Here is a 231,282-nt window from a genome sequence, read left to right as displayed (position 1 = left end):
TTATTATTTGTGCTACACATCTCTAGGATGCTGGTCCTGGGTTCTATAAGAAAGCAGGCTGAGCAAGCTGGGGAGCAAGCTCTCCTCATTGCCTCTGCATCAGCTCCTGCCTCCACCATTCTGCCCTATTTGAGTTCCTGTCCTGAATGCTTTTGATGGTCAACAGTGCAGTGAAAGGGTAAACTGAATAAACCCCTTCCTCCCCAACTTCCTTTTGGTCATGTTGCTTAGTCACAGCAATAGAAACCCTAACTAAGACACAGAGTCTCTCCATATAGACCTGGCTGTCCTGGAACTCACTATGTAGACCAGGCTAGCCTCAAACTCACAGAGATCCATTTACCTCTGCCTTCCAAGTGCTGGGATTAAGGCCGTCTTGCCACCAATTCGAGCTGACTCATTTTCATGCACTGAAAACCAACAGTAAGTACTCTAAAAGTTCAGCAGCAGAGCGATGGGTAAAATGTATGGCATAGATGTATTATAAACTACTGAAGTTATCTAAACATCTGGACCAGATTGTCTATGCTAATTGCTAAATTTAGAATATTCAGAGTGTAGTGGGGAGTTGGTGGTGCACGCCTTTAATGCCAGCACTCGGGAGGCAGAGGCAGGCGGATCTCTGTGAGTTTGAGGCCAGCCTGGTCTACAGAGCAAGTTCCAGAACAGTCTCCAAAACAATACAGAGAAACCCTGTCTCGGGGAAAAAAAAAAAGCAAAAAAGAAAAGAACAATGCTACCTAAGTTTAATATGTTTACATGAGATGAGCAGATACTCATGAAATATAAAAATAAGTGGAAAATGTAGACGCTTATGCTCAACTCATTTACAGCAGCATGTGTTATCATTATCACACACATAGAATATACAGTAATTTATTAAGACCAGTTTATGTGACAGTCTTATCTAAATATGAAGCATAACAAGTTGAATAATTTATCTTCTTTGTTATGAAAATATTAAATACTAAATATTTAATTCTTTTAGGTCACTTTTTTGTTCAAGTTTTTATTAAGCAGGTAAAGGGGAGTGAAATTCAAATCTATAATATCTATTTCTTTACATTGTTATACTATCCATAACCTAGAATGTCCATTTGTTTGTGGTAATTGTATACATTAGTCCCTATAATTCAGTGATGCTTCTAACCAATAGAAATCTAACCACTGCCAAAGCCCTGGAGACATACTTAAAAATCCACCAATTAGCAGGAATAAGATGAATGTTACACACCATCACTGAATTATTCTTTAGAACATGTGATGAATCTATATACCACTTTAATTTTCCACTTTAGAAAAATGTTACCAGATCCGGATTAAAAAAATCTGTATTTGTCCCTCATGAACATTGATGCAAAAATACTCAATAAAATACTGGCAAATCGGATCCAAGAACACATCAAAACAATCATTCACCACGATCAAGTAGGTTTCATCCCAGGGATGCAGGGATGGTTCAACATACGAAAATCCATCAACGTAATCCACCATATAAACAAGCTGAAAAACAAAAATCACATGATCATCTCACTAGATGCTGAAAAAGCCTTTGACAAAATCCAACACCCCTTCATGATAAAGGTCTTGGAGAGATCTGGGATAACAGGGACATACTTAAACATAATAAAAGCTATATACAGTAAACCAACAGCCAACATCAAACTAAATGGACAGAAACTCAACGCAATTCCTCTAAAATCAGGAACAAAACAAGGCTGTCCACTCTCTCCATACCTTTTCAACATGGTACTTGAAGTTCTAGCTATTGCCATATGACAACAAAGGGGGATCAAGGGGATACAAATTGGGAAGGAAGAGGTCAAACTTTCACTGTTTGCAGACGATATGATAGTTTACATCAATGACCCAAAGAACTCTACCAGGGAACTCTTACAGCTGATTAACACCTTCAGCAAAGTGGCAGGCTACAAGATCAACTCAAGAAAATCAGTAGCCCTACTATATACAGATGATAAAAGGACTGAAAGAGAAATCAGAGAAACATCACGCTTTACAATTGCCACAAACATAAAATACCTTGGGGTAACGCTAACCAAACAAGTGAAAGACCTGTATCGTAAGAACTTTGAATCTTTAAAGAAAGAAATTAAAGAAGCCCTCAGAAAATGGAAAGATCTCCCATGCTCTTGGATAGGTAGGATCAATGTAGTAAAAATGGCAATCCTGCCAAAAGCAATCTACAGATTCAATGCAATCCCCATTAAAATCCCAGCACAATTCTTCACAGACCTTGAAAGAACAATAATCAATTTTGTATGGAAAAACAAAAGACCCAGGATAGCCAAAACAACCCTGTTCAACACGGCAACGTCCGGAGGCATCACCATCCCTGACCTCAAGCTCTATTATAGAGCTATAGTCCTGAAAACAGCTTGGTATTGGCACAAAAATAGACAGGTAGACCAATGGAATCGAATTGAAAATCCGGGTATTAACCCACACACGTACGAACATCTGATCTTTGACAAAGAAGCTAAAAATATACAATGGAATAAAGAAAGCATCTTCAACAAATGGTGCTGGCATAATTGGAGACTGGCATGTAGAAGAATGCAGATCGATCCATGTTTATCGCCATGCACAAAACTTAAGTCCAAATGGATCAAAGACCTCAACATAAATCCAGCCACACTGAACCTCTTAGAAGAGAAAGTGGGTGGTACCCTTGGATGAATTGGTACAGGAGACAGCTTCCTGAACATAACACCAGTAGCACAGACAGTGAGATCAACAATTAATAAATGGGACCTACTGAAACTGAGAAGCTTCTGTAAGGCAAAGGACACAGTCAGCAAGACAAAAAGGCAGCCCACAGAATGGGAAAAAATATTCACTAATCCCACATCTGACAGAGGGTTGATCTCCAAAATTTACAAAGAACTCAAGAAAGCAAGTCTCCAAAACAGCAAAGGACCCAATTAAAAAGTGGGCTACAGAACTAAATAGAGAGTTTTCAATAGAGGAGTCTAAAATGGCTGAGAGGCACTTGAGAAAGTGCTCAACATCCTTAGCCATCCGGGAAATGCAAATCAAAACAACTCTGAGATACCATCTCACTCCTGTCAGAATGGCTAAAATCAAAAACACCAATAACAATTTATGCTGGAGAGGATGTGGTGAAAGGGGAACACTCCTCCATTGCTGGTGGGAGTGCCAACTGGTTCAGCCACTTTGGAAATCAGTATAGAGATTCCTCAGAAAAATGGGAATAAACCTACCACAAGAACCAGCAACTCCACTCTTAGGCATATATCCAAAAGATGCCCATTCATACAACAAAGATGTCTGTTCCACTATGTTCATAGCAGCTTTATTTGTAATAGCCAGAACTTGGAAGCAACCTAGATGTCCCTCACCCGAAGAGTGGATAGAGAAAATGTGGTACATCTACACAATGGAGTACTATTCAGCAGAAAAAAAATAATGGAATCATGAGATTCGCAGGCAAATGGATGACACTAGAAGAAACCATCCTGAGTGAGGTAACCCAGTCACAAAAAGAGAAACATGGCATGTACTCTCTCCATATATGGATTTTAGACATAGATCTGGGGAGTGCCAGCCTACAATCCTATGGCCAGAGAGTCTGGGAAACAGATACTTCATTTAGTGGCTGGTTAAGTACTGAGCTGAACTCAAGAAAGCCAATAACAGAGAGGGAGGACTGATGATCATAGGGATTAAGACTGGGCTGGTTTAACCCCCAGAAACAGCTGACCAGACAAAGGTTAACTCTTGAATCCCAGGCATCAGCCTGGGAATCCAGCATGGGACTGATCAATACCCCCCTGAATTTGGGTGTCAGTGAGGAGGCCTAGGGAACCTATTGAGCCTTGGGCAGCAGATCAGTACCCATCCCAAGTATACACACGGACTTTGGACTCCCATAGAACAACGTGAGGTGCACTCTCACCCTGAACTCTTGGGGAAGGGTCTAGGCCCTGCCCTATATGAAATGACAGACTATGGACACCCCCATGGAGGGCCTCACCCTCCATGGGGGAATGAGGGGATAACGGGGGGGGGGTTGAGGGGAGGGCACGGGAGGAGGGGAGGGAATGGGAGAGGGACCTGGAACTGACTTGTGAAGCAACCTCGTTTCTTATCTAAATTTAAACTGGAAAAAAAAAGAAAGTTATTTGAATGCATGTTAAACATTAATGTAATTTTTGAAAGGTTATATCTGATTTTTTTTTACCAAAATACATCTGGAGAAAAAAAAAATCTGTATTTGGTATGCATTTGTTATCTGAACCTATTTATCTCCAGAAAGGTTGCTGACTCAGAGCCTAACTCCTGTGAATGTTCTATTCCTTCTTAGAAACGGCTCAGTGTAGCCTTGCTTACTGATGTCACACTCTTTAGTAGAAAGGTAAAGACTCTAGGAGCAAGTCTTCCCTCTACTACTGGCCCTCTGTTGTGACTTCTTCCTAGCAGATTCCTTCTCCTTTAAGGCCTCAGAAAATTCCTGATGTTGCTGCGTTGAATAACAAAATACTATCAATTCACTGTGAGACCCACCCCCCCAAATTGTTCTTGTCCAGAAGCCTGTAGTTATTAGTCCAGTACATAAAGCAAAAATTTTCAATTCAGTCACCATATACAAATAGAATGTGACAGCTAGTGTCTTGACTAACTTTCCTATAAATATGACTTCAGATTCTACATTTCCACACAAGTCCACATCAACTCTAAGGCTTTTAGCGTTAAAGTCATTAGATGAGTATTAATGTGACACCTGTCACATTGACTTTTTGTGTATTAACCAATATTAATGAAGACAGTATTCTAAATATCGGATCAACTTAATTGTTGTCTTCATAAGCCCATGTAGAGCAGCAATCATCATGCCACATTTAAGAAATAACATTTCTAGATGTTTTAAAATTATATCCACAACAATTGGGTTTAATTCTTTTGCTTCTGATTCTTTTAAAGTTTGTGCTTGTCAGAACAGTCCGTGCATCTGATATACAGCATTGGATGATGGGAAGCGCCTGCGTCAGTGGTCTCTGCTTCACCCTCTCACTTCCCGCATTCTCCTCATGCCACTAAAATCTCCCCTTTGAAACGCCTTCAAATGCCTATTCTGATAACCACTTTCCTGTGTCTGAAGAAAGTGTGTGTGCTATTACCAATTTTAGTCACAAAGTTTAAAAAATGATTTTACTGTCTCCGTTATGATCCCACAATTCCTTTCACCGCAGGATTTTTATGTGGTTAAAATCAATAGGTAATGCTTCCATTATATGACCATGTAAATGACTGTTCACTATTGAACTATGGGTATTTATCTCTTCATATAACTTTTCAACATTTCTTAAAGCCATTTGAAAAACAAAAACAGATAGCTCCTTTTAATTTGCTGCTTCATTTATTCCAAAAGATAAAGCCCAAACCAAGAAGGGTCCCTCCAAACGGTTGTGTATGGCAAATCAGTTGCACCTCCTCCTGGCCATGGACCATTCCAGATTCCCCTTTCCTCCAGTTCCAGTCTGAATGTTTTCCCTCCAGGTCCAGTATAGTGACGATTACAGACTCTCTCCTCTCTTCATGTGGGGCTTGTCTAGCTAGAGTCTTCCTTCCCTGGGCCCCACCACACCCTAGGCTTTGCTTAGTCCATCCTCTGACTTTCACGGGTCAAAAGTCTTCCAGGAGGGCTGGGAGCTCAGTTGGTAAAGCACAAGGACTGCCAGGCATGAAAAAACAAAACAAAAGAAAACAATGGACGTTGCCTGACAGGTGCCCCTGAAGCTTGTCTTCCTGCCTACACACCCAAGCTCGAGCACACACTTGCAAGTGCACCTTCGTGTGCGTGAACACAGACACGCACTAACACATTCAGTTGCTGGGAAAGAATGCGATCAAGGTCCTGTTCTTCATGCCTTGCAGGGCTAAGATTAACCCCCCCCAATTAATTGAAAGTTTGACTAAACAGGTTGAAAATTATTTTCTTTAGTTATTTTAAAGGCATTATTTTATAAACAGAACTAACAGTACTCTTTGGTCCTTCCATATCCCAAGTGTTAGAATATAAAGCTTGGATTTAAATCATCTTTATATACACTATTTTCTAAACATTTACTGCCACAAAACAGGAATTCAAAGACAACCCAAAATGACTTAGAGAGACAAGTTAGAATTACAGTAAGAATAAAGAAAACAGGGAAAGGAGATCTCCATAGAAATGGATATTTGTGTCTTATCTCAAATTGTGGTACTGATAATCTAGTCTTTGTGTGTGCTTTTATCCTGCTTTTGATTTCCAAGGCTTTGTCTTAGTTCAGGTTTCTATTGCTATGAAGAGATACCATGATCATGGCAATGTGGTGACATATTGTTTATGATTTAATAAAGCCATTGGAGATGAAACTGCAAAGCTAACCACAGCCACAGAGCCAGGCAGTGGCGGCACACACCTTTAATCCCAGGACCCAGATGACAAAGGCAGATGGATCTCTGTGAGTTCAAGCCCACCCAGGGCTCCATTAGAGTGAATTGGTCTAAAAGAGAAACAGCTCACAAAAAGGATATCTCAGCACTTGGGAACTCACGCCTTTAATCCCAGCTCTAGAGAGGTATATAAGATGGGAGCGGGAGCATTAAGTAGTCAGTCTCACAGATTTAGTCTCCAGCCACATTGAGCAAGCAGCTAGGATCCTGAGTCTTGGTAGGGAGCAGTGCAGTTTGGAGGCGCAATCAGAGGACACAATCTCTCCGTTGGTCTGCACGCTGTATAGGTGAGAAATCTCTAGTGGCTGGCTGCTTTGCTTCTCGGAACTTCAGCTTGAACCCCAATATCAGTCTCTGGGATTTTATTATTCATGTTCCACAGCAACTCTTATAAAGGAAACCATTTAACCGGGGTGGCTCGCTTACAGTTCGGAGGCTCCATCCAGTATCTTCGTGGTGGGACAGGGCGGAGTGCAGGCACATGTAGTGCCATAGCTGTAGCTGACATTCCTGCATCTTGCAGGCAACAGCAAGTGACACTGAGCAAAGTGTAAGCAGAAGAGCCGTCAAAGCCTGCGCCACAGTGACACACTTCCTTCAACAAGGCCACACCTCCCAATAGTGCCACTCCCGGTGAGGGACTTTATGAGGGCCAGTCATTCAAACTACCAGAGACATCTTTTCTGTTTTCTGAATTTACTTCCAATAGCATCCTATTTTAAGTTTGTCATTGCAGTATTTTATATTCCTGAGACTATTAAGTTTTTTTTTAAAAACCTACAGAAGTTTAAGGTCATCCTCAGCCACATTAGGTGGACTTGGGGTCAGTCTTGGATATATGAGGTCCTATTTCAAAACGAAATAAATATGGAGGGAGGTCTGGCATTGGGGAAATGTTTGGGGACCCTCAGGGATGACGCCAATTAAGAATCTAGGCAGTGGTGGAGAGGTTGTCTTTGATGCTCTTCCCCTATAATGAGATTGATGACTATCTTGGTTGCCATTCCTAGAGCCTTCATCCAGTAGCTGATGGAAGCAGAATCAGGCACCCACAGCTAGACACTGAGCCATACTCATGGAATCCAGTTGTGGAGACGGAGGAGGGATGAGCAAAGGAGACAAGACTGTGCTGGAAAAACCCACAGAAACAGTTTACTTGACCTAGTGAGAGCACAGAGACCCTAGTCATAAAACTGGGGAACCAGCCTTGGACAGAACCAGGCCCTATGAATGTGGGTGCCAGCTAGGAGGCCTGGGCAGTCTACCGGACCTCTAAAGTGGAGCCAGTGTTTATTCCTAGAGCACAAATGGACATTGGGAGCCCATTCCCTATGGAGGGATGCTATTGCAGCCCAGATATATGGAAGAGAGCCAGGCCCTCCCACAAATGATGTGAAGGACTTTGATGGTCCCCTGTGGAGGGCCTCACTATCCTTGGGGAGTGGGTAGGGGGTGGGTTGGGGGCATCAGTGGGGGGCATGGGAGGATGGGAATGGGGGATTGATATGTAAAATAAGAGCACTTCTAAAATTAAAAAAATAAAATAAAATAAAACTGTAAATGAAAAAAACCAAAATGAATAAAAAAAAATGTTCAACCAGGTGGTGGTACATGCCTTTAGTTCCAGTATTCTGGAGGCAGAGACAGATCTCTGAGTTTGAGGCCAGCCTGGTCTACAAAGCAAGTTCCAGAAGACCCAGGGCTATTACAAAGAGAAACTCCTCAAAAACCCAAATAAATAAATAAAAACATTCGCCTTCCCTATATTATCTTTGTTCCTACAGGCTCCTTTATTTCAACAGTGTATTTCAATTATTTAGCTGTGCCTCAATTATTGGAAATGTTTAAGTATGTAGGGATCATTGACTATTTGTTCATACCTAGGAAATGAACAGCTGGGGTTGGAGAGATAGCTCAGCAGTTAAGAGCACTGACTGCTCTTCCAAAGGACCAGAGTTCAATTCCCAGTACCCACATGGCAGCTTGCAACTGTCTGTAACTCCAGCTCCAGGGGATTCCACACTCTCACATAGACATGCACGTAGGCAAAACACCAATGCACATGTAATAAAAAATAAATAAAAAATTAAAAAGTTTAAAGGCATCCTTAGGAACATAGAGACAAACCACAACCTTCCCAGAATGCCAAAGTCAATTTTAAAAACAACGTTCCTAAAGGTTATCCATCTCTCTAGCATCAAAAAGAAAAAAAAAAAAAAAAAAAAAGCAGGGTGACCAAGAGCAGGAGCTGAGATCTTAGCATCCAATTCTTCAGGGTATGAACTGACGTATACATAGGCTTGTAGTTATGGCATAGGACAAGACATACTAGTGTAGAGTAGGCCCCTGATTTAATATATATATAGCACCAATACTAGCACAAAGAATAGCAAGGTACAAACCAAAATGACCCAACCCAACTCAAGAAACATGAAGCTTCAAACCACCTAGCGCTAGAAGAAAGACACAAAACATATCCTACGCATCCTACTCTAGAACCTCAGAAGGAATGCACCTTGATTCTGTGGTCTTGATGTAAACCCTGCAATACCGTGAGGCAATGAATTTCAGTTGTGGGAGACACTCAGGTTGTCCCGTGTGTTCCATTGTGGTAGAAGCACAGAGAAATCAACTTCTAAGAAGGTAATGCTGCCAGGTCCTTTAATACCAGCACTCAGGAGGCAGAGGCAGGCAAATATCTGATTTGGAGGCTAGCCTGGTCTACAGAGTGAGTTTCAGGACAACCAAGGCTGCCTAGAGAAACCCTGTCTCAAAACACAAAAACAGTAAGTAAGTAAGAAAATAAATAAGAAGGAAAAGGTTATTTTGGTTCAGAAGTTTCAGTCCTAGGCTGTTACACTTTCTGCTTCTGGCCAGTGGAAAGGCAATATAGCACCACGGGGAAGATGTGGCAAAGGATGCTGGGCACTTCATAGTGGCTCGGAGTCAGAGAGAGAGGTGTGCATGGGGGACAGGATGGGAGGACTGAAGTTCTACTATCCACCTCAAGGACATGCCCCTAGTAAGCTAACTTCCCACTAAGTTTCCCCCACCCAGCCCACCCGCCAACTCTGAATTGTGCTACAGACTAAAGAAAAAAATCTTGCAATATGTGGATCCCTGAAGCACACTAATGATTGAAACTATAGCAAATTCCAACTACAACCACGTGGACTGCAACCAAAGAAGACTGCAAGTGTGACATATCTTTATTTTGTTACAAATAGGATTTTGTGGAGCATATTCATAAAAACTTGAATTTGTATGCAAATATGTGTATGTGAAACAATCTTTCTTCTCTCTTGAGATGAAAAGATGTGTCAGCTTGATAGTGTAACATGTAAGTATTATTAATTTCGCATAACTAAGTCACAGGATATGAAGGAGATGAGAAAACTCATGGGTTACTAACTTCAGTTCTAGGAAAGAGGTGAATACATTTTCGGTTTGCGCTGAATAGGTGTCATGGGGCATTATGTCCTTGATATTGCTTTGATTAGATATTAAGTATAGATTAAATAGATTCATGTGAGTACCAAGTTAATGATAGGTAGACCTGTGGTGGTTTTATGAGTGGCTTGACTTGGCCAAGATGTAGAAATTTGTTACTATTATTCTGGTGGTGACTGTGAGGGTGCTTTTGAAGGAAATTCATACTTGAATTGTGGACTGAATAAAGATTGTTCTCCTTAATGTGAATGGGCCATGACAAAAGCCCATTCATTCAAGTGAGGCCTTCCTTCTTCTGGAAGAAGGGGACTGTTGGGAGGCATAACTTAGACCTTTGTCCTTCATCTCCTTATAACTCAAGTATCACTTCACTGACTATGGTCTCCTTCCAAGTGAGATAGTTAGGAAGAGGATGCACACAATTGCAACAAAACTCAGGAAATCCAGCTATATCCACTTCCTGCAATGCTGTCACAGGCCACCATAAACTGGGTAGCTAAAAACAACACCAGTGTACGTATTCTTCCACAATTCTGTAAGTCACAACTTAAAGTCCAGGTGTTGGCAGGTGACTGATAGCTGATTAGGCATTTGCCTGTCATACAGGAGCCCTTGGGGGTGGGAGGGCGGAGTCTGAAAACTTAGGAGGACTCTACTCTTGAAATCAGTAAGAGAGAATCCTCCCTCCCCCTCTGTAGTTTGCCAGCAATCTTTGGATACTCCTTGACTGACAGCTGCAGCCTCCAGTCTCTGTCTCTGTCCTTCTACAGAATTCTTTCTTTGTGTCTGTATCTAAATTTCCTCAGGCTTGTAAGAACCCCATTCATGTCTAACTAGGAACATTTTAATACGTTCTCAACTTAATTAAGTCTGTAATTTTTTTTCTAGGGATGCTTCTTTGGTGGTGGTGGTGAATTATCTCCTGATTAACTCCATTGTAAATGGAAAACATCTATCATAAATTTTAAAAATGCATCTACTGTACTTAACTATTGAACCCCACCGTTTAGCAGCACAGTGCGCTCATAATATCTGTTGTTTAACTTCATACTCTCATGGCTCACTATTAACTATGTATTCCTGCCCACTGCTACACAGTATGACAAGAAAACATATTACAAACCCCAGGAAAAGAATACAATTTGAAAGTTTTTTAATTTGAATATGTATTCTTTTTCCACCACCATAAAGTGGCAGTCAAAAGCTGCCCCACCATAAGTCAAACTACGGAAAGCTTGAGATCATATGTATTTCAAAACAAAGTTCTATTCACTGCTTCCAGCGCAACTTCTTGGGGGACACAATTCAATCCATCATAACAGCTTAACTCACCAACGATTAGAAAAACAAAAGTTTGCTATCGATGCAGCAAGACAGCAAAGGAGACGGTGAAGCCCGCAAGCTGAAGCTTGCTGAACATAAGCCAGTCCAACCAGTCCAAACCCCTGGCTAACCATCCAGCTTTAGACCATACGGACACAAACCCAGTCTGTGACTGACACATCATCACCCTTTATACAACCTATAAAGTCTCCCTGTTCTATTGCAGGGATGCAGCTTTCCCAGCCTTGGTCTCTGGGGCTTTGTTATAAACCTGTTGTTATGCTTTTTCAATTAATTCTGCCTTATCTGGCCTACTTTGTCAGAGGAGAAACTTATTATGGGAGGGTGGCAGCAGACCTATTACTGGGTACTGAATTGACTTTAAAAATGAGTGATCATTATTTTCGAAAGGTTAATAAATATTTACATAAAAAGCATGTGCCATAAAGTGATTTGGCAATAACTGTGATACTTGGATGGGAAGATTTGTCCATTCGAGTAGGTTTCTTCCTGTTTTAAGCCTCAGTCTTGCTGTTCATACCACATTACAGAGTGCCTGTCCTATTTCAGCTGGGCACTGAGAACGGAAACACGGGCTAAGTGGCAGCTTCTGTCCTGTGGGGCCCAGAGTCCTCAGATCACATAGGTAAAACCAGAGGGTTCCACACTGTTCCACACCGGAGTCGCCAAGGCATCACACACACACACACACACACACACACACACACACACACACACACACACACGCACATGCCGTGAGCCACACACAGAGCATTTAGTCTAGGAAAGTTACTATACCGCATTTCCAGCGGGCGAGTCCACCCACGGCCATAACAAACCACGTCTGAGGATCCTGGTGAGAGAAGGTACAGATGACAAGAACAGCATTGTTAATCGCAGCATTGTTAATTACAGATTGGTCACAAGCCCAAGTGAAGTAAACACGAGTTTACAAGGGGCTTGGTGTAAAATGCTAGTTCTTTGTTAAGGATGCATGAAAGAAAGGTAAAATTGTGCACTTGGTGCCAGCCCCCAGACACGTTGCCAAACCAGACCATTACACAGAGAGACTGAAAGCGAAACTAGTTTGAGTGAATTCCACCGAGGGTAAGCTTCACTCTCCTCTGCAGTCTGCAATTTTACTGCCCTAGAAGTCAGTTGGTCTCCACCCTCAGGGGCTCTTCAGACAAACACTGGATCAGAAGTTGCTAACCCACAAGATGTGAAACCTTTCAAGAAAAATAAGAAACACAGGACACCAAGCTCTCCACTGACCTGCTCTGTTCCCCGGGTCCTGCCTCCCTGTCTCTGAGCCATGCTGATATTGTTCCACACAAAAAAAGGTTGATGGAGGATTTCAAAAACTGATATGCTGTGATCAAGCCTGCTGGCCATTCATTCATGCAAACCTGTGAACTAAGTAACAGCTGCATTCACAATGCATGAAATTAAAATTACACAGGCTACATTTGCTACACAAATGATTTGTTTAGGAAAATTTTTAAAACCACATAATTTTCCAAATATTATTTATCAGCACACATTAATTTACTATATTATACAATATAATAGTTCCATGGTGACATTTACATATGTGACTATATCACATGATTATAATACATCAGATTATATTAATTATATAATAATTATAGGCCAGGTGGTGGTGGTACACGCTTTTAATCCCAGTGCTTGGGAGGTAGAAGCAGGTGGATCTCTGTGAATGCAAGGCTACCCTGGCCTACAGAGTGAATTACAGGACACCAAGACACCAGGACTGTTATACAGAGAAACTCTGTCTCAAACAACGCCCCCAAATATTATATATACTATATATACTTAAATTATATTACATGTAAATGCATACTTTTGTCATATTCGCTCTCTCCATCCCCCTTTAATTTGATCCTCTTTGTTCTCTCAGCCAATTCCCTTTCTATTTATCTTTTTTATGTGTGACGCAATGAATTTCATTAGAGTTTACATGTGGGAGGCATGGAGGTCCTTATGCTCATGGATAAGCACTAGGAAACAATGTTAAACACACAGGGTTGTTGTTCCTTCAAAGAAAGGGATGCATAACCTGTTGTCTGCCCAGAAGGCTAGGAGCAGACAAGGTTAGTGGCCTGGTGACCTCTTTGTGTTATCTGTGTGGCCAAGATCACACCAGGTCCTATCCACCACCCTGATCTGTGAGCTTGTCAGTCTATGGAGCATACCTTCATGGAAGGTGTCACATGTAGTCAATCTATAGAATCCACTTTTATAGAAGATGTTACTTGTACTTTACAAAGAGTTTCAATGTAGTCGTGTCTTAAACTTTACTGTGTACACGAGATTGAATGAATTATCGTTAGGAAAGTTTATGCTAAATTGTGCTGTGCTTGCATGTGCCGAAAACAAACTCCGGGCAGTTTGGACTGACACTGGCTGCTTAGTCTTGTTGAACTGAACTACCTTCTTGCTTCCTAAGGATCATTACTCTGTTGGTCGTGGTATTTTTGCAGAGAGCCCCACATTTACAGTATCATGGGTTCTCACCATGTTTGTTCACAGGACCATGGGCACCTTATCAGTGTCAATACTCTGAGGAAAATATCTCTCCCTTCCCCAGCAACCATCAACTGTGTGCAATGCAAATCCTCAGGGAGGAGAGAGGTCCCACCAGTTCTTCTTCTTACGGCAGGAAGTTGACGAACAATCTTGATCAGGTGCTTACAGCTGTTGTCAGGGTAAGAGTATAAGGGACATCCCATGCCAGGGAGTCTGTCTTCTCTATTGATTTCCGCCTTTGCTCCAGCTCTTACATTCTTTCTGCCCCTTCTTCCATGATGTTCCTTGAGCCTTGAAAGGGATAATGTAGGTCTCCCATTGGTGGAGATCTAATAATCACTTCTAAAGTATAAAGCTTTAAACTTATCAAAATAGGATAGGCAATAGAATATTTTTTCCTAAATTACCAAATACAAATGGACTGGACATTGTAAATGTAATTCTTACCTGATAATTGTTTTTATGTATATAGTTTTACTATGTTAGATCTAAAACCCTTTCCTTTTTATTTAGACAAAAGGAGAAAATGTTACAATATTTCATTTAGCTTTTTATTAAAGCAATGATTCGTTTAATAAAAAAACTAAATGGCCAATAGCTAATCAGGAGCTATGGGCAGGACTTCCAGAGAGAGCTCTGGGAAGAAGAAAAAGGGAGTCACCAGCTCGACACAGAGGATGCAGGACATGCTGGACGAGAGGTAGAAGCCACGAGTCACATGGCAGCACATAGATTAATAGAAATGGGTTCATTTATGTTGTAAGAGCTAGTTAGACCAGTCACAAAAATAGAAACATGATATGTACTCATTCATATATGGGTTTTAGACATGAGTCAGGGGAGTACCAGCATACAATCCCACTGCCAGAGAGTCTGGGAAACAGAACCTTCATCCAGAGACTGACGGAAGCAGAGGCAGACACCCACAGCTAAACACTGAACTGAACTCCTGGAATCCAGTGACAGAAAGGAGAAATGATGAGCAAAGGAGTTAAGACTGGGTTGGTTTAACCCAAAGAAACAGTTGACCTGAACAAGGGGGAGCTCTTGGACCCCAGATTGATGGCTATGTGGAAAGCATAGGACTGACTCAGATGCCCTGAATGTGGGTGTCAGTTAGTAGGCCTAGATAATCTATGGGGCATTGAGTAGTATTTATCCCTGGCATACAAATAGACTTTGAGTGCCTATCCCGTAATGAGGGATGCTCTCTCTCAGCCTGGACTCTTGGGGGAAGGCCTAGGATCTGCCCTGGATGAAATGACAGACTCTGGAGATCCACCATGGAGGGCCTCACCCTCCCTGGGGTTCGGAGTGGAGATTGGGTGGGGGACTGGGGAGCCTGGTGGGGAGGACAGGAGAGGAGGAGAGGAAGAGAGAGTTGGAATTGACATGAGAAACAAGCTTGTTTCTAATTTAAATAAATAAAATAAAGAGCTAGTTAGAAACAAGACTAAGCTCAGGCCGGCCTTTCATAATTAGTAAAAAGTTTCCATGTCATTATTTGGGAGCTGGCTGGTTAAACAGAGAAAGACTCATTGCGCATCCGGCTGGAATACTCTGCCCTCTACCCTAAACCTATCAAGTCCCTGAGCGTCCCTTCCCTTCCCCCGCTTCTCTTTCCTATTTAAGACAGCCATCTTGGCCATGAGCTCTCTTGGTTTCTTGATCCTCTTGGCTCTTCTCTTGGTCCATTTGGTTTCTCTATAGGTCTGATTGCCCTCTCCCCTCTTCTCGTCTCTCTTGCTCCTCCTTTCCCTACATGGCTGGGTCTATTGTTCTGGCCACGTTCAGTCTGGACTTCTCCAAATGCCTCTTCCTATTCTTTTCTCAACCATACCTTGGGACAAAGCCTGTGGTACATGGGCTTTGGAGCCCAGCACTCAAACCATATCCAAACTACTAACCCTGCTCTAGCTTGCATTTTTTCCTCACTCAATTTTCTTTGTTCTTCAGGTCCTCTTTTCTTTTTTTTCAGATCCTCTTTTCTTGTATGTTTGTTCTATGCCCATATCTAGAGTATATCCTAGAAAATATATATATAACAACAACTCAGTGTTTCATTATTTTCAGGTATTTTTAATTTATCCAAGTGCTATTGGTTGTTAGTAGCATGTTTGTAAGAGGTATCCTGAGACCTTGATTTGTTTCTAGTTCATATTTTTCTTTTCCTGTTTCAATATGTTCTATAACAAATGTCGTCATACTTACCTGTCTCTTATCTGGATGAGTAACAGGTTTCCACAGCTCTTCACTTTTACAGATAATATTGTGATAAACCTGCATTGTTCCGTTAGTGACCTAGGCAAGATCATCTTGGACTCTGAACAAGGAAAGAAAATATTTATTTGCCCCTCTCTGTTATCTTTCCAAAGAATCAGCTCTGTTTTGTTTACTTCCCCTTTTACCTCTTGGTTTTATTTACTTTTCACTGTCATTTTCTATTTGATTTATACTGCTTTTTTCTATTAATATCCACCCCTCATTATTTCTTCCTCTTCTATCACATTTACTTTGGTCTTCCTTTTCTAGCTCTTGGATTAAGCTCAGGCCGTTAAATTTTAATTGTCTAAGATTTCTGATAAACATATCCTAATATAATGTTTCCAATAAGCAGTGGAATAATATTCCAAAGACTTGATGTATAGTGTTAAGTGTTTCAACTTCCCCTGAAACTTTTATTCTATTTTTTTTTATGTTTAACCAACATGTTGGTGATTGCATGGCATGGCTGTCATAGCTTTCACATGCACTGGAGTTCTAAGGTATTTCTGTATGCCTGACTGTACAGATTAACTATTCAATATATTGCAGGGAGCTAAAAACAAGCTGCTTTTATATGAAACTTACTCAGATGCGGTTCCGAGGGAACATGTGGAAGGGAGCCTCCCGGAGGGTGAGGTTTCAAGCAGAACGAGACTTTACTGCTTCTGTAGATAGAGAAGGATCTGAAAGGTAACAGGTAAGATTTGAAAAGCCACTCAACCATCTCCAACCCCACCACAAAGCGTTTGGTGTGCTAGTCTCTGCTGCTGGTAGACACAAAATTTACTACCAAATGCAGTGTCTCGGGTAGCCTTGCTATTGTGAGAATGCCTTCTCATTCTCTTGTGACAGCTCCCAGCCATGAATAATAGCTACTAGATAGAAAGATTATAATATGGCATGAAGAGAACTGTGTTTTGCAAGGGTGGGTGTGTTTTAGCAATTTTGGCCACACGCACTGTTTAACCACATTTTATATATACTGTAGTTTGGATATGGCTTGAGTGCTGGCCTCCAATGCCCATGAACTACAGGCTTTGTCCCAGCATGATAATGTTTAAGAGGTAGAATCTAGTGGAGGTGATTAGTTCATGGAAGGGATTGATGTAGCCCTGTAGGAACCCTAGTTGGCTTTGAGAATGTTTTGGAGACAGATCTCATTATGTAGCCCTGCCTGGCCTAGAACTTGCTTTGTAGAGCAGAATGGCCCTGAGCTCACAGAGATCTGCCTTTCTTTGATTCCTAAGTGTCAGGACTAAAGAAAGGCATATGCCCCCATGCCTGACTGAAACTATATTTTTTTTGTTGCTGTTGTTTGCTTTCTTTTGTTTTCCAAGACACAGTTTCTTCATGTAACAGCCTTGGTTGTCCTGGAACTCGCTTTGTAAACCAGGTTGGCTTCGAACTCATAGAGATCTGTCTGCCTCTACCTCCCAAGTGCTGGAATTAAAGGTGTGTGCTACCACAACTGGCTTGAGAATGAGTTCTTGTGGAGACTGAAGCTGGCCTCTCTGAGTCTCGTGGTTTCCTATGTTGCCACATATCCATTGTCATAGGTATTCAAACCAGAGTGATGGCATCTCTCCATAGAATGACTTACTTGTGGTACTGGTACTAGGGAATATTCAATTTTGGATTTTAGTCCTCAAATTATGAGTCACAATGATAAGAAATAGGAAGTCTGGAGCTTAGTGGATTCTGGGGATGACACAGCCACAGAAAACAGGGCAAAGAAACCATACACGGTAGTAACTGCTAATGTGGAGCATCCAAAGCCTTTAGCCAGAAGAGTTCCTGTTGCTCAGGAGGCTGTGTCTCATAGGTAGGCCTTACTGAGACCTCTGCAGAGTAACTATCCATGGAAGAAGCTCTTAATCAATGAGAGATAAATGGCCATTCTTGCCCTTGCCTGAAACAAATCTGATGCATGTTCTGTATCTCCCAAAGGGCCCCAGGGAGAGTTAGTCCCATATTCCCAAGTGATAACTTGCTTGTAGTTACAGTTTGATATGAGTCGCCCCCTAAGACCCTCATGTCTTGAAATCTTGATGCCAGTTGGTTGATCCGATTACTGGGTGACAACTGGACCGTGAGGGCTCTGACCTAATCAGTGGATTACCTTACTGAGAGATTATGATGTGATAGCACACTTAGGAGGAGGTGGGGACAACATGGAGGCCGTAGGTCGCAAAAGGCACCCCCTTTTTAGAACAGCTCTGTCTCTCACCCAGACTCCTCTCTGTCTGTTAACTGAGCAGATCTGCTGCATGGTGACGCCCTGCCTCCCTCCATAAGTGCAATGCAATCGGAGACTGGCATCCTTTAAATAACAAGCGCAAGTGGACTGCCCCCTTCTAAGCCCGTGATCCAAGGTATTTTGATACAGTGACTAATGAACCTAGTCACGTGTCCTGAGTCTGCTTTCTTCCTTTCCACATGCCTGGCTTCGGCATTCCTCTGCACGTGTTCTTGGAAGCCTCGACAGTCAGGTTCAAGTTCTGGGTTCAGGTTGGGATTCTAGGAAAATGCAGCCCAACACCAAGTGAGTATCTATCCTGGCCCTCTTTCGTTTGCATTCTTTTCTAGCCTGGCTGACATTATGATGCATCTACCTCGGAATCCGTATTGTCACGGTGTCAACTTTTCACTGCCCTTCCCCTTTTGATATTGTTTATAATATTGATCAGCAAATGCTGCTGCTTACTCTGGTCTCTTCTTCGAGGAATGCATCTGAACAAGAGAATGAGATCAAAGGAGGAGGCCTTGACAACTCCTAAAGTATGGAGAAGACTTTTATTGCAGAGATAAGGGAGAGAGCAGGCAGAGGGAGGCGGGCAGGCAAAAACGTGGCTAGCAGACTATGCTGGGCCAGGAGAGAAGAAAGTGATAGGGTGAGCAAGAAAGACAGGAGGTGCTGACCAAGAGAAGCGGCCTGGGCTAGAGACTGCCATAGCAAAGATGGAATCTGCCTGGAGGAGGGGGGAGCAGAAGCCCCAGACCCAGGGAGGGACTTAGGGGGGGGGGGGGTAGAGGGAGGGTGTGGCGCGGGGGTGGAGTGCGGTGGGGGGCGGGTGTGTGTGGGAGGGGGTGTGGGATGAAAAGAGCTGGAAGGAGCCAAAGGTACTGAGTCTTACAGAGAGCTTGCTGCCATCTGCTTTGATGTGTTAATAGGCTTTTCAGCCATTTGTCCTGGGTTGTTGAGACCCAACAGTGTCTTCCAACAATAGTGGTATGTGATTAAATTTCTCTGGTTTCATATTGTAAGAGCAAAAGTTCCATTTTAAGTTTTAATTACTACGCCTAAGACATCCATTAGACATAAAAATGTGTCTCATCTGGAAGCCCCTTGTCCAAGGACAGATAGTTCCTGAAAATGCTGGAGGCTGTGGTTTATGGGACATTAACAGCCACGTGTTTTTCACTCCCCTAAACAAGCTTGTTTGAGTCATCTGCACAGGGTGTGCTTGATCACATGTGGCCAGGAGGCTCACAGGCGGGACATATGCTTGCCCCAGATTGGACGTGATGGGAAATACAGTGAATTATGGATTTTCCTTCTTCAGGACTTGCTATACTTGATTCTGGGCCATTTCTAGGGAACCTGGCCAGAGGCCACCCACCTTGCCAGGAATGAATTAAAGATTGCTTCATACTTGGCTTTAAACTGTAGTAGTGGTCATATTCTTGAACAGTAGGATTAACAATATGATTGAGAACATTTAAATGATTACCTGGATATAAAATTCTAATTCAAAGTTCCTTTAAAATATGTGACTCTTTTATCAAGCAAACAGACATACCAGAGTTTCAAATAGCGAGACTATCCTGGTGGCAGGTTTTCCTGAGGCATCTTTTGACGTGTGTAAGAGGTCTGTTTTGTACCACACATGCCGTTAGATGCACTTGTACCTATCAGGTCTCTGATAACCCACACTGTTTATGAACCTGTAAGGGATCTAGAACCTTGACTGTCAATGCTATAGACTTATCCTACTAAGCCAAAAACGGTAAATTCTGTTTTAGAAGCAGAAGCTAGAGGAATGCAGAAGAGGCTTCGGTGTAGTTCTGTATAATAAGACTAATGGTTGCTGGCTCCGTTATACCTACAGATGCGACTTACACTGGGATACTGTGCAAGTCTTCTACGAATTGATAGGTATTGGATATTTGTAAACCTGTACATAATTACTAAATCTTCCAATGAATTTTACTCTCATTGGTTGTGTTACAAAGATTTACAACTGCACATAACCGTTATTGAATAAGTGTGTCTTTGTGAACCCTCATAATTGTCTGTTAATGTCCTTCAGAAGTGTCACTTCCGGGGCAGAGAACTGGATGTATGCTAAGACGTTACTCACAGGACAAGGAGAATGGACTTCCAGCACCCCAGACCCAGGAGTCAGGCCTTCCGTACCTCCAACCGGCTTACAATTTGGCCTAAAGGGTTTATTGGCACTAACTCCTTGTTATTTGTTTCTTAGCAGCAAAATGTGTGACTCAGTCAGAGCAGCCAGGATTGATGCTGTCCTGGTTCTGAAGGAAAGTAGGGAACATGACACCAGATGGTTAAGGTTAATCGTGAGGTCTTCAGAGTGAAACTTTTACAGCCAAAGAGAAAGTGATGAGAATTTAAAGGAAGCCATGCAGGGCATGCTTGCACTTGCCTGCAATCCTAGCTCACGGGAAGCTGATGTTACGATAAAGTGTGTGGGGGAAGCTTGGCAGACTCCATGGCAGGCCAGGGTGAACCAGGCAGAGGGGCAAACAGGCCAGGCAGACAGCTTAAGTTTTACTAGAAAGGGGAGGGAAGGGGGAAGGAAAGAGAAAAGAGATAAAGAGACACAGAGAGAGGACAGAAGAGAATAGGGAGACAGGAAAATCATACCTGCCGCAGGCGAAACACGGGGAAAAGGAGAGGGAAAGAGAGCGTGAGTAGGTGAGTGGGTGAGTGGGTGAGTGGGTGGGTGGGGGTCTTTCTTTTAAAAGGGTCCTTTGCACCTGCGTGCTGACCAGGGTACTGCCTAAGTGCATTCTGCCAGGTGACAGGGACAGGCCAGGATAATGCCTGAATTCTTTCAGCAGAAGCAAGGGGGTCCTAAGTCTGAGGCCAGTCTATGCCTTAAGGGGAAGCCCTGTCTCAAAACAAGAAGGGATTGCTTGTGTCAGCCCTTCCAGAAGGAATTAGGAGATAAGAGGTATTCTGCTTATGATGTTTGAAGGCACAGACATGCCTTAAGATTTAGGTGTTAAAAAGAACTGGGGAATCTAACCTATCTGTCTGGCAGGAATGAATATATATATATATATATATATATATATATATATATATATATATATATATATTTGTTTTTTTGAGACAGGGTGTCTCTGGTAGCCATTGGTTGTCCTGGAACTCATTCTGTAGACCAGGGTGGCCTTGAACTCACAGAGATGCCTCTGCCTGCAGAATGCTGGGATTAAAGATGTGTGCCACCGCTGCCAGGCCAAGAAACTATTATATTCATATTCTAAAGAGACACTTAAGTTTCTGCCTTGGCTATGGGACTTTGAAAGAATGGGCTCCAAGGAATTAGAATGTCTCCAGGAATCTCCTGCTAGGAGAGGAATGGCTGAAACCCTGGGCGTATCCAGCAGTAAAACCTACTATCTGGAGAAATATTTAGAACCAGTCAGGTGGTCTGAACCTGGGGACTGACCTTGAAGGAAAGAATTAGAACTCATACAGTTGTGGGGCAAGGAACCACAGGCAGCTGCACTGTCTGTAGCTATGCATATCTCCTGACTCTTCAAATTCTAACCTTCCAGAACCCCTGGAGATGACCTTGATCTTGCGGAGTTGTTGGGTGTCTGTCATTCTTCCCAGTCTGGCCATTTGGATAAATCTCCTGTTGCTCTTCTTTCTTACACACACAATTCAAGGCCAGCCAGTTCTAAAAGTGAGTTCCGGGACAAGCAGAAGTATACATAAAATTCCTGTCTTGGAAATCCCCAAAGCAACAGTCATTCTTGTTCCTCTGTGGTCAGTCATGATTCTTCCTAGGGTATTTGTCCCTTGCCCATAGTTTTCACGTTAGCTGCCACATCACATTGTTCATATGACATATTGGTAAAACAGTACACCTTATATTTGACAATCAGAAGCTTTGTTATGGTGGGACTATAGCTCATCGGTAGGGTGTTTGCCTAGAATGTGCAAATCCCCGATTTTAATCCCCTCCCCAACCTTAGTAAAACGGTTCATTATTACTGAGAAAGAATGCTTTCAAGGGCCACTACAATTTGAATGCCAAATGTGGCTACCACAGAAGTAGAATGCAATGCCTCTTAGGTGTTTCCTCAAGAGAGAGTTTCCCATAAGCAGCAAAGTGAGCAGACTACCTCAAAGTCTCTCTCATCAGTTTCCAGGAGAAACTACCGCCAACAAACACAGGAATACCAGACAGAGCATGAACTTCTTCAAATTGAAACTCATTTATGAAGCTAGAGTTCTGCATTGTGATGACAGGATTCTCAGTGCTCGACCCTGTTTGGGTCTTTCCTTCCTTTTCCCAGGGAAAAGGGGGTTGGTCTATTAGCTGCCTACTCTCCCTGCTCCCCCACCTCTAATGTACTGTGACATGCTCTGATTTCTAACCACGTCATGATGCCTGCCTCTGGGAGGACTGAGACTCACCAGAATAAGTGAGTGTACGCTGTGCTAATTATTTAACTGAAGAGCCTGACCCAGAAGACTCACTATCTGATTGTTTCCTTATATGCATCTGTAGGTGCTAGACTTTGTCACCTAGGATCCTCCATTTTTCTATAAAACTCATCAGAGTTTGCAGTAAAATGAATTTGGGGCTTGTGTGTATGTGTGTGTGTGTGTGTAAACAAACACATTTATATATGAACAAAAATATGATATCTATATATACACAAATATGAACATGTATTTATCACAGATTCTTTTTACAATAGCCTTTGCTGGCTTGATCTGACATATTTCATATTTATACTATAAAAAGAATATAAATGATTAGAATTATCCATGGAGTCCACTCATAGTTTACTAAACTGACCGATTGTGTCATAGTAGACAAGCAGGATATTGGCTGGCAGTAATTACAATTGTCCCTATTTACTCTCTAGCTTCAAGAAATCTGTGAATAGTTCTGATTCCTGGAGAATAAATGTTTTCTATCCTCTGCATTTTATGCTTTGCAAATCATTAAAACTTAACTTAGACACCAGTAATTCAGAGCGTGTTTCCGTCAGAAAAATGGTTGACGAATATTTGTTTCTTTAAGATTTAGTTTTACACTCTTATTTTTATTTATGTGTGTGTTTGTGTGTGGATGTATGTTGTGTGTTTGCGTGTGGGCGTTTTCTTTTCGGCTGAGGCCAGATGAAGGTATTGTATTCCTTGAAGCTGGAGTTACAGGAGGTTGTATTCTCCCATTACCCCATGGCGCTGAGAACATAGTTGGGCCCTACGGTAGAGCAGCAAATTCTCTTAACCACTTAGCCATTTCTCGAGCCCTACATCATAATATCCATGGAATACAGATATGAACAGTGAGATTTCCACTCAGTAGTAAGCACTAAATACTTGGCCCTCTGTTCTTATTTAAAATAGACCACTGTGGGGATACTTTTCTGAACTCATACTTAGTTTTGTTTCATTTCTTAACAAAAAACAAGAAAAAACACAGAATTAGGAGGCATTACATAACAGCTATTCTATAACTGTACTTAAGCCACATCTGCACTCACACCAGTCTCTGAACATGTATACAACAATCATTTTTAGGCTTTTCTTGTAAGAAAAAAATACCCTTCACTATCTCTTTCTCCTTTTTCTCTTTTTCCTGATCTCCTCACTTCCCTCCCTCCTGTTTCTCTGCTTCTGGAAAAAACCCTTATTTTAGTGTTGATCATTGAGGTGTTGAATACAAATGCTAATGAAGGAAATGGTCTTTTCATCTCAAATGATCAATATATTAGATGAATCTAAATCTTCTAATCTTTCCAAAATGATCATTTGTAGTTCTAGTGTGGTTTATCTGGCTTGGTGACCTAACTCACATGTGATGAAATCTTTACTTTTGACTATATTTGTCACTCTCTTCAGCCTTGCTCATCCCTCCCTTAAAGGGGGAATACCAGAAACATATCAGCAGTCTAGGAGTAGTTTGGGAAGGGTTATAGCAAGTATGTTGAGGTGTGATGTAAGTCTTTTTGTAAAGATTTATCTATTTTGAGATGAGTATTAGCCTGCATGTGTATGTTTACACGATATGGATTCCTGTTGGCTGTGGAGGCCAGAAGAGGATAGTGGATTCCCTGGGAACTGGAGTTACAGAGGGTTGGCTGTTAGCTATGATGTGGTTCCTGGGAACTGAACGCATGTGCTCTGCACGAGAACTGGGTGTTCTTAACCTTGAATTAACTGTTTATGCTCATCTAAATCCTTTTCAGATTCATTGTGACATTGCATAGATATAATAAAAGACTAATGGGTTACCTCCATTTTTTTTTAAAGAGGTAGTGTTTTCAGTTTGTAGAAGTGTCTGTACTATTGTTTCAGTATAGCCCTCTAATGAAATAGTTCAACATGGTACTTGAAGTTCTAGCTATTGCCATATGACAACAAAGGGGGATCAAGGGGATACAAATTGGGAAGGAAGAGGTCAAACTTTCACTGTTTGCAGACGATATGATAGTTTACATCAATGACCCAAAGAACTCTACCAGGGAACTCTTACAGCTGATTAACACCTTCAGCAAAGTGGCAGGCTACAAGATCAACTCAAGAAAATCAGTAGCCCTACTATATACAGATGATAAAAGGGCTGAAAAAGAAATCAGAGAAATATCACCCTTTACAATTGCCACAAACAACATAAAATACCTTGGGGTAACGCTAACCAAACAAGTGAAAGACCTGTATCATAAGAACTTTGAATCTTTAAAGAAAGAAATTAAAGAAGCCCTCAGAAAATGGAAAGATCTCCCATGCTCTTGGATAGGTAGGATCAATGTAGTAAAAATGGCAATCCTGCCAAAAGCAATCTACAGATTCAATGCAATCCCCATTAAAATCCCAGCACAATTCTTCACAGACCTTGAAAGAACAATAATCAATTTTGTATGGAAAAACAAAAGACCCAGGATAGCCAAAACAACCCTGTTCAACAAGGCAATGTCCGGAGGCATCACCATCCCTGACCTCAAGCTCTATTATAGAGCTATAGTCCTGAAAACAGCTTGGTATTGGCACAAAAATAGACAGGTAGACCAATGGAATCGAATTGAAAACCCGGATATTAACCCCCACACGTACGAACATCTGATCTTTGACAAAGAAGCTAAAAATATACAATGGAATAAAGAAAGCATCTTCAACAAATGGTGCTGGCATAACTGGAGGCTGGCATGTAGAAGAATGCGGATCGATCCATGTTTATCGCCATGCACAAAACTTAAGTCCAAATGGATCAAAGACCTCAACATAAATCCAGCCACACTGAACCTCTTAGAAGAGAAAGTGGGTGGTACCCTTGGATGAATTGGTACAGGAGACAGCTTCCTGAACATAACACCAGTAGCACAGACAGTGAGATCAACAATTAATAAATGGGACCTCCTGAAACTGAGAAGCTTCTGTAAGGCAAAGGACACAGTCAGCAAGACAAAAAGGCAGCCCACAGAATGGGAAAAAATATTCACTAATCCCACATCTGACAGAGGGTTGATCTCCAGAATTTACAAAGAACTCAAGAAGCAAGTCTCCAAAACATCAAAGGACCCAATTAAAAAGTGGGCTGCAGAACTAAATAGAGAGTTTTCAATAGAGGAGTCTAAAATGGCTGAGAGGCACTTGAGAAAGTGCTCAACATCCTTAGCCATCCGGGAAATGCAAATCAAAACAACTCTGAGATACCATCTCACTCCTGTCAGAATGGCTAAAATCAAAAACACCAATAACAATTTATGCTGGAGAGGATGTAGTAAAAAGGGGGACACTCCTCCATTGCTGGTGGGAGTGCCAACTGGTTCAGCCACTTTGGAAATCAGTATGGAGATTCCTCAGAAAAATGGGAATAAACCTACCACAAGACCCAGCAACTCCACTCTTAGGCATATATCCAAAAGATGCCCATTCATACAACAAAGATGTCTGTTCCACTATGTTCATAGCAGCATTATTTGTAATAGCCAGAACTTGGAAGCAACCTAGATGTCCCTCACCCGAAGAGTGGATAGAGAAAATGTGGTACATTTGCACAATGGAGTACTATTCAGCAGAAAAAAAAACAATGGAATCCTGAGATTCGCAGGCAAATGGATGACACTAGAAGAAACCATCCTGAGTGAGGTAACCCAGTCACAAAAAGGGAAACATGGCATGTACTCTCTCATATATGGATTTTAGACATAGATCTGGGGAGTGCCAGCCTACAATCCCATGGCCAGAGAGTCTGGGAAACAGAAACTTCATTTAGTGGCTGATCGAAGAAGAGGCAGACTCTCTCGGTTAAGTACTGAGCTGAACTCAAGAAAGCCAATAGCAGAGAGGGAGGACTGAAGACTAAAGGGATTAAGACTGGCTGGTTTAACCCCCAGAAACAGCTGACCTGACAAAGGTTAACTCTTGAATCCCAGGCATCAGCCTGGGAATCCAGCATGGGACTGATCAAGATCCCCTGAATGTGAGTGTCAATGAGGAGACCTAGGTAATCTATTGAGCCTTGGGCAGCAGATCAGTACCCATTCTGAGTATACACATGGACTTTGGACTCCCATCCAACAATGTGAGGTGCACTCTCACCCTGAACTCTTGGGAAAGGGTCTAGGCCCTACCCTATATGAAATGACAGACTATGGACACCCCCATGGAGAGCCTCACCCTCCCTTGGGAAACGAGAGGATAATGGGGGGGGTTGAGGGGAGGGCACGGGAGGAGGGGAGGGAAAGGGAGAGGGCCCTGGAACTGACTTGTGAAGCAACCTTGTTTCTTATCTAAATTTAAACTGAAAAATAAATAAATAAAAAAATAGACATACATTCACCACAAAATAATATTTACCTTTTTTTTGTTTTTTCAACCCATGAATTATTTAGAAACCCACCTATCAGTTTCTAAATGCTTGGGGATCTTTAAAATAGTTTTTCTCACAAATTTTTTTATTTTACCTTGATCAGTGAGCTCACTAGGTATAAGATTACATTTGGATCAAGTGAGACTCACTTACTGCTTGGTGCATGGAAAGTATTCCATGTGCACTTAGCAGAGTTGTGAAATGTGCTGGTGTTGAAGGGCTAGTTCTATATCTGTACTGAAACTGGCCATACTGTTCTGACCTGTATCATGTGTCAGCAGGCTTGAAACAGAAAAACTTCATGCTTCATGAGCCCCTTACCTCTGTCATAATTACGATACTCCTAAGGTAGAAGCATTTATTGAGATTTCGTTCTCTTAAATGTCCAGTTAAATTCTGTGACAGTGGTGTTTCACATTTGATGTATTCGAGTTTGTCATCATTTAATAAAAGCTGGTTCATCTCACTGCCGGTTTCCCCCTGAGCTCTTGTGCGGCAGTGGGAAGGATCTCATACAGTATCTAAGGGAACCTGGTTCTCTCTGATTCAATAAAATATTTACAAAGACAGGTGGGAAATGGAGAGGGCTAGATTTAGCTTTCTGCCAGTAGATGGCTGGTCCCTGCTCGAGTTCCTTACCAATTTTCCATCTGCCTGTTTATCAGTGACTGCAAGAACAGTGTTAGCAATGGCACGGACATATTTGAGTGTGCTCAGGAATCTCCTTGTAGGTGTATGAATTTGGTTTCATATATTTGGTAGCTTTGTTATTAGATAATTAAACCCATAGAAAAAGTATGTTTACTGACCTTGAGTATCACAACCATGGTGAAATAGCATTCTTTATTCTAGAAGATTCCTTTGCTTGGAAGCCTGATTGACATATTGGAGTAACCACTTCGACTTCCTTTTGGTGGTGAGTGATAACTAGATAGTCCTCTGTACTAGTCACTTCCCTTGGGGCTGTGAACAAATATCTGACAAGAGGCAACTTCAAGGACAAGAGACTTACTTTGTGTTACAGTTTAAGGGCGCAGCCCATTACGGTAGGGAAGGCATGGCAGCAGGAGTGTGAATGGTAGATGATGTCAGGGCACGGTGAGTTTTTAAGTAGAGGAAGAACAGGCATGGGGGGGGGTCAAGCTATCAAACCTCAAGTCCTGTTCTCAGTGACTTGCTTCCCTCAGCAAGGCTCCATTCCCAAAACAGTGACACCAGCTGAAGACAACTTGTGCCTGCAGGAGATACTTCACACTCAACCCACAACAACATTTTTCTATTCTTGTCTTTTTTTTTTAAGGCAATATTGTGGAATGTTAGCTTAAGACGTGTTACATTCATTTATGCTGTGAAATACTTGTTTAATGATGTAAAGACATGCTGTACTCTTTTATATTGTATTTGTTTAACTCTATAAAGCTGTGTTACTTTGCCTACTTGAAACACCCGTTTAGTCTAATAAAGATCAGAACGGCCAATAGCTAGGAAGGAGAGCAGGATAGACAGGGCTGCCAGGTAGACAGAGAAAATAGGAGAAGATATAGGGGCTCAAAAAGAAAACAGAGAGAGAGAGAGAGAGAGAGAGAGAGAGAGAGAGAGAGAGAGAGAGAGAGAGAGAGAGAGAGAGAGAGAGTAAGGAGCAAGAACGGGAGGAGAGGAGGATGGCAAGGGCCAGCTACCCAGTCACACAGCCAGCCATGGAGTAATAAGGAAAGAAAGATATAGAATAAAGTAAGGCAAAAAGCCCAGAGACAAAATGTAGTTAAAAAGAAACGGGATAATTGAAGTTAGCAAAGCTGGCTAGCAACAAGCCAAGCTAAGGCGGGTCATTCATAAATAAGAACAAATTTCCATGTATTTATTTGGAGCTGGGTGGTAGCGTGCCCCCCCCCAAAGAGTAAACGTATCATGTAGCTTTGGCTAACTTGGAGCTTGTTGTATAGACCAGGCTGGCCCCAAATCAGAAATCCACCTTCCCTGCCTCCCAATTACAAGGATCAAAGGTGTGAACTTTTAATTTATTTGTATCTTTATAGTTAAAATTCTTTTCCACATTGATAACATAGATTTGTGTCTTTTTTCTGTTTTATTTTATTTTATTTTATTGTGACAGTTTCTCTGTGTAGTCCTGGATGTCCTGGAACTTGCTCTGTAGACCAGGCTGGCCTTGAACTCAGAGATCCACCTGCCTCTGCCTCCAGGGTGCTGGGATTAAAGGTGTGCACATTTATCTCTCTGCAGATCTTGGTTTTTTAATCCATCTGACAATTTGTTTCTTAGATTACTTGAAAAAGTTAGATTGAATACGTTTGTTAACAAGGCTAAGCATACTTACAAATACACCTACACACCCACCCCCCACACACAATGACACTACACTCTGCTTAGATATCTTAATTATTAATAATTATCTCTATTTGACCTGCATCTTTTCTATTTTATTTGTTTTGTTTTCCGTATTTTTTCCTCTCTTCATTTGGTTCAAGATTCGTATAATTTCCTTAACCTACAGTCTTTCAATCATTCACTACATGTCTGCTTTTCAACTTAGTGTATGTTTTAAGATTTACCCTATACATTTTTTTTTTCGAGACAGGGTTTCTCTGTATTGTTTTGGAGCCTGTCCTGGAACTCGCTCGGTAGACCAGGCTTGGTCTGGAACTCACAGAGATTCACCTGCCTCTGCCTCTCGAGTGCTGGGATTAAAGGTGTGTGCCACCACTGCCCGGCTACCCTATACATTTTTACATCATCATGTTTGCCTTTAAACAACATTATGCTATTTTAAGTACAGCATAAATCCTCATGGTTATGTGTCTTACAGCCTCCTCTCCTGACCTTTATATTACTGAAACATTTCACTTTTTTATATGTTGCCAACTTCACTCTCACACTGTGACTATTTTTATTTAAAACTATTTATCTTAAAAGCTTTAACTGAGCCTGGTCTACAGAGCTAGTTCCAGGACAGCCTCCAAAACAATACAGAGAAACCCTGTCTCGAAAACAAACAAACAAACAAACAAACAAAAAAAGCTTTAACTGATAGGAAAGCATGTATACTCACTAAACATACTTGGTATTTCCAGGACTCTAGGTGTCTTGGTGTGGAACTTATTATCATCTTTCCTTTCTAATTGAAAGCTTTCCTTCCATAACTCTGATAGTGTGGGTATGCTGACATCTTTCAGCTTTTGTATGTTTAAAGATGTCTTTAACCTTATTTCAATAATAATTTTATTCAGCATAAAATTAAGAGGTTTTTTGTTGTTGTTCCTTTATAGCTTGAGATTGTTGCTCTTTTGTCTTTTACTTGTTTTGTTTCTGCCAGTATGAAATTTCCTACCTCTGTAAATATGTTAATATTTTTATTTGGGGACAAGTGTCCCTGTGCAGCCTGGATTGGCCCAAAGTTCTCTATAGACCAAGCTGGCATTCATATTGTCACAGGCATGTGTCACCATATCCAAATATTATTGTGTCTTTTTTGTCTACTCACTTTAAGATTGCCCCAGCCCACTTGTGATGTGCCTTGGTGTAGTTTTCATTCTGTTTCTTGTGTTTGGCTTTGTTGAGCTTTATAGATCTGGGCCTGCACAGTCTATAAATAGTTTGGAAAAAGTTAGCAATATTTCTTTTTTATATTTAACATAATTTCTTTGTTGAGTCTTTGGAACTTCACACCATGCACCCCAGTTCTGCTCACCTCCGGGTCCCTTCAAATTCTCCCCTTCCCCCTGCAGCATCCCCACAAATGAAAGTTAAAAAAAAATCAAACCAAAACAAGCAAGCAAGCAAACGAACAAAAAGAAAAAGAAAAACAAAAGACCAAAAGAACAAAACAAAACAACAGCAAAAAAACCTTTTAGCTCCTCCATCTTTCCGGCCTCTCCAATACCTCTTCATTCATCCTGGTGGCATCGGGAGCAGTGTGTCACACAGTATGCCCTTTTGTCCTATCGGCTTTATTTTCAAATGTTTATTGCAATGAGTCCTTGGTCTGATTCAAAGTCTCTGGTTTCTGACACACCATCGTCATTGGATCCTCACTGAAACTCCTCTCAGATATCCAGAGGCTGCCCTGAATCATGGAGATCCCACAGTTATCTTTCCTCAGTACCAGCCCTTTTACGAGCTTCAGTAGGTCCTAGATGGGGCAAATATCTAGGGTGGGCTCACCCCAGGCCCTGCTGCGGGCCAGTGTTGTAGTTGAGCTGGTCGGTTCAGAATGCCCCCCTCAGGTGAGGGGCAGAGCCCGCTCCCCTTTGCCCTTGCCATCAGGGCCAGCTCTCCCCTGCAAGTGTTGAGCCCTCTCTCCTGAGTGGGAGGGGCAGCAGCTCTTCCATGAGGGTCTGGGCCAACTGTATTGTTGCAGCACCCTGGAGGGCCAGGTTCAGCTGTCTCAGGGCCAATGAAGGGCATGGCCACCTTACCATGGCCCTCTTATTCCATCACGGGGGTTCCCAAGGTCCTCTGAGGTGATGTGGGCCACAGACATTAACACAGACCCCAGCTGTAGCAGTATCACAGACTCAGACATGGACATAGACAGCAGCTTGGGCCCGGATGACACCTTGCCTCTGGGTGGAGGGAAGCACAGACCACCAAGATTAGGATGGCTCACATGGTAGCACACCCCCGACACCAATAAGGTGTTTTCTTTTTTTTTTTTCTTTCTTTTTTTTGGGGGGGGTTACGAGACAGGGCTTCTCTGTATTGTTTTGGAGGCTGTCGGACCAGCCGGGCCTCGAACTCACAGAGATCCGCCTGCCTCTGCCTCCCGAGTGCTGGGATTAAAGGCGTGCGCCACCACCTCCCAGCTCCAACAAGGTATTTTCATATCGGGCCACTTAATGTTTTTCCCATGCCTAATGATTTGTATTGGAAAATTGGACTTTGTTGAATGTTGGATATTTCTATAATCCTATAAATATTTTCTAAGCTTTATGTTGCTTGAAAAAGAGTTTGGTCTTTATGTTCATAAGTTCATGATTTCATAGCAAGTCAATGCTTTGGATAAACCCTACTGTTGAAGTGAGAACCTTGTTTGTACTGCTCCTGGCACATACTGTGTTATGGGTTTTCTAGTGTGGCTCGCGGGGACACTATTTCTGGGCTCATGGGGGCGTCGGTGGGGCACTGAGGACTCTAGCATTTGAAATGCTCTGTAATAGGACCCCCAAAGGGACAATGTTGGCAAAGTGGCAGAGTGACAGTGCGTGTTTCAATTCATGTGGTCAGGGGAAATTGTTCTGAGGATGGGACTTTTGAAAACATGTCTCTGGGAATAAAGTAGGAACACGAGACCTAAAATAGTAAAACTGATAGCTGTTTTAAATTAGGAAGCCACTGATGACTGTTTCTATTTTCAGTGGGATGTAATGGATGAAATTAGAGACAAAAAAATGAAGCAGTGTATTTTGTTCCATTTCTGTTCTTTTCTCCTTTCTTTTTTCTTCTTTATAAATTTTTTTTTTTGGGTTTTATTTTGCTTTGTTTTCCCGAGACAGGCTTTCTCTGTATAGCCTTGCCTGTCCTGGAACTTGCTCTGTAGACCAGGCTGGCTTTGAAGTCTTGGAAATCTGCCTGCCTCTGTTTCCTAAGTGCTGGGATTAAAGGTGCACACCACCATTGCCCGGCTGAGGCAGTATATTTTCAAACATTTATGGTGAAGGGAAGAGGAGCAATAGGAGCTCCTCCAGGCCTCAGGCAGAAATGGATTCTGGACAGCTAAAAGTGGGGAGTTTGCAATTTGCAGTGTAGCTTCAAGGAGTTGCTGCTGGACTATAGCTCTCTTCCCAGGGCTACCCTTTCTGATCTCTCTCTCTCTCTCTCTCTCTCTCTCTCTCTCTCTCTCTCTCTGTCTCTGTCTCTGTCTCTGTGTGTGTGTGTGTGTGTGTGAGAGAGAGAGAGAGAGACAGAGAGAGACAGAGAGAGAGAGACAGAGAGAGAGAGAGAGAGAGAGAGAGAGAGAGAGAGAGAGAGAGAGAGAGAGAGAGAGACCCTGAGACCCTATGTACTTGTTCTTTTAAATGTTGGGCAACTTTCAGGAGGCATCACACAGTACTTCAAAGAAGCATCCTGTTGCTGGTACAAATTTTTATTTAAGTTTATTTTTATTTATTTGTTTTCTCTGTTGTTTGTCTTGCCTGCTCCTGGTTCTCCCTAGTTTTTATTTCTTCACTCACTTCCATTTCAATCTTGCCTTGCTTTCCAGATTTTCACCAATTTTTTCCTTGTCTGTAATCTTCTCTGCAGTTTGTAATCTTTTCTGGCAAAAAGCAGACTCTTTACATATACTGCCTAAGGGTGCTTCTCTTAAGGAAGAGCTCTAGGATCTGCCTGGTTCACTGACACCGATGGAAATCACCCACGGTTTTGTGCCACTCTCTGGAAAAAGCTGTGACCATTTCATGCCCAAATTCATTCTTGGGAGAGATCAAGACGATCAGCACTTGCTAGCCAGAATTCCCTGACTCGTAAGAGAGGCCAAGGAAGAAGTTCTAGTTCTCCACACTGCAACCAACCCCGCCACCGGGCATCCTTCCTTGAAGCAGTGTGGTAATTCTAACACACCTATGGAGGTATTTTTCTTTGCCTGTCCCACTCCTTGTTGAGGCTTTGTGCCATGAAAAGTGGGTATAAAGCTCCTTTGCTGGATAATAGATCGTTTGGCGACTATCTTAGAAAATCAATTGACCTAGTGTTTGAATTGCAACGGAACAACCTGTTTCTCATCATAGATGGCTGTTTTCAACTTGACAGAGTGACTGGCAGCCAAACCATGATTACTCAGACATGAGTATCTAGCAGACACTTTTCCAAAGATGAATAAAGCAAGCTTGTTTTGTCATGAAATGTAATTAACAACATTAATTGCCAATATCGAGTTTTAGGCTTTTGAACAAGAGGGGCCAAGAGCCTTGTATGGGACTTGCCTTTTAGTACTTTTAACTTTTCTCTAAGGTTATCTGGACAGGGGCTAGAAATATGCCTTCCTGAGTGACTCTTCCTCATGACATTTGATTACTTGAGATGGTCTTTTATAATTCTCCTGGTGGGAAATGACCTATTTCCTTCAGAGTGGGTGCCCTCCGTGAAGAACTAAGAACTATACTTTGAATGTGTGATTTAGCAATTTTATTATTTTACCAGTAAGGGGCAGCAAATAACAGTGTTTGCTTGAAGCATAAAAAGTATTACTTTAATTTGAGACATCTCCTCTACCCTTCTGTTCTCTCTTCCCCTTCCTCCTCCCCTTGTCATTGTCTGCCCTCTCCTCCCTCCTTTTCGTCTTCATTTACCAGTGTGCCCCTGGCTTTCCTGTTGTTTTTCTATTTGGATTTCCTACTCTTCTTAGTGATGTTAAAATCCAGAACTATTGAGAGTGACAACGGCGTTCAAAAGGGAAAAGAATATATGAAAACACTTAAAAATGCAACAATAAAAAGAGCAAGGCTGACTTAAAGAGCTTTGTGTTAACGAATGATGACTCAGAAGTTCTAAGTTGGGTCTTAGAAATATACTGCTACATAGCGAGTATTCATCAAAATTAGCTCGATTCCAGTAATGGCAAGGCACACTTGACAGTACTATCTGACTTCAAGTCTTCATTTCTCTTAAAACACTGGTTTCCCATCTGAACTTTAGCCGTCTAGCTTATTCATTTCCTTTCACGTTAATGAGCAGGTGTAGATAGTCCACAGGCAACCAGGATCTACTACCAGTGAGATCCAAAATCAATACAACACTGTTCTGGTGCTAGCTTACAGTGGGAACACTGTCCAGGCAAAGAGCATTGCTGGATGGAAAGAGAAGAGGACACATTACAACACTAAGCATGATCAGAAAGTAAGTTTGGTGAAGAGATGCTTACATGACAAGGTCTGGCCCCCGCAAGACGTCTCCAGAAACTTCAGAGACTTTTACTGTATTTTTTTTCTAACCCCAGGGCTACTGTGGAAAATGTAGCATGCATTTCTAGCATCTGGGTGAAATCTTAGTTTCTGTCTGAAGGCAAAAGCTCATTTTTTTCTGATAAACTTTATTATTTTAATATTCCTGAAGTCCTCAAATTGAAGATGTGCTTTCCCTAAAACTTTTCCATTCTAGATTTGGAGATAGGCTCATTTTTCTTATTGATGGTCCTCACTACAGTGTGATGTTTGAAAAGTAGTTCATTTCTCATGGTGCCCAGGGATTCTCTTTCCATTTGGACGTCAGTATGAAGATGTGTTTGCAACCAGGATGCGGCTTCATCTAGTGACGGCTTGCATCTTAAATGGCTGTTCCTGGGCAGCTGGCATGTGTGTCTTTTTCTCAGTCTTGCTCCTGTTCTGACCTTTGCATCCTTTCACGCTGTCACAAGCCAGAATACTCAGCGGAGTTGTACCAGATTCTGCCTTCAATGCTTTCAATACATTACACAGCCATATTGCAGAACTGCTTTCATGTCCTTCTTAAATAGAAAATCCATGTAATACAAGATTCTTAGATGCACAGGGTCTCAGGAAGAAAGAGTCTCCAAAACTATTGTCGTGCCCTGAAATCCCTTCTGGAGTTTTCCGTGATCCACCTTTAATCTTGACTACTCAGTTGTTGGAGAATTGTTTTTTCATATTTTTTATTTTGGTTTTTCGAGACAGGGTTTCTCTGTATTGCTTTGGAGGCTGTCCTAGAACTCGCTCTGTAGATCAGGCTGGCCTCGAAATCACAGAGATCCGCCTGCCTCTGCCTCCCGAGTGCTGGGATTAAAGGAGTGTGCCACCAACACCCGGCTCTATTTTTTTTTTATTTAACATTTTACACATGTCACTCTCAGTTCCCTCTCCCTTCCCTCCTCCCCCATCCCCCAGTCCTCTCAACCCTTTACCCCCACTTTATCTCCCCTCTGCTCCCCAGGGAGGGCAAGGGTCTCCATGAGGGATTTTCAGAGAGTATGTCACATCATCCCAGCAAGGGCCTAGGTTCTTCCCCATTTGTCCAGGCTGAGAGAGCACTCCTCCACATGGTATGGGTTCCCAGAGTCCATCTGTATGCCAGGAATAAATACTGCTCCACTCTCTAAGGTCCCACAGATTGCCAAGGCCTCCTCTGTCACCCAGGTTTGGTGGGAGGGATGTCTGGATCAGTCCCATGCTGGCCCCTCAGTCATCAGTCTTGGGTCCATGTGTTCCCCCTCGTTTAGGTCAGCTGCTTCTGTGGGTTTCACCAGCCTGATCTTGATTCCTTTGGTCATCACTCCTCTTTGCAACTGAGTTCCAGGAGTTCAATTCGGTTTCCAGCTGTGGGTGTCTGCCTCTGCCTCCATCAGTCACTGAGTGAGACTTCTAGGATGGCATATAAGGTAGTCATCATTCTCATTATCATTGGAGGGCATTTAAGGTAGCCTTAATGCCAGTTGGTGTCATTCTTGTAGATCTCACTAGTGCCAGATCTCTCCTCTGACTTATAATGGCTCCCTCTTTTATCGTATTTCCCATCCTTTTCTCCTCTATTCTTAACCCTGGCTCAACTTTCCTGCTCTCCCATGTCCTCCTGTCTCCTCCTCTTTTCTCCCTCTCTTTCTCCCATCTCCTTCTACCTTCCCCTTCTCCCACCCCCAATCCAATTAGGGAGATCTCATCCCATAACCCTTCTCCGGGTTACCATGCATATCTCTCTTAGGGTCCTCCCTGCACCCCAGACTCTGGCCGTGGGATTGTGGGCTGGCAGTGCCCTGCCCCGTGTCTAAATCCATGTATGAGAGAGTACATAAATTTTTGGAGAATTTGAATGAGACTAATATCTCTCTGCATATCTTCTGGCATCAAGGATTTTTTTTAACTTGAAAAGTCAATGTTTAAATTTATTCTAGGGAAATTACCTTGACTGAGAGACAGCCAGCTAATGCAAACAGAATGAGGACGTAACAAAGTGTGGAGGGGGAGAACTAGATTGTATAATACATCAAATTGTTGTTTAAAAATTAAAACCAAATCAATGGTTAACTTCTATCTCAATTACAGCATTAATTTCCTTTTATTTATAAACTCCTAAGGGGGAGGAGTTGTCTTCATTTCTTAATCACCTACCGGGCAGTAGTTTTGAGTCACATGATATTAATGCAGCAGACATAGAAATACTTTGCAGTTTCATGAAAATTTCTTCTTGAAGTTCACAAATACACACCTGCATTGCAATATTATCACACACCACATGGTGAGGCTCCTGCTAGCAATGGACGGCACATTCAAAGGTATCTTCATAGTATTACATTGGAGTTGAAACATTCTTACCCCTGAGTAAATAAACTATCTTTTTGTTATTCCTTTTCAATGTTTGGATGGGAACTTATCATTGTGTTACAGTTGCCTACAGTTCTGACACCGTGCAAGCTTTGTAGTTTAAAAGCAATAGGTTGTACCACACAGCCTATGTGTGCACTGGTTGGGTGTAAATGCATCCTGTTAACTGTATGATGACATTGTCCATACCTTAGACTCTAAGGCTTAGAATATTTCCACACTGTTAAACAATGCATGACTTCATATGGGAACTCTTTTTTTTTTTTCTGAATCTCATTGTGAGTTTTAGATTCGTCAGTAGAGGGCGGCAAGTGGCAACCCAATTCTTTACTTCATGCCTAAACCTCAAAGTATTAATGCTAACATTATCTGAAATCAGCAAGGAAGTTTTGTTTTTTGTTTTTTTCTTTTTGTTGTGGCTGTTTTTTTAATAGATAAAAATAAGTGTGAGACTGACAGGGAAAATAAAGTAGCTAAATTTATTTTTGTAGCTCTTATTCCCTGAAACTTCTAGAGCTTTCTTCTAGACAAATAGGACTTGCTGAATAAGAATACAAGACAATCTGGTTCTCCTCGTGCACTGTCACATTAGTCCAACACTCAGAATTATATTCTCCCCCAGGGGAAAACAATTGCTCAGCTTTCCAAATTCCTACCCCTCTTCTTCTCTCCACATGGTGATAATTTAAACAATAGCTGCATTTGCCATGGTTTCTTTATCCTCCACAAATAGCATTACTGAGTCATAATTATCTAAAATGAAGCTACCTGTGAAAAAGATCATTTTTATAGCAGGGTGTTTCACTTCGTTTCTTTGGTTTTTGGTTTTGAGAGACAGGTTCTAGCTGTGCAGCCCAGACTGGTCTTGAACTCGCTGTGCAGACCAGGTTAGCCTTGACCTAGATTCCCAGGGCTAGGATTACAGGTATTTTTTTATAAAGCAATCCAAATCCTATTTCCTGATTTGTTGATGAGAAATCCTTTATCTTTTTCTTCCCCAAAATAGCTGAAAAAACACAAGAAACATCCATCCTGTATATCCTATTCCTGAATAAAAGGAAATGACACCCTCCTTGGGGGTAGGTTTAGTTGGAAAGGTTCTACTTTGATTGACTCCTGTGCTGGATAGTTTCATGTCAACTTGATACAAGTTAAAGTCATCTAAGGGGGGAGAACTTCAATTGAGAAAATGCCTCTGGAAGATCTGGCTGTGGGAGCCTGCAGGGCAATTTCTTGATTAGTGATTGATCAGACAGACCTGGTGCTGGAGAAGGAGCTGAGAGTTCTACATCTGGATCTGCAGTTAATAGGAAGAGAGTGCCACATTGGGCTTGGTTCGAGCATCTGAGACCTCAAAGGAGGCTCCCACCCCAACATACTTTCTACTTCCTTTAACAAGGCCACACCTACTCTGACAAAGCCACACCTCCTAATGTGGGCTTATGGGGCCATTTTGATTCAAACTGCCACAACCTATAAAGATTTTTTTTCTTTGAAGTAGTATCAAACATGGTAAGGACACTTGTACAGGTAAACATGTTATTCCAGTTTTACTTGTTTCACAAAGTTACACTGAGTTGAGGCAATCTCCCAAGTATAAAACACAGTTTACTCTGTAGACTCAACAGAAAGCATCTCTGTGTAGCATAAAAGATGACCACGAAGATGAGCAGAAGAAAATAAACCACGTGGCCTTTTCCTTTTAGTTCTGCATGAGCTGAGCTTTCAGCACGGTAAGGAACTTGAGGCAGGAGAGGTGCTCCTGTGACTGCTCTTGCTCCAAGGTCTAAGCCTGTGGTGATACATTATGTATGATTTATTAAAGTTTGACTGAGGATTCAGAAAGCAAAGTCAGCCTCAAACTATAGAAATCAGGCAGACACACACCTTTAACCCCAGCAGCCAGAAGCTAGGAGGTGGTGGTGCACACCGTTAACCCTCGGACTCAGGATTAAGAGGTAGACAGAGCTCTGTGATTCCAAGGCCATCCAGATCTACACAAGACTGATCCAGTCTTAAGGATAATCTCAGCACTGGGATCACATGCCTTTAATCCCAGCATGAGAGGGGAATATAAAAGATAGGAGTGGGGCCTTCAGTGGTCAGTATCAAGATTCATTCTCCAGCCACACTGAAGATAGGAGGCATTCATTCTCCAGCCATGTTGAGAATAGGAATGCCCCAGCCTTGTTAGAGGTAAGAGCTCTCTGGTGGCTTGGCTGCTTTTTTTCTCCCTGATCTTCAGACTGAACCCCAATATCTGTGTCTTTTCTTTTTCACGAAACACAAGCCCATGGCTTCTGCTGAACTTCACAGTACCCAAGGCAACTCAAGGGGGCAGGTGCGGTTGAGTGTACAATGTTGACTGAAGTGGAACAGACATTTGGATCCTGATTCTGCTTATCATGGTAGCAGTGAAGTGGCTGAAATCTCCAAGGAGTCGCTCTCTAAAGCACAGCCAGATAACACGGAGGGAAGCTAGAATGAAAATGAGAGAGGGAGGAAAGGGGACCAAACAAAAGCAGTATTACTTTTCTCCAGAAAGTCCAGTCACTCATTCACAGCTATTTGGGAATAGCTGAGAATATTGGACCTAATTTTTTTCCCCAGAACATGGATATACATGTACTCCTCAACAATGAATGAAAACACTCCCCTATGTGACATGCAAAACATATTTAGCTAATATTATAACCTTTTCTTTGCTTCCTTTTAAATGCCAACACTTCTACCTTTGTTGTTTATCAAGATATATTTTGGGGAAGGAATGCCAAGGACGTTGCTTTTTTCCAAAATTGAATATGTAATTCAATGTCGTTATAGTCCAAAGTGCTTTTGTAAGCCTGGTCCTCACAATACAACACAGATGTGCTTGAATATTATCTAGTAACTACTTAAAAAACCGCTTTTACTAATGTGTATTTTGTTGTTGTTCAGGAAAATTGATTGTATTTGTCCTAAATTGAGATTTCAAAACTCAAAGGCCAGGTCTTTAATTTTCTTGAGGTAAGGCAAAGGGCCAGGGGAAGGTAAGGCGATTGTGGGTTCTACAGTTAACTAAGGAAGATTCCCTTGCACTCAGATTACCACAGATACAGTGGAGCACCATTCAGATGCTTCAAGTCTCTATAAGCTGCAATCAGAACATCAGTTTTTTTTCTTTGAAGGTTTCTGTGTTACTTTTTAAAGTTTTTTCATTTTATGCACTAATTTTTATTGTGGGCATAGGCATACACGATGTGTGGATGTGTGTGTGGGTGTGTGTGTTCACGGGCCACGGGACACATGTGGAGATCAGAGAACAGTGTTCTCGAGTTTATTTTCTCCTGCATTTCTGTGGGTTCAGGGATAAAGCTCAGGTCATCAGGCTTGCACTGTCAGGCATTATACATCTTCTGAGCCACCTTGCTGGTCTACATTTTTTTTTTTTAAGTATTTATCTGCCGGGCGTTGGTGGCGCACGCCTTTAATCCCAGCACTTGGGAGGCAGAGGCAGGCGGATCTCTGTGAGTTCGAGGCCAGCCTAGTCTACAAAGTGAGTTCCGGGACAGCCTCCAAAGCCACAGAGAAACCCTGTCTCGAAAAACCAAAAAAAAAAAAAAACATAAATATTTATCTAACTACACAGGTGGTGGTGGTACACACCTTTAATTCCAGCATTTGGGAGGCAGTGGCAGGTGGATCTCTGAGTTCAAGACCAGCTTGGTCTACAGAACTAGTTCCAGGTCAGCCAGTACTACACAGAGAAACCCTTTTTCAAAAAACAAACAAAATCAACCAAACAGCCGTGATGTGTGTGTGTACGCAAACATGATATGTATACAGATGCCAGAGGTCAGTTCCTTAGGATCTGTCCACCTTGATTTTTGAGACAGTATCTCTCACCAGAAGCCAGGGTTCATAAGCTTGTCTAGGCTATTTGTTCAGAATGCCCCAGAGATCCCTTGTTTCCTTCTCTCCATCCCTGGGATTACAAATGGGATCGAGCATGCCTACCTGTTTATGTGTGTACTGAGAATTGAACTCCGGTCCTCACACTTTTGCAGCAAGCACTTTACAGAATGAGCCATTTGCTCCCCCCTTTTAGATTTCTCAGTAATGCACTACAGGATATTTTGAAATCATAAGTGAAACCTGGCACATTGTATCTAAAGAATATGGTTTATTTCACATTTTCCTGTCTTTTAGGCTAAGCGGCATGAGCTTGCAGCATATACTTATTTATCATTGTTTTTAATGACAGTGACGAATCGAGCAGCTTCTTTTATTTGATAGGCTGTGACAATTCATGTATGAACATTTTCTATAGCATGAACAATTGGCATTAAAGTTATTAAAATGAATGTAACTGTTTTTTGTGGATTTAAAAAATTAAAGTACCCATTGAATAACGGGAAGATTTTAAGAAAGAAAATGAACTTAAATTTTAGCTTAAGCTAATGGCACACTTAGAACTTTACTTCAAAAATTAGTCAATGGAAAGTACAGACAAGAGAAGTCAGTTATTCAAACGGAACCTTTTACAGATGACATACTAATAAAGCTAGGGACATCATATTCCTATGCTTGCATGTAATTTATGACTGCAGGTATTTTTTAAAGTTAGTATGATAGACTAGATAGGATTTAAACCCATAAACTTATAAGAGAGATTAAAAGAAAGGAAATAAAATCAATCTTAATACATAAAACCGCTGTTGAATTCAGTTTCACATTTCTAAACACAAGTAAAATCAGAAATATAGTATATTGTTAACTTATCATTAATCTTTTCTTCCCCCTTTATTGGGGTATATAATTAAAACATGAGTTTGGGGGTCAGTGGACAGCTTAAGGCATTAGATGTAGAAGAAGAAAGCAGCTTGACAGTTTAAATCAGTTACCAGAACACACAGCACAGTGGACCAACCAGGCTTGCTTAGAAAGGAGGCCAGCATTGAAGTATATGGGAAATACCTACAATCCCCCCCCCCCCTGCCAGCAATCCCAGGCAGGAGGATCTCCAATTTGAGGCCCACTGGGTTTTTGTAGTGAGACCATGTGAAAAATAAAATCTACGTGTGATGGCCCCGGAGACACATACCTTTGATCCTAGCATCGAGAAGGCAGAGGCAGGTGGATCTCTGTGTGTTTGAGGCCAGTCTGGTCTACAGTACTAGTTACAGAACATCTAGGGTGACGTGGAGAGATTTGGGTCAAAAAAGCAAGCAAACAAACAAACAAACAAACAAAACCAGACAAATAAACCAAGCCTGCATCCCCACAACCCTACAGAGAAATGAGCACAGGTCTCTTAAGCAACTTAAAGTGGAAAGCTAATGCTCATGAGGGAAGTTGGAAGATTTAAAGAAAATACGGAATAATTGGAAATAATGTGGGTCACTGGCTTTAAGTACAGTAGGAAGTCAGTTTCAAACTGGAATTTCGTGTGTTCTTTAAAGGGTGTATTGCTCAACAGCAAGGAAGCAGAGGGCATTTGAGGAGGAAGACAATGGCTGAAAAAGCAATGTTCACCATGTAAGGGCACAGGAGAGAGGGGCCACACCTGAGCAGGCAGCATTTGTTAGGATGGTGGGAGACAAGGCTTCGTAGAGTGTTCTTTTCTTATTAATGTCAATACTAAAAGCCATAGTAGAGTCTGTATGTACTGGAAGGAGCAAAGGAGAGACAATACTACTTTCTTCAAATATTAATATTTTCACACAGTTAAATAGTATTTTAAATCACGGAGAGCTGAAATCTAGGCTTCCAACTTTGTTTTAATCATCAGAACTCTCATTTCAATTGAAAATTTCTTTGAATTGTTTAATGTATAAAAATAAAGCCATCATCCTGGAGCGTACGGGAAGTCATCTCTGAATGTATTAACAGAGAGAACCAATGCTAGGGTACTTGTGGTTATGGTTCTAATAGGGGAGACAGATTATACTACTTCTTTCTGCAAAGATAAAACAGGTAAGAAGATGACAAGACGGTAGCAATGCGGATGGGAGAACAGAGCAAGGAGGCAGTCTGGCAGGAGTGGCCTTTGTGTGCTTGGGAAGGCTGTGGGATCTTTCTGCACGGTACTTCTAGAAGAGCAAGAAGTTTCTCAGTGCTGTTGACTTGTGTCTCTGTAGATTCACAGGCTCCCGCTGCGGGTCTGCATGTTTAATACACGCTCTCCCTCAATCCAGCGTTAACACGGAGAGGAATGATAATGGTGACTTCCGCTTAGTGGTCCTTTAGCCTCTGAGCGAGCTTACTATCTCTCACCATCTCCTTATCCTTTCAGCCCTACTCAGAGAAAAGGAGGACTGCTCAGGCTCATGGTTATCAGAAGAATGGGGACTCGGATTCAGCCTCTTCAGATTTTTAAATGTATATAGCATCATGTGTCCAAAAAGCTGCTTGCTATGTCATGAAGAATTAACTCTGTGCCCTAGAGAATTTAAACAACACTCTTATTGAGAACACATATGTTTTATTCTTAGCTAAATGTGTTATCCTCTACAACATTTTCGGTTTTGACCTCAAATTCTGCAGTTTTCCATTAGTAGCAGCGAGGTCAATTTTTGCATTCTGATATAGTCTGTTACTAAAATGGTAGACTAATCTCATTTTCAGTTCCTATAGTCATGGTTTCATACTTAATGAGCTGGGGTCTTTAACACTGGTGGCCAGAACTGAAGCCCCAGGCTCCCCTTTCACTGAAGTCATCTGAGATAAGTTCTGAGTGCATGGGATCAGGTCTGAATCCACATAGTGATGTGCTGGCCTTTGTAACAAGCACCAAAGGTGATGTTTATTCACACATGTTGTAAAAATCTGAAACCAGACATTCTCTTGAAAGAAATTCGATTCGCTTCCTACTTCATCTTCAAGCTCAACAGTATCCTTAGCTAAGATGATTTTCCCCCTAGCTCATATCTTCTTAACAGCGCCTTGCTTTGCAAAAGATACGCTGACACATACTTGTACAGTCCTATCGTCTCTACTAGGGTAAGAATTTACTCATAGCCAAGCCCAACTGTACTAGGAAAAATAGCTACTATGTATGTGTGTGGAGGGATGGGGATGAATATGGTTTCCTTTTATTAACTTTGTTGAAGTGGGAGAACTTTAAGGCAACAACTTCAGCCACAGAATATAATTACGTAATAATGACACCACACATCAATTGTGAATTTTTGCCATGCACAATGAGTGTATCTTTAGGGATATTAACATAATACACGGCGCAGAGGAGCAATCTTAGTTTTCCTGCAGAAGTGGAGACTGTGCACAGTAAAAAACCAGGATGGACAGTAACACAGGGTTCAGTGAAAAACTGCCCAGACGTGATGTGTTGTTCCTCTTGGTAAAAATAATAATGTCTTTTTCTTAAAGGGGAATTTTCATGATTACTATCCTAGTCAGAGGTTCTATTATTAATAGTAATATTATTAATGCCACTTTCCTGGGTAGATTTTAAGCATCTCTAGGCTTTGGAGAAAGTGTTCCATATCAATAGCCAGACATTATTACAATGTTAGGTAATGTTTCTCTCAGTGCGAAGTTCCTCATTTTAAGCAACGGAAGGAAGTCAACTGATTCATAAGACCAAGACAAGTCCTTAGAAAATACTTTATTTATTTCAAAAATATTAACTTGATTACAGAAATATTTTATGGTAAAGGTCTGAGCATGATCACTTGGTTATGAGGAAGACAGTAGAAGCATATATCTGGGGCAAGCTACTTTAATAGGGATGCATTTTAAAGTAAGCAGAGTTATTTTTGAAGGACTTTGGGATATATTAAGAAAAAAATTCATGTTTCAACTGCACAATTTAGGAAACCAGATTCTCTGACCTAGAAATAAAAAAAGTCTGTACATTCACAAGAAAATGATTTCATACCTCAAGCAAAACACACATCATCAGCAATGAATTTGTGATCATGTCTGCCTTCATGGTGTCGGGAGAACAAACGAGCACATTTCATAGCAATTGGATTTAAATTACTTTCCAACTTATTTCTATTAAAAACTTTTGGCAAAAGGCACACGATTAAATGGAGATTGTGACTATGGGGTTTAGCCTACAGTGAGGGAATAAATTTGTTATTGACATAATGATGTAAGCAAAGAAGACGCATATGGTGCAGACAGCTAAGGAATCAAAATTAGTGAAGCCAAAGTAAGAATTGTTTTGTAAATTCATAAAGGAGGCTGTTCTTAAAGATGGGCTCATCATTTTTCACTAACTGGATATTTGTGATGGGTCTTGTAAAACAAAACAAAAGAACCAAACAAAACAAAATAAAACATGTTGGTCCAGACAGTTCATATTCTTTTTTTGTTTCTCTGTGTCATAGCCCTAACTGTCCTGGAACTCACTCTGTAGACCAGGCTGACCTCGAACTCACAGAAATCCTCCTGTCTCTGCCTCCCAAGTGCTGAGATTAAAGGTGTGCACTACCGTTGCCAGAACAGTTCATGTTCTTAAACTAAACTTAAAATAAAGCTCATGTTTAATAAGCACATGCCATTTCAGACACAGTCCGCATGTGGCTATGTTTACTGGCATACTGGACTGATTTTTAATATCCACTTATTTAACTTCCTTATTCCTTCAGTGTCTGGTCTTTGCTTTTAGTGCATTTTTCATTTGAAGAGGGTTAGGAAGTCACTTAATAGAATAAAAACTTTGATTTTATGGTGCCACTATAGTAAGATTCTACTAGGAAGTAAACAAACAGCTGTATTGCATTTTTCCCTTTGTGACAGATTTTAGCTACTTAGAATTTATTTATTTTTTTGTTCAAAGGATAAAGTGTGCACATTTTGAGTTAACAGTAATGCTTTCTGCATACATTGCAAAGGAAGTGCAAATCTGAGGTTGACATTCCCTATATTGCCACCATTTAAAGATGTTGAAGGGACATCACTGATACTTGTTCATTAGTGATGACAAAGCCTGAAACCTCACATGTGGTTCAAATGTAGATGAACTGTTAGTGGACTATGCCGCAGACCCTTTGGATTAAATGATGTCTCTTCAACACAGAGCAAGTTAATTTGATTCTCCCTGGAGCTCTGAAAGGAGATAGATGCAACGTCTTTGTCACTTATGACACTATTTTTCTACATCCGGTCCAACTCAGATCCTTGGTTTACTTTGCTTGAAATAGTTGGTGGTTTGTGTCTTTTAAGAGTTTTCCCGCCAGGTGGCGGAGCTGCATGCATCTTTAATCCCAGCGCGTGTGAGGCAGAAGCAGGTGCTCTGAGATCGAGGCCAGCATGGACTACAGAGTTCTAGGACAGCCAGAGCTACTCAGAGAAACCCTGTCTCTAACAAACGAACAGTGAAAAGGGTTTTCTCAATGTAAGCTTCTGAGATGTGCAGAAATGACTTTGGGAAGGTCTTTGATTGAGTAAGTCACAGAATCAAACGTTGGCAAACGGAAGGGTAATAGAAGAAAGCAGAGAGCGATAGGGAGACACACGGCCTGGGAGTGGAGGTGGAGTGAGTGGTGTGAGGACAAAGTGAGGTGGGATCCTCGACTGATGTCAGAGCGGAGGCCAGGGAACATCTAATCTCAGTTATATGTCAGCTTTGCTTAGGCCGGGAGTGGACAGTATAGTGCCTATGAGCTTGGGCACATCTGCAATTTCCACACTTCTGCAAAAGTCGTTGTTTACCAAGAGATACTGCTGGTTAATCAGGCAAAGATGGCCTTAGGAGCTCAGCCTGTCCTACTGTCTTACTGCAGTATTTGCTGAGATCTATGGACCCCACTTCTGTATCTTCACTTATCTTTTCCTTCCTTTTATTTCCATTGCCAGGATTAAGATTAGCAAGTCATCACCCATTGCCTGGACTACTGGTTTGGTTTCTAGCAAGAAGACAATTTTCTCCAGCACTCTCTTGGCCTCTCATATCTAGAGCAGAAGCTTTTTCCCTCTACCCCATTCATTTTAGGTTTCTTCCAAGCTTGTATTATTTTGAAAATCATCACTGATAACTCAAGGGAAGCAAGAAAATTGGCAGTGTATTACTTTTCCTGACATTAAAAGTCATTTCCAATATTCATTTTTCCCTTTAAACCTTTGATTTCCATTGTTGCCTTAAATGGCTAATAAGTTCATGGCATGGGCCACAATCCTTGCATGGCAAAGCCTGAACTCTTTATGTTGTCACCTTGTGGACTATGCCCTTTCATTTGCTCGTGCCCAAATCTTGCTTTATTTGACACACATTTCAGATATACAGCTTATGAAAAATTCCCAGTGATCTTCAACCAGATATGATCAGTTTTTTCTCAACATTGTCACAAGTATATAAATAACTCATTTGCTAGATCCTTGTTTATTACCTTCTAGAATAGTTTTAATTCTGCATTGTTTCTTCTTCTAGATTATAGCTACATTGATGGAAGAATTTATGTTTTATTATTTCCTATATCTTCTATCTAGTACATTTTTCATTGCCTTATATAAAGTCTCACCTCTAGATATTTGCTAAACCAAGGGTAATGTCTCACAGATATATAAAAGGTGATGTACTCTTAAACACTCCACCAGAAAAGAATATTTTATAATGTACAAGAAGTGGCAACTAAAAAAGGTGTGGTATAATATTGTTTTTCAGATGGTCTTGATTTATAAAATGTATCCTTATTAAAATGGAAAAACCGACTTTTTTGTTGTCAAAGCAAAGTTTTAATTATTTAATATTTCCCATTGTATTTTTTACAATAAGAAGGAAATAATAATGTTCAAATCTTAAGACATGGAGATGAATTGTAAAAACTGGGCTGTTAACATTAGTAGAGAGGAAATAAATTTTATATTAGAAGTGTGATAGCTATGGTGAGTAACTTAGGGTACTTAGTGTTTAAAGTTTTATTCCTTAAAAAGGGACAGTGCCTGTGATAATTATACAATAATTGCATAACAAACCTTCCCCTTGGGGCTTTGATTTCAAATACTGATATATGATTATGATGATATTATTCTAGAAGCCGATATTAAACAAAGTGAGGATAGCAAATGTATAGAAGTTCAGGATATTGAAATACTTTACTATACTTAACCCACTGTTTGGTTATTTTTGGTGTCCAAATATGAGGATAATACCAAAGCCACTGAATTTCATGTCTACTCTACTCAGGCTAAATAAGAGCTGCCATTACTTTCTCTTTGCCTTTTGCAAAAAATAAGATGGAGAAGGGACAAGAGAGGTATTACAATGAATAATATTTATTCTATGAATTACTAGTTGATCAATGGATTGATATATAAATTGCCAGTGGAAATATGTTAATTGAAAATTCCTCTAGTTTTTGTAAGATATAAACCTGGAAAGTATTGTAAGTAGTATGTATATATAATTTTCCAGTTCTCTTTTTAGACATATTGCATAGACAAAAGATTATTTATAAGATGCAAAAATTATTTCCTAATTTTGATGACACTAGACTGATGGTCAAATTAATCTCATTTTCTTGGAGCTATTAAAAATAAATTTATGCTGTTATAATTTTAGCAATCTTAATATATTTTCTCTAAAAATTTGAATGTTTTATTACTTTACATTCGTTTAGTTATCCCCCCCCAATAAATAAAGTCTTTACCCTTCAAAAATAGACCTCCTCTTGCCTAACATCGACATCGTACAAGTTTTTGGAAGGCTTTCTTGAAGTCTTCATTGAAGATGGTATAAATCAGTGGATTTATAAGGGAATTCAGATAACCAAGCCATGCCAAAAAATTTGACATTTCCTCAGAGATTTTGCATTTGTCACAGACATTAACAACCAATTCTTTTACAAAAAAGGGCAGCCAACATATTACAAAAGCACCCAAGATCAATCCCAGGGTAGTGGCTGCCTTGCGTTCTCTAGTGCCTGAGATTTTCTGTCTTCTCCAAGATTTCTCATGCCTCAACTCAGATCTGGGACTTTTCACTGTGCTATGAATTCTATCAAAGTCTGTTGATGGGTCAGATAAGGATTTTTCTAGAGTATAGGAGGTGGAGACCAGTTTAATGCTCTTCTCACCACTCTCCAAAAGGACTTGGCCATTCAGCTCCTCCTTCATCATACGACTTGCTTGTCTCTTGTGGTATAGTGTCCTTGCTGCTCTGTATATTTTGTAGTAGAGGATCAATATCAATACAAGAGGGATGTAGAAAGCTCCAAACGTGGAGTAAATTGTTGAAACAATGTGGTCATGCTTGATGACACATTCATCATCACGGCTAGTTCCTTGGTGCCTCCAGAAGAGAGGAGGCATAGAAATGAACACAGATATAACCCACACTATTGTAATCATGATGCCAGCATGTTTGGGAGTCCTCTTCCTGGCATATTCAACAGCATCTGTGATGGCTCGGTACCTATCCAAGGCTATCGCTGACAGATGCAAGATGGAACATGTACAACAGATGATGTCAACGCTCAGCCAAATGTCACATAGTACTTGTCCCATAATCCAGCTCTCTCTCACAATGTACACAATACTGAAGGGCATCACCAGGACAGCTACAAGAAAATCTGTAACTGCCAGGGAACAAATTAGGTAGTTGGCTGGGTGGTGCAGCTTCCGAGTCACAATGATGGCAGCAATCACGAGGGAGTTGATGGTGGTTGTCATCAGTGCCAGCCCAGACAGAGTGAGGGACACCAGAATTTTGGATGGCATTCGGTTTAATAGTTCCTCAGAGGTCAAGTTTTGATCTGAAGAATTTAAAAAATCCATTTTTTTCGTTTAAAAGGTTAATATAGTTGAAAACTGAATACCTGCAACAAAGGAGGGGGAAACATAGTTCAGAAAAGTTTCAAGTACTTTTCTTTTTAGAACACTTTAAAAAATACATGCATGGTTTTATAGAGCATTCTTTGCATTAAAAATTTGAGTTAATCTGAACTTTCTTTCTGAAGCAATTTAATGAAAACAGTAATAAAAGGAAACTCTCAAATTATTTATTAAAATTGTCTCACATAAAACAATAGTCAATTAGCCAACAAAATCCCAATGATAATGAAATTGTTTTTAAAGTCATATTATCTCTACATTTTTCTCTTTGTCTGCAGCAGAAGATATGCTTTAAAGTGCATGTTAATTTTATACTTGTGTATTTTGCAATATGTAGTATTAGCATTAAAGGTAGTATTCAAAAATGATAAATACATTTGTATTTAATTTAAAGTCACATAAAGAACATTGTTTCTGGTATTTGTAATGTATTTTGTGCTATGGTATAGAGGGTACATAGAGAGAAATAAGTAAAATAATACTCTATGCAGCACTTTATAAGCTTAGAAAAATGTTCATAGTTGGGGACTTGGTAATTAATTTGGTTTGAGAAGACAAAATAAGATTAGTAGGAGTCAAATATCCCTACATTGTCTATTATAACAATGACCAAGTAGCCTTTTCATGGAAGCCATACTGACAGTAATGTTGTTTTCTTGTAAATCACCCTTGAATTGATTATATTACATTGGTGCTTAAGGAGGATAATATATCCATGGCTTATAATTGTTGCTCCAATCTGTGATTTAATTTTATTGGAAGTCAAATAAGGGCTTGAAATGTAGTTCAGTGGTAGAACACTTGCCTAGCATGTGTAAGCCCCCGGGTTTGAATCAAGAATGAAAGAACAAGTCATTGGAGTATTCTCAACTAAGTACTAATAATAATTTTTCAAAGTGTTTCCTTATTTCCCATTACTCTCCTTCTTTGTCTTCCATAAATTTTAGAGACAACTTGAATCTCAAGGAAGGATGGACAGGAAGAAGATTCTGCGATTTTATTCTTAGTTACACATGTTGCTTTATGAGCATATATTAACAATATATTTACTTTAAGATGGTAATGTTCCTGTTGTTAGAACTGGACTGATAACATATTTAAAATCTTAGTATTTGTATCAGTATTTCACAAGGATATGAATAATCATGTATTTGTTGTACTGCTTACCATCTGCCTGTGTTTGGGTACCAGTACAAAATTTAATTTTACTTTTCAGGTATTCTGAAGTCAATTGCTGCTAAGAAAATTGAATGCCAGAAAACACAAATATCCACTATCTGGATTAGTGATTGTCCACTGTAGAGTTGAGAAATTGTCCTGTACCTGCATAACGCTCACCTGTAAAGAGCAGCTAAGATGCTCTATATCTACATAACACTTACCTGTATAAGGTAACTAAGTCCAGAGAAACAGTAAAAATGTAAATTCTTCCTAGAAATTCTAAACCAGAAGTTATTAAATTCTGTGGCTCTCAGGATCACAGGGAAACCTTGCAAAATCAGATTCCAGGGTCCAAACTTTGGAGTTTGTGATTCAGGGAGTCTAGTGTGGAGCTCTCAGATTCACAATTCTGACATGGTTTCAGGTGACACTGATGCTAGAAGTCTGTCCTCTGGGCTTAGTCATCCTGGCTGCTTTCCACAATTGTCTATTTTCTCAGTGCTATAGTATCTACAAGTTTCTCTCAAATGACAGCATCTATGGTATTTCAAAATGTCTTTAACATGGTTCTCTCTGACATCTTACTTATTGGAGACTCTCAAATAAATGACCTTACATTAATTTTTCATTGGATGTGTCTCTATTTGCCTTGCTGGTTCAGTGCAGTTCTCAGATGTCTTATTCAAGAGCTAGTAAGTCCTCTCCCCTCACATTCTCCCCAAGTTTCCTTTCTCTTCCGAGAGAATACTGGGACAGAGGGTCTGAGATGTAGAGAACTCACAGGCACCATGAGAACCATCACCAAATCCTTGTATGTGTTATGTGTTTTAATAACACAGAGGCATCTACTCATCTTCCTCCCTCTCTCCTTCCTTCCTCCCTGCCTCCCTTCCTTCCTTTTTCTCTTTGTGTCATTTCATTTTCTTAACTTTTCAAAAATTTTAGTTTTTACATTAATTGTGTGTGTGTGTGAGTGTGTGTGTGTGTGTGTGTGTGTGTGTGTGTGTGTGTGTGTGTGTACCTGCTTGTCAAGGCATACATATGAAGGGCAACTTTGAGGAATCACTTCTCTCCGTCCACCATATGAGTTTCAGAGATCAAATTCTGGTTGACAGGCTTGGTGGCAAGCACACTTACCTGCCAAGCCAGCTTGCTGGCCCTCCCTTTCAGTTCTTTGTGTGTGTATTTCCCATTTTTATTTTATTTTTAGAAACACTCCTATTTACATATCCATCCTCCCATGCTCCCCACCGACCCCCCAACCCATCCACTATCCACTCTCCAGGGATAGTGAGACCCTTCACGGGGATCATCAAAGTCCATCACATCATTTCGGGGAGGGCCCAGGTCCTCCTTTCCATATCTGGGCTGGTCTGGCAAAGAGGAAATGGTAGGGGATCCACAGGGATAATCCCAACTAAGAATCTAGGCCGTGTTGGAGAGGCTGCCTTTGATGCCCTTCCCCTTAATTAATGAGATTGATGACTACCTTGGGTACCATTCTTAGAACCTTGACCCAGTAGCTGATCGAAGCAGAAACAGGCACTCACAGCTGAGCACTGAATCATACTCTCAGAATCCAGGTGTGGAGAGGGAGGAGAGATGACCAAATGAACCAAGACAGAACTGAAGATACCCGTAGAAACAGTTGACCTGACCTAGTGAGAACATGCAGACCCTAGTTGCAAAGCGGGGGAACCAACATTGAACCAAACCAAGCCCTCTGAATATGGGTGCCAGCTAGGAGGCCAAGGCAGTCTTTGGAACCTCTAACAGTGGAGCCAGGCTTTATTCTTAGGTTACAAATGGACATTGGGAACCCATTCCTTATGGAGGGATAATATTGCAGCCCTTTCAGTTCTTAGGTATTCTCCTTGCAAACAGTTTTAGAAAGGTCAGTGATCCTATGCAGTGATCCTTACTCTAAATCCAGCAACCTATTTGGTAAATGTGGCAGATTAATTTCTGCTTTCCTTCCAATTCCCTCAATTTTCACATCATATATTTTATGCTATAGATTTAATTAAAAAAACTGAACTTTTGTGCCCAGCTTCAACATCCAGAGAATCCACCACACAAGAAAGGTGTCAGTCCTTCCAGACCCCACCCTCCGGTGTGCCCAGTTTCAGGTGAGCATGGGTCCAGCTGGGACCCCTCTGTAGGCATTTTGGTCGGATCAGAATGGGTTAGGTATTCTGGCACTCGGGAGTCGAAGAATAATGAGTGTTACACAGCTCAAATGGAAAGGTATCCTGGAGCTCGGGAGCCAAGGACTACCACAGGTTGTAATAAGCTTTAGCAGCTTACAGCCTTGCCTCAGGAAAAGGCTTCCCTAGTGTATGGGCTCTGCTCTGGCAGGACAGGTTCTTCAGCTGGGGGTGTTCACCCATTGTAGCAGTTTTGCTGGGCAGGAGGTTTCCGGGCAAAGTTGCTATAGTAAAGCTCTGCTCCCAGAGAGTGGGGAGCTGAGAGCGGAGGGTAACAACTCTGCTCTGCCAAGGGAAGGTTTCATGATCAAGTAGGTTTCATCCTAGGGATGCAGGGATAGTTCAACATTAGAAAATCCAACAATGTAATCCACATATAAACAAGCTGAGAAATAAAAATCACATGACCATCTCACTAGATGCAGAAAAGCCTTTGACAAAATCCAACACCCATTCATGATAAAGGTCTTGGAGAGATCTGGGATAACAGGAACATTCTTAAACATAATAAAAGCTATATACAGCAAACCAACAGCCAACATCAAACTGAATGGACAGAAACTCAACGCAATTTCTCTAAAATCAGGAACAAGACAAGGCTGTCCACTCTCTCCATATCTCTTCAATATTGTACTTGAAGTTCTAGCTAGAGCAATAAAACAACAAAAGGAGATCAAGGGGATACAAATAGGAAAAGAAGAAGTCAATCTTTCACTATCTGCAGATGATATGATAGTTTATTTAAGTGACCCGAAAAACTCTGCAAGGGAACTCCTAGAGCTGTAAATACCTTCAGCTAAGTGGCAGGATACAAGGTTAACTCAAAAAAAATCAGTAGCCCTATTATATACAGATGATGAAGTGGCTGAGAAAGAAATCAGAGAAACATCACCCTTTACAATAGCCATAAACAGCATCAAATATCTGGGGATAACGTTAACCAAAGAAGTGAAAGACCTGTATAGCAAGAACTTTGAGTCTCTAAAGAAAGAAATCAAAGAGGATACCAGAAAATGGAAAGATCTCCCGTGCTCTTGGATTGGTAGGATCAACATATTAAAAATGGCAATCTTGCCAAAAGCAATCTACAAATTCATCGTAATCCCCATCAAACTACCAGCACAATTCTTCACAGACCTTGAAAGAACAATAATCAACTTTATATGGAAAAACAAAAGACCCAGGATAGCCAAAACAACCCTATACAATAAAGGAACTTCGGGAGGTATCACCATCCCTGACTTCAAGCTCTATTACAGAGCTATAGTCATGAAAACAGCTTGGTATTGGCACAAAAATAGGCAGTTAGAACATTGGAACTGAATTGAAAACCCTGATTTTAACCCACACACCTATGAACACTTGATTTTTGACAAAGAAGCTAAAACTATACAATGGAAAAAAGAAAGCATCTTCAACAAATAGTGCTGACATAACTGGATATTGGCATGTAGAAGAATGCAGATAGATCAATTTCTATAGCCTTCCACAAAGCTTAAATCCAAATGGATCAACGACCTCAACATAAATCCAACCACTGAACTTAGAAGAGAAAGTGGGAGATACTCCTCAATGAATTGGTACAGGAGACTGCTTCCTGAACATAACACCAGTAGCTCAGACACTAAGATCAACAATTAACAAATGGGACCTCCTGAAACTGAGAAGCTCTGTAAGGCAAAGGACACAGTCAACAATACAAAAAGACAGTCCACAGAATGGGAAAAGACATTCACTATCCCCACATCTGACAGAGGGCTAATCTCCAAAATATACAAAGAACTCAAGAAGCAAGTCTCCAAAACACCAAAGGATGCAATTAAAAAATGGGGTACAGAGCTAAATAGAGAATTCTCAACAGAGGAGTCTAAAATGGCTGAGAGACACATGAGATAGTACTTAGCCATCAGGGAAATGCAAATCAAAACAACTCTGAGATACCATATTACTAAAATAAAAAACACCAAGGACAATTTATGCTGGAGAGGATGTGGAGAGAGGGGGACACTCCTCCACTACTGGTGGGAGTGGCAACTTGTACAGCCACTTTGAAAATCAATATGGAGATTCCTCAGGAAAACGGGAATCAATCTACCATAAGACCCAGCAATTCCACTCTTAAGCATATACACCAAAGATGCACATTCATACAACAAGGACGCCTGTTCCTCTATGTTCATAGCAGCATTATTTGTAATAGCCAGTACATGGAAGCAACCTAGATGCCCCTCAACTGAAAAATGGATAGAGAAAATGTGGTACATTTACACAATGAAGTACTACTCACCAGAAAACAAAACAAAACAATGAAATCTTGAAATTCTCAGGCAAATGGATGGCACTAGAAGAAACCATCCTGAGTGAGGTAACCTAGTCACAAAAAAGACAAACATGGTATGTACTCACTCATATATGGATTTTAGACATGGATCAGGATAGCCAGTCTGCAATTCCACTGACAGAGAGACTGAGAAACAGGAAAGAACCTAGGAGAGATATGCATGCATGGCACCCCAGAGAAGAGGAACGAGGTAAGATCTCCTGAACAGATTGGGAACATGGTGGGGGCTGGGGGGTGTGGGAGCTGGGAAGAAGAGAGGGGTAGAAGAGGAGGAGAGAGTAGGTCATGGCGGAACAGGAAGGTTGAGTGGTGGGTAGAATAGGGGGAGAACAGGACGAGAAATACCATAATAGAGGAAGTCATAGGTTAGAAGAGAGATCTGGCACCATTGAGACCTCTAGCGATTACAAGGATGACACCAACTGGCAAGCTAAGCAATAGTGGAGAGGTTACCTTAAATGCCCATTCCTGATAATCAACTTGGCATCTACCTTATATGCAATCCTAGAACCTTCATCTGGTGACTGATGGAAGCCGAGGCAAACACCCACTGAACTGAACCCATGGAACCCAGTGACACACAGAGAGGAGCGATGAGCAAATGGGCAAAGAATGGGCTGATGAAACCAAAGAGACAGTTGATCTGAACAAGAGGGAGCTCTTGGACCCCAGACTGACTGCTGCGAGGCCAGCATGGGACTGATCCAGACCCCCTGAGTGTGAGAGTCAGTGAGGAGGCCTGAGCAACCTATGGGTTCCTGGGCAGTAGATCAGTATTTATCCCTGGCATACAAATGGTCTTTGTGTGTCCATAACACAAAAAGGGATGCTCTCTCAGCCTGGACTCTTAGGGGAGTGCCTGGACTCTGCCCTGAGCGAAATGACAGACTCTGGATATCCCCTATGTGGAAGGAAGAGGGGATGGGGTGGGAGACTGGGGGGATTGTAGGGAGCTGCCGGAAGAGGGGAGGGAGAGGGAACTGGGATTGACATGTGAAGCAAGCTATTTAAAATTAAAGTAATAAAAAATAAAAAATTAAAAAAACTGAACTTTCTCTCTCTCCCTTCCTTCCTCTCTCCCTTCCTCTCCGTCTCTGTCTCTGTCTCTGTCTCTCTCTCTCTCACTCGTGTGTGTGTGTGTGTGTGTGTGTGTGTGTGTGTGTGTGCGCGCACAATATCTGAAAGTGTGCTCAGAGACCAGAGGAGACATCCTGTTGTGTCATACTCCTTTGAGACAGGGTCTCTCACTGATCCCAGAACTTGATTTTTTGTTGTTGTTGTTTGCTTACTTGCTTGCTTTTTTAGTTTGGTTAGTGACGAGCAAACTCCAACTATCTTGTTGTTTCTGCTCCTGCAGAGTTGGAGTTATAGGTCTGTGCAGCCATATTTGACTTTTTACCTGAGTGCTGTGATTTGAACTTAGGTCTTCATGCTTATTCAGCAAGGGCTCTTGCCCACTGAGCCATCTCTCCAGCCCTCCGAACAGTTTCTTAATTAGTTAATTTCTTTGCAATGCTATTTATTTAATGTTATAAGAATAGATTTAAAAGTACTGACGTTATAAGGAAAATGACTTTCTGTTGGGGAAGTCCTGTTATTTGCCTGTTATTTGTCAATAAAGTACTGTTGAGCCTATAGGAATCTAGATAGGTGGGGCTAGGAGTCCAGGAGGATTCTGGGAAGGAGAAGCACAGGAGAGTCAAGATGTAATGCCATGGGAGTAGGAAGCCTGGAACTATTCTCCGGTAAGAGAAATACTTAGATTAACAATTATGGGGTAATTACTTAAGTCAGAGCTAGCCAGTAAGAAACAAGCAAGGCCAACAGCTTCAACTTTCCACTTTAGTTTGCTTGTTACACAGTTTTGGCATAAGAAATTACCTGAAAATTCTATTTTGAGTAGAATATAAATGAGACAAACTGTCTGGAAACAGCCACACGGGCTCTCACAATAAAAACAAATGCCATAGGAAAGAGAACCAGCTTAAAATCAGGAGCATTATTGGATCAACTGATTTCTTTTCATGTCACCTCGTAGCATTTAGAATACCTTTAACAAAGACTCATGCTTAGCGCTGGAAAGTTCCCTCAAGTTTTTGTAATGTTTTATAATTTTATGACATATAAATATGAGTTATAAATATGCTGAGTAAATTATATTGTAATTTACAAGAACCCTGTCTAAGTATTAAATTTAGAAAACTAATTAATCTTCCACGGTTATATTCACAGACAGCAAGAACACAGGAAAACAAATGGAGCCAATCCCAGCTGGGTTTGAATTTTCTTTATTATGACTTCCCTATTCACTTGTAAAGAGAAGGCCAACAGGTCATTTAATCACAGCCCTTCACTGGGTTCTTCACCCTCGTTCTTGTTCAGGCTCCCCTGCACACCCTAGTAGAGCTGGAGACCCCTCCTGGTTCCAGAACGACTATGCCACAGATGTCACTTCTGCTCCACAGCACAGGCTTCTTTCTATATCTCAGATGTCTTTACTGGAGAAAATGACTATGCGAAGACCTCCAGTGGCATCAGCCAAAGCCTCACAGCTTCTTATATGTCCTGAGAGCTCGTTGATCTGGCAGTCACATGATGAATTTAAAACCTCTTCTGATTACACACAGTATTTTTAAACTAATGGTGATTTACATTCGAGAGTTTTTGCTTGGTCGTGTTTTCTAAGTTTATTGTTTTCAGCCTAAAGTGTCAGATCCTAGGGGAATAATTTAATTTGTTTTCTAATGTGAATAATTACTGAGGGAAGAGTCAGGTCATATACAAATAGTTTCCATAAAAGAATTATAAATAGGCAAGATTGTAAATTCAATTCTATCAAGACCTTATGAAAACCTACATGTTGGATATTAGATTAATAATACAATATCTTTTCCAAGTTGTTTCTGCAGGTGCTATATTATTTTACATTTACCAAACCATTTATTCCTTAAAACTACTCCATGAGATAAGAGCAGTCACTATGTTTCTTCATAGGTAAGAAAACAGGGGCACAAAAACATTACAAACACACCTAAAATGAAAACAAAACAACCAAATTATGGCACAAACACATGTTCTTAGCCACCATGTACTGTGAGAGACATTAACTTCTTCACACCTTCATGCCAGTCATGGGTTCTATAAAATACCTTTTCTCTGAAATAATGATTTTATTATGTATCAGATGCCAGTTCAAATATCCCATAGGACAAATAACTTAAGATATGGTTGTTGGCCAGGTCTATGTGAGTGAATTGAAATTGCAGCAATTATTCATATTACTTTCTAATTTCTTTTACTGCCATTACAGCTCTTAGTATTTAATTATCTCTTATTTCTATGTTCCTACTTATTTCTTTAAGAACAATTTCTTGAGTGACTTTTACATGGCTATTAGTCTAACAGTTGTTAAAAAGTTCCTAATTAAGCTCTTTTATATGAATGTATATATCCACATATTTAGGGCATTTATAAAATAGCAGGTTTTCATATGTTTTTTTCAAACATTCTCAACATTAGTTATTCCTCCCCCAGTCCCCTCTTCTGTCATACACTTCCATTCCTCTCTCTTCTTAAACCTCCCTCCCCATCATTCCCTTTTTCCCTTCACATATCCTCTGTTCTACTATTCCCCCTCGCAACCAATGATCCCGTTCTATTTTCTTGAATTCTACAGATATTCCAAATTACATATACATATCTAAAGTTTTAACGTTAAGATACAACACATGAGAACATGCAGTGCTTGTCTTTCTGGGTTTGGGTCATTTCACTCAGTATGTTTTCCAGTTCTATCATTTACCTTCAGAGTTCATGATTTCATTTTTCTTTGAGCTGAAGAAAATTCTGTTGCATATAGATGCCACACTACAAACCACACACACACACACACACACACACACACACACACACACACACACACACACACACACACACACACATACCTGCTTGCTCCTTTTCCAGCCTTCTCATTTACCTGGTCCCCTGAGTCAATGTCTACTCCTGGTCCCCGCTGAGTTGACAGGATGGTCTTTGATGGATAATTTGTTGGTAAGTCAGCACCAATGTGAAGTCCAGTACCTGCAATGGACATGACTGGAAGGCTTAAGAGGAGGTGGACCTGGCTGAGGCCTGGTCAGTGGTGGACCACAGCTTATTAGTGTATTTGGGAACCACACCAATTTCCTGGCTAGCCTTTGGGAAGGACTTCCTTTGAGGATTTGGAGTAAGTTACTCAGCATGCACTTCTTTGACTTTAGGTGGCATTGAGCATAAGTTTTAACTCCCCTTGTTTCTACATTTTATCCTAAAGCTTGATATTAACTCTAACATCTTAATTAAACCTGTTTAATCTGGTGATATTCTGAGTGATTCATTCCTAGCCAGTCCCACATGCAAGCATGATGCTTTAAAGTGCTTATTTGAAATGAATTCTTCATCCTTTTTTCTTTGTGCTTTATTATTAGAGGAAAGATGGTAATGTTTGAGGAGGATTTATGTAATCAACTGTGGCAATGGCTTTTGTTCCATACGGAAAACGTTTCTCTGTCTATCAAGAGGCAAATGAGTCATGGTTAGTCACTTAAAAATGACTTTCCCCATAATAAATATGCCTGGGTATAGGACTGTGCTTTCAGAACACTGCCATGCTTGGCTGGTTACTGACACCAATTTGTTGATTCATCGGACAGATTTAGCCAAATTTTAAAAGCATTAACAAACTTTTTATTGTATTTTATTCATTTGTGTTTATTGAATTTCATTTATTCATTCATTGTATTTCATTCATTCATCTGTTGATTTGTATATATGTTTATGTATGTGGGAGTGGATTGCCATGGTGTCTATATGGAGATAGGGAGACAACTTGTGGGAGTAGGTTCTTTATTTAGACGGTGTGGGTTTCAGGTTGTGAACTCAGGTCATCCTGCTTCATGGAGGTGCTTTTACCCCTGAGCCATTTTACCACCTCCTAAGATTTTAAAATAGGTTTTCTGTGTATAGCTTTGGATCCTGTCCTGGAACTCACTCTGTAGACCAAGCTTGGCTTTGAACTCAAAGAGATCTGCCTGCTTCTGCCTCCGGAGTGCTGGGATTAAAGATGGGCACCATCACAGCCTGGCTATCAATTGTGATCTTAAGATGCTTTTACATAGATGCTCCTTACATTGCTCATATTGTCCTGATTATTATTTTCAAGGGATAGCTGCTTAATCGTCTGATGCACTTGGTTGGGGAGGGGTGAATTAAATTGCAGCTATGTTAGGGACTTGTAATTATCTCTTGATTTTTCAAGACTTTGGGAATTTTCACACATAGCAGGATATCCTTCCTGGTCTCCAGGGTTCCCCTCTCAACCTCTTCAAGCAATCATTTCCCGGGGAAGACTAGGTTAGGCTTATGGCTTGAGCTTGCTTTCTGAGTCCATCTTACATTAGTTTACTAATGAGGTTTAGAACCCCAAGAGGGGTCCCCAGTTTCCATGGTAATAGCTACAGTATATTGTTTTTCTCCGAATTTTTTTAGAGGTGATCCATCATACTCCTCCTCTCTAATTGATGAGAGCACACACATTTGTGGCACCGACTGTTTTTGTGAGACCCGGAGTTCTAGAGAGTAGTTTGGCAATGCTACCAAGGTTCCAGGTACTTGTCGTTTAGCATCAGGATTAGCCTGGTAATATTTGGGAACTGCCTACCCCAGTGTCAGTCATGCTGCACCAGAAGCACAGATTTCAAACAGTCCACTCGGTTCCTGCACACATTCATTTAAACTTAATAAAACTCAGGTCCAAGTAACAAGAAAAGGGGTCTTTGGAAACAACCTGTCGGGTGGTGCACTAGGTTGGCAATAGAAACCACACAGAGGCTTTATAGAAATTATCCACATGCCGTTTTCATAATGTCTTCATAACAAATATTATTATATCCTTTTGCAGCAGAGGAAAGAGAGGCTCAGTGAGGTCTTATGATTCATTTGTTGTTCCAAATTCAGTTAACTGGATCCCAGCACAACTAGGATTCATTACCGGTTCTGTGGGCTCCTGACCCAGCCCAAATCTTTATTCATAAAAAGCCATTTAAAATCGTTTCTTTACCTCTCTACACCAGGAATGATTCTTTTCTTTATTTCCCAACGGGATGCCTACTAGTTTTTGATATTCGAATGACTGCTTTTCTGTCATGCATCTAGGATGTTTTCCAAACTGCCAATTGGTAACCACCCACCCGGGTAGAGGAGGCCCAGGAAGGGCGGATGGCAGCTGCTCTCAATTTACTGCCTGACACTGGGACTCCCTGGGGACCTTTAAAAACATTGGTGCCTGCTTCCCACCCCCAGAAATTCTGATGTAATTCATCTGGAGCATGGCAAGGACACTGAGATTTTTTTGCTCTACCTTAAGTGTTTTTCATGTGTATCCACACTGGGAACACACAAAACAGACACAAAAATATTTCCATAGAGAAGTAACGCAGAAGTGTCGAAACTGATTGTTTATGTGGCAAATGTACCTCTATGAAAATAGCTGCTGAGTCAAAGAATTATTTCAGATGGAACCTGAGCAAGTTAGAACTTGCTCACTTCTGTTTAAAGGATGTTTGTAATCAACCAGGGTACTGGGCTGTAAAATATGCACTTATTTCATTAGCTGGGTTACTGAGTCATTCCTATTTAATATGTAAAACTCATAATCCTTGTAGAAGCTGTGGTGGTCTCACATCACATTCCTCTATAGATTTAATTATCCCACCTGAAAACCATATTATCAAAACAGCATGAAATATCCTCAAATCTATATCTCAAATCCTTTTACTATTATTATTTTTTTTTACTTTTTATATTTGCTTTTCTTGTTGCTAACATTGATGAAGTCTCATTAAGTGAACCTTGGTAGCTTCCTGGTGCCACTACACAAATCTTTAATTTTGGAAATTAACTTTCTGAAATATACAAAGTAGAAGGAAAAGACTTTACTAGATTTGGTCTAGAGACAATATATTATAATCCTATCTTAAAAGCAAATATAAAAGTGCCAGAAGAGAAAATAACAGTGGACTATAGGTATGAACAGTGTTCAAGTTGTCAGGCTTCAGTACTAAAGAGATGCAGGAATCCAAGATGCCCTTAGATTTGGCAGAGCTGCCAAAATTTAACGATCTATCATATATAGTACTGAAGTAGACAGTCTTGTTGAACCCTTCCAATACTAGAGTGTAGGCTCTATTGCTATCCTACCTTACCCATATAGATACAAGAATTAGCAGATTTCAGGCATTAAACATTAAACCTAACAAGAATGCAGAGCTTCCAGTAGTAACCATGATGTGCTGTTGCCTTCTTTGTAATGATAATGTTTTCATTATCATTACGCACACACACACACACAAATTGGAATTATTAGAATATGAAACTGAGATTATTGAGAAAGTTCAGAGCTAGAAAGATTTGGGTATGAACATAAAGGAGGAAATAAAAAGCATGAAGTTTTTTAAAAATATGTATTTATGTATGAATGTTCGATCTGCATGTATGCCTTTATTCCAGAAAAGGGCATCGGATCCCACTAGAGATGGTCATGAGCCACTGTGTGGTTTCTGGGAATTGAACTAAAGACCTCTGGAAGAGCAGCCAGAACTCTTAATGGTGGAGCCACCTCTGCAGCCTGAAAGCAAGAAGTGTTAACACTATGTACTATGTGCATACCAGCCTCTGTTTGTGAGCAGATAGTGCACAAGCTGATTACGGAGGGAGAAGGCAGAACACAAGGAGAGTATGCCACTGAAACGCAGGGAAGAACAGTGTTAACCTTGATGTGGAGCCAACTACAGCAGAGGTGCGATAGAATACAGTATTGGTGAAGAGACTGTGGGTTTGGCTACTAGGAAGTCATTAACAGTCTTCACAGGAATGACTTTAGTATTATCGTAGGGCTGAGATAAAGTCTGTGTGAGTTTGCTGAATAAAGAAAAGTGTTCAGAGGCAGAACTGTTTTTGAAATGCTTCCTATGGGCCATGCACTAGATTTTAAAATGAGAATGATTCTACTTGGGGACTCAGTGTTCTCAATGGCACACAGAAATAAAGGGAATAAGAGTATCTCAATTACAGTAAAATTTTTACATTGTTGCAGCAAATGACAGGACAATTAGACAAAAATAAAGGAAGCTGACAAAGACGTTTCTTTAAGGATATCAATAGAAAGGATAAAATTTTAACAAGTTCAATCAAGAAAATAAAAGATGAGATCAAATTAGCAGAATCAGAAATGAAGAATGGGTCACCATACTATCATACCCATACCAACAGGATGATAGGAGAGTGTTAGATGTGTCTCTGTATACATCATACCCATTCCAAGAGGATGACAGTAGAGTGTTCATGAGTCTCCATACACATCATATCCATATCAACAGGATGGCAGGAGAGTGTTAGACGGATCTCCATTCATACCCATACCAACAGGGTGAGTATTAGATGGGTCTCCATTCACATCATACTTCAGCCAACAGGATGACAGGGGAGTGTTAAATGGGTCTCCATGTATATCATATCTATACCAACAGGATGATGATAGGAGAATGTTAGGAAGAGTGAATGCTAACAAATTCAGTGACTTAAATAAAAAGTTGACAATATTTTTGAACAACATAAACTACCATAGTTTTCTTAAACAAGAAACTGCAACCACCCCAAAAAACCCAGAATATATGTCATGAAGAGTCTTAGAACAAAGAAAGAAATTGAATTAGTTATTAATACATTTTTATAAGGAAAACTGTAGCTACATATGACTTCGATGGTAAATTCTATCAAATCTTTTAAAAGAGAAATGTTTATAAGTTTAAAAGTAAACCTCATATAAATGCTTTGAGCAGAAGAGAAGGAAATATTTTAAACTAATTCAATTAATTAATTTGACATTACCCTGTATGTAAACCAGAAAAGACAACAAAGAAAAGAAATTCCTATTAACAAAATGTTAAAATCTTTACCAAAATGTTACAGCCCAAATCCTACAATATTTATAAAGAATAACACATAATGATCAATTGGAATTTATGTGTATGTGTGTACATATCTACGTGAGTGTGTATGTATGCACATGTAGGTATATGTGTGTGTGTTTGTAAGTGTGGGGTATATGTTCATGGAAAGCAGCAGAAGGTATCATTCTTTTCCTCCGTCCTTTGAGGCAGGGTCTCTCCCTGAACCTGGAGCTTCCACTATTTTTTTAACCTATGTTGGCAGCAATCTCCAGTGCTGCAATTAGTGGTGTATGTGGGACCATGCTAGCTTGTTACATGGGTGCTCATATTCAAACTCTGGTACATATGATTCCACAGTTAATACTCCTAACTTATGAGCCACATCTTCAGTCCTCAAGGTGACAAAAACATCACGAAATTACTCTAGGTAATCTAGCATTAACAGAGTAAAGGAGAAAAACCACGTTACCATTTAAATAGAGTCAGAAACAACATTCACATATGACAACAATACTCTTCTCAGAAGAACTGTACTAGAAGATGTCTTCCATTTGACAAGAGGTATCCATAAATCAGGCATGATGGCACAAGCCATTCTACAGAGAGAGAGAGAGTTCCTGGACAGCCAAAGCTGCATAGAGAAACCATGTCTGGAAAAACCAAAACCAAAACAACAACAACAAAAAGGGACATCTATAAAGAAATCTGTACCAAACATCAGAGATACCTGGGAAAGTCTCAATGCTATTTTCTAAGACTGGGAACAATAAGAGATACTTGTCCCTACTGCATGCCATAGATGTTGGGGAATCACACAACTGATAGACACAGAGAAAGTAATCCATGCTCACTGATGACATATGTATTTACTTAAGAACTCTATAAAAATCAGAAAATTGACTTAGAATTGGGGAATTTTACCATGCTTTAGGACCAAAGGTTAAAAAGATAAAGTTTAGTGTCTTATAATAGCATCAAACAATTGATAAAACATCATTTAAAAAGTCTTACCTAAGGAAACTAACAACATAGAGTACTTGGAAATTAATTTGACAAAGCATATGTAGACCATCTGCTTTGAAAATTATAGAACATGCTAGAAAGGAATTTAAAGAAGACATAAAATATGGAGAGATGTGTTTTTGAAGACTGAGTGAATAATTAAAACGTCAGTTATTCCAGAATTTATCTCTAGTGTCGATGTAGTCCCAGGCAAATTATAAGGAAGACTCAGAAATTGGAAAGTTGGCTCTAGAACTTATATGAAGAGATGAAGCTATTTTTAAAAGAACACAGTTTCTGATGTATAGGTTGGCTCCTAGACTTTCCCTAGAGTTACCGTAATGAAAGCAGTGGCATTGGTGAGACAATAAGCACAGGAACTATGTTTTATAACTTTATAAGAGACTTATAAATGGTTAGTGAGTGCAGAAATAGAGCCATACTTGTTTCCAGTTTGTGCTTGAAGATGTTAAGGTAATTCACAAGCTACTGGAATCTTTGAAATGCCTGATTATTGGTGTGAAATGACGGACAGTTGACCCTTACAGATACACAGGCAAATGTATCATAAGAATGCTAGGAATTCCAACATAAAATGATAAAATGCCGTTTTTCCCCCTGGGTTAGGACCTGCTGCTGCTATTTTGCTAAATGCTCACGCGATCAAATTGACTTCTGCTTGTTTATCTTTATACTGTTCTCAATCTCTGTCAGAGGAGCTTCTTTTGCAGTATATAGCAATCAATGAAAAGATGTGTAACTGATCAAAGTGCTGAGAGCAAGAGTCTAAGTGCTCAGCCCCAAACGAAATCTATATTGATGCTGTTTCCCTCCTCCCAAGGTTCAGGGAATATGGTGGGAGAGGAAGTGGAAAGAATCTAAGAGGCAGAGGATGGTAGTAAGGAATGCTATAAAATACCATCCTCTGAATATGGCATTGTTATCATATACATGAAGTTATAATAGCTGTAGCTGTCTACACAAGACCTGTACAAGATCAAGCCAGCCAAAATTCCAGAATAGAAGAGATGCTATTGTCAGCGAATAGTTTCTGGGAGAGAAAGAATCATTCTTTTTTATTTTTGCCAGTTTTTTTGCCAATTGTTTTGCTTTTTTGGTTTTGTGAGACAGGGTTTCTCTGTATTGCTTTGGAGCCTGTCCTGGAACTCACTCTGTAGACTAGGCTGGCTTCAAACTAAGAGATCTGCCTATCTCTGCCTCCTGAGTGCTGGGACTGAAGGTATGCGCCAGCAGTGCATGGCTAGAATCGTTCTTTTTTTTTGAGAATTTGACTGTTGGTAGGCTTCTGACACTCCAGTGGATGGCCCTACACCTGAGCACATATGGACAATAATTACTGACTTTACTGAATTATTTAAAAAAAGACATGAAATTGGGAGAGAGGCATGCTGGGAGATATAGGAAAAGCTGGAGTGGGGAAAGGGGTTAAATATTATATTTCATTGTATACATGTATGAAATGATCAAAAATAAATAAAGGCTTAAAAAAATCTATGACCTTCAAACATAGTATCACAGGTCACAATACTGTGTGGTCTTCAGATGTGGGTATCAAGGCAGTAATTTTGAAGTCACAGTGGGAAAGTAGTCTGTATGTAGCCATAAGAAATAAGGAGAATGTTGTCTGCTGTTCCTGGCTATATGAGTCACAAAAGAGCAATGACTATAGCTATTATTAGGACTTTGTAACCTGTCTTGAGACTGTTTTCTCTCCTCAATGTCAGTTCTTTTCCTGAGACTCTATCCTGGCCTTGAAGGAACCTGGCAGTCCTTTCCAAAGCAGACCTTTCTGAAGTCATTTTCTGAAGTCTGGGTAAGGGAAGCATGGAATTATATCCCCAAATGACCTTTTTTTTCTCAAGTTGTAAACTTGTTGAAGCTGCTATTAGAAACTGATTGAGCTGTCAGAGGTAGAGGCACTTAAGTGATGAATCATTCCCTAAGTAATTAGAATGGAATTATTTGTAGGGCAGTGTTAATAATGACCCTATAAAGGATATTTAGTCTTCATGGGGTATGATCAACTCCTTCTCTCTCTGTGTGTGCCATCAATTTTTTTCTCTGAAGGACAAATATAACTCACACATTCTATCAAGTGAAGAATTGGGTTTGAAAATTTTCTTTAAAAATGGTCATTTCCCAAACCTAAGCTGTGTGGAGATAAACACCCATGGAATTTAAAGAGATGAACAGTTTGGTTTGAAGCAGAATAGTTTATATAACTAATCTGAAAATAAATATACATTCTCTTTTACAAATCTTAGTAAATTTGCTCAGTGTTAAATTTTAGAGTATAAAAGCACTGAAAGGGTTGCTATTACAGTTTATTTAGTAATTATTCAAGCAAAGTACTAAAATATGACTATTGAAAAGCCTATATAACATTAAAAATTTAAATCTTCTTGGAATAGAACCCAAATAATAATATGAAAAGAATATATATATATATATATATATATATATGAATGAAACAGCTGCCAGGAGAATGGAAATACAACCTTTTAAAATTCACATCTTATTTGGGTATTTCAATATATGCACAAATAGATGTAATGAATGAGCAATTTGGACAAAGACACAAATCCTAGGTTATAATACGGCATCATGGAGCATCTTTACTCTAGAGACCTTGTCCCTTACTCAGGAAGGGTCAAAATACTTTTTGGCCTTTAATTTTATTTGAATTACAGCAAGCATTATAATCACTAACCATACAACTCTGAAAATCAGAATCAGGATTGCTGAAATGAATGAACCAGTTAAATAGTCACACTAAAGCTTAATCTTGAAATTTGGAGCCTTTAAAATGGAATGGAAGTTCAAAGCTGGAGGGATGATGGTGGTGGTTAAGAGAACTTATTACACCAAGCAGACTTCTGCCAAGCAGGCACAGGCCAGGCAAGCCAAAATAGACCGATGACATTTCAGCTTGTCCCTAACCCTATTGCTGCTGGGCTTTGCCCTCAATCCCAGCAGACTTCTGCCACTGAGGTGCAGATCACGCCAGCCACAACCAGCCTCCCAAGTTCACCAGTGGACAAACAGCCTTTCCCTAGAACTCCAGCAGACTCCATAGACCCAGACGCAGTTCATGTCACCTGGAAGAACAGACGTCATAGGCTTACGCACAGTCCATAGCATTTGACAAAGAAGCCAAAACTATACAATGGAGAAAAGAAAGTATCTTCAACAAATGATGCCAGCACAACTAGATATCAGCACATAGAAGATTGCAAATAGATCCATATCTATTACCATGCATACAATTCAAGTCCAAGCGGATCAAAGAATTCAACATAAATTCTCTTCTATCAAGTTCGGTGATAGTGGGGAATAGTCTTAAATGCATTGGCACAGGAGGAAACTTCCTGAACCTAACACTAGTAGCACAGGCACTAAGATCGACAATTACTAAATGGGACTTGAAACTGAAAAGCTTCTGTAAGGCAAAGGACACTGTCGATAGGACAAAATGGCAACCCACAGAATGGAAAAAGATCTTTACCACACTCTAAAATATATGAAGAACTCAAGAAACTAGACTTCAAAAAAAAAAACAAAAACCAAACCAATAATTCAATTAAAATGAGGCACAGACATAAACAGAATTCTCAACAGAAGAATCTCAAATGTCATAGAAACACTTAAAGAAATGTTCATTATCCTTAACTATCAGGAAAATACAAATCAAAATAACTCTGAGAATCTACCTTACACCTGTCAGAATGGCTAACATCAAAAACACTGATGACAGCTTGTGCTGGAGAGGATATGGAGAAAGGGGACACTACTCTATTGCTGGTGGGAGTGCAAACTTGTACAGCCACTTTGGAAATCAATATGGAAGTTTCTCAGAAGATTGGGCATCAATCTATCTCAAGACCCAGTGATACCACTCCTGACCATATACCCAAAGCATGCTCAATAGTATCACAAGGACACTTGCTTAACTATGTTTGCAGCAGCCTTATTCATAAAGGTCAGAACCTGGAAACAACCTAGCTATCTCTCAACCAAAGAATGGAAAAAGAAAATGTGGTACATTTATGCAAAGGAATATTACTCAGCTGATAGGAAAGAAAGACATAATGACATTTACAGGAAAATGGAGCTAGAAAAAAAATCATCTCTAGTGAGGCAACCTAGACCCCAAAAGACAAACATGGTATGTACGTATTCATAAGTGGTTATTAGTTGTAAAGAATAACCGTGCTACAATCTACAGACCCAGGGAGGCTGGGTAACAAGGAGGGGCTAAGCAGGGACACATGGCTCTCCCTGGAAAGGGGAAATAGAGATTTCCTATTGGACTGGGAGCAGGTGGGGATGGGAACTTAAGAGACTGGGTTGGAGGAGGTAGGGAGAAGGAAAGAATGCTGAGAGAGATGACTGGAAAGGGGGATGCTTTACGGGCTCGGGTAGAAGTCTGATGCCTGGGCATCTACAAGAATGGTCCCAGCTAAGACTCCAGGCAGCAGTAGATGTATAGCCCGAACTAGCCATCCCTTTGATTGAATTGGTTACTACCCTGGTTCTTATCAGAGAGCCTTCAGCCACTGACTGATGGAGGCTGATTCAGAGACCCGTGGCCAAACATTGGGCCAACCTCGGAGAATCCTGATGAGGAGAGTGGGGAGGGATTTTAGAAGCTAGTAAGGTCAGGGACATCACAGGAAAACTCACAGAAATGGCTTGCCTGGCTCATGGGAGCTGACAAAGTCTGAACCAACAACCAGGGAGCCTGCATGTAAGTGACAGTTGTGTAGCCTGGCCTATTTTTGGGACCCCTGGTAATGGGAACAGGGGCTGTCCCTGGGACTCGCTTTTGGGAACCATTCCTCATGCTGAATGGTCTTGCCCAGACTGAATACAGCAGGTGGTGCTTGTTTTTATTGCAGCTTGATAGGTCATGCTTTGCTGATGCCCATGGTAGGCCTGCCACTCCCTGAGTGAATATGAAGGAAGGGTTGGTTGGGGGCAGATACAGAGGGGAGGAGAGGGGAAGGGGTGGGAGGAGGGTAAGGAGGGGAGAAGTGGAGGGATGATAGGCTGCTGTTGGGATATGAAATACATGCATGCATGCATACATACATACATAAAATAAAAAGAAAAATATCAACAACATGGGGCGAAAGAGCACTCACACTGCAGATAACAATTACCTGCAACTCCAGTGCCAGGGTATACAGTGTTCTTTTGTGGCTTCTGTAGGCACTAGTCATGTGGTGGTACACAGACATACATGCAGGCAAAACACCAATGTGCATAACACAAAAATAAATAAATATTAAAAAGTGTAAAGTAATGGGAGGTCACCTAGACTTATTCTTGCTCATTCCTCTAGGATGACTGAATACATTTTAATGCTTCATTTTTTAATGTACATTGTCCCTAATTTTAAAAGTTTCACTTATTTTATTATGTGTTGAAGTATTTTGTCTGCATGCATGCAGATGTATCACATGCGCTCCTGGTGTCCATGGAGGTTAAAGAGGGTGTTAGGTCCCTTGGAATGAGAGTCATAAATGGTTGTGAGCTATTGTGTGAGGGCTCTGAGTTTAACTTGAGTCCCCTGCAAGAGCAAAATAACTTAATAACAGAGTTCTCTCTTCAGCTCTATAAAAAGTGTGATTTTTCAGTGAAATAAAGATCTACAAGTAGTAATATCAGATAGAAATCTTCATTTTTGACAAAACCTTATATAGTGGTTTGAATAAAAATGGTCCCCATAGGTCCATAGAAAGTGGCATTGGAGATGTGGTCTTGTTGGAGGAAGTATGTGACTATTGGGGTGGGCTTTGAGGTCTCTTCCTGTTGCCTCCCTATCCAGATGTAGAATTTCCACCTTCTCTAGCACCATATCTGCCTACACTCTACCACGTGGATAATGGACTAAACCTATAAACTGTAAGCCAACCCTAATTAAATGTTTTCATTTATAAGAGTTGCCATAGTCATAGTGTCTTCACAACAACAGAAACAGTAAGACACCTTACATCAGCACGGTTTAGTAAAATTTTGAAATAGCAGATTTTGGCCTTTGAGATAGCTCAGTAGGTGAAGACACTCGCTGTACAAGCTTGATGGCCAGAGTCCAACTCCTGGAAGTCAGAGAGATGAAAGGAGAGATCCAACTCCATGATGCTGTCCTGAGTGCCACATTGCATGCTGTGGTACGTGCACCCACACAGATAGCATGCACACACAGTAAATAAGTAAACAAATGTAATTTAGTAAAAATACCACACTTGATCCTATCATCTCAAACTCTACACTAAGCCAGATTTAATTTGTTATGAATCAGTTTTATTATGTATTGATTTATTTGAGACAGACTAGCATTTTATTAATCAGGTGCAACAGTAATTATGCTTACAGACAAACAATAATTATGTGAATACAAATCTGTGTAAGATTTTTCTAATAGTTACTTGATGGCAAGCAGTTTAATTCTCATGTACATTAGCTTAACTGATTTTTATCAGGGAACTGGAGAGATGGCTCAGCAGTTAAGAACACTAGCTGCTCTCCCAGAGGACCCAGGTCCAAATCCTAATTCTGACACCAGATAATGCTGAAATATTAAACTACACCAAAGGGGATATCCTAAGATATTTATTGAAAGAGAAATCACTTACTTAAACACCAAGAAATCTAAGAACCAAAGGTTATGGCTGCTCTTCAGGTCAAAATAGAAACCCAAAAAGAAAGAGTCCCCTCCCCCTAGCTCTATTTACCACCATCCATTCTACATACCCGTGAACACACCCACATGGGAGTGGTCAGTGCTTATGGATACGTGATATCACTCCCTACACCTAGCTTGTAGTATGATGATGAATCATCATTGACAAATGGATTTGGAACCTCTTTGGTGACATACCTTTGGACTTGTCTGTGAGGACATTTCCAGAGAGAGTTAATTAAAGAAAGGTAGACTCACCCTTGGTGTGAACAGCACCATCTCAAAGGCTCCGCCTGGACTGAATAAAAAGGAACAAAGGAGAAAGTAAATTGCTTACCAACATTCGTGTCTTTGGCTTTCTGATCGATGATGTAACTAGCTGGTTCATGCTCCTGCTGCCATGCCTCCCTGCTGAAGTTGTCTCTGTTCCCTCAAAGCATGTGTCAAATACACCCTTACTTCACTAAGTTGCTTTTATCAGCAAAGAGAAAATAATTAATATGTAGATGTTATCAGTGAATGTCACACAAACATAGACATCTTTAAGTAGGAGGCAGCAATTATAGTCTTTCTTGGCTTCAAACTTAATTAAAGCTTGCTCCCCCACCCCTCCACTTGAGGTGAGTATGGATTCTGGGATACACAAAAAAATGCACATTCATACAACAAGGACATATGTTCAACTATGTTCATAGCAGCGTTGTTTGTAATAGCCAGCATCTGGAAGCAACTGAGATGCCCCTCAACCAAAGAATGGATGGAGAAAATGTGGTTCATTTACACAATGGGATATTACCAAGCAGGGAAAACAATGAAATCTTGAAATTTGCAGGCAAGGAAGAAAGCATCCTAAGTGAGGTAACCAAGTCATGGTATGTACTCATTCATACATGGATATTAGACATAGAACAAAGGATTACCAGCCTACAATCCACAACCCCCGAGAAGCTAGGAAACAAGGAGGACCTTAAGAGAGACATACATGGTACGTCAGAGAAGGGGAAAGGGACAAATCTCCTGAGCTAATTAGGAGCATTGGAGGAGGGGAAAGGGAGTTAGGAGAAAAAGAAGGGGAGAAGAGAAGGGGAGAGGAGGACATGAGAGAGCAGGAAGATTGAGTTAGGGGAAGAATAGAGGAGGGCAAGAAAAGAAACACCTTAATAGAGGGAGCCATTATAGGTTTAAAGAGACATCTGGCACTAGGGTAATGTTCACAGACCCATAAAGATGAACCCAACTAAGAATCTAGACTTGTGGTGAGGCTGCCTTTGATGCCTTTCCCCTATAATGAGACTGATGACTACCTTATATGCCATCCTAGATCCTTCATTCAGTAGCTGATCAAAGCAGAAGCAGGCACCCACAGCTAAGCACTTAGCCATACTACCAGAATCCAGTTGTAGAGATGGGGGAGTGATGAACAAAGGGATCAAGACTGCTGGAGAAACCCACAGAAACAGTTGACCTGACCTAATGAGACCAGAGGGACCTGAGTCATAAAGCTGGGGAACCAGCATTGAACCAAACCAAGTCCTCTGAATGTGGGTGTCAGTTAGCAGGCCTGGGAAATCTATGGAACCTCTAACAGGGGAACCAGTGTTTATCCCTAGAGCGCAAATAGACTTTGGGAGCCCATTCCCTATGGAGTGAAACTATTTCAGCCCAGATACATGGGAGAGGGCCTAGACCCTTCCCCAACAATGTGACAGACTTTAGTGATCCCCCATGGAAGGCCTCACTATCCTTGGGGAGTGGGTAGGCAGTGGGTTGGGGGTGTCAGTGGGAGGTAAGGGAGGATGGGAGGGGGAGGAAATAGGGGGATTGATATGTAAAATAAGATTGTTTCTAAAATTAAAAAAAACAATTAAAAATAAAGAAAATTACATTTGTTTACTTATTTTGCACATGCATGGGCACAAGAGCCATTGTTGTAGAGGTCCTAGATAACTTGTAGAAGCTTGTTCTCTTTTCCCGCCATGTCAGTTCTCGAGGTGAATGTCAGATTGCCAGGCTTGTGGCAAGTTCCCCTATCTGATGGGCTAGCTCATCATCCCCCCAAATGTAAGCTAAACGTTTTAAAAATTATTTTATATATATACTCATACACATGAGTGAGTATATACATTTTCCTTCCTCTGAAAGTATGTCTGTGCACTATGTGCATGACTGATGTACTTGCAGGCCAGAAGGGTGTTATGGAATATTAGTTGAAGATATGTTACATTCATTTATCCTGTGGAACATTTGTTTAATGATGCAAAGATGCATTTGCATTCTTTTCTTTCTTTATTTTTAAATTTAAATTTAAATTAGAAACAAGGTTGTTTCACATGTCAATTCCAGGTCCCTCTCCCATTCCCTCCCCTCCTCCCACGCCCTCCCACCAATCCCTCCAATATCCCCTCGTTTCCCCAGGGAGGGTGAGGCCCTCCATGGGGGTGTCCATAGTCTGTCATTTCATCCAGGGCAGGGCCTAGACCCTCCCCCAAGAGTCCAGGGAGAGAGTGCATCTCTCATTGTTGGATGGGAGTCCAAAGTCCATTTGTATACCCAGGATGAATACTGATCTACTACCCAAGGCTCAATAGATTACCCAGGCCTCCTCACTGACACCCACATTCAGGGGATTTAAAGGGGTTAAGACTGGGCTGGTTTAACCCCCAGAAACAGGTGACCTGACAAGGGTTAACTCTTGAATTCCAGACTGATGGCTGGGAATCCAGCATGGGACTGATCAAGCATTTGCATTCTTTTATGCTGCATTTGTTTAACTCTGTGAAACTGTGTTACTTTGCCTGTCTAAAACATCTGACTAGTATATTAAAGAGCCGAACAGCCAATAGCTATGCAGGAGAGAGAAATATTTGGGGCAGGCAGGCAGACAGAATAAATAGAAGGAGAAGAATGTGAAAGAGGAGTAAACAAAGGAGGAGAGGAGGATGACAGGGGCCAGCCATCCAGTCACGCAAGCAGCCACAGAGTAAGAAGGAAAGGAAAGCTTACAGAATAGAGAAAGATAAAAGCACAGAAGCAAAAGGTAGACAGGATAATTTAAGAAAAGCCAGCTAGAAACAAGCCAACCTAAGACTGGGGATTTATAAAATAAGTCTCCATATATTTATTTGGGAGCTGGCTACAGGGCACCCCAAGAACAAAGGGTAAAGTAAAAAAAAAAAACAAAAACACAACACAAGGGAGTATCAAATCCCCAGGGTCTGGAATTACAAACAATTTTGAGCCACATTGTAGGTACTAGAAACAGAAGCTGAGTCCTATGGGACAAGCAGCAAGTGCTTTTAGCCACTCTCCAGCCCCCACAGTTAAGCTTTTAAATTCTACACTCTAACGTTTCTTTTATAATGTTTACGTCTTCCACAATAACTGTGTGAAAAGGGATATAGCTAACACAAAATTTCTCTTTCTAAACATTATGATTTTATACAACAGCATGCCTAGAAATTTGTGTAATTCACTGAATGAAAGAAAATCATTAATGGCCAGGTGTGTAGCACACACCTTTAATCCCAGAATTCTGGAGGCAGAGGAAAGAGGAGCTCTGTGAGGTCAAGACCAGCCTGGTCTACATAGTGAATTCTAGGACAGTCAGGAATACGTAGATAGACCCTGATCCAAAAATTAAAAAAAAAAAAAGAAAAAAGGAAAAGAAAAAAATTGTCAATTTTATTTTGAGCTTGCAATTATAACAGGGTTATCACAGAAGGGCTTGTTTTTATTTGTTAATGAAATCTATCATTATTCAAATGAAAGATTTATTAAAATTTGCATATCATTATGTCATCTCAGGTTATCTACTCAAACTGTTTGCTCTATTAGTTTAAAAACAATGTGAGAGTAAAATATCTTCATTTAGCATAGTCCTTCCTCTAACAGAATTTCAAATTAATCTCCTCCATGAAGGATGTGGAGACATTATGATGTGCTTGCATCACTGTAAATGCAGAGTTGACTGCGTGCACAGGCTGGCGGTGTGTTCAGTGGTAGAGAGGCTAGCTTGTCCAGGCTCTGGCTTCATGTTCAGCACCATTAAATAAGGAAAAATAAAAGATCTATAGCTACCACATGGCAATAAATGCTCCATCAGGTTGAAAGTAGCACATGAATGCTTTCGTATACCTGCTGAACGTTGCTGTTGCCAAGCATCGATTAGTTGCTTAGCCTTTGAGTGAGCTGCTGATTGGGAGTTGTTGCTCCCTTCAGCCTCTTAGTGTCACAAGACAATGTTGTTTGTAGAGGAGCCAAGATCACAATCCTAAATTTTGAGTTGGATTCCTACTGAATGAGTGTGGTGTTGTTACCGTAGTAAAGTAAAATAACAGCAACAACAAATCCAAAACAGTTATCCTAAGTATGTTGGGACCATCTGTGCTATGTGATATCATAACTGACAGTTTAGAAACACTGACTTAAAAAAAAACTCTTAAAATGTACTTAGAGAAATCCTTGAAAACAAAGACAAAATGTGCTCCTAGGCACAAATATCCACAATAATTTTCAATATAGCTGTTTTATTCAATAAAACAATCAATTCATAGTAGTATCTAAGTATAGGATTAGTTTTTAAGCCTCCTACCATGTGAATATGTGTGTGCATGCATGTGTGCACCTGTGAACTGTATCTTATCTTTTCATTCACGTAGAGCAGATCTGTGGTAATTTGAATAAGAACGGGGCAGGGTGGTGGTGGCATAGGCTCATATCTCTGAATGCTTAGATCAGGGAGTGGCACTGTTTGAAAAGGATTAGGAGTTGTGACCTTGGTGGAGAAAGTATGTCATACAGGGTGGGCTTTGAGCTTTCAAAAGCCCATGCCAGACCCAGTGTCGTCTCTCTGCATGTAGATAAGGATGTAGCTCTCAACTATGGCTTCCATAATGGACTAAGCTTCTGAAACTATAGACAAGCCCCCTAATTAAATAATTTTTTTCTTTTTCTTTTCTTTTCTTTTTTTTTTTTTTTGAGACAGGGTTTCTCTGTATTGTCTTGGAGGTTGTCCTAGAACTCATTCTGTAGACCAGGCTGGCCTCAAACTCAAAGAGATCCACCTGTGCACCACCAACACCCAGCCAATAATTTCTTTTATAATTATGATTTCTTGGTCCTGGTGTCTCTGCACAGCAATATAACAGTGACAAGGTACATTCAACTTCACTTCACAGTATGTATTCACACCCGAGCTTAGAAAAATGAGACAGACTTGTGTTTATTCCTATCAGACAATAATCAACTACCTTGAATTATTTCTGTATTATATTTGCTGAGTGACAAGGCTACAGCTCTTTATTTGATTGTACTTCTTTGTTATTTAAATTTTTTTTTCTTGGAACTTAAATTAAGAATAAAGAAAGCCAATGGGCAGGAAAGCTTAAATATTGTCATTTCATTAAATAACATGTTTATAATGACAGTCAGTGACATTTTAAAATTCTAAGCAGAACATTAGAACAGAGTATTTATTATGTAAGGCTAATGGTAATTCCCTGATTGCACTGAGGCTAATTATAAGTTCCATATTCCATATACAGTTGGCTGTTATTACAATGTCAATATTTGCATAATTTATATGAAATTATATATATACATATATATATATTTGGGGCAATACTGGTATACATACCAGTATTAGTAAATTAAGATGCTACATGACTTGTTACAAATACTTTCTGAGTCATATTTTATATTTTTGAAGTACTTTTTCTGGTTATTAAGGACACTTACTGCAAAAATATGGAAGCCACAGGTCAGTAGAAGAGATATAACTACATAACCAATAACATCTTTTATTGCATGACATATTTTGCACGACATATTTGAGTTGGGCACTAGACTATGTGCTGAGGTAAATGAAACTCAGTTCTGTTCTTTACCTTCATGATAACTTCACACACACATTTATGCACTTCATATGCCCTGAGACTTCCTATGGCTCTTCTTTGTTTTACACAGTGCTTTGTAAGGCTTTATGTTTCAGGAAACTTTGCTGTAGCATTGGTGGGAACCGTTACAGATTCTAACTCCAATTTGTGATTAGGATCTTACAAATATTTTTAATAGAAAGAAGATAATTAAGAATTAATTTATTTTAAAATAAATTGTATTTTATGGTCACATCACCTAAAAGATGATTTTTTTTCCATTTGTTTTTGTTTTAACAAAAAGAAGTTCCAATGTTGGAATTCCACCAATCAGCAATGATGGAAATTTAGGTTTCTGAAAGGATGCAAGTCAATTATTAAGCGTATTTTATATTATTGACATATCATTGCTGTTGTTTGGGTTAGTGTCTCACTATGTAGCCATGGCTGACCTATTAGTTGTTTTTGTTTGGTTACAATTTTTAGCATGGACGGCTTGACAAGTTTCAGCATTGTTCTCCAGCAACTTTTCATTTTTAACGATTCTCACGATGTGTTATGGGATTTTCCTTTTGCCTTTTCCTTTGGAAACTTTGTGTGGGCTCTGAAGGATGAAAATGTATAAACAAAGCAATTCTTTGGAAAAACAATCCCCACCCCCGTGGAACTATATAGAGTGATGACTGCATATACCCATTGTGCCTACCCTGACTACACTGAGAACGGAGAGGCTGAAGACTTACTAACTTGGCACATCTGATCCCAAGTATGAAAAGTGTACAATCCCAATCCAGAGCCTGAGGCCCTTGAGGGCCAGAGGTCAGTTAGTAAGTGTGAAGAAATCTGAATGGTACTGTGTGATGGAAAAGGGTAAGACACCAGGACCTTCCCTTTTGAGAGTGTATGAGGGGAACTGGCACATAAAGTCAGACTAAGACACAATTAGGGAACAGCTCAGCGCAAAGGCTGCATCATGTCCCTTGAGGAATGAAAATTGCTCTTAAATTGCAGTGGAGTGTTTGGTCCCCAGAAGAAGTCCTTTTCCAAAGGTCAGGTATTTGGATTAGGGCCTCCATTTCCCCAGGGGCTTAAGGAAAGTTCCTGCTTGCTAAAAGGAGCCATTCTCCTTATCTCTAGCAGGAGGAAGTTATGGCCCTTCCATAGATGTAAGAGCTACAGAATCTTAGAAAACACGTGGCATTTAGATACTTGCAGAACTTAATGTTTTCATTGCAGGAAAAATGCTATGATAACGTTGATGGCCACTTTCATCCATGAATCATTGAGTCTGCTTTTAATCTTGCCTGTGGCCAAACTATTATAAAATAGTAGAGTATAAAAGATGTCTTTTTTTTTAATTTTGGGATCTGAATCGCGCTGGAGCTGGACTCAGGAACATTTTCATATTAAAAGCTGTAAAACAGTAAGCTTAGTTGTGGTGCATTACATCTGCAATTGCATTTTAAGAGCGTTCTGCATGTGTAAAACTCATCCAAATATTAGCCAATTATTCAGAGAAAGTAATAGTAGCCACTGCTAATGCAAAAAGTAATATGGGAAGTATAATGAAGCTGTACTAGCTGACATTCGCACAAGAGTGGGCACATACTCCCTTTTCTCTACAGTGTCACCATTTTTTAAAGACAGAAACTCGTAATATGTAGTAGTTTGAATGAGAATCTCCTCCACAGGCTCAAATAGTTGAACACTTGGCTCCCAGTAGGTGCTACTGTCTGGGTAGGTTTAAGAGACACAGCTTTACTGGAGTGAGGATGTCACTGGGAGGGGATTTTGGGATTAAAAGCACCAATTTGAGTTTGCTCTGTCTGCCTCATACGTGTAGTCGAGGATGTGAGCCCTCAGCTTTCTGTCCCTGTTGGCATGCCTGCAGCTTGCTACTATGTATGCTTCCTTACATGATGGACTCTTTTCTTTCTAGAACCAAATAAAAAGTTTGTTCTATAATTTCTCTTGCTCATATGTTTTAACACAGCAACGGAAAAGTAATTGGTACATAACGTAATAGACCAAGTGTTAATATATGTTGTACTGTGAATTTTAATTATTTCCTTCATTTCTCCACGAATAGACTTCTATTTATAAATCTTTTTTGAAAATGTGAAAGGTAACTGTCTTTTTCAGTGATAACTAAAATTCAGTTGACTATATTGCATATGTGATTACACCAGAGACCAAAGTATTGAGCACTGGAGGATCCCAAGAAAGGCAACAAGATATTAAATTAAAACACAAAGTATAATCAGAAAGGGAGAGAAGAAGCAGGTAGGCACAATATTTCAGTATGGATAAATTTAGAGTCACGGTTACTATGACTTTTCTGTTCTGTTAGCACAGAAAAGAATAATAAAATTGATGAAGTAAAGGGAAATATATGTCTTAAGAGAATAATGACTATGCACTCACGAGGGTGAGGAGACATAGTGGTTAACTTTCAAAGGAGTTTAAAGAATACTTATTTACCTTACACAAATACATCAGCACTTACATAAACAGCATAGGAGAGCAGCTTTGGCAGGGAGTATGGAAAAGTATATCTTTGTTTCCTATGCCTGCCTCTCTCTTGCTAACGCACATGTGCAGATCTGTGACGTCAAGTTCTAGCTAATGAAATGTTGACAGGAGTTTCAAGGGCAGTGCTCAGGAGGAATCACAGTGTTTGTTTAATTTTCTCTTGGGGTTTTTCTTTATCCTACAGTAGGCCTGGCTGCCCATAAAGGATGATGGAAGTGATAGAAGCTATTTAGACCAACATTTAGATCCTAAAGATAAAGCAATGAACTAAAGACACAAGAAGAGAAAAAAAAAGATGTAGACTTGTGAAGAGACTGTGGAGTGACCACATTAGCCCTCATGTCTAAGCTTATGAGCTTTAAGAAATTTTTATTCCGTTTTATACAGATGCACTTGCACCGTCCAGTCAATGGCAATCCTGTATCTCCAGGGGTCCCCCCCCCCAGTTTCACCAAATGCATCTAGTAAGCCTCAAAGGGCAAAGAGAAAGGGAAAAAATAGGATTATATGAAGCCTCTCAAGCATATACCAGTGAATTGTTCCACTTTAGTGTTAGGTAAATGACTCATATCCTGAACCCACACCTAGCTGCTGTTTTTCCCATTATTAGTTAAAGTTGGGCAGTTTTAAAGATTTTGTAAATAGAACCTAGTCAGATGTATATGGAAGCATATGGACTAGGTTATACTATGGTAACAGACAACATCAACATTTCAATACCATAAGGAGGTAGAATTTATCTTCAAGGAACACCTTTGACATTAATTAACTAGGGCTTTTTTCTGTGTGACCACTTCACACCCCATGCCAATTTCTTTGCATAGTAGGGAAGGTTTGAGCTACGAACTGCTTATGTTTCATTTACAAAGACTGGTTTTAAGACCAGCATGAACTCCAAGGGATGGGGAACTATTCTCTTCTTCATTCATGGAAGCAGGAGGGAAGAAGATAATAGGGAATATTGACATCCACTATGCTACTAAATTGCAACAGAATTTCAAGGCACAATAATGATTTTACTTTTTGGATATGAAGTTCCACTTTAATTTTGTTTCTTTAGCAATGCTTTCCCCCCTAAAGGACAAAACAAAACATTGCCTGATGACAGTTTCCAGGAGACCAATCTCTCCTTAGCAGGTTAATGGTAATTTTAGTTGAGAAGTAAGTCTGTGCTTGAAGAGACTTGCACTCAAACTTAAAGATTCATGAACACCCACACACATTTCCTCTTGCACTCTCCTGCATATCCCGAATGATCATCTGCTAAGTGCCATTTAGATGAGGCCCACTGGAGTCAAGGCACAAGAAGCAGGAATTACAGAGAAACAGATGTTATGCTGAACACCACTAAAAGCCCTTTCTCAAGCTATAATTTTATTCTGAATACAGCAACTATGTTATACCCTCCCAATACAGTGAAATTGCTAGATATTTGTTGGACACTAAAGATATAATTATGATTAAGACGTCTCTGTGACATGTATCCGAATTGGGAAATGTTATGACTCTAGGGTCTACAGAGAGGGAAGATGCTGTCTGGAGACCTGATGGGAAGATGACAGTGAGACAAAGTTTGGGAAATACTTTCAGTTTTGGAAAATGGCTGCATCAGGGTAAGGACCAGTAGCTCAAAGTCTTCTGGAATTCTACAGGTTTTGCTCTGACCCCTAGCTGTAGTTGGTTTCTCCTTTATCTTTGCTCGCAGTGGCATGAAAAGTTCAAAATGTCATTGTGAAAGGGCCTCATATTTAAAAAACTGCAAATCTGAACTAGCAGAGAGAATGCCCACCCACCACACCTGACCGAGGGGATTTAAGATGATCCAGGTAACCATAGCAGCATTTAGGTAGAACGAAGAGGACAGGCTTTATGTCTGGCTCCAAGTGCGTATCTCAGTATTGATGTTTATTTTACACTCTTTGTTGGACTTGCAAAGCAAAGATGGCAAGCCAAGTTTCACCATGAGCATGGTTCTGCTCAGAAACCAGTCACCACAGCTCTGATGTTTCCTCTTACAGGTTTAATCCCTGACCAGGTCTGCCCCAGTGCAAACACTTCCCAGTGACCAGCACTTGGGCAGTCTCACCTATTATGCCGCTTTCTCTGTGATAAAATAGCATGACCAAAAGCATCTTAAGGAAGTTAAAGGGTTTATTTTCCTTATGGTTCCAAAGGGACAGTCCATCATGGTATCCATAAAGTGGAGGCAGGGACAGAAAGTTGGCTGATCACATTTTTATCCATACACAGAGTGAGAGTATAGGAAATGAGGCAAAGATATAAACCCTCAAAGCCCTCATCAGTGACATACATCTCCAGCAAACTCCACCTCCTAAGGGTTCCATATCCTTCCCTACTAACACCACCTACTACACTAGTGTGGAGGGTGAGGTGGGGTAGGTGGGGTGTGTGTGGGGGGTGGGGGTAGGGGTGGAGTGGGGGGATGGGGGAGCCTCGGGGAGCACATTTATCATAAATTAGAGGTTATCTGCCTTCCATGCAAAGACATGAGGAATTGATGACCAAGGTTAGGGAAGTGTGGACATTTGTAGGAGGACGAGTAATTGAGAGAGTTCCAGTGAAGGAAGTAAATCAAAAGTACACCATGGTGCACTGAAAACTTTGATGATACAGGAGAACGGAGAGCATTTCCCCTTTGTGTCTGAGACTCATGAAATAAGTTGCTTTGCTTGCATAACATATTTGGCTTGCTTGGTGCTGCCAAAGGGCAACATTTCCAGCTATTTATATTAATTTAGAAGAATAAAAAAAGCTGAAATCAGGCCAGCGAAGAAACAAATTAGTTCTGTTACAGAAAACTTAATGTCAGAGCTCATTTCCTGGAACATGGTAAATATATCCAATGGTTTGTTTCACACAGCAGAATATTGCTACAGTTTCAGAGCGAAATGGGAAACAGTTTTCCTGTGGACAGGCTGACTGTATTTCTTAGGGCAGAAAAAATACATACCCCAAAGCAAATATTAGGCCTCAGAAATAACTTCTAAATCAGACTTCTAATATTCAAACGTCCATTTTAAAAATAGAATCATTTATTAGCTAGCAACTTTTTTTTCTCTTTCCCTCCCCTCCTCTTTTCCCCTTCTGTTCCCTTTCCTTCCTTCCTTTCATTTTTTGGGAGGAGGATAGCGTCTCATGTCTCTCTAGCAACCTTGAACTCACTGTGTAGCTGACTAGGTTTGACTTCCTGATTTTCTGGCTTCCAGGATTATAAGTGCTGGGATTTCATCCATGTGCCTCCACACTTTCTTGTGGGAATCATTTCAGAATGCAAATAACGATCATTATAACGAATAAAATAGTCTACAAATCAAAGTATTTAAAAATAGGTAAACAGATAGTTGGAGAAATGTCTCCCAGAGGGCTGGGATTTGACTCCGAGCACTCACGCCATGGCTCACAAATGTCTGTTTCTACAGCCTCAGTGTATCCTGTGCTTTCTTGCCCTTCCCTGCCCTCTGCGGGCAACACTCCAGTGATGCACAGACACACATGCAGACAAAACAGGTGTACATGTAAACAAGCAAGCAAGCAAACGAAAACAAGTAAAAATAGTCCTCCACAAACGTTGTTCACCTACTAGATGTAACTAATTTTTCAGCAAGACTTGCATATAGTAAGCACTGACTTCATATTTTTAAAAGAAACCATTTTTGTATAAAATTCTTTTCTAATAACTACAATGTTAAGAAATGAATCATGTAGTAACAACACGCTACTTTATACCAATCTCATGTGACCTGAAATACGATTTAGTTGCAAAACATATGCCAATTTACTTGAGTCCATTCTTTCCGTGCCTATAGGGAAGACAGCAGGTTGAGGTGAAGGCTGTAAAAGTCATGTGACTCACCAAATGCCTCAGGTCACTTCATGTTTCGGTGCTTCATTTTCTGTCCCTATAAAGTGTAAGACTAGAACTAGAAAAACCAGCATGAGTCACTGTTTCACCACTCCATAACCCTGGGACTGTACCCCCAAATCAACTGGTGCAGATATGTAAACAAGAGATCCTACAACACCTTTCTCTAGCCCTGAAACTTTACTCCCAAAACAACTGCTACCGATATGTAAACAAGAGACCCTGCTTTACCATTCCACAATCCCAAGACTGAACCCTGAGATCATCTGGTGCAGGTCTCTAAACAAGAGACCCCACTTCACCGTTTCAAAATCCCGAGACTGCACCCCAAAATCAGCTGGTGCATATCTGTAGTATTTTTTGTCAAAGTCCTTGTCACACTGAACTGTAATTTATACTTACTATATTTAACGCTTTTTCTGTTCCCATGGTAATAATTTTTGACAACTACTTTACCTTATCTATACACCCACCAACTTCCTATCTAGTCACTGATGCACCTATTTCCATACTTTGAACTACCTACCTATTATCATCTACAGATCTATCCCACCTACTCATCCATTCTTCAACTCATTACTAAGCACAAACTCTGTGCCAAGCTTAGCTTGTAGTGATGAAGAGACATGCATACAATCCATTATAACTCACTAAGGTAGGTCATAAACAGTATACATGCAATTATACTCATTGCAAAGTTGGCTTGTGGAGTAGACAGGGAAACTTTCCACTCTGAGGTAAGGGAAGAGTGTCAGGGTGGCAAAAATAGTGTGGACAGATGGAATATAAGAGACAAAATGACACATGCTCAGAGTGAAAGGACACAGGAGTCGGGAAAGAAATGTGCTTGCTTCTGATGTGTTGTTGATGACGTTTGAAGAGAGGTTAGAGAGAGGGAGGTCATTGGAAACGAGGCTGGGAAAACTGTGTTTCACAAATGCTTCTATATAACATAAGAAGTATGTCTGAGCTTAGATAAATTTGTTATAGAGCATAAGCCAGTTGATATGCTCAAAGGTAATAGGTGAATATTTAAAACTATTTCATTCTTTGAAAATTTCATACATGTATCTCGTATATGCACATTTCCCTCTCCTTACCACTCTTTCTAATCTTCCTCCCATTCCTATCAATGCTCTGGAACCCCTACCATTAACTTTCCAGGATTCATGACATTTGGGATTGTTTTGTGACCCACTTAGCTTAACCAGGGCACATCAGTATGAGGATTGGCATTTGAACTGTCCATTAGAGCCTGGTGAGGTTACCTGTGAATGCACACAACGACACACAAATCAGTCCAGAGCAAATAGTTCAGCTGTGATGGATGTGATGCCTAGATCCAGTCCTCATTCATGCTTGACTACTGACCAGTCATTACTGTGTAGACTCAGTGCAGACCTCTGTAGCTGCTGTAGTTTGTGATGTCAATGGCTGAGTCACGTGCAGAGGATGACATTGAATCTGATGTTCCAGCTCTTAACGTTGCTTCTGCCTCCCTTTCCACAATATTTTCTGAGTCTTAGAGGGGGTGGCGTACATGCCCTGTTAGGGATGAGTCGTTATCTCTCCCTTATTCCCAGCCCTTTGTGCAATGCAGCTCAGAATGTTGCCTTCGCGGTTCACTGGAAGGAGATGTCTCTGACTAAGGCTAAGAGTTAAGCTAATATTTTCATGGGATCATCACACCTGTTAAGACATGACAGGTGTTCTCACTAACAACAACAACAACAAACCAATTAGTTTTTAATGTGTAGGTCTGAGTGCAGGTACCCAAGGAGCCCTTGGGTGTTAGACCCCCTTGATCTGGAGTTACAGCCTGTTATGAGCTGTACAGTATGGACACTGGGACTGAACTTGGGTCCTCTGGAAGAACAGTATGTACTCTTAACTGTGAAGTCACCTCTCTAGCCTCATGTTTTTATTTTTGAACATAACATGTCTGACAAGGTGACACTGATATGAGGCATAATAATTGAAATATTATTTAAAATATAATTCACATAGTAAATTGAGACATTTAACTAATAGAAAGAAATCCCACGAATATTAAGTCAGGAAAGATTGACTAACAACAATTATGTCTCTGGGGAGTGGTCTCGAAGGGACTGTCACATATCCTTTCTTTTTCTTTTTCTTGTTTTTTTCGAGACAGGATCTCTCTGTGTATTGTCAAATATTCGTATGCATACATTTATACATCATTCCTATTTTAAGCCAATGGGCTATTATCTTGATTTATATTCAGAGACATTAAATCTTGGAGAAAATCTTAAAGAAAGACAACAGTGCCACAAAGGAATATGCCAAAATCGGAAACGCTAACATAACTAAAATGTAAAGCAAGTGGCTTTCCTGTCTTCTAAAATCCTCCCAGCTCTCCTTGGTTTGAGCTGTGTTGTGTCCAGGAGGATTCCTCTTTCCGACAGAGCTAGGTCCAAGAAAACTCATTAGCATTCACAGTGCTGTACACTCAGTGTTATTTGGTGTAGAGATAAGAACTTGGGAATCTAAAGGCGTAACATAAATCCTTAACTTAATTAAATGATGGCTGTAAACAGCCACTGATATTCAGCAGAGACAGAAGCAACTAGAGCAAAGCTCTAGTTTGTTTCATGGGAAACAAGCTACCATCTAAACGCTTTGCAGTAGGACAACCCTTCCTGCAACAGGTTGTTCTAAAATAGACGTGGAACCAAAAGGGGGACACATTATATCTATCCTTGAAATTTTCAGGCCATGGTTTTATAGTACTCCCAAAATGAATTTAAGTATATATATATCCTCCCAACTTTACAGCAGTTCTTGTCTTATAGAAAATAAACTTCGCTGGGCAGTGGTGGCGCATGCCTTTAATCCCAGCACTCAGGAGGCAGAGGCAGGCAGATCTCTGTGAGTTCGAGGCCAGCCTGGTCTACAGAGTGAGTTCCAGGACAGCCTCCAAAACAATACAGAGAAACCCTGTCTCTAAAAAACCAAAAAAAGAAAAAAGAAAAGAAACTTCATTGAATATATTTAAGGGATATAACAGGGTGTTGAGATAAATAGAAAGTAAGGTGGTTATTAAGGGGAATGAAAGAACATATTCGTAATTTCGCCATGACCCGCTTTATTCTACCATAGTCTACACCAGACACATCTACTCTTGTCACAGAAATTGGGAACACTCTACACTGAATTCTAGTCCCCAATTTGTCTCAAGGTCTTTTAGAGTTCTTCATTTGGTATATCTGCTATTTTGTATCCTTTGGTCCATATATTCCCATTTTTACCTATCCACTATTATCTGTATATTTATCTTTTTTGTTTTGGTTTTTCAGATTTCACATGTAAGCATGGTCTTGTCTGCTTTCTTTTTTTGGGGGGGGTTGTTCCCATTACACTTGGGAAGGATTTTTGATTTCTTCTGAAAAGTTTGCATTTTTCCTCATCATCTCTGTCTAATCTCCACCAGTAGTGTGCAAGGGCCCCCATACCCTTACCAACACTTCTCTCATTTTCTGTGTGTTAACAGCCACCCTGAAGCATGTGAAGCAATATGGGGCGATCTTGATTTACATTTCCCCTATGATGAGTCATCTTCTCATATACTACTTGGCCATTTTTATAACATCTTTCAAGAAATGTCTATCCATGCCCTTTGTCCATGCTTTAATTGTGCTGTATATTATCTTGATGGTGTGTTTATGAATTCCTCAGACATTTTGGGGCTAGCAGACATTTATCCGATCAGTTCAGCATTTCATTTTGTTGCCGGATTCACTTGGCACATAGACTTCCCTTTGATGTAGCCCTTATATTTACCTTTAGCCTGAGCCCTTGCCACGGCCAAGGAATCCTTGTGAAGGACAAACGTGGAGGCCTGATTGTAAATGGACATAACTTGTATTCACTCAGTTAGCCGATTTGAATAAGGATACAGGGAATGTTCTCTCTCAGGCAGCAAAATAGAATGGTATAAAGATAAACACCTGTGATGGTGCATGATGTACAGAAGACACTCAGGTAAAGGAGCAGCTGAACTCTGTAACCCCCATTCCACTCTTCATAAGTATGCTAAGGTTGCTGTTGCAGCTTACTGACATATGCGTTTAACAGGCAAAGGCTCTTGCTGTTTATGTCTTGAAGTCTGATAGATAAGTTAGTGAATAGTCAGAGGGGCCAAGCTGAGCAGTATAGGGGGAAACGCTGTTCTCAAAAAGGAGAGCATCATTGCCCCAACATGGAGGAAACTGATGATTCCAGTAGTTTCTCTGTCCTGTTTTATTCTTAAAAAGTGTTTGTAATTTAGCAATAGAGGGGACATTTTAAAACATTCTCCTCATAAATTCATTTTTGGAAGGGCTTCAATTCATTACTGCCATAATTCACTTACTTGTTATACCACCTGTCAGTGTTTCTCTCTGCCAGTCTTTCTGGATGTCAGCACAATTCACCCCATCACACGTTTTATGGATTGTTTAAAAGATGTCAAAATTCACCGACAATTTCATTATAAAGAATTTTAAAAAATCTATGAATGTTCACTAAACAAAAATGTTTAAAAAATTACAATCATGATTTGTCACAGAAGTAACCTGTTAATGATCAATTTAAAGGAAAATCACCGGTTAGAGATATTGAGGAAGAATGACTTTGTGCAACTCAGTTCCTATAAAATGAACTTGCTGTTACATGGGGGATATACTGTTTGTGATTTTTAAAAGCCACTGGAGATGAAAATAGCAAAGCAGCCGTACTAGATAGTTATAGAAGCCGGACAGTGGTGGCACACACCTTTAATCCCAGGACTCAGGAGAAAAAGGCAGATGGGTTTCTCTGAGTTCAAGGCTACCTGGAGCTACACAAGATAGAATCAGTATGAAAGTAACAGAGCTCATACCTTTAATCCCTGGACTCATGAGAGGTATTTAAGACAGGAACAGGGTGTCAGAGCTGGCATTCATTCTCCAGCCATATTGAGGATAGGAAGACATTGGATGCTTCAGTCAGACTAAGGAGAGGCAGCAGTTTGAGGCTTGGTGAGAGCTTGTGGAGACAGGATCAGTCTTTGCAGCCTGAGGTAGAGGTAAGGGCTAGTGGTTTTGCTTTTCTGATCTTCAGCTTGAAACTTGAACCCCAATATCTGTCTTTGGGTCTTTATTTTTTGAGTTACACTGTTATTACTATTTTCTTTCTTTCTTTTTATGTTCTGCTTTTCCAGATAGGGTTTTTCTGTGTTGTTCTGGCTGTCTTGGAACTCTCTGTAGACCAGGCGACCAGGCTGGTCTTGACCTCAAGAGATCTGCCTACCTCTGCCTTCTGAGTGCTGGGATTGGAAGTCATTTAATTAATAGTTAAGGAAAATGAGGACAGGACAGTCTGTTCTTCCAGATTTGATTTCCAGCAACCACAGGGCAGCTCACAACAGTCTGTAACTCTAGTTCCAAGGGATCTGGTCCCTTTTCCTGGTCTCTCAGTCTATGTTGTGGGTGATTGGAACAGTCTAAGGAATTGGGACAGGACAGCAGATTGACCTCTAAACTCACTCAGTGTTTAGTTGGCACCAGAACGCTCAAACCAAATGTGTGAAGTACCCACCTCTATTCACAACAGGGGAAAGCATCCCGAGGCTTATTATTTTTAAATAAAAATGAGAAAGTGAGATGCCACTGTCAACTCAATTAGCACTTTACATTTGTGTCTTTGTTCTACACTGTCTGAACAAGTGAGAGAAGAATATTTGAAAATCAAACCAAACTACAGATAAATATGAAATTACATATAAGGCTTGATCTGTGTCCTTGAACATATGAATACTAAAAAAGAAAATTCAGTTTTCATAAGAGCTAGAGCTAAAAGGTCTGCTAGCTAAACATTGATCGGCACAATTCTAGGCTGAGGAAAGTATTTTATCAAGGTTCCGAAGGCTTAGTGTGTGTACAGTCCAGTTGGATTAAAATCTACATTCACTAGCAGATTTTCTAAAGAAGTTGAAAGGACTGACCTGGTGTTAGCTCATTTGTGATGAGTGGCAAGAGAGTTTTAAAGACATGTCTGTCTGTCTATCTGTCTCTATCATCTTTAATATATATATATGTATATATATCTGCATTTGACTCTATATATAGATTGTATCTTTAAGATATGTAGCTATATATAAAGATACGTCTCTATATTTATATATATATATATCTGTGTCAGTACTCTTTAAGCAGTACAGTACGACAAGTGTTTATATAATGCTTGCACTGCATCAGTGAGTGTTTTAGAAATGATTGAAAGTGTGCCAATGGGGATGCATGCACAGATTTTACTGTGTTTTACAGATGTTGGCATTTGTGTAGAAGTTTTGCAGTGAATGGTCTGTGGATACTGAAGAATAGGGTGCATGAGCACACACGTGTGTGTGTGTGTGTGTGTGTGTGTGTGTGTGTTTGCTCATGTGTGTATGTGATGTTACTGACTAGTTTCATTTTAGGGATTTAATCCATTATTCTTAAAAACTGATAAAGATGTTTCTGACAGATAATGGTTACAAACTGTTCCTTATCAAAGATTTTTGATACTAGCTACATCAGGAATATTTATTTTTCTAAACATATTTTTTTTTTGGTTTTTATGAGACAGGGTTTCTCTGTATTGTTTTGGAGGCTGTCGGTCCAGCCTGGCCTCGAACTCACAGAGATCTGCCTGCCTCTGCCTCCCGAGTGCTGCAATTAAAGGTGTGTGCCACCACCGCCTGGCTTCTAAACATATTTTTAAAGACAAAATTTTATAAAATATTGTTTCATAGAGATTCAAATTCAAATTAACTACTCTTCATTTCACTATATACAAAGACCAAGTAAAGCTGAATATGATTCTATAATTGAATTTTGTTCATTTAAAAATGTTCTATTAGCATATGCAACATTTTGTATGTAACTAAAACTAAAGGAAATATAAACTAAAAAGTAATAATATGAAAATTACTAATGGCTCTGAAATAGCTTTAGTGGAAATCTAGTAGAGTCACTGACTTTAGGGTAAACATTAAACATAATAGCTCTTTCTAACTGTATCCAGGGTAACAGTTTCATATATTAGTGTTTGTTGAAGGTATCTGGACCTTGAAGAAATCATGTAAAGAACAGTAATTGCTTTCTATATTTACAGAGTTGTTTTTCTGAATCTGTTTTCAAAGCTATCCACTGCATATCTTTGATCACAAGGCTACCCAGGCATACTTGGAGGTCATTTATTATTGGGAACTACAAAAAAGTATACAATAAGGAATAAAGGTTGCGAGAGTGTGGTGATTTTGTTTATATAACACATAGAATAAATCCAAGGGGCTTTTGACACGAGAAACTTGCTGTATCCCAAACACAACCTTGTGTACAACCAATAAAGATGCTTCTGAACAGAGGTTTGGGATTCAGTTCTCAGAAACTGTTCCTCATTCCTATGAGAGAACCTATAATTACATTCTGGGGTGACTCTCCTTCTTTGAATAGTCAGCATAACACAGGACGATAACTATAGTAGACTAGTGCTTCTACGGGGAAGCTTACAGATAGAGCTTTTCAAGGTAGATTTTTATCTTTATTATTGATGAGAAAACTGAAGGAAGGAAAAGTTAAGTAGAAATATCTAAAATGTGAATTCAGGTTCCTTGACTGTAGTTCCTGTTTCTTCCACCATGACACAGCCTTTGAAGTAATCACTGAAGCAAGCAAATATCACAGCCATTCTGGTTGTAGAAATGAGAACTCCTACTGATCATTGGAAATAGAAATGCTATGTGAAAGGATTTATGTGCTTAAATTTTCTTGGGTACTGATAATAAAATTAGACAAACCTTGGCTATTTGCAGCATATTCTACTCCATCCATCCATCTGTACACACACACACACACACACACACACACACACACACACAAAACCATTTTTCATCAGCACTTTTCATCTGTTGTAACAACATTTTCCCTGATCAAAGATCTTTGGACTACTAGTAATTAAATAAAATTTCATCAGTAGGATAATTCCTTCCTAGTCGTCAGTTACAAAGCTAAAGTCACAGATCTATTGATGAATTCTGATATCAATGAAGTCGGTTGAAGTGCCTATGTGAGATTCTTCCCCTTCCAATTTCTTTAGGAAGAAGAGACAATACTGTGTAGGATACTGAGAATATGTGTTGATCTGGCAGCTTGACAGGAATGTAGGCTTGGTTTAAATGATCTCTCCCCACCCTGAAATCCTCCCCACTCAGGTATTTTAAGTAGTCAGATAGATTGATTACAATCAGAATTTTTGTAAAGTTGACAATTGAGTTAGAAAACATTCCTGAAATGTATGGATGAATGGAACAAAGAATTTGATGTTCAAGGCATAAATGACTCATGAGAGAATGGAGCAGCTAATTTTATGGTCATTCTTTCATGAGAAAGGCTACAGAGTGAGACAGTTTGAGAAACATCAGGATACTATTCAAATGACCTAAGTGGTGATGAATCTGACAATAAATAGTAGTTTGAAGGAGTTCAGACACAAACTAGGTCAGAACCTGATTGTTCTCAGTGTGCATGCAGATACAATCTCAATTCTACTTAGGCATGTAAAAGCCATGTGAGGATTTTGCAAGAAAAGGATAGTATTTGGCAAATTCCTTTATTATAAGAAATGATTTATAAACATGTTCTGGCTAAATGCTCTTGAGTGACAAACACAGATTCCCTTGTGCTGGTGTCTTTAGTCACTCTTACTCTTGCCTGAGATGCCATTCTGTTCCTGAGTCATCTTGCAACAAGGAAATGTTAGTACATCAGTAAGAGAAAACAAGAAAATCAGGAATAAGCATGCATGTGATACACAGGGTTACATGCAGGAAAAACACTCACATGCATAAAATAATAAAAACAAATTAAATAAAAAAGAAAAAGGAGGTTACCCCTCACCATTCAAAATTAAGTTGTTTTTAAAGGATATATATAGGCACTGGAAAGATGACTCGGTGGTTAAGAGCATTTGCGGTTCTTGTAGTACATCTTAGTTTAGTTTCCGGAACTCACATGGCAGCTTAAAAGCCAAGCCAAGCAGTTCTGTGACACCTTGGTGCCCAAGGAGGTGGCGAGCTTTCCTGTGAGGACTGGGAATTGAACCCCAGTCTTTCACAACAGCAAGTGCCCTTAACCATTGAGCCGATTTTCCAGTCCAGAGAAAACTGTGTTCATTTTTTCACGAAAACCCACATGATCTTTGCCGTAGAATTATACATTTTATAATTAAAATGAAAAGTTACCATGTCTGAATCACTTAAATTGCTAGGTTCATTTTTCCTTGTCAGACAGCAAGTTAGCAATTATGGAAAGAAATACATTTCTGGTAATTATCAGATGGTAAATGCCAAGTCCAACATGGTTCACTTAAGGAAGGCAAGGAAACAATTTTTTTTTGGTATTCTGGATCATGAGACAGGACAGTCCTCTTTTGAAAGACCCTTTTAAACCCTCAGTATTTGTTTTCTTTGTAGTTTCTCAAACCTTGATATAAGAATTCAAAAAAAGGAGGGGGGGCTGGAGAGATGGCTCAGCTGTAAAAGGCTGGGCTCACAACTAAAAACATAAGAATTAAAAAAGAAAGCTTCAGACCTCAATGAACATTTCCCTTAATTTGGGAGAAAAAGAAGAGATGTGCTCTAGGCGTAAGTTGATAAAAGTAGATCTGTGTTTTAGAAATCCTTGACTCTTCTCTGAACATCCTAAACTGCACAAATGAGTCTTCCATTGAAATTGAGAAATGGCAGGTGGTAAGAAGGAACATGTGATTTTTTTTTGTTATTGTAACATCAGTTATCTATACTTTTTTCTCTTCTGCAACTTTTTAATTTCCTACTTTTTATTTTAAATTTTTATTCATTTTACATACCAACAGTTCCCCCACCCCCACAACCTACTCCCCATCAATCCTCAGAAATGGTAAGGCCTTCCATGGGAGTCAACAAAGTCTGGAGCATTGAGGAAAGACCAAGTCCCCTATACTCTGCAGTAGAATGAATAATTAAACTCAGAAACAGATATTGGGGTTCAAGCTGAAGATCAGAGAAGCAATGCAACCAAGCTATCAGAGAGCTCTTCTACCAGGCCTAGACTAATTGCCGGAATATGAGATCCTGCTCCTGTTTTCTAGTGCTGGGATTGAAGGCCTGAGCTTTGCTTCTCTTTTAGGCTTGTTCACTCTCATGTAGCTCTGGGTGGTCTTGAACTAACAGAGGTTCATCTACCTCTGTCCTGGAATTATGTGCTATCACTGCCCATTTTCTACAGCTGTGGCTGGCTTTGCATTCTGATCTTCAGTGGCTTTATTAGGTCATAAACAATATACCACCACGCCCTGCATTGAGTCTGGCTGAGCAAGGGATTGGGCTCCAAAAAGCCAGGTCATGTACCAGGGACAGATCCTGGTCCCACTTATAGGGGTCCCAGAAACAGATCAAGTCACACAACTGTTACCCACATGCAGAGGGCCTATTTTGGTCCCATGCAGGCCCCACAGCTGTCAGTTTATAGTCTGTGGGCTCCCAGGAGCTTAGTCGGCTATCTTTGGCAAGCACCAGGCCGATAATGGAAGTCCAGTCGAAGAGAGGGAGGAGGGGTTATATGACTTATCTATACTTTTATGAATACACCTTTCTTGTGTTCTCCCTATAATAATAGTAATTATAGGTGCTTAATTTTCTTAGGTGCTTACTTTGAAAAAATGCTAGGGATTTAAAGTTAATTGTCTTATTTAATTTTTATATCAATCTTTAAGTATAAGTACTTTTATTCCTCCAATTTTACAAAAAGGACACTTGAGATTAATGTAAATCAGTAGGGGATATGGAAGGATATGCAAAACCCATTCTCCCAGCCACATTCATGTGGCATGTTTCTAATAATTTAGCAATCAGACTTCCTGCTATGAAAATGTGTGAGATTAGATATAATCTTTGACAACCCACTCAGTTCACATTCTTTGCCTTGCAGTGTTTCCCCCTTATTGGAAGGGCATTTCCCAATTCTATTTTAATGACCTGTATCAGTGTTACTGTACCCTAGGCAACTTAATTTCAGTGGCTTTTATCTTCAAATGTGATATCTCTGGTTACATTTCCCCCCAACTAGTTTGCTTTGAAAACTCCACAACTACAGGAGAACTGGAAGGATAGTCAAAGGTGAACCCATATAAACGTATTTACTTTTCTACTTGTCTCTGATCACCATGCTTTCCCCTTTTCTCTCCTTTTGTGTCTCCTCTGAGGTTTCTGCAATATTTATGATTGCACATGAGTATGTTTTGTACCTGAGATGTCTAAAACAGGCCTGGATTTTAGCTACCAATGGATAAATTACACTTTTTGTTGTTGAATTTATTGCTAATAGTAGAGTAACCCAGTTATTTCTGAATTTTTGTCATGTCTCCAATGTCCTTCACTCTTCAAATCCCCTTTCTCTATCTAACACACATTTTTAAATTTTGTCTTTCTGTTGGTGAAATCTTTTAAAAATTTGCTTTATCTTGAAAAGAAGTTTGTCCTTTCCTTTTAAAATTTTATTTTATTTTTTGCTATGTGTGTGGGGAGCAGACGTTAGAAATTCAGTTCTTTTGCACTAAACTTACAGGTTGGGATTTGAACTCATATCCTCTGTACGAATAGCAACTGCCTTAACTGTTGGGCTTTCTTTTCAGACTCTAATTATTTTTTTATCATCGTTATCAAAATATGGTCTGTATGTTATATAACAAATGGCATTCATATAAAGTGTGAAATTTAATAATTTTATTTTTTAAAATTAGTTTACAGACTAATAGGTTTCCAGATTAATTGTCATATACATTTTGGTAGTCATCTGACTAAAATCCATGATGTAATCAAGATGAAAAGCTTTCCTATTATTCTCCCAGTTCCTTCCTATTATTTTGCCTTTCACTAACCCTTTTGCCCTTGACTAAGAATGCAATTTACCTCTTATCGTCAGTATGATTTGCAACTTTTAGAATTTATAAATAATTTCATGCTGTATGGAATTCTGATGCCAACTTCTTGAGCTAGAAAGGAAAATTAATCTTAACTGGCTTTAACTCTCATTTTAGATTTTTGTCTTATGTTTTATGTGCTCGATTGCCTTCTATTTCAAACAAAAAGAATTCAGTAGAGTCAATAGGAAGTATGTACATTTTGAAATTATGTGCAAATAACAAAAAATCCTGTCCCGGTTGTGGTATGTATGTATGTATGTATGTATGTATGTATGTATGTATGTATTATGTATGTATTTATTTATTTTGTCAATTTAGCACAAGCTGGAGTTATCTGAGAGAGCAGCAGATGATCTGGGGAAGCAGGCTGGGTAAGGCAGTCAGCAGCTTTCCCCCACGGTTTTTACCTCAGTTCTTGTCTTGGGGTTCCAGCCTTGAGTTCCTGCCCTGACTTCTCACCGAGTGAAGTATGACCTGAGTGTTAGAGGTTGATACAAACCCTTTCCTCCCTAACTTGCTTTTGTCACGGTGTTTTATTACAGCAATAGACTCCCTTACTAAGACAAATCTTGTAATAAGTATTTATATGATTAGTTGTAAGACAGCTTGACAGTGTCAGTGTAGAGGTTAAACAAAGCTTGCCATCTAATAAAGAGTACTTATAAATTCATGTATTGGATAAGCCCTATAAGAAAGGAGTAATTACTATTATGAAAATAGTGGTGATAAGTTATAATATATTGCAATTATGCCTGGCAAGAGCTACGTTAAAAACCTTGAGAAACTGACGTATTTCTTTAGTGAGCAATTCTACATATACTACAATGTTTTTCATATACTGCTGTAGAAAATGTAGTTAAAGACGTCACCCCAAAGTATATATGTGTGTTCATGGGAATGTAAGTGAGAATGACACTTGTTATCTTTATATACATCAGAGTTAGAACTGAATTGTTGCCAGGCAGTGGTGGCACACACCTTTAATCCCAGCACTAAGGAGGTAGAGGCTGAAGGATCTCTGTGAGTTCTAGAACTGCCTGGTCTACAGAGTAAGTTTCAGAACAGCCAGGGTTACACAGAGAAACGTGTCTTAAAAAACCAAACTAAACGAAAAACCAAAATCCCAAAACTGAATTGTCCTACATCTTTGCCAAAATTAGAGAGGGAATTATATTGTACAAATGAAAGAGTGATGGAGGTATTAAATTCTTGAGGTCAATATTTTAATTGGGAATCTATAACATTTCTATTATGATAAATCAAGTTTCAAATCTGTTTCCATAATTTCGGTTACACTGCAGATATCACTGCTTGTGATTTAAAGCAATAATTTAACTAATAAAAAATTACAATGTGAAACCTACAAACTATCAGAAATAGATTCATAATATAAACTATTTTAAATATTTGTGTTTTATGACATGAATCTTTAAAGAGCACAACAAAAATTTAATTCTTTCTACTTAAAATATTTATAGCTTTGTATCTTCATTTGTATATAGGTAACAACTGTTTTGAGTTTTAATTGAAATATATATTTCAAAGCTGAGGAGAGTCCCACACTTCTTCACTGTATTTGAGAGGACTCAGAAATGAATATAGCTTTTCCAAGTCCAACCTAACATCTAAGCAGTAAGTTTTCAGTAAAACTCCAATGCAAGCAAAGGTCTGGGGAAAGACACAAATCCAGTAGCAATATACAACTAGCTTGCCCCCCCCCCCAGACTCGGTTTCTCTGTGGCTTTGGAGGCTGTCCTGGAACTAGCTCTTGTAGACCAGCTGGTCTGGAACTCACAGAGATCCAACTGTCTCTGCCTCTGCCTCCTGAGTGTGGGGATTAAAGGCATGAGCCACCACTACCACCCACAACTAGCTCTTAATGTTTAGCAATTGTGATACATAGTTTCCTTGTCATTTAAAAACATTTCAGTCTCCCTCCCTCCCTCCCTCCCTCCCTCCCTCCCTCCCTCCCTCCCTCCCTCCCTCCCTCCCTCCCTCCCTCCCATCCACCCTCCTTTCCTCCCCCCTACCACCAGTGTGTGTGTGTGTGTGTGTGTGTGTGTGTGTGTGTGTGTATCTGAGTAGATGAGTAGAGGTGCCTGAAGCTTTAAAACACAAAACAAAGTGAGCAGCTGACCAGTAAGTCTGAAAACACAGAGGCCTAAGGGCATAATTAAAAACATATGTCTTCTGTCACGTACTACACTTAGAACTGAAACAACACTATAAGGAGAAAGAAGTATGATTTAGTTGAGGGCAACAAGATGAATCTATCACATTTCCGGTGGAAATCATCATCATGAATATTTCTTGTACATCTACATGTCTCACACATAGGTCACATGATTTATCATACATTTCCCAGATCTTTCAGACTCCTTCTGGGACTGTTGCTTAGGAAATTTGAAGTTGGGACAAGATTCTTAAGCACTGTGTACTCTCTTCTTCAAGGTGAGTTGACAGTTAATGATCTGGGTCATGACTGTTCTAAATTTGCACACTGGACTCGTTCCATGGTTCGATTTAGTATTCCAAAGCCAAACCTCTGCTCTAGAAAGTCCAATTTTATTATCATTCAAAAAGTAATTCTCCTCTCTACCTCATAGCCTATGCCCTACATTCTCAGTCTATTCAAACCCAAGCCATTTCTCAAGACCCAGTTCCCTTCCATTCTTCAATAAAAGTCAATATCAATAACTCAAGTCCATGTTCATTTCCTATTGACAGTTTTTTAATCTTAAATGCTAAGTTATTAAAACCCAGAGAAAAATGAAAACTATTTATACCCTGAAACAAGGTGAGGTTTATCAGCATGACGGAAAAGAAGCAAACTTGCTTCTCACCTACTTCTCTATATTTTCTCTTGCCCCTGAGAGAAAGCAAGACATTCCCAATTTTAGTGATTGCCTGCTCTGTGCAAGCCTGCTTCACACATGTGACTTCATACTCTGTGCACCGTATAGCACAGAAGTAGTTAAGAATTTGTGCTCTGGAGTCAGTTCTGTCTCTGCTTTTACTATCTGGGGGTTTGGATGTTACCTAGGGCTTCAGTTTCAGGAAGCTTATAGGTTGTGGGAAAAGCGATGATGCATTCCTCATGTCCGACATCAAGGCAATGCCATATAAGACTATGAGACATCTGGCAGGCATAGCACATTTTAATAACTATTACATTTTGTATTTAAAATTAATATTTTATACTATTAAATTTGCCATGTAATAAGAATCCTTTGTTAAGAGTTTTGGAGTGGTTTTCTAGTATGGTGCTTGATGGGCATCCAACCAATGTTTAGCGAATGGACAGAAAAAAAAAAAGGAATGAGAACATGCATTGTCTACAATCAGGCAAGATAACTCAGTGACCTCATCCCATGTGGAAGGTAACACTGTCCTATGTTCTATTATGAAAAAACAAAACATCATTACCATCACATTTTCTTCATCCATTCACTCACCTATAGATATTTAGGTTGCTTCTACCTCCTGGCTATTTTAAATAATATTGTAACAATTATCTGTATGCCAATATCTGTTCAAGATCTTGCTTTCAATTATTTTGGTTATAAATTCGGAAGTTATATTACTGGATTATTATATTATCAACTCTGAGGAATAGTCCTTTCTCCATGGTTACTGCATTCCTTATATTTCTCCTACCATTGCTCAAGTTTCTAATCCTCAGTATCCTTGTCAGTGCTTGCTGTTTTGTGCGCTATTCAGAATGATGGCCATCCTAATGAGTGTGAGGTAATGTTTCATTATCTTTTGATTTGTACTTCCTGCAAGATTAATGACTTGATCGTATTTTAATATCCCAATTGATCATTCATATATAATGTTTGATAGAAAATGTCTGCTCAGGTTATGTTTCTGTGATTGGGTCATGAGCTTTTTTATATGGTTTACATATTAACCCCTTATTAGATATATGGTTTGAAAATGTTATTTCCCATTTTGTAGATATCATTTACATCTGTAATTTTATTTATTTATTAATGAAAATTTAAGGTTTGATGATTCAGTTTTGGTATTTATTACCTGTACTTTTGAGGTCATATCCAAAAATTAATAGCCTAAATTGTCTTCTAGGTTTCTTCTAATAGTTATGTAATGTCTGTCATAAATTAAGACCTCCAATATACTTTAGGTTCACTTTTGGATATACTGTGTCTGGTTTCATTTTTTCACATAGATGTTCTTTGTTGAGTAGATAACTTTTCCCATAATATCTAGTTTTGATACTCACATTGAAGATTTGTTTGGATATATATTTCACATTCTTTATTGGGCTCCACTCAGGAGATGTGTCTGACTATATATTAGTTCCATATTGTTTTTACTGCTGTTGTTCCTTAATGTGATTCTATATGAAGAAGTGTGAAGCCTCTAGAAGTTTCTTTTTGTCTACAAAATTATTTTGATATTGTGTGCTTTGATATTCTATTACGAAGTTGAGAAATTTTCTATTTATGCAAAAAATTCCTTGGTATTTTGGTAGGGGTTATGATGAGACTGTAAATTGCTTCAGAGTTATAGATATTTCAACAGAATTAATACATCCTGTGATTCTTAGGCATAAGATGTTTTTCTGTATTTGCAGCTTAGAAATGTCTTTAGAAGTGTTTCATAGTTTTGTTTGTACAAGTCTGTTGCCTTTTTTTTTCTTTTAGTTTTTCGAGACAGGGTTTCTCTGTGTAGCTTTGGAGGTTGTCCTGGAACTTTCTCTATAGACCAGGCTGACCTCGAACTCACAGAGATCTGCCTGCCTCTGCCTCCCGAATGTGGGAAATCAAGGTGTGAGCCACCAACACCTGGCCGTCTGTGGCATTTTTAGATATGCTTACTCCAATGTATTTTACTTTTTGTGATGCTGTTGTGAGATTATTTTCTTAATTCAGCTTCAGATTTTTATTGTTGTTAAAATTTTTGTATGTAGAATTTGTATCTCATACATTTTGTTGAAATCAAGAATAGATTTTTTAATTTTTATTTTTAAATTTAAATTTGAAACAAGGTTGCTTCACATATCAATTCCAGGTCCCTCTCCCTTTCCCTCCCCTCCTCCCACACCCTCCCACCAACCCCTCCAATATCCCCTCATTTCCCTAGGGAGGGTGAGACCCTCCATGGGGGTGTCCATAGTCTGTCATTTCATCCAGGGCAGGGCCTAGACCCTCCCCCAAGATTTCAGGGTGAGAGTGCATCTCACATTGTTGGATGGGAGTCCAAAGTCCGTGTGTATACTGCCCAAGGCTCAATAAATTGCCTAGGCCTCCTCACTGACACCCCCATTCAGGGGGTCTTGATCAGTCCCATGTTGGATTCCCAGGCATCAGCCTGGGATTCAAGAGTTAACCCTTGTCAGGTCAGCTGTTTCTGGGGGTTAAACCAGCCCAGTCTTAATCCCTTTGGTCATCAGTCCTCCCTCTCTGTCACTGGATTTCTTGAGTCAGCTCAGTGCTTAGCCATGGGAGTGTGCCTCTTCTTCCATCAGCCACTGAATGAAGTTTCTGTTTCCCAGACTCTCTGGCCATGGGATTGTAGGCTGGCACTCCCCAGATCTATGTCTAAAATCCATATATGAGAGAGTACATGCCATGTTTCTCTTTTTGTAACTGGGTTACCTCACTCAGGATGGTTTCTTCTAGTGCCATCCATTTGCCTGCAAATTTCAGGATTCCATTGTTTTTTTCTGCTGAATAGTACTCCATTGTGTAAATGTACCACATTTTTCTCTATCCTTTCTTTGGCTGAGGGGCATCAAGGTTGCTTCCAAGTTTTGGCTATTACAAATAATGCTGATATGAACACAGTGTAACAGATGACCTTGTTGTATGAAGTGAATCTTTTGGATATATGCCTCAGAGTGGAGTTGCTGGGTCTTTGGTAGGTTTATTCCCATTTTCCTGAGGAATCTCCATACTGATTTCCAAAATACCAAAGGACCCAATTAAAAAGTGGGCTACAGAACTAAATAGAGAATTCTCAATAGAGGAGTCTAAAATGGCTGAGAGGCACGTGAGAAAGTGCTCAACATCCTTAGCCATCCGGGAAACGCAAATCAAAACAACTCTGAGATACCATCTCACTTCTGTTAGAATGGCTAAAATCAAAAACACCAAGGACAATTTACGCTGGAGAGGTTGTGGTGAAAGGAGAACACTCCTCCACTTCTGGTGGGAGTGCCAACTTGTACAAGAATAGAATTTTTAATAGAATATTTAGGTATTATGTGTGTATCATCATGTTATTAATGAAAAGATAATATGTTATGTCTTCCTTTCCAATTTGGTTGCCCTTTTTTTCTTTTAATTGCTCTGGTTGATAATTATAACATCACACTGAATATAAGTTGTGGGAATGAATATTTCGTGCATTGAATACAATCTCAGGGAAATGACTTCTACCTTGTTCAGTTCTTTTTTATCACAAAAAGTTACTGAATTTTGTCATGTGCACTTTCTGCATCTACTGATATGTGGTATTTTTCCTTAGAATTATTTATCATATTGATTAAGATTTGTGTTGAATCATCCTTGCATTCCAGGAAGAAAGCCAACTTGCAATGGTATGTAATAGTTTTAATATGCTTTTAAATCCAGCTTGCTAGTATTTTATTGAGTTTTTTGCATCAATATTTGTGATGATTAATTTTTATGTTTTCAACTTGATGGTATAAAAGATGCTCACATAGCTGGTAAAGTACTATGTCTCAGTATTTCTGTGAGGACGAATATGGAACAGATGAACATTTAAGTGAGAGACTCACTACAGTAAATTGCTTTATTCAATGCAGGTGGACACAATCCATTCGTGGTTGAATGAAACAAAATGAGGGAGGAAGAATTTGCTTCCTGTTTGATTTGAGTCATTCATATTTCTGTTCTCTTAGGTCTCAGTGTTTCTGGTTCTCAGACCTTTACACAGATTGTATCTTTCATCATCATCTCTGTTTCTACTTTTCTCAAATCTACAGATTTGGAATGAATTATACTATGGGATTCTTTAGCTCTCTAGTTCACAGATTATGGAACTTTTTGGCTCTGGCTTTATAATCATGCCTGCTATGGAGAATCTGAAGTAAATTCTCATCAGAGATACTGGTCTTCAGTTTTTTTTTTTAACTTCTTACAGCATCTTGGTTGGTGGCTATCAGGGTAGTGATTGCATCATAAAATGGAATTTTAATATTTTTCCCCTCCAATATTTAAAAAGATTGGGAGAATAATTGGTACTTATTTTTTGCTTATATGTGCTCGTGTATATGCACGTTCACATGCATGTATGTACATCTATGTTACATGTGTGGATGTCAGAAGACAACCTCAGATGCTATTCACCATATGATGACCCTTTTGTTTTTTGAGTTAGGTTGGAAGACAGTGAGCCCATGGGGTCTACCTGTCTCTCTCTCCAAGGACTGGGATTGTAAATGCTTGTCACCACACATGAATTTTTTAAGTATGGGTTCTGGAGATTGAACCCAGGTCCTTGTGCTTGCAACTTAACTGATGGAGCTTTTCCCCTAGCACCACTACTGTGGTTTATGTTAAAAATTTTATAGAATTGCCAGCAAAGCTATCTGGGGGGGTTTAGGTTTTTTTGTTTTGTGGCATCATTATTGTCACTCAATCTTTTAACTAGTAGTAAGTGTGGTGATACCCTTTTCTGAAAAGAAGCCTGGGGTAGTGGAGCATGCTTTGAATACTTTTGGGAAGTGGAGGCAGGAGGGTATCTATAAATTTGAGGCCAGCTTGGTCTATATAGAGAGTTTCAGGATAGCCACAGCTACGTAGTGAGACCCTGTCTCAAAAAAACAAAACAAAACCAAAAACCAAAATACCAAAACAGTATAAAAACAAAACTCCTTGCCTTTGAAGAGACTCAAATTTTGCCACACTTCCAAATAGACTTCAGGAGCTTATTCCCTATGGAGGGATACTCTCTCAACCTAGACACAGGGGGAAGGGCTTAGACCCAGCCCCAAATGATATGACAGACTTTGATGATTCCCCATGGAAGACCTCACCCTCCCTGGGGAGCAGAAAGGGGATGGGATGAGGGATGAGGGGAGAGGGTGGGGGATGGGATGATGGGAGGGAGAGGGAACTGGGATTGATATGTAAAATATGACTGTTTCTAAACTAAAAAAAAAAGACTATGTACTGAATATGTTATCTTACTGTGTTTTCAGGTTGTTTACATTTTACTAGCCTTTAAAGAAAAAAAAATGTGGCAGGCATAGTGTCACACACCTTAACCCCAGCACTTGGGTGTTAGAGACAGGAGAATCTCTATGAATTCAAGGACAGAGTGGTTTATATAGTGAGTTCCGGGACCACATAGAGACAGTCTGGCTCAAAACAAAAGCAAATGAAGAGAGAGAGAGAGAGAGAGAGAGAGAGAGAGAGAGAGAGAGAGAGAGAGAGAGAGGGAGGGAGGGAGGGAGGGGGAGGGAGGAGGAGGGAGGGAGGGAGGGAGAGAGAGTGGAGGAGGGAGGAAGGGAGAGAGAGAGAGGAGAGAGAGGAGAGAGAGACAGACAGACAGAGGAGAGAGACAGAGGAGAGAGAGATAGAGGAGAGAGAGAGAGTGAGAGAGGAGACAGACAGACAGAGAGACACACAGAGAAACAGAAAAATAAGACAATGTAAAACAATGTAACCATCTTACTGTATCTTCGACTTCCTATCAGCTTCTACAAGGTGAGATTAGCTTACCTAGATTTATTTATTTAAAGTTTTTAAACATTGTCCTTCATTTTCTGAGATTTCGTAGACGCCTTCTTATCCTCTTTCAAATTCATGGCCTCTCTTTTATTAATTGAATTGTTGTTACATATATATATACGTGTGTTTGTGTATATATATTCCTGAGTACATAAATTCTTGCTCAGTCTGTTTGATGTTACTTTCATGTATATTTTTATGGGTCAACTTTTGGTATTAGATAACCAACCTGTGTGTTCTTCTTTGGTAAGACTATTCCACCTATTTTCAACATTCCTTAGTTGCCTATAGTTGTCTGTATAAAGTTGAGGCCCTGTGGTCTTTCTCTTGTCCACTTTAACGTATCTTTTGTGGTTGTCCTTGGTCAGCTCATGTTGTAGTCTTAAACTATGTACCTTTGACCTAAAAGAATGTATGTGCATGTGTGAGTTCATGTGCATTTGTGTGTGTTGCCTAAAGCAGTCAATCAGTTGCAAACAAACTAAATAGCTCATAAATGTTTGTTATGGGTTGATAACATCTGTGTGTGGTTTTGACTGCTTTCCTGGTTAGCTGGGGTCTGAAAGTAACTTTTTCCCTTCAAGACTTGTATTAAAAAATTCCCAGTTTCCTTCTCATGCCATGCTTTCTGTGCTGTTCAATAAAAATAAAGCCCTTTGTTAGGCATAGGCCACAACAGGATCCTACAGGGATAGACACAGATAAGACCCATTCAGAAGATGACAGACAGGCCATGCACCTCAAACTACAGATAGACGGAAGATATGGGGCAAGAAATGGGGAATTCAAATTCTAGTTCACCCTTGGTATAAACTACTCCAAGAGAATGTCTGTTTTCATTTCCTAGTGAAATGGATGCAAATATGCCTATTCATATTTTTTTATTCTTCATGGTTCTTGGTGAGCTTTAGGCTCATAAAAAATTTGTCCACTTTTCCTAGGTTATCCTATCATATTTCACAATGTTTCCTTATAATCTTCTCATACACACTCTGCTCCAAGATATTGCACTGCATTCTCTTTCAGTTCTAGTTTTTAATTTTCATTGACATTTTATTATTTGGCCTAGCTATGGGTTTGTCAACTTGGTTGATCTTTGTAAAAATGGTTATAGTGTAACACCATGGATTTTTCTATCTCTTTTCCTATTCTGTATTTTGCTTAGTTATACTCTAATATTTGTTATTTTCTTTCTTCATTTAACTTAATTTGTTCTTCATAATTGTGTAACATCATTTAACTGCCATTTATTATTGAAAATATGATACTGTGCTTCTCTAAAATAATACTCATGATGATTGGACTAGGGAAAACATATAAGGACTTACTGAAATTATCTTGAAAATATTAACATATATATCTAGTATGATATTTTAATGTATTTCCAATTCCAACTCTTATGATATTTAGATGGCTATCCAGAATACTCATTGCAATTAAATTTGTCTTGATGTTCAATATTCCAAAGCAAGTAATGAACAATTCTATGTCCTTAAAAGCATTTAAGGTGAACTCTTTGCTACATAGAAAGTACTGATCATAACATCTTCATTTTAAATTTATAGCACAGCCATACTAGCTAACAGTATTTGTCTTTCCTTATTTGGTAAGATTATTTTGGAGTTTCATTTTACAATGTGATAAATCTACAATGTATATATGGATTACATTCAGAAACATCAATCATTTTGTGATAGTTTAGCTAAGGAAAATTTTACCCAAGAAAACAGAACATAAACAGAAATACCAATTGCCAAGAAGAAAACCAATACATGAAATTTGAGTGCCTGAGGCCCTTGGGGTATGTCGAGGTTTTGGAGTCATTATCTCTGTATATATGGAAGAGTGCTTGTCTGCTCTTGCTTTACAAGTCTTTATGTTGAGTGCTTATATTCTAAAGAGTGCTCAATTTTTGAAACTTCCCTAGAACACCTGATTATTAACCAAAATGAGAGGAAAATTCTGGATTCAGAAAACTAGAATAAGCCTGTACCTGGGGACTGTCATTGTGGCTCCCATCCCCAGGTAAGGAAGAGGATCTTTTTGTACCCACTGGAAGAAGGGATGTGAAGGAGACAATATAAAAACACACTCAGCAACAAAAAATCAGTATCACTGCCAGAGTATAGAGACTCTACAACAGCAAGACTCGAAAAGTCCAATGCAAATGAAGCAGAAGAGAATGACCTTAAAAACAACTTCATAAAAATAATAGAGGCCTTCAAAGACGATGATCAAGTAGGTTTCATCCCAGGGATGCAGGGATGATTAAACATATCAAATCCATCAATGTAATCCACCATATAAACAAGCTGAGAAACAAAAATAACATGATCATCTCACTAGATGCTGAAAAAGCCTTTGAAAAAATCCAACACCCATTCATGATAAAGGTCTCAGAGAGATCTGGGATAATAGAAACATACCTAAACATCATAAAAGCTATGTGCAGCAAACCAACAGCCAACATCAAACTAAATGGAGAAAAAAACTCAAGGCGATTCTTCTAAAATCAGGAACAAGACAAGGCTCTCCACTCTCTTCATACCTCTTCAATATTGTACTTAAAGTTCTAGTTAAGACAACAAAAGGAAATCAAGGGGATACAAATTGGAAAGGAAGAAGTCACACTTTTACTATTTGCAGAAGATATGATAGTTTACATAAGTGATCCAAAAAACTCTACCAGGGAACTCCTACAGCTGATAAACCCCTTCAGCAAAGTGGCAGGATACAAGATCAACTCAAAAAAATCAGTAGCCCTACTATATACAGACAAAGAAAGGGCTGAGAAAGAAATCAGAGAAACATCACCCTTTACAATTGCCACAAACAACATAAAATACCTTGGGGTAACACTAATCAAACAAGTGAAAGACCTGTATAGCAAGAACTTTGAGTCTTTAAAGAAATCAAAGAAGACACCAGAAAATGGAGTGATATCCCATGCTCTTGGATAGGTAGGATCAACAGTAAAAATGGCAATCTTGCCAAAAGCAATCTACAGAGTCAATGCAATCCCCATCAAAATCCCATCACAATTCTTCACAGACCTTGAAAGAACAATAATCAATTTTATATGGAAAAACAATGGACCCAGGATAGGCAAAAAAACCCTGTTCAACAAAGCAATGTCCGGAGGCATCACCATCCCTGACTTCAAGCTCTATTATAGAGTTAGTAGTCCTGAAAACAGCTTGGTATTGGCACAAAAATAGACAGGTAGACCAATGGAATCAAATTGAACACCCCAATATTAACCCATACATGTATAAACATCTGATTTTTGACAAAGAAGCTAAAATTATACAATGTTATACAATGGAAAAAAGAAAGCATCTTCAAAAAGTGGTGCTGGCATAACTGGATGCTGGCATGTAGAAGACTGCAGATAGATCCGTGTCTATCGCCATACACAAAACTTAAGTCCAAATGGATCAAAGACCTCAAAAAAAGCCAGCCACAATGAACCTTTTAGAAGAGAAAGTACCCTTAAACGAATTGGTACAGGAGACAGCTTCCTGAACATAACACTATTAGCAGAGACACTGAAATGGACAATTAACAATTGGGACCCCCTGAAACTGAGAAGCTTCTGTAAGACAAAGGCCACAGTCAACAAGACAAAACCACAGCCCACAGAATGGGAAAAGATATTCACCAACCCCACATCTGACAGATCTCCAAAATTTACGAAGAATTCAAGAAGCAAGTCTCCAAAACACCAAAGGATCCAATCATAAAGTGGGATACAGAACTACATAGAGAATTCTCAATAGAGGAGTCTAAAATGGCTGACACTTAAGAAAGTGCGCAACATTCATAGACATTAGGGAAATGCAAATCAAAACAATTCTGAGATACGATCTCACTCCTGTCAGAATGGCTAAGACAAAAAACCCCAAAGCCAATTTATGCTGGAGAGGATGTGGAGAAAGGGGTACACTCCTCCACTGCTGGTGGGAATGACAACTTGGGCAGTCATTGTGGAGATCAGTATGGAGATTCCTCAGGAAAAGGGGCATCAGTCTACCACAAGACCCAGCAATTCCACTCTTAGGCATATACCCAAAAGACGCACATTCATAAAACAAGGACGTTTGTTCCTCTATGTTCATAGTAGCATTATTTGTAATAGTCAGAACATGGAAGCAACCTAGATGCCCCTCAACTGAAAAATGGACAGAGAAAATGTGATATATTTACACATTGAAGATGAAGTACTTCTCAGCGGAAAAATCAATGGAATCTTGAAATTTTTAGGCAATGGATGGCACTAGAAGAAACCATCCTGAGTGAGGTAACCCAGTCACAAAAAGACAAACATGAACCTTCATCCAGTGGTTGATGGAAGCAGAGGCAGACACCCACAGCTAATCAGTGAACTGAACACCTGGAACCCAGTGTCAGAGAGGGAGGAGTGATGAGCAAAGGGGTCAAGACCAGGCTGGTAAAAGCCACAGACACAGCTGACCTGCACAAGGGGAGGCCAGCTGAGAGGCCAGCATGAGAGTTATCCAGACCCCCGAATGTGGAGGCCTAGACAATCATGGGGCCTTTGGGTAGTAGATCAGTATTTATCCCTGGCATACAAATGGACTTTGGGTGCCCATTCCACATGGAGGAATGCTCTCTCAGCCTGGACACATGGGGGTGGGCCCAGGTCCTGATTTGGATGAAATGGCAGACTCTGGAAATCCCCCATGGCAGGCCTTATCCTCCCTGGGAAGCAGATTGGGGATTGGGTGAGGGGCTAATGGGGATTGGTGGTGGGGCAGGGGAGGAGGGGACAGAGAGGGAGCTGGGATTGATATGTGAAGCAAGCTTGTTTCTAATTCAAATAAAAAAAAGATAAAAAAGAAAAGTAGAAGAAGAAAACAAATGAAAAAAAATCTTGGTTTTTACCTTAACATGCAAAAATGATGCCATATCTGAACATCATGTGGTTTAATGTCAGAATTGAAAAGGAAAACAAAAAGGTCATAAATGACACTGGACGAATTCTTCAGCCCACGTTCTTTTCTGTTTTCTTTTTGGTTTTTTGAGACAGGGTTTCTACGTGTAAAGCCCAGACATGTCTCGAAACCACAGAGATCCCACTGCCTCTGCCTCCCTAGTGCTAGATTTAAAAGCATGTGCCACCACCACCCAGCCGACCTACTTGTATCTCAATTAAATCACAAAAGGTCGTCCCTGTCTTCAAATGTCATCTGTGTATTTACATATTTTAGACACATATTTAAACTTATTAACTGATAAAGTATATTAAAAATTTATGGCTATTGTTTTTAAGCCAAACTAGAGAATTATAAACCCCATTATAAATTTCTACTTTAAATGGTAATAAATTCAAGTTACCAAAATGTTATTAGTGTTAAATAATAACCTTTATATTAATTATTATGATACACAGCTCTCAACAAGGTTCTATATACTAACTTTGAACATTTTAAAGTTATTGTAAATGTCTACTGCATATTGTTCCTAAACAGCCAGTTTTGAAAAATTACATCTTTAAGGACCACATTTCTATTGAAGATTAAATATTCATATTCTTTCTGTTACTGTCCTTTTGGAGTTTTGATTTGGAACCTATTGGCTTTCTGATGAGGCACTGACATTGGACATGGCTTAAATATTCATAATTTTGTTTCCTGGATGAGAACATAGGGAATAAAATATTTACTCCCAACCCCCAGCCTGAGCTTTTTGAGAAACAGACATGGAATATGAATTTGGATTGAGTTTATCTCAGGCACAAGCCTAGCATCTGTGTGTATTTTTCAGGACATGGCTGAGGTGTGTGGATTTACAGCTCAGTGGTGCTTGCCTTTGTAAAGACCTGAGGGGGAGGCAGAACTCCCTTTGGGGACAGCAACCTGTTCTGCAGGGAAACTCTGCTTTTGCTACACTGTAGCTGCCACCTCCTTAGCTTGCTGAATCATAAGCCATATGCCTGGGTGTTCTAGGCTGTTCCATGTGCACAAAGACAACAATTCTCTTTTATGTGATGTTTACATGTTTTTCCCTCTAAACAGGCTTTCATTGGATGGTAATAAGAATTGAACTTGGTAAATATTAAGTGCCTTAGTAGGGCCAATGCATGATGGAGTATTCAATATTGAAAGTTACAAAAGTCTCTCCCAAAGAGCTGCCAAACAAATGAGAGCTGTTATACAAAGTGTGCTGAAGATGCTTAGTTACTGGGCCAGCAAGATGATGGATCAGCATGTAGAAGCACTTTCTGTGCAAGCCTTGTGACTGGAGTTTAATCTCCAGGATGCACACAAAAGTAACGGGCGAAGACAATTAATTCCTCAGTTGTTCTCTGACAGCTACAAATGTGATGTACCGCATGCATTCGTGCATGTGTATACACAGAGTATTCCTACACTCTTGTTCATGAATGCATGCCTGCATACATGATGAAATGATAACCATTTTTTTAAAAGAAAAAAGATACAAGTTACAGCAGAATTTAAACTTAACTTTGTCTGAAGTAGATAACTCAATGGAATGTATTCCTAACATAATTCGTATAGCATTTTTGAGAGGTTATCTTGGGCACATATAATTAACATGTACATATAAAATAAGTAGAAAAGGCAGAATAGCATGTAAGGGGCTTACAAAATTAATTGTGCACAAAATTGTTAAAAAACAGGACTTTCAAAAAAGGTATGGTTTTTGGGACAAAGTTTGTTTTCTCTGGTAGACAAGCATAGAGTACAGATATTCCAATACAGGCCATCAGTTTTCAATTTGCACATAATTAATTGTATATATTTATGGAATTCAACAAGACATTTCAATATGTGTGTAGATAAACAATGTACGCTAATCAAATCAGAGTAATTGCCTATTTGTCATCTCAGATATATCATGTCTCTATATTGAATTAAAGTGGACTTCCTGGGAATTTTGTGATAATACAGATTTTGATTTAGTAGATTTGGGTTGCTACAAAGATCTCAGTCTAAAGAGCTCCAAGTGATATCAGTAGTGTGGGACTCACAGACAGCATTGTAAGCAATTTACTTTCCAACTCTTCAGAAGGCCACCCTTCCCTGGACTTCACATTGTGTCTAGAATATTGATGTTTTCGATAGAAACTTTTCCTCTAGGAGTAATATAAAAGCAGCAGGTGACCTGTTGACTAGTGTTCTTGGTATTGGAAGGTACTCTGCTCACTACCAGAGGAGAAAGGTAAATGCTGTCACTGATGCAATCCCTTGACAATGGGAACCTGCCTGCAATGGTATACTAGGGAAATAGTGGCACAAACATTGTGGCAATAATAAGCCACTCTCTGATTGGATTTAAAGCCTCCTCCCTGAGATGGAACCCATGCCTAACATTACTCAGTGGCCAAGAATCTGAGACTATACAGGCCATTGGCTTAGGGGAATAACAGTTGTTATTATTTTGCTAGAAGAAAGCAGCAATAATATGACTTTTCCGCTATTCCAGCACTTTTCAAGCTGTGGGTTTTGAACCCTTTCAGGGTCTCATATTAGATAAACTGCCTATATGATTCATAACAGTAGCAAAATTGCAGTTGTAAAGTAGCGACAGGATAATTTTATGGTTGGGGTCACCACAACATGAGGAACTGTGTTAAAGGGTTTCAGTATTAGGAAAGTTGAGGTCACTGCTCTATGTCCATAGATCAGTATCTCATCAGCCATCATCAGAGTAGTTTTCTCCTGTAGGAGATAGGAACTAATGTAGAGACCCACAAGCAGACAGTGTGCAGAGTGAGAGGCTCAGGAGCGCTCAGTCCTAAATTGGAAGTCTTTATCAAAGGGAATCTGGAGAAGAAGAGGCAGAAAGATTGTAAGAACCAGAGGGAATGGATCTTACCGAGGAAACAGGGTCTTCAAGACACAACAGGACTGCAGCACATACGAACTCAGAGAGACTGTGGCACCAGGCCGGGTCCTGAAGAGATCCAAACCAGACAGGGACTCAGCTCTGAGATGGGGAAGTGGACACAAGCTCCCATCCCCAACCAAGAAGCTATCTCCAATCAACAACCACTTAAAAAGGAAAAAATTAGTTTCTTCAAGAGAGTCTTACCGGGTACACAAATTACACCTAAGGGCAGGCCCCATGTTCAGCAGATGAGCAATCAAACTGTACTCAAAGGTATTTTTTTGAGAATTTATTTTTTGTCTCATATTGCTTTTTAAAAAATTTACTGGTCTTTGCTTATATATTTTGGTTTTAGATTTTGTCTTCTTGTGGGGTGTATGTGTCTGTATGTATATGCATTTCTCATGCTTCTACTTTGTTTTCTTTTTGTCTCTGCTTTTCTTTTTATTTGCCTGTTTATTTTTTGAGAGAGAGAAAAAGTCATGGAGTTAGACAGGTGAGAGGTGGGGAGGATCTGGGAGTAGATGGAGGAGAGGGAATCATGATCCGGATAATTTATATGAAAGTTACGTTATTTTTAATGAAAATAAAATAGCATAAAGCAGTAGGAGAAACAGTGTCTCACCATCTGATAACAAGTAACATCAGCGATTCCTTAGGATTCTGGTTACTAACAACCAATCAGTGTCACATGGCTGTAAAGGAGAAATTTTGTGGTTCTACTGCAGAAGTAGCATTCTGTTAGTATCTCATTCATGCTGGTGTCTGGGAAGTGACATCCTGCAGACTAAAAACCATCTGGCCTGATTGGCTTGTCTCCAGAAATCTGATTCAAGCTAATTTAGTAGTGTGCAGTATCCTTTTAGACTGATTGACCATTTAGTCAAGACTAATGTGCAACCGTGATGAGCAGCAGTAATAAATTCCTGTGCCAAAATTTCTTAAGCTCAATGAAAGAAATGCATTGTTGGAGATGGAAGTTCGCAAAAATCTGTTTTGTAACTGCTTGTTTCAGATCTGTGATTTTTGCAGTCCAGGCAAAGGTACTAGATACAGTTAGCTATCATGTTCAGTTTTAGTAAAAAAGAAGGCTACGAGTTAAGGCTGCACAAAATCACCACTGAGAAAAACACAGGATGTCTTTATTTTTCAGAGAAAAATTAACTATGGACGTAATTACAGTACTTGCAAAAAATGAAACCACATCTACAAATACGGTAATATGATTTTTGAAGACGTATGTAGCAATATCCAATAAAGATCTCGTGGGTGAACATGACACCTGAATGAATCTTTCAGAAACACTTATACACCATCATTTGTTATTGTTGCTATTATTATTTTACTTTCTGTATTGGCTAAGCCACATAGTTAATTGATATGGAGGATTTGTGAAGCTGATAGAAATCACTGGTCAAACCACTGAGCTCTCTGACAGCGACTCAAGTTTTTATTGACTCCCCCCCATAAGCAGACACACATGACATCATTGTGACTCTCCAAAAGTAGTTAGAATAGGTTCTGAGTTCAGATCAGAAGGGGACAGAGTAGAATATATTTATTTCTCTTTCTCCTTTTACAATTTCTTACCAATGGAGAGATTAGATCAATTTAGACACTTTGTTATTTCTAATTATTATTATTGTCATTTCACAGCATTAGTTCACTGAGGAGTTTATTTGGATAATTAGAACAGTAGTGATATTATCACTGGAATTTGAGTAGCAATCAATTTTATCTTAAACTAATCTACCATGTGTTGGATTTCATCAAGATGTAAACTAACCTGATTAAATTAAGTTGCAGCCTAATGGTCCTTGACTGTGTAAATGTACCTTGTTTTAGCACAGTAACACCTCTTCTCCAATGACAATTTTGTGCATTGTATCTTATGACATAAGAGATTTCCATAAAGGATGAGGTATTTGTGTAAGGCACAAACCTTGAGATGGGATGATTATCATAGGTTACCTAAATTGACCCAGATTTAGCAAGTGGATAATTTTGCTGTCATCATTAAATTGTGAACATGAGACAGAAAAAGGAGAAGAAAGCTAAGTGTGGGAAGGATGCTGTCTGCTGTTACCTTGCACTTGCAGGAAGAAGTACACAAAGGAAGGAATGTGGGAAAGGCAAGGGGATGGACATACAGTCTCTCCTAGAGGCTCCAGAGGGAAAACAGCTCCAAATACCACTACTTTAGCTTAGTGAACCCTAAATTGCTGAATTGTTTGCAGTAACAGCTGAAGACTAATGCAAACTCTCACCCATATATTTTCCAAAAGACAATAAATTTACGTTGTTTCTAGAATTACATTTTCTTTAAAAATGTTTATTTTTATTTTTATGTGTGAGTGTTTGTCTGTGTGTGAGTGTGGGGACAGCAAGCATGCTTGGTGCCCCGGTGATAAGAGGACAGTGCTGGGTGGCCTGGAACTGGTGTAACAGATCGTTGTTAGCTGCCGTGTGGGTGCTGGCAACAGAACTTGGGTTCTGGGAGAGAGCAGCAAGTGTTCTTAACCTCTGAGCTCTCTCTCCAGCTCCTAAAATTTTATTTTCTTGACTATATCCTTTACCCTGACCTTTTTATAAAAATGGTCCTGAGTTCAGTTCCTAGTAATGTCATGCTGGCTCACAACCATCTATCTCTTCTGGTGCACATACATGCAGACAAAATACCCATATACATAAAACTTATAAGTAAGGGAATGTTTAAGAATTTCTTAATTTATGTGTATGTCTTTGTCTCTGTCTCTCTGTATGTCTGTGCACATCGGTGATGATGGAGGTTGGAAGAACATCCCAGAACCTCTAAAGTTGCAGTTACAAGTGACTGTGACCTCACAAACATGGGTTCTGGGATCTGGACTTATATCCCCTGGAAGATCAGCAAGTACTCTTAACTGCTGAACCATCTCCCTAACCCCAGATGAATTGTTTTCCTTGAGCCATCCACTAAGGATGCTGAGTGACCACTTATGGGTAGATTTGGAATTCAGAAGATATACTAGGCTTTGTGAGTACCATTTGGGAGTCACTGGCAAACAAGGCAATGCTGTGCCTTTGAGGGACCAGAGTGACATCATTCCAGGGACAGTGGAATGGAGGGTGAGCAGCTGTTAAAGCTTTGGATACACAGGGTCAAGATTTACAGAAAACCCAACTCAACCACAGAACTCCACAGCTAACTCTTACTCTGTTTAGCATTCTAGAAGACTTTAAGGGTTTCTGTGTTTGAAATGAATTAGACATTACGGACATTTAAAAGATACCAAAATACTTTCTTCACAATGATTCCTCACTTCTCTGTGTTTGGTCTATCTAGTATAATGAAAAACAAAGGAAAACAAAAACAACAAAGAAAACCTGCATTGGGGTCATTCTTTCTTTTAGAGGGTAGTTGTTATATGTAATGACCCATTTTTCTGATTTTTTATTAGGGAAATGTTAATTTTAAAACTGTACTTTTCCTACCTGTCATAGTCAGCATTTGTAAGGATTATAGTTGCCTGGCCATTTGTACCCATTCTTTTTTATAACCATAAAACTTGTTTTGGGCTTTTCCCCCTTTATTGGAATACATTTTAATTTGGTACCGCATCAAGGGGTTTGTTGTTTTTTTTTTTTTTAAACTGATAATCACAATTTCCTTCTCTTGTCTCCAGTCTAACTAATATTAATTGTTCTTTTCAAGAAATAAGAGTTAGCATGGGGCATGGGGGAAATAATTGCTTCATTTCACAAAATAGCTCCCAATAGAGCAATATCATGAAAAACAGGGTAAGCTATAAAAATGTTAATGAGTGTGGAGAGACACGAGGTTAACAGGGACTGTAGCTCTACCAGAGTCAGAACCTATGGAAATGGATGCGGGGGCCTCAGGACTTTGGAGACCTTTGCAGGATAAAAGCTTTGTGGAGACACAGAGACTAAATTCCACAACAGCGGTTTATGGGACTTCCATTCTATACTTGGAGGGATGGAGGCTGAATCATTTTCTACCACATAACATCTGTCTAAATATGAATATTTATAGCACACACATTTAGGGAAAAGTGGTTAGTTGCATATTGTTAATATTTCTTTTTAGAAAGTGTTTGTTGGCTTAATATTAGCAATTGATTGGAGATTTGTCTTTTCAGTAGGTACCCGAAGAAATTCTTTGCTGAAAGCAGTTTTGTGTATGTCCCAAAGGACAGATATAGATCTGTGTTATACAGATTAATTAATTATAGGGTGTCCTTAGTTTTAAATCATGTAAAAATATGATTCTTCATTTTTCCTTTTCAAAGCAGATGCAATTTACTTTTGGAGCAGCTGTAGGTTTCTAGTAAATTTGAATACTGAGTAAGGAAGCATCCTTAGTATACATGCTATTCTGCTTTTCTAATTTTAAAAATACATTTATTTTGGTTATAATTGACCAAATGGATGAAAAAGATACTTTTAGAAATGTGGAAGCCTAAAACACTCCAGTTTTCTTCCACTCTGACTACCAAAACAGATTCACTCTCTTTTCTGGATCCCTGGCTCTGACTGTGTATAGTGAGTCACTTGCTTCTTCTCGAGAAAGTCTTGGGTGTCTATGGAGTAAAGACATGATCAGTGATCCTAGAAGGGCTTGATGCACCAGTGTCCCTGAACAGAAGAACAACTTTAAAGAAAGAAATAATCTGATTTCCAGGTTTTTGTTTGCTCAGAGAGCCATAAGGATGCTAAGCAGTGACCTCTGTGCCTAAGACTGGGTGAGCTCACTGAAGAAGAGACAGCTGTGTCTAGATGCTGGGGAGAAACTTGAGCTGACTGCCAAACTGAACGCGGTGAAGGACTGATCTACTTGTCAGTCATTCATGTGGAATTTCAGTATGCAAGGATTCCAACAGGTTGAGCAGAAGCCTGCTGATACCTGAGAAAAGAACAGATTATAGGAAAGGGTGGGCATAAAGGAGAGAGAGAGAGAGAGAGAGAGAGAGAGAGAGAGAGAGAGAGAGAGAGAGAGAGAGAGAGAGAGAGAGAGAGCTGCGTCAAAAATAATAATTTGGGGACAAAGAAAGAAAGACTTGTTTCTTTGGAGTGTGTGTGTGTGTGTGTGTGTGTGTGTGTGTGTGTGTGTGTGTGTGAAGAAAATCAGCTGATGGCTGAATGGCAAGTAGAGTAGTGGAGTAATTGGCTAATTAATGGGTAGAATTCCAGGAGGAAAAATGGTGCCAAACTACATGATGTATTGTATCTGATTTTCTTCAAACAACTGCTTACTTTTCTGATTATAAATAAAAACAGATGTGAAAGTTGTGTTTTCAAATCTTTACTACATAGAATGTAAGAGTCGATATTGAAGATTACTTGGACAAAAGTGAGGTTAATGAGATATTTAACCCTTTCCTTGAAAATGAAGGAAAATCCAATTTGAAAAAAAAAGAAACCAAAAAAAAACCACAACAAAATCAAAAAACAAAACAAAATTGTACCCAGAAGAGAGATAAAGCCATGTTTCTGTGTTGAAAAGGGAAAACTAAAGAATGATGGATGTCCGGATGCATCACCACACCTGACTTCAAGCTGTATTACAGAACTATAGTCCTGAAAACAGCTTGGTATTGGCACAAAAATAGACAGAACAATGGAATCGAATTGAACTCCCTGATATTAACCCATACACATATGAACACCTGATTTTTGACAAAGAAGCTAAAATTATACAATGGAAAAAAGAAAGAATCTTCAACAAATGGTGCTGGAATAACTGGAGGCTGACATGTAGAAGACTGCAGATAGAACCATGTCTATCGGCATGCACAAAACTCAAATCCAAATGGATCAAAGACCTCAACATAAATTCAGCCACACCGAACCTCTTAGAGGAGAAATGGGAGGTACCCTAGAATGAATTGGTACAGGAGACTGCTTCCTGAACATAACACCAGTAGCACAGACACTAAAATCAACAATTAATAAATGGGACCTTCTGAAACTGAGAAGCTTCTGTAAGGCAAAGGACACAGTTAGCAAGACAAAAAGGCAACCCACAGAATGGGAAAAGATACTCAGTAACCCCACATCTGACAGAGGGCTGATCTCCAAAATTTACGAAGAACTCAAGAAGCAAGTCTCCAAAACACCAAAGGATCCAATCAAAAAGTGGGATACAGAACTAAATAGAGAATTCTCAGTAGAGGTGTCTAAAATGGCTCAGAGACACTTAAGAAAGTGCTCTACATCCCTAGCCATCTGTGAAATGCAAATCAAAACAACTATGAGATACCATCTTACTCCTGTCAGAATGGCTAAAATAAAAAACTCCAAGGACAGTTTATGCCGCAGAGGATGTGAAGAAGGGAACATTCCTATACTGTTGGTGGGAGTGCAAACTTGTACAGCCACTTTGGAAATCAGTATGGAGATTCCTCAGGAAAAGGGGCATCAGTCTACCACAAGACCCAGCAATTCCACTCTTAGGCACATACCCAAAAGATGCACATTCATACAAAAGGATGTCTGTTCCACAATGTTCATAGCAGCATTATTTGTAATAGCCAGAACCTGGAAGCAACCTAGATGCCCCTCAACTGAAGAGTGAATAGAGAAAATATGGCACATTTACACAATGGAGTACTATTCAGTGGAAAAAAAAGCAATGGAATCCTGAAATTTGCAGGCAAATGGATGGCACTAGAAGAAACCATCCTGAGCGAGGTAACCCAGTCACAAAAATATAAACATGGTATATACTCTCATATATGGGTTTAGACATAGATCTGGGGGAGTGCCAGCCCACAATCCCATGGCCAGAGAGTCTGGGAAACAGATAGAAGCCGAGGCAGACTCCCACAACTAAACACTGAGCTTAACGCAAGTAACCCAGTGACAGAGAGGGAGGACTGATGATCAAAGGGGTTAAGACTGGGCTAGTTTAACCCCCAGAAACAGCTGACCTGACAAGGGGTAGCTCTTTAATTCCAGACTGATGCCTGGGAATCCAGCATGGGACTGATCAAGACCCCCTGAATGGGGGTGTCAGTGAATAGGCCTAGGAAATCTATTGAGCCTTGGGTAGTAGATCCATATTTATCCGTGGCATACAAATGGACTTTGGTCTCCCATCCAACAATAAGGGATGCTCTCTTAGCCTGGACTCTTGAGGGAGGGTCTAGGCCCTGCCCTGGATGAAATGACAGACTATGGACACCCCCATGGAGGGCCTCACCATCCCTGGGGAAATGAGGGGGTATTAGGGTGTTGGTGGGAGGGCGTGGGAGGAGGGGAGGGAAAGGGAGAGGGACTTTGGATTGACATGTGAAGCAACCTTGTTTCTAATTTAAATTTATATTGAAAAATAAAAAATTAAAAAAAATAAATGAACTCTATGGTTTTGTTTTTCTCCTTTTTATTCCTGACACCTCGCTGAGGCCGTTTGACCTTTAGTTGTAGAAGTTATAGGGTTGAATTGATCCACAGAATAAAATTGTTTTCTCAGGGATGCATATAGAAGGTCAGAGGATTTCTTCTGTATTGGCTTCTGTCTTCTTTGGGATAATGCATCACCAAGAGAACTTGGAGTTATGATTTGGTAGGAGATGTTGGCATCCTTACAAATGCTAGTCCTTAACAAGTTGCAAACTAATTAAACTTAAAATATTAAAGGATCCTGTATGTTCACTTGAAACAATTGCTTCTATTTTTTTTACTTCTATTATTTACAAGAAATGACAGGATTTTATTAATATAAAAAAACCAAACATCTTGTAATCAATAAATCATTTTCCAAATAAAGGAGACTGATCAAGGTGCTGGCAAATCAAAACTTGTGGGAGATCATTATTTACCTGGATCCATTATCATGTCACTCTTCAGGCAAAATGCAAATGCAGAAAGCTCAGTCTCAAATTAATAGTAACCATCATTTCAATGAGTAAAAGCTAAGCTGGCTACTGGGATTCTGATTCCTTTGAGTTTATTTCTAATCTCGGGTCTATGTTAGCAGAGTACAGTTAGTGACTTCTTCCTTCAAGATGTGAAATGGTCACCCTGAATCACATCTCCCCTTCAAGGAAGCTGAGCATAGAGCTTAAACACCTGACAATGTGATTAGCATACTTTTCTGCAGAGAATGCATTTGGATGCTTTGCTTAAAAAGACAGGAATTGTAGATACTGCCTTTCCTTCTGGTAGACTGCTGCGCTGACCTCTAGAATGGCCTCTAGGGATAGCTTAGGTTCTAAGAAGTTTCTGTGTATATTTGGTGTGGGTTTAGGGCTTGGGTCAGAAAATTATCAAGTCAGGATCATTTCCACAGGCAACACGACAAGAAATACGAGGCTCTGAAAATGCCCCCAGTATTGTTTCTATTTTTGTAAGATGCAGACCATAGTGTGCAGGCTAGCTAGTGAGTGCTCTGGCAAAGACTTACTCTCTTATATTTTTGGTTGTGAGCCTAGCCTTTAACAACTGAGTCATCTCTCCAGCTCTAAAGACTTACTCTCAAGGCACCAAAATGACTACATCTGATGACTCAATTCATGTTCAATTTAAATACGGTATTTAGTCTTTTACGATAGGAACAGCTCTGCTTGGCTCAGTCCTGGAAGGATGAACACTGATAATTCCTACCTTTGCTAGGTCTACCGGGATTTCAAAGCTTTGTTATTGTTTATTCACTTTGAATGTCTACTTACTTTTAATTGTCGTATGTTCATTGTACATAGTACAAGGTTTCATAACAATGTTTACACACAAGTCTATAATACACTTTGACCATGTTTCTTTCTGTGCCCTTCTTGCTCTGTCCCCATTTTCCTCTTCCTTCTCTTTAGTCCCCTTTGTTCCCATTTTACTTTTGTTTTCATGCCATGCATACATACATGATTTTATGCAGCACTGTCTAATCTACAGACAGTGACAGGATTTGTCTTCCTGAGCCTGATTTGATTTGATTAGTCTGATGTGCCTCTATCCAATTGGAAGCTGTTTTACTAGCTCCCATGTACTGCATCAGTAGGGGCTAGCCAGGCGGTGGTGGACTATGCCTTTAATCCCAGCACGTCGGAAGCAGAGGCAGGTAGATCTCTGTGAGTTCGAGACCAGCCTGGTCTACAAGAGCTAGTTAGTTCCAGGACAGTTGCCAAAGCCACAGAGAAACCCCTTCATCCCCCCCAAAAGAATCCTTTTATTTGGGAAGGCCTCATACTTCATTATGTTGTGGCCAGGCTGGCTTCAAACTCAAGAGAAGTCCCGCAGTTTGGATTTTTTTGTTCTGTAATTGCAGTCTCGAGATTCTCAGCTATTTTATCTTTGAATTTAGATTGTTAATGAAGTTCCATGGGAAGCCTGAGTCAGGGGCCTGAGGCTTTAGTTTCTTTTCAATGCCTCTTGGTTGCTGCTGCCCTCTGCTGGGGGGAGGCACATATATCTATTGACCATAACCTGGTATGTAAGTGTACATGCATGTAATATAGACACACAGGACATCTCATAGTTCTGAATAGACAGTCACATTTGTATAGGAAGCCCAACTTGAGTTTTAAATTCAAATATAGCTGTCCCATGGTAAATGTAGAGGGTCAGTTCCAATACTGACCCAATAGATACCAAAATCCTTGGATATGCTAGCCTTTTATGTAAATATAATTATACTTGTTTATAACCAAAACTTATCCTCCTATATTAACCATCTTTAGAGTACTTATAATAGTTCATAAATTGTAAATGCTTTGTAAATAGTTGTTATGCAATATTGCCTAAAGAATGACATTATTTACTATGGATGCATTTTTTTTTTTTTGGAAACATGGTCTCACTCTGTCCTCTGGCTGTCTTAGAACTCATTAGGTAGATCAGGTTGGTCTAGAACTCAGAAATCTGGCTGCCTCTGCCTCCCTAGTACTAGGCGTAAAGGTATGTGTTACTACATCCTGCTACCGATGCAATTTTCTTTTTTTTAATTTTAAGTTTTTTTTTTCAAGACAGGGTTTCTCTGTTTAACAGCCCTGGCTGTCCTGGAACTCACTCTGTAGACCAGGCTGGTCTTGAACTCACAACAGAAATTCTCCTGCCTCTGGCTCCCGAGTGCTGGGATTAAAGGCATGCTACACCACACCCAGCTACAGCAGATGCAATTTTTAAGGATACAATGGAATCCTTGTGCAGATCCTATGGGTATGGAAGTTAGACCATACATTGTACTTGTTTTAGAATTATGCCTGCTAAAATAAATGAGGAATTTTACAATAATTAGTATAGTCATTTTTTAAGAGCAGTTTCTTAACATATATAAAACAAGGTAATGCTCCCTAGCAAAGCAGTCAATTTGTAAAGTTAGAAGACAGGGTGAAGTTACTTTATCGATAATAAAATTAAACACGTAAGTATCCATCCTAAAATTATTTATTGAAATGGAAATGCTTACTTTTTTCAGAGTACAAAGTCCGAGTATCAGTTACCTAAAATTGCAGAAAAGACTCTGTTTAAAAACGCTTTATGGGACCCATCCCCCTCCATCTTCGGGGCCGCTCCTGGCTTCCAGAAGAGCCGCCCACACAGGAAAGAGATCAGCTCCTCCAAGACCCCAACCCAGCGAGCCCAGCTTCAGGGCCGCTCCCGGCTTCCAGAAGAGCCGCCCACACAGGAAAGAGATCAGCTCCTCCTTGCGGAGTTTTTTGGGTCACATATGTAAACTATCATATCATCTGCAAATAATGAAAGCTTGACTTCTTCTTTTCCTATCTGTATCCCCTTTATCTCCTTTTGTTGTCTTATTGCTGTAGCTAGAACTTCAAGTACAATATTGAAGAGATATGGAGAGAGTGGACAGCCTTGTCTTGTTCCTGATTTTAGAGGAATTGCTTTGAGTTTCTCTCCATTTAGTTTGATGTTAGCTGTTGGTTTACTGTATATTGCTTTTATTATGTTCAGGTACGTTCCTGTTATCCCTGATCTCTCTAGGACCTTTATCATGAAGGGGTGCTGGATTTTGTCAAAGGCTTTTTCAGCATCTAGTGAGATAATCATGTGGTTTTTCTTTCGCAGATTGTTAATATGGTGGATTACATTGATAGATTTTCTAATGTTGAACCATCCCTGCATTCCTGGAATGAAGCCTACTTGATCATGGTGGATGATTTTTCTGATGTGTTCTTGAATCCGGTTTGCAAGTATTTTATTGAGTATTTTTGCATCAATGTTCATGAGGGAAATTGGTCTATAGTTCTCTTTCTTAGTTGTGTCTTTGTGTGGCTTGGGTATCAAGGTAATTGTAGCCTCATAGAAAGAGTTTGGCAGTGAGCCTCCTGCTTCTATAGTGTGGAATACTTTGACGAGTATTGGAATGAGCTCTTCTTTGAATTTCTGGTAGAATTCTGCACTGAAGCCATCTGGGCCTGGGCTTTTTTTGTTTGGGAGACTTTTGATGACTGCTTCTATTTCATTAGGGGTTATAGGTCTGTTTAGATTATTTATCTGTTCTTGATTTAGTTTTGGCAAGTGATATCTATCCAGGAAATTGTCCATTTCCTTTAAATTTTCAAATTTTGTGGAGTACAGATTTTCAAAGTATGCCCTGATGATTCTCTTGATTTCCTCAGAGTCCGTTGTTATGTCCCCTTTCTCATCCCTGATTTTGTTAATTAGCATGTTCTCTCTCTGTCTTTTGGTTAGTTTGGACAGAGGTTTGTCTATTTTGTTGATTTTCTCAAAGAACCAACTCTTTGTTTCATTGATTCTTCTCAATGTTTTCCTGGTTTCTACTTGATTGATTTCGGCCCTCAATTTGATTATTTCCTGGCGTCTGCTCCTCCTGGGGAGTTTGCTTCTTTTTGTTCTAGAACATTCAGCTGTGCTATTAATTCTCTAGTATGACTGTTCTCCAGTTTTTTCATGTGGGCACTTAGTGCTATAAACTTTCCTCTCAGCACTGCTTTCAAAGTGTCCCATAAGTTTGTGTATGTTGTGTCTTCATTCTCATTGAAATCGAGGAAGTCTTTAATTTCTTTTTTTATTTGTTCCTTTACCCAGGGATGGTGCAATTGTGCATTGTTCAATCTCCATGAGTTTGTAGGGTTTCTGCGATTTGTGTTATTGTTGAATTCTAATGTTAATGCATGGTGGTCTGATAAGATGCAGGGGGTTATTCCAATTTTTTTGTATCTGTGGAGATTTGCTATGTTTCCTATTATGTGGTCAATTTTAGAGAAGGTTCCATGTGGTGCCGAGAAGAAGGTATATCCCTTTGTATTTGGGTGGAATGTTCTATAGATGTCTGTTAAACCCAGTTGGGTCATAACTTCTATTAATTCTTTTGTTTCTTTGTTAAGTTTCTGTCTGGAGGTCCTATCTAGCGGTGAGAGCGGAGTGTTGAAGTCTCCTACTATTAGTGTGTGAGATTTTATGTGCATTTTGAGCTTTAGTAATGTTTCTTTCACGAATGTAGGTGCCTTTGTATTTGGGGCGTAGATATTTAAAATCGAGACTTCGTCTTGATGTATTTTTCCTTTGATGAATATGAAGTGCCCTTCTTCATCTCTTTTGATTGATTTTAATTTGAAGTCTAATTTGTTAGATATTAGGATTGCTACGCCCGCTTGTTTCTTGGGGCCGTTTGATTGGAAGATCTTTTCCCAGCCCTTTACTCTGAGATAACGTCTGTCTTTGGTGTTACTCCTAGAGCTGATAAACAGCTTCAGCAAAGTGGCAGGATACAAGGTAAACTCAAAAAAATCAGTGGCCCTATTATATACAGATGATGAAGTGACTGAGAAAGAAATCAGAGAAACATCACCTTTTACAATAGCCAAAAACAGCATCAAATATCTGGGGATAATGTTAACCAAGGAAGTGAAAGACCTGTATATCAAAAACTTTGTGTCTTTGAAGAAAGAAATCAAAGAAGATACCAGAAAATGGAAAGATCTCCCATGCTCTTGGATTGGTAGGATCAACATAATAAAAATGGCAATCTTGCCAAAAGCAGTCTATAGATTCAATGCAATCCCTATCAAAATTCCATCACAATTCTTCAAGGACCTGGAAAGATCATTAATCAACTTTATATGGAAAAACAAAAGGCCCAGGATAGCCAAAACATCCCTATACAATAAAGGAACTTCAGGAGGCATCACCATACCTGATTTCAAGCTCTATTATAGAGCTATAGTCCTGAAAACAGCTTGGTATTGGCACAAAAATAGGCAGGTAGACCAATGGAACCGAATCGAAAGCCCTAATTTTAACCCACACACCTATGAACACCTGATTTTTGACAAAGAAGCTAAAACTGTACAGTGGAAAAAAGAAAGCATCTTCAACAAATGGTGCTGGCATAACTGGGTAATGGTATGCAGAAGACTGCAGATAGATCCATGTTTATCGCCTTGTACAAAACTTAAGTCCAAATGGATCAAAGATCTCAACATACATCCAGCCACACTGAAACTTTTAGAAGAGAAAGTGGGAGATACTCTTCAACGAGTTGGTACAGGAGACCACTTCCTAAACATAACACCAGTGGCACAGGCACTGAGATCAACAATTAACAAATGGGACCTTCTGAAACTAAAAAGCTTTTGTAAGGCAAAGGACACAATCAAAAAGACAAAAAGGCAGGCCACAGAATGGGAAAAGATATTCACTAACCCTACATCTGACAGAGGGCTAATCTCCAAAATTTACAAAGAACTCAAGAAACAAGTCTCCAAAACACCAAAGGATCCACTTGCAAGGTGGGGTACAGAGCTAAATAGAGAATTCTCAGTAGAGGAGGCTAAAATGGCCAAGAGACACTTAAGAAAGTGCTCAACATCCTTAGCCATCAGGGAAATGCAAATCAAAACAACTCTGAGATACCATCTTACTCCTGTCAGAATGGCTAGAATCAAAAACACCGAAGACAATTTATGCTGGAGAGGATGTGGAGAGAGAGGATCACTCCTCCATTGCTGGTGGGAATGCCGACTCATACAGCCTCTTTGGAAATCAGTATGGAGATTCCTCAGGAAAATGGGAATTAATCTACCACTAGACCCAGCAATTCCACTCTTAGGCATTTATCCAAATGAGGCAGGTTCATACAACAAGGGCATCTGCTCCACTATGTTCATAGCAGCATTGTTTGTAATAGCCAGAACCTGGAAGCAACCTAGATGCCCCTCAACTGAAGAGTGGATAGAGAAAATGTGGTACATTTACACAATGGAGTATTACTCAGCAGAAAAAAACAATGGAATCTTGAAATTCGCAGGGAAATGGATAGCACTGGAAGAAACCATCCTGAGTGAGGTAACCCAGTCGCAAAAAGACAAACATGGTATGTACTCACTCATATATGGATTTTAAATATGGATCAGGATAGTGCCAGTCTGCACTTCCACAGATAGAGAGTCTGGGAAACAGGAAAGAACCTAAAAGATATGCATATATGCATAGTACCCAAGAGAAGAGGATGGAGACAAGATCCTCTGAATGGATGGGGAACAGGGCGAGGGGGGGTAGTGGGACCTGGGAAGAGTAGAGGGGGTAAAGAGGAAGGGAGTTGGTCATGGGGGAACAGGAAGTTGAGGGGGTGGGGGTAAAATAGGGGGAAGAGGGAATCATAGGATCGAAGACAGATCAGGCACCAGAGTGACCTCGAGTGATCTAAAGGTATAACATCAATTGGCAAGCTAAGCAATAGTGGAAGGACCACCTCGAATGCCCATTCCTGATAATGAACTTGATGTCTATAACTATCCGGGAGCCTTCATCCTGGGACTGATGGAAGCAGAGGCAAACACACAACTAAGCACTGAACTGAACCCAAGGAACCCAGTGACAGAGAGAGAGGAGTGATGAGCAAATTGGCAAGGAATGGGCTGGCAAAACCAGCAGAGACGGCTGATCTGAACAGGGGAGTGCTCTTGGACCCCAGACCGACAGTGGGGAGGCCAGAATGGGACTGATCTGGACCCCCCAAATGTGAGTGTCAGTGAGAAGGTCTGGGCAACCTATGGGGCTCTGAGCTGTGGATCAGTGTCTATCCCTGGTATACAATCTGTCTTCATGTGCCTATGGCACAAAGAGAGATGCTCTCTCAGCCTGGACTCTTAGGGGAGTGCCTTGACCCTACCAAGAGTGAAATGATAGACTCTAGACATCCCCTATGTGGAGGGATTTGGCAATAGGGTGGGAGGGAGGGTGGAAGGGGAGTGCGGGAGGAGGGGAGGGAGAGGGAACTGGGATTGACATGTGAAACAAGCTATTTAAAATTAAAATAAAAAAATAAATAAATAAATAAATGCAAAAAAAAAAAAAAAAAAAAACGCTTTATGGTAAGGAGTCCTCACTTGCATTGCTTGGTGAAATCCTATCTTCCTGGTTCCGGCTTGGGGGCTGTTAACTCCGAAGGCCTGGAGCAAGGCTAAGAATCTTGCTTTTGGAACAAGTAGATGAGATTATTTTGATATGGCGGGCTCAGGGACAGCACTTGTAAAATTGCTTCCTGAGGACAACAGCTACTGATTTTGTTTTTCCACTTTCAGTTTGGGAACATTCCAAGCACTTAAGGAGGCAGGAGGGAGTCCCTGGCCTATACGCCTTGACTGAACACAACCCACAAAGGAAGCAGGCTCTGCGAGCGGAAACGGTAGTGAAATTACAGGCCGACGCGGGACCAGAAAAGAAGATTGCAGACACAGACAAATGGTTGCCCTTTCCGCTTAAGAATTCTAAACAAGAGGCTCAAATCCACATATCTGATTGCACCCGGACAGCTGGAACGGCTGCGACTGCTGAGACCTCAGAGTGTGAAGAACTTTAGAGGGCCGAAACGGTTTCCAGACACCGATCCTAGTCATAGCAGTTTGCAGATAACAAAAAACAGAAGAAATATTTGCTCTGAGCCAGTATTCAGGATGGTTATTAGTGAAGCTTTATTAGCGCATATTGATTGTAAATAATGGGCTTCATTATGGTATTTTTGTACTTGTATGTATATCATAGTTATTGTATTATACTCTCCTGGTCCCTTTTCACTCTGAGGTCGACGTCGGGTGGCTTCCTCCATTACATCTCCTCGTCCTCACCTTCTCCTCCTCCACCATCATCACCACTACCGCTGCCACCACCACCATCATTATTTTTATTGTTTTTTGAGGCAGACTTTCCCACTGAAGCTCAAGTCTACCGACTGGCTAGTCTGGCTGGGTAGCGAGTTCACCTCACCTGGCTGCTCCTATTGCTGCTTCCTCATCCTGGGATTACTGGCATAGGTGTCACTTTTGGTCTTTTACACAGGAGGCTGGGTCTCTCAGCTTAGGTCTCATATTTACAGAACAATAATTTTACCCACTGAGCAATGTCCCCAAACCCTCGAATCCATCTTTCAAATACTACTATTTCATTAATATGGGTTCTTGGTAATGCCGAATGTGAAACGGGGCTGACAAAGATATGGCTTGATTCTTCCGAAGATGCAATGATTTCCTTGTCTTTATTATGGATTCAATCACAGAATACACAAAACTGTATTTCTTGTACATTAGGTAGGCTATGACTACGGTGAAATCTGAAAGAAGATTTACGTGCACGTGATTCAAGTCATTGCTCTTTGGTTACACGCTTCCAGCTACTTGCTACTTAGTGTTTACTTCATTCGCCATCATTAAGGGAAGAGTTCCCATAAATACAAAACACAAAGAACTCAAATTAATTCTCCACCCTAAGCAAAGTTAAGAAGGTTATTCAGAGAAAATGTTTAATGTGCTCCTAAAATAGAATTTTGGATTATCTGTAGATCCTAATTTTTCTATTCTCCATTGTTACAGATAATTAAGAGTTGTAGTTATCTTTAATTAGAATTTGTTAGAAAATTCTTCTTTTAAAGCAATCGAAAGAAGCTAAAAATACTCTTATCTTCCCCAGGGCATTATAGTAATATATTTTTATGCTTAGCTAATAGAACCTGAATGACACTCCTGACTCAACCTGTCAAGAAGTACAAGTTCCCTACTTTTTCAGGTTTTTTTTGTCTTCCCTAAACAAGGTTGGGGTTTGAAAAGTTATGTAGATAAGACAGAGAGAGAAAAGACATATTCCACACTTCCAGATTATTGAGAGATGGGCACAAGTTATGAGGCTGTTCTAATGATGTAACTAATAAAAGTATATTACAAGCTGGGAAGGAAAGCAGTCACTGTCATCTGCCTAGACAGAACCATTGGAAACCCCAACTCTTCTCTAGGCCCACCCCAGAAACCTTCTAGCTAGGCTCTAACTACTGAGCTGCTTCTGACCTTATCTCAAAGGAGCAGGTTCTATGAAGACTGCAGTAGCTGAGAGGTTGTGCTAGTAGTGGAAAGTGCCATCCATGGCTGCTTTTTCCCTGGTTGTGTCAAAGGTAAATACCACATATCAGCAGAAGTGAAAAATGCTTAGGTCCCTCAAGCTTCCGCATGTAAGGTGTCTCTCAGGGCTGTCATAGTAGGACCTATTCATTTTTATTTATTTAATTTGCTTACCAACTTGAGACACAAAAGAACATTGGGAAGGATTTGTAAATGTTTATTTTGAAAGCTGTCCACATTATTATTTATTGCTTTCCAGTTTATTCAACAAACTGGCAAAATATGATTAATTTAGTCAAGGCCTTTCTTTCCACAAGGAATTTGAAATTTCTCAGCTTGAAATATCAATTACAGAGTGTGATTTTCATGCAAATGAGAATATATATTCAAGTATTCATCCAGGTTTTTAAGTCTCGGTGTTCAGGATTATGTGAAAATAGTGCTTGCGTAAAAATTAAATTTCTTTGTGATGCAGAATACAAAGCAATAACACAGTGTGACAAAGACAGTTCAGATAAGACTGTGACTGTCTAGAAAAAGAAAAACAGTCAAGGGCAAAAAGGATAATGATGACACCATCCATGATTTATTACTTACTTATGGACCTTCAAGCACACTGTTACCCATTCAGAGAATTTATGTGGCAGATACTAAGACAGATGCATGAAGACAAGATACATGCTTATGGAGACATATCAGTATGCACTGGGAACACTAAGCCAGGAAACACAGATTTCCGGAGAGGAAGGCAAGTTTTGCAGTTTCTACAGAGGACTTCTTTTAGAAATACTGAGAATTTACTGGAATTGCAGGCAAGAAAAAGCATTCTAATTAAAGTGACTGGCCGTGCAGAGCATTGGGAACTTTATGAGAAGACCGAGGAATCATAAAGGAGAAAAGAATAAGTATTTCTGTCTCTCTATCTGTCTATCTGTCTGTCTGTCTTCCTGCCTGCCTGTTATCTATCTATCTATCTATCTATCTATCTATCTATCTATCTATCTATCTATCTATCTGTTTATCTACTTGTTTATCACCTCAATGTATAGCTATAGCTGAATTAACAAAAGAATGAGAGGGCAGAGGGGAAAGGTAAGTAAGAAACAAGTCTTTAGTTTTAGTTATAACTCATGGGGATTTGTTGATTAAAAATAAAATAAAACAGTCTACAATATTGGAGAATTCAGATCTGGAGAACCATAGAGGCAAACAGATACCCTAAGGCACAGCATAATGCCTTACCCATGTTTCCCTGTACTGTTTGAGAAAAAAGGAACTCCTGGTACTGCACAATGGTAATGCCAGAGGACTAAGAGAGCATGCATGGTTCTGAGTTGCATTTGATGGTGCCTAGAGAGATGTGAGAAAGACAGTATGTTCTGGTGAGCATCCAAACAGGTCAGCTAGTACCTTTTAGGACATATGACCTCATTTGGTCTCCACCACCACTCCATGCCTTTTGAATTATCACCTCAAAGTCACCCCACCCCAGGGTGTCATGCCACTGGAACAAACAAGAATGGGATGGAAGCTATGCCTGCCCATTGTCAAAACCGGTTCTCTTTTGCTTACATCTCTTAGCACAAGTGGCTTCTCTGTGGCCCAGTATACAGCAGTAAGATGACCACTCCCAGTTCCTACCACTTTGCAGAGGCAAGGTGTTGGGACCTGGCTCTGGGTTGACCCCTCTCTGGCTTTATGTCAGAGGAACATGCAGTCAGACACCAAGTCACTGTACCTCTTTGAGGCTAAAGCTCCTCATCCTGCAAATGAGGCTATGATTCTAAAGCAAGGAGATTAGATGCCAGAGACATTCTGTATGCAATACTGAGAGCACACAGTGACTCATTTGATATATGACATAAAGCAAAGCAGGCATTAAGGAGTGACTCTTCCGGCATGAAAGGATGGATGCAAGGAGGAGCTGTCAAAAGCATAGAAAATATAAGAGGAGGAGCAACTTCCATGAGATTAAATCTCAACTAGAAATAATGAGATGCATTTTAATAACTATTAGATGCAGTAGGGAGGTGCCACAAATATTACGATAGTACACTCATTTTTTTGTCATTAATTTATTGTAGGGCCTAGAAAAGGTTGGGCTACAAATTGATGATCATCTGTGAGGATTATAATTGAAGATCATTTAAATATATCAAATAGCATTTTAAGTTCTGAAAGATATTCTACTTTTCCAGTGAGATAGGAAAACCACACCGTAGAGTCCATTTGTCATGCCTATTGCCTCTGATTTGTCGTAACAAATCAGAGGCGATAGTCTATCTATTGTGACAGATTTTTTTTAACCCGCTCTTGATATGACACAATTTAAAGTAAGTTGACATAACGATACTTATTATTTTAACTATCATAGGTCGGAACACCATTGTTCCACTGTGGGAGGAAGGAAAAATTATTTCCAAGCGTAAGATTTCAGAAGGGTAGTAAGAGATGAGTAGCACAAAAGGGAAACAAAGGCACTACCTTGCATGGCTGACCAAAGCGTTTATTCCTATACAGCTAACTTTAGTTGACAACAAGCAAAATAGCTTATTTAAATCAATATAACAGACTAGTTGTAGTGGAAAACAAGGACAAAGAATGTATTTTACAAACAAAGAATCTGTTTACAAAAACACACTTGTATCCATTTCCTCGGCTAGGATACTGATGGTCACACACAGCTGCCAGTCTGATTCCCAAGATTCCAGACCTGTTTCTGGAATTTTATGAAAGCTATACATTCATTCATTTCCACTACTTTTGAGTGTTTTCTATGTATAGTTACACTGACCTAGATGTGGCTCTGAAAAACCAAAACCAATTCCTTATTAGCAAGAGAATGATTGTAGATTAAAAGATAAATATGATTTATTAGAGGGATGTGTTCTCCAAGGAAACGCATGTTTTATGAGACGGAATTGAAATAGGGGCCAGAGACCCCGTTAGGCATTTTATAAAGATGATGAGGAATGTGCTCTGGTGCAGCACCAACAGGAACCGCGAAACAGGTAGTAAACTTTGTGCCTACATTTGGGCAGGAGACAGTTGGAAGATGGAGAAGTTGATTTGGTACATATTTATTTTGATGTGTTGCTTAGACATACAAAAGAAACTGCATAGTTTGATTTCTAAATTCAGAAGTTTTGCCATGTCAAGGATTGGGGGTATAAGTCTCATGGACTTCTCCATTTTTGTTTTTTAGTCTAATTAGGAAAAGTTCAGAGTGGAGAATAAGGGGACAGAGTGGAAGATGAACTGAAGTGTCCAACATGCAGAAGTCTTCGGAAATGAGCAAGCTGAGACTTCGACTGCACAGAAGAGTCTGGAGTCAGAAATAACGTTTTCTGCCACAGTGAGGAGCAACACACTACAAAAACCGTCTTTAAACAATTCCAGGGAGAATGAGAACTACTCGGCTTCTCCAAATATAATATAGAGACCTATGACAGCGGAAGCTGTTGGAGACATTTGTCACAGGCAGCATAACATAGACATGCACTTGGGTAAACATCACTTAACTGGAATGTCAGCTTTCATTATATAGCATACGTTAAACTATGTATAGGATAGCACAATTATTCTAGGAAGTTGAGCTTAAGTCTGGTGCCTTAGACCATTCGACCACCCTGACAGGATAGCAGCACAGTTATTCTAAGGCTACACTGTTTTTATTGATTACATTTTGTTATTTGACAATTTCAAACACGTATGTAATATATTCTGGTTACTCTCTCCTTCACCCACTCTTCTCTCCTATCCATCATGACCAACCACTTCATAATTTTGGTTTTCTTTTGTTTTACATTTATTTTAACCAGGCTCATCTGTGACCCTTTGATTAGAAAGCACTACTTTAAAAAAATAAAAATGTGAATAAATCTGGATGTGGTGGCACAAACTCTAATCCCAATCCCTAGGTCAGCCTAGGTGAAGTGACATACTGAGTTCCAGGCTATCCTGAGCTATATGGTGAGATCTTGTCTCAAACAACAACAACAACAATGAATAAATAATAGCAATATACACATACATAAACCTTCCTTTACAAAGCAATACTCAACGAATCCAAACAACTCCATGTGGTAAATATTATCTTCGCCATTTTGCTAATAAATACAACATACACTGAAAAGCTAATTTGATTTGAGTGACATTATTCAGCAGGGGTCAAAGAGAACTGTTTTGATACCTGAGTAAGAACAGTTTTAACCTGTTTTTGCAAGCTAAGGAGGTACTATACAACTAGACTTCTTATGCACATATAGATCACAAGTAATGTAAACAGGTCAGAATGGCCGCAAATCACACAGATATGCTATGAATCGTATCCTTAACAGTGTGTACCATGAGCAACACATGAAATGGTTGTGTTTAACATAGTACTCTGATAAGTCCTGTGAAGATATGAGCTATACTTCAGTTTTCATTCTATCAAGGCTAACTATTGTCTTTTGAAGTACTGACAAATTAGATTTTCTAAATTATGGCTATTGTTGATGGGACTCTTAAATTTAAAATTCTGTAGGCTAGCTTCCTCACACAGTATGCTATGCCACTTTCATTTATAAACATTTCATGAAATATGCACGTTCTTTAGTTTATGTACACTGACCCAAATGTTCCCATAGCCACATTTCCATTTTTTCCCATTGTCTTCTAGTAGGTTCCTGTTGACATGTTTCTGTTCGCTGTTAAAGATTACTGACATTGATGAACAGGAACCTGCATTTCTTGGAAGGAGTTCCATCTACATCATCATCTTCTTTCTTTTGGAGGCAGGACTTTCCTCTGCAGAGCAGGCTTGCCTGGACTCTTGTAACCCCAGCTGGTTTTAAACTCAAGGGAATCCTCTTGTCTCAGCTTCCCAAGACTTGGGGTTACAGATATTAGCCACCATTCTCTCTCTCTCTCTCTCTTTTTTTTGTTTTTACGAGGCAGGGTTTCTCTGTATTGTTTTGGAGGCTTATTGGTCCAGCCCGGCCTCGAACTCACAGAGATCCGCCTGCCTCTGCCTCCTGAGTGCTGGGATTAAAGGCGTGCACCACCACCGCCCTGCCTAGCCACCATTCTTACATGAAGCATATTTTAATCTATTATTAAAAACTCTCTTAAGAATTATTTTTAAGTGTGTGTGTGTGTGCCACATTTGTGCAGGTGTTTGTGACGGCCTCTAATAATGCCAGGTCTGGAGTTACAGGCAGTTGTGAACCATCTGATGTGGGTCCTGGAGGCTGCATTCTTGTATTCTATTAAAGCAGCAAGCACTCTAGACTGCTGGGCGGTCTCTGGACCCCACTTTGTAACTTTTTAAATGTAAGGACTTGTTTATCTGGTTTTGCTTTCTTTGCCTGTGTTTGGGATAGAATCCAGTGTCTTTACATCCTGGGAAAATACTCAATAACTGAACTTCATCTCCAGCCTCTGGCATTTGTATCAAAGACCCTACAGACTGAATAACTTTGAATAAGCAGAACACCATGGCTATGAAGAGAAGAAATGTTGAGAGTGCAGATTAAAAATGATCTGTGTATGTTAACTTTTGAGTCTGGTTTAACATTCTTGTGAATATTGTGTAAACTCCCTGAAATGTATCACTAAGTCCAGACAACCTCTAAGTTCCGTCGACCCTAAGTCAGAGTGCAATCAGCCACTGCTTCCGAGACCCAGAAAGGAGACTCCTATCTTGTAGCCCCCTGCCGAGCAGAGGCTTCTACCCATGTGATTGATAAAACATGGGATTATGACTTTGTTTTGTTGTGTGATTTTTATTTTTTTATAAGTTCGAAGAACATCTTCCAAGGTGGAAGGTATCATTCAATGCAACTTAAATATTTTGTCACTCATATGAGGCTCAGAATAAAGTATTTATATTATTTTGTTTTAACAGAGCTTGTTATTGAAGAGCATTGTTTGTCACCATGAGCAGGACTCACACCACCTCCATCCCTTCCTCAACACTTTGTTTAAGTTTCTTGATCCATTATATTGCATTTTTTCATTTTTCACTAATTCTTAGTTTATTTTTGTTTCTTCCTGGTTTAGTTCTAATAATGCTTACCGTGGGGTGATGGGTTCAGATTTTGGTTTTCATTCTCACTTCACTTCATGATCTTGTGAGAAGTTAGTGATCTGTTTATAGTACAATTCCATTTCAACTCAGCTGCCCCTAAAATCAAACAAAAACGCTTTCCTTTATTTTTTTAAAATTTCCCACTCACAATAAATTGTTGTCCATTCTTCTTTCTCACTAATAAATACCCTTTAAAATGAATCATTGAGAGGTAAAAAAATAACCAGAAAGAATCATGGATATTATCTCCAATAGTAGGACAACTGGTTGATTGCTTACAATAATCATAATAAATGCTTACAATAAATTTTGACTTAGTCACACTTACTATAATTTGAGTTAAATTTAAAGTAACCTGAGTTAATATGTGAACAAACTTCACCAAACCAAAGTAGGATAACAAGTACCACAGCTTTGCAAGTCTATAAATCTTAGTCATTCTTAAATAGGTTATCCAATCCCAAGTGATCATTCCTAAGCACATATACATAGGAAGACCACCTAAATAGATGCATAGATTCAGCAGATTATATATATGTATATGTATATGCATATATATAAGAAATTTTATACATATGAAGAAACCATGAAGTTGAGAAGAATTGGAAGGGGGAGAAAATGGGATAGTAATAATGTACATTTAATACTAATTTTAAAAAGAAATTGAAGCATGATGATACTTCTGAATGGCTGAAAAAGAAGAGAAAATGAATGGGAGGATAATTTACATGATTATAATAATTAAATTCTTCTAGCCTTTTCACATGAATGTAGAAGGTCTACACAAACAGGCTTAATTTTGCTTATAAAATAGCAAAACATACTACTACTGGCATAAATATACCAATATTCAAGAACCAACCCAAGCAATCATAACATATTGTAGTAGTTAGATTAAAAATTCAGGCGCATTTGCCTGAATTTTCCCCTCCTGCCCTGGTCACTAGGAGGTCAGATCCCCTCCTCGTGGCAAGGAAGAAATCAGAAGTTAGCTAGCTGGGCTGTGTTTTACGGCTCTGGGTGTGCTTTATGGTACAAGCACACAACAGATAGGTGCAGAGCATAGAAACTGCCCTGGGAGGGCCTATAGGCCAAAGCAACCAGTTGACCAATCAACACAGGACAGGTCGTCCAATCCCGGAAGCACACCAACCCGTGACCATTGCGTACTCCTAGACAACCCCCTTATGCTGCCCTATAAGGTCCCTGCCTAGCAGTTTCTAGGGGTCCTTCTCTAGGCATTTGCTGAGATGAGAGATGTACAGATGAAGGGCCCTAGCTAATGGGGTTAGCTCATTAAACAACAGTAAGATTCTTTGCTTTAAAAACAAAAACAAAAATCAAGCACATGTATGCATACTAGGCTTTAGGAAAATAAACAAAAGTATAAATTAAAGTTTAAAAAACTTCTCAGTATGCAACTTATTCCCACAATTTTCATGTAATTTTACTAGCAAGTATATTCTTTTTGATTTACAGAATAATTTAATGAAATAAAATACTATGTACCTAAGATAATTCACAGAGATATTTACAGTAGTCAAATGTGGAAGTCAACTCTATTGTTTCACATGTAAGAGGATATGGGAGGATATTTTTCTTGGAAGCTCAGGCCTAGGTTTATAAAATGAGAAGTAGCTAATACACAAGTTTGTAAGTTCCCCAATAAAGTGTTAGTTGTTGAAGTTGGTCAAGTCCCTGAAGAGCTTAAGGGATGGGGTATAAGTTTGCCTAGGTGTGCTGTTTCTTCTCGCCTGCTGATACCTGCTGATGCCTGCTGGGGGCAATGAAAACTTGTGGCCCAAGGACAAAGTTTAAGGAGTAACTTGCACAACCCTAAGATAACTGTCTCCTGAAATGTGCTCCAGGCTTTATTCCCACTGGATAAAGATTTTTCTGTAGACTAGATGGTGCCTGTGGGACACACAAACAGAAAAGCACAGCAACATACAGGTGAGGGCAGAGAAGAGATGTGGAGAACTGAGACATGGCATCAGAGGAGCTCAAAAATGTCACTCAGCGGTTCAGTCTATGAATCAATGTCTCTAGGACGATACTTAGACCTAACTCATCATCACTATCCATTTTCCTCTTTCTCCCCAGTTCTCCCATTGATGGAACTGCCTCCTCCCTTGGTGGGATACTTTCCAGGAGGGTCAAATATAGATATATCTAGGTTTTCCATATGCACGAGAAATGCCAGACTTTGCTACATCAAGCAATGATGCATTGAGTGTCTTAACTGTCTCTTGTCCTTTAGTACAGTCTGGTGTGGAAGAATTACATTTATTTATTGGTTTCCAAGGAGTTTCATTTGAGACTAACAGAACATACCAAAGTACATGAAAGATCAAGTTCTTTATTTAAACTACTGTCAAGTTTGCCTATAACCTATGCACTTCCTGTGTTGTACTTACAATCAACTTTAAATCACAGTACCTAGTACTAAGTTCGTCCATCCATCCATCCATCCTCTATTTATCATCTATCTACCTATCATGTTTTTACTATTATCTGTCATCTACATGTTACAGTTATGTTTATGGCACAATGACAAGGAAAGAGGCCGTGAGTACAGAGTACAACCACATTTGCCCTGAATATTGTTGATGTGATTGGTTAAAGCCATGTAAGTAAGGGAAAACTACTTTGAATGTTTCTACCACAAACTCTCGAAGTTTTTACCAGATATATTAAATACAGTTCTTCACAGTATTGTGACTCATTCATTGAGATGCTCGACATCTTTGCCAGTGTCTATCTTTGAGAGCTCTTCAAATGAACAGCAACTCAGACATTCAGTGGTCCCAGAACTTCACCCCGTTTGCGGATTTCTTGAGCACAACCAAGAATAAACCACAAGAACTCTTCTTATTTCTCTTAATGCTGGCTTTTTTGGAGTCCTAGAAAAGTAGAGTGTCATTTCTGAAGGCTCTGATGAGTTTGTGCCTGACAGTTCCATCTCAGACGATGAATACCTTTCTCTCAACTCTCCTGGATTTGACGGAGCTGTGCTTTATTTAGCGTGCATCAGCAACACGAGCCACAGTACCAAGGCAATATTTGCAAAGTCAGCGAGCGATAAGAATTTTAACACACACTTAAAGCATGATGGTAACCTTATCTATTGTTTTATTAATTTTTTTATGGTTAAACTTTCTGCATGTCACTGGGAGTAACACCACCAGAAAAGTTGCTAGCCATAGAGGATAAACCGTGCTCTGGCCATGCACTGTCTATAATGTTTTTCAGTGTGAGGAATGCTGAAAAAAAGGCATGGTTTAGTTCACATTCAAAACCAGAGCCCTCAGCACTGTAGCCAGTGAAGCCTTTTCAACTGGTAACGCACTGGGGGATTCACAAAGCTTTGCTGGTTAAGATGCAAATTTGTGTGTAGAAACTTTAGAATGCAGTTGGAATGAAGAATTGATTTTTTTATAGTGTATAGATTTTGTATTGCTTCCTGTCTTGTTTATAATGAGTCAGTTGTTCCTATCAATATCAAAGATGCTTTTTAGTGACTATATCACTATACCCTATGTAGAATTATATTTCTCAGCTTTCAGAAATATAAAATCTAATTGAATTATAATGATAAATTGTGATTCAAAAAGATATCACATTAAATAGAGTAACCATGCCCTTGAGAGCACTCAAGCATGAGACCACCAAATTAACAAGGATTGTGTTTGCCTTATGTGTTGGGAAACATAGGGATTAATAAAGGTCAAAATCTAGGAGCCCTTGATGTAATTAACTTATCACACTTCATTCCATTCTCTCTCTCTCTCTCTCTCTCTCTCTCTCTCTCTCTCTCTCTCTCTCTCTCTCTCTCTCTGTATGTGTGAGCATATGGGTACATTCATGCACAAATACACATATTTGACTATTTGAAAGTTTGGTAAAGCAACAGACTCATAATATCCAATTGGTCTATTAATGTGTTTGCATTTACAAAATAATTTTGCAATCAAATTCCTTTTGTTACAAAACAAAAATGATACGATTTTAAGTGGAAAGGTGATGCAAAAATTATCCCCCAGTTCTAGATAAATTATTAAACAAAACTTAAGGGAGTCATTTTTTTAGACTAAGCTTCTACACTGTGCTCCAAAGGTTTAGGTTAAAAATAAAGGTAGAATCATCCATGCTCAGCTCCACGGGACCAAGCAGATAGTCAGCTGTTTGCATGAGCTCCTGAAAAATCAGAATTACCACGATGATGGCCAAATTTCCCCCCAAAAAATAATCTTCACTTCATGATAACTAAGTTCTCTCTGTTTTAATCCTCACACAAAAGAAGTAACTTGCTATAATCTGTTGTTAACTAACATTCCCAGTGTTCTGTCTCCCTGTCCTTGCTTTATAAGAAGATAATTCAGAAATATATATATTACTATTTTTAACTTTGGTTCACCTACAAGCACAACTACTGCTGAAGCATCAGAACATTTCTTCTACTTTATAGAATAAAATATTAAATTGTTGGGCAGTTGTGGTGCACACCTTTAATCCCAGTACTGGGCAGCAGAGGCAGGCGGATCTCTGTGAGTTCAAGGGTAGCCTGGTCTACAGAGCCTGTTCCAGGACAGGCTCTAAAGAGAAACAAAAAGCAAGCAAACAAACAACAGCAACAAATCTAACCATTTTGAGCTAGTGGGAACTCGCTGAATCTGGACTGACATCTGGGGAACCTGCATACAACTGAACTGGACCCCCCGAATGCAGGTGACAGTAGGTGCCGTGGGCAGTTTGTAGGGCTACTGGCATTGGGATAAAAATCTACCCCTAATGAATGAACTGGCTTTTGGGAACCCATTTCCTATGGGAAGATACTTTGCTCAAGCTAGACTTAGGGGGAAGGACCTTGGTCCTGCCTACCTTCTCTGAGGAACAGAAGGGGAGGTGGGGTGAGGGGAAGGTGGAGGGAATGGGAGGAAGAGAGAGAGGGGAAACCAGGATTAGTATGTAAATATAAAGGAAATAAAGACTTTACTACCACAAAAAATAAAAAAGGAAAAATATTAAATAACTAAAAAGTAAAGTTAACTAATTATCATGAAGCTTATTGTCCTTTGACAAAAAAAAAAACCAAAGATGCTTAGAGACTTGAGCAAGATATTACTAAGGATTAGTCAGCATTTGTTGAAATTTCATTTAGTGATTAAGTATGCATTTGTTGATTTCTCTTTAAAATTCACTAAACACGTAGGATCATAGTCATATTCTTTGAAATTCAAAGCTCATGGCATAGTGAAAATGGGAGATACTTCCCACACGATTGATACGTACTTGCAGTAAATTCAACCATAAACATACAAATAAGAACCATAGAAACACAGCAAGAAAATAAGATCTGTAATGGGACATTTCCTGTTCTGACTCCTGGTCCCAAATAACCACCCTGAGGCTTATATAAATTATGAATGGTCAGCCAATATCTCAGGTTTATTACTAACTATCCCTTACATTTTAAGTTAGCCCATATTCTTTATTTACTCTCTGTCACATGGCAGTGCCTTTATTAGCATGGCATGTTCATCGCCTGTTCCCTCTGAATCTGGCTGGTGACCTCCGACTCTGTTCTCCTTCCCATCATCCTTAGTTTGGTCACTCTGCCTATATCTCCTGCTTGGCTACTGGCCAAGATTTGAAGTGACAAATCTTTACAGTGTACAAGAAGATTATTCCACAGCATTTCCCTCCTTTTGTCTAATTAAAAAGGAATGTTTTAACTTTGACATGGCAAGATAACTTACAACAAAAGCTGTTATCAAGTAATATTACAGTTACAATATTTAGTGTATTTGTATTTGGCAAAACTAGAGAAAATATTCTATTATCTATTTTATCTTTGTAACTCTGAAGTTTTATATCTAATTTACCTTTTTATCATTCATTGGGTTATGGATACTTGTCAATTTTATTAGGTTGGTTACAGGTTGTCATTGGTAGTGGTCAGGAAAAATGATGAACAAAGGAGACTAGATTCAGGGATTTTGTTCTGAAAAGAAAAAAAGGGGGTATAGAAATGATAGGATAAAAGGGTAGATTGTTGAATCTACTTTTAAACCAAGAAAGCAACTACTAGTCTTAAACATTTTACATTGGTTTGGATTTTTGTACATTGATACAAATTTGAGGTTATTTTTGTTATATCTATATGTAGATAGGTAGATAGATAGATAGATAGATAGATAGATAGATAGAAAGATAGATAGATAGATAGATACACAACACTTTGGACTCACCAAGATAGGATAGATAACAGAATATTTTCTCTGACTTTTTCAAATGCAAATGGACTAGACATTGCTAATGCAATTCTTGCCTATATGTATTTGTATATAGTCATTGCACTTACTGTATATAGCTTTGTTATGTTAGTTCGAACCTTAGCTTTTTATTTAGAAAAAAGGGGGAAATGTTTGATATTTTGAGTATGTTCTGAAAAATAAATCTTGCTTGGAGTCAGAGGGCGGAGCTAGCCACTAGCTGATCATAGAGGTTTGGAGGACTGTAGAGAGAGGAGATGGGAAGTAATAAGGTGAACTGACAGAGTAGCTTGGTCTTTTGGATGGAGGAAATGAAGAGGTAGGAAGCAATTGGTAGCTGCTCTGTGTTCTCTGATTCTTACTCCAATATTTAACTCATGATTTTTTATTGATAAACATTACTTAGATTAATGTTTCAAAATTTAAAGAGACTCTGAGAAGATATTGTTTTGCATATGATTGCTAAGAAATTCTCCATTGAGAAAATCAGAATCACAAATGAATCTAGTTTGGACATGAAGTTGGAAATGGAAAAGACAGATGATGACAAGTGCTAACATTAGGTTAAGGACATTTGGCTTCATCAATCATCTACTCTCTTGCTTTACCACACCCCATTGGTCTCCAACTACTACAAGAATGAAATCAAATTATATAAACTATGAGAAGAAGAGTTTTAAATGTCAGAAAGATTGAGAGAGCTTTGTCATAGAAACAAAATGGAAAAAAACTGAAGAAATTGTTTCAGGAAACTGTAGTTAAAACTTCCCAGGAATAATGTAGAGTAGAGGCTAAAGATTGCTTGGAGGACATTAGTGATTTTAATATTAACACATACAGGGGAGTGCTATTCTCCTTAGTCATTCCAGTGAAGACGCCCTTCTTGATTATTATTGCTTGCTGATAAACTTACCTTTTTTAAATCATGCCCTTTTGCCATGATTCTAATTCCAGCAGATTATCTACTAGTGGAGCTGAAAAAATAATGCAAAGTAATGTATTTCATAGCACTTAGGTTAATATAGTCTTTAATGAAAACTTGAAATAATTACCCAGATCAATTGTGTTTTGTATATTAGAAAAAACATCATACTTTCTCTAGGACATTGTAACTAGGAGAATAAAATCCTGAAGACATAATTCTTGTTTTAATAAGGAAAGCTGCTAGGACACGAAGTATGTAATGCCAAGGACAGTTCTTCAGTGTCCAAAGGCATCAGTAGTTTCAACTTTTTGCTGTGACATAAATTAAGAATTTTAATTAGCAAAAGTCATAATTGTAGGAAAGCATATTTGTTATCATATTATTCTTCTTTTCCAAATGTTTCAATATTTGTATGACCTTATATTATCCATGTATATTCATACTCATCAATTTCATTTCCTTTAAACAAGGGCCATGTTTTGTCTCCACTTGATAGAAAGGAAGGCAAACTTTGGTATGGCTTTCCTTCCAAGCATCTGCATGTCCCCATAACAGTCCCTCCCACATAATGGAATCATTAAGGTGGTTGCACGTGTGTATAAACAGTGAAGTCATAGTAACTGCTTTCCTAATTATGCTACATCTTCTGACTTCATTATAAATTTCTAAGGAGTAAGGACAGGGAGAAAGAAAGGAGTAATACAGAAACCAAACAAAAATAATTTATAGTCTATTTATATGAAAGATACATTTATATTTATTATATGTAAAATTATCACATGGTTTGCTAAATTGTTCGGATATTTTAGAGTCTTACCAATAAATCAATTAGGCCTGAAAATATGGATATCGTAGAAACAGAGTATGATTACAAAGAGGGCAGGGAGGGCTAATAAAGTGATCTGTCCATGAGATAAAAGCAGGAATTTCCATTGAACTACATTTTATACAGCATGAGGATTATAGCAGATGATAGTGTATTAAATATTTGATAATGGCTGAAATTTAAATATTTGCATCCAAATAATTATGTGACAAATTAGCAACCTAAATATATATCTCAAAAACTTGTTCTACATTCCAAATATTTATAATTTTTTAAGGCAGGGTTTTCTGTATTTCCCTGGTTGTCCTGGAACTTGATCTGTAGACCAAGTTGGTCTTGAACTCAGAGATCTGACTGTTTCTGCTCCAAAGAGCTGGGTTAAAGGCAATTATCACCACTACCTGGCTACCAAATATTTATAACCACAAAAAATATAAAGAATTAGGTAAAATACCTTTGTCAAAGGCACAGAGTAGGTGGTAATACTGGGTTTCAAAGAGGTCAGTTTCTGATCTTGTGGTCTTTCAGTCATTTTAAAAGTGAAAGTTGGGTGGGCAGGATGGCTCAGTGGGTAAAGACTGACAGCCTGAATTCAATCCTTGGCACCAATATGGTGGAAAGAGAGAACTGACTCCCACAAATTGTCCTCATATAAAAATGTGAAATCCATCTCATACTGGCACGTTTGTTATTTTAGGCATGTACCCCTAGGCACAAGACATCCTTTATCTGCTTCAGCTTGCTCTCATATAGCCGGGAAGTCATAGAAAAGTACCACAAAGGTTATGATTGTTTTCTGGGGCTGGCTCTAGCTGGTTCATGAGAGTCATTTGACAATGTTGCATCCTAAGCCACTCTCGTGTTTTATTTGGGCAGTTTCAAGCTGGCTATAAGGAGAGAATGGAAACTTAAAGCTGCAAATTAAACTGAGTTTTTTCTTTCTCTCAACTTGTCAAACATTCACTAGAACACCAACAGCCAAAGGACTTCCACTCAGACTCCAAAATTCCTCTTATGAGTTTAAACTTTAAACCTTTGCTTTCACATATCTTTCGAATTGAGTTTTCACCGATTGATATTTGAAAGATCCTGGACCACGTCCTTACTTTTCAAAGGCTTCTTACTATTAAAATGTGAGTCCCATCAACTTTCCTTTTTTCCCGTGTTATTCATGGGTTTTCTCTGCTTCTTTGTAAAACTAAAATTTGAATTATCTATGCTGAGAATAACCACATGTCAAGCTTGTTTGTAGGGATAGTTATTTTTCACAACAGAGATCTACTGGACTTTCTTAAAATAAGTAACAGCAAGACAGACCTACAGGTAATCATCTAGAGATTCCCGTGAGCCTGAATATTGGAGAGCTTACAGTTTTGTGAACACAGCGTTTAATTTAGGCCGTTCCTACATGGGAATCTAACAGAAGATGAAGCAAGATGCTGTTGTGAGCAATGATAAAAATTGTTTCAGTGAATTCCCGCAGATAAGAACTATTTAAAAGTACTTATGCTATGGCTCACTGATGCCTTAGAAAGAAAGATATTATCTGGAGGAGAGCAAGAGAATATTTCAATGTTCCAATATTAAGACCTGGTAGAAATTCATTTCAGGACATGAGTTGAACAGACACACATACAGTTTCAAATTCTTAAATAGCAACTCCTGTGTGAAGTTTGCACTTTCCCTTCTTATGATATACAAACTGTGTTAAAAGCTACAACCCAGGAACTTTCCAAGATTGTATACAGTACCTCATCCATCTTCCTTTATACGCAAGTAACTTATAAATGAGTAAAGGAGGAAATAACTGAGTCATCGAAGAAATTAGGTCTGATATCTTCTTGACCAAACTTCAGGAAGCTTTGTTTGGAAATTGTATGAACCAGTTTAATGGACGGTGCAGAAGTAGAAATTTGACAGTTTTAAATTCACCTCCTTCAAAAAGGTTAATATGTGGGAAGTAAGTGATAGCCATGCTCTCAACTCAACTAGCCACCTCTAGGGAACTGCTGAAACAGTAACTGAATCAACTGGAAGGAAAATGAAGAATTGTTCTGTGGTCTGCTGTCTGCCAGGAACATAGGGAGGTTACTAATAACAAAGAATGTATGGTCTGTCCTTACACCTGTGAGTGAAATGTGAGAAACCTGGGGAAAAAAAGAGAACAGACAAAGACATTTTGCTAAGAAAGGCACTTTTGAAACTTTTTGTTCTTTTGACTTCCTGATAGGGTATAGGAGCTCAGAAACCACAAGGGAGTAAAACAGAAGGACTGGGGCTGGAGCGATGGCTTAAGGGTTAAGAGCACTAGCTGCCCTTCCAGAGGTTCCAGGTTCAATTCCCAGCACCTGTCTGTAAATACAGTTCCAGGAATCTGACACTCTCACACAGACATGTATACAGGCAAAACATCAATACATATAAAATAAAAGTAAATTAAAAAATTAAATTGAAGGAGCTGTACTAATTTCTAACAGAAACTATATAAATTCTATTTGACTGCAAATGCAATTTCTAAAATGAATTCTCACCCAAGGGAATAAAGAAATTACATTACTGCCCTACCCAAAAGAAAACATTGGAAGTTGCTTGGTCTAGGTGAAATGGAATTTGATACTTACAGTAGCTAATTAACATCAAAGTTGAATTAATTCAGCACAATGGAAAATGATCAGATTTTGTATCCACATTGACTACAAATAATACTAATACTATTTTGTATATATGAAAAACTCAAAAGTAAAGTAACACAGGCCAACAAACTTTAAGAAAATCTAAAGGAGAGAAGGCTAAAAAATTACTTTAAGCTAGCTAATCTTAGACAAATGAATTCTGGATAAGAAGTAAATTTTACGTAGGAAGCTGCATCATGAATTTTCAATGCCCCATTATCAGCATCACAGTAGACAATTGGCTGTAAGTTGGGTAGGTCCAATGGAAAACAGATGAATACAATATAGAATGCTGTGGAACATTCTTTTTGTGCACTCTGAATATGTGTTATTCTCATTGGTTAATAAAGAGATGACTGGCCAATAACTAGGCAGGAAAAGGCTAGGCAGGACTCCAGAACAAAAAGAGAGAGAAGTGAAGAAGGACAGAGTCACTAAGTTGCCAGCCAGATGTAGAGAGAAGCACGATAAATGTTCCATGCTGACAAAAGTACCACCACATGGCAGAGTGCAGATAAGAAATATGGATTAATTTCAGTTGTGAGAGCTAGTTAATAATAATGCTAAGTCTCTGTGTGGTTATTTGGGAGCTAGTAGTGCCACAAAAATACTCTGCCTACAGTAGAAAGTGACTTAAATGTACATAGTGCATCTACAGTAGTTCAAACATGTAAAATAAGATAACTATTGAGTGCAAATGCTGAACTTCAGTGTTGTCACTCAGTGTCTGTCTCTCTGTCTCTCAGATGTGTAATGGAACCTTATCAAAATTAACCATGTGTGAACACAAGGAAAATCTTGATTAAGTATCTCAGAATTTTGCTTGTCAAAATATAGGAAGGCCAAGTATCAACTGAAAACAGAGCCATCTGTAACTTCCCTTCCAGGGAATCTGATGCCCTCTTCTGGTCTTTGAAGGTACCACACACACATATGTGCATGCAGACACTCAAATGCATGAAGTAAAAATAAGCAAATCTTTAAAACAGTGTCTTCAAAGTCACTTTTGGAACAAAGTATAACCAAGGCATGCTTGTGGTCCCAACTAAGCAGGGGGTTTAATCAGGAGAATCATCTTAAACTTGAGCCCGGGAATGTAATGTAAGCCTGGGCAATATAGATACTGTCTCAAACAAAACAAAACAACACACACACATAGAGTAAGGAAAATAAAAAACAGCAGAATGAGCTTCTGCAGCAAAAGAAAGGTCTTAAAGTAAACAGTTGGATTATTACTGTCGAGAATCATATGTCTATAGTAATTCTGATGGAATCATTTTATAAATATATTGTTTAGAACATAAAACGAAAATATTGCTAAGGAGCATTTCAAACAGAAATACTCGGTACATGACAAAATCTTATACTAAGAAAGAAATAAAAGCCTTAAAAGATGTGGTATGAAGAAGATAGGGATGACTTTTTTGTAAAACAAATCAAAGTAGCAGCTGGTTGTGATGGTGCGTGCCTTTAACCCCAGCACATGGGAGGTGGTCACAGCAAGTGTAGAGGCTCAGGTCATCCCCGGCTTCTGTCGTGGCTATTCTTGGTTGTCACCTTGACCACATCAGGAAGTAGCTAAAACCCAAATGGCTAGGTACACCTGTGAGGGATTGTTTTCCTAACTAAATCAATGACGTGGGAAGACTCACTTCGAATCCCCATCTTTGGGTGGGTTGATCTATCTGTAATCTGGGCCACACCTTCTGCTAGCAGCCTGTATAAAGTACACAGAAGGAAGCTTGTTCTCTCTGCCTGCTTGCTCTTGCTGGCAAGGCCGTTCTTTCATTGGCCTTGGGCCTACTTCCTCAGGATGCTGGTGCATATTGAAAACTAGTTGAGACCTTCTGCCTCATGGACTGAACAACTACTTGATGCTTGGGCTTTCCCATGACAGACAGTCATTGTTGGGCTAGCTGGGCCACAGTTTGTAGCCATTCTAATAATCTGTATACATGTACACACACACACAAAGTAAATGGAGATTCACTCTATAAGTTTTGTTTCTCTAGAGAACCCAGAATAATACAGCTACAAAGCAAGTTTGAGGCCAGTTTGGGATGGATGAGGGCTTGCCAGAAACAAAAATATCCAAGTAGAAACTAGTCAGGTATGATACATAAAAATGAGTGTTGGTTGCATAAAAAATAACACCACCAGAGCATGAATATCTAGGCAATCTTGGCATGGAAAGTTGTAAACTTTCATAAAACTATACCAAAGTAAATACAAAGTTAAATGACATAATTTAAGCTTAGGTCCTTTCACTATGTCTTTAAGAAATGAGTTCAACAAAGGGGACAACATTGTAACAAAGTTTGGGAAAACACAAATATCTAGAGTAATATAAGCAAAAACACCCAAACCAAACTAAAATTGCTAAATAATTCAAGCTGGAGAGATTCAAACGATGATAGAGGTACTCTCAACCTTAAAAGTAATCCAATGAAAAACTTAATGGTAGTCTCAAAAATTGAAATATATAATTTTTAGCACCAGCAAAACACTTAATAAAACAAATATAGTATTCAATTTCCATAAGGATTTTTTCATAGCACTATGAAGATTTTAAAACATATATGCATGTTCTCTGCAAATGTTGGTAGAATAAAATCACAATTCATATATTGGAAATATATAAGGTTACTAAAACAAAAGAAAACAATTAATTGTGGTCTTAAGAGTAAAATTGGCAATTCTTTTTTCTGTTCTCTCCTCCATACTCTGTTGCTTCTACCTTTCTTCCCTCCCTCCCTCTCTTTGTGGCAGTGTTTCTTTAGCCAGAAGCTCACCAAGTAGGTTAGGATGGCTATTCAGCAAGCCTCAGGGATTTTTCCAATTTTTGCCTCCTCACTGCTGGGATTACAAACTAAGTCAGCAGCTACACTGTCTTAAAAAAATAGACTGAGTTCTGGGAATTGAACTAAGGTCCTCATGATTGGAATGTAAACTTACTGAAGGAAACATTTCCCTAGTCCCTTATCATTATCTTACATCTAACAGTCAGTGAACTGATGAAACATATTAATACCGAATGAAGAAGAGAATACATTTTATCTCACACAATTTAGCTTCAAGGGCAACACAGATCTATAGTTTAAAGGTCATTGGAGGGTCTTGGGAGATGGCTCAGTGGTTAAGAGCACTGGTTGCTCTTCCAGAGAATCCAGGTTCAATTTCCAGTACACACATGGTAGCTAACAACTGTCTGAAAATCCAATTCCAGAGGATCTGACACCTTCTGCTAGCCTTAGAAGGTACTGTCTGCACTTGGTGCACAGCTATACAAGCAAATAAAACACCCAATACAATATAATACAAATCTCAATAAATAAATAAATAAATAAATAAGCAAAGAACTTAAAAACAAACGAGAAAAGGTGATTGGACCAAGTTGGAATGTTAAATTATGCCCCAAGTTTAACCATTTGTCAGCCCTTGCCTGAGAAGTGAACCATTTACTTTCTTTGGGATCACATCCCCTCTTCTGTAAAGCGAAGATAATTAAACCTATCCTACTGGGATGATAAAGTGTACTAGTATATTTGGATGCAGCTTTGAAACCCACCAAACAGGATTTTCTCAAGGTACTCATGCCTTCACAGGCAGTATAGTCCTAAATTCTTCTGGCAGTTATCCAGGTACTTTGTATCTAAGGCAGGGACAGACTTCCCTTTTTTATGGAGGGGCTCTGACACTACTTTTGTATGCCACAGACTAACAAGAACTTACTATTAGAAAGTGCATACTTCCTTAGCTCTCAGTATGAGTTTTCCATATTTCTACAGCACGGCAGATTAGGTGTTTCCAGAGAAGCATCACATTCCTGTTTGTGTCATTAGTTTTAATAGGCACTTCCCTACTCTCTGCAGCATTGCTTATTTACAATTTTAAAACAGCAGGGCATGCTTTTAAAAGCATACAGCAATTTTAACAGATTTCTCTCTGTATCCCCAGGGCTGCGTGGTAGCAGTGATGTTCAGTGAGAGTTTGTACTTACTTTTAATATGACAATAGACTGGGAGGAAGAGCAATCTGCATAGACTTGAGCTTAGTCGTGGCAAATTTCTTTTAGATAAATTTTTTCCAACCTTTAACCCTTCATTCGAGGCCCTTCCTAGGATTACAACTATTAAAGAAAAATTAATTTCCTCTCATATTTCATAAAATCAGTGATGACAGTTTGAACCAAACCAGAAACTAAGAAATAGTAAGTCACAGATGAATTTCAGAGAAAATGGTTCTTTGACCACATAAATTCTGGGCTTCTCTTATTTAAAGTAGGAACCCTCCACCACATACAACCCAGACTTAGTTACAAAGGGTGAAGGAGAAGGTGCCACTTTAGTGATAAAGACTGAAGGGTCCTTGGCTTGTCAAACACAGCTGCCTGGACTCCAAAGAAGAACAAAGTGATGCTTGAATTATCAGTGCTGTGATGCAGTGAGTGAAATGGAGACTCTGCCTGCAAAGCATCAACAGGGCCACTTTCCAAACCTGTAGTTTATTTCTATGAACATTGACGAAAAGCCTCAAGAAGAGGCAGCTAGCTCATTCCCTATTATTCTTTTAGATTTGCGAATAAGGCCTTCAGAAAGCTACTCTCGTCTGAAGTCATTGAGCTATTGAGGCAGTGCTAGGAATCTTGCTTAGAAGGTTAACTAGAAAACAGAGCCATGCACTATATATTTTATAAAGTTTTAATGATAATTCAAATATTAAAGTATTAGAAGATAAAAACATAGTTATAAAATGCTTTAAGGTCATGTTAGACATAAAATATAAATTGAAATAGAAAATATTGGCACACAAACCTTGACTATTTTAATGTCCATATACTAATTCCCATTTACAAAAATACTTCCCAAAGCTTTTATTCTATTAATTCTCAGTATGTGTGCTAGTACACTAATACATTATTTACAAGATAAAAAGCAATAAACAAACAAGCTTAACTGCAGGAAGACTTCTGGGTAAAGTAGAAAGTTATATACTTGTAAAAGAAGTATATTAGTAAGTACTCATTTAACTGAAATATTTAGTTCACTATTGTTTAAAATTATTTCCAAACATGAAATAGTGATGAAAAATTTAGCCTCATACTCTTATTTTGAAAGGATTAGAATAAATATAGCAATGTTAGATATATGTGTACACACATATATGAAAGAAAAGCGTTAGAAAACTAAAATGGGTTATTGGGAGTTTATGAAATTTTCTTCCCTTTCGGTCTTGTTATATAAAAGAACTGGCCATCTGGCTTGGAGATGGTAGGCACAGAAGACTGTGTGATGAAGCTTTTGGGTTTTTTCCTCTTAATTTTATGAACAAGTTTGAGAGAACTGAAATGTCAGAGACAGTCACCACTGCACAGAGAAAAAGAAAAAAATTGAGAAGGTTTCTAGGAAACCACTCCCACCCCAGAGTGGCTGTGACAGAGTTGGTGATGAGGTTTGTTGACAGATACTCAAGGAGTTTCTCCTTTGTGAGGGGCTCAGTGGTTCGTTCTGTCTCCTGACACTTAAGATCAGAAGATTCATTCCCTCAATACAGGACCTCACTGGCCTAACTGAAAAGAAGAGGCACTCCAATAAATGAAATACAGACACAGTACAGTATAACAGTGCATGAGAGGTCCATGCTGTAGAATAATCCTTTTGTAAACTGTAAAGATTCATCACTGGAGTTGGTTTAATAAAAAACTGATTTGCCCATAGGCAGGATTTGGGGGGCAGAGAGTATGATGGGAAGGCTGGAGTCAGGAGACTCCAGCCAGACACTCAGCAAGCAGATCATGTAGAAAATGAGGTAACAAGTCATGAGCCATGTGGCAGAGGGCAGGTAAGAGATATGGATTAATTTAAATGTATGAGTGAGCAAGTAATAAGCCTGAGCTATCAGCTGAGCAGTTACAATTAATGTTAAGTTTCCGTGTGTCAGCTGATTGGGAAATTGCTTGCAGGACAGGTTCACAGACAGGAGGCTAGTGATGAAAGTGCTCACGGAAGGGGAGAAAAAGGACATCTTAATCCCGGCCAAGCACTAATAACTTCGCACGATGGGCAATAGTTCTGAGTGAGGGATGAAGGGGGCCCCACAGCGCAGAGAAACAGTGTCTTTGAGATATACCTGATAGGCAGACAAGGTGCTGTAGCTAACTATTGTAAGCATAGGCCATAATTAACTCTAAAATTAATTTCTTGGTAATATGGGAAAATGATCCATGGGGGCAAGGCACAATTCAGGGAGGTGAATATGAGAGGTGTTAAAAGAGTCCAGGGTTTCTGGGTGTGGTGGTGCACACCTTTAACACCAGCAGTTGGGAGACAGAGGCGAGGGTCTCTGTGAGTTTGAGGATAGCCTGCTCTACAAAGTGAGTACCAAGACAGTCAAGGCTGTCATACAGATAAACATGAAAAAAAGGGGAGGGGTTCTTAAGTTCAGTAATGAATGCTCAGGAGAGTAGAACAGATTCAAGGGCCACAGGGGTAAACTGGCTTACTTGAATTTAGGATTGTGGGAAGGAAGAAATCAGGGAGTCTTTCTGAGGAGACACTAGTGGTTTCTATGCTTTCAAGAGTGAGGAGAGTACAACTCTGAACCTATAAGCTGCTCAGGGATCTTCAGGATTCCCATATTTTTATCTCCAGTTGTTTCAGCTGAATCCTAATGAGTGTGAGAGATACACAGAAGAAGGCACACTTGAATGAAATGTAAGATGTGTCCTGTTGGTGCTACCAGGGTAGCTACCCACCACAGCACTAAGGGACACTTGGAAGAGGGAAACTTACCCTCTCTTGAAATTTTCTTGCTTTTTGTACTACACCCTGGGGCACTTCGAGCTTGGTGATACATTTTTATCTTCTGCTAGTCTTTCTTTTTTAAGATAAACAAATGGAATCAAGTTGAATGTCAAGACGTTTAACTGATACTAAATATATGAATGAAATTAACGGAAGTACTATGTTTATATGATAGGATCTTTCTTATTATGCTTTGCTCTCAGTGGCATCAGTTTTCTGTTAAAATCAGTAGTAGGAATTTCATTTTTATTTCTACGTCAAAAGATTATTAAGTTTATGGAGAAATTAAAAAGAACTAATGAAATACTCAGACATGAACACTATAAAGCAATTTGTATCAGCACTTGAGACATCTTCATCAAAAGTATACAATTAAAAATAGGCATGGTGATCCATGCTTGTAATCTCAACATTTGGAAGGCTGAGACAGGAGGGGGGGCACAACTGTTGTGAGCTGAAGCCAGCCAGGGCTCATCCTCATATATAGAATACTTAATATTTATCATTTTATTTTATTTGGGGTCTCTCTCTCTCTCTCTCTCTCTCTCTCACAGACACACACATACAAATGTTGTATATGAGAAGGTCTCAAGAAATCTTTCTTTCACCCTATGAATGGGCTTTAGAGAGTCTTCATTATTTGAAATTACCTGCAACTCTCTGAATCTATGATTTTATTCCCTGGAAAGAAAAACAACACTTATTGGTGTTTTTGGTTTTTCTTTTGAAAATTTGCATTTTGATTCTTAAGGATAACTGACTAAAGAGAAAAAGAAAGATAGAACTGAATGGAGAAGATGGCCACAGACCTTTGCCAGTGAGGCATGGAGAAGCATCTCTCCAAGCGCAGGAAGTGGGTCAGATGGTGCGATTTTGGCTTGAAAGGGAAGAGATGAATCTCTGAGCCTATGTGAGGAGCCTCCAATGGTTACTTTTCTTAAATATCATTAAGCAGTCCAAACAGACAGGGTTCATGGGGTAGTGGGAGTATAAGGCAGACAGTGGCAGGAAAGAAATTAGCAGCAGGGAGATGGTGACACAAGTGTGAATTAATTTCCTCCATCTGAAGTTGGCTGACAAAAAGAGGATTGGCTAGGATTGGAGCTGAAGGGCTCAGTATCCCATTTAAACATGGGCATGATCCCATGTTAATAATACTTACACGATGGGGTCACTTAATAATGAAGAGGTTAAAGTTTGGGATAGGTTGAAGCAAGGATATTGTAGGAATCAAAATACAGGGGGAGGGGATCTAGACCTTAGGCTCTACGGGAGGGAAAACAGAATAGCAGATGAACTGACAGGGGCTGGTGAGAGAGATGGATGCCTGAGGGCCTTTCAGTGCTAAATTCATAGTACAGCAGCATCCTGCTGAGGATGAAGGAGACCAAAGACGAGAAGTCTTCTAAACTTCTAAACCTCTAGTGAGCCCACAAGCTGCTGGCCAGCTGCTAAGCAGAACTGGGAAGTGCCAACGCCAACAGAGGGTAAGAATAACCTTGATGAAACAGCTTAGGGAGGGATGACATTAGAAGTGGGTATTTTAGGCAGCTTTGGCCACAGTAGTTTATACAAGTGACCTGTACAGCAGTGAGCCTGGGCATGTAACATGCTGGCAAAAGCACTGTCTATGCCTGGAGGTTTCTACAAAGTGCCTTTCTCAGTGCTCCAAGCCATGGTAGCTCTTTTTCTTCCAGATGCGTGAAATGCTACCCATACTACTTGCTAAAGGAATCTGCTCTCCAGTTGTCCTTTTCATTAGTTTTTTTTGAAGTCAGTTTTTCTTTCTGTTGTAGTTTAATTTTGGCATGAACAGCTCCCATTTTGAAACCAAACCTCCATGGCTCCCTCCAGCTACCTTTAATCTTCCTTTTGAAAACTGCTCAAAGATTTGTGCTATATATAGTATTCATTTTTCACCACCACATCTTTTCTTTCCTCTTATTATTTTAAATGACATGCTTCAGAAATATGTGCAAAATTTTATTTAGGGGTTTGAATAGGTAACCATGTGCCTACAATTCAAAGGCATTAAGTGTTGCTCAGGGGCAGAATGGTTGCCTAGCAAGCACGAGACCCCCTGTACATATTCACTCCTCGGAACTGAAAATAAAACAAACAGGGTAAAGCAAAGACCCCCTTTCCCAGAACCTCATCTTTCGTTATGCTCTACCACAAACTTTCCCTTCCTACAAGTACCCACTGTTGCCTCTTGATTTTTCGACAAGTTTTCACATAGCACCTTATTTTTCTTTGTTAATCAGCGATAAACCATAAGGCCTGACCTTTTTTTTCACGTAGAATGAACTTGGGAAGATCTTTTCACTTTAACACATGGAGAGCTGTCTTTATAATTTTAATAGTTGGAAGGTTTTTCACTGAATTGATATCCATAGTATATTTTGTTTTTTAAATTTATAGACATTTGCCTTTTTTTAAAAATCACATGCTTAACTTTGCACATGTACTAATCTACCTAAATATAACTGTGTGCCAAAGCAAAGTTCCAGGAGTTGGAACCACTAGGTTTACAATATTTGTTCAATGTTATGAATCAATATTTAGTCATCATTATCATTTTGACTGAAATTGCACATATGAATATTGTTATAGGTGGGCGGAGGAGAGAGAGGGATGGAGCTCATGTAAATACAGTACTCACATGTGAAATTCTAAAAATTGAAAGAAAATAAAGAGTGCCACAGTGTGAGGATTCTTTTCAAAGCTAGTCTCCTTGTGTACCTAGCTGATCTCTAGCTCTCTATAGGTTAGGCTTGAACTAAAAAAGGACCCTGTGATATGTTTTTGATCTTGTGTGTCTGTTCTGGGCTATTGGGAGGTGGCACAACCTTGAGGGGGTGGGCAGAGAGGAAATTGGTCATTAACTGTGTGTCTTTACTTCATGTCTTTCCCTCTCTGCTCCTGCCCTCAGTGATGCGTGGTGCCATCACAGGCCCAATGCAACAGTGTCTGGTTATCATGGACTAAAACCTCTGAACTTTGATTTTCTCAGGTATTTTGATATAGTCATATGAAACTGACTAACCTGAAGGTCATTTAAATTTTAAAATAATTTGTTGTCTTCACGTCACTGAAGGCTCCCATAGCCTGGACATAGTTAACATGGCAGCTTTCTTCTTTCTGACAGACCTTTTTTCTTTTGGTGTTTCTGGTCCACATATTTCTGCAGTTCTCCTGACTTCTCTGATTACCACTCCTTAACTTCCTCTCCTTGGTCCTACCATCTACAGTATTCATGGTTTAGACTGTTCAAGATTGTTTGATTCTCTAAATGTGTTGTCTTCTGATACTGTTCATAAAATCTTATTGTTTTGAATCTCATTTATGAATGGATGACTCACGTTTTAATCTCCAGCTCTCTTCCCCCAAGCTCTGCCCCAGTGACCCCCATGAAGCCTCTGTACAGATGTCTAATAAGATGCATGGAACCTTGCCAGTTGGTCTCCCATGCTGCCCAGTGACAACTGCAGTCTCCCAGATGCTCCACCTGTAAATCTAGGCATGAACTATGATTCCTCTCCTTCTATAACCAACACCATCTATCCATCCAGTCTTGCCTCTTTTACCTCCAAATACATCCAAAATCCCAACACATCTCACTACTTTCTGTTGTAATCAGGTTAAAGACTATGATAAACATCTCTATTGCTTTCTGACAACCTCCTGGAAGATTGTATCTTCCAAAAGATGAACTTTGTGTCATAGGTAAGGGTATCTTAGTAAAACATTTCCTGTTGTAAGAAACGTTGTTTCTTCCCACATACACAGAAACAAAGAAAAATTCTATACTATGTGTTTAAAGGCCACAACTAACAGTAGAGAGAAGAAAAGATGATGAAGAAACTGGGAAGGTTATCAGACTCATACAGTCTCAGTTCTCAGACACTCAGGTGTCATTTAGTCCTACTTATGTGCCTCTCTCAGCTCTGAAAAATTTCTTGTTGTGATTTCAAGTGGATGGATCATTTCTGTTATAGCACAGGGACTAAGGTTCTAACTGGGTCTGTGTTGGATGACTACAGATACCTCCTCAGGGATCACAAGATCTGGTAGCAGACATTGCATCACATTTTCTCTGCTCAAAAAGCATCCTTCCCACTTGCAAAATTAATGATGAATAAGAAAATCCTGCCATGGATTTAGAAACAGTATGTTCAGGGACTGGAGAGATGGCTCAGCAGTTAAGAGCACTAGCTGCTCTTCCAGAGGAATTAAAGTTCAATTCCCAACACCTACACAACAACTCATAACCATCTATCAATCCAGTCCTGGAGATCCAACGCTCTCTTCTGGCTTCTGTGGGTACTGCACGCACATTAGGAACAGACATTCATGCACATAAAATGAATGAAAAAAAAATCATGTCCATCTTGTTTTACATTGCCTATTTAGCAGCAATATACCAGAAACTGTCCTTCAGGCATCCTTGACACTGTTTCAGTAGTAGTTAATCATCTCAAAGGGGACAGCCTTAAGAGAGAAGAACTTTGAATGTCTTCTTCCTTTCAGTGAATATGTTATGATTTTGGAAGCAGATGGAAAGCTACTTGTACCAAAATTCAAGTGAAAACAAATACTCTCCTTACAGAGATGTGCTGTTATAATCAGCACTTCTGTGATAGTATTTATAAGTATTAGGAACTTTTTAAAATGCAGACGAGTGTTTCTATTTATTTTAAAGAACTGAAAGAGCCTTTTCAATGTGCTGCATGGAGGCTGTCTGAGGAGGCAAGGGGCAAACACTGCACTTTTCCTTGGATCTTGGGACACATTTTAGTAGAGCACAGCCATTAATGCAGCAATAAGCCCCAGAGGATGAAGCTTGAACAAATGACACATATTAATAAATGACACATGGGAAAATTTCCTAAAATTTATTTGGTAAAAGCGAGAAAGTTATTTGGTACATCTGGAAACTCCTGACTAATAGCAGACAGGTACAACATTTGTCTTGAAACATCTCAGTTCTTTGAAGAACACTTTACACAAAGGTGAGTAGATCACCATTGAATGAACTCAATGAATAGCAACTTTCCTCACAGAACTGACCTTGAGCAGATTTGAATGGGATGGACAGAGACAAGAACTGCTTTGTCTTATGAGAAAACAGGAAGAGATGGTATTAAAATTTGCTCTTAAGTTTACAGAGTGGGAAGATAGAGGAGAAGTAACTGTAAGACATAGAGAAGGACTGTTTCGTCTGTCTCCTTCAGCTGTGTTGAATTGCCATTCCTTCAGTGGAAGACAGCCAAGTACAGTCTGTCTCCCCATAAACACACATACAGGGCAAATAAAATGTAAATATTACTTCATTATTGATCACCAAATCTAAGTTTGTAGATGTATATGTAAATGGAATATAAATAATATTTGTTATTATTATTATTACTATTACTGGTTTGGGGAACTAACCATCTGTAGTGCAGTTAAATGACAATTACCTTGATACTCCAGAAAAACGAGAGAAAGGACTGGAAAGGCTACCTGCTTAGGTCATCTTAAATGGTCACACGTCATCTTGTATTACAATCACTGAGGTCCTTAGGGGATACTTAGCTGCAGGAAAAAACTAAGTTCCTATCTCACTGTTTCCCTCAAGTGCAAGCAGTGCATGTTGGCTGTGTTCCTACCCAGTGAACAAACCAAATTCGGTACCGAAGGCAGCAGGAATGCCAGGCTCTGAGCGTTTGCACGCTCCTCATCACCTCCATTTCCTTCTGTAACTTTTGGCATGCAGCTGCAGGTCTTTCATCCCCTTTAGGATGCAAGCACCCAAAGCAGGTTCTGCCACCCCCTCCTTTTCTTTGCCTATTGGTGCCTGTAAACAAACTTTTATTGGGCATTCCCCCACAGCAGGTGGGGACTCTGTGGAGGCTAGGTGAGGGTCTACTTGGCGCCTTACCTCACTGATCCTCACCCCCGGAAAGTCAAGTTGGAAAACTACCCATGATTTCTGGTCTATGCCCTTCGGAACTCCTACACAGATCTTATCGTTTTCTGTTTGTTCGACTCCAGATATGTCCAAGTCATGGATTCGATGACACTCCTGACCTCTAGCTGGATTTCTCTACACCCTAGCCTCTATCCTTGACAGGCTCTCTCTGTGCCTGCACCTAAAGGGGTATTGGCGTCACCGTCTGGAACTCACACCTCTCCCCAGCATCTGGGACCAGATCCCTCCACTCACTGGAGACCACCTGCTCCACCCAGGAAGGTGCTTGCTCCACAAAGTTAGCCCTAGGGAAGCAGAGGCTGCTGGCAGATGGGAAAGGTAGAGCTTCAGTTCTGTGCCGTTCCACCAAAGTAGCAGGGGGAAGTAATCGTCATCATCGCCACCACCCCTGCCCCCGAGTCCCTACCCTAGGGCTTGCCAGGCTGGGGTCCTGCCACCTTCCCCACCCGCGCACCGCCCGCAGCTCGCCGCCCGCCACGCGCTCTCTGGTGCCCGGGGCAGCTCCGCGTACTCACCCTAGCGAAGCTTAGGGTCTCTGGTCCCCAACCCGCCGCGATTGTGCCAGAGCGACAGTGGAGCGTCCAGGCTGCTCCTGGGCGGCGAGCTGACTGCGCGCTGCAGCTTGGGGCGCAGCTCCAGGGCGGGTTCCAGACGCCAGCTCGCCCAAGGGCCCACGCCCGGGGGCTCCCCTCAGCTCCAGACTCTTCCAGCTTCTTCCACTTTTCCACCTCCCAGGCTCTTTTCATCCCCTCCCTCCCCTTGGACTGATGCTTGGGGAAGAGAGGGGAAGGGAAAAAGTCCCGTCCCTTTAACTCCACAGATACCTTGGAGATTATCTGTTCGTGGAATCTGGAAATGACGCGAACCACCTTTCTGCGAAGAGCTTAAAGAAAACGATCTTGTTTCCCTTAACTTTTCATCCTTGGATGGACTCCTTAAAACCTCTATGGCAGGCTAGTGAGGGTCAGATGCGGAGTACACAGGGGCTTTTTAGGTAACAGTCTTGGGAGTGCCTTTATAGTCCCAATAGTTACCATGTGGCCCCGGAGGAGATCTGTTTACCCATAGTTTCACAAAGTAGGCATTTCTTGAAAAAGAACTGGAGTTGGGGGTCGAAGGAAGGAGGAAGGGAGGTAAGGTACTGAATTCAAGGTTTATTCAGTTTCTTTCTACTCCCGTGGTTTATGTCCTGTAACACAGCTTTACTGCTTTTGCTTGCGTGTGACCTTGAGAGGGTATTTGACCTTTGCTGTTGCTGTTCTGCTCTGTTTTTCCTCCCAGACTTGTGGTTCAGATCCCTCTGTAAACGGGGGCTTCATCAGCCTACCAGGATTTACCAAAATCTGTTTCACTGACCTTGGAATGTGACTGTTTCCTGGAAGGCAGGCATTTTGCAAGATTTAAACAGGTCCCCGCTGTTAGCAGATGAGGGACAGACTTCTCAGTTACCCCATACCCACTGTCCATTTGGTAGACCCACTACTGGGGCTGACTGTAGATTTAGCTTTCTGGAAACACCCGTCACATAGACATCCGTTCTGTTCTCTCACATGAGAGCACTTCCTACGATCCAAAGTGCATTTTTAGAAATCTGCCTTATAAACCAAGCCTGTGATTTCCAGCCCATCTTCCTCTTGTTAGTGACACCATCCTTGTTCCTTTGCATCATATATTTAAATGAGATGCTGCCTACAAGTGTGATGCCTGGCACTTAGTACTCAGTAAATGTTATCTAAGTTGTGGTCACTTCAGATCAGTGTTAGCAATTATTTCCACATTTTTATTCCTTCATATGTTTCTTAACTCACTTCCCCGTGTTGCAAATTACACAGTTCTAGTCTCCCGCTCTTATAAATATGTGCCAATGTAAATATGTGGTGACATATTTAGGAAATACAGTGGGAAGAATTCCAGAGGCAGTCAAGAGTAAAAAGTAGTCATTTCCCTAGCTATTGTATTGACCATCTTGGTTTGACCTCCAGCATACTGTATAGCAAATCTTCTCCGTGACAGCTAGAAAGTCCAAGGTTATACACCATCTCAACAGGCGAATTAAGAATGTCTCCAACTTCAGCAATTTTTGTAGTGATGCCTTCCTCAGAAGATACTAAGATATTCAGAAAATGTAGAAATCAAAGAGGTTTTGTTCTTCAGTTTAAGAATGCAATAGGAACCAGTTTGAAATGTAAAGTTGAGGACCTCAAGTTTTAGAATATTTTTGGATGGCATACTTGAACTTGTGCAATTGGAAATAGCAATTTGATAACAAATCTAGAGGAATGAACTGTATTAAGTAAAGGTGTCAAAAAGATCATGCCTGTAATGCAAAAGCTATCTAAGTTTTCAGATGCTCTGCTGCTGCTCGTGCAGGAAGTGAATTTGCTTAGGTTGTGTGATGAAACACAGCTTGTAAGCTGCAGTAGGACCTTGTGCCCGAGAAGTACTCCATTGCTATTCAGTGCACAGACACTTAAGCCAGCAGTCAGGACCTCATCCCAGCCCTCCTGGGTGACTGGAAGATAATGCAGAAGGAGCACCTTGGATCTATCTCTTCCATAGACAGTAAACTACACTGGAGAGGCTTGGGTCTTGGTGAGAATCCCACAGGAATCAGTTTTTAAGTTCAAGACTGATTAAAATATTCCAAACAAGGTATTTTCTTTATACGCTTTCTTTTTTGAATACATGCTTTTATTAGTATATACTAATTGTAAAGAATAATGAGCTTTATTATATATTTCATTCATGTCTATAAAATGCTCTGATTGAATCCATATCCACTATTGCCCTCTACCTTGTCTGTCTTCCCCTCTCATGAATCCCCCTTTTTACCCAAAGTCTTGTCCTTTCTGCTTTTCAGACCTTGTCTTTTTAATTCTCAGAGCGAGCCTGTGATGTCTTGTCTTTCTAAGTCCCCCGTGTTTCACCTAACATGATGACCTCCCTGTCACCACTTCTGGAAGCAAGTTCTATTTGAAAATTTATGTATGAAATCAAAGGCTAACAAGGCATCTCAGTGGCAGAATGCTTTCCTAGCATACCCAAGGACCGAGATTCTGCATCCTCCCCTAGAAGAAAACAAGGACTAAATTCACGCAAGTATGACTTGCCAGGTCGATCCATGCCTATGAGCCAAGCATTCTGGAGTTGAAGATATGTGGTAGATAAACATGTTTGAGTTTAACCTAAGTGACATAGTAAGAATATGTGCCAAAAAACCAAACCAAATCATACTCCTACAGAAAGCATCACTACTAATTTATTTTTAATTTTAAACATGTGGAGTGAGGGACACACACACACACACACACACACACACACACACACACACATATATATATATATATTAATATGTTATTTTGTGATCTTTTGCCAGAGGGAGATTTTCACCAAGGTTAAATTGCACTATTTCAGTAATATTGATCTCAATTTAAAGCTAAGTTGAATTTCTGTAATTCCTTTCAATTAAGCTGACTGCAGCCATGAGATAATTGTATAATCCAGTCACAATTAGGACAGACAGTGCAGGCTTAAGTAACAGAACATTTTCAGAAATGGGTAATATTTTCCTGAGTTATTTGCCTATGCATAGAAGATTTACCCAACTTCCGTGCCTTATAAGTAAGATAAATGGACTAATTTCACAACATCACAAGGTCAATTTATGGAGGATTACTTTAAATATCATTTTCTGTTTTGGAAAAAAGCAGAATGAAATGAAAACTCATCATTTAAGTAAAAGCAATCAATATGTGTTTCTTCCCCAAGTTTATGAGAAAAACAATTTGTATAATGGTTTCATGCCATCAAATCTTTCGGTGGCTACTTCCTTCATTTTTGTGAAAGTAAATAAAAGTCAAAACTGTGAGACTTTTAAACAGACAGAAAACAACAATTCTATAGTAAAGAAGAGAAGACTAGATTGGAAATAATCTTCATGATACAATGTTTATTTTTTCAGAGATAAAAAATGCATTGAGTCTACTTTCCAGGTTATTGTATGTAAAGTACTGACTGACACTTCAGGTTCTTGAGCTGGACTGGTTTTTGGTGTAAATCACTACAATTTCCATGGCAGATAAGTTCATGCCATCTACTAGACATGAGCAATGTGATGTAAGTGATAGATGGGTAAAGACAATGCTTCTGTATCTGTCACTGTGGTCAGTTAAGTCACAGGTAACTCACAGGTACCTCTGAGCAGACCAGTAGTGAACCAAATGAAGAAAGACATCAGCGTAATTACTTACTTGTTGCCACAGTTCTATCATGACATTTCTTTAAAACATTTTTTCTTTTCTTTTTTAAAAACCTACATTCAGGAAAGGGCAGGTCTCCTTGAATATCAACAAAACATGGCATATCAAGTTTCAGTAAGACTAAGCACCTCCCCAAGTATTAAGGATAGGAAAGCATGAGGAATAGGGTCCCAAAAGATAGCCAAAGAGTTAGAGACAGCCCCTACTCCTGATGTTAAGAGTCCCACAAGAGGACCAAACTACCCAACTGTAACATATACATAGAGTGCCTAGGACAGTTCCCTGCAGGATCTCCCTTCTTCAATGACCTCTGGGCCTTGGAAGAAAGAGGTGTGGTGTAGATGTTGAGAATTCTGAAGGTTCTTATTCTTTGCATACCAACCTAGGAATGAATCTCTCTGAAAAAGGTTGAGCAAATGCATTGATTTATGGGTATAACAATAAGTCCAAAGGAGTTGGCTTAATGCTATCATCTACTTTTAGCAAAATAACAGCGTTAGGGTTTTCCCTTAGGGTCCATGGCCTGCATATTCCTTGACCTAATAATGGCGCAAGGTATGGGTTTCGTTTTTGTGGAGTGGTACTTAATCAGAAAATGGTTTGTTATTCCCATATGTTTGTGCTGCTATAGCATCAGTGGATATATCTTTCCAAGCCAGTGCACCTTCTAGCACTATGAAAAGTAGCCAGTATAGATAAAGCTTCCAAGTGAGTGCCAGCTTTAGATTTCCATGTTTTATGAGTCATGTGTGTGGTGTCCTCAACATGGGCCAGGCGCTTTGGTTTTTCCCCATCAGTCGCCTGGGCTCTGCCACGTTGTAGTCCCCAAATAACACACAGACCACTGTATTAATCATGAAGCTGTTGGCCATTTGCTTGTTTCTTACTGGCTATCTCTGACTTAAGTATTTACTCCATCTAAGTATTTCTCTTACCGGAGAATAGGGTCCGGACTTCTTATCCCTATGGTGGCTACATCGTGACTCCTTGTGTTTCTCCTACCCAGAGTCCTCCTGGACTCCTAGTCCCACCTGTCTTTCTTCCCTATTGGCCAACAGTGCTTTATTGACATATACACAGGACTTCCCCATCAGGTCAGGTTTGGGGACGGGGGATAAACAACAGCAGTGGCAATAGCCATGTGTAGTATGTCTTTCTCTGTCCCACCAGCCAGCTCCTAAATAATGATATGGAGACTTCTTATTAATTGTGAAAGCTTGGTCTTAGCTTAGGCTTGTTTTTAACTAGCTCTTTTTTTCTTTCATTTTTCTTTTTGGTTTTTCAAGACAGGGTTTCTCTGTAGCTTTGGAGACTATCTTGGAACTTGTTTTGTAGAACAGGCTGGTCTCGAACTCACAGAGATCTGCCTGTCTCTGGCTCCCGAGTGCTGGGATTAAAAGTGTGCACCACCGCCACTTGACTTTAAATAGTTCTTATAGCTTAAATTAACCAATTACTACTAATCTAGTTCTGTCACATACTGCCCATCCTGCTTCTTCTGTGTCTCCTGGTGTCTCTTTCTCTTCCAGATGCCATCTGATGTTCTATGATTACATTTATCAAGTAGTTGCTAACAGTCTCCTGACCCAAGGTTAATTGTATTTAATTAATGCAGATGCAAACTAGGTGTTCACTGATATCTTCCAAAAGCCATTTTAGGGTCTATGGAATAACTCCAAAACAAGTAATCCATTCCTGACCCTGGGCCTTTTCTTAATTAGCATCTGATGTCTAACAGGGGCATTGCTGCCCTGATATAGTGTAAGTTCATTTTAACTCTGTGTGTGTGTGTGTGTGTGTGTGTGTGTGTGTGTGTGTGTGTGTGTGTATTTTAGGAGGATTTTTACAGGTTTCCATATGACTTCAAAAATGTCTTTAGTATTATTTATCCCTTCTCATGCTTGATTTCTTTATTGATATGTTTGTCATTTACAGTAAGGCAACTGACTATTGCATGTTAATTTTATTACCTGCTCCTTTGCTAAAAGTATTTATCATCTGTAGAGAGGGATCTTTCAGGTCCTTTATGTATAGAACCATTTGCAAATAAACATACTTTGATATTTGCTTCTGATTTGTATCCCTTTTATATGCATTATTTGTCCTATTGCTTTGGCTAAGTCTTTAAGTTCTATGTTGAACAGGAGTTAGAAGAGTAGACATCATTGTCTTGATGCAGGTTTTCTTAGAAATGCTTTGTATTTTTCTCTATTTAGTTTGATATTGTGGGTGGGCTTCCTGTATATTGCCTTTATTATATTGTATCCTTTTTTTCCCTTTGAGATAGGGTTACTCTGTGTAGCTCAGGGCCATCCTGGAACTCACTTTGTAGACCAGGATTACCTCAAACTCAGAGATCTGACTGCCTCTGCCTCCCATGTGCTGGGATTAAAAGCATATACCACAACCAACTGGCATATCTTGTTATTCTTAAGACAGTTAAGAATAAAAGAAGCCTTAAAGGAACTTGCATTAACATGGAATTAACTGTCCCATAACTATCCAGATATAATGATGCATGGCTGCAATGTAAATATGTGTGAGATTAAGGCAGAAGGATCAAAAATTTCAGGTTGAACCGTATTATATACTAAATGCCAATCTAATGTGGGCTATTTTCAGCAGACATTGTATCAAAAAGAAGCAAGCAAAAGAAATGGTAAGAAAAAAAGACTTGATTTGGCTCTTATTTTCATTTATTCACTAATCTGTTTGATAGTTTAAAGAAGACAATTACTATCTTCCAATTTCAATTACCAAAATTTACCATCGTAACAAGTCAGTCATGTCTATTTCCAGAAACTACTTGGAGTATGGGGAATATAGCTTTTGGAGTTATACATAGAGTAAGATAGTGCACTATCTGAAGTCAAGTTTTTATGAAAAATATCAATGAAATCTGAAGATTTTAATACTTAATGAAGTATCTTTGAGGCCGCTAATCCTTTTTAAATTAGTATTACCTTAAAACGCAAATTTGAAACTGAAAGTGTTTTGTCTGGGGCAATCAAATGCAGTGTTCTACATCTATGTGAATCTAATGCCTCTTTCTGTACCAACAGGTACTTGACGAATTAGACTTTGATGAAAAAAGTCAAAATAATAAATAATAATAATGAAAAACAGTATAAGCATAACACGAACAGATGTTTCTCCTTGTCTCCCTAATAAGCTTTTATTGATTATACAGATGTGGTCAGATGAGGCCAATAAAAGCATAAAATGATTTTCAAAAGTCAAGGTAAACAAGAAACTAGGCACTGGCTCACTGCCAACACTTAGCAACATAGGTAAAATAGACTTGAGTGAAATGAGTGTCTCATCATGGAATTTTACTAGGACGAAAAAAATGTTTATAGAGAAAATGTGGTACATTTACACAATGGAGTACTATTCAGGAGAAAAAAACAATGGAATCCTGAGATTCACAGGCAAATGGATGACACTAGAAGAAACCATCCTGAGTGAGGTAACCCAGTCACAAAAAGAGAAACATGGCATGTACTCTCTCATATATGGATTTTAGACATAGATCTGGGGAGTGCCAGCCTACAATCCCATGGCCAGAGAGTCTGGGAAACAGAACCTTCATTCAGTGGCTTATGGAAGCAGAGGCAGACTCCCACGGCTAAGCACTGAGCTGAACTCAAGAAATCCAGTAACAGAGAGGGAGGACTGATGACCAAAGGGCTTAAGACTGGGCTGGTTTAACCCCCAGAAACAGCTGACCTGACAAAGGTTAACTCTTGAATCCCAGGCATTAGCCTGGGAATCCAACATGGGACTGATCAAGAACCCCTGAATGTGAGTGTTAGTGAGGAGGCCTAGGTAATCTATTGAGCCTTGGGCAGCAGATCAGTGCCCATTCCGAGTATACACACGGACTTTGGACTCCCATCCAACAATGTGAGGTGCACTCTCACCCTGAACTCTTGGGGAAGGGTCTAGGCCCTGCCCTATATGAAATGACCGACTATGGACACCCCCATGGAGGGCTTCACCCTCCCTGGGGAAATGAGGGGATAATGGGGGGGTTGGGGGAGGGCATGGGAGGAGGGGAGGGAAAGCGAGAGGGACCTGGAACTGACTTGTGAAGCAACCTTGTTTCTTATCTAAATTTAAACTGAAAAATAAATAAATAAAGAAAACAAAAAAAGAAAAAAATGTTTAGAAAGAGATTCTCAATATTTAATATGGTACACATTTGTCTAGAATATTTAGTATTTAAGAGACTAATATATGGAAAATAGCGTGTGATTATTTAGAAAAACTGATGTTCATTATGGCTTCATACAGATGCTAAGTCTCATGAATGTGGAATGAGACTAACAGCTTCATAAAGCTGTTGATGTATTTCTATTGCTTAATTAAATGCAATTCTTGAAGACTTTTAATGAAATTTGTTCAAAGGTATATGCTAATTCTTTTGTTTTTCTGAGACAGGGCTTCTCTGTGTAACAGCTCTGGCTGTCCTACAACTCCCTCTGTAGACCAGGCTGACTTTACTCACACAGATCCACCTTCCTCATTCTGGAATTAAAGACGTACACCACCACCACCTGGCTTCTATGCTAATTCTTTCGTCACCCAAAGATTATTCATACTACCAGCTCCACATTGGGAACAGAATTCACTGTGACTGTAAGTAATGGGGTCTGCTTCACTGGTACAAGTAGAGTCTTATTATGAATGCTTTATGAGTAGTCTTTGAAATGGGGTTTATATATGTTTTTTTCTAAAGAAAATTTCCCAATAGTTTTTTATTATAAATTTTCTTCTGTTTTTCTTTAAAAAGCATATGTATGCATGTGGAATTATATTAGTGACTTTGTTTTAAAGATTTTGATGCTGCTTTGGGAACTAGATATTTAACTTTTTCTTAAATAATGCTGAGATTATATCCATTCCATTATTTTTTGATTTACCATATCACTGTAATTACGGTGTTTGTGTGGGGAGAGGCTTGTGCATTCATTGCTCTTCCTGCAGACTCTGAGCTGGTTTTAGAAGCCCTTTCATTTACCTTTAGTAATTGGCCTGATCAGAAGATGTGAAATAATTGTTGAGATGCGTGCATGAGAAAATACACATATATTTAAACTGAAAATGTAATGAAATTCGTCATCTACTATTTTCCTAACATTGATGTTTATCTCATGGTAGAAGTTGTTCGATGTCTCTTGCATCATTCAATGGTGGTGTGTAAAACAGCCCCTCTTCTCCTCATCCCCACCGAGGCTTTCTGCTTTATTACTTAAAGATGTCTTACAATACCTGGTGTTTCTGGATGCTCATTAGTCTCCAGAAATGGGTGAAGACACTCTGTTTTTAAAATGTTTCTTCCTATGGGTGGTTTCTTCTTAGAAGTTTTGCTAAAGCACTGCTCCATGACGTGGGTATTATGTAAAGAGAAAGAATGTCCATTCTGGGACTTTGAATTATGACCTAAATACAGAGATTTTTTTTAGTTCTTTTCCTGCAAGCCTTCTGAGGATATCAGGGGTAGTAGAACTGCAAACGCTAGTCTTCATTATTACATAGATTCAAAAAAATATATAATCCTGTTATTTTGTGTCTGTTCCTGAAAGTTCTACTGGAATAACGGTAGGGAAGTTATTGCCTGCCTACAGAAAATGTTATAGAGCCTAGCCACCCTCTTTCATTACTCGGAGAAGAAATACTGGTAAAACATTTTTTGTTATGTGATGCATCTGCCTGTTAAAATACCTTGTACCTCATAGGTTAAGCAACTCATGGGCACCAAGGGTCCCTCTGCCACTCATTTGTCTCCTTTATGCCATTGCATATAATTCCCACACCCCAGAATAATGGGTGTGTTATGTCTGCTCTTCTATTAGTCTATTAATTTAAATTTAATGCCATTTAATTTCTTGACTGCTATTTTAGTAGGAATGTTCTGGACAAATGCATGGAAACATAATATTTATTTAACCTGTCAAAATTAAAGGAGGAACTCTCTGTAAAATAAGTGAATTTTGGTCATAATTATGTGTTATTATATATATTATTTTAAAATATAAATTTAAATTAGAAACAAGGTTGCTTTACATGCCAATCCCAGGTCCCTCTCCGTTTCCCTTCCCTCCTCCCGTACTCCCCCACCAAACCCCCCAGTATCCCCTCATTTCCCCAGGGAGGGTAGGCCCTCCATAGGGGTATCCATAGTCTGTCATTTCATACAGGGCAGGGCCTAGATCCTCCCCCAAGAGTTCAGGGTGAGAGTGCATCTCTCATTGTGGATGGGAGTCCAAAGTCCATTTGTATACCCGGAATAAATACTGATCTACTACCCAAGGCTTAATAGATTACCTAGGCCTCCTCACTGACACCCACATTCAGGGGGTCTTGATGAGTCCCATGCTGGATTCCCAGGCATCAGTATGGGATTCAAGAGCTAGCCCTTGTCAGCTGTTTCTGGGGGTTCAACAGCCCAGTCTTAACCCCTTTGGTCATTAGTCCTCCCTCTCTGTTACTGGATTTCTTGAGTTCAGCTCAGTGCTTAGCCGTGGGAGTCTGCCTCTGCTTCCATAAGCCACTGAATGAAGGTTCTGTTTCCCAGACTCTCTGGCCATGGGATTGTAGGCTGACACTCCCCAGATCTATGTCTAAAATCCATATATGAGAGAGTACATGCCATGTTTCTCTTTTTGTGACGGGTTACCTCACTCAGGATGGTTTCTTCTAGTGCTATCCATTTGCCTGCAACATAATTATGTGTTATTATGGACTATAATGTACTTGGATAAGACATTACCACATTCACATTTTATATGACAGGTTTGTGTTTTTAGTGTCAGTTAAAAAAAACTGACAGAAGAACAAAGACGTAATTTCTCTCAAGTGCATATTTTCTTGGTTTTTCTTTCCTCACCTTTTCTTCTATTATCCCTGAATTTTCTATACATCTGGTTCTGGTTTTAGTTTTCCATGTTTTGGAATTTTCTTTTCCGAATAGAGAAACTACCACTGTAGCTTTGGTGCACTTAAGATGAGATATTTGTGTTCATTTTCCTCTAATTTCATATACATTTTCATTTTTCTGTTTGTTAAAAATTTAATATAAAACAGAAAAGACAAGCCCTTATACTGGTTGTATCCAGAGTTAGAAACAATACCGTATTAAGTAATCAAATTTGGATTACATTACTGTAGAACGTTCAGTAGAAAACCACCCATGGGCCAAAATGATCATAGTGAGCAGCAGTGATGCTCCTATCACTATTTCTCCAGTGCTGGGATCACAGATACCACCCCTGGCTTTTATGTGGATGTTGGGGATGCTGGGTATGCTGCACATATGGGGATGCTGAGAATGATGGGGATGCTGAGGATACTGAGGATGCTGGGGAAGCTGAGGGTGCTGTGCATGCTGGGGATGCTGAAGACCCAGTTTGGGTCCTTCCTGACTCTTCATCTCCCATGCCTCTATGTTATTTAAAGTCTTGATGAGTAGTTACGTGTTGCTGTGTTACAAGCATTTTATTTTATTGTTACTTTATTGCTTATTTTCTCAGTACCAGGAATTGAACCCAGACCCTCATGAACGTTAGTCATGCACTCTACTGTTGACCTACATCCTCACCCATCATTAAATTTCTGTATTAGTAATTATACAATTTCCAAAACAACCAGCTAAAACGCCATGTTGCTCAGCCTCAGCCCCAATCATGCTGTGTTTCTTCATGCATTTCCTGCCAATTTACTTGTTGAATGATATAATACACTCATATTTCAGATGTAGTCTTTTTTTGTTTTACCAATATATTGGGCCATAATTCACATGCTATAAAACTTACCCATTTAAATTTGCAGTTCAATGGATTTTAGTATATTCAGAGTTATACAATCATAATCACAATCTATCTTATAACATATTTATCATTCCTGAAAGAAATCCCTGATCTTATCCTGCCTGTTTGATTCTCTTGTACCAGGCAACCATGAATCAATTTCCTATCTCTATAGATTTGCCTATTATAGACAGTTTATGTAACCAGAACCAAATATTTTCCAGCATTTTGCTAATGTCTCCTTTTGTGTAGTGCATTTTAAGGTTTATCCACTTTGAGGCATACATATCATATGTACTTTGTTCATTTTTATTGTATAATTTTATTTAATCTACTCTATAGTTATTTTTAACATTGCCCAGCCATTTATCAAGTAAAGGGCATAGACATGTCTCTAGCCTTTTACTTCTATGAATAATTATGTGATAAAAACTTACATATGATTTCTGAAGAATCAAGTATTTTTGTTTATATCTATACCTTTTAGCCTGCTCAGGAGCCATCATAGGTTTGCTAAATCATTTGCACAGTTCTGCATTTTAACATAAAGGTTGCCATTTCTGTATGTCGTTGTAAACCCTTTTGTCTGTTTCTTTTCTCTTTTTCTTTTTTCTCTTCCTGAAACACCGTCTCTCTACATCGCTTTGGCTATCCTAGGAACTCACTCTGTAGAATAGACTGGTCTCAAACTCATAGAGATCAGTCTTCCTCTACCACATAAATACTGGGATTGAAGCTTTGTGCCACCACACCAGGCTCTCTTTGATTATCTTTCCTAGTGGGTACTTCGTTGACATTTTGGTTTGTGTTTCTCTGATGACACATGACCTTGAGTACATTTTGCTTCTTAGAAATCCACTTCTTGGACAAGAGCATATGTGCTTCTTGGCATACATAACACTGGAGAAATTGTGTTACTTCTTCTGTCATTACTGAATTTCAAGAGATTTTATGTACTCTATGTATGCTTTTTATTGGTGATGCAATTTGCAAAGTTTTTCTCCAATGCTATGGTCTGTCCTTTACAAAACATGTTTATTTTCAATTGAAGAAATATAATTGAGTGTGTTTATGACAAAAAGTGATACTATAGTTCATGAATTTCATGTAATATTAGATCAAGCTAATTAACATATTCATCACCTCGAATGCTTTTCTTTTTGTGATGACAAGTTTAGAAATTTATTTTTGCCAATTTGTAAAATACATCATGCAATATTGCTAATTATATTCATTATACTGCAAACTTTGCAATAGACTTAAAATCCTTGAATGTAGTTTCTTTTGTCAAATTGATGATTAATACTATTTAGCAATCATCTCCCCATCCCTGAATTTGAGTCTCTCTAATTTATAACTTCTGTTCTCTCTCTGCAGAAACAAAGAGTTCATTTGTTGTTCAATACCACACACAGTCGAGAAAACTGATGTTTGTCTTTTTGCAAGCTCATTTCACTTAGAAGAATGTTCTTCAAATTCTTCCTGTACATGACAGGTGCCTTATTTATTTATTTATCTATTTACTTTTTGTGTCTATGTGGATGATGTGAAGGCATATGTATGATGTGCTTGCTTATATGCGTGTGCATTGGAATGTGTGACTGTGAACACACAACACATGTGTGGAGGTCAGAAGATAATCTCCAGTGTTTGTCCACCTTTTCTACATTGTTTGAGACAATGTTGCTTAGTTGCTGACTGATATGTACTCTGGGTTGTGAGTCCCATATCCTTAGAGACATGGGGACTACAGATACTATGCTACTTGTCTGGCTTTGACATGGGTTTGGGGGACTTGAACTCAGGACTTCATGCTTGCCTATAAACCACTTTACCCAGCGAAGAAATTTAAAAAACATGCTATTATATTTGTTTTTTTAAGGCCTATTTTATCTGATATTGGTGTATCTGGATTTTTTTGGTTTGTTGATGTATTATATTTCCTTTTATAATTTCACTTTCAAATTATTTTTGTTTGATATCTAAAGCATAACTCCTATATGCAACATGAATTTAGATATTATTTTTATTCAGTTGGTTAACTTCTGCCCTTGAGTAGATTTTAATTCTTGAATCACAAGTGATATGACTATGATTTTAAAATATCATGTAATAAGAAATATCAATATTTGATAGGCCATGAATAGTTTGATAAGTGGAAGTATTCCAAAGACATGTTGGACAGTTTTTTGACAGCTGAACACAAGCTACAGTCATCCAGGAAGAGGTTTTGCCTCCATAAGATTGTTCCATGGGCAAATCTGTATGGAATTTTCTTGACTAACGTCTGATGTATGAGGGTCCGGTCCACTGTGTGCAGTGCCATCTGTGGGCCAAAGTGTGGAAAGTGACTCACTAAGTGGATTTCCTCCATGGTTAGTGTCCCTGCTCCTACTTGGGTCCTGTGCTGACTTACCATCATAATCCATCATTGAGGTAAGTCAAAAAACTGGCCAAACCCTTTTCTCCACAAGTTGCTTTGGGTCATGCTGTTTATCACAGGAATAGAAATCAGACTAGGGAAACAGATACACAAATGTATGTGTGAGTAAAATGTTTATTCAAAGTGCACGGCAAGCTTGTACATTTTGGTGGAGTAGTGATTGTTAAGTTTATTGACGTGTTTTCTGATTCTACAACTTACCTTTAAGAAACTATCTCATGTTGAATATTGAGATATTTATAAAGAATGTTTATAATTATCTTAAGAACTATGAAACATTCTCCCTTTTCAACCATTTGCCTATGTGAAACTTTTCTCCATAGAGTTAAACCAAGAAAATATCACAATATACAGAATGAAAAAGCACATCTGAGAATGTACTTAGAGATAAAATTCTGTCCTAAACCTCTAGTCTGCTTTGGAATGTTCATAAAACTAATTACATTTTTTCATATTTTAAAAGAGCTATAATTCAGACAAAGCAAGCCAATACCAACACCAAGAGAAGACAAAGGCCATGGATGACAGCAATGCCTTCCATACCTATTAACCAAGATTTTTATAGAAAAGTTGGTCAACATCTTCAATTCTTTCCACAATAGTACTTCCACCAGCTTCTTAGTTTATGATTTTTCTTCTTTTGAACTTAATTTCTTAATATTTTATTCTTTAAGTTCTTTACTACTTTAAATAAAGACCATTCTGAATAAAAAACATTCTTTTTCTTGGTTGTGGTTTAAATTTGAGGTGTTTTTGGCTTTTTCATTCATGAGCAAGGGAGACAGCTACCACTAGAATGTAGCTGGAATTCTAGTGACTCTGCTTTGAGAAGAACTGTCTCATGCTAAGACAAATGGCTCCATGCTTTTACTCTTTAAACCTCCTCCAGGGTGGAGAGATGGCTCAGTGCATAAGAGCACTGACTGTTCTTCCAGAGGACCCAGGTTCAATTCCCAGCATCCACACAGCAGCTAACAACTGGCAGCTAACAACTGCCTTTAACTCCTAGATCTGATAACTTCACATAGGCAAAACACCAGTGTGCATAAAAAACCTCCTCCAGACATTTATTTAATTTGAGCAAATGTTTCAGTGAGCATACAGTTCAGTTTACTTATTAAAAAACCTTTTTTATAGACAGTGTACATTGTATTGCTCAGAAATGCACTGTTTATATATGTCTATGGATTTTGTTCTCTCATTTATTATTTATTCACCCATGTAACATATTCACCGATTATAAATTATGAGTTGTTTGAGGTTCTGGAAATGCATGTACAGAAGCAAAGACAAGCTTTCTTAATGGGGAAATTTACAATAAAGGACAGCATAGTTTTAACTATGCAGAAGTAATAAACAACACAATAAAAACTTCTTACTCAGGGACACAATACATAGTAATGTGTTTTAAAGGTGATGATTTTCACAAGTGACTACAGTCAACAGAAACTCTTTTAGTCAATATGTAGTTTCTTTCTTGAGCACATCAGCAATGCAAGAGAGTGCAGTTTTTCATGATTTACACTTTAGCCAGAATGTGTAACATGAACTTTGACTAATAGGACAGATCATTTATTTGAAGACAGGATAACCAAACTGACCTCCCACAACTTCAAATGATATGAAAAATAAGGGGCAGCACATAAATACATGCTGGGTGATAATATTTTAGTCATACAGAAAATAAGCTACATAATCAGGAACTTCTCACTTGTTGTGGAGAAAAACAACAAGGGGGTAGGTTGAATAGGTAGTGTGATGGGGAGAGCTAGACTTTCAAATGTTAGATAAAACCTCACTAGCAAGGTAATATCAGCAAAGCTTTGAGTTAGGCAAGAGTAAGTGATGAATCTCCACGTATTTGTATATTTTTTTACTATTAATTTCTAGTTATATTCCCCTGTAATATGATAGCATAAAAGAACTCATTTTCACTCATTTGGTATTTATTACTACTGTCATTGGGGCTTAAATTTTTTTATGGAACATCCCATGAGTTGCAAAAAATGGGTGGAATACTCTGTAGGAGTCTGATATCACCATGTAATCTATGGTGCTGTTTAAAGAATTTTTGTTGATTATTTTGGCTTGATAATCTACCTATTGAATATAGTGGACTATTGAAGTCAGTATTAATTTTATCTTAACCTGCTTGACTTTATTTTCAATGTTTATTTTTTAAAATCTTATTGGTTACAATAATGTCTGGTGCACATATATTTACAGCTGTTTTATTTTTGTAATTATTTTTGTAGTAATAGATAGTAACCTTTAGCTTCTTTTGACTAGTTTTGTTTTGAAGTTTACTTTACCCAAAAACTTGTTTGGTTTTGGTTTCCAGTTTCTTGATACAATGACTTCTTCTCCCCCTGTATCAGTGTATGTCTTTGACATTTCAGAATGTTTTTTGTTTGCTTTTTTGGTTGTTGCTTTGTAAACAATAAACTGTTTTTATTCAGTCAGGTAGTCTGTACATTTTGACTGGAGACTTAAGACTATCTATATACAGAATTTTTATTGAGAGTAGTTTTCTGATTCCTGTCATTTTGTTCATTGCACTTTGAATGATATGTGTCTCTCTTCGGATCATGTGTTTGAACACTTGCTTCCCAGTTGTCGATGTGATTTGATAATGGGATGGACCCTTTAGGAGGTGGTGCCTTGCTGCAGGAAGTGTGTTATTGGAAACTGGCTTTGAAGTTTTATAGACTAGTCCCCACTTCCTGTTTTTTATCTCTGTTTCCTATTTGTAGAGAACATTTCATCTATCTGTTTCTTACTACCATGCTGGTCTCAGATTTCTTCTTTCCACTATGATAGACTGTATCTCCTATGCAACTGTCAGTCAAAATACCTCTCCCCCTTTTTTTCTCTAACTTGCTTGTCAGAGCATCCTGTCACAGCCAACAGAAGAACAACCATGACTGTTGGTTTTTATTGTTTATTCCTGGTTAGAATAGTTGGACTCTATTGATTCTTTCTTAGAACCTTTCCTAGCATGAAATTTATTTTTTCTCATGCTCTTGATACTGAAAATCTGTCTCTATTTCTTCTTTATATAGGATTTACTTCTTTTCTGCAATGCTGCTTGATGGCTGTGAGGTGCACTAGGATGTGCTTATTTTTTAATATGTTTACTTCGGCATTGATTGTAAAGATAACTTTGATAAATGTAGTCAATTTGACCAGCAGTAATTTGATTTCAGGACATTAGAACCATGAGTTTTAGAGTTTCTGCTAAGAGGCATAAAGTTACATGAGTTGCCATCATTAGTGAATTGCAATTTTTTCTCTCAGAGCTTTAATACCATTTCTTTGTTTTGTAGTTTTACAATGGTGAATGTAACATTTTGTGGAGAAGGTTTTCTCTGGAGACGTCTATTTAAGATTTTAAATATTTCTTGGGCTTGAATGTACATTTGTTTCCCTAGAGTTGGAAGCTTTCTGCTGTAATTTCATTAAATAGATTTTTTATTATTTAAAAAATAAATCTCAGTTCCATCTTCTATACCATAGAACCTCAAGGCTTATACATGTAATCTTGTCCCATAGGTCTTAGAACTGGAGTCTTTCTTGTTATTTTTTCTTTTTTTCCATTTTTAAATTTTATTTAAATTAGAAACAAGCTTGTTTGACATGACAATCCCAGCTCTCTCACCTTCTCCTCCTTCCCCACCTCCCCAACCCCATTAGCCCCCCCCCCCATTCCCCTTCACTCCCCAGGGAGGGTGAAGCTCTCCATGGGGAATCTTCAAAGTCTGTCATATTATCCTGGGCAAGGCCTAGGCCCTCCCCCATGTGCCCAGGCTGAGACAGCATCCCTCCATGTGGTATGGGCGCCCAATGTCCATTTGTATGCCAGAGCTAAATACTTGTCTACTATCCAAGGACCCATAGATTGCCAAGGCCTCCTCACTGACACCCACGTTTAGGGTGTCTGGGTTAGCTCTATGCTGGCCTCTCAGTCACCAGTCTGAGGTCCAAGGGCTCCCCCTTTTTCAGGTCAGCTGTTTCTGTGGGTTTCACCAGCCAGGCCTTGTCTCCTTTGCTCATTATCACTCCTCCCTCTCTGCAACTGATTTCCAGGAGTTCAATTCAGTGTTTAGCTGTAGGTGTCTGCCTCTGCTTCCATCAACCACTGGATGAAGACTCTAGGATGGCAAGGATGGCATGTAAGGCAGTCATCAATCTCATTATTGGGGGAGGGCATTTAAGGTAGCTTCTCCACTATTGGATAGTTTGCCAGTTGGTGTCATCCTTGTAGATCTCTGAAGATCTCCCTAGTGCCAGATCTCTTCTCAAACTTATAATGGCTCCTTGACTCAACCCTCATCCTCCCCCATGTCCTCCTCCACTCTCCTCTCCACTTCACCCCCTCTCTTTCTCCAAGCTTCCTCTCCACTCCTCTCACCCCATGTTGTTCCCAATCCTTTTAGGAGATCCCATCACATTCCCCTTCTCTGGAGTACTATGCATATCTCTCTTAGGGTCCTCCCTGTTTCCCAGACTCTTTGGCAGTGGGGTTGTAGGATGACAATCCCCTGTTCCATGTCTAAAATCCATATATGGGTGAGTATGTACCATGTTTGTCTTTTTGTGACTGGGTTACCTCACTCAGGATGGTTTCTTCTAGTGCCATCTACTTGCCTGTGAATTTTAAGATTCCATTGTTTTTTTTTCCGCTGAATAGTACTCCATTGTGTAAATGTACCACATTTTCTCTATTCACTCTTCAGTTGAAGGGCATCTAGGTTGCTTCCAGGTTCTGGCTATTACAAATACTGCTGCTATGAATACAGCGGAACAGACGTCCTTGTTGTATGAATATGCACCTTTTGGGTATATGCTTAAGAGTATAATTGCTGGGTCTTGTAGACTGATTCCCATTTTTCTGAGGAATCTCCATATTGATTTCCAAAGTGGTTTTATGAGTTGGTACTACCACCAGCAGTGGAGGAGTGTTCCCCTTTCTCCACATCCTCTTCAGCATAAACTGCCATTGGTGTTTTTGCTTTTAGCCATTCTGACAGGAGTGAGATGGTATCTCAGAGTTGTTTTGATTTGCATTTCCCTGATGGCTAAGGATGTTGAGCACTTTCTTAAGTGTCTCTTGGCCATTTTAGCCTCCTCTATTGAGAATTCTCTATTTAGTTCTGTACCCCCCCCCCTTTTAATTGGATCCTTTGGTGTTTTGGAGATTTGCTTCTTGAGTTCTTTGTAAATTTTGGAGATCAGTCCTCTGTCAGTTGTGGGGTTGGCAAATGTCTTTTCCCATTTTGTGGGGTGCCGTTTTGTCAAGTTGACTGTGTCCTTTGACTTACAGAAGCTTCTCAGTCTCAGTAGGTTCCATTTATTAATCGTTGATCCTAGTGTCTGTGCTACTGGTGTTATATCCAGGAAGCAGTCTCCTGTACCAATTTGTTCAAGGGTACTTGCCACTGTCTCTTCAAAGAGGTTTAGTATTTTTTTCTTTACTGACTTCCAAATGTAGTCTTCCCTCAACCTTGACTTCCATCTCCAGAATCTGTCTTCTTACTGTCTTCCTGTCTACTGTTTTTATTTGATTAACTGAGATTTTGGACACCAATATCTCTCTTTTAATTTTTAAAAATCATAATCACTTTTCTTTTTCTGAATTTCTTAATCGTGTTCCTGTGTTTCTCCTTTGCATTTGTGTTTTCTTCTCTATGTCCCATGTTTATGTGTTTTTATGATTATCTTTAGTTCATTCATCTGCTTGTTTGCTTTCTGTGAAATCATTGGTTATTTTTAGTACTAGTCTTTGGATTTAGTAAGATTTCTTGTAGATGTCATATTGCCTTTTGTTTTCCTTTTTCTTGTTTTTCTGTGTTAAACGCTGTGCATCTGTTGTTTTGGATACCTATTCCTGTTTTATTTGGGGCTATTCCGAGTGTACATACTACTCTTGTTGGCTCGTTCATGAAAGAAGAGGCACAAGGAGCCAAAAATAAAAATAAATAAAAAAGATGAAGTGTTGGAGTAGCTTGTTTCTGGGTTTTCTAAGATTGGAGTGTGCCAGGTGGAGGTAAGGGGAGGGAAGTTGAAACTGGTGTCTTGTGTTTCTGTATAGGCTATTGCTGAAGCAGGGCCAGGGAAGTTCCAGATGTTCCTGGAGCTTTCTTCCTTCTAGAAGCTGTCCTCTTACTTCTTCAGGGTACTTTGTTGGCCTCATTTAACTTTTCAGTCTGTGGGTTGGGTAGGCTCTATTACATATTCAAGACTACTCAGCTTGTATACTTTTGGGTGACTAAAATTATAGTCTGGGGTCTCTCTTGAGAAGCAGCTAATACAATATTGAGATCTATATAGTCTGTCTCATACTTTATACCTAATTAACATAAAATGCTACTATAGGAATGAGACTATGGAAGGCAATTCTACTTGAGAAGAATTCACTTTTCTATTTTCTAGGAATTTTCCCCTTTAATGCTTCATAAATAATCCTTTATGATTCTTATTTTAGATTGCCTTAATACCTGGAGATGTGACTAGTCTACACATAAGGGACAAATTTTATTTATTTACTTAGTAGATTTAGAACAAGAATCATTTTAGCCAAGGAACTGTAAAATGCTACAAGTACTCCAGCTCCTTTGTGTTATAAATGGTAACAAAGGCCATTACCTGAATTTGGACATTAAAATAGTCTTCACAATTCATCTTGTGATTTAATTTGCTCTATTTATTCAGCTTCTTTGTGTCCTGATGCTTGAATCTATTCAATTAAAATAGCATTTCTTTCATTGCTTGGGGTTAATGAAGCTAAATAAGTAATAAATGGTAAGAAAATGAATTCATATAAAGCACCAAAGACAGGGTCTAGTATGTAGAAATATTTCATTAAATATTAAGTATTATTCTTGTTCTTTTAAACACATTGGTTCTCTAGAACTGCTTGTTCATTGTTTTATCAAAAACCACATTACTGTTTTAATCAAAAAGATTATTTGCGTAATCATCATTTCATTTTCTAGGGTTCTTCACCCTTTTGCTTTTGTTATGCCCGTTACTAGAGGTCATGGCAGCAAATCATGTGTGTAATCTTTAATGAACTCATAAATTGTTCTTTCAAACGTCGGGAAAACATACAATCTAGCCCAGTATTTCTTAAAATTTAAAATAATAAGGATCATTTGAAAATCTTTTTAAAAGATGGACCCCAATATGTTTTTTTTAAAGGAAAGACTTTGACTTTCCGTTTGGAAGTTTCAGTACAGTCCTCAATTTCATTACTTATGGTGAGCCAGAGCGTGGTGATGGAAGCGGTGGACAGTGTGGGTACAGAGAGATGGGAAGGATTCTCTTCTCCTCACATACTACTTCCTCTCCTTTAGCCCCTCTCCCAATAATCTCACCATATTATGACTTTGTTTAAGGACTAATGTACTGCTTGTGCCACAGCCTTCAGAATCCAATCACTTACCGGAAGCCACCAGTTTAGCTGACTGATTAAGGATGAAGACTGAGAGTGAATTCCTAGCAAGCTTAAAGACGGCCACAACACTGGGCACTGGAACTACCTCTTGCGTTCCATGGCTCTGGCCTTTCTACCTGTGACTAAGGAAAACTCACTCCTTTCCCCAAACATTCATACACAATATATTTATGAGGAGCAGAATCCAAGGAAAATGGTGCTAATTAAATGATCACAGAAATACAAAGACATTTTAATTGTAAGATTTCAATGTCCATAGAGGACATTCATCACTCCTGTCTTCTCTTGCATTCTTCCCTTCACATCGCTGATATCTGTGTGCCTTTGTCACGGAGCTTACTCGGTTCCTCTGTGCAGGTTAGGTGGCATGTTCCTTTCTAAGTGTCTTTGCTTTTTTCTCTATGCTCAAACTCTCCTCTCTTACAGTGGAATGTGTCTTCCTCCTGATGACAATGTCTACATCTACTCAATGCTCCTATAGGATGTAGCGTTGCTTTACCACATGAGACCACCACCTGTCTTACTCTTTGTACAATGGAGGCAACTGTATAGAGACTGTGTGTTTCTGTCTCCTCCTCAAAACTATTGTTTAATAGTTCTAAACTTTTTTGAAGCAGAAAAAGGCTTTAGAAGAAGTAAATTATTGTTTCGGGTACTATATAAGGAGATTTAAAATGTCACAGATGGTAATATAAATAAATAATGCTGAATTTTTAGAAAGTTATGATGTGGCTTCACAATGTAGCAGTTCTGATTTCATAACGATTTTCTATCTCAGACTAGCTTTTATGTGTCCAAAATGATAGCAGTCGGTCAACTTTGTAAGTAAAATATTTAGAAACAAAGAATGATGGCAGAATAACTTCTATCCAATTTGTAATAAACTATAAATCACTAGTTACACAGACACACGCCATCTCTATTGTGCTAGTCTTTGTATAGTACCATATAATTTAGAAAAGGTTTGATGCACAATTATGGAAGTTGGCATGATGGAACAATGTTTGTGATCAGCATATACCATTTCAGATGACTATCACACAGCATTTCAATGGAAATGTTAGCTTTTTAACTAGTCTGTGGCAACCGCACAAGCTGTTTGGATCAGTTTTAAATGGTTGTGAAGCTATGGCAGTCTTCAGTTTCAGATAAAGGTCATTTGAAGCTAATGTGAAGACAAAGTGACGTGTCTTTGATAGTCGCCAGCTGCAGCTTAACTTCAACAGACTTTTCTGTGGGCTTAATGTCTACATTGTGCATATTGTAATTTAGTAGGCAAGTGTGCACATAAAGTATCTTACATTAATTTTTTATGCAAATAATAATTTATGCATAATAAAACCCACAAACTCTGACTTAATGTGGGCATTTTTATAATTCATAATACTGTTAGCCACTAGGCAAGCTAAGGTAATTGCAAATCAGTCAAATTTAAATTTTTATATAAATATCTGTTCATCTAACTAATGATCATTATGTGGAACTCAGTTAAGAGTGGTATGTATTTTTGTAAAAATGTACAGCAATAATTAAATGCACTAACACATCCTACACTGGGTACCTCAGTGTATTCTGACCTTTGTCACCTAGGGATAGAGTTTTAGATATTGGCTTATTACTCATTTAAATGAAAACTAGATTTAGTGTTCTTTCAGGCGCAGCCTTCCTTTAAATTTTTATAATTCTATGGAATTTTCCATTGATTTAATGGTCTGTATTTGCAAAAATTCATGATATTTATGAGATTGTTTGTTGCCTCCTAATGCTCATCTTGTGGTCACATTAGGAGGGCGTAGTCTTGTCAGTTTAACCAGCCTCATCATGTATGCTTAAGTTTAAGACAGGTTGTGAGGAACTTTTCAATCTTTTTTATGTAAAAATTAAAATCTCTTTTAAAGAAGCTGCCCCCAACTCTAACTCCTTATGTACACCGTCTGCAGGGTTGTGCAGGCAAATTGCTCTCCTGGAGAAAGTGTTCTCATCAGGGTGTCAGGGACTCACAGAGTCCAAAAAATGGGGAAATCTTCCCTATCTTTCTTGCTGAGAATCTTTTGTTTTGGTGCTTTGTAGGCTCAGAGCCTCATCTCAGTCTAACCAATAATTACCTTTTTACTCTTCTAATTTTTATTTTTTTCAGAAGATGAAGCAATGAGAGAGCTGGGAAAGGAAGAAAGAATTAATAGGGGAAGGAGAATATTGGCCTGCTTCATGTGAGTTAATACCATTAAAAATGTGTGCTCTAATTTAAGTACTAAGCGTCTGTGTAATTAAGAGCCTTTGCATTAGACCTTGTTGTCTGAATAGTTGCCAGTAGGTTCTGCTGGTAGATTTTAGAACACATAGTTCAAGGAACCTATGCAGTTTTTTCATTGGTGTCTTTCCCCTTTAGGAATTTTGAGGATGCTTATTTCTGTTTCAGGCTTTAATCTGATACCCCAAAGCTAGCAATCTTGGATAGTTCAAATCTTCTTTTCCACCTTCATCTTCTTTGACTTTGTTTTATTGTTGCTGTTATATATATTTTTTTGCTTTGTTTTGTGTCTTATGTACCTCAGGGTGGCCTTGAACTTGCTGCATAGTGTTGGGGATGAATCTGTACTCTTTCCGCCTCCCAAGTACTGAGGTTGTAGGTTCTCATCACTGTGCTCAATTTACAATTTATGAATTGTAAAATGGTAATCATTTTAGCTGTCATATTAAAACAACAGACTTCATTATAATTATACTTTGCTCATATTTGATCCCTTATTACACTACTCACATACTGATCCTTTTCTTCAAGTATTTTTCATGTTGGCCATGTGTGCACAATCTGTGTTTAGATCTGCATAGGAGTGGAAACATGTCCTATTTTGTTTTCTTAGGCCCCATCACCTTCTCTTATTAGCTTCTTTAGATCATTTCACCTTTGCCTTCATCCATCTATCTATCTGTCTGTCTGTCTATCTATCTCACCTCTGCCTTCATCTATCTATCTATCTATCTATCTATCTATCTATCTATCTATCTATCTATCATCTATCTATCTATATCTCACAGTACAGAGTCCAGAAGAGAGTGCTTGATACACTGTTGACACTGGTGCTGATATTAGAGGCAGTTGTGAGCTGCCTGATAAGGGTACTGAGAATTGAGCTTGAGTCCTCTACAATAGCAATACATGTTTCTCTAGCCTGGCTTACTCCATGTAACCTGATGATCTCCTGTTGCATACATTTTTTAGAGCAGCATAAATATTTCTTTATTGCTAAATAAAACACCATTGTGTATATATACCACATATTCATTATTCTTTTAGTTGTTCATGACATCTAGTCTGGTTCTGTATCTTGGTTATTATGAAGAGTGCTAAAAACAAACATGGATGTGCAAATTCCCAGTGATACTCTTTTTGAGAGAAAAGTTTACCTTTTGATTTCATAGATTTTGCAAAAGCAGAAAGCACAGGAGGATTATGATACAGAGAATATTGTGAACTATCACCTGCTATCCAGTGTGGTTAATCATGGAGAATGCTATGGCATTTACAGTTTTGGAAATCAGTAATTTACACATGAATTCGCTCAACTTCTCAGTTATCCAGCTCTCAACCATTGTTACCCGATAGTGCTGACTCTTGAATACTCATCTGTTTTAACAAAATGTAAGGGAGCCATCGTCTTTCATTTTGCGTTTATAGTACAGCTGTTGCTTCTTAAGCTTTTGAACCAGAAAAGTCAACTTTTAGTCTCAGAACATGGTAGAGACTGCTTTGTCAAGTATTGTGTGGATATTGTTGTCCACTCCTTTCTTTTATCATTATTTTATTCTCTGTTTGCAATGAACAAGGGCACAGACTGCCAATAATAATGCGTCTTAATGAATACTAGGTTTCTGTTCTTTGCTCTCTTAGTCTTTGTTGATGTTAATGATGACTAATAAGATTTAAATGATCATACATACAGGAGTTTTGCTTCTACTAGGGACCAGTGGTGGCCAACACTTCATCTAAAGCAGACAGAATACCTGCAGACAAATTATTATCTTAATCTAATCTTTATAAGGCAAATTAATGTGCTAAAGATGGCATAATGGAAAGGGCAGGAAGCAATTCCATAGTGATACTTTATTTCAGCTGAGTGAACCACAGTTATTCCAGGTGTACAGTTAGCATATGAGAAAATAGTTCTTGCTTACTGTACATCATTACAAATTGGATTTCTGATTTTTACTGTGGAATCTGTTCTTAATAGATATGTATATACTATAAAATCAATAGAGGATACAACGTAACAGCATAAATTTAAAAAATTTCTAGAGTACATTTCATATTTTTAACAACCACATAGACTAAATATAGGTAAATCGATTTACCATAAACAATTCTGGTTGTAATTAGGTCTGAACTGTCTTACAAAATATCAATAATTTTTTGGGGATAGGGATAGGAGGGCAGGGTAGAGGAGGGAATATGGGAAGGGATCAAAAACACTAAAGACTTTTTGAAAAGTCATATGGGAACTGCTACTCTAGAAACTTCCATATATGTATACATATAAATACACATATACAAACAGACATGCATGTTAAAAAACTTAAAATTGAGTTAGCCTGTAATGGGGCAACAATGAATTTCTGTCCTAGACACTAGGTATTAACAAATAAAAAGCTCATTTCTGTGTATAGGTTTCTTCCATTGGACATAGGTCTGCAAATCCCTAAACTTACTGGCTATTGACAATGTTCATGGTCACACTCTAGAATTTGATGATAAGATCCTATTACTGAGGACATCACATACTTGAGACATAAAGTATGGAGAAATTAAACTGGCACTAACATGGATAGCTTTCAGTTTTGTAAGTTGCTATCATGCTACTGGGGGAAAAAAAAACAACCATTCACCTCATCATCAAATGTGAACCTTTGGATTGGCTTGGCAAGACATGCCCACAGGTGCGATAGTGACATGAAGATTGTGGCAGTAAACAACCACTTTCTAAATTGATTTAAGTTCCCTCCACAAAGATGACACTCATACCTGACATAATATATTTTCAATAGTGTAATCACTGCAGTGGTAGCTTTATTTCTTGTTCCCTTAAAAAAATAAACCAAACCATACCAATCAATTATAAGAAAAGCTCAGTAATCTGAACCTCAAAGGCATTCAAGCTCTCTCTTGCATACCATTTTAAATAATGAGGTATTTTATCACTATTGACTGAATCATGAACTGTGATTTCTTTTGTATATATGATTATGGGACATTTTGCAAGATAAAGGGTGAGAATTGTGATTGTAACAATTTGCTTACTATCTAAAAGCAAAGAATCAATTTATGTTTTAATCCCATTTCTTCATAAGGCATTGATGAAACGAGTCATTTTAGAAGTCTTGCTTGGTTGAAAGGTTGTTCTGATTTCATAAATGGATAAGAGCCCAAGTGATTTCCAAATAGTTATTTACATTTCAAGGAAACCAAGAGTATACAGAATTTATCTGGTCATATTAATTGTAAGGTCTTGTAACATGCTTTGTAAATTTAAAAGATTTAACTGTAAGTAAGTTTCTTCTAAGAGGACCTTTATTCAATAAGAGCAGATGGTGATTGTCAGTGCAAGGTGAAAACATACGGAGATGCCTGGATATGTTATTTATAGCTATTATGAAAAGCAAAACCAATAGAGCTGCAAGGAACCCCACGATAGCTCAAAGTGCTATATTTTATTTATGGCACAGACATTTTGGTGCCTCATGGAAATAAACTGAATTATATGGAAGGCTTTTGTCTTTTAGAATGAGATCCTGCAAGTCAGGAATGCCTGTTTCTGTCTCGTGAGTAATTTTGTTATTAGTATATAACTGTTAAATTTAAGATATGCTGTAGGTATTGCTGTTAATATTTAACAGCTTGGAGGCTCTGTTCCACTTCTGACTGCATAGAGTTTACAAGTTTGTTTTGCTCAGCTTTGTTTTTAAAAGCTTCTTATTTTGCATTGTACAAAATTTAGTGTGTGGTGGAGGTGACACATGTACACATGTACCCAAGCACATATGTGAAGGTTAGGGGACAATGGGCAGAGTCCATTCTCCCCTTCTACCATGTGGTTTCTGGGAACTGAACTCAGGTCTGCAGGTGGGTAATAAGCAACCTTACACACTGAGTCATCTTTCAGGGCCATTATTCTTACCTTTAAAATATAAATGTCTTGAGAATAGCTTCTCCAGAACTACTTGCTCTTTGTTCAGTCGGGTGATTTTTGAAATTCTTTCTATTTTTGTAGCTTGGATAGTTTTCTAAAACATAAACTTGATAATACCACATCTTTCCCTGAAACTTTTAAATGACTCTAACCCTAACCTTAACTCTAACCCTAACCAATTGCTGGGATTAAAGGCATGTGCCATTATGTTTGGCATCTGGAGATGAAAATCACATCCTCGTGTTTACAATGCAGGCAAGCACTGAGTTATTTCCCTAGCCCTCATAATGTTCAAAGTAACACAGTGGTTTTGTGTTGGGCCCCATTCATAGCAACTGTGCAATGTGAGCCACAGGGTGTAAGTTGGGCCAGGATCACTTTAATCATAGGAACAGATAATAATATATTTTTCCAGTGAACGTATTTCAATTCTAGTTTTAAGTACATGGCCAATATCTGGCAGGAAAGACCTTTTAGAACAAGGCAGAACAGAGATGGCAATCTAAACTATTTTGGCCAATAAAGTACAAAAAATCTTTAAAACAAATGGACAATTTGAGAGGATGGTATAGAAAATTCTGATTTATCTCGTGCTGTTTCTCCTGTGTTTGGTGAAAGTTGGAACAGACAGGTAACTGTCCTGAAACCTAGGCTGTCAGCAAACCTGTCGATAAAGAAGCTGTGCAGCAAATGACTCACACTTGTAAGGATAAAAACCCCACTGAGATTTCCACCAGTAATCAACATCTTCAGATTCTAGCTCTCTAAACACTGCCTTTTCTCTTGCCCCAGATATCAAGGATGCCATTGGATTCTAGTGACTCTTAGAAATAACTCTCAGGTTTGTGCTTGACAAACAAAACCCTGTGAAAGGATAGTGACAGCAGCATGGAGTCATTCTTCAGGTAAGTGAATTATAAAATGGCACAGAGTTTAGAAATAGGTTAAGTGGAGAAAGCAGTGGGGATGTTAGGGTAGCAGATTTAAGGGAGGGAACTAGATGATTTATTGGTAGTTTTGTTTTTTAACCAGAACTTCCTGCTACTTACACTAAGAGGCTGACCCCTTACTTTTCTTCCTAGAGAAAATATTAAAACCACGTTTCATTTGTTTGGGGATTGTGTTAGAAAGGCCTGAGCATTTTCTTCAAGTTCTTATCAGTGGTTTCTTTGATTCTATGCAGATGAGGGAAATCATTACTTCAATGCAACTGCTATGTAGGCACAACTCAAAGGTTTCAAGAGATTGCTTATAATTTTCAATTAACAGGATCAAAGTCATGACAGAAATTGATGGTTCTTTCACTAACTATACCTACCTAATTCTATGGAGACAGGCATGAAGGACACTTTGTATCCCATGAAAGGATGTTGTGTAAATGCAGATTAGTAGGTGACTGCCTTACTTCACATGCTTAATAAAATACTATTTGTTACTACTCTCAACTCTGATAATTTTTTTTAGTTTTTTAAAAAATATGCTTTATTTAAATTAGAAACAATCTTATTTTACATACCAATCCCAGTTCCCTCTCCCTCCCATCCTCCCATGCCCCCCACGGACCTCCCATTCCCCATCCATGTCCCAGGTAGGGTAAGGCCTTCCATGAGGGGTCATCAAAATCTAGCAAGTCATTTGGGGTAGGGCCAAGGCCATCCCCTGCATATCTAGTCTATGAGAGTATCCCTCCAAGAGAAATGGACTCCCGAAGTCTGTTCATGCACTAGTTCCACTGCTAGAGGCCCCATAGACTGCCCAGTGCTCCTAGATGACACCCATGTTCAGGGAGACTGGTTTGGTCCTAGGCTGGTTCCCCAGCTGTCAGATTAGTGTCCATGAGTTCTCACTTGCTCAAGTCAGCTGTTTCTGTGGGTTTTCCCAGTGTGGTCTTGACCCCTTTGTTCATCACTCCCCCCTCTCTGATACTGGATTCCAGGAGTTTTGCTCAGTACTTGTCTGTGGATCTCAGATAATGGATGAAGGCTCTAAGACGGCATTTAAGGTAGTCATCAATCTCATTATAGGGGAAAAGGCATTTAAGGTAGCCACTCCACTATTGCTTAGGGTTCTAGTTGGGGTCATCCTTGTGGATCTCTGTACAATTCCCCAGTGTTAGATTTCTCTTTAAGTCTATAGTGGCTCCCTCTATTAATGTGTCTCTTTTCTTGCTCTCCTCTATTCCTCTTCCCACTCAATCTTCCTGATCCCTCATGTTCTCTCTTCCCTGATGTTCTCCCCTCCTCTTTCTCCTACCTCCCTCTGCCCTCCTCCATGCTTCCTATTTGTGCAAGGGCTCTTGTCTCTTTCCACTTCCCTGTGGGACCGTGTCTGTCTCTCTTACGGTCCTCCTTGTTTCCTAGCTACTCTGGATTTGTGGATTGTAGGCTGGTAATCCTTTCCTCTATGTCTAATATCATATATGAGTGAGTGCATACCATGCTTGTCTTTCTGTGACTGGGTTACCTCACTTAGGATGGTCTTTTCTACTTCCATCCATTTGCCTGCAAATTTCAAAATTCCATTGCATTTTTCTGCTGAGTAGTACTCCATTATGTAAAGGTATCACATTTTCTGTATTCATTCTTCAGTGAAGGGATATCTATGTTGCCTCAAGGTATGGCTATTACAAATAATTCTTCTATGAACACAGTGCATCCTTTGGGTATATGCCTAGAGTGGAATTGCTGAATCTTGAGGTAGACTGGTTCCCATTTCCTGGAGAAACTGCCATACTGATTTTCAAAGTGGTTGTACAAGTTTGCACTCTCACCAGCAATGGAGAAGCGTTCCCCTTTCTCCACATCCTTTCTAGCATAAAGTGTCATTAGTGTTTTTGATTTTAGCCATTCTGACAAGTGTAAGATGATATCTTCCCCATGCCTCACCGTATTTATCTCAGAGTTGTTTTGATTTGTATTTCTCTGATGGCTAAGGATGTTGAGCAATTTCTTAAGTGTCTATCAGCCATTTTAGATTCTTCTATTGAGAATTCTCTGTTTAGTTCTGTACCCCACTTTTTAGTGGAATTATTTGGTGTTTTGGTGACTAGCTTCTTTAGTTCTTTGTGTATTTTGGAGGTCAGTCCTCTGTCAGATGTAGGGGTTGGTGAATATCTTTTCCCATTCTGTGGTCTGCCATTTAATATGGTTGACTGTGTCTTTTGTCTTACAGAAGTTTCTCAGTCTCAGGAGGCCCCATTTATTAATTGTCAATCTCAGTGTCTATGCTAATGGCATTATGTTCAGGAAGTGGTCTCCTGTACCAATTCATCCAAGAGTACTTTCTACTTTCTCTTCTAAAAGGTTCAGTGTGGCTGGATTGATGTTGAGGTCTTTGATCCATTTGGGCTTAAGTTTTGTGCATGGTGATAAGTATGGATCTATCTGCAATCTTCTGCATTTTTTTGTGCCAGTTATATAATTCAAAGCATTGTGTCTCTATTTTCCTGATTCTATTGTCTTAATATTTCCAAGGCTCTCTAATGACAAGTTGTCTTGGGGTTTCTATTGTTATTGATAGATACCATGACCATGGGCACTGTTATAAGGAAACATTTAATCTTGGGCTGACTTACAGTTCAGAGATTTGGTCCATTATCATCATGGTGGGAAGCATGGTGGCATACAGGCAGACATGGTGCAGGAGAGTTAGCTTAGAGTTCTACAAATCCTGATTGGCAGGCTGCAGGAAGAAGGGACAGTGAGCTACTAGGCCTGGCTGGGGCTTCTGAAATCTCAAAGTCCACCCCAGGTAACATACTTTCTCCAACAATGTCATACCTTCTCAACAATGCCACATTTCCTAATAGTGCTACTCCCTATGGGCCTATGGGGGCCATTTTTTAATTCAATCTACCACACATGTCATTCAAGTAGAAACTAAGGTATAGTTTAGGTCATTTTGAAATTCTGGCAGCATCACCCAATGGTCTGGGCCCCACACAAAATGAAAGGGGAAAAAAGAGAAAGACAGGTCAGTGTTAGGTAGATATTTTGTCATCTCTCAAATGTCATGGCACTGGTGAATAGAATTTTTGTTTTAGGGAATCTGATTATCCCCCTTTGCGTGACTCTGAATGATAATTAAACAATGAGCCAACAAGCATAAGTAAAGTAACACACACTCTTGTTTCCTTTCATTTTTTTTCTAAAGGTGCAATGAAGACTCTAGACCTTAATTTCACAACCTGGCCCTGCACTTTTAAATAGTTGGTGGAATACACTTCATTCACAAACACATTATTTTGTGCATGCCTGTGGAGGAGGATGGGCCAACAATGACCTGTGCAACTGCACAAGCAGGTTCACTGAACCCTCCTGGTCAAAGCTTGTCAGATCATGTAGCAGCCCTGTCCTAGGGCTCCATCAACAAGGATCTCATGATCTCCTCTATACCTTTAATGACTTAGTTAATTAATTAATTTTATGTGTATGAATATTTTGCATCTCTGTGCCCTATGTATATCTGGTGCCTGTGATGGCCAGAGGAAGTTGTTTCTTTTGGGACTGGCCTTACAGAGGAGTGTAAGCTGCTATGTGGTGACTAGGTATTGAAACTGTGCTCTTTCTAGGAGCATCCAGTGCTCTTAATGACTTCAGTCACCTGCTGGATAACTTTAAAGACCATGTAGTATTGAATAATGACTGAGCTAAATTTTGGGCAGTTATTTTTCCATCTTTTTGTTTGATTATCTTTTTGAGACAGGATTTGGCCATTCTCAAACCCGACTTTAAATTCCTAACCATACTTCTTCTTGCTTCTTGAGTGCTACTATGCTAGGTAGGAGCTGCCTTGCTTGACTCAAGTTTGTTTTGAATAAACAAGAATTTGTGTTTGTCAGATTTGAAAGGGTGTTGATACCCTTCTGAGGTTCTAAATCTAAAAATAGACATTGTAGCAGTTACTCCTTTTATTGCTGTGATTAATAGCTGGCAAAATTTAATCTAAGTGAGGAAGGGTTTATTCTGGTCATGTTTTGAGGCTACAGTACAGCATGGCAGCAGGAGCAGTCTTGGCCACATGAACAGAGGCTGCTGGCTTATATCTTGGCAGCTCAGGAAGCAAAAGATGATAAATTTTAGCACTCATTTAGCTTTCTCTATTTTTGGCTTTCCTGCTGCCTAAGAGCAGTCCATTGGACAGTGCCACCAACATTCAGGGCAAGTGTTCCCTTTCAGTTATTCCTATCTGTAAAAGTCTCCACGGATACACAGAGAATGGGCTTCACTAATATTTTAGGCATTTCTTAATCAAATGTGTTTGATTAATTATCACATGAATTAAATCAGTGTTATAAAACATTAGGATATTTAATGACCTCAGTGTTAATCTTGATTTATGAATAAATATTAAAATGATTCAGAATATGTCTTGAGGAATCAAAACTATAGATGATGCATTTCTAGAAGAGGGCATTGCTAGATTCATTGATATGAAGGGACTTGATGACCTGAGGAGTTAATTCTTGGGACTGAGGCAGGAGGGGAGAAAAGTGTTGGCTTCTAACAGTCACATGCACATACAAGTCACATGCACACAAGCACACACAAATAAGTAAATCTGTTAAAAACATGGGATTTCTAAATCCTCACAACAGTAACGTTAATGCTCTTAAAAGACATTGTTATAGCATTAGGTAGTAGTCACAAATACATCAATTCCTTTAGAAATAGATAGCACCTTTGGGATCACTTAGTTCAAATTCTAATTTTGTAAGATATAGAAATTTAAGTAATGTATCTACGTATGCTCTGATAAAGAATGATGGAAGCTTGGTTTTTGTAGATTTGTAGATTTTTATAGGTTTGTAAATTCCATAGTTCAGTTTCTTTGTAGAGTTTTAGATTCACATAGCAGAGAAGAGATTTTCATTTTTTTCTCTAAAAGAGAAATGTTTATCATCTCAAAAGGCTAATGATAAAAATCCTCAAATCCATCCCCTCAGGGCTCAGGGAACTCTGTGGAAAAAGAGGTGGAAAGACTGTGAGATTCAGAGGGGTGGACGATACCAAGGAAACTGTTTTCCAGACACAATAGGACTGATATACACCTATAATCTCATAGAGACTGTCACAGTGAGTAGGGTCTGAACAGCTACAATTTGGATGGGGAAGTATACATAAGCTCCTATCCCCAACCACAAAGCTATCTCTCCAATTGTGTATCAGTGGGTATGCACACCAAACTTAACTGCAGTTCCCATAAACAGCAGCAGATGACCAACACAAAAAACTCAGTGGTATTTTTAGAGAATTATCTCAGATTGTTTTTTCAAGCTTACTAGTCTTTTGTTTATATATTATGGTTTCCAGTTTGTGTGTGTGTGTGTGTGTGTGTGTGTGTGTGTGTGTGTGTGTGTGTGTGTGTGATGCTCTTTATTTGTTTCCTTTTTTTTATTTTTCGAGGCAGGGTTTCTCTGTGGCTTTGGAGGTCTCAAACTCACAGAGATCTGCCTGCCTCTGCCTCCCGAGTGCTGGGATTTAAAGGCATGCACCACTACTGTCCAGCTCTTAGTTTCTTTTGTTTGTTTTATTTTATTCTTGTTTGTCTCTTTTTATTGGGTTATTTGTTTTCTTAAAAGAGAGAGAGAAGACATGAAGTTGGAAGGGTGGGAAGGTGGAGAGGGTCTGTGAGGAGATGAGGGAGGGGAAACTATGATCAGATATAACTATGTTATATGAAGATAACTTTGATGTCAATATAAGATTAATGAAAAACATTACAATTTGTCATTTAAAACTCTAACGAGGAACTGTCAAGATGTTTCAGAAGTTAAGATCACTTAATTTGCAATCATGAGAACTTGAGTTCAGATTCCAGCATCCCCAAACAAGCTGGGCATGCTACATGGGCCTGTCACCCCAGCTTTGAGGAGAACAGAGACAGGAGGATTACTGGGTGGGCCTTGCTGAATTCCTGTCCAGCCAAGAAACTATAAGTCCTTGGTTCATGGAAATACTTTACCTTAAAGCAATAGAAAGAGAATGGAAAAGGAGGACATTGACACCTTCTTCTGGCTCCTGGACAGGCACACACATGCACCGTCCCTGCCATGTACATACCCTTCCTATATACACACTATAGACCCATGTGTATACAAATAAATTTTACAGAAATTTAAATAAAGCAGTGGAGAGAACCACTCATTTATTTTTGTTTTTATCATGTTTCAAGACTTGTAAGACATTGAAATAATTTGTTAACTTCAGTAATAGTATTCACATCTTCACAGATTTAAAATCTAAAACCTGAAGTATTCTGATCTTTTTGAGGTCATTTAATTCTTCTTTTTAAAATTTTTAGAATTTAAATTAGAAACAAGCATGCTTTACATGAAAATCCCAGTTCCCTATTCCTTCCCTACCCCCCCCCCCACTGACTCCCTGTCTCAGGAGGGTGAGGCCTTCCATAGGAGAATCTTCAAAGTCTGTTATATCATTTGGAGCAGAGCCTAGACCCTTCTCTATGTGTCTAGGTTGAGAGAGTATCCTTCTATGTGGAATGGGCTCCCAAAGTCCATTCGTGTACTAGGGATAAATACTGATCAACTAGAGCCCCCATAGATTATTCAGGCCTCCTAATTGACACCCACATTCAGGGGGTCTGGTTTGGTCCTATGCTAGTTTCTCAGCTATCAGTCTGGGGTCCATGAGCTCACCCTTGTTCAGGTCAGCTGTTTCTGTGGGTCTCTCCAACCTGGTCTTGAAGGTCATTTAATTCTAAAGTGACTTACAGACAGACTCATTGTGATTGCCATACCTGTATCAGTGATATAACACAGTCTAAATTTTTCCCCGTGGAATATGAGATATGAGTAATAAAGTACACATAGCTGTTTAATTTTATAAATTTGCACACTCTTTTTTTCAATTAAATGACTCCATTCTCAGGTAAAACTGCCCACATGGTACTTATGATGGGCGAGTCCATTATCTCTTCTAGAAGTTCCTCTAAGGAACTAGGACCATCATTTGAAGAGACTTCCAGAGTTAACAATTACAGAATACACCAATTATAGTTTGGATTTTCTTAAACACTAGTTGGTCTCTCCTAGCTATCCCTAAAATACAAGTCAGCACAGTTTCAGTAAAAAGTAACACTAACAATGACATAGAAGTGTGCTTCATTGGTATCAAAGTATCCTTGGGAAAAAAGTGTCTCCAATTGTCAGAGTCCCCCATATAAGTCCTGCACCACTCAAGTTGATACCATCTTCCAAGGTCTTCTTGTTGTCTGTAGTAATTCAAAGTTCATGCTGATCACCTGTGCCTGATCCTTGTTTGGGGTGGTGTACTGGTTGGTTTTGTGTCAATTTGACACAACTGGTGAGAGTCATCAGATAGAAAGGTGCCTCGGTTGAGGAAATGCTGGCCTGAGATCTAGCTACAGGCATTTTTCTCAATTAGTGGGGAGGGCCCAGGTACCATCCCTGGGCTGGTAGTTCCGGGTTCTATAAGAAAGAAGGCTGAACAAGCCAGGGGAAGCAAGCCAGTAAGCAGCTCCCCTCCATGGCTTGTGCATCAGCTCCTGCACCCAGGTTCCAGCTCTGTTTTAGTTCCTGTCCTGACTTCATTCAGTGATAACAGCAATGTAGATGTGTAAGTCAAATAAACCCTTTCCTCCCCAACTTGGTTTTTGGTCGTGGTGTTTCCTTGCAGCAATAGAAACCCTAAGACAGGTAGATTATTTAGAGGCAATCTGACTGACTTATCTGATTCATAAATGCCACCACCCAGGAGATATTCATTTGCCCATGGAACATTACAGGAATAACCCCAAGTATAGGAGTGGTGAAGAATTATTGAGAAGTGTTATGTGAAAGATAGAGACTTTGACTGTGACCTGCAGTAGAGAAGTGACCATCAGTGGTCATCAGAGCATTCTGGTGGGGAGAACAAACTGAGAAGCCTTCTTTAGTTCCAAGTGCTTGAAACCTTTATGCCCTGTTGTTGATGGTGGATTAAAGATGAGTCCATACAGTGATGTGACAGTTTGGGCAGTCCAGGCTTGATCAACAATGAGGTTTTAATCTGTCTTACTGGACATGGCCATTGACACAACTAGATCAGGTAGTTCAATGTGTAGCCTGGATTCGTTTTCACATTTCATGGCCACACAGACAGATTTTTAAAGAAATGTGACTGTCCATAGATTTCCAAGTAACTGGATAGATCTCTAGGTCATTGGAAACTACTAGAGTGTCAGGGAAGATGTGACGACGTCCCACAAGGGGAACATTTGCTTGACTTATAAGAACAGTTTGAGACCATCTCACTGAGTGGAACCAACCAATTTCTTGAATTTAGCACAGATGGTATGGCATTTGCAGCAGCCGTGTGTACACAATCAGCTTTTAATTTAACAGGGGCATTAGCAATCCATGCTTAGATAACAGAATCAGAGATGAAGTATCTCTATAGGGTCATTTGCTGCTTTCTCATGGAAAAACCACAAAAAACCCTGATGTCGTCATTTGAAAAGTGACATTTTCCTTTGGCAACAGAAGTTTGTGTGTACCTTGTCTTATTAATGATAGATTCTGGATTGATGTTTCTGTAATGAGAGACGTTAGATCAGAGAGACACATGACACCTTCCTTGGGATTACATACAATTTCAAGAAATCCAGTTAAGTTGATTAATTTATGGGTATCAAATATTCCATGTTAGGGGAAAGATGGTTTCAAATCCCTAAGTTGAATCTCTATAGAAGATCTACTTGCCATTGATAGTGATTTCCTTAATTAAACACATCACTCACAAAAGCTTATAACCCAGAGGGTCATAAGGATTTTGAGACCCAGTCTTCTTGGGAAATTTCTCATGGACCATTTGACTGGGCGATCTGAGTCAAAGCGATCTGAGTTCATCTGTCCGTGCAAAAAAACAAAGACAGAATTTCAAGTGGGCCATTGTGCTGTTTCCAGTGTGAATGGAATTCAATAATGTGTTGAGAATCTGTTTGTGGCAGTGAGGGTAAATCTTGACCGTTAAATGACTGTTAGTTTGGAATCTGGTGCATATTTACCTGATACGTCTGATGCAAAGAGGTTTGATGTCCCAGTGAGTGTGAGCTCAATCTTCTTTCTCTTCTTGCCTGCATGTATGTCCATATTCATGTGAACATGAGTGGACATGCATAGTTGTGTACTTTTACTTTGCATTAGGTCATTGTTTTACAATCTTAGTTCTTTGATGGTTTTGACTAAAGTCTTGAATTTGATATTAGTCAACTTTATTTATTAAACATTTTTATTTTTCTTTCATATATTAAATCCTGACCATAGTTTCCCCTCTTCCCCTCCCTCCATTCTCCCTTTTTCTCTCCCCCTCTCCCAAGTCTCTCCCTTCCTTCCTCTCTCCCCTTGATCCACCACCTTCTGCCTCCCCTCAGAAAAGAGCAGGCCTCCCAGGGACATCTATCAACCATCCATTGTGTAAATATACATATTCTTTATTCATTCTTCCATTGAGGGACATCTAGGTTGCTTCCAGTTTCTGGCTATTATGAATAAAGCTACTATGAATATATAGTTGAGCAAGTGTCCTTATGGTAGTATGGAGCATCCTTTGGGTATGTACCCAAGAGTGGTATAACTGGGTCTGGAGGTAGATCGTTTTCCAATTTTCTGAGAAACCACCATATTGTCCAAGTATGCACTCTCACCAGCAATGGAGGAGTGTTTCCCATACTCCCCATCCTCATTAGCATGGGCTGTCTCTTGTGGTTTTTTATTTTAGCCATTCTGACAGGTGTAACATGGAATCTCAAAGTTGTTTTAAGTTGAGGATGCTGGACATTTTTTTAAGTGTTTCTTGGCCATTTGCAATTATTTGGTCATTTGCAATTACTCTGCTGATAGTTCTTTACTTAGATCTGTACCCAATTTTTTAATTGGATTGTTTAGTTTGTTGGTATCTAGTTTCTTGAGTTCTTTATATATTTTGAATACTAGCATGCTATCAGATGTGGAGTTGATAAAGATCTTTTCCGATTCCACAGGTTCGCTTTTTGTACTATTGAGAGTGTCCTTTGCCTTACCAAAGATTTTCAGTTTCATGAGATCCCATTTTTAATTGTTGATCTTAGTACTTGTGCTATTGTTCATTCAGGAAATGTTCTCCTTGCCAATGCATGCAAGGCTATTCCCTACTTTCTCTTCTTTCAGGTTCAGTATATTTGACTTTATGTTGTGGTCTTTGATACAGTTTGACCTGAGTTTTGTGCAGGCGATAGATATGGCTCTATTTACATTGTTCTGCATACCTACACCCAGCATCATTTTTGAAGATGTTTTTTCCATTGTACATTTCTGACTTCTTTATCAAAATTCAGGAGTCCATAAATCTTCAGTTTGATTTGATCGATCAATGTATCTGTTTTTATGCCGATACTGAAGTGCTATTTTGTTTATGATCTAACAAAGATTGCCTGAAGATCCGAGTGCAAAGCTAGCCACACTAGTCAGCCATAGGGGCCAGATAGTCGTGGCACAACCCTTAATCCTAGCAGTCTTACTAGTTAAACATAAAAGTCACAAAAAGAGAAACATGGAATGTACTCTCTCATATACGGATTTTAGACATAGATCTGGGGAGTGCCAGCCTACAATCCCATGGTCAGAGAGTCTGGGAAACAGAACCTTCATTCAGTGGCTGATCGATGAAGAGGCAGACTCCCATGGCTAAGCACTGAGCTGAACTCAAGAAAGTCAGTGACAGAGAGGGAGGACTGATGACCAAAGGGATTAGGACTGGGCTGGTTCAACCCCCAGAAACAGCTTACCCGACAAAGGTTAGCTCTTGAATCCCAGGCATTAGCCTGGGAATCCAGCATGGGACTGATCAAGACCCCCTGAATGTGGGTGTCAGTGAGGAGGCCTAGGTAATCTACTGAGCCTTGGGCAGTAGATCAGTATTTATCCCGGGTATACAAATGGACTTTGGACTCCCATCCAAAAATGAGAGATGGACTCTCACCCTGAACTCTTGGGGGAGGGTCTAGGCCCTGCTCTGGATGAAATGACAGACTATGGATACCTCCATGGAGGGCCTCACCCTCCTTGGGGAAATGAGGGGATATTGGGGGGGTTGGGGAGAGGGCACAGGAGGAGGGGAGGGAAAGGGAGAGGGACCTGGAATTGACATGTGAAGCAACCTTGTTTCTAATTTAAATTTAAAAATAAATAATAAAAAAAAGCAAAACAAAACAAAACAAAAAAAAATAAGCTGGATGATGGTGGTATAGACCTTTAATTCCAGCATTCAAGGGTGGAGACAGTAGTACAAGGTATTTATTCAGTCTGCAGTCATGCTAAGGACAGGAACACCCCTTTTGATCTGAGCCTTGCGACAATGTGTGAAGTATGAGTTTATTATTTCTAATATATGATGAATACACTGACAATTCCATTTCATTATTTAGCTTCTTTTATAGTTTTAGTATTAACTCTATCATGGGAGCATCTTCATACTTACCAAGATTTTATTTTCAAAGAAGCAATTAAGGCTATAATTCAAGAAATGTGAACTCTAATCAGAATTTGGTCATCAAATCTGATTTTCCTTCTCATTTCAATGTCAAACTCTTGCCATTATTTTCGAAAAAAAATATGTGTGTGTCATTAGGCTCTTGTTGTTTTCAATTTCATTGAGTAAACATTTAATTTAATTTAAAAAATTAGTCAAGGTATTATGTCATACCAGGACACGATTGTTATTTTTCTAGCAATAAATTTTCAGGGGTAAATGAACTTTTACTTGAATGTTGATAAAAATAGTCTTCAAAACAAAAATTGATCTGAGAAGATGGGACTAGAGACGCAGGCTGCAGGTAGTAGTGGTAAAGTCCCAGGAGTTAATGCAGGTGCTGGCATTATCTGGAGGACCCTCTGTAGTCTGGACTTGCCTTGGCCCAGGAAAGTGACAGGAAAGGAGGGAGAGGTTAACTGGGATTGGTATGTAAAAAATTATACAAAAGAGAAACGTTAAATATAAGATGTTCCCTCTGCTTTCTTTATTAATTTATGTCTGTGGAATTAGAACATATTTTCCACATGAAATGTAATAATGTTTAATTTTCTTATTCTCTTTCAAAATAGAATCAAATGAACATTATATTCGTTGCTTGGAAATTTTGTGACTAGAATTTACTAAGAATATAAATCTTATAAAGCTATTTGCCTTCTAGCAAATAGTGGCATCAGATTAGTTCCTGTTTTGTATATATTGAAAACAATTATTTTTGGAAGTGCTGGGAATCAGTCCCAAGGCCTTGTATTTGGTAGCAATTGCCATAGTTCTTAGCTACATCCCAGGCTTACAACATAGCCTTTACTGCTCTGAAATTCACTGTGTTGACCATACTGACCTGAGAAAAACCTGGGCTGCCTCTACCTTGCAAGAGCTAGGATTAAATGTGTGTGCTGCCATTCTCAACTATTTCTTAAGACATTAATAATTTTTTCCCTGTGAACTAACTATAGAAAGAAAATTGTTTGTCTAGGTCTGGAAGACTTTGCAGTAAGACAGCTATTTAGACGTCTTTTATTAGCTAGTTTTGTGTCATCAGTTAATGTGGGTGGATGTAAATACTTTCTAAAATAAATTTATTTAAAAAAGAAAGCAACACGCTATTATCAGCTTTATGAATTATGGACTGAAAGCATATACACATGCTTGTAAATTATCTTTATGTATGTGTAATAATGATTACTATAGTATTGAATGTTTCTATGAAGTAGATATGAACACGAATCAGATGGATGTATTTCCTGATGCCGTAGACCTTTATCCAATTCTGAGTTGTGTATACCAACCTTATTGGACATCATAACACCCAATGTAAGCCTCAAAGAACAGTTAAAAAGCACTGTGGATGCCCGTTTCCTTCTTTTCTTTTCTTTTCTTTTTGTTGTTGTTGTTGTTTTCGAGATAGGGTTTCTCTGTAACTTTGGAGGCTGTCTCTTGTAAACCAGGCTGGTCTCTAACTCACAGAGATCCACTTGCCTTTGCTTCCCAACTTCTGGAATTACAGGATTAAAAGCCCATGTACTGGCAGCTTCTGTTTGTTCTGGGTTCAGTCTTTAACATCTTGGTTAGTTTAGGGAAGTGGGGGCTAGGAGGAATCTGGCTGCAAGTCTCCTGCTCTTTTTCTATGATGTGAAGACAAAACATCTTTTATTCTGTGCGGTTTTTTTTTTTTGATGCAGAACAATTGTAAGTTTGAAACAGACAATTACAGATTCTAAGTCTTCTTACATTATCTACTACTCAAAATTAATGATCAGGAATGTAAGGAAACTTCATTTGAAAAATATTTTGAAGACGTGTTAAGTGAGGATATGATCTAATAGATTCTTCAGTGGATTTTTATATATCTTAAAACCATCACATTATCTGTTTCTTTTTTTTTCCTGAATAAGCAAACATAACAAAAAGGTGCAGGGCTTTTCTCCTGAGGGTAAGCAAAGTGTCTGACTCTCACATGAAAGGAGAAGGTTTTGCAACATCATCAAAGCTACCCACCTCACCTGGGTAGGTTCCTGGGCTGCTTATAAATTGGCTTGCTAAAAACTAGCTATTTTCTCCTTCATATTTCGGGAGGGTGGAAGCTTGAAAAAATATGTCATTGGAATTGTTTGTCTGAAAGCTTTGAGAAGAGATTTCATCCACTTCTCCCTCCTAGCATTGGGTGGCTGCAGGCAAACTTTGCTGATTATAATACAATTTTTTTGGGCTTCTACATGATTTTAATGTATACCTCTGTTTTCTTATGAAGTTCTCCCCTTTGGTATCTCAGTATCTAAACATTTGCTTTCCTTTAATGATAAAGGATTTGCTATGGATTTAGGGCTCATGTTAAAGAAGTGTGACATCATGTTGGCTTGACTAATTTGCATGACCTTATTTCAAGTAAGGCCACATTTGCATGTTCTAAGTGTACATAAATTTAGGGGGTGGGGTTATTATTCAACCCAGTAAATTTCTAGTTTAGGCTGATTCAGCAAAGCACTATACTCTGGGTGGCTCACACAGGAATTTATTTCTCACTCTTCTTGACACTTGGATATCTAACATGAGGGTACTGGGAAATTCCAGCTGGTCAAGCACCCTTCCTAGCTCATATATGATGGATCTCATTGTGTTCTTACCTAATGCAAGAGATAGAGCATCTGTTTGGAGCTGTTTTATGGGAACTGTACTATAAGTTTTGAAGCTCTCCTCTTACAATCTATAAACCTTTCCAGGGGCCCCATATCTTTTTTTTTTCAGTTTAAATTTAGATAAGAAAAAAGGTTGCTTCACAAGTCAGTTCCAGGTCCCTCTCCCTTTCCCTCCCCTCCTCCTGTGCCCTCCCTCCAACCCCCCCATTATCCCCTCATTTCCCCAGGGAGGGTGAGGCCCTCTGTGAGGTTTCCCATAGTCTGTCATTTCATATAGGGCAGGGCCTAGAAACTTCCCCAAGAGTTCAGGGTGAGAGTGCACCTCACATTGTTGGATGGGGGTTCAAAGTCCGTGTGTATACTCGGGATGGGTACTGATCTGCTGCCCAAGACTCAGTAGATTACCTAGGCCTCCTCACTGACATCCACATTCAGGGGGTCTTGATCAGTCCCATGCTGGATTCCCAGGCTGATGCCTGGGATTCAAGAGTTAACTTTTGTCAGGTCAGCTGTTTCTGGGGGTTAAACTAGCCCAGTCTTAATCCCTTTGGTCCTCAGTCCTCCCTCTCTGTTACTGGCTTTCTTGAGTTCAGCTCAGTACTTAACCAAGGGAGTCTGCCTCTTCTTCGATCAGCCACTGAATGAAGTTTCTGTTTCCCAGACTCTCTGGCCATGGGATTGTAGGCTGGCACTCCACAGATCTATGCCTGAAATCCATATATGAGAGAGTACATGCCATGTTTCTCTTTTTGTGGCTGGGTTACCTCACTCAGGATGGTTTCTTCTAGTGTCATCCATTTGCCTGCGAATATCAGGATTCCATTGTTTTTTTTCTGCTGAATAGTACTCCATTGTGTAAATGTACCACATTTTCTCTATCCACTCTTCGGTTGAGGGACATCTAGGTTGCTTCCAAGTTCTGGCTATTACAAATAATGCTGCTATGAACATAGTGGAACAGACATCTTTGTATGAATGGGCATCTTTTAGATACATGCCTAAGAGTGGAGTTGCTGGGTCTTGTGGTAGGTTTATTCCCATTTTTCTGAGGAATCACCATACTGATTTCCAAAGTGGCTGAACCCGTTGGCACTCCCACCAGCAATGGAGGAGTGTCCCCCTTTCACCACATCCTCTCCAGCATAAATTGTCATTGGTGTTTTTGATTTTAGCCATTCTGACAGGAGTAAGATGGTATCTCAGAGTTGTTTTGATTTGCATTTCCCGGATGGCTAAGGATGTTGAGCACTTTCTCAAGTGCCTCTCAGCCATTTTAGACTCCTCTATTGATGGAAGCAGAGGCAAACACACAACTAATCACTGAACTGAACCCAAGGAACCCAGTGACAGAGAGAGAGGAGTGATGAGCAAATTGGCAAAGAATGGGCTGGCAAAACCAGCAGAGACAGCTGATCTGAACAGGGGAGTGCTCTTGGACCCCAGACCGACAGTGGGGAGGCCAGCATGGGACTGATCTGGACCCCCCCAAATGTGAGTGTCAGTGAGAAGTCCTGGACAACCTATGGGGCCCTGAGCTGTGGATCAGTGTCTATCCCTGGTATACAAACTGTCTTCATGTGCCTATAGCACAAAGAGAGATGCTCTCTCAGCCTGGACTCTTAGGGGAGTGCCTTGACCCTACCAAGAGTAAAATGACAGACTCTAGATATCCCCTATGTGGAAGGATTTGGCAATAGGGTGGGAGGGAGGGGGGGAAGGGGATTGCGGGAAGAGGGGAGGGAGAGGGAACTGGGATTGACATGTAAAACAAGCTATTTAAAATTAAAATAAAAAATGATAAAAAAATAAAGAAAATTCTCTATTTAGTTCTGCAGCCCACTTTTTAATTGGGTTCTTTGATGTTTGGAGACTTGCTTCTTGAGTTCTTTGTAAATTTTGGAGATCAACCCTCTGTCAAATGTGGGATTAGTGAATATTTTTTCCCATTCTGTGGGCTGCCTTTTTGTCTTGCTGACTGTGTCCTTTGCCTTACAGAAGCTTCTCAGTTTAAGGAGGTTCCATTTATTAATTGTTGATCTCACTGTCTGTGCTAGTGGTGTTATGTTCAGAAAGCTGTCTCCTGTACCAATTCGTTCAAGGGTACCACCCACTTTCTCTTCTAAGAGGTTCAGTGTGGCTGGATTTATGTTGAGGTCTTTGATCCATTTGGACTTAAGTTTTGTGCATGGCGATAAACATGGATCGATCCGCATTCTTCTATATGCCAGCCTCCAATTATGCCAGCACCATTTGTTGAAGATGCTTTCTTTATTCCATTGTATATTTTTAGCTTCTTTGTCAAAGATCAGATGTTCATACGTGTGTGGGTTAATATCCGGGTTTTCAATTAGATTCCATTGGTCTACCTGTCTATTTTTGTGCCAATACCAAGCTGTTTTCAGGACTATAGCTCTATAATAGAGCTTGAGGTCAGGGATGGTGATGCCTCCAGACGTTGCCTTGTTGAACAGGGTTGTTTTGGCTATCCTGGGTCTTTTGTTTTTCCATACAAAATTGATTTTTGTTCTTTCAAGGTCTGTGAAGAATTGTGCTGGGATTTTAATGGGGATTGCATTGAATCTGTAGATCGCTTTTGGCTGATTGCCATTTTTATTATATTGATCCTATCTATCCAAGAGCATGGGAGATCTTTCCATTTTCTGAGGGGGCCCCATATCTTAATGTGATAACTTTGATATTAAAGTCCAACACATAACTGTGATTAGAATGCAAAATGAAGTAAAAAATTAACTTAAACTAATGAAAATGAAAAAATTAACATATAAAATTTGGAATAAAGCAAACATTAAAGCCAAGGGCTCTGTTAGGTTACAAGGCAGCCCCCAAATGGCAGTGCTGATGGCAATATTTTAGGGTAACAGCTTGATCCTCAAGTGAGTTAGTTTGGCTTTTCTGAGAAACAGAAACTCACATCATTTTTCAGAAGCCCGTAAAGGCTGGATGACTGCTGATAAACAGAACTGTCTGCATGTCACCTGTCTGAAATAGTCCCTCTCCAACAACTGGCTGTTCCAACATTCAAGAAGCCTTCTTGTGCTATGTACTGATATAAATCCTAACAAGCATCAGTGGTGGTGGTGCATGCCTGTAATCCCAGCACTTGGGAGTCAGAGGTAAGTGGATCTCTGAGTTTGAGGCCAGACAGGTCTCTATAGCCAAGGCTTCACAGAGAAACTCTGTCTTGGCAAAACAAAAACAAATAGAAAAACAAACAAAAACTAACAAGTTTTTGCAGCTGTTGTGGCCTTCCACTGTATTAGAAGTCAGACAGTTTTTTAAAAAATTTTTCTTCCCTCCACAGTGTGGATATATTTGGGGATTTCTTACTCTGCCTAATACAGGAACCTCCCTAGATTCCTTGATTATAATGATAAGTATAGTATGAATTATCTATGAACAGCATAATCTTATAGGGATCCTTCAGGCTGGGCTTTGGTCTGTGTTTTCTTCAATATCTCTTTTATTACAATAGCAAGTCATTTCACACTCATTGTTTCAGCAATAATGGAGGAAGTCAATTGAAACAGAAAACATGTTGTTTTCTCATGCTCACTGAATTGATGGAGTACCATTCCTACTCCGGTTGTAAACTCCTCCAGTTTGGAACGACATATTTCAATCTGCATTACTGCTTATAACCTCATTGGACAGCTTTGTCAGTGGCAAGATTTTAAGTGTCAGGATCTGAAGTTGTTGGGATTGTCATGCTGAAACTCTACATGTGGTATTTACTCTAAATAACAGGTTACTGTATCTGCTTCAAGAAACAATTTAAAACTATTTGAATACACTGACTACATTTGTGCATTGACTCTTTTCACTCCTTTCCTGTTAGAAAAGGAAAATATTTCACTGTGGGGATAATTTGTACTTTTGAGAATCTTCAAAGATACCATTCTTCCTTCAAAGTATATTTTATGTATTACTCTTTGGGGACAACCCAATGTGAGAGACTTGACTACTACTGATAAAAGGCCATTAAAGAACTGTCATTGCAGACTTCGATGATCCCCCACGGAAGGCCTCACCCTCTCTGGGGAGTGGATGGGGGTGGGATGTGGGGTGGTCGGTGGGGGACATGGAAGGATGGGAGGGAGAGGGAAGTGGAATTGATATGTAAAATAAGATTGTTTCTATATTAAATTAAAAATAGATTCAAAGAAAGAAAGAAAGAGAGAAAGAAAGAGAAAGAGAGAAAGAAAGAACAAATGGATGAACTGTCATGGGAGGGTGGAGAAACAGCTGAGTGGTCAAGTGTGGGAACAAGAGACCTTGGTCACAGGCCCACTTCCCCATCAGCCTGGGAGCAGGCAGCTGTAACCAGTAGAAAACATGTTTACCAAAAAACAATCCAGTGTCTGTAAAAACGTGTTTACCGGAACAATAAATTCCTGATGTTTTGAGAAGGGCTCACCCATGGGAACACCCTGACCTTGACCTTTCCAATGACTAACCGCCTCTTCCTGATCCCCCCCCCCCACTGCTGCCTCTGGTGTCAGGGCATATAATAACCAGCTGGGGTAAGAATAAGTGGAGCCTTCTTGAGGGATTTCTTGAAGTTTTCTGGAAGCCTTCTTGAAGCCAGGTTTCTGTGTCATCAATCCCAACACCCTCTGCACATTCTCGGATACACAGGCACAGCAGGGCCTGGCAATTGGAGGTCCCACCAAGATGTGAAAGCGAGGTAAGTGGATGGGGTTGTCCCTTTTGCCAGCTAGGGATAGATTGGGGAAAATAAGAAAAGAAACGATGGGGAATAGTCCTGGGAAGCTTGAATTACAGTATCAAGTAAAAAAGTTACTTAAAGAACAGGGGACTACAGTCAAGGCTAAAATCCTGGAAGGCTTTCTAAAATGGATCAAATGATCGAGTCCATGGTTCATTACTGGGGGAGGTTTAAATGTCCCAGATTGGGAGGAGGTTCACCATGATCTTCAGAGAGCTGGGTGTTGGTGACGCACACCTTTAATCCCAGCATGTGGGAGGCAGAGGTAGGTGGATCTCTGTGAGTTCGAGACCATCCTAGTCTACAGAGCGAGTTCCAGGACAGCCTCCAAAACAATAGAGAGAAACCCTTTCTCAAAAAAAAAAAAAGAATAAAAAGGGGTACCAAGCTAGGAGTACTGGATTAAATCTCCAGGCCTTTGCCTGACACAAATGCCAGGAAAGAAAGGGGAACCTGAGAGATTGCCCTCAGTTGGAGAGTGGATTGAGTAAATCTTAAGGCTTTTGCCTGAGGGATCATCCTCAGTTGGAGGATGGATTGAATATGGGTGAATTGAACTGTGTCATCAATCCTGACACCCTCGCACATTCTCAGACACAGGCTGCGCAGTGGGCACGGCAGTCAAGAACACTGGCTGCTCTTCCATGGGACCTGAGGTCACTCCCCAGCACCTATGTTAGGTGACTCACAACTGCTTGTAACTCTAATGAATCTGACACCCTCTTCTGCTCTCTGCAGGCACCCAAATACATGTGGCATATAATTACATGCAAGCAAATATGACAAACACATGTGGCATACAATCAAATTCATATAAATAAAAATAAACTTGGAAGAAAAAAACGCATACAAGAATTATGGCCTTACCCAAACTAACTTGGCAATGTAACTATAATATCCCAGGCCTGTCTAATTCTAGTAAGAAATAGTACTGTCACATGAAATTATTTGCATAAAGTTGTTCTGAAAGGGAAAAGTAATTAGAGAAATATTCTGAAATCAATTACAGAGAAGACCATGAAAAACGCACCAGAGTTGTGTCCATTCTGCGTAAGCATCTCTGATTTAAAGAGTCGGAATTTTAAGACATTTAGAAAATTAAAAGCTAATAATGTTTAAGGCAACAGACATGTACACAGAACACACATACTTATACAATTAGTACTATGGCTTCCTTCTGTATAGCATTATATTTCATATACACACATACCATGCATTTTCTTTCATTTAAATATGTTTTGAGGCAAAACAAGTTCCAAGTCTTTGAGAAAGGACAGGATCAATTTGTGGATTAACCAGCTAATATTTATACCATTTTATTATGGAAAATTAAATGTTATTTCTTATTGAGATGGGCCTTAAAACCCTATCTCCTATCAGATTCTCCCCACCTCCCTACCCACCCAACTTCATAAGGAAAATCAGTTTTCTCTGTTGAGGTGTCACTGTCTATTGTATGATAGTATTTACTTGTACTTTGTTTATTTGTTTTCATTACTTTCATTTCTAATATGTTTAGTACAACTTACTTATAAACAAACATAAGCAATTTGACCCTGTTTGTTTATTTTTGAGATGATAATTACACATTTCTCCCATTCCTCCTTTCAAACCCTCCCATAAACTCCTTTCTACTCTCCTTAAAATTCATAGCTTTTATTGATTGCATGCGTATATATGTATATATACATATATATACACACACATACATGTTCTTAAATATAACCTCTCTCTCTCTCTTTCTCGTGTGTGTGTGTGTGTGTGTGTGTGTGTGTGCGCGCGCGCATGAATGTGGGGGCTATTATTCTTCAGAAGATGCCTATTTGTTTCATGAGACATGATCTCACAGTAGCTTGGGCCTCCCTGATTCAGCTAGACTATCTGGCCAGTGAGCTGGAATGATCCAGCTGTCTTCAACTCCTTGGGACTGGGAGTGCCTGCTGTCAAGGCTGACCTTTTACTTGTGTGATGTGTGTGCATCTGGTAGCAGAACTGAGATCCTTATGCTAACATAAGCAATATCTTCAGTGACTGAGCCATTTCCTCTGCATTTGTAAATTGTTTTTTGACCATTCATTATATTACAAATATTAGCACAGTTGCTGTAGCTGCCTAATCAGTGTTTGAGTTTCTAAGGAAAAGTAACATTGTATTCACAGTTTTATTATTCTGAGCATCAAGCAATGTCAACATCTTCAGAGCAGTGGTTCTGACAAGCACAACTTGTTGACTAATAGCATCACCAAGTCTTGAGTACCTGTCCAAACATCCAACACCAGGAAGTTTGCAAAATGGGACCCAGCAGTCTGTAGCTCAATAAGCCCCTCAGTAACTTCTGACAGTCACTAAAATTTGGAAAAAAAACCTCTTGTGAGCATGTGGAAGTGTTTGTTGAATGAATAAAGGCACAATAAAAGATAAATACATTTAATTTTAAGTAAAACATAACGATGTCATTATCTTTGCTGCTGAAGCAATGGTGATAAGATTTGGACGTTCTGAAACACTTGAATTAGGATGAGAACAAATATGACATCCTGCAGTTCCTAGCCATACTTCTAGACTGTTGCCTTTCAGAAACGCTTAGGAGTGAATGCTGAAACTCTTCATGCATGTTAAAAAGAAATCACATAGAGAGGAGAGATTCACGGTGTTCATTTGATTTTTTCCATCTTAAAATAAATCTGAATTGAACATATAAGCAACTTGTGAATCCTTTCAGAATACAGAGTTGATTGATAGGCCTATTGGGAGGCTGTATACTGCATTTCTAACAAGCTTCCGATGGATGTCACCATTGCTGGCACTGGGGTTACTTTACTAGGCAAAGGATTGTAAGAAAATGAGGGTTTAATTTGAAGAGTCCCACTCAAACCACTGTGCAAACGTGAAGGGAACTTGAAGATCTGGGGGCTTATTTTTCTCCTGTGAGCTTTCCAGCTCTCCTGTGGAGCACAAATGAGGTGTAAAACATCAACATATGTGCTGGAAGTAAAAGATTGCTTACACGTCAAATAAAAATTAACAACACAGGCTAAAAGAAGTGCCCACGTATTGTAGGTTCATGTTCCTGCTGTCTCTACGGACTGGGATGCAAGTGGTTAACCCTTCCTTTATGTATTCACTTGGACAGTGAAAGCAATAAAATTGAGTTCTGCTGTCAACAGTTTTCCAGCGTCTGCAATTTTAGCTTCAGTGTCTGCCATTGACCTGCAGCAGCTGAAATCACAGGTGCAACTTTTTTGAAAATTGAGCCCAATCTCCTGGCACCACCCTGATTATCAGTTATACCTCTGGCAGAAAGGGAGAAAGCTGTGACCCACCGGCTGAACACATTTCGTGTCCTATATTGTATTTTAAGTGCGGCTTGTCCCACAGAGCCATCTCTCTTACTATGTTTGGATCTCAGCATCAGATGTTTATAACCCATCCATTGTTCAGGGGTATAGTATGGGTATCATGCATTAGCTGGACTGTTCTGTCTGCTCATCACAGGCTACTTAGCATCTATGGAAATTAGTTACTTAAACAATGCAGCGTAACAGGACAGACTTCCTTTCTAATTTATCAATCAGAAGCCATCCAAAAAACTATTTTTGTTGTTTGCCGAAGGAGAATTAGCGCTCAGAGAGATGAATTTCTGAGTGGCAGTCAGATCACATCTGAGGAGTTCTTTGGGAATTTCTGACATTTCAGTATCACAACTAAATATTCAAACTGAAATATAATGATTCCCCTAAAAAATATGTGCTTCAAAACCAAAGAATCACAGATTTATCCCCCAGGGATTATTTTGAATGACGATAGATTAAACATAGGGGAAGATACATAGATAATATGAAATTATATGTATTTTTATGAAATTGAAAAAGAACAGAAAAGTAAATGCAATTTTCTGGATGTTAGTGCTGACATGATTTGGAAACAGAGAAAATATAAATATTTAAAAATGGTTTTGTGCTTCAGATCCATAGTAGACAATCTGATTATTCTTGAATGTGGTGAGTATATGCTGGAATTTTCCATAGGTTTTCATTATAAAATTTTGAATTTGTTTTTTTCTTTTCATATTGTTAGAAGTTAACTCTGGATGTCAGGCTTACTTAAAATTGGCTCTGATAACCATTTGGTCTTAATGCTTCTATAAGGAGTCTATGTACAATATCTATACTAGATAGCTGTATTAATAACTAATTTATTGCCATGCTCTAGGGATGAATATATGAAGGTAGCTCAGTATGTGTTCCTATGCATTTATGGATAATTGGCATTCATGTGCTATTTCCTACAATTAATTTGAAAATAAGTAAAGTATGAGGATAGTCATGTTATTTTATTTTTGAGTTTTTAAAATATATTAATTTTTTCTTTCTTCCTTTTTATTTTTTGAAGTAGGTTCATACTCTGAAGCCCAAACTGGCTTAAAACTCACAATATAGCACAGACTGGCCTTGATCTCAAAGCAGTTTGCATGCCTCAGGCTTGTGAGAACTGGTTTGCAGGTGTGAGTCACTTTGAAGGGATGTGAATATATTGTTAATGTTTTCTAGAAGATGTTTTCCCTTACAAATGTATTTTTACTGATGCTGTATTATTAAATGTTTTTATCATAATTTCAGTTATTAATCTAAAGTATACAAACATTTTAATTTAGTTTCTTTTATTAATAAACACTTTCAAAATTTTTCTAATTGTTACATGTAAGCTGCATTAATACTGTATTCTCCAACTGTTTCCCAAGAGCATAATTATAACTTTCTTATTTGTAGATATTCTTCTTTTTGGTCAAATTTAATTAGACTCTTTTATATTTATTATCAGAAAGACTACTATTGGCATTATTTCTGTATTTACTTTCTATGTATTTAATTCATTTCTTATTGAGACATGGTATAGTTTATACTCTTGGTTGTTTCAAACTCACCCAATAGCCCCCAATCGTCTTGCACCCTCAATATTCCTGTCTTAGCTTTATAAGTGTGTCTCACCATACATGGCTTTCTCTACTCTCTTAACTTAGGTGTGATGTGAACAAGGCTGTTGCATATGTTTACATGTTCTCCTTTTCTCTTTTTTATTTCTGTTTTATTTAAATTAGAAAGAATTTTATTTTATATATCAATCCCATTTCACTCTCCCTGCCATTATCCTGTGCCCCCACCGACCCTCATCTCATCCCTCTTTTGCTCCATAAAAGGGTGAGGCCTTCTATGGGGGATCATCAAAGTCTGTCACTTCATTTGGGGCGGGGCCTAGGCGCTCCCTCGTGTGTCTAGGCTGAGAGAGTATTCTTCTATGGGCACTGGATTCCCTATGTTCATTCCTACACTAGGTATAATTGCTGTTCCATTACCAGGGGCCCCATAGACAGCCTAGGCCTAATAGCTGGCACCCACATTCAGGGGGGCCTGGTTCCATCCTATGCTGGTTTCCAAGTCGTCAGTCTGGGGTCCATGAGCTCCTCCTTGTTCAGGTCATTCTTTCTGTGGGTTTCCCCATCATGGTCTTGACCCCTTTGCTTATCACTCCTCCCTCTCCACGACTGAATTCCGGGAGTTCAGCTCAGTGTTTAGTTGTGGGTCTCTGCTTTGGTTTTCATCAGCTACTGGATAAAGGCTCTATGATGGCATATAAGGTAGTCATTAATCTCATTATTGGGAAAGGGCATTTAAAATAGCCCCCTATTTCTCATTTCTTAGTTGGGGTCATCCCTCTAAACATTTCCCTAGTGCCAGACTTCTCTTTAAACCTATAATGACTCCCTCTATTAAGGTATCTCTTTTCTTGATATCCTCTATTATTCCCTGAGTCAATCTTCCTGGTCACTCATGTCTTCCTCCTCTTCTTCTCCCCTTCTCTTTCTCCTAACTCTCTCTACCATCCCCCCATTATCCCAGTTTGCTCAGGAGATTTCCCCGTCTCCAGGGGACCATGTATGTTTCTTTTAGAGTACTCTTTGTTTCTTATCTGGAAGAGTGGATTGTAGGTTGGTAATCCTTTGCTCTATGTCTAATATCCACATATGAGTGAATACATACCTTGTTTGTATTTTTGTGACTGGGATACCTCACTCAGGATGGTTTCTTCTAGTCCCATCAATTTGCCTGTGAATTTTAAGATTCCATTGTTTTTTTCCACTGAGTAGTACTCCATTGTGTAAATGTGCCACATTTTGTCTATCCATTCTTCAGTTGAGGGGCATCTAGGTTGCTTCCATGTTCTGACTATTGCAAATAATGCTGCTATGAACATAGTGGAACAGATGTCCTTGTTGTATGAATGTGCATTCTTTGGGTATATGCCTAGGAGTGAAATTGCTGGATCTTGAGGTAGAATAATTCCCAATTTCCTGAGGAACTGCTATACTGATTTCCAAAGAGGCTGTACCAGTTGGCACTGCCACCAGCAGCAGAGGAGTGTTTCCTTTTCTCCACATCCTCTCCAGCATAAATTGTCTTTGGTGTTTTTGACTTTAGCTATTCTGGCAGGTGCAAGATGGTATCTCAGAGTTGTTTTGATTTGCATTCCCCTGATGGCTAGGGATGTTGAGCACTACTTAAGTGTCTTTCAGTCAGGTTGGATTCCTCTATTGAGAATTATCTATTTAGTTCTGTACACCACTTTTTAATTGGATTGTTTGGTGTTTTGGTGACTAGCTTCTTGAGTTCTTTGTGTATTTTGGAAATCAGCCTTCTGTCAGATGTGAGGTTGATGAAGATCATTTCCCATTCTTCTGAGTCTTGTTGATTATATCCTTTGCCTTATAAAAGCTTCTCAGTTTCAGGAGATCCCATTTATTAATTGTCAATCTCAGTGTCTGTGCTATTGGTGTTATGTTCAGGAGTGGTTTCCTGTACCAGTTCATTCAAGGGTACCTCCTACTTTCTCTTCCAAGAGGTTCAATGTGGCTGGGTTTATGTTTAGGTCTTTGATCCATTTGGACATCTGTTAGCCTGTGTCTTTTTACAGGTAAGTTAAGACCATTAATATTGAGGTATATTAATGATTGTTGATTGTTAATTCTTGTTTGTTTTGGATTTGTCTTTGTTGGTGTTATTGTGTGTGGATTCCTTCTCTTTTTCTTTTGCCTGTTGGTAAAGTGGGCCTATTTATTGCCTTTGCTTTTATGAGTGTAGTTAACTTCCTTGGGTTGGAGTTTCCTTTTCATAACTTTCTGTAGGGTTGGATTAGTGGATATTTATTGTTTAAATCTGGTTTTGTCATGGAATATCTTGTTTTCTTCATCTATAGTGATTGAAAGCTTTGCTGGTTATAGTAGTCTGGCCTAGCATGTGTGATCTCTTAGTGTTTGTAGAATATCTGTCTAGGAACTTCTGGTTTTCAGAGTTTCCATGTAGAAGTTAGTGTGTAATTCTGACAGTTTGCCTTTATATGTTACTTGGCCTTTTTCTTTTGCTGCTCTTAATATTTTTCTCTATTCTGTATGTTTGGTGTTTTAATTATTATGTGTCCAGGGGACATTTTTTTCTGGTCCACTCCATTTGGTGTTCTGTAAGCCTCTTGTACTTTCTTTTTATTCTATGGCAAGAGCTATGCATTTATTGCCTTTGCGCCAGCTTATTCCTTAAAATTCACATTGCATGTCCAGTCATGCTTTTATTTTTATTTTTTTAAATTTAAATTATAAACAAGCTTGTTTCACATGTCAATCCCAGTTCCCTCTCCCTCCTCTCCTCCCTGCCTCTCCACCCCCCAGTCCCCTACCCAATCCCCACTCCATTCACCAGGGAGAGTGAGGTCCTCCATGAGGGTTCTTCAGAGTCTGTCATTTCATCCAGGGCAGAGCCTAGGCTTTCTGCCAAGAGTACAGGCTGAGAGAGCATTCTTCATTGTGGGATGGGCACCCAAATTCCATTTGTATGCCAGTGATAAATACTGATCTACTACTCACGGCCCGAAAGATCGCCTAGGCCTCCTCACTGATATACCCACATTCAGGGGGTCTGGATCAGTCCCATGTTGATGAAGGCAGGACTAGCACAGTGATGCTGGCAGACCAGGGATGGTTTCTCTCCTTTTCTGCTTTAAAGCATGTTCTTGGGATTGTTTTTAGTTTATTTTTAAAATTTTAAAATCTGTTTTTTTAGGAATATAGAGTACAATATTAATTGAATGTTTGCTTTGTATGTTTTAAGTTATGGCTATGTTAGTATTTGTCTCATTATAGATACTGAAATAGCAGCATGTTTAAATTTAGAAATGTAATTTTCACACTATATCTTATGGACCTAATGAGTATTTTAGGAGACTAAGTGATTGGTTATTTAAAATTAAATGAAATAAAAGAGCATTAGATGTTTATGCTCTTGATGTAATTATTTTGTATTTTAAAATTAGCGGTCAAATTTTACTTTGTGTGCTTTTTCTTTAGCTGTTAATCTAGCAACATCATGTGTTTTGTTATACTGGCAAATGTTTGATTAATAAAATATATTTTCCCAATAGGTTTTTAATCTTTTTGTAAAGAGGAACATGTTTGTTACTTCCTCTTATTCTTTACATGCAGAAAGCCTGGCACCTAGTAAGCATTAAAATGTCATTTGTTTGAATATAATTTCCATAGGAAATACACTTACTATGTGAATAAGCCATACTGTGCAGCCAGTTATTCCTAGTTGCAGCTGTAAAATACCTCAATGAGTTCTCTTCTACAAAGATTTGCTTCCCTAGGGTTTTGTTTTCACAAAGAGTGAGTCAGGAAGGAGATGAAAATCACTTAATTTGACTTCAAGGCCACTATGCGGATGCTCCAATGAGGCAGACAGTGTAACATAAGCTCCTATAGTCTTTTTCCCATAGAGTCTGCCCACTTTTCTTTGTACAACAGTGACTTGCTGAGAAATAGACATGTTTCTCCACGTGAGCCTGAGAAACATGGCCTATTGTCTGTGTGAAGAGGCTGCCACCCCTGTGCCATTGATTTGATGTCCTGTGCCAGTAGTTTTCAACCTGTGGGTCATGACTCCTTTGTCAAACTTTTATCACCAAAAATATTAATAATACAGTTCACAACAGCAGCAAAATTACAGTTATGAAGTAGCAATAATTTTATGGTTGGGAGTCACTGGTTACCATGACATGAGGAACTGTAATAAAGGGTCATGGCATTTGGAAAGTTGAGAACCACTGGTAAAGGGAAGGGGGAGAGATGTAATTACATTACATCATCAAAAATTTAAAAAGGACTCACCAGAACCTGTGCAATCTGTTCCAAATCTGTGCAGGATTACCATCATAAAGAGGGCTATATCTTTCTCAATATTCACGATGAGAATGAAAGTGTCCTGAACTTTCTATCACAAGTCATTCCAAAATAAAGACTTTAGAATGTCAACTAACTATACAGATAGCTTTGCCCTTGTCATGTTTTCAGTGCCCATTCCATGGACGTACTTCCCTGTGTGCCTGGAATATTTTTATTGGAAGAAAGATAGAATTTCCACTACCTTCAGGGTACCACAGGGGAGAATTATGCATCTGCATTTCCTGTGTGAAATTGATAACGACAAGGCTAAGGAACTCACTTACAATCTAAGACATACAATAGGGACACAAGAATGTAAAAAATAAAAATGTTAAAAGATGACATTGACAATAAGTGAGTCCACTTTTGTTTCACCCATCATCTACTTAAGACAGCATTTGTAAAGAATTCAGTGAAGCCAGAGTCTTCTTATTTTTATGAGTCGCCTAAAATTAGAATTCAGAATATATGTTAAGACTTGAGTGTGGGTATCTGGAACAATGTTCCAGTTTTGTTTATTTAGATTTATTTATTTATTATGTACACAGTGTCTTGCCTTCATGTATGCCTGCAGGTCAGAAGAGGGCACCAGATCTCATTACAGACGGTTGTGAGACACCATGTGGTTGCTGGGAATTGAACTCAGAACCTCTGGAAGAGCAGCCAGTGCTCTTAACCTGAGTCGTCTCTCCAGCCCCAATGTTCCAGTTTTGCATTGAACATGATAATAGGAAGTGGAAAGCTGTATTCCATGTACATGCTCTGAGCAAGTGACAAAAAGGGCATTAGGAGTCTTGTTTTTCAACTGTCAACATGAGACTGATCTTATAGGGACATGAAATTATTTTCTGTTGGCATTCTGTCCATCATAATCCGAGGTCCAAATATCATTCAACAACAGAGTCAGAATATCATAAGTCACACACACACACACACACACACACACACACACACATTATATTTAAAACCATAGTGGTGGCAATTTGTTAATTGTCATTAACATGCAAAAAGGTATAATCAAACCGTATCTGTTCTATCTATTCTACACTAATTATTGCTTTCTTTTTAATCCTTTAATATGACTATCTTTGAACTTGATCTTAATATGTTCAGAAATAATGTATAAGTTTACACAATGACTGACAAGGGTATTTAAGGGTTTCAACACAATCCCCAACACAGACGAAACACTGATGCTAAAGGAGAGTCAGGGATGGTGAAGAATTCTAAAACACTTCCTCTCATCATGCTAATGGGACTCACATCTATTCTGATGGATAATCAATTTTAGTGGATGTGTTCGCACAGATTCTGAACAATAGACAGCTGACAGTTGTGATAGGCATATGCCAATAGTCTGGTCTCTATAGTGTCACAAGACAGTGACCAAAAAAGCATCATCCCCCAACTCCCTGAAACTGTCCTGAACTTGCCCAAGTATTCCAAAAGACGAAAAAACTAAAACCTCAGCCAATTGGAAGTACAGTAGTGTAACTGCTGATTGACCAATCATGTTTGAGATGACACAACTGTTCCTGAAATACCCTAGCTGGCCTTAAAAGGAGCCTGGACGCTCCTCTCAGGCTCATCACTATTTAGTACTGGTGAACAACCCCACATACTGGTAAATAAAGTCTCTTTTCTCTTACATACTGTTTGATCTAGGGTCTTCATTCATCGTCTTCTCAGATCCCATACAAAAAGAATTTCAAGTGATAGTAGTGGTCAGTTGATAAAAATGCAGTTTCCTTATCTGATGATCCAATAACCATTGTTTTTATAATTGAGTAAATAGGAGTTATTTCTGAGACAAAAGAAATGCAGTAGTGAAGATGCTAGCCTTGATTTCCTTCACGAAGTTTAATTATAAAGTTAGAAGCACTCACCAAGTCATGTCTCATTGAGTCATCAAACAGGCCACCCTATGCATGATACCATTAAGGAAAAGTAGATTGTGCAATGAGAACATTTAATGACGACAGCAGTGTAATCTAGGCAGTAATCAAGCGATGTCTAAACAGATGTGCCACTTTTGCTGGCAGTGAAATATTTAAGGTAGACTTATGGGGAATGTGTCAGAAATAAGTAAACAAAAAAGACAGGAAGGCCACTTTTGTGTGAAGGTCTCAGTATACACCCAGAGCAAAATTTTAGGCAGGTAAAAAGGGATGTGTTTGGAGATGTTCGGGGAGGCATCCAGAGCATTTGGGGCCATGCTAAGTAAAGCTTTAAACAGAAGAATCAAGTGACCCATTTGAATTCTCAAGAAGAACATATCAGGCTGTCAAGATGCTCAGTGGGTAAAGTATGTGCTGAGCAAGCCCAATGACCTAGATTCAATCCCCTGAACTCCCATAAACAAGTCAGATTCGGTGGTTTACTTTTGAATCTCAGTATCCCTGTGGTGAGTTAATGGGCTGGATCACCTAGAAGCCAGGGACTGCTGGTCTGGGATATTCTGTGCAGAAACAGGATATACTGCATCAACAAGGTGGACAGAGAGAACTGACTCCTAAAAGTTATCTCGTGACTTCCACAGGACTTGTGCCTTGCAAATACACTTCCAAACACACACACACACACACACACACACACACACACACACACACACACACACACCAATGTACAAAATTGTAAAAAGTAAACCAGAGACATGTTCATGGCATGTGATGTCAGCAGAAACCAAGTGGAATTTCATGACTCATGCTCTTTCTGACCGTAAAGGGCAGTGAAGCTACTCTTTCCTTGTTATTGATGAGTGCAGAGTCACATTCGAGAAAGGGGAACATAAAAGACCTCTGTGATAAACCCCAACCCCGCTCAGCTCCTCCACCCCACACAGCAAAAAAAGGTAACAGCCTAGACAAGAAGTCAACAAAGAGAATTCTTAAAGATTGAGATAATGATGCTGAAGTGTAGTTCTCCACAATTGATGACTTCTGGAAGCGCTACAGCAGGGGAAGGACTCAGTTTTCTTTAAGAGACTGGCCACTGGGAGTTTGATCATGCTCCAGTGAGTATATGGGCAAAACAAATTGGACTATTTCCTTTCCTCTTCTTTTGTTTCAGGAAGTGTCACCAAGGTGGGGGATGGACTTGGGATGATTGGGAAGTGAGTGTGATTGGGGTACATGATATGAAACTCCCAAATAATCAGTATGTTGGGAAAAAGAGAGCTTAAAACCTAAAAAAAAGCAAAAAAGTAAATATCTTGGCAAATGAAAAGTTGACAAAGTCTATTCTTCATCTTCAGACTTTCTAATGCCAGCAATTTTACTTCAAGTCTGTGTACTATAAAGTTGTGGAGGTAAACACTTATGCCATAAGGAGATTAGAATTTTTGATTCAGTTATCAAGAATGACCCCTTTCTAGTACCCTATGGCATTTAGAAGTATTCAGTAGTGATAGTAATATCTTACTAGGGGTTTACTCTTCTCTATAAGCCACTGAGCTCAGAAAGAGCCAATTGTATTCAGGTTAATCAGTTGTCAACCGGGTGGTCAAAGGGGTACTACTGTGCTTTACAGTATCATGGTTCTTGGGTTACAAGTGATAAAGGATGGAGAGGATTTGTTTAACCCTGATGCTGGGGAAATGACTACCCATTAGGTAGCCAATTCTGATCGCTCTGACAACTGGAGAACACCAGTGGCACAGAAATTGAATTTAGATGAGGTAGACCAGAAGATGTTGCCAGCTGCCATGAATAGGAAAGAAGGCTTCTCTTTCCAGCCAGAGCAAGGCCATCAGTAGGTGTTGTGGGATAATTTTCTTTTGTACAGTGTGAAGCTGTATCTCTGCCAAGGCACCTTCCGATTGATTTAATGAAGAGTTGAATGGTCGATATCTAGGCAGGAAAGGATAGGCTGGACTTCCAGGCAGAGAGGGGAACTCTGGGTTAGAATCTGGCATTTGAGATTCGTTAGTGAAATGCTCAGTAAGTTGGGTGTGTGGTACTGAGGAGAGATAATGAACATAGATTAATAGAAGCAGGTTAACTTAAGTTATAAGAGCTAATTGGGACTAAGCCTAAGCTAAGGCCAAGATTTCATAACTAAAAAGAAGTCCCTGCTTCATTATTTGGGACCTGGCAGTCCAAAGAAAGATCTGTCACAAGTAGGTCCTCTAGCACCTATAACCTGGCTTGCAGATAGGAGGAACAGGCTCTTTTTAGCAACAGTGTCCTCCTTTGTGTGCCAAGACATAGTTTGTCCACAAAGAATGTCCAAATCTACTTTGCTCTAATTTCCTATTTCATGTCATTTTCTTTTCTCTCTCTCTGTTTAAATTATACATACTATTCTTCAACATAATTTTCTTCTCTCTCTTCCAACTAAGCTATGATAAAAACACATTTTCTTACCTGGTCTCATATACATATGGTGAGTTAAAATATTTCTTGTATTTTAATAATACTTTATAATTTATCTAAACCACTACTAAACTACAATGTTTATGAATTATAAATGGTTCTACTTTGGCAAAATTTGTCTTCTAAGTCATCATCTCTTTATATAAGAAATGTAAGGTCCTTTTTTTCAAGCAGTGTAAAATTTTGTGTAAATATTATTAACAGGAGAGAAAGTGTGAATAGCAATTTCTTGTTTTTAGAGGGAATCCTTTAAACCCTCATGAAGTGTAGGTGAAGTATACTATTAAATGATGCAACTTTGGAGGATAAAGTTGACACAGGGCTGTTGGGAAGTTTCAGTTAAAGATAAGACCACTGGGTTTAACATTTTCTATTGATTATCTTATTATGTATTCACAATGATCTCCTAAGGAAGGAACTGGCATATTATATATTCTCACATTACACAATGGAAACTTTAAGAGGTCCAATCAGTCAAGATGATGAACAGACAAATGGAGGGCTGGCACCCAAAGTCAGTGGTCTTACTTTAGAATGAGAGCCAAACTTCTAGTTAATTCTAGCTCAACTAATTTGTTGTACTTCAATAATGCTGTGCCACTGCTGTAACATATGGCACTGGAAACAAGTTAATGGCAGCTGGGGGATGCTGGAAGGGTGAAAGTCTACCTCACATAGCCACCAGTGAGATTCTCATGCTCTAAGACATAGCTTTACCACCCATACGAACCTACATGGAACTGATTAAACCCAGTAGGTTACAAAGAAACAAACACATATGGAAGTACTGTAGGCAGTTGATGGGAGGATGAAGGGGAATGGTGAGGGTAGAGGGAGAGTAAGGAAGGTTGGAGGGATGAGTTTCTCAGACTATATATTATATGCATGCATGAAATTGTCAACGAATGAATTAATGAAGATGAAAAAATTCCCTAACTTAAAAACTATGTTGTGTTTCTTTACATAATTATAATATAAACTATTAAGTAATCTCTCTCTACTTAAGTTGATTTTTATATTCCTATCAACAAATATCTTTGTACATGACCTAAAACTTCTAAAATATTTACATGTTCACTACCTCTTTTTCAACTAAAAATATTTAGGAATAAGTACCAAAAGCAAAGCAAAATTCAAGATTTTTATATCTTCACATATCTTTGAAAATTTCCAAAATATATTAAGTGTTTGTAAATGAGTTTTGCATGTGTTTATAATTAGAATAACTTATTTGCAATAAATAACATGTCTTTGACAATATGCTTGCTCACTATGCTTTAATCTCTTGCTTTTAGAATAAGGATGAACTGTTGTTTTGCATGGCAGATAATTTCTCAGGAATCACTCAGAACTCCTGCAAATTCAGTGACCTGGTAGACTTCTAAAACCTTTCCAACTTTAAGTGTTGTCTCTAGCCCAATGTCCTGCAGAGGCTAAATTAGAATAATCATTATAGTTGAAAAGGAACATAGGGTTCTGTTGTGGAGATATATTGGTATTGTTTAGTTTAAAAAATGAAAGATGAATAGTGCCAGAGGGGGTTTTGATTTTTTGCTCCTACGTAGTAGGTAGGCTGACACAGGAGCACCCACACCTTTGGAAAATGGTCAACTCTCACTTGCTGATTCCATTTTGAGTTCCTTCATTTAATTCTTTTTCTGTAAGCTTCCACATATCCACCAGAATGTGAAAATCATTTAACCAGAAGAAACAATATTTAGATTCTATTACACTTCAAGAGCTTACTAACATCAGTTAGCTAGTCCTATAATCTTAAATTCTCAGTTGCATGTCTCTGAAATAAGATTTGTAGGTAAGGCATTTGAGAACAAAATGAAGCAAAACACGACTTGTTATGAATTCTACAAATGTCAGTGGATAGTTACCTGGTTGTAACACGATGATTCCATGAATGAAGCCTCGAAGAAAATATTTGTTAATGTATTGTCACATTTGACTTTAGATGTCAATTTGGGAGTTGAGTGACATGTGTGCAGCTGGCAAAGCACTACTGGTTATGTCTCTGGGAGGGTTCGCGGAGGAGACTGGCTTGGGAGTCTGTCTTGGCACCATCTGTTAAGATGAGGGTTCCCAGAGGAGACTGGCTTGGGAGGTGGTGAAAAGAGTGGGTAAGGTCCACTTTCAATGTGGGCAGGCACCATCTATTCAGAGGAGGTCCAAAACAGAACAAAAGGCATAGGAGATATGAGTTTTACTTTCTTTTGGAGCTGTGACACCCTGTTTCTCCCATCCTGGTCATAAGAACTCCAAAGTCTCTACCCTTTGGATTCCAGAGCCTATCATTAGTTCTCTAGATTTTAAGGCCTTTTGCTTTAGACTAAGAAAGAACTAATCATGTGCTTTGAGCTTACAGAGGCTTACAGACTTGGTCTGATTCATTTTTTCCAGCACTGCTACTCTCAATGGCATGTTTTGAGACATTTTTAGGTCTCAATACACATGTGATGCAGTAAGTCCTCTAACAAATGCCATCGTTGTCTGTTTGCTTTATACTGCTTATTGTTTGAGAGCACTGATACATACAAGGTTTGTCATTGGAAAGGGGGCAGGGTGGTTATAGATTAGAACAAAAGAAAAACATTACAAAGGCACACAGAGAAAGCTGTGCACTGCAGCAGACAAGTGAGAGAAGTTGAAAGTAGATTATTTCCAATGCATGTTTTGGAATAATCAGCATGATCTTGAAACAGAGAACTAGCCTTTGCCAGCTTGAGATCACCTTTAGATATAGGTTGGTTACTTCCACAAGCCTTGTGCCACCATTGCCCTAGCATATGCAAGTACATCACCATTGTAGGTCAAAGATTTTGTGACCAGGTTGGTTCTCACGTTTCTCCTTCGGTAGCATGCAGTGTGCCTTACTGTATCACAGACACTAGCACATAGCATGGAATGCTCTATGTAGATACCAGATCAATTTCCCCATGTGCAATGGTATAGGTATTGTCTTCAGCAATGGGACTTGCCATCAGTTTGTGGACAGCAACCTGTTGTTTTGGGTATAGGTCTGGTTGTTTGTGGGGTGCTGGAGGCAAAGGTGTCCCATGGAACTTCTTTGGCCAATAACTCAATAACTCAGTTCTGGTACGGGAAGCTTCATGTGGTGTCAGGGGATGGCAAGTGGATGCTCTGCCTCCCCTGTTATTTGGCAATTTCCTTCAGAAACTCCTCATATATGTATATATTTTATGAAGCTTCTAATGTATCAGGTTTTCATTCGACACTTCAAATGGCCCTTAAGTTTAGCTGTGTTTCCCTGTATTTTTTGTCCCCTCTGTACTTCCCCTGCCCATTTGATCCTTCCATTACAGCTTCTCAGTTATCCACAATTATCTGTTATATTGCCCTATTTTAGGGATATCTCTCTGCCTCCAACCTTAATTTATTCCTAACCTCTGTGGTTCTACAGATTATATCTTGCTTATCATTAACTTAATAACTAGCATCTTCATATAAGCCAATATATAGCATACGTGTCTTTCTGGATCTGGGTTACTTCACTCAAGATGATTTTTCTAGTCCCATCCATCCATTTAGCTACAAATTTTATGATTTTGGTTTTTAAAGGCTGAGTAATATTCCATTGTGTAAATGTAACACATTTACTTTACCCATTCATCAACAGTAGGTGGTTTTATAGTTCAGATTAGATATAACATTTTCTGGATGTCTAAGTTTATATACTCTATCTATCTACCTTTAACTTGATTTTTCTTATGTGAAGTTAAAGTGAATTTTTCATTCTGAATTTCCCTGTATATATTTTTTCTAAGACATATACAAGACTGCGATAAGGTTAGCATGGAAGTACAAGTTTTATATTGCTGCCCCCAAGGAAAACAACAAAGTCCAACGAGTTTCTCGACAGGCCTGCCACAGTTATAAAATTATAGAAAACAAAGCTTATTTGAGACCTTAGAGTTTATTTGGACCTCTTAGAGAGGTCCTCAAGACTGGTGTGAGTTTTTTAATGTTTTTGTTTTTTGTTGAGTCTTTTTTATTGCAGGTGTGGCAGTTTTGAGTCAGAGATAAGGTTAGTGGAGGAGATAGGACACTCTCATTATGATGAATACATTCTCAGATATTTTTTACAACTTTACCCAGCCTAGGAAGAAATCTGTTATTGTCCTCATCTTAGAGATAAAGAACGAGTGAAAGCTAATGTGCTCAAACTGAAGAATTTCTGGGATTCAAGAATAGCTATACTGGCCACAGAGACATTAAGTGGTACCCTGCTTCTCCTGACCTAGGAAAAGTGCAAGGCTGTGGTTTTGGTGATATTTTATTAAAGTCCTCCAAATTTTATTATAATTATTGGATGCTTCACTGAAGCAGTGTCCTGGTATGATTTAAATTGTTCTTAAATCCAGTGTCTCTGAGATCCCATTTTATCTTATTTTAGTAACTCACCTGGGGTTAAGTCCTAGTGTCCACTATATGTCTTTGTGTAGTCCAAACATTACGTCTTCTCAGAGTAAGAATAATTTTCATAATCAACTTTTCTTTGGAATTTGAGGCGTCATACTCCTGAATTCCCTGTTCTTTTCTACCCTGATATTTAGTTCTGGTTCATATTGTTGCTACCAAACATGTACTTGAAGTATCACTGGCATTAGACTGTGACTGAATTCTATGGACATTGCCATATCTGTCTGCTTCGGCTTCTACTACCATTGTAGAGCAAATGTGAGGCACCACCATGCACTGAATGCCTTACTCTGTTCCCAACTTGAATGACTAATACACTCGGAGGTATGGTAGCACCCTCTCTCCTTGTTTTGGTTTTAGAAAGCATAAAATGTTCTCAGTAAACTGGATGACACAGTGTATGCTACAGAAGGAATCGATGTGTTCTTCAGAGAGGTGAGAGGCAGTACTGTGCAGTCAGATGTAACATTTGAAATCTAAGTTCCCGTGAGTACAGTTAGAAAAGCCCCAAACAGACAGTTCAAAGTCTACACTTGATTCTCTGATACCAGGTTCAGTCACCATCTAGAGAGACAAGGAGATGCGGGATTTCAGATGTTCTAGCAATACCTGCCATTTGTTAAATGTGCCATCTCAAAGATATTTTTAAAGGTTTTGCACCTAGAATTAAGGTCAAGGTTGAATTAAGTTGGTCTAAAATTGACATTGTTCAGAGGAACTCTTTCCCAAGATCTTTTTCTAGTTGGTCTGAAAATCAGTAATGTAAACAACTGCATATGAAAGTAGAATAGAAAACGTAGTGAGTTCTAGGCAGAAAGGTTGGGAAAGCCTGGCATGGTTTTCTTTGTCACACATTTGCCCTTTAAGCTTTCTTCAGTTTCCTTTTGACAGTTAACCACCTGGAGCCTAGGAGTTCAAGGTCCCTAAGACCTCAGTACACTTCCTGCATCAGACCTATTTTTAATTTGGGATATGATTAACTCAACTCTCTACAAAAATTGTAGATGTCTATGATGTGAATTGACAATTAGTAGTTAACATAATCACTGGTTTTATAGACTGTTTTTCTCTCTGTCAAGAATGACAGAAGCCTTTTCCTGGAAATGAATAGATTTGGAGGAAAGAGTGATTATCTATGGATCTGAATCAAGGCTGGCTTCTGTCTTTTCCAAGACTGACTCCAGGTGCTGGAAATAGATTGAATTAAATCTCTCCATAGGGCACAGTTACTGCTCCTGCTATTAATATCTGTGGAAAGTTGGTCATATTGCCACTGCTGTGGAAGCTTCTGTGATTACATTTATCAGGAACAAACATAAGCACATCAGACGGGGCAATGAATCAATTCAACCATGGTTTGGAAAAAGGCTGAACAGAAACCAGCTGATTCTGCATGTAAAGTCTTCCCTTTGTTAAAGAAAGCCAGAAAATCTTTGCAACTTTTGGGGAATTTGATGGTTTCTTTAAAATATGTGCTGCCAAATAAATGGCTTAATATTCTGAGACCTTATAGATTTATAATCTGTGCACGACTCTGACCCTATTTGGTGACCTATTAATGCTGTATTGATATTCATGCTGTAGAGGATCCATGCTATGAACCAGAATTGTCAAAACATCTGTGGAAATCCAAAATTTGAGGAAGCATTGATTACTTGTTAGCTTTCAAGTAAATAAACTTACTTTCAGCAAAACTGTGGTGATCTTGAGAGAATTGGTCTTGGATGAAGTGTGTGTGTGTGTGTGTGTGTGGGTGTGTGTGTACGTGTACGTGTACGTGTATCACCTATTTCTACATTTCTTTCAAGAATAAACTTAATGCTGAATTTTGAGAGAAAATATAAATCATTATTTAATTTTAAAAGTTAAATAACTGCTAAGAATAGTTGCTGTATAAAAGAAAAAATATTTGAAACTTACTGGAAATATGAAGATTGAGAAGCCTGAAGGTTTGTCATGAGCTTGCTGTAAGACATATAGCAGAAGACTTCTCAGTAGTCCTTTAAAGGCTTGGGGAGAAATCGTCTGTTAGAAATGTTGAATCTTCCTTCAGATGCTCAAGCATGTATAAGTCCTTTGAGGAATTGCAAGAAATTCCATAACTTTTTTGAAAACAAGACCATGAGACTGAAAATACATTATATTTAGAAAGATGTAGCATTTAATATAAGTGACCATTTGGCATCACATACCTCAATAACTTTTCATAATTAAACAAAATTAAAGCATACATACATTATTTCTGTTCAAGACTACAAAAATAGAAAAATAAAACAAATACAGATACAAGAAATTCATCTGAGGGGTTGGAGAGATGGCTCAGTGGTTTGAGGATGTACTGTTTTCCCAGAGAATCTGAGTTCAGGTTCCAGCTCCCATGAAAGCACTTCCAACTGCCTGGCCTCCAGTCCCAGTGGATCTGATACCCTCTTCAGATCCCTGGGGGCAACTGCACTCATGTGCACATACCTGCACAAACACACATGCAAGCACAAGTTGGAAAAAAACCTTAAAAAAAAACAAAATCTGAAAGCAGAAATAATGAAATATGATCATGAGGATCACAAACACTAAGAAAATGCCAATTCACTGTGAAATTTGTGAGTTTAAGTATGATTTCTTTCAGGAACATAAATGGAAAACTTTCTGAGAATCCCAAAATTATGGATTTTGTATAAGACAGAGAACAAATCCCAAAAGGCATGGAATAAAATAAACAAGTATTATGCAGCTACAAGCAGAAACAGCAATGGTGACTGAAGACTTAGGGGACCATCATACAACACCAAGCAGAAAACCAATAATTCTGAGGTCTGAGTCTAGCCTCATCCTGAAGCTAAGAGAATATCAACAATTTTAAAGACAGAGAAGGCACTGTACCATAGAAAATATATTAAATAGTTAAACACTCACAGGCATGCACACATACACACGCATGCGCACGCACATGTGTGAGCGCATACACACACACACACACACACACACACACACACACACACACAAAAACCCTCTCCTAAGTGGACTGAGACACATTCTAGAATGGTATATGATTAAATTGAGTGAGGACCATGATGAGAAAATAATTAAATCCAAGTAAAAGACCTGAAATTTATTCTTCATGGTCCATTTCAACTCGGGTAAGAAGGACATTTTCTCGTGAACAGAATCACTATAAGACAACACGAATGAAATTAAATTAAACTGCAATTAGTTTCTCTCTCGGTTTTAGTATAATTAACCCTACATCTGATTTAATGTGGGCAAATACCATGCCATTAATCAATTTGCCTTTCTCTATTGCTACTCAAGGTCCATGGAGATCCTCGCTGAAGGTACTGGACAAAGGCTGGATCTCAGAACACCGAAAGCATCTTTAAGAGATTTCACAGGAAATTTGAGACTATTTGTATTTGTTTATAATGGTGACCAAATATTTTCCCTAAACAAACCTAATATCAAATATTGTCTATAACTGTAAAAAATTTAAATCCTTATTACACACAATATATTAAGAAAAGCAAAGGCTATCACTAAAAATTTAAGATGAAAGAAAACTGGAATTTTCAGTTCAAAAAATCAAATAGCAGTAAAAAGGTAGACAATTTCCCGCTTTTTCTAATTTTTAATATTTTGGATTTTTAAAATTGTGTGTGTGGTTTTATGCCTACATGGATGCATATTCATCACATGTTTGCCTGATAGAGGCACCAGGGCATCAGAAGAGGGATGCTGGGAACTGGAGTTACAATGTTTGCAGACCATCAGCTTAGTCACCAGCAACATGGGCCCTTAACCATGGAGCCATCACTCCAGACTCTTATTTTATAAACTAAATGTATGCTTATAATTAAAAATATAATCTTTAGTATGTTCAAGTTATAATAGTGATTTTTCTTGGGAAGAGACCAAGAAGACTCTTTTTTTGAGACAGGGTTTCAACATAGCCCTGGATGCTCTGGAACTGACCATCTACACCAGACTTGCCTTGAACTCACAGAAATTCTCTTCCTTCTGCTTTCTGACTACTAGGATGAAAGGTGTGCACTACTAGGCCTGGCCTAAGGGTGCTTCTTATGGGACCACAAGACTACAAAACTTAACTTTATAAAAAATATTATTTTGATCAAGTCAATGCATGTTCTTGTAATTTTCTAAATATGTCTTGTAAGTTATTTATGGAAGAGATTAGCATTTAGATCAGTAGACTAAGCAAAGGCAATTCACTCACCATCATGGATTGACATCACCTAACCCACTGAGGTCACATGTAAAAGGGGGGCTTTGTCTATCTTCCTCAGCTGCAACATTCTTTTTCAGCCAGACTCTGCTGGCTAAAGGGTCTGTAGACTAGGACTGGAACTTACACTATGGGATCTTTGCATTTGAAGACCTCCAGATTTTAGTAAGTTACACTTCTGTCTTATCTGGATCTCCATACAGAAGATTGAACAACTCAAACTACTCAGTTGTATGAACTAGTCTTTCATAAGAAGGATCTATATGTTCACCTCTCTCTACATCAATACACTGGTTCAACATTTTTTGTTCATCTGTGTTTTGGGAAATCCTATATCGTCAGTGTTGCCTGCCACTGTATGTAACCATTAAAACCCTTGGCAAGCCATCCAAAGAAACTATCTTCAGTCATGGAGTGATATAGGGACAGTTTCAGTGGTAAAATGGTGTAAATAATGTCAAGAAAATGATAGCAAACCATTTGGATGAGCATGGAGTCCTTTTGTGTCTGGGATCCTAGGTGACTGCACAGGAGTAGGAGAGGC

General features: G+C 39.2%; 1 protein-coding gene across 3 annotated transcripts; it reads right to left on the bottom strand.

Moving 5' to 3' along the window:
• Positions 1–45,029: 45,029 nt before the first annotated feature.
• On the bottom strand, positions 45,030–161,211 carry Htr1f (5-hydroxytryptamine receptor 1F). 3 transcript variants are annotated; one of them, XM_040750599.1, is made up of 5 exons: positions 160,866–161,210; positions 136,864–136,971; positions 113,485–113,562; positions 72,881–72,920; positions 45,030–50,202 (listed from the first exon to the last, which is right to left on the bottom strand). In XM_040750599.1, the coding sequence occupies exon 5, from the start codon at positions 50,159–50,161 to the stop codon at positions 49,061–49,063; it is 1,101 nt and encodes a 366-aa protein (XP_040606533.1). In that variant the 5' UTR covers positions 50,162–50,202; positions 72,881–72,920; positions 113,485–113,562; positions 136,864–136,971; positions 160,866–161,210; the 3' UTR covers positions 45,030–49,060. The 3 variants fall into 3 exon arrangements, 2 of the variants coding, with proteins under 2 accessions (XP_040606533.1, XP_040606532.1); XM_040750598.1 differs by lacking the exon at positions 113,485–113,562; XR_005878888.1 differs by lacking the exons at positions 45,030–50,202; positions 113,485–113,562 and having other exon boundaries at positions 72,528–72,920; positions 160,866–161,211.
• Between the last annotated feature and the right edge of the window lie 70,071 nt (positions 161,212–231,282).

This window comes from Mesocricetus auratus, unplaced genomic scaffold (assembly GCF_017639785.1).
Source record: "Mesocricetus auratus isolate SY011 unplaced genomic scaffold, BCM_Maur_2.0 Super-Scaffold_100008, whole genome shotgun sequence".
Lineage (NCBI taxonomy): Eukaryota > Metazoa > Chordata > Mammalia > Rodentia > Cricetidae > Mesocricetus > Mesocricetus auratus.
Note: the sequence above shows the minus strand (reverse complement) of the source record. Positions and strands in the feature narration are given on the sequence as shown.

Coding starts and splice junctions, on each gene's coding strand:
- Htr1f (XM_040750599.1), bottom strand. CDS start 50,161: ATGGATTTTTTAAATTCTTCAGATCAAAACTTGACCTCTGAGGAACTA.